Source organism: Centropristis striata, chromosome 20 (genome assembly GCF_030273125.1).
Source record: "Centropristis striata isolate RG_2023a ecotype Rhode Island chromosome 20, C.striata_1.0, whole genome shotgun sequence".
Classification (NCBI taxonomy): domain Eukaryota; kingdom Metazoa; phylum Chordata; class Actinopteri; order Perciformes; family Serranidae; genus Centropristis; species Centropristis striata.
This window is the reverse complement of record NC_081536.1, coordinates 20,612,326-20,900,683: the sequence shown is the minus strand read 5'-3', so window position 1 is coordinate 20,900,683 and position 288,358 is coordinate 20,612,326. Positions and strand designations below refer to the sequence as shown.

Genomic DNA, 288,358 nt, shown 5'->3' with positions numbered 1-288,358 from the left:
GGGATTAACACATGTAGAGAGCACAACTGCCCTCACTGCTTTCTGGGAGGAGGAAATTCTACACATTTACTCTGGGAAACCAAACAAAAGGCCATTTCCTATAGTACACACCCAGCTACACTCTGATTTTAGGGAGAAATTTCAACAAGGATAGTCAGGTTGATATGTTGGAAAAGTAAAAAAACTGATGCTCTGGTTAGTTTGATACATTATCTCTGAAACAGACGTGCAATACAGTGACAAACCACTCAGCAATTTAGCAGCAGTCACACCTATAACGGTCTAAACTTAAGTAAACAGAATACTTCTGGCACTTGTAGATTCAGTGTTGTATCTTATGTTGTATCAATAAAAAAATACTGAATCATTGTTCTTTTTACTTTAATAAAGTGAAAATAAGGTTAGAGTCAGCGTGTGACCATCTGTACTAATTTAAATCAGATGATATGCAGCCATCATTTTGGAAATTCAACTTTCAATTCTTAATATAGCTGATGTGTTAAAGTGAAATAATAAATGTTGTCCTTTTTTTGCCAGGTTTCACTCAGCTGTGTAAACACAGTGAGGTCACAACCAAGACAGTCTATTCAATCCAGACGCTACGCTTTTTCTTTCAATGTGACCATATGAAAAGAATGTGCCACACCCAGAAACCTGCAGGTGGTTCAGATATTTCTCTATGATGCATTTATTTAATCCCACAAACTCTGATTTTCACCTCATGTGTCCCCTCGAAGTAACTATGAAGTGATAAATATATTTTTATAACTATATGATGCTTGGACTTACTTATTTCTTTTTTTTTTTTTAAACAATATGCTGTTTATCCAACATATAGGAGAAACAATTCTAGATGTGTTATTTATTTTATGTATTTATATGTGTATATACTTTGAAATAAGCATGTTTTAACATACATACTTCAAGCCATTTTTTCAGTGTATAAGGATGTGATATTTTTCATAATGTTTATAATGTACTTTTACTTGTTAATGCAATGATGTGCTTTTAACTCAATAAGTAATCGTTACTTGTTCTTAATTAAGAGTATAAAAGCTTTTATCCAGAAAACACTGATGTTATACAGGTGCATCTCAATAAATTAGAATATCACAGAAAAGTTTATTTATGTCAGTAATTCAATTCAAAAAGTGGAAATAACTCATTATATAGATTTGATAGAAAGACATTTCATGTCTTAATTTTTTTTATTTATTTCTTCTAATTATAATGGCCATAGCTTACATTAAATGAAGACTTTAAAAAAAAATTTGAATATTATAAAAGACCAATTTTAAAAACTATGTTTAATTTGGAAATGTTGGTCTCTGAAAAGTTTATCCATCTATATGCACTCAATATATGGTTGGGGCTATTTGTCTTGAACTACTGGAAATGGACTTTTCCATCATATTCTAATTAATATGTGTATATGTATATGTATATGTATATGTACCTGTATGTACATGATGGTTTTGTCACTTTTGACAAATAAACAAAACAACTCTGATTAAGTGGTTCTTAATTAGAGAAAATCGGTGAGTGATGAGCCAGTTCAAATGTTAGATTTTTTTTTTATCATGTAACAATTTGTCTCATTTTCACAATGTTTAACTTAAATTCAAACTTTTGATGAGAGAAAGCACATTGGTCAAATAATGGTGGAGCACAGCATAGAAAGAGAGATAGATCGGTGAACAAACACCGTTCACCGCTTTGAAAACACTACATTACTTCATTCAAACATTACATTAATCTAGCATAACAAGCGATATCTGCAAATATTGTGTAAGCCTTATCTCTACTACTCCATATCACACTTATCTACCCCCATACCTGAGGAACATTATGCAGTCATGTTCATTCCAGGTTAAAGGGAATTGGCCTGCCGCCAATTACATTTCCACTAAAAATATCTCTCTTAAGAATAATGTTCTCCGCCAGGTGACTCTGAAATGTTTATGTCAAAATTTAAAAAAAATTCTGCAGCATGATACATGAACATGAACTGAGTATTTGGAACATACAGTCATAAAAAATTATTAGACCACCCTTGTTTTCTCTAATATCTTGTTCATTGTAATGCCTGGCACAACTAAATGTACATTTGTTTGGACAAATATATTGATAACAACAAAAATAGCTCATAAGAGTTTAATTTAAGAGCTGATATCTAGCCATTTTCCATGGTTTTCTTGATGATGATTTTGGTTATTATCAAGATAGATGATAGATAGATAATTGAGGGATTGCTGTACAATGTTTAATGCAGCTGCTTAGGTACTTATTTTTATGGGCATTTTTATATACTGAAAAAATATATTTTGTCCTACTCTTGGAACATATTGTAACAGTTGCGAATCCAAGCTGACTAAAGCTGATATCCTCCAACAAGGAGCTACATTTATAGTCAAAAGATGGATTTTCAAGAGTAGAGTATTCCTTTATATAAGTTGAAGCAAAGCTGCAGCATGATCTTAGTTCAGTATTAAATGTGTGTTTGAAATCATTGCCAACTCAAACAACACCAAACTTATTGTTGCATTGTTTGCAGTCCATTTCATTTATGCACTAAATTTCACCCTGATTAAACATTATTGTGAAACTGTGTGATTGCTAAAGGTAGAGGGTTTGACGTGGCAATGCCACATTTTTGTCTGTCTACTTGTTGGTTTCTCTTTCTGAACTTTCTTTGTTATATATTCATTCAGTTTCATTTCAGTGAAAACGACACTGAGCAGTAGCAAGGGAAAAGCAGCCTCTGTCAGTTATCCTCCCTGCCCATTTTATATCCGTGATCTTTAGATTCACTGTGCCAATTATGGTCGGAGAAGTAAACATTACCAGTACATTTCCACACCTGAGCAGCATGTTTTTTGGCGAGCAGCCACAAAAAAGACCCAAGCCAGCAAGTAAAGCATGTGAGATGATGGTTGGTTTAGATTTACACCTCCCTCTGCAACTAAAGCTGTTTTTCCACCTGTGTCACACAGATTTAATCTTCACTTACCTGTACAGAAACGATGCATAGTCTAACTGTTTCTGAATTCTTATTTTAAACAGGAGTTTATGTATTCAATAAAAATATCTTAATCGAACCAATAGAAACAGACGCCACTCAAGGCAGATAAAGATGATGAGCAAGCTTTCAGTTGTTTCCAGGCAACTCTTAATTGACAGTTTTTACTGAAAAAAGAAAGTCTGTGCGCTAAATTCACACAACAGAGAAATGTGATAAACCAATATGAACCAAGTTTGATTGGGAGCCAAGGTTCACACTGCGATTGCAACTTCCCGACTCGATTCGCTCACTTCAGCCTCTCCCCCTCTCTCGCCCCTGTCTCTGCTGTCTCTACTGTCCTATTACAAAAAAGCCATAAAATCCCCTAGGTAGTTATGGTTAATGATGACAAACTGAGCTTGTGTTAATAAGAGAATTCATATTGCAAAGTTATTGAAAACACTTTCAATATTAAATATTTTAATATGATATGCATCAGTGTTGGAAAGATTTCATTTTGTGAGAGAAAGGCTTTTTTAAAATTTCCACACAGGAGAGAGGCTTTTGAAACATTTAGTCTTTCACTGCCTTGTTGTGAACTGCAGTGTTTGAGGTTCGTGCAGATTATTTTAGGTTTAAGTTTGTAAAGTTTATTTCTGCAAAAAAGTGTATTTATATTTTTATTACAATGTTGAAAATGGTTCAATTTAAATCATGTGATATTGTTGCAAAGGAAAACATTGCAGAAGATGTTGACTACTTGTTGACTAATGAAAATAATTGCTATTCCAAATGTTAGGTGACTTTTTCATTTGATATTTTGCTTTTTCTTGTTAAAACATGGTGAAGTTGCTGTTTTCCTGTTACTATTGCAAGCCGTGTTTTTCACCAGAAACACTTTCCCCTATGGGAACTGTTGACTGGTAAACACTAACTGGTTGTTTTCTGAGTAACAGAACTTGTAATTCTGCCAAGAATAGTTAATGAAAATAGTAGATATGAGTCTCATCAGCCTTTCCTTTTCTCTCTCTCTATCTGTACCAACTCCTCTAATCTTCACGGTTGGTTTGCTGGTCCCTCTGTTGGCTCCACTGATCAAACACAGATGCCTGCTGACCAACATGAGACAAGACAGATCCCTATCTGAAACAGAGACTCGCCTCAGTGGGCCAACGGTGAAACTAGATCAAAATCTAAATGGTGCTGACACGGATGAATCAGGAATGATAGGGGAGATAAAAGAGAGTGTGTAAAAGATCTTAGTCTATGACAGAGTTAAAAGGGATGATGTTCCAAACAGGAAAGAGGGGAAGCATAAGGGGAAAGGCAGACCACCAAAAAGTTAATAAGAACAGGTGAGGAACTTACAAACTCAGGGAGGAAGAACACATCAGGAATGGAGGTAAAGATCCTGCCGCCTGAGGGCAGAACATCACCCGAGGTGGTGGAAGCCATAGTCCAAAACACTTTATGTGTATGCGTGTGATTTCCTCTAGAATGAGATGTGTAGCCTGTTTTAATCTGCTTTTAAAGGCCATCTCTCTCTCCTCCCTCTAAGTCTTCTCTACTCCACCTACCCATCCATTTCTCCGCTCGAAATTACCGGTTTGACAGGTGCTTTTTGGCTTTGTTTGTGCAGCGAGAGGATGTCTCTGGTGTGTGTGTGTGTGTGTGTGTGTGTGTTATGTGGAATAGGGATTTGCATTACAAATATGTTGAAAGAACAAGGTCAAGATCAAGGTGTTAAGGTGAGAGTTTCTTGGGTGTCTTTTACATTAATAATTAATAATGATAAGAAGCCCAAGATGGTACATTCTCTCATCAATGTCGTCATTTATTAGATGGACAAAGTGCTCAGATAGAATGGCAATATGTTAAGTTATGACTCTCATTTAATTCCTGTTTGCTCACATGCTTTAAAGTGTTTTGCTGGATGTGTATGTATTCATCCATGCATTATAAATGATAGTTGTAAACATTATTGTTTCTACCTGAAGATATGATAAGCTCACTCAGTTTAATAAACGGATGTTGTTTTCGTTGAGCACAGCATGAATAAAAAAATAGGCTATGTTACATATTTTTTGGGGGGGATTATGGAATTCACCACCAAGCTATTTGTTCATCCTTTTAGCTCCTTGTCAGCTAAGTGGGGCCTAAGTTTATGTTCATTTCTGAGTCTGCATTGGAACCTGCTGATCTGCATTCCTACTAAGTTCATTTAAAATAAATGGACGGAGGGAGGAAGAAAGGGACGGTCAGTTTGGTCTGTGATCGTGGAGTGTGTAGGAGGATGAGGAAGGACAAACAGGGACACAGATGAAGTGGTTTTGGGTTGAAAAAATGCAGCAAGCAAAGAGAGGAGAGGTCGGGAGTGGCTCAGGTTCAATTTATCACCTGTAACACTGTAGTTTTCCACAGGACACCAGGAAAGAAATTATCCTACTATAGCAAAGACTGCAGGAAGTTTGTGGTCTAAACCAAAAAATAATCCAACAAATCCCCCCTGCCATTAATCTTCTCATCTAAATGTCAATACAAAAGTGAATAAGTGTAATTACCAAAATGTCAAACTCATTTGGTTAATTTTTTGTTGGAGAAGATGTTGAATGCCAATCAGCTGTGAATCACAGCATGTCAGTGGTGTGTGCTTTTGTCTGAGTGTGTCAAACTGACAAACACATGGTGATGGTTTCCAGGATGAGGGATTAAAACTCTGCACAATATACAAAACCTATTGTGTCTTTTATCTCTGACTCATTCAATATTAATCAGTCTGCTGTGTTGTCACAAAATAAATAACAACAGGCAGACACACTTTTAAATTTGCATCTCTGTTGCAGAAAAAAACAACAGTAATGATTCATTTAATATACCACCGTTTTGGAGTTTAAATTAATAAATAAAAGTAGAAAGAGTGACATCACTCTTTAAAGCTTTCACTTTTTTCCCCAAGTTGTAGTTTCGAGTATGTGAGTCACAAAGTAGAGATTACAGGAAACAATGTACAGTAGCTATGGCTCAAATTACACATAATCTTATTGGTAAAGAATGCCTCAGTCACTTCAGTATCATGTTTTACCTCCATGTGTGTGTGTCTGTTCAGTATTTTACCAACATGACAAAACTGTGAGAGCAGGTTTCTTATGAAGTGTATATTGTAATGTATGCTAATGACACACTTAGCTAACCAGCCCTTAAAAGTACCACAGAATTGTAATAATGTGCAGTGAGTCATTCTGTCAGAGCAGCTTTCCTGTCGTACAAATGGGGGATGTTGCTTTGTTCTGCACATGCTAACACACCCTGAGTCAACCTGTTATCCTCTGCTAGGGTCACTGAAGTGTGCTTGGAGACGCTCCTCTGTGACCTCAAAACTAAAGGTCAGTGACACCAAGACCTCTAATTGAAGCTATTATTTTAGCTGTTTGAACACCTGGGAACATGCAGGACGCGATATCTGCTGATTCTATTATTAGCGGCAGAAACAGAGGTTTATCTAAGGATAGCAGTTCAATGACCACACCCCATAAATATAAGCTAAAGGGCGTTTTAGATGTTGTTTGATCTTATGACACAATATTCATATAAGATTAGGTCAACCTTACAAATGAACATTTGTTTTACAAGTTCTAAAGGAATACATACCTAGGACGTGTCATTACATCCAGGTGCATCTCAATAAATTAGAATATCATAGAAACGTTTATTTAGTCAGTAATTAAATTCAAAAAGTGGAAATAACACATTATATAGTTCCATTACACACAGAATGAAACATTTCATGTCTTCATTTATTTAATTTCCTCTAATTAGAATGATTATGGCTTACATTTCATCCAGCCCCAAAATGCAATGTCTCAAAAAAGTTTAATATTACACAAGGCCAATTTTAAAAAGTATGTTTAATATGGAAATGATGTCCATCTATATGCACTCAATACTTGGTTGGTGATATTTGACTTTAACTACTGGAAATGGACTTTTCCATGATATTCTAATGTATTAAGATGCACCTGTATTCCTCCAACATCATTAAGAATGCTACTGTCCTGATCTACAATATTCCTGTGTTGTGTTTGTTTCACTGCTCCAAAATAGCCAAAACATGTATTTGTGCAGGTTTAAGGTTAATTCACATATACATCAATTGATACATCAATGTTATCATTCATTTAGAGATGTTTCTGTGTCCATTTTATTACTATAATGCCAATATCCATGGCTCATCCTAACCACCAGACAAACACACACATTGAAACAGGGCTACACTTGCCAGGCAGCCTTCAAGTTGTGTGTTTGGTCAGTGTTAGTAGGAGAGACACACCTTGGACTAGCTCCTCCACTGTGGATCTGGTTACAGTCCTCACACACACACATTTACTTAAACACTTCCATGGGAACCCCTGCCAGCTCTGTCAAAATACAATGGCTGCTTGTCAGTGTCTAGTGTACTTACACACTGTAGCACACATGCACAAACAATGATAAAGAATGCATTGTGTTATATGTCCTAAATAATGAGCGACCCTACTTTTAAAAAATAAAATAAAAAAATAAAAACTCTCAATATCTTAGGACTTCACTCCTGTGATCTCTGACCTCAAGGTGAGCAACAGGGGCCTTACAGTCAAACAAACTGCACTTCAACTTGAGGGACCAGGTCTTTTGTTTGTTTACTCTGTTGAATTCTTGCTCGCTCCAGGGGAGCTGCTCTGTAGCTGAACCTGACCTCTGACCTTGCAGGAGGATGACAAACACAAATGCTTTACCATTAAACATCTTTCATATATTAAAAACATAACACACATTTTTAGTAAAATGATCAAAGATCTCTAGAGCTCATACCAAATAACACGCATAGTAAGATGCATTAAGTTAAAAAAAAACGTTTAAAGTTACGCATCTAGTAATTTAGAGTGCTTGATGCTAGTTAATGCTACACTTGATAATATAAAATTATAAACTATTGTTTGATACATTTTTTTAAAACCCAGATGATAATATATACTTTTCTATGCTTTTTTTTCTTCTTATCTTTTGTAAAAATAATGTACTTATATCTTTATACCTGTGGGGTGGACATCAAGGTGGTGCCAAGTTATAAGTATCTAGGTGTATACCTGGATAATAAGTTGGACTGGTCCCTAAACACAGACACTCTCTACAAAAAGGGGCATAGCCGCCTCTTTTTCTTCTTGAAGCTCAGATCTCTGGACATCTGTAGTAAGATGCTGCAGATGTTTTATCAGTCTGTGGTGGTAGTGTGTTGTTTTATGCTGCAGTCTGCTGGGGAGGCAGCATCAGACACAGAGATGCAAGGCGGTTGGACAGACTGGTCTAAAGAGCTGGTTCTGTGGTTGGAGCCAGGTTGGACACACTGGAGGAGGTGGTGGAGAGATGACCTGTCAACATGTTCCAGGCCATCCTGAAATACCCAGATCATCCGCAAAACGAAACCATTATAGACCCAAAAAACAGCAGTGGACGGCTCCTCTCTCTCCCTTACAGGACGGAGAGATACAAAAGATCCTTCTCTCCTACAGACATCAGGTTGTCTCATTCTAATAGAGATTCTACCAGACTAACTGAATTTACCCTCGGGGATAAATAAAGTAATTTTGATTTGATTTGATTTGATTGATTATAAATGAATTTGAATAATTTGTTCATTTTGTTGAATATGTGCACTGTATGTCATATTTTCTGGGATTTAAAAACGCAGTCACGTGTATCTACATCAAATGTATGCAGTTTTTCAATTCTTTCTTCCCATGAATCCTGAAATGGACCAAAAATCCGTAGCTTCCTGGATCATCTATCCAGCTCCAGTCTACAACTCTCATCTGGAAACTCCCACTATCCTGCTCGACCTGCTCTGGCTCCCCCTCTTCTTCTCCTTCCTCCTCCTCAGACACAATGGTCCTCCTGAGGCACAAAGAGAACTAGGTGAGAGCGTCTCAGTGTTTCCATTCATGTCTACAATATGGTTTTCTGTCTGCAGATGAATATCATTCCATTGCACACAAAACATTTTAATATTCAGTGATTTGAAGATGGATTGGCATTCAAATTACTGTAATGTCTTAGCCCTAATAAAACAGATTCTAACTATCAATGAAATAACAAGTGCTGCCTGCAAATATCAAGTTCCCTGAACAATCTTCTGACTTTTTGCAACATCTGTGCTCATACAGGCTGCTATCTCATGGAAACAATTACGTAATGTTCACAATAAAGAAGAATAACTTTGCAAATGAGAGCAAAGAACTAGTTATGAATTGCTTAGCTGATTAATCAGCCAATTGTTAATGTTTTCTATTTTTGTGTGTATGATTATTTTTATTGCACACTGTGTGGTATTTTAATGCGTGAGATGTTTTCGATTGTATACGGTGCAAATTAATTTCACTATTAAAACAATAAGCAATAAAGCATTTATTCAGTGAATCCAGTCAATTTCTATTGTCTATAAGACAAAAATAAATATTTTAAGACATTTTTCCACTGTTATCTTTAAAAGGGAAGAGGTAAAATTATTAATTGAAAAAAATATATTTTGGGGCGTTCCCGGTGGCACACCTGGTAGAGCGCATACCACGGAGGCCCAGTCCTCGTGAGCGGGCGGCCCGGGTTCGAGTCCGGCTCGGAGCCCTTTCCCGCATGTCTTCCCCTCTGTCTCCCCCTTTCACTCTAACATCTCTACTGTCAATAAAGCTATAAAATGCCCCAAAAAATCTTTAAGAAAAAATGATATTTTATTTATTGGTTTCATTTTTTCCCATCACGTTCAAGGATTTTAAAAAAAATTGTCACACATTGAGTTGATTGTTTTAGTAAATCAAGACTTTGCGATTAGCTGTGTAAACATAATAACCACAGAACTAAATTATCTTTAAGGTGTGATGTTTTTCAGACAAAGCTGATTTGTAGCAGACCAACAGAAAGAGAAAAAGTAATTTCTAATGTACAGCAGGTGGACAATGCTTAAATCAACACAAACAAATCTATTCCCCGGCTCTTTGTTAACATGATGTTTCTATGTGATTAAAGCAACAACAGTGAAGTGACAAGTTTCTCCCCCTTTGTTCATCCCTGTCTTTAGATATTCTATTACTATTTCCCTGATGCCAACCCAGTTTTTTTTTTGTCCAACACCAAACAACGCTCGCTGGTCACCACAGGCACTGTCACCATGGCAACAGCACTGGAATGTGGAAATACCGGGTGTGCAATATAATTCACCAACAAACACTGCATTGAAGAAAGGCTCAGTGTTTGTTTTTGTGCACTCTTAGGAAGATGGTGTGAGTTGTGGACATGACATATGGAGATCTTTTCAGGGGCAAAAAGATGTATTAGTCACTCCACCATCAGAGGATAAGTTTTGGGTTAAATGGGAGTTAGTGTTGAGTTTAAGTTATGCTGTGTTGAACTATTTCCTTAGGTGTCAGTCAGAGTGTGTTGGGTGGATTTGTAGAGAGCTTAAAGCTACATTTTTTCGCCATTTTTATATTGAGAAGACCAGTGACCAGTGTAAATAATAGGGTAAAGTCAGATCATTTGGGACACTTTTTGCTAATTACCAAGTCTAAGAGAGATAATGTATGTGTTGCGTTTACAAAATATGGATCTCTGCTATAGTTCCATAAAAATAATAAATTGCGAGGTAAAAATACTTTAGAAACTTTGGACCTTTAAACTCATTAAGAACCCCTGCACTTTAAAAAAAATGACAAGAAAATATGTTTCTTAATTTAAGAACAATTGTCATGTATGTTTGTTATTTAAATGGTTTAATGAATTTATCTATCCAGTCAACAATTCATTAAATCAGTAATAAAACCTAATTAAATGTATGATATGCACAAGAGCTTGCATGTGTGAAACACTGTTGCTATTTTTGTACTATTGTGGCTGACCCACTGCATCATCTTTAAATTACTTTTTAGTGACAAAATTACTAAAGAGTGGCACACAATAGAACATTTATGATTTTTCATCTGATATCCTTGAAACGTGTTGGTTTACCTAAATATGTCCCATTTACTTGAATGCATTCCATAGTCACTCAAACCAGTTTCTATAAGAAACTATTTTAGCTTCAGTACTCTTATTACCAAAAGGAGAAAATCGACATGTCACATGGCTCACAAGACACATTTTGGGACCAGCGTTTTAGTCAGTCCTAGTAATCTCAGACAAATCAGACAAAAATGATTCTTTCATGTAAAGGGCATTGGTAGCAACAATGCAATAGCATGTGTTGTGACTGGTAGCTAATGGTTAAAAAGCTCAACATATAAAACCTTACTTGTCCCATTTTGCATGATGACCTGACTTCACCCCACATCAGTTTAAATACATTTTCTTTTCTATTACAAAATCATAAAAACAGATTATTATTAGAATATCAAAGTCTGAGTCATGACCCAACAATTATGATGGATTAAGTAACCTGCATTCCTTTAAAGGTTTGGGCAGTTTTATCTCTAATGATTCATCCTAATAGTAAATGTTACTACTGATGGTTAATCTGAGCCTGTCTGCGCCCTGACTGATCCAATCCCTCACTGCTCTGGTTCTTTTATACTAGGCTATAAAAAGACGACAGCACACTAATTATTAACTCTGAACACTGCTCTTATACCATGTAACCCTACACTACACACAAACACACACACAACTGTTGAACTAATGGGTGGAGATGAATGGAGCATGGAGCTCGGTGACCAGTCAGATGACAGGGTTGAACAAAAAACAGCCATCGCATGAAAACAAGTCTGCAGCAAATGTATTGAAATCAAATGTTTATTAAAAAATACAACAAAAATTGGCGATAAATAATATCAATAATGCCACTATTAGCAACTTCTAATATTATAGTAATCTGTTTTTGACTCAACACAAAGTGTCCCTCCCTTATTACTGTAACCTGTTTTAGTGTTGACTTTAAGAGGAGCAGAATGAGCTCCATTATTTGATTAAAGAGGGATCTTTGATGATAGTCTTAGCATTGTACACATTTGCTTTTATTCCACATCTATTCATACAATTAACAGGCTCATTATCTATCATCAGCATCTCATTTAATCACAAGGTACACAAACATGTTTTTGGGTACGTTCTGTATGTTAGCATTGTGCTAGCATTTTGTCAATGCTGAGGCTACTTGATTTCCTGTGACAATGCAGAGAAGAGGCAATAAATCCCAGCAAAAGACCAGAACCAACATTGAATTGATTCCACTAACAAGTATTGTCTGTGAATTCAAAGCCTAGTTGATTCCTCGGGCACTGTAGTTTATTCTGAGTTGATCCCTCTCAGCAGTTGGTCCTGCTGCTGTGAACTGTTACAACTATGTATTAATCCACACCTAAAAATAGTCCCCGACAAATGCTCTTGACTCCAGTTTGGAAGTCGGAAAGTATCAAGACATTTATTTTAGTTTTTTTGTCTTTTAATGGGATTTATTAACAGTAACAAGAATGTGGAATATCACCATCATTTTACTTTAAGTTTCCACATTTAAAAATGTTCCAAAATGTCTTTATGGCACATTTCAGAGTTTTTTACATTTTAATTTACTCTGAAAATAATCATCCTCTAACTGTCCCTTCCCTCTAAGTGGTTTGATGTTACCGTGCCACTTGGAGGAGGTCAAAGGTCAACTCTGTTATATCAAAGGCGAGATGCTGATGCAGTGGGTCCACAAAGAGCTCTGGGCCAGATTGACCACTGGTGTACTGGTTGTGTTTGAGAGCATCCAGGGTGGTGTAGATTAATCTGGCCCGCTGCTCCTCTGAGGGCGGGTCAGCCCAGCGATGACAAGGCAGCGCGGGGGAGTGGAGGAGGAAATAGACGGATGACATGTAGACTTTGACAAACTCCTGTTTTAAATAGGACAGGTCTCTCTGTGAACACATAGGAAGGAAAGAACAGTCTGATGTCACAATATGCATTGACATTTTAACTCCTTGGCATAGACAAGTCACCAGGTTACTCATACTATCAGCACCCTCCACTGATCAGTACTGGTATTACATACACACACACACACACACACGCACACGCACACATGCGCACGCGTACGCACACACACACGCACACACACACGCACACACACACACACACACACACACACAGAAACACAAACACACCAACCTTCTGTCCTCTGCTCATGTTAGTCTCAGCATCCAGCCAGGCACTCTGAAAGAAAACACCAGGCACATTCATATTTAATTGTGCACAGATATTGGGTGATGCTGTTTTGTAAATCCAATCATTCAAAAGCAGTCATGTATTCAGGATTTTCTCGCTTATTAAACAGATGAGATGAGTCACGCTGCTTAAAGAGCTCTTAACCCTGGAATAATTTCATTACTGTCATTTTAAAATCCAGTCGCTGTTTCAAAGCTTCTTAATTATTTTAGGGATGAGTCTCTAGAGAAAACACATAACTATTTTTGGTATCAATATCATCATGTCATGAAAATGCTCACAGAGAATTATAAATTGCAGGATTATGATTTGGTTGTTAGGGGTAAGTTTGACCATGGACTCCCAACTGACCCTGAGAGCATCCAGCAGGTCTGGTTGGTCCAACAGCACAGGAAAGGTAGAAAGTACAGGACTGCATATAAGATCTGAAACAGAGACAATATACAGTTATTTCTAAGAACCATGAATATCTTCAATTTAGATGAGAGGCATTGAAGGTGTCTATTACCAGCATTCTGCATGGTAGGCCTGTCCATCAGGAGTGTATCTGCTAGCAGCTGCCTGTGCAGAGCCAGCAAGTGGACACAGCTCAGACAGTGCAGCAGAGTGTCTGGAAGAAGACTACAGGGAAAAAACAAACTTTTTCATGAATAGTATAGTGTAGTATTTGCATGCAAATATATAGCTCAGATGCTTTATTGTTACTGAATTGGATCACATAATTCCATCTCTGTGGTAAGTTTTTCTTGCTGACCCTCCCACCTGAGCTGCGTTCTGGTCCGGCTGTTAGCTGATTTCACTTTCACAATCAGTTTTGGCTGCCGTCTGGCCTGAAGCATCTGCTGGAAAACACCAGCTGGAGCTGAGAGGGGAACAGAGAAAACATACTGATGATGCTGATTAAATCAAAGTTTTAATGTACTGAGCAAGTTTCAAATCTGGTCATCTGATGTGCTCATCATTAAGGCACTTTGTCATGCATATGACACGGGTGTCGAAGCTCTGCTGTGTCTTCTTACATCCTCTGGAGACTAATGAATCCACCATGACATCCTTCTCATAAGGAGTTCCTCCGTTCACTTGCAGCTCATAGGTCCTACACACAGATAGATTAGATTTTAGGATTTTAGAAGTATTAAGTACACATCACACATTCAGTCGGTGGGTGTCGTGGGTTTCATTTTCACAAGCAATCCATTCATTCCTTCAAATCAAGCATGTATATAGAAAAAAGGGTGACTGTGGGAATAAAAATGTGTCCTTTACATGCATTAATGAGTTGATCTAACCCAAAGTGTATTGTGGTCTTTCTTTACAGAATATGACTGTTTTTGTTTGTATGTTATGTACATATTGTGAGTGTACATATGACCAGTTACATAAGTGCACATGCATAAAATAGTATTTTTGCAGGGCTCCAAACTGTGACCAAATGCTTGCGTTTTGCGACCAGTTTTTGAGACAGTGCGAGTAATTTTTTACAACTGGAGGCACTAGCGCCACCAGGAAATTTGAGTTTTTCCATAATATCTTAATATTATATTATATTATATTATATCTCATCTTATATCATTTTTATTTTGTTGAAAAACAAGGAGGAAAGAGTGTGTGTGTGTGTGTGTGTGTGTGTGTGTGTGTGTGTGTGTGTCTATGAGTGGATGGTCCGGGAGTGACGTTATAAACAGCACGGAACGCATCATCTACATTCGTCCCCTTATCTGTCTCGCTGACAAGCATGCTGTCTTTGGATCTTTAAGTAACAGCTCTTCTTTGTCAATGGAAAAAATACAATTTACTATTAAAAAAAAACAAAAAAAAACGCATCACCCCTACTCACAGCCTTTTGCCGGCAAGAAGCAACGATTCAGTCTGCAGATGAGGCAGAAATAATAGAAAAAATGTATACTGCATAGTTTATTGCTAGGGAAGAATTTCCTTTCAGAATATTTAAGTGGCATATTGAACTCTTAAGGATGTAAAATGTAATTTTTTCATTTTTATTCATTTGTGACCTTAAAATAAATTAAATATTTGTAATTTTCTTCAAGTAGTTGTTTATTCCATTTATTAGTAGGCCTTATATAAAATGGGGTAAATGTGAGTATGTGATGTAGTAAAATTAGTTAGTCTGGAGCCCTGCTATATAAATATATAATATATCATTTTATATTGAATAAGGTAATGAATAATGTAGAATAATGTAGTTTATTAATTTCCACTTTAATATATTGTCTGTAAGTGGCCCCAGGGTGGAGGAGGGTTTAAACACAGCAGATTGACTAAACATCAGTAAACTGTGAGAGATCTGAACGTCTCAACAGTAAAATACATAGAAAACAATGCAGATTTTCACAGTGTTAAAATCTCACCAAATTACACATCTGCAAAGCTCAAACACTTCAAAGCTGCTAGTTTATGTAGGACGATTTAAGGTGTACCTCTAAATTTTTTGCTTGTGCCCCTAAAAATTTCAAGTTAGGAGCTTCTAGTAAAATGAGTTAGTCTGGAGCCCTGATTTGTCAATTTTTGTGCATTTAATACTGTGTGCACTATATGTACTGATATATTTGTATGTGTGTGTTCTTGTGTACCTGTTTGGGATTGGATTTCCAGCATCATCGGTCAGTTTGAGGAAAGCCCAGCCGCAGCTCAGGTCCCCTCTCTCACCTGTAGACTAAAACACACAGAATGTTGGACATAGCTGCTCCCCAAACATTCTCTGTTTTATCAGTAACTGGTACAAAGCTGGTACAAAGGAGAAATTTCCATTCTCTTGATGACATGTGTCATATCTGTGCTGACTTAATCACATCACTAGTGTGTCTGTATGCAAGTGTTAGTACTCACATTGCGTATGAAGGTGACTCCCAGTTCGAAGAGGATACCGAGGTCAGGAGATGCAGAGTTGCATCGTAGGAAACAGTCTCCATCCAGGAGGGCGGGGAGGATACCTGCCATCTGGAGAAAACAGATTTATAAATGTATACTCAGCCCTAAGCATGAGATTAATATGTTTAATTTTAGCATTATACCTCAGTTACAACCACCAGAGTGCAAGAAGTAGTTTGAGTAAAGTTCACATCACTTGATCAGACAACAGAGGAAACTTCAACAGTTTAATTCAATAACTTATAATGCTGTCAACACACCCTTGGAGAGAAGCTCCAGGTCTTGGGGCTCTTGGAGTTGTACGTTGCCCTCACTGTGTGGATGTTACTCAACACCTGAAACACAAGTACAGCTCATCTCATGTCTGGGATAAAATAACGGAGTGAAAAGTAGGAACGTCTAGTCTGAATAATAATGCGTGATCATTCCCCTGAGTTGTGCAATTAATGAATAAGAGTTGTCTGTAATATGGCCTGTGAGAGGTGAATAAGCTTACAACACAAAAATGAACTCATCTATGATTCTTCCTAACAAATTATGGAGATGAATGTACAAAATCCATCCACAGTTAGAATCCATATATAGTTGCATACTAATTTTAGCAAATAGTTAATAGTTAATAAACCCACAATATTTATTTATGAATTGCAGAGACTTTGGCAGGGTAAGGAAGTACATTATTTCAAAAAGTATATACCACATTATTTTCCCACCTGAGTTCCATCAAAGGCACAGAGGCGGATGTGTCTGCTGAGGACCTGAACTCCAACCCCAGGAGTGGGAATCATCCTGCAGCTCCACAAAGTGAAACAAACACAAGTCCTGACCGGCCGAGCACGTACCTATGAGACAGAAGGGGAGATTGAGGAGTTGACAGAAATATGAAGTGTTTTTGTCAAGACGCTTGCTCATGACTGGATGCTTGCAGTGTGAGAAATCTGAAAACAGTGTCTTTATTCAACTCAGATACACAAAATAATGCACACACGCAGAGAGAAAGGGAGGGAGTGTCTCACCCTGCCAGTGTCCGGGTCCAGGAAGAGGTCACTGAAGGAGAGCTGTGACTGGCTGAGCTCAGGCTGAATATAGTGACTTCCTCTGTATGTTATACCTAGAAAAAGACACAACAACAACAGTTATTACTTGTCCTTTTGCTCATAAAATGTTGATTAGTCAAAGAAGTACTAGTACTAATAGTGACTGGCATCACTGGTAGTTGTAGCACTAGTGGTGGTATAATTTGTGAAGAAACCTAAACCTGTTAGTGCTTCTAAAACTAGAAAACCTCTGAATCATTGGTATTCCTTACAAAGTCTGAATTGAATAGTGTGTGTGTGCTTATTAGATTGTATAAAGACCTTCATCCACCAGCAGTTTATTGAGAGATGACGGTCTGAATCCTGAAGGTATGGCCCCCATGGCAGAGAGCACATCTGTTGCATCAATCTGTCACACACACACACACACACACACACACAAATAGTGAAAAGCATTATATATTGTATACACAATTCACATATTGTTTATGAAATACTTGTTGAAAGGAAGATCGGTTGTAGGTATTTACCTCAGTCAAAGCCTTTCTGACGGTATTCCAGTTGGAATGTGGAGAACCGCTGTTAAAGAACAAAATAATTCAAACTGAATTGATTGATAATAAATGAGTGTTAGCAGCTGTCACTGAAGCAGCTAGAACCACTGACATGGTTACTTCTGACCACAACACTCAAAATCAATCTTTTCTAAAAGTAGGTTAAAGTGTAGAACCTCCGCCTCTCTTGGTCATCAGTCAGCTCTTCACCATCTTGCTCTTCCTCCTCTGACTCCTCCTCATTGTCATCATCATCAGCATTGTCATCATCCTTTTCATCATCATCATCATCATCATCATCTTCATCATCAACACCAGAACCCATCTAAAAAGTGAGTGGTTTACAGTTATACCCGACAGCTTTTATTTTTTTTATTTTTTTATTTAAATTAACAGTGCAGGAAGGTTTAATGTGATGCAGGTGTTTAGCAGCTTGTCTACCTTCAGATAGGTTTTTGGAACCACTCCTTTGTTGCCTTTAGTGTCCTGAGCCAGCCACCATCCATCTGCTGTCTTTTTGATAATCCTCAAAACCTGCCCCCTCTGAAAACAGCAGAGAAACAAATCATGTAACTTCACATTGTGCATTACTAACAAATAGACTTTCTCTACTTAAAGTGAAAGAAGTGTGTAGTTGTTGCTTCTAAGGAATACTTGATTTCATACTGTTACCATATCAGCCTTACTTTGGCTTTAATTGTGACTTCAGGGCTGTGCACATTTGAGGGGCAAGAGCACCCTCTTCTGTTCATAAATGTAATAAAAATGCAACAGGGAAAACTAAATCAGGCTTCTCTTCTTGTAAGCATTGTCTTTTTAAGTCTTCTTAATACTCGTGATTTTAAGTATTTGGTAATAGCAGAGAACAAGGAAAAGGGCCTCAGTTCTAAATCTTTAGATTTCCTCTTCACCTTCAGTAGTCAGGGTTAGAGTATTCAAGAGGTTACATAAAGACCCTGGGCCTGTGTTTGAAAGGAGGGTTGAAACTCTACTTCACCTGGAAGAGTCATTTGTCACCAAAATGTCACTCTATGAGCTATGAGAAAGCTGGTAGGAGAGAGTGGTAGAGGAGCTAGTTGGAACAAAACAGACGGAGTGCTTAGGCTGTAGATTAACTCTAGCTACAGACCTCTCCTTTCTGTACTTCATCTGTTTCTGAAACAGGAAGTACTTCACCTGAACGGATAGATCTCCCTCCTGTTCTCCTTTGAAATCACTGAGTGCTGTGTAGATGTGAGGGTCTGACTGAGAGGGCAGTTTCACTGCTTGCTTTTCATCTTCATCGTCGCCATCGGCATCATCATCACTACTGTCTTCGTCATCATCCTCTTCATCACTATCTTCCTTTGAAACCCCACTGTGGATCAAAACACGGCATGTTACCGAGATACTTTGAGATGTTAAACTAATGTTTTGAATTTTCTTATCAAACCTTAATAAGCACTGAGCTTCAAATTTTAAAATGCACTGGATGAGACTAATGTAAATTGATTCTTTGGAAATTATGTTTCTCTGCACTACAAAGAAGCACTGTATATACATAATAAAGCAATTTTCTTTGCAGTCACTGACCCTGCAGCAGTACTGGGTCCTGGTGGTGAAAGCTCCAGAGAGAGGGTGTTTACACGCTCTAAGATGTTCTGCAGTCGTCTCTCCTCCTCCTGTTTCCTCTGATCATAGTTCCCCACTGGAGCCAGCTCATCCGCCTAGAAAAGGAACAGAGCTAGACTTCATTCTCTGGTCAATAGGCAATAACCACTACAGTGTTTCCCACAGACCAGGTAGCAATGTGTGGTGCTCCACTGACACCGGCGGGTGAATCGAGTGTCACAGTGTGGTGCAGTCGGTCATTGGGTGGATGCAGCGGGCGGTGTTCAACACTTTCTGAAGCTGCCACATGAAAAAACCTGTTTCTATTGTTCTTCAGAGTCACCTGCTGAGACACTATAAAGCTACAGCATTTCAGCTCAATCTTACTTCTTTAAAAGTAAGTTATTTAAGAGAAGACAACTAAAAACATGTTTACCAGAACCCTGCCTGGTTTCATTCCTCACCCCAACTAGTTCAATCTTTAGATTCTGTGACAGGAATGATTTGCACAAAACAACTTCAATTGGAGGTTTTTATTTCAAATATTTAACGTAAGACCTACCTCAACCAATAACCTGTTCTAACTGTTTTGGTAAAATAATGTAAAAAATAAAATTTATTAACACAAATAAAATAAAGAAAATACAGAAACTACCTAAGGAACAAAGCCTGATTCAGATTATTTATTATTATTATACTGTAGCCTATTTGGTGCTCAGCTTCATGTCCTATCAGAACACCTCATTTTTCTTGGCTTCCTGAAAAACAACTCAAGTGCTCTTTATAAGGGACCTCCTTGGGTTCAGGCCCATTTATGGATAGTCTTGCTTGAGAAACAGCAAAAAAACAGCCACAGACAAATCGGAATTAAAATAGGCTACTTTCCCCACTCGTTTTTTTTTATTTTTTATTTAAAGTCTAAACTTCTCTGTTTCCACCTCACCTGTTGTTTCAGCAGCTGCCTGTCTTACAGGAGCATTTTGTCTGCTGTCCTCCTCTATTTCTCCCTGAGCACCACTGTTTGATGCCTATAGAACATTCAGATAAATTAACGTTTACGAGCCATTTGACTGTTCAACTTTGTTTCAGACTGATACCTCCTCATGCTGCAACAATAATAATATTCATAATAACTTAAAAAATGTGGTCTTTTCTTTTTGATTTGACTGTGGGCATAGTAGTCTACTCTACCCCCTCAAATATTAGGGCTGTAAAGTCCTAAATTCTTTAAGTATATCACTTTATTATCATTTTAAACCCTTTTAGGCGAGAAAGTAGCCGTTTAGATCCCCAGTGCGTCGTTAATTTGTCTAAATACCAGCTGTTTACAGTTTTGTTCGGACGAATTCGGCGCTACTCAAGCTAGCCGTCGTGAGCAACGCACTTCCGGTTACATTCACAAAAATAAAACGCCCGTTGCCCTTTATAACGTTAGAATTTGTGCTTTTACTTTGAAAACAAGAAGCGAACCTACCCTCGATGTAGCTAGCTTGAAGCAGCCGCTTTGACTGCTCTCGTCCCGTTAACGGCATTTAAGGAAACCATTAAATATGCTTTAACAGCTCTGAGACCGGCCCGGTTCATTGTAAAACATTTATTTATTGGTGTGAATGTGGTGTTTTCTGTGTGTTGGCTAACGTTACGGACGTTACAGTTTTCTTAATCCCCTAGAGAGGAAAAAAAACAGAATCATTTTGTGGCGGTCGGTCTCTATTCTGTGCCACAGAATGGTCTATGTGTGGGAAACACTGCACTAGAAATGTACATAGAAAATATTTGTTACTGATGTATTAATGTCCTTAATCTCTCTTTGTTATATTCCTGCCATTGAATGGATCACCTAGCAGCCAATAATAAAACAAAACCATCAATATGGCTTTCAATAAGTAATTCGGGAGCATGCCATACTAACCTTGGTCAGTTTATTCAGTGCCCTTAGTGTCTTCTCTGCTGACATCTGTAGTTCTTGACATCTGTTTGGAATTGGAAATTTAGACAAATCATCCACAAAGCATGACTTAGAAAAAGACAATTAAAATCAGGTAATCACTAATGGGATTGGGAAAGAGGAGTATGAACAAAAGCAAAGTAAAACAGTCTCCCCTCAATAGTTTCAGGACTATTGTAAATTGAGGATCCTAGTCTTGACCGGAGTTACAGTAGACTAGTTTATGAAGCACTACTGCGAATCTGTCAGAACTGTTTACCTCCGAAATGCCTCTTCAGTGGATCCACCATGACTCTGCACATCCTTCACCAGACTGTCAACCTAGATTACAAAACCAGTGAGATTATGTGACTGTGAATAAAGGAGTACAACAAAAAAATAAACTTTTAAACATTAAGAACGACCAACTGTGATTTATCTTTGGCTATTTATGGTCATGTAAGCAATCACGACGATATCTGTTATGTTCTTTTTGTTTATAATACAATTGGCCTAGACCAGGGATGGGCAACTGGAGGCCCGGGGGCCGCAGAAGGCTCGCACCCTCACTTGAAGTGACCATGAAATCTTAAAAGTGCATTAATGTTGGTCTGCTGTTCTTGTACATAAAAAAAGTAATCACAGTAAGTGGTTATTTTGTATTTGCTTCAAACCTTTTGTATTAATATTTATACTGTTTTTGCAAACTGCAAATTGTGTGGTTCTTAAGATAAAACAAACTTAAATTTAGAAGTGTTAGATAATTTATCTTGTTTTAAGACTTAATTGCTTATTTTAAGTGTTCAATATGCTTATTTCTAGATTAATAATCTTAATTTAAGAAATCTTGTCAAGTGAAATTATCTGTCCATGCAGCAAGATAATTTCCCTCAGATTTAATGTTTTTATCTCGTTTATAGACACACCTTTTTTGCAGTGTACATGCATTTGAACATGAAATATGTTAAGTTACTGCACTGTTAACATATTTAAAATTGCAGTTTCATCATATCTGGTTAAGTGCACGGTCCTATATCTGGCCCTGTGGTACTGTCGATGAAAAATTGTGGCCCCCTCCAGCATTTAAGTTGCCCATCCCTGGCCTAGGCGTATCTTCAGCATACGGAGCAATTTACCGGTAAGATATTTCTATTTGGAAAGCGGACGGTTAATGCTAACACCCTCCCTGTTCAGAAACATTAGTCTAACTTTGCTTTATGTCTGACATTCAGTTTGACTGTTGTTTAAACATCAGCGCAAGAAACATACAAGAAGGCACCATTCTGTAACAAACCTGTTTTTTTATTTCGTCCACTTCTCTCTGGACAAGCTGCAAAGGTCCTTTTCTTTTGAGTGGCATTTATACGCTGTTTTTGGGGACATATTCCATCCGTTAGCTGTTAGCCTAGCTATAGCTAGCTGACGCTAACCTTCCACTTGTCGCTAGGCAACGGTGTTCCGCTTCAGGCTTGAGATTAACTAAACTTCATTGATCGACTAAAATAATCTATTTGCTATGTATGTATTGTCTGTCGAATAATGATAGAAAGCTATATGTAGTTTGTGTTTTGATATATTTCTTAAATTTGGTTGGCATAACATCAATCTTCAAACAATCTAACATGTTTGTTTCCTGTCTGTATGGACGGTTGGGGCCACCTGCTGGACTGGAGGATGGCCTCTGGAGGGGGAAAAATCTGTCAGATTTATTTTTGAATAAATAACACACTCAATATTTTTCACGATACCTGTCCACAGACGTTTTTCTCCCTCGTATAATTTATTATATTATTTTATGTATTTATCTCTGCATTTGTAGAGTTGTGTAAGTGTCCTTTTAAAGACCTACAGGGGGCGTAGTTTTCTTGACCTGAAACATGCTGCCTTCAGGTCCTCCTCGTTAGCTTCCACTGTTTTTATTTACTAAAACGGCCAAAATTATTACTTTAAAGCACATTTTATGCAATGCTATAGATAAATACATTAAGTGGTATAAAAGGTGCTTACACTTATTAAAGTCAGTCGTCAGGATAGTAATTTGCTATTATTATTATTTTTAATTCAAAATCACGACGTTTCGGGAGGATTTGAAGGCAGCAAACATTACTACTTCCCATTCACCTCCAGTGTTATGCCACTTACCTGTCATGGCTTCCCCCGTGGCGCTCATTCAAGGAGCCAGCAGAGGACTGGGGCTTGAATTCTGCAAACATATCTTGAAAAACAAAACCCCCGCTGCCGTTATAGCGACATGTCGCAATCCAGACGGAGCAGCTGAGCTGCAGGGCCTGGCCGGCCAACACTCTGGCAGACTGACCGTCCTAAAGTTGGACGTGAACCAGGAGGAGGACATCCGCGGAGCTGCAGACCGGGTCAAGGAGAGCTTCGGTCGGTTGGATCTGATTGTCAACTGCTCGGCAATGCTTCATCCCTCCGGGAAAGGAGAGACCAGCCTGAGAGATATTTCTGCTCAGGTAAAGCAGTGTTTTGACACTATGAAAAGCAGAATAAAACTAAGGAGTGATTATATCAGATGGGATGTCTCCTAAATGTATTATAAGTAGGCTACAGTTAGTTTAGTGAGTCAGGTTAACTATCATACACTACAGGAGACAGCAGGGGGGCAGTGTCGGTCAAAAATTAATTCAATTAACTTAGAGTAATTATTAAAGTACATTTTGCACACTTTTTACACAAATTCAACAGCTGCGTACGTTTTGTGTAATGTGTCTTTAATAGAAAATTACGTTAAATTACAATATTTTTCTACTGAAAAAAATTTCTGATTTCCCTGCATTGCGTTGAATTAGGCAAATCTTTTGCTCTACTTGTTCTTCCTGACACTCACTGCACTCATTATATCCTGTATCCTGTGCCTCAGCAGTGTCTATCCAAGGAACTACCAGTCACCCACCCATTCATTTAGCTCCACCAAATACTCACCCGTTTTTAATTGCTTAAACCATTGAGAAAACTTTGTATCGACTGACTGACTTATTTTCCCTTTTTTAGGGCATCATTTCCACCTTGACGACCAACACAGTGGGTCCCCTGGTCATGGCCAAGTATTTTTCCCCCCTCCTTCAGAAGGGTGGAGGTAGTTTCGGTCAACAGCCTGTAGAGAAAGCCAAGCAGCACAGCGGCATCATCGTCAACATCACGGCCAAAGTGGGATCCATTGGCGACAATGGTAGGTATTGTTTCACTGGTGATTACTCTGTGAAAATGTATGCATGCAAATAGAGAATTGTATGATTCATTTGTGTACTTCTATGTTTTCCTCTCTCCATCAACCCCCTCCTCTCAGGTCTTGGTGGTTGGTACAGCTACAGAATGTCTAAAGCAGCTCTCAACATGGCTACTAGGAATTTATCTATAGAGCTGGGACGCAGTCGACCCAAGGTTGGTTTGAGTGTTCTCATTGTTGCTTTAACATGTCAATTTTATAGAGAGTTGATGGACTTGTCTTTCCCAGGTGGTGTGTGTGTCCTTACATCCAGGAACAGTCAACACAGACCTCTCCCGGCCATATCACAAGAACGTGCCAAAAGACAAGTTGTTCAGCGCAGAACACTCTGTGAACTGTCTGATGAGCATCATAACAGCACTGAACATCGAGAAGACTGGCAAGGCGTATAGCTGGGATGGTGCTGAACTTCCCTGGTAGAATCAATAAATGGAAAAAGAGAGATTAATTTACTCACCTCTTTTCTTGATTCAAAATCTCACAGCACTGTCTAGACCATGCAATAAGATGTGCTTTACAATGGAATGAGGTTTCTGATGGAGACATGGTTTGAACAATCAAAGGCAAACCTCTTCCACTACAACACAACCAGGTCTGGTGCCAAAACTACCTCTAATACTTATTGTTAAAACTGCTATCACAGTAAGGCCTTATGTGGATTTGATGTAAGTGTAACGATATGTTCTAACGATCTAATGTAGCACATACAGTCATGGAAAACATTATTAGACCTCCTTTGTTTTCTTCAGTTTCTTGTTCATTTTAATGCCTGGTACAATTAAATGTACATTTGTTTGGACAAATAGCTAATAACCAAAATCATTATCAAGAAAACCATGGAGAATGGTTAGATATCAGTTTTTAAATTAAACTTATGAGCTAGTTGTTATCATTATTATTTGTCCAAACAGATGTACCTTTAGTTGTACCAGGCATTAAAATGAACAAGAAACTGAAGAAAACAAGGGTGGTCTAATCATTTTTTCAATGTAGTTCCCCCTGATCTCAGTGTCTTTGATAAACTAAGTTAACCATCTCTGGCTGTAGCTTCTTAACAGACAAAGTGGCTTTGGTCTTCTTGTCCGACTCTCTGCCCGAAAGCCAATCTAATTTCCAGAAATGTCCCAGTATACCTTAAAGTATAATGCCTAAAAGCAATTTTACATATTTCTTGCTGTTTTCCATGCCTTGTTGAATAAAATCAATGTAAAATCATCACATTGTGGACTAATTGAAAGAAACTAAGTAACACAAAAGGTTATAATATAATAATAATAAGGATTAAACCATATTTTATTTGGTATAACTAAAATGCTGATTGCAAAGTATTGTATTTTCATCACACTTGCAAGTTGTGTTTGATAACAGGATAAATACATTTAACTAATGTTGGAAATAGGAACTTTTATTAAATAAAATTGCTTCCATTTTCATTTCATTTCTGAATTTGCTTAAATATATATTATATGTATATTTTTTCCAGCTTTCAGGAGCATACATTCACATGCTTTATTTACAGAAGAAGAGTAGAGATTTAAGGCACAGTGGGCTTTGACTAATTGGCTGATTAATGACTGAACTCAATCCTGTTAAGGGATTTTTATTCAAAGCTGACCTGATTCTTACAAGTCGCGGTTACTTGGTTAATTTTAAAAGTTTTTTTTATTGCACACTTATTAAAGGGTAACATTCCTCACATTTCTGTCTTAGTAGTGATCAGAAATTTAACTTTAACCAGAAGATGGCAGCATTTCATGACTCCATTAGACCTCTGTGGTATCCATAATCTTCATATGACTTTGTGACATTTTTACCAGCCACAGCAACAAGGCTGGTATTGTTTTCATCTTGTAAGTGTGGGGAACTACTCAAGAAGGGGATTTGAATACTTTGTTAGTTGTTTATATATCTGTCAATGGATAGATTTTGTCACCGTGAGAAAATCACAACAACAACTGCAGTCACAAAACTTTACCGGTGTGTTTGATACGTTGTTCATAATTCCTTAGTGATTGAGATGATCTGCATTACTCCACTTGTCACTTTGAATGTAATGGGGACCATGTTGCATTAATTTAATGATTGTGGTGCATTTTTACTGTGGTTATATTTTTTTGCTTTTTTAAAAGTGTAATCAGAGTTTTCACATTTAAAATAAATTCTGCTGCTTCTTCCAACTAATGAACTGTCTAACATCAGTTTTAGACTTTTTTCTATCCCTCAAACTATAACATCTACATTTAGACACAAACAAAACATGTGAAAGCTAATATTGATATCAGAAATGAATTAATAATTAATTGTCGAGAGAGACAGACAGAGAGAGAGAGAGAGAGAGAGAGAAATTGATTCTGAATGGTCTCACTGATTGTTTTTCTTTATCAAGCTGAGATTGTTGGTTGACCTTTGTATCATGAACTGTGCTTTCTATTCAATGCTCCGTCTGATATCAGATCTCTCTTAAATAACTATATCACGTCTCTTCTAAAATACATCTTAATTTAGGGTACTAATGTTGACATTAAAGACAAGTTATACGGTGTTATATTTGATGTTAATTTTACTCCAACGGCTAATTGTGGTCATAAAATAAAATTGTATATACAAATGAGATACATCAATTAAAAAAGTGTTCCGCACGGTGACAAAAGACTTGTTATCAGAGGCTGCTCTTGAAATAAAGGCATTTCTATAGGTGGCTATGCTTTTGCACGCAACCACAGGGTTACAACAGTTCATTTTAACGAATCACATTTTGGCTGGCAGCTTTGTGCTCACATCACACGTGTAGAGAGGACTGTGGTGACAGCGAGCAGAGCCTTAAATAAATAAAGCGCACACAGAGTGGTACTGTGTGTGTCTGTCAGGACTTAAACGGCGGAGCTAACGTGCTGCTTCGTTGCGACAGGGCGACTCCTCTTTTGCATTTCTTTGTTTAGGGGGTAAAATTGTCAGTGTAATTGTGTGGCAAGGAGGAGAAAAACCGGTCGGAGGAGGTGAGCGGGTTCGGGCCTGGACTGGGCTGGAGGAGCTGGTGTGACGTAGCTCTCCACCAACACACACACACACACACCGGCTGCCGCTGCGCCTGCCAGAATCTCAATGTGGGGAAATGACCGCGAGTGACCTCAAAGGAAGCACTGTGTTTTAGCAACTGCTATTATTTTCATTTAATCGTTAATCAAAGCAAACATGTGCGGTAATTTTTAGCGTTATATTTTAGATTAAAATACGTTACATTGCGGGGAAGGATACGGCTAGCTGGTCGCGCGACTGTCTCACTAGCTCGGGGCTAACATTAGCTAAGCTAAAATAGCCGGGTTCTCATCGCTAGCGGTCGGGCTTTTACATTTTCTCTTCCTGCAGATGCTAAGCTAAGCTAGGCTAGCTTGCTGCCATGGATAAAGCCAAGTCATTGATCGACAAGAAAGGAGCGTCTGGACCCTTTCATGTCAACAACGGCCAGAGCCAGAGGGGGTTTCACGCCAACGGCAGCTGCTGCAGCGGCGGCGGCAGCAACGGACCCAACAGCAGCAGCAGCACCTTTGACAACATGCATCACCTGCACGATGCAGAGTGCAACGGGTCCCCGGCGAAGAGGAGCAGACTACGGAGGAGGACGGAGTCGGTGCGGCGGAACAGACCCCGTAAGTGTCAACCAGCTTGAGGGAATTTGATTGTTAAATTATGCACATTATATGGCATGTTTTTTGTTGCTGGTTGTGTGTGTGCATGACCCGGGTAACAGCATCCTTGTGTACACCGACCAGCCCAGCCGGGGTTTGCACAACCATGCCGTGTTGTATTGCAGCAACCTGTGAAACCCATTGTGTATTCTCCTTTCACTTCCTTTTTATTGGGAGCTTTTATCATGTCGTGGTTTATGTTTCTGATAACAATCTTGTCCTTTCGGGTCTAGTTTTTCTGATCAGATTAGGTGGTAAGTGTCTCAGCCTACTGTCGTCAGGGAGACCCCCTTTTGTTATTATGAACCCTCAGGTTGCATTTGGTGCGCTGTGATTGGTCAACTACCCGGTGGTGAAAAAGCTCCTGATAAGTGGGCCTGGCTTGCCTCAGCCAACCAGGAGGCGACTCCTGTCTTCAGGAGGCAGGGGGACCCCGCCTCCTTATTTACCGAGTATTTCGGATGATGCGAGTGAAGCTCATCCGGGAAAACTTTGCCGTTTCTGCGCAGAATGTAGAAAAGTGTCTTTCAAAGTGTCGTTTTCTGTAGTCTGAAGTATCATTCCAAGACGGACGGAGGCCTGTAAAGCTTTTCTCCAACACGCTTGTCTATTTATGTTATTTTATTTTTCTATACACCTGTGAGCTGATACTTTGCCTCACGATGAAGCTTATAAGTGAAAAGAAACCTGGTAAGTGTGAGTTGGTCCGTGTTTCATTGAATATTTAATCATTAAATCAGAGAAATAATTCAAAAGCCTGTACTCATTTTTTAGGTGGGGTTTAGTGTTACTTGGTCTTAGGCTCCTAAAACAAATTATTCAAGTCTCTTATTTTCCTAAGTTTATCCTCGTATATTTATATTCAGTCAGACTGCACTGTTTATTCACAATGTTGCACATTTGAACCATGATGAAAAGGCAAAGACTGTACTGTTAAGAACATAAACATACTGTATTTGCTCCTGTGCAGCTGATCGCTCTCCATGGCAGAGAATTTCAGTATAACTTCCTTGCAGCAGATTTCCAGGGCTGTTCATTCAAAACACCAGGGTTTGTTGTGGCTGAGAGTGGCTGTCATGGTAAACTTGTTGTAAACTGTTGAAATGTTTGCAGCGAAACCATCTGCATGTTTAGAGGTCTTGTTGCTAAGTCATCTTGTTGGCATTCGTTACAACGTAATAATGTTATAGAGAGACAAAGAAGCAGAAAGGGTGGAGGCATTCTTTATTACTTTTGGCTTTTAAGGAATCTAAAAAATAAGTAACACATAACTGTCATCTGTGAGAAGTTTGCCTATTTCACTATTACTTAAAATCAGAGCTAACCAGTATTTCACCATGAACTTTTATTGTGTCACCGTATGATCTTGTAAGAACAGGATACTCATATTGAGGATTAATAACTAACTGTTCTGAGGCAATTATTTATTTATTATGTGACTTCAACAACTACAAGGCTTTGGATTTACAAAGGTTTTCTAAACCTGTTTGTTTACAATCTGCGGCCTATTTGAGTCTAACAGGTAATTAGCCTATGTGAGGGTAATTCAACACTTTCTTTGTTTGTTGCACTGCCTGATAGCAACTTTGCTGGTTTGATAATATAGAGCTGTCAATAGTGTGACACATGGTCTTTTTCAAGCAATGTACAGTATCTTTTCTGTTCTTGTTCCTTTGATTGATGGATCCATAGATCTTATTCAAATCTGTATTTTGGAGGGCAATACATTCAAGAAGTACTTTTGCAATCAGTTGTTTATTTTTATTTTTTAAAGGGAGAGGGAAAGAGACAGGGAGATCCGGTACAACAAGATAAAACAAAATGACCAGCTTCAAAAATGTACAAGAACATCTTTTGATGGTAAAGACATGTTGATAGTTTATTACATACAACACTGTAGATATGCAGTATGTACTGTGGCGACTGTATCTGTCAGTAAGATGAGATATTCCATTTGTAACCTGTGCTTAAGTGATACAAAACTAAAGAAACCAGTCTGAAAACAGGAAAATCATCATCAAACCAAATCACCACCACCAAACTGGTGTGATTATGTATGGACCAATAAGAGGAGATGTGGGATGTTGCAATGAACACATAGCTGATAATGCATTGATTCTTTACTGTGGTTTGCTTTGATGCTTAGTAGCCTGAGAGAGAAAGGCCCCACACCAGACTTGGCCCACATTACGTAATTAAAGGGACATCTCATCAGTAAACTTTGAAATGTCCGGTCAGAGCTCCTCTTCTTTATGGCTGACTTATCCTTGGATGGATGCCAGCCGTCCTGATAAACCCGGATAACAGTCTAAGCTTTTCTCCACTCAGGGCCCACCCTGGAATGTATTCCCCTCCAGGATGTGAGTTTTCACTTTTGTCCTCAGATTTATTTTGTCTAATCAGTGTTCGAGATGGGATTGGCGTTACTTTTGGGAACTTTGCCTGCAGCACCCTGTGTTAACACTTTATTTTAACCAACATGCTCATTCTCCAGCTCTTTTTCCTGTTTCTTTTGATACTTTATATAATTTTGTTTAACCACAAGCCACATTGTATATTATTGAGACAAATGGCTTTGAAGCTGGTGTGTTGCACATCACACACATCAAAAACAAAATTGAAGGCTATGATTTTATCATCCTGCAACTACACTGTTATGTGGAATAGGGATTTGCATTATAAATATGTTGAAAGAAGTTTTACATGCAGTACTGGCAGCAGTATCAGTAACACTAATCTGTTTTCAATGCAAGGCCAGTTGTTGTTTTTGCTCAAGCTCTCCAATAAATTTGATTAGTCAGATTGATGCAATGTTTGGTCTCAGTTTTTGAGAAATTTTGACTTGTGGGAGTGAGAGTAATAACTCATAGCAGGGAAAACATACTTTTCTATAAATCTCTATAGGGAGGGATTTCATTGTTGTTCAAGTGTTGAGACTCAGCTTGGGATTCCAATACAAGGTGTTTTTTGTGGGGTATGGCTGAAGGAGTAAGTTTGATTAGCAGTGGTCAGTGAACATGAACATTTAAGCTATTGAGAATCATAAAAGAATGTACAGAATTTTGAAATCAGGACCTAAGTTGAAACCCTGAATGTTTCGAGTTCAATCAGATGGTGTCTAAACTGTAGTTCAGGGCAAGGTTCACCCAGTATACAGCTGGTTTGTGTGTGTGTGTGTGTGTGTTTGTGTTGTGTTGTGTTGTGTTGTGTTGTGTTGTGTTGTGTTGTGTTGTGTTGTGTTGTGTTGTGTTGTGTTGTGTTGTGTTGTGTTGTGTGAATTACTCCCATAAAAGAATACAGGTTTGTCCAAAAGGTCTGCCACAGGTCAAGTCAATGTTCTACTACATTCGGTTGCAGATGAGTCTTGAACAGGGTTTGTTAACAAGTTTCAGTAAGAGTTTAGGTGATTTGTGGAGGGGGGGGGGCTGAAACTCCTCCTTCTGTCTGGAACTGTGCACAACTGTGTAGTGTTTCTTAAAAGCAAAAAAGACTCGCCCCATGTTCTATTATCTCTTCCATATGATGTGTAATTTTACTAGACAGAGAAGGAAAGATGGCAACCAAATTCTGTTTGTTTTACCAGATATAAAAATTGAATTCCCTTAATCTCAATGATAACGTTCCTGTGTCAATTTGTAGACTGAGGTTCATTCTGATAAAGCCTTTGTAGGTATATCGAGTTCCATCGCATTTTTTAAGCCCACACTGATATTTTAAAATGACTTGTTTTATCCAACAGTTTTTAAAAAAGAGCTTTAATTCAAAACTTCATTCAGAATTAATTGATAAATCAAGTCATTATTCTTCTAAATCAAACAATTTATGGATTCATTGTGAACATAATGGAAATAATCATTTATTGCAGCCCTAATTTGTTTATTATGACATAAAACAAAAAAAAACTCACTAAAAAAAGAGAGATTAACTGGCATTTCTGCTTGAATATATAACTACAGTAGTAAAATATGCAGCAGTAGCAGTGGAGGTAGTGATAGCTGTAGTTCTGTGAGTAATAATTGTAGTCCTATAAACAAAGGACTAAATCTTGTGCTCTATAATAAGGGTACATTGTTGTATCCACTGTGCACAACGTGTTCAGCTGCCCGCTGGTGTATTTTCTTGTCTTATCAAATAGGCTTGCAGTGCAAGTGTTGTTCATGTCCTGTCCTCTCTTTTTAGTGTAGTAGCACACAAACACCAGGCCTCTCTCCTAAACCTGAGATTAGAGGTTAAGCAATGGGAAACTTAATAGAAACGCTTGCTGACGATAATCCCAGAGGTTATGTTGGAAATCTGACAAGTGAGCATGGTGGAAAAAACTTCTATTTATGACACCTTCTAGACATAGTAATTCAAGTCAGACTGCACACACATGTACTGCACCTACAATGTTGGAAGTGCAAGACATCAATGCGTTGGCCAGAGACCTTTCACCTACATGGATACAAATCACTCCTCAACCAGCGACCCTGCTTCTTGCCATACTGACCTTTGGCTATTCACAGTGTGCATGTGTTAAAATGTGTCTGTATCAGAAACCTTGCACTATGAGGATTACAGGACATGTACATTTTCACTTCATTCATTGAGGAATGTTTAGGGGTGGTGTAGCATTACTAGTGACTTTTAGGCAGCAAATATTCAGGTCTCTTGGGGAGTTAGATGTCATGTTCAAGGAAATGACAAGACTTTGCTGAGGGACCATAATAGTTTTTTTTTTGTAGAAGATCTACAGGACTTCAGTGAATGAATGACAGAAAGAGTGTAGGCCATAAAGATGTACTTGAATTACAATACTTAATGAACAAATGTTTTGTATTTTGTTATATAATATTAAATCAATTTGTTACTTTGAAGGCACACACTTAACATGACTTCTGATGTAAATCATGCCCATTTCCGGTCTTCTATCTAAATACAGATACAGAGACAGATAATTTTGTTGGTTGAATGACTGTAGATACAGCTGATGACGTCTTTGCACCTCTACTTGGCCAGTACATTGTATTCCAGTGATGTCTTTTCATTAGGTACAGCATGTTTCTTGATGTCACTAGCCAGGTGACAGCAAACCAGTAATGTTTCCTTGGGCGCAATATAGCAATTTAGTTGTCAGTGTTGTTTTTCCACTGCACAAGGTAATTGTCATGGGAGAAATGCCAGTCAGTAACTGTCAACTAGACTAATCACAAAACCTGACTGATAACTCTGGAGGTTCAAAGGACACCTGTGATTAAAATACTAGCTCAGACATTTGAGAGATTCTCGGCTACACATGCCGCTAAAAGTGTGCGGTCTTTCTTTGTGCCTCTGCAAAAACTAGTTTTAAACAAGTTTGGAACCAGCAGGGACCAAATACTTGTAAAATAAGCAAGTGACTGCTGGATTTGTTCCACTCATGAGCCAATAAAACAATGGTAATCTATTGAGAAGATGCTAGATTTTTTGGAATCAACCTTACGAACAAATTCATTTTCATACCCTGGTTTTAAAGTATTAAACTGTGGAAACATCATTATTTGTTCACAATTTAAAAAAAAACAAAAAAAAAACTGATCCTCATGCTTTAACCATGACAACATATGCCACAAATAAATTAAAAAAACCTAAAAACTCCCTTTTTCACACAGCAGTCTATCTCTGTAATTATTTAACAGAGACCTTGAACTCTCACTGATGCAACAAGGAAACATCCAGTCTGTAAATTAACATTTCCTCCCACACTGAATAGATGTCTTCCCTATTAGTATTGGTTTCAATGTGGATTAGTGTCACATGGCCTAAATACAATTTGAGGGATTTCCACTATGACAACATTCAATTTTAGGAAGCGATGCACAGAGAACACATATTCTTGGCACATATGAATATAAAGGGTTCAGTTTGAGGACACAGTATTACATCAACACAAAATACAGTCTCTTAGCAACTCAGAATATCAGTGTGTTATTTATTTGTTTATTTTATTTCAGACAAGGAGTCCCTGATTTGTGATTTTGTTGTTATTGTTGTTTAGGTCATGTCATGTGTTAGTTGTGAGTGTTTTTGGCTGAGCCTGTGGAGGAAAATGTGATTGCCACTTGAGGCAGACACCACCATGTACCTTGGCTGGGACATGCTTTAAAATATATCAGAGAAGATCATATTTCTGTTTCCAGTGATTCACAGTTCTACCAAAGGGTTGGTGCTTGTTATAAGTACTTTTTTTTTTTTAGTGCTGAAGCGTCTTAGTAAAGAAATATGTTGTAGGAAACAAATATGTAATGCACAAAAAGTTGTCCTTTATGTGCATGCATCATAATAAAACATTAAAAAGGCAGAATATTATTAAGCTCCCTGTTTTCCAGTAGTAATCTATCTAATATAAAAATCACAAGTAGAAGATGTAATAAAATATTGAAAATTTTGTCAGTGTTTTGTTAGCAATGACAACAATTAAGAGTTCATTTGACTACTTTTTAAAAAAAAATCAGATAAGTTAATTTTCCAGTGAAGACACTGCAGAATCTTTGCGTCTCATTTTGTGTTTACAGACGCTGGAGGCGGTCAGTAGGTGAGAGGGGACGATGACGAAAAGTCAACCAAACAATAATGGAGGTGATAGGTGACCCCTGCAGAGAAGTAACCAAACACCAACCAATATAGTAGAGCAGCAACAGGTGATAGGGGCAACAGTTGTAGCATCAACAGGTAGCAGCAGCACTGGTGGTGTTTAGTCATACAGGTTCAATTACTGAGAACTGTGGTTTTCAAGTGCACAAAAGTCTTGTCAAAATATCAAGAACACATATAAAGCAAATTAAATCAACACCAAAACAGACTATGACACAATCTCATCAAGGTTGACTGATCATTAAGCGACTTGAGGTGCTATTTCTGGCAACAATGCTTTATATATATTTTGCTATCTTTTCAGGTGCTAATAATGTTTACCTTCAAAAAGAGAACAACAAACTTGAAAAACAGCACTATTTTGAACTGACTGCAGCCCAATCCCAATCTGACGTTAATCTGAAAGTGGACTTTGCCTCAATAAACCAGAACGAGTCATTTAGTTCCCTCCAGAGCATGTTGTGAAACAGTCACATCTCCTGATCGTCATGCATGCTGAAAGCACAGAGAGGACCAGAAAGGGTCAAAACATCATCAGTCATATGCAGACTTTTAGGGCCCCACAGCTCAACGTACCAGTAATTCACTAGTGCTTCACTAGTTATTAAGACTAAAAATCTCAGAATAATGCTTATCTGTTTATCTACTTTAATCATTATTGTCATTGTGTAAAGCAAAATTGCACAATATCCCCCAGCTTTATAGCATTCTTTTACACTTGCAAACCAAGACCAAGTTCTGCCTTTCTGCATGCAAGAAAGTAGCATATTAAGCATGTTTTATTCTGTTCTGCTCTGTTCTAGTACTATGTGACAGTAAACATAATATTTGGCTGTTGATCGAACAAAACAAGACATTTAAAGATGTTTTCTTGGGCTTTAGAAAAACTGTATTGGCCATTTCTCTCTATTTTGTTTTTGTATTTAGCATTTACCTCCCCTTTATAAACAGTTTTTCTGTGTTATTAAAGTTGTTTATATGTTAAGGATCTGGGTTTGCAGTGTCTTGGTTGATCAGTGGGCCAGCCTGTCAGTATTCACTAAATATTTGGATTCAACATTCTTTAGTTGGATGCTGCTGGTTCCCACAACAACAACATATGTTAGTGAACATGTGTTGTCTGCACAGGGTTTTCATTGTTCCAAAACATAGATGCACTGATTAGTTCCTTGACATTCTTTTGTCACCTATATACTGTGTAACCAATATAAAACATAAAATGTTTCATAATTTTTCAAAGACTTAAATAATGCTGAGAGACAATCTCTATGATCTGAATCTCAGTAACCCGTCTCACAATGTCAGCAAATACCTAAAGAGCACAGCGCGTCTTCAACATTTACCTTGTCCGACCAGAGCAACCAGATGTTTGTTAAACTGCCAGTGCAAATAATAGAGGATCAATGCAGGTTGTTTCTAAATATAGTACAACTTTGCAAACCTAGAATAGAAAAGATCCTACTGCCAAAATGAGTTTTTTGTTTAGGTTGAGACTATGATTTTATTGTCTAATAGGGTTGGGTGATGTGACGTATTCGTATACAGTGTGACGATAGAAGTGTGTGTACTGGTAGAAAGTTTGCAAGGAAAATAATCAAATATAATGAACTATGGTATGTTATTCCAAACTATCTCTTAATTGAATTTACAGAACAATTATAGTGTATTGTGATATAACTGTTACTGTGATATCAAATTATATTTATTCCATGATAGAAGATTTTGGCCATATGCCTACCCCTGTTGTCTGCGATTTTATGCATTGATTAATGTTGATTAATGTTATTGATTAAAATCAAGGCAACCTCAGTGTTACTCTATATAGTCACATTTTTTTTTACTTCTCAAGGCAAAAACAAATACAGAGGGTCATACAAAGCCTTAGTTTTTCTTATATTCTCACTATTCAAATTGTTCAATTCCAATTCCACTTTTATTTGGTGTATTTTCATGAGGGCTGCAGCTAATGATTATTTATCTTATTAATTAATCTGGCAGTTGATTAATTGTTTTATATCCGAAAAATGCCCATCACAATTTCTCAGAGATTGCGTCTTCAAATTGTTTGTTTTGTCTGACTAACTGTCCAAAAGATATTAATCAAAGTTGGAAATCATCATAATGGAGGATAAAGAACGTGTGAATGTTTGTCATATTTGCTTGACAAACATTTGCAGATTACAATTCTGTGAGTCAGTTTTAATTATCACACAAATAAAGCCCACTGTGTTTAATTAAAAAAAGCTGATGTTACCTCTACGTTAAATATAGAAGTTGCTTTGTGGTGCGTTAAAAATGTATTGCAGCATCAGTTCCCTTCCATGCATGCCAGTAAATCTTACTTTAATTGAATTAGATTGATCGGGAGACAAGAAGCAAGTAAAAGACGGGAAGAGGAGCAGGAGAGAATGAGAAAGGGGAAAGAAAATAGAAGAGCGAGGAGGGAGGATGATTAGTGAAAAGGGAAGAAAGCAAATGGGGGAAAGTGATGCAGTTGGTGTAGACGGAGAGGGAGAAAGATAGATAGATGGTGTGCACGAGGATGCGGTTGAGGCTGAGAGATGGAGCTAAGTGAAAGAGAAAATAGGAAGCTGAAGAGAAGGGAAGATGAGGAGATGATGGAGGAGGGGGGTTGTCTGTTTCCATGGCGACCATGGCTCTTGTTGAGCTGCGGTGGTGTTTTTTTTTCCCTGAGCTGGTTGTACTGGAAGATTTTTTTTTGTGCTGAACTCAATGTTCTCTCCAACTAACCATCCAGACCAGACATTTTCCTCTTTTCTTCTACCTTCTCTGTGCAGGAGTGTTGTAATGTTGCCTTCATACAGTTATAATAATAATAATAACTTTATTTCTATAGCAGCTTTTAAAAACAACAGCTTACAAAGTGCTTTGACAGAGAGCAGTTAATCACAAAGTAGAAGGAAGCCATGAGGCCAACATAGCAGAGATAAGGCTGAAGAAAACAATTCTTACATAAGAACAATAAAATACAGCATAGGATCAATTACAAGACATTTCAGATACCAAGGAAAAGAAATCAAGTAATAAAAACAGAATTCAAAAGTATGTAAGTATATATAGCGAATAGAATTAAGCAAATAAGTAAGATGGAAAACATTACATAAAAGTGACATGAAAGTTGACGCAGGTTGAACCTGTTCATAAGACAGGTGTCGCAGGTTCTTAGCAGAGACTCCAGTCTGGGACTGCAACTAATGGTTATGCTCATTATTAACCCTCAGGACGGGTTGAGAGCATTTGCAAGTGTGTACAATATTTCAACCTGTTTTTTGGGTTCCAGGCATTGTCATTTCTCACATTCCAAGATAATGTATTCAAATAACAGTCCAACCATCATTTAAAACCAAAAAGATATCCAGGTTACCATCATATATGGCGACAACAACAGGCAGCAAATAATCACATTTGAGAAGCTGAAAACCACAAATAATTGGCTTCTCTTGCTTAAATAACTGCTGAAATAATGTATCAATTATTAATAAAACTCCAGTTTACAGTGTAGCACTTTACTACTAAACCATATAATAACAGATGTACACTGACATATATTAAATAACTGCTTGATCTGCTGGATAGATGTCCAACCGTAGTTTGGTCACAGTCGCTGTATTATCAGCAACAATTGTAATCCATTTATGTAGTATCACATATCCGATATTATATTTATTTTGTCCATTAACATAACGGTATCTCTTTAATCACAGCTGCCATGTGTTGCTGGGTTTTATTCAAAAGAAATTCACTTTGGTTTCCCAGACTAAGGAAAAAGTCTAAAACATGTATTTTTTGCATCTTTGTGGTCAGCTTTAAAATCTGTTTGACTGATTATTGGCATCAGTCAAATCCAGTTTTTGTCTTTTTGATCTGTATTATGTGTTGTTTTTAAAAGTAAAGAGTTAAAGCACAATCTTCCTGTTCTTCTCTCCAGCCTTCCCCTGGTTTGGTATGGACATCGGTGGCACCTTGGTAAAGTTGGTTTACTTTGAGCCAGTCGATATCACTGCAGAGGAAGAACAGGAAGAAGTGGAAAACCTCAAGTCTATCCGCCGCTACCTCACCTCAAATGTGGCCTATGGTATGTCTCTACACACACATGTATACACACAGACACACCCACATACTTTAATCTGTTAACACATGTGTATCTTAAGCAAGTCATGCCAGGTCAAGGACGCCTTACAGGCAGATAACAGGTCATACTTTACAATGTGTGTGTATTGCATAAGACTAATATGGTGTTTTGTTCTTGACTTCAGCTTCAGTTATTATACATATACTAATGTTTATGCGCACACAACAACAGTAAACAGAAGACAGAAAAAGTAAACAAAAACACAGATATGGAATACAATTTTATGTTCATATTAATTCATTGAAAATAATAATAAACTAAATAAACAGCTTTCATTAGATTGTTTTTTAATATATAAATGTATCTGAGGACAGTATGTAAGAATCTTATAGTATAAAAATCATTCCTCCCTCATTCAGGTAAAACTGGCGTCCGTGACGTCCACCTGGAGCTAAGGAACCTGACCATGTGCGGCAGGACGGGGAACCTCCACTTCATCCGCTTCCCAACGCAGGCCATGCCCCGTTTCATCCAGATGGGTCGCGACAAGAACTTCTCCAGCCTGCACACAACACTCTGCGCTACCGGAGGCGGGGCGTACAAGTTTGAGAATGACTTCAGAACGGTGAGGCCAGAGAAAGTGTCTGATAGGCGTTCAGTCAAGAGTGTCAAAATTACAATCTTTCTTTCTGTGAACATTTGATTACTGAGCTGCAATAAATGGATTAATCAATGTCAGATGCAATATGCAACTAATTTGATGATTAATTAATCATAGGTCATTTTTAAAGTTTCATCTTTTTTAATGAGGTAATTTGTCGCTTTTCCTTTTCCTACCTTATACTAAAATGAATGTCTTTGTCAACAGCCATTTTTCACTGTTTTCTATTGACAAAGTGATTAATTAAGAAAATAATCTTTAGTTGCAGCCCCAGTTCATGTTAACTATTTCATATTTACAGTACAGAATTAAAGTTCTCATCTGTTACAATCTGATGCTTTGATGTTTCTGCAGTTGATTAAAGTTATTCATACATTTCTACATCATTTTTGTCAGTCAGCAAATTTGATATCTGTCTGTCTCAGTACCTGAGTTCATTGACCCTTTCTGCAGTGCAGCAGGATCAATGAACTCTCCCTCGGCACTGCAGCATGAACTGAGCTGGACCTTATGCACCCTCAAATGCTTTGAAAATCATTTTGGCTTCATAAAAACTGACAAGTTGTTGCTTTCAAGGAATAATCTTTTACTTTAAATCATGTTGAACGGTCAAAACCCCTTTGACAGTGTTTAGCTGAAATAGTGTCCTTTAACTCTCCTCCATTTGTGCTGCAGATGGCTGACCTGGAGCTGCTGAAGCTGGACGAGCTCGACTGCCTGATCCGCGGCCTGCTGTTTGTGGACCGGGTTAGCTTCAACGGACACCCGGAGTGCTACTACTTCCAGAACCCATCAGACACCCAGAGCTGTGTGAAGAAGCCCTGCACCCTGGAAGACCCCTTCCCCATGCTGCTGGTCAACATCGGCTCCGGGGTCTCCATACTGGCCGTGTACTCAGAGAACAACTACAAACGGGTGACTGGGACCAGGTGAGGACACACACCTATGTAGGCCTAGTGAGACCAGAGGAAAGCAGCCTTTTCTACTATATATATATATATATATATATATATATATATATATATATATTAATTACATAATGTCCATCTGGAGTCCTAAATCAATGAACTTGAACTTGTTGTTTTGCATGAATGAATATGTGCAAAAGGTGAAGGTGGCTGAATGTTTTTTATAGCTTCAGTATTCCAGCTGTTCTTTATCTATGGTCACCTTTTGTACCTTTGTACTTTCTTAATAGTAGAGCTAGATTAGATAGTGAGGTGTTGAATACAGTCGCAAAATCAAAGAGAGTCTGTCCGAGACATGAGAGCTTGTTGATGTTGGAAGTAATACTAGTTCTTTTACATTTATATTGTATTTAAAATGCCTCCTTAATATCTTTCACAACTCATTAAACTAGTTTAGCCAACCTCAGTTCTTTTTTTCCTATTTCACACTTTTCCTCCTCCTTTTGTTCGTTCTTTTATCCTAACACTGATCTTTTTTCACTTCCTCTCCAATGCTTTTCACTCTGTTATTGTGTCTTTCACACTCTATCTCCTGCTTCATCTCCTCTTCGTTTCTTACCTTCAGTCTGGGAGGTGGTACATTCCTGGGCCTTTGCTGTCTGCTGACTGGCTGCGAGACGTTCGAGGAGGCGTTGGAAATGGCAAGCAAGGGCGACTCTACCAATGTGGACAAACTGGTGAAAGACATCTATGGTGGAGACTACGAGCGATTTGGCCTGCAGGGCTCGGCTGTTGCATCCAGGTGGGTGAGATGAGGGCTCTGTCACCTGAAGGTTCACAGTGTTCCCTCAGGTCACTGCAGCAAAACACACAGTCCTGTGAATACAAACTGTGTCAAGGTTCATTACTGAAAAGGTTGTGATTATACTGGAAAAGTTTCTCTGTCAATATTTTCATCCTACCAAATTGGTAAAAGACACTAAGAGGAGAGAAGAAACAGCACTGGACTGTAACTGAGCTGGGCTATGAATAATGTATTATTAGAATTGTGAGTGAGATATATTAAAGAAAAAACATGAGGAACTCCAGGGGCATTTGCAGAACACAGACCTTTGAGGACATACACTATCTCGCCTGTAGTTCAGATCTGCTCCAAGATGTAATGGGTTCTTTCTAGGCCCATGGTACACCCTGCCAGCAAGTTTAATGAGAATTGAGCAAATCTTGCTAACAAACAAACAAAAACAAAAAAACTGAACTGAAAAAACTATCTCTATCCATTTTGCTTCGTGAAAATCTAGATAAACCTACATTGATCTCCACTCAAAAAAATATAAAACTAATTAAGGCATTTTATGGAAAATATTAAACCAATCATGTAAAGTGGATGAAATCAGCTTAGAACTTGCTAAATCAGCTTAAAAGAGAAATCGCTCACATAGCATAGCTAATAGTACAAATGTGAATTTTCCAAAATTACTTCAAAGGGTATTTATGTGTGGACACAGTGCTGAATCATGCTCAGTGTGAAATTATGGCTGCACAAAGGACACAGTGATAACATAAATACACATACCAGCAAATGGTGTATAAAATAATGGTTGACTGCGTACACACACACACACACACACACACACACTCACACGCACACTCTTGTACACACAACTTCACTTGCTAATCTGGGATTAGTATGTATACAGTAAACCTGCAGCTCTCTGTGCAAAGGTTGATCCATAAAGCAAAGGGAAAAAAATGATTTTCACACAGTCATCAGATTATAATCACTATTTCTTTTCATTGTGTCCCATCACGACAACAATAATGTAATTTATTGAAATACACACACAGACACACGCACACTAGCAAACAACACTTGTTTACTGTTGTTGTGAAGGTTATCATGACATTGTCAGAGATCAAATGTTTGTTTTTTTGTGGTGTGTTTTCACAGTTTTGGTCACATGATGAGCAAAGAGAAGCGAGACAGCATCAGTAAGGAAGACCTGGCCAGAGCCACACTGGTTACCATCACTAACAACATAGGATCCATAGCACGCATGTGTGCTGTCAATGAGGTACACACAAATGCACACACATATATTCACTCGCGAACACACACCGCTCCTAAGAAAAAAATGTTGTACAATTAAATCTGGATTTGAAAGTTTTGCAGCCAAACTCAAAGTTGTTATTTTCTGGAGTGAGGGATCAGCCGGGAGTCTTTCTGTGTGCTGTGAGCTTCTTTACAGTGTTGCCTTGTGGCATGGCGATCAAGCAGCATTGTACAGGGCTATCACTGCACACAGAGCTGCAGCAAAGACACGCACACATGTCCACCAACCGCAGGGTTCAGGGCTCATGTTGATACTTTTGTATGAAACTGAGACCAAATAACGACTCATACCTGCTTTTTAGTAAAGAAATTGAGATATATTTGGCCCTTAAACAAATAATTAGGGTTTTAAAAGACTCGCTGAGCAGTTAAACGGAAGAATAAATGAGAAAAAAAAGTATTATCTACTCGTGTTTTCCTCTGGCTGGGAACAAATACAGACCTCCATCCTTTCCCTTCTTATCTTTTCGAAAGCAGAAAACCACAAACGTATAATATTGGTGTCGGTAGTTTATTTATTTGCCATTCTTTAAAATTCACCAACCACTGTGGCCATGCCTTGTAACCTGCAGGACTTTCATCAAATATTGAATTTACATAATTCATTGTCAAAGTCCAACTGGGGGAAAAGCTCCCACTGTCACCTTCTTTGTCATTTAATAGTATTTAACATTTCCTTTCCTGCACACCTACATCATTTACACACTTGTTTCACTGGATTATGTCAGGTAATTTGCATGAAATTAATTTAAGCAAATAATATATTTACATGACACACAGGAAAAAGATTTTAACCGCATTTTGCAGGATAATGCAAATTGCTTTGCTTCCATTTTTAAAGCTTTCCAATTTCCAAAAAACAAAACAACTAATTTAATCAGCATTTGTTTTATTCAATCCCATCAGTAGTAAATACTTCAAGACCTTTTTTATAGTAGAGCATATTAGTAACCTGTTTATCAGGTCTACAGCACCACCATGTGGTGAGCAAAAGTAGTTGCATTTTGCCCCTAGTTTCTGATATCATTGTATGGGACAAAACATTTTTTATGACCTCATCTGTTTTAAGCTTCTTGTTTTTTTAATTTTGTGACTGTTTATACATGGAATCATTTTTTATAAATAGACTAGTGTTCACAATGTCTATTTATTAAAAAAAAAAAAAGCAGGGAGCACCAGTGATGCAGTCAGTGTACTCTTTATTTATGAAACAACCTTTAGCATTTTAAATTTTCTTTTATCCTTTAATTCATTATTTCTCAATGCATTTTCTGCATTTATTTTTGTCAATAGTACAGGAATGACATGAAATGAGGGGAGGGAGAAATGGGGAATGACCTTCCACAAACATCCCTGGTCTGGTGCAAATCAGGAACTTTGCATTTTATGATTGGCCCTTGGCACCTCAGCCTTTCACATTTTTAAATGAGGATTTAGTTTCCACACGTAATGGGTCTTGCTTTTCTGACTTTTTTAATGTCTCTCTTCGTATTAGAAAATTGAGCGTGTGGTGTTTGTTGGGAACTTCCTCCGCATCAACACAGTGTCCACAAAACTGCTAGCCTATGCCATGGACTTCTGGTCTAAAGGACAACTAAGAGCCCTCTTCCTGGAACACGAGGTGAGCACTCCACTGATGAACTATTGGATGAATTTCTAACTTCTAGTCAGACCTGAAGAAAGCCAGGATGAAAATGTCCTTTTTTTCTAAAGCTTGAGTCTTGTCTTTGGATTCCTGAACCCTGCAGGCAGTGTAACTCACATCAAACTTATATCACAGTGTTTCTGTGTGTAAAAAGAGTATATGTGTTTGCACCAGGGTTATTTTGGAGCTGTCGGGGCGCTGATGGAACTTCTCAAAACAACAGAGGACCCGTGAAGGAAATAATGCCGTGACATCATCATCCCTCGACAAGACGATGTCATGCACCCCTGAATGCTGTGATGTCATCAACTCTCGATGCTGTGACGTCAACAACTTTCGATGCTGCTGAAAGGTCCTGTTCACAGAGGCCGCTAAAGGAACAATAAGAGAGAGACACAGAAACTGAGAAAAGCCATTTTAATAATTTAACACTTGTAAATAATTATAACCTCTAACATTCATCTCCTAAACTTCCCAAACAGAGTCCCCCTATCATAGAGGTTTTAATATTGTAATCTTTAATTTATGGTTTCCTGTAATCAGCCCTGTGTCAGGAAGCACAGAGACACAGAGTATTTTAATGTTTTTTGTCACGGTGTGTATTTGTGTGAATAGCTACTGTAGCATTACGTCGTGGAGGCTGTGGTTCCACAGGCGTCTATTTGTGCAACAATTCTTTAAGATGGGATGTCTGCACAAAATGAAGGTAATTGGGCATTTTAACCACCAGGGACTCAAGGAAATTCATTTTCTGCAACCCAGAACAGAAACACCAACAATGCCTCCTGCCTTCAGCTGTCAGAGTGCAGACTGACTGCTGTAGCCGAACCTTTCAGTAATGTCACTGATGCTGTAAAAGCATCACAGGGTAAAGGTTGGGAAGCATTTTGTTGTTGCACAAAAAGTTGCCCACCATACTCCAGTCTTTTAGGGAGTGCAATGAAGCCAAATCCTGTTGAGATTCGTACAACAGCTGCTTCCTTCAGTCCAAATGGAAAACAGAAAAACGGTCTTTAATTCTTTCTGTTGCTCCACTGCACATGGCCTTTGCTTTTATTGTTTTGTTTCTCCTCCGTCTGCCTACATGTTAACAACATTAACAACACCATATTGCCACACATGCATACCTAATCTGCTGAGTTTAGTGTTAGATCATGGGACCAAGACATTGTCTTCCAACGGATGGCGCTATAGAAGGTGTCCGAATTGTTGTTTTCTCTCAACTAGCATTACTGCCACTACAGTTTAGAACCCCGTCTGCCTTCGCCTTCTTCATGTTGTTGGCCAACATTCCCCAGCTGATCAGTTTTTCATTCTTCTTCGACCATTTTAGATTAGTTAAAATAAGATTTGGCCTATCAAGTAAATAATGAAAAATGCACATCCCAAGTCCAAGGTGATGTCTGAAATTGTCTTGTCAGTCCCAATGATATCTAGTTGCATATGCTATAAAACAGAGAAAGGCAGGAGTGTCCATATTTGAGACCCTGAAAAAATGAATTTCCTGCAATTTTTGCCTGGGAAAATTACTTATCAATTTTTATTTCTTTTTTTAATCAGAATTTAACACACATTATGGCACTGGCATGTTTGTCCTGATCCAAGTCTATATCAAAACTAGAACATGCACCTTAGACAAGCTTTTTTTTTTTTTTTTTTCTCAAATCGCATTTTACAAAAATATTGGCTCTTTCAAATTGTAGTGAAACAATGGCCTGAGAGTCTGGGATGGAAACCCTTCTTGATATCCTGAATTGCCTGTAATAATGTTCTGAGAAGACATTTTAAAGGAATTGTATAATCTGGAGAAGCTAGAATTGTAAATGACATGCACACCTCAGCTTCTAGGCAAGGTTTGCTTGTTATTGTGGATGACAGTGAATTGCAGACACCATAGCTGTTTTAAGAAACCTAGTTTATAGTTTCCTGTAATGTCCCCTTCCTCCCAGTCTGGACCTTTACAGCCTTTTATCTCTGTGTAATCTCCACACAGTTATACTATAAATCTGGGTGGTGCTATCGCCACTTTCCACTGCTTTACATATTTAGAACCACTGTCTACACGCCTTTACTCTCCAGCAGAGAAACTGTGCTCTTGTAAATTACCACCATCTCTCAGTTTTATACACTACACTTTTTGTTGTTAATATACCTCCAACCCATCACTACCCACATTTTCCTGAAAAGTGTACAAGTTTTTTTTGACAGGACCTTTATAAAGTTTAACCCTCAGTAATAATAACAAGGCTAAGATCCCTAACAGCTAGTTGAATGTTGTGCAAGTATTCTGAACGTCTTTGCACAAAATCAAGTGATTCCTGTAATCGACTTTATACCATCTAACGTACCCACGGACTGCACTTTGACCTCAGCAAATATTTTTTTTTCTGCTGTGCAGTTTGATAATGGGCCACATAGTTCTTCGAAAGTTATTCAAACCTGATGTTTTTATCCACAATAAACTAACATTTTAAGAGATTTGCTGTTGAAGCAGTAACATTTGCAAATTATAGATTGAACATATTCAAAACAGATGAGGGCCCTTTATAATGTTTATAATTAGGGTTAATCCTCTGTAATTCATACATACTAAAAGTTAAAAAAGTGTGTATTGTCTGTATTGGATACTTGATTGTAACTGGCTTTATTAACTATATGTTGGCTTCAGTAATCCAAATGCCAACACTTGTGCAAGTGTTACAAGTAAAACTGGCAAATACTATTTGGTAGTAGTGTTGTGGAGGGATTTGTGCATTTTGCAAGCATTTCCTCTGCAGTGGTGACACTGCAAATGTTCTTTTAAGGTGCTTTTATGGTCTGTTTTTAGATTTGCCTTTTTTCCAACTCATGTTTGGATGATAAAAGTGGCCTCGACCAGCCAGGTGCCGCTCAGCTTTAAAACTGGGCTGGTGTTGGTTATCTTGTGCCACCCCTTATTCTCATATAAAAACCCTCATCAGTTGCCTTCACTGTGTGTTAGCCTGGTTACACCGCGTCTGTGCCCTTCATATTCCTGTGTGATTTCATTTCTTACCTGCTGAACTTCACCTCACTGTTTTTGTTGTGTTGTGCATGTGATTCTCTTTGTGTTCGGGTGTCACACTTGCTTTCTTTGCTTGTTTTTTTGTTTGTTTTGTTTTTGCCATGGTACTGCAGCAGATGATTCAGTGCAGTTAACGCACATTAAATGTCAGTGTTCGGCATTCACAACTATCTGCTAGTCCCAAGATTGTTCTTCCACTCGTACTGTTGTGGTTTTGATAATAAAATTTGATCATTTAGAACCCCACATCATACTTTCGGTAACACAAATCAATTATAATAAGAACTGGAATGTTAGATGTTTACCTGATACCTCTATTTTTATTATTTTTTGGGTAACAGTTTGGTTTGGGAACATTTTTCAAAAGGTATGTCCTATTATGATCGTTATCCTGCTTTTGTTGTGGCCAGTAGTGAGTAATAATGTGAGTCTACGTGTTATAATATGTGTTTTGAATATAATGTTGTACAGAGTTTCTTTTCATGGTTCATTTTCGGTTGGCACAAAAGAACCAGTGCGATTGTTTCCTGAAATGTATATCCCTGCTTTCATGCTCTGTCAGGCAGAAGAAGCCTTTTCAAACATGTGGTGATTTGCAGCATTTATAAAAGTGATCAGACTGGAAAGAAGTTGTACCTCTTAAACACATATCATCGTGTCCTGCAGAGCCTTTTATCTCAAAACAGATGGACGTCCAAATCGAAGGAGCATTTCTTCATGGAAGCCAGTTTTAACATTTTTTTAATCTGCTGTTTAACATGTGGCTCAGTCCTGGTGTCTGTTTGAAGATGATGCTTTGACTCTGCATAACATAGATGACATGTTTTAAAGTTAATTTTAAAGTGTACCTGTATGTTTTCAGTCACAGTGTAACTGCAAGTTATAGCATATTTTCCATATTCAACTAATCTAAAACTGTTCTAAGCCAAACTCACAAGTTGCCATGTGGATATCATGAGTCCCAATATGTGTAGTATTTTTGTACCTAACTATTGTACTGATGCACCACTGCAGCTTCAGTGTTTTTGACTACAAAAACCAAAATAACACTTTAAATTCTTCACATTAACCGTGTTTATGTTTTCAGCAACAATGCTCAAGAGACCCAACCATTCAAAGCAGTATCACATAGTTGACATCTTTATTAAGTTTTGCCATTTTCTGTGACTGCAACACAGATACAGTATGAGGCAAGAATTCAGATAATTATGTTATTAAGACTCAACAATGTGGCTGTTTATCTGCTTTGATGGTGGTCTGAGTTGTGATTTTAGAGTTTGGGGTTTTGAACCTCACTTTTGTTTCGGGTTAATTTCCCACCGGGACCACCTGTACTCGGATCAGTATGTATGTCTCGGTACTGTAAGGAGCGTTGGCTGAACGCGTCCACCGAACGGCAAATGTCATGTCCCCCATAGTGTTATCTAACTAACAGGCTATGCAGTAACTCATCCATTGATCTCTTTGTCCCTTTCAACAAACTCACCTCTTCTCTAAAGCTACCAGAGTTGATTTGACTTGTTTGTAAATGTTTTTAAAAATATATGCAACCCTGTTAGTTCTCCCCTTGTAAGAAATCCTGTTTGAATCTTGACGGAGTTTCTCCTCCTGAAGTTTCTGTCCTGCTGATATAGTTGTAAACACTATTTAAGGTGGAAGCTCGCAACAGGATGCTTAAGGCTGAATTATGAACCAATTTAGTGAACTAAGCGCGCTTTTTCAGTGTGATCTGTGTGACGTAATCATGCTGAACATGTACGCACTGTTTACATACCTACAGTTATTATGAATCCAAACTTTATCTTGTTGGATGAACAACCCTGGTAAACACCTTGTTGCTGTCAGACTTCAGTCAAAGTGACGCAATGTCCCTTGTGACCTTCTGACCCTTTTCACTTGTGTAACGTTTTTCGCACTCACTTTGCTGGAGGATTTCCTCAGAGGTTCTTAATCTTGTCAAACATCCTGTTGCGTGGACACGTCCAGCCTATTGAAAACTGTCTTCTGGAATGCTTGACTGGCAGGACAGACCTTAACACCCTTGTGTATTTGATTGTACAGAGATTTTGTAAATAATATTAATATGATATATTCTACACCAGCAATCTGTCTGTTGATTAAGTTGTTTCAACTGTTCAGGGCCTGGCTTCCCAAACATGACTCGGCACTTATTTACAATCCCGACGCAGACAGAAGACGCACCGAGACAAACCACTTTTCTCTGTAGCTCTGTTCTGCAGCTGTAATGAATAATATTAGGACTAGATATATTTGTAGACAATTATTAGTGTTTGGCAGCCATTGTAGAGTCCCTCGTTTTAACCTTTATTGTCACTTTAATATAATTTTATCAATTCCATTCAGATCCATTTGACTTTTATTATATATAACCATGCTAAATAAGTCATACGTACTCTGATTGAGAATTGAAGGGGAATGTGGTCTGTTCAATAAATGTTTAGATTGATGCTCTTGGTGCCCACAGTTCGGACGCTTGTTTTCTGTCTGCTGGATTTCTGTGCCGCTTGTTCCACACCGGCTCCTCTGGCTGTAGACGTTTTGGGAAGCCCAGTGCTGGTTGTGGGCGTCAGTTCTGCTGCTGCTTTTAACTCCGGTTTGAAATAAGAAAGGGTTAAAAAGAAAGAAAAAAATATAATAAAAAAAATGGCTCCCTGCCTTGTGCAATGCGTATGTAATGAAGTGAAGAGATTTTTTTTTTTCTAAAACGGAATTAAACTAAAACTGGATAAGAGACATGTGTTCTGGGTGTTTCTTTTACTCTGTTTATGAAAGACAGACAAACAAACAAAGATAAGACAGGCAGAAACAAAGACTAATAAAGAAAGAAAAAAGACATAAATAGAAGAAGCGTTGACAGTCATCTCCTTATAAGGATTTAACATTGTATTTCTGAGCTTTAAATCCTGAAGAAGGATATAAAGAAGCTACTGCTGACTCAACAGTTGGTTTACATAACAAACAAGTAGTGAAGCTGTGTTAATGCATTTGGGGGATGGGGTCACATTACTTCCAACTGGCATCCAGTGACAAGTCATTATAATGCCACTTTTCACTGTAGACTAAATAGAAGCCACAGTATGAAGTCCTGAAATCCTCAAAAAAATGATGTTGAATTTGTATAAGTAAAAGTACATTAATATTATGAGCAAAATGTACTTGCTAAATACCTAACAGCAGCTAACGATCATGTCGGCTCATGCCGCAAGATAATATTCAGTGATTTTTCACCATGTGGATGATTAATATTATCTATCTAGTGCTAAGTAGCTAGCTGAGTGATAAAACATGTCGGGAGCGTATGTCCCAGGGTCCCTTTAATGTGACACATTATGACGATCTGAAAATGTTTTTTCTTTTGGTTCTCAGCAAAGTTTTCGCCTAAAATTAATGTTCAATGTGCATGTCCTCAGGAAAGCACAGAAGGAGAATCATTATCTTTACCACAAGAAATAAAAAGCTGATAAAGTCTGTCCACTCAGGCTCAGGTCCACTCTTCTGAACCTGTGCAGGCTTAACCCAACCTTATGGTAATATTATAAAATATAGCCATAAAAACAATAAAATAAGGGGACTGAGTTGCTATTGAGACACACTTGGCATCTGTGTGGGGATATTTAGACACCTCTCCACCTCCTCCTCCTCCCTCTCCTCCCCCTCCTCTCCCCCCTCCTCCCTCTCCTCATATCTCCAGTTTGTGGGCTCTGTTGTGTTGCAGAGCACCTCAGGGTGTTTGCAGCAGAGGCAGCAGCAGGAAAACATTTTCTTTGTTAATTTCTGTTAGTGTTTCTGCAGAACGTTTGAGCCATGAAGCAGTGAAACAGAGGAGCAAAGACTGACTGGAAGCTGATGTAAGTCAACACACACTTTTCTTTTGGTTTCTTTTTAAGTTTTAAATCTTGATTTCCAGAGACTGGAAAGACAAAAAAAAGTCCAGTCCAGTCCAGACTGTCTCTCTCTGCTTTTGTCTTCATCTCTTAAACAACATTTTGGTTTGTTTGGTAATTTGTTCCAAATGAACTCCCACAATTTTAACTTATGAACTGTAATATATTCAATATTATGTATACTTTATTGTTTAAAAAATTTAAAAAACATCCCATACTGCAACAAAACACATACTTTTATGTGTCCAAAATAAATGGTCAAAACATGCAAAGACAAATTGTTATTATATTGTGGTGACAACATTCTTACAGACCTACAGATGGAATAATAGTGTTATATATATATATATATATATAGTTTTAGACTTCAAATAGAATACATATGTACAGTACATTTTAATGATTTGTCACATGCAAATATGTTTTACTGACATTTTTTGTGACAAACTTTTCATTTACATTTATTTAATCCAATTAAATATTGAATATTGAATTAACTAGGACTGAACCAAACCAAGTCTGCAGTTGCCCAGTTTACTTTGCAGCAAGAGGGAAATTCTCTGTTGGTGACGCACACAAGCTGTCAATCAACAAACACACACACACACATACACGCAAACTATACAGCTTGCTTGTTGAGATGACAAAGCAAAAAAGCTGCACAGAAACCTTTGGACAGGCACATGTAGGCAGTTTCAACAGCACACTGTTCTCCAGGTTTACTTGTTTTATGCTTTAAATAAGTTGTCCATTGCTTCTTTTATTGTTTTATTTCCTAATTGAAAGTAAGCAGTCCTGTAACTGAGGTATTTCCAACCTTCTTATCAACCCACACCCACACACAGCGTGATTGTCCAGATTCTTGAAGCCTGATTGCGTTTCTGTAACGGCCCAAATAAAACCAAGACGCTGAAATGCAATAGCAGCACAGCTGGTGGGAAGGCCTGAGCTTTTCAAATGGAAACACGCACTCACTGCTACTGGCTTGCATCAACAAGACACATTACAGGATGAACCAATAGGGTGGAGCTCAGCCTTGGGGCCTGATCATCCAATGCAAACAACCAGGAACCAACAGTTTGCCTAAACTAGTCCCACTTAGCCAGAACTACTATCTAGGCTGTGTTGTGTCAACACTAATCAACAATAGACTCACTGAACCACCACCAGACTACTTTCTTTTCAGGGAAACTGTAGCTGATGCTGACCTCTGATCTGGTGTTTGGCCACATTTGTTTAAGCCTTTTGTACTCGATAGTAGAAGTCTCATCAACCATAAGATTTTAAGATATATTGTGGCAGCATTCATGCAAAAAATATGCACTAAAAAGTTGAGTTAGTCCACTGAAAGTAATTATCTTGAAGATTTTCATTTAGATAGAGTCTGATAAGTTATGCTGGAGGCAACACAATGGAGATTGAGCCCCTTGGCCCACTGATGAAAGCTGGTTTTATGAGCTGCATGTCTGACATCTTGGAAGAATTACAAGTGGCACACAGATAGCAACTGTTTTTCATCACCCAGCTCCCATGGATAGTAGGCAGAGCTAACACAGCAGACTTGCTCTTAAAAACTTGCGTGTGAAGAGCCGTAATAGCTAATGATGGCTAAACATACAAAAAAGATGGTGATGACTACAGATGAAGAAACTTAAAAAAGAAGTAAAAGTGAAAATGTATCTCATACAGTGTATAGGGGATGACTGGGCAGGAAAGAAGCTTTATCGCTTTATAAAGTTGGCACTCATGAATTATTTTCTGCCTGTTGTTGTTTCTTCTTTTTTATCAGTGACCCGGGAACAGGATCCTCTAAGTTTTCTTTAAGCAAGTGCCTGCAGTTTTGACAGAACAAGCCCAGCCAATGAAAACTTGTTATAGTTTTGGAGACAAAAGGAAAACATTGAGGAGTGGAGTCGTGACCCCCAACAGCCCAGGGAGGGGACACGGATGCCAGTCTGGCTTGTAATTGGTTGAAGCGATGGCAGTCACCAAGGAGGAGAAGAACAGAGGAGGCAGGAGGGCGTCGGAGGTCGTGACCCCGCCGGAGGGTGGCTGGGGCTGGATGGTGGTAGCTGGCTGTTTCCTCGCCTGTATGTGCATCCGGGCAGTGACCAGGTGAATTTCACTGAGTAAACATATAAATTATGCTCATGATGCAGCTTCAAGTAGGTGATATGATTGCAGTTCAATCCAGAATCAGATACGTCGTTGAAGTTGTGTGCAGGTGTGTTTATTTAATTTAATTAAAATCTTAAATGCAAGAGCATTAAAAGCATAATACTATTACCTGGAACAACATCAGACAGTGAGGTTGCATCCTTTTTTCCTTTTCTTGCCACTGAACATTACTTTACTTGTGAGCATATACAGTCATGGAAAAAATCTTAGACCACCAACTAAAATCATTATCAATAAAACCATGGAAAATGACTAGATCAGCTCTTAAATTAAACTCTTATTATGTTGTTATCATTAAATTTGTCCAAACAAATGTACCTTTAGTTGTACCAGGTATTAGAATGAACAAGAAACGGAAGAAAAGGGGTGTCTAATATTTTTTCCCATAACTGTATGATAATTAGTCCGTTACGTGTCGTATTGTGTGACATACCGTTCTGCCATGTAGCTGTTCTCAACAAGGCTTCATGTTCTAAGCTTAACACCTTTATGTTATTACTTGGCAACACTGCATTTCCGCTCAGTCCACATTGTTTAAGCCACTAATGTGTTTAAGCAGCAATATTTCCTTTTTTTCCCACTAAGACTTTGAAATCCTGCTGAGATGTTTCCATCTCCCAGTTTTGCACAGCCAGCACATTTCCTCCATAACTCTGTTAGCTGACATTTGATCTCCACTTCCAGTGCCTTTTTAATATTTCAATCAGGAGAGAGTTCAAAGTTTTTGGCTACTAAGCCATTGTCATGCATATATATTTTAAAGGGGTGGAGATGCCATAAGTAGGATAGGTAACCCCCCTTTAGAGTAGACACTGGTGGAACTTGTGGTGACCTCGACTTGGGCACTATATGTAATGTGGAGTGTATCTCTTAGTTCAACCTGAGCGCTCACATGAAAGTTATCAGTGACAGGCTTTAATTTCCTCTTTCATAACTTTTATAGAGGTCTGATCTGATCTGGTTGGATGCCTTGACACCTATGAATTCCCTCTGACGTTGCATGGTGGACAATTTGAGTGATAAAAAAGGGGTTATGGAGGACAGATTTGTTGATATGAATGACAGACATAAACTGATAAACACCTCACTGATCAGTTTATCAGCTCTGATATAATCTCTATAAATATATCTGCATTCAACGATTTGAGCTTTGGAAGCTTTTGTAGGACTTTGTAATCCTAGTTGTGTTAGCCAAAAAAATTTGAGCAGGCTTTGGTTGCATGCAGCTAAAAAGTCAATGTGAAAAGAATATAAATGCATTGGCCCCAGTGGTGGAAAGTAAGTAAGTTAATTTACTCAAGTACTGTACCTAAGTACAATTTTGAGGTACCTGTATTTTACTTGAGTATTTCCATTTTATGTAGCTTTATACTTCTACATCACTGCATTTTGAGGCAAATATTGTACTTTTTACTCTACTACATTCAGCTGACAGCTTTAGTTACTTTTCAGGTCAAGATTTAATTAATTAACATAAAAACATGGCAGTTAAGTGATTCAAGTGACATTCAAGTGACATTTGTTTAAATTAAACCACATACCAGTATGTTAAGGATGTAATGCTTTTATGCTTACATAATGCATCAATGATAATCATCCAACAATATATTTGGAATATATAAAACAATCTAAGTGGGTGCCTTCTGCATAACAAGTACTTTTAATTTCAATACTTTAAGTAAGTTTTTATGCTAATACTTTTGTACTTTTACTTGAGTAAGTTTTGAACGCAGGACTTTTACTTGTAGTGGAGAAATTTTACATTGCGGCATTACTTCTTACACCACTGATTGGCCCAAATGACTATCAATGACTATCGTCCGATAACAATTTGGCTTTTTATTAGCTTCTTCTCAACAATGAGGTCGTCATGACCTGGCTTATGATTAAAATGATAATGCAGTTTTTAAACTGAAAGAGTAAAGTTCACTGAACATAAAAGAAAACAAACAGAGTTGTTTTTCTCTTAATGAAGTTGAGATACTTACCTTGTTTTATGTGGCAGAGGAGAAAGACACTCCAGACAGTGACAGCATTCCAACAGCAAATATAAAAGTTTAAAAAAAAATATTATATGTTAACTTTTGTGCCTCATGAGTGAACCATAGAGGAAAGTTTAATACACATTTATCAATAAGCCATTAGGCGACTAAATCCAACCTCCCTCTGTCTCTCTATCCAGATGTGTTTCCATGTTCTTTGTGGAGTTCCAGCTGCACTTTGAGAAGGATTATGCCACCACCGCCTGGATCCACAGTCTGATCGACTCCACCACCATGCTCTGTGGTAAGACAAAACTGGAGTGCAATAAAATGTGTCCTCAAATTAAGTGCAAATTTTTGTAAAATAATCCCCTCTGTAAAGTTGTTACACCCACATGTAATTATATGATTTCCAATGGATGAATATATATGGTACTGCTCAACTATCAGTCAGTGAAATAATCCATGCAATCTGTGTTTGCAGCTCCTCTCGGTGGTTTCCTTACAAACCGATTCTCCTGCAGATTTACAGTGATCCTGGGAGGTCTTCTGTCTGCTTCTGGTCTGGTCCTCAGCTCCTTTGCTACCAGTCTGGAATATCTGTACATCTCCTTGGGCATCCTAACAGGTACACGAGCACCTCAAATCCCATTATACCAGGCCACTCTGCACAACACAAGGATGGAGGACAGACAGAGAAACATTGGGTGGCTTAGCATGAGAAACATGCAACACATCTGGCTAGTGCTGTAGTTTAAAAAATGAACAGTTGCATGTCTGAACTGACCCTCACCTCTTACACATCCACAATCAAAGGTAGTGGAGGTGTCAGGGATGGGCCTGGCTGAGACACTGAGCTGAACCTCAATATGCATTTCAACAGCTGGGAATGTAAATTTTATTTATGTACAAATGCCTCAAAATCTTTGGTATTACACCTTCAACTTCAACCATCAGAGTATCAAAAGTATTTTTTGTGTTTTTATTACATTTTCCTATAGAACTCTAACCCCCTCTACTCTAACTAACTCCAATTTTAAATCTAACCCTATTCATATAAGGGTCTGACAATGTGAGAATATTAATCAAATTTATATTACACATTTTTAAAATATAACATTTCTGATATTTCATGTTACTGTGAAGGTTAATTGCACTTATTGTGTGTTGTTTATTTCTGCCAAGTGAATGTTATATATTGTAATGTAATACATGTATTGCAGGGTGTATCAGGGTGTCATATCCTTTGACATCCAAACAACTGTTTAGATTTGGCAACATATCCATCCTCTACAGGTCTTGGCTACGCTCTCACTTACACACCATCTATAGCGATGGTGGGGAGGTACTTCAATGAGAGGAAAGCTCTGGCCTATGGCATCGCAATGTCTGGTAGTTACATCTTTATTTATCTGTTGCTTTGTTTCTTGTCATGCATACCTCACTTTCCCACCTCCTCTCTTCTACTCCGCTCATTTCCTTCTCACTACACACACTTCTGTACTTTTCTCAAGTCTGTTTTTAAGTCCCTCTGCTCAGGCTTTTCCTCTTCTCTCTTTGCCTCTTTTCATCCCATCAAATTCAATTTCCCCTGCTCTTCAGGGATTGGCATCGGGACCTTCATCATGGCTCCTGCAGTCCAGCTGCTGATAGAACATTATTCCTGGAGAGGAGCTCTGCTCATCCTGGGAGGGTTTGTTTCCAACCTGTGTGTCTGTGGTGCTCTGATGAGGCCGCTGGAACCAACAAGAAGTAAAAGGTGAGCCCTCAGCTCTTATGCTGCTGTGCTTCTAATCTGAGAAGTCTATCTACAGACAGACTTTTTTTATATTGTGTATCGCTTAATTTATCAGTCCTGCTATTTAATATATTTTTAATATTATTATAATAATTTGATTAAGTATTTCGTTCATAAAACCACAGAATTGCATTTTTTTTAAATAAAAAATCCCAAAACAATTATATTACAATTTAAAAAGTAGAAAAAGACCAGCACATTCTTAGAACAACAGAAGGTTTTGCATTTTGCAAAATACATTTTTTATACATTTTTTTTTTTTAGCTCAGTAATGACCTTATTGTATATTGTTTGTTCAATACACATACGAACTTAAAAAAACAAAACAAAAAAAATGACAAGCAACCAGTTAAACTACTCCTTCAAGAACTACAAGAAACCAATTCCTGGATATTTTACAATATTTTTTCTTCTATTCTTTTCTATTCCATCTAAAGGATATGGGAGAACAACATGGCACATGTGGAGGAAGACTGCATGACAACAGTGCTGGATTCCAAAGACACTGAGGAAGCGCCTGCTGAATGCAGTCTAGTGGAGGAAAAGCAGCTGGAACTGAACAACTTAATGGATACTCAAAGGATGCTCATAGCCAATGGAGCACTTAAAAACTCTGACCTTGAAAACAACAAACTGGGCCGGGGGAATATAGTGCTGCTACCAAATTCGTGCCTGCCTGATTCAAATTTAAAAGAGCTGAAGATATCTGAGTGCATATTATTTAGCAACAAGCTAACAGAAATGCTAGAGGAGATCAAACTCTCAGATCCTAGACTAGAAAATGGTAGCACAAACGAGGACTTGGAAATGGTCGAAAGCAAGAACTTCCACAACAAGGCAGCTAACGTGGACGCTAAGATAGAAGACTCAGGACTCACAGAAGCCAAACCAATAGATGACTATCACTTAGATCAAAGCCCTCCTCCTGAGCCTTTAGTGAGCACTGAGACTTCAACCAGAGGACGCTGGTTTCGTCTCAAGTCAAGGGAGGGGATTGGTTTTCTCATGATACCAGACTTTGTGTTTCTGTCTGTGTCCTTCCTGTTTCTGGCTTATGGCTGCAGCGCTCCAGTAGTTTACCTGGTCCCTTACGCCCTCAGCGTGGGACTGGAGCACCAGCAGGCTGCCTTACTTATGTCCATATTTGGAGTCAGCGCCATTGTGGGCAACATCACCTTTGGATGGCTCACGGACAGAGAGTAAGTAGATGTGTTGTTGCATAGCAGATATTTATTTAAAGACCAATACTGACAGATTTCCTTCCCTGTAGGTGTCTGAAGAGGTATCGCTTGCTGAGCTACATGTTGGCGATAGGCATGGAGGGCCTCTGCTGCATGTTTGTCCACCTCCTTCACTCCTTCTCCCTCTTGGCCACATTTTCTGCACTCTACGGGTACTTTGACGGGGCGTATGTGGCACTCATCCCAGTGGTGACCTCTGATATCGTCGGCTCCACCTACCTGACCTCCGCTTTGGGTGTGGTCTACTTCCTGCATGCCATCCCCTACCTGATTAGCCCACCAATAGGAGGTAAGTGTCATGAATTAAGAAGGTTTCCCATAAAGCAAGAGTCATTATACATACTTACAGCTGACTTTTCATGTATGAAAGATGCTAGATAAATACAATTTATTATCATTTTTATTTGCGGGAATTTTTCCGAGCTGACACTGTGGATGCTGTACTTTAAAAAAGTGTATTCAGGCCCAATTCGTTTTTCATTGTTTAAAGGATAAATATCATGAAATAATTCACATTTGGAGAGCCTGTTACCCCACAAACTGTGAAATAACACAACCAGTCAGTTTTTATAAGTTTTTGTAGTTGCTTGTGGATTAATTTTCCACAGAGGTCTAACATATTTCCTCCCTGTCTCTGTGTCTCCAGGTTGGTTAGTAGACATGACCGGAAACTACGCAGCAACCTTCTTTCTCAGCGGGGCTTCCTTCATGTGTAGCTCTGTGGTCCTAGCAGCTGCCATGTTGGTCAGACACTTCAGGAGGTCCAAGTCTAACTCAGCTGCATGCTCAAGTCCCAGTCACACTGCTGCTGCAGCTCAGCAGAGCATCATATGACACTAATCAAGATGCTGCTCCTCCAATTGCACGGATGTGCATCTTACCACTGCTGGTATGTTCAGGTGATATTTTGGTGTGCATCATACACTGCTAATTGGACCTCAAGTCCCTGTGACTGGGACACAACAAGATCTTATAGTATTAGTTACAAACTGGATTGGTGCTCATATTTAAGCCATTTGTAAAGAATGTGTGGTTTCTTACAGTGACCATCACCCCTCTGTGATTATGACAACCATATAAAAAAACATTCACTTAAAACATTCACTTGGGCTGATCATGACACTTGACAAGAACGTAAATATGATAGCTTTGTTAAATAAAGAAAATTCATATTCAATTAATTGTGTCTGTGTGTTTTATGTGGTTGTGTGTTTTGAAAGGTCTGTTTTAATTTTACTAGTAGTAAAATAAATACAGGAGTAGAAGATAGCCCTTTAGCCAAAGATACTTTTTTTATGTATTCGCTTATTTGTTTGCAAAATCGCGTTCATAAAACAACAATACTAAAACAATATACTTAACCCTTCACGTCTTGCAAGGATTCAGGAAAAACTTGACTGCAAGCAGTACTGAACGGGCCCTCGCAGTACACGTGTGTCGGGGCATGCTGCCGTCGGGGTGTGTGCGTTACAGGGGCCAGTCTATACCACCCCTTTGAATTTCATTGCCTTAAGTGTTATAGTGTGGCCACGGTACCAAATATGAAATTAGACTGCCATCACAGTGCCACCTAGGGGCCGATCAATAAAACCTTAAAGGGCATCAGGAGGGCATTGACAATAATTGTACTAATAAAAGTTTTGTATAATAATGCACAAACTATCCCTTTAATCCTCATACAGTGTCTGAAGGAGGACTCTTAACTGATATGTATAAGTTAGAAGAGGCAGGTAGCAATGGTGGAAAGTAACTATGTACATTTACTCAAGTACTGGACTTAAAGTAAAATTTTGAGGTACTTTTATGTACATTTGATGTAACTTTATACTTCTACTCCACTACATTTTGAGGCAAATATTGTACTTTTTACTCCTCTACATTTAGCTGACAGCTTTAGTTACTTTTCAGGTCAAGATTTAAAATGAAAAACATGATACATTTAAAATTATTACCCATTTTTATAAATTAAACCACTTAAAAGTTTATTAGGTCGTTAAAATGAGCAGTGTGGAGTCATTTCACAGTGTGGTATTAGTACTTTTACTGAAGTAAAGGATCTGAATACTTCTTCCACCACTGTACTTTTTACTTATTTACTTTTTTTTCTTACTTTTCAGGTCGAGATTTAACATAAAAGATGTGCGGGTCGCTGCGTCTTGCGCATGCGCACTTAAAAAAAGACACAAAATGACAAAAAAAACACAAAATTATTTAAAAAAACACACAAAATGACCCAAAAGATACAGAATTACCAAAAAAGACACAAAATGATTTAAAAAAGACACAAAATGACCAAAAAAATACACAGAATTACCAAAAAAGACACAAAATTATTTTTAAAAAGACACAAAATTACTAAAAAAGACACAAAATTATCAAAAAAGATCCAACATTATTAAAAAATACACAAAATTAAAAAAGACACAAAATTACCAAAAAAAAGTAATTAAAGGGACCTTCCACACAACACAGTAAAGTGCCATTCATAAAAAACTCACATTAAACTTTCATATCAAGGTGGGGGCCACAAAATATCGTCACTAGGGCCCCAATTGGCCCATGGGCCGCGAGTTTGAGACCCATGGTATAAATGGTCACAGACCTAACCATTACTTTACTACTACCATTACTGATAACCAGTACTTTACTTGAGTATTTCCATAATCTGTAACTCTATTCTTCTACTCTATGACATTTTGGCAAATATTACTACATTTAGCTGATAGCTTTAGTTACTAGTTATTTTTCAGGTATAGATTAACATGAGAAACATATGACCACTTGTAGTGGAGTAATTTCACAGTGTGGTGTTAGTACTTTTACTGAAGTAAAGGATCTGGATACTTTTCCACTACTAACCATCAGACAACCTTTTGAACAACTAAAGCCCAGCCAAACTGTCATTCCCAAAATGTCCTCACTCAAGCAGTTCTGGTAAAGAACAAAGTACATTAACTTCAGTAAAATTTCATAGTAACATTACACTTACTTTAATGTGACCTATGTAGAACCTATTTCAAATTTATTTGAGCTACTATATACTTTAAGTGCTCTACATTAAGTTTTAAATATATTTAGAAGAAGGTTAATGAAACTCAGCAGCTGCTTGTAGTGTTGCGTTCTTCTGTGTCACAGTAGTCTGGCATCAACACTCTGCATTGACTTCCTGAAGGAGCAACTCCATGAAGGGCAATCACATCATGTGGAGAGTTGCAAAGGTTGGCAGGAGACTTTTGTCGATTATTTTACACATACACCACTATGCCTGATAGAGGTTCTGACAAATAAGCTTCTAAGTAATGATCTGTTATTTATCAGCTTAAGAAAATACATTTTAAGTAGTTTTTTAAAGTATGTTTTTCTTGTTTTCTGGAATAATCTTGTGTATTTATCTCACCATCAACATATTTTAGAAATGTACTTTGCATTCTGGTTTCATTTCGTTTCCTGTTGGCTTTAGGCCAGATGAAGTGGACATGATGTCTCATCAAGATAATTCAAGCAGCAGTGTTGTGATGTTTCCAGATCAACCATGTAGTACCAGCATTCATTAGTCATACAGGAAAAGACATATCCTTCCATGGTTGATCAACCATCAAATAATTATCTATATCTTTATGAAACAACTCTACAGTGTATACATTTAGCCTGCAGATTGCTGAATGTAATAGGTTCATGCTGAGCATTTGTAAAATAAATAAATAAAATAAAATAAAAAATTGTAATGTAGATTTGGGCAGAGTTTGTTTACTAAAAACAGAGAACAGAAAATGCCACCAAGTCAACCACCTCCAGTATATCTATTGATAGTTTACTAAATCCTAGGTTCAAGGAACCATGTGGCCTACCCGTTACTGCATTGCTTGGAGTGTTGTTACCTCATCTGAAATGTCAGCTGTAGCTGAGAAATGTAATGCATATGTGCATGTGTGTGTATGTTTTGGATCTACCAATGTTTCTTCAGATGCCTTGCCTTGACCTCTCCCAAATGTTCCACACCATGCTAGTCACCCTCATACACTCCAGATGGCAGACTGGGTACCACTACTCAAGCTACAGTTGCCATAAAGGCACAACAGGATGAAGTAGGTGTTATCAGCCACTAGAGGGTAGTAGACTCATATGTGCTGCTCTATCTGCTCTGGGTTCAGTAAATAAATAGTACACAGTTTGTCAGTCTGTTGGTTTCATACATTAAAAAAAAAACACTTGAAGTTTATCCAGCACAAATGGTCTGACACCTACTGGACTGTAAGGAAGTGTAAATGATGCTTGATGAAACCAAAACTACAAGACAAAAACAATGTTTAAAATGCACAAAGAAAGTGTCAAAACAAATTAAATATACTAAAAATAATCCACAGACTTTACTTTGTCTATGCTGGTTTCAGATATATGTAAACTGTGATTGTATAATTGGGCTGCACAATTAAATCAAACATTTCTACATCTTGATTTTAGTTTCCCCAATACAACTATAATAGTAATGGTGATATGGACACTTAAAATTCCATAATAATAAGGAAGGCTAACGTTATTACAAATTGTCGAGATTTTGCTAGGAATCAACAAAAGTGCTGGAAAATTGGTGTAAAATTGGATCTTTTTGATTAATAACTAAAAGCTCAGTTATAAAGTGTGTGAAAAGGTACATTTTCCTCTGACTTACTGGTAAAGGTATCCACACAAGTATTTTTTCTGTAGTGAGTTCATCTTTTCTATGTGGGGTTTATGTTTGCATATAGAACTGTGTATGTGTGCGTATGTGTGTGTTGTTTTACTAATTGACTGTGATGCATCTGTGTGCTAATGTTTGTATAAGCATTTGTGTATTGTGTGTGCATGTGTGTGTGTGTGTGTGTGTGTGTGTGCATGTGTGTGTGCGTGCATGACTGCGTGTGTGTGTGTGTGCGTATGCGATTGTGTGTGTGTGTGTGTGTGTGCACGCACCAAAGAACATCCCGTTCTGAGAGCATCTGCCCCCACACGGGGAGCCCTGCATTGTTCCGCTGCTGCAACCACTGTTGCGTGTTTTCTCTGCATCCTAAAATGTGTCACGTGTACTTGTCACACAGTTCTCTGAGGCTCTCTGAGTTTTGGATTAGTTTTTACTGCATCATAATACCTACACTCTCAAATTTTGTGAATATACTGTTCTTTATTGACATCTTAGGTTTGCTTTTTATCTTTATGACATTTGTATTAACTCAAAATGAGTCATCACACCACAGCAGTGTGCGTGTCAAGCAGAAATTAAGTCACTTTCAGTTCTTCAAAACATCCTTTGTCAAAAAGGGTCTTGTGCAGGGCAAAAACAATAAAAAAGTTTATATTGTGTAGGAATATCTATATTTTCAGATAAAAATGAAACAAGAAGTTCACCAGTCAATATCTATATATTAGTTAACACAAATGGAGGATGCAACAGTATTTTAATTTCACTGCCTGCTGCGTTGTTATGTCAAAAATCTCTTTGTACCAGTACCCACATTTATGGTGGGCTCATAAACTTTCAGTGGATGACATGATGTGAGAAAGGATCGGTAACAGCCGGTCTAGAACAAGGTTGAAAAAGCTTGTTGATGTTTGTCTGTAGATGCACTCAGTGATGTTACTTGTGAAAGTGAGAAATCAGATAAGGTAGTTGTAGTTTCAGTAAACAATTTTGTTTTTAACACTAGCTGGAAATCCAAAACTGATCTGGAGCAATTGGGTCACAGTGCCCCATCAGCAAATAACCCTCCGCAGGGAACTGTTAGCACAAATACATTGTTAAACTGGGAAACAATTAGCCATAAACTAGGGCTGCAATATTTGGAAAAAAATATCCTATTGCAATTACATTTTACTGATATTGCAATTTCTGTATGATTTACAATATTGTCGGGAATGATCAATTTTGCTTTTCTTAATTTTCATTACATTTTGCCAAACAAAGATTTTTCCTGAACTCTGTAGATAACATTTTTTTTTTTAGATCAGATCATCGTTGTAGCAACGTAATTCTTAATTCTGAATGAACTGCCTTTAACAAATTGTGCCTACCTGCAATTTGGATATTCCACCAGTTATGGACAATGGATTGTAGCACATATCTACTGTACAAATCTGATGCATTTACAACAAGAAGGTCACTCAGTGTCTGGTTTTGGCGGAGGCATGCACCCTCTGTTTTATGGTGTTGATGAAAGTGAAACATTTTGTATCCAGGCTGTGATTAGAATCCATTCCAAGACTTAAGGGGTTCTTCCTTGGCTCATACAAGATCCTCCTATCAAGTTTCATGAAAATCAGGCCTTTCCGCAATCCTGCTGACAAACCAACCAACCAACAAACCGAACCAAACAACATGATCTCCTTGGTGGATATGACAACATAGTTCAATGAGCTGATGCAATATGACTGTTGGTGAATTTAGTCATCCAATTGTTCTGTCCAGAGTAACTTACAATCACCTCCATGTGAAAACCTCTATTTCATTGCCGTGTTCTTTTCTGGTGAGATGGTGGAGTTTGTTAGATGATGTTTAGACCTGCTGTTTAATTCCACCGAGTGCATGACATCCAATATGGCCGTCAGAAGGTGCGTGACATCACCTCAAAGCCTCCACAGACAACTTCCTTGATCAAAAACTGCAGATGTGAGTGTGCTTGTGTGTGTGTTTTTCAGACATGAGTTTCCACTGTGTAGGTGGATGCGTGGGAGGCAGGCGGAGGAGGGGTTTCCTCTGAGGTTGGCATCCCCGAACATAGAAAAAAAAACACAGTAAAAGGACTTCCCCTGCTTCTGTAATGACAAGCTCACAGATTACAAAAGACCCACTTTTTTCTGTCTGTCTGATGTTCAAGTTTGAATTAATTTATTGATGTCAAACCCTAAGACACACAAAAATGCATTTAAGCAGATTTCACACAGGTATTAATGAAAATATGATATTTTCTTCATCATCATCATCATCATCATCATCATCTTATTACTATTTGTCTCTTTCTTTCTGTCCCAATCTGACACAAACAAAACATGCGACCATACAGTGTATAAACAATCTCTGCCGGTAAGCATGCATACATCAGCATCCTGGGTTCACTCTGACTCAGTTATAGACGGCTCATCCACATGGGGGAGGCAAAGCTAGGGTGATGTTGGAGGAGAGCACATGGCCACCATGTGCTTGTATACATTCTTCAATGGTGCAAAGAGAATTATTTCTGCCAGATTTTTTTCTAAAACCTTGTATTTTAAATTTTTCACACAGGCACGAAGAAAAGTTAAAACTGTTGATTTCATATGTCAGATCACACTTAGTTTGTCCTTTGCTTTGTGATGGTGTCATGTTGTGTAATGTGAGATACACTGTCTCATCTACTTCTCTCTCTGGAGAGAAGTCTAAACATGATTATTGGCCTCCAGAAATTAACATTCGCTGTAGCTACACTTTTACGGAGGGACTGCACATGATGATTTACTGTTAATGAACGTCTTAACATGATACTGTACTTTCAAAGCCACATTATAACAGCAATTTTAATTTTGATGAAAAGGGGACATGCGCAAATTTTTAGGTTCATACTTGTATTTTGGCTTTCGACTAGAATATTTACATGCTTTAAGTAAAAAAAAAAATACTCATACTGCCTGTCTTAATATACTCTGATTGGCTTACAAGATGGTTCAATGGTTCATTGGATCTCATGTTTTGTGATCCAGGCAACCTACAAAAACTGACTTGTCAAATGTATGTGCAAAAGCCCTGGAAATGTTATTCTTAATTTGCCCCCTTTAAATCAATACATTTTTGCTACTTCAAGCACAGAGACTCTTAAACTACAGAACAGCACTACTGATGTCAGCCAGGAAACGTGATCTCACACACACAAGACACCTGCGTTGTTGGTTTACACTAGATTCACTCGCTGATAAACTTCTGTCATGCTGCAGCCAGGTGCATAATGTGTGTGTGCGTGTGTGTGTGTGTGTGTGTGTGTGTGTGTGTGTGTGTGTGTGTGTGTGTGTGTGTCACCACATCACTCACACACACTTCTCTGTGGGAAGACAAACAACCTACAAAACACAAGATACTCCTGAGGGCTGCACAGATGAAAAGGACACATGTAGACACTTCCACATGCAACCAGATAATGTATTTTCCCTCATGAAATCTTGCTGTCTTTTTTTCTCTCTCTCATGCATAAATCAATTGTTGTTTTGTAGTATTTCAGCTGTCGTGTTTACTCTAACAGTACATGACAGTGCAGGATGGTCATATTGTTGCAATTTCTGTGTTTATAAGCTTAGAGTATTCCCCCAGGGGTTTGATTTGATGGGTACAAACAATCACACCATAGCTGGATCACTAAAACCTGCCAAATCGACTGCAGTTGGCATAATAACCTTTGTACTAAACAGGTTCAGTCGTGTTTGGTTTCAGCCAATGTACTCAGTGATGTCACCCTTCCCTCACAGACTTCGAATAATATTTTCTCTCTTAAGTTTCTGTGCACTGCAGTCTACTGTTAACTTCAGAGAGATACAGACAGCCGTGTGCTACCTCTGGTATACATGAGTTGTGGTCTTTTTTCCTAACTAAATGGAATGGCCAAGAAGTTTTTCAGCAGAAGTCATGATAAGAGCTGGTCCAATTCTTTACATGCTAAGGAACTGTGTTTCGGTGGCATTAAAAAAATCTGTTTCTTTCTCTTGTCCCTTTTCCTTAAGTCCTCTGTCCAGGAGAAGGTGATGATTAAAGAACACCAGATTCATTTGAAACTGATCCTGATTCATCTGGCCACATCTCTTGTTGTCATCTTTAGCAGGTAACAGTAGTCAATCAAAACAATCTCACACACACTTCAGGGTGCACATTTGAAACTAAGGTAAAAACAAACAAACAGAGAAACCAGCAAAATATATATTCATTGTTGGTAATTGTAAACAAACCCCTTGTTTCTTTTGAGATTTGGAAAGCCACTGACTCAGACACTTCAGCAGGTGTATAAAAGAATATTATATCTTAATCAGGTTTCAGTAAGACTGTCAGCATTTGTCAGTGAGTTTTCACATATTTAATTTTATTCTTTACCTGGACTAACCCTCAGTACTTGGCCGCCCCAGCTTCCAGATAAATATTTCAGATAAACAGGCAATTAGATTTGCTATATTTAGCATCAAATGGCTGAGCTGATAAAAAGATCAGCAAACGGCTTCCCAGGACTGAACTGCTTGACCTTATTTATAAGTAGAAACCTATTTAGTCCTCATGTTATGTTGCATATTCATATTCATAACACATATAATATCTATTATACATGTGTTTTTTATAACTGTCTCACGAGGGAAAACTCCCTCTTTATTTATTCTATTTTAATACTTTTTCTGAGTAATCTTAATTCATGTGTGAACATTTGGCATGCCACTTCCCAACATGCCAACGGGTCAACCTTAAATAGCAGTGTTCCAGTAAACCTAAAAAGAGGATGGCACACTAACAATGTGCTGATTTCTGCCACAAAACTCTGTGGCTGTGGAGTCTGTGTTCAATGTAAAAATAATTATACAATCAAAAAGGAAAAGATTTAATTGGAGTTGTGCGGTTGTCTTCTTCGGGGCGGCTGTGGCTCAGTTGGTAGAGGGGGTTGCCCCCAATCGGAGGGTTGGTGGTTTGATCCCTGACCATGGCAGCTTACATGTCAAAGTATCCTTGAGCAAGATACTGAACCCCAAATTGTTCCTGATGCTGCGTTCATCAGTGTGTGAATAAATTCCCAATGGTTGCAGGTGGCACGGTTTAGGGTAGCCTCTGCCACCAGTATGAATGTGTGAACGGGTGAATGAGCGCAGTCTGTAGTGTAAAGCGCTTTGAGTGGTCGCAAAGCGACTTGAAAATCGCTATATAAGTGAAGGTCCATTTACCATTCTTTTGAATAAAACATTTTGTCAAAGTTGAGATTTGATAAAACTGAGAATTTCAAAATTAAATATGAAATTTCGATTTTGGAAAGTGGAAGAAACACACAATGTTTGACTTCAGCATGCATGGCAAACAGTGGTGGAATGTAACTAAGTACATTTACTCAAGTATTGTACTTTTAGTACTTTACTTTAGTATTTCCATTTTATGTAACTTTATACTTCTATTTCACCACTTTTGTTTTAACCTCATAACATTATATAAAGAAGTTAAAATGAGCCCTATCTTAGAAAATTAAAACATTGCTTACATAAACGCATCAATTATAATAATAATACAATAATATATTAATGATAAATAAAATAAATAAATAATATATTTGGACTGTAGTGAATAAAACAATCTGAGTGAGGCTATTCTGCATTATGAGTACTTTTACTTTTGATACTTAGTACATTTTGATGCTACTCCTACTTTTTGTACTTTAACTTTAGTAGGTTTTGAATGCAGGACGTTTACTTGTAAAGGAGTCATCTCACAGTGTGGTATCAGTTCTTTTCCTGAAGTAAAAGATCTGAATACTTTTTCCACCTCTGATGGCAAATGATTCAAATGATACATTTTGAATCTCTAACAGTTAATGTTTATTTACTTGTTGTTACTAAACACACTACCTATTTTTTTCCCTTAAAATGCCATTAACATGGTCTTTCTTTTGGCTGATTAGTGATAAGAAATGAATCTAGTGCTGATGCAAGCGGTCCATGACTTACTAATTCAAAAGTTGTTGAGAGTTTTAAAGAGTGCAAGCAGCGACAGCTTCTAAGTCTGATCTTGAACTGGATGCTCTGTCCTCAAGTGTAGCAGAACAGTCCTCACGCTCAGTCACAAGGCTTCCCAGCTCCACTTGTTATTTGAAAGCGACCTTTGTCGACTGCTGTAACCAGAATGCATTAAGGGACCACTCCCAATGCGGACAAATCAGATTTTTCTCGCATTGAAGACAGGCAGGAGATTCAGCGGGCCTGTTTGGTGGCGACGGTTCACAACATACATTGAGATATAATGTTGTAATTAAGTTAACTCAGTACATCTTAATAAAAGCAGTCATGAGGGCACCACAAGGACACACTTTGCTTATCACGGAAAACACCAGATCTCTATGGGAAGGCTTAAAATATTCTCATCAAAACAAGGTCCATGAAAAGTTGTGTTTCTGCTTTGTGAATGGTTCTCAGAGAGAGAGAGAGAGAGAGAGAGAGAGAGAGAGAGAGAGAGAGAGAGAGAGAGAGAGAGAGAGAGAGGCTGAGGTCATTAAGATCCAATCTGACAGCCGACACGCTAGTGTTGTGTGCTTATCCCATTTCCTCTGTTAACGCCGCAAAAGCGATAGTGAACGAGACTTGATGGGAGTGATAATGTTCAACGTCCATGTCCTGTCAAATGGTATGTGAATTCTGCTTAGCTAAAAATGTTTTGACTAGAGACATGCTAGCAGCTCATGAGGTGCTTAGCTTTTGTTGTGAGAAAATACTATAAGACAATGTTTGCATTTAATCCAATAGAGTGTTTGTTAATAAGACAAAAAGCGGTAATGATCATCCTTGACTTGTGTTGAGCTAAATGTTTGTGTTACAAATGAGAGATGTAACCTGAGATGCAATGAGCAATCACTTTAACGACCAGACTAAAGACAGAAGTAATGTCAGAGTAAAGTAAGGTAAAATCTTGAAATGTATTGAAAGACTTGTAAAAGGATGTTTTTGAAGGTTATAATAATTAAAAGTGTGATTTTTTTTTTTTTCTCATCCAGAAATACAAAACACAGGAAGTCTTAGTGCCCAAAAAAGGTAACACGGAAGTCAAAAATGCTTACACCAATAGAAATTGGTGCCTGGCACCAACAGCCCTAAACAGACAGTTGGAAAGTCCATAGAAACTTTAGTCCCGGTAAAAACAATCGGGATGAACACCAAGTAGACCTAGGAGTCCATCACCTACAAAATCAGTGGGGTAGGACAAAGGCATCACCTATCCAGCCCACACGATACACCATTATTTACGAAAATGAAAGAAGGTTCTTTTTAGAAAAGGGGGGTCTAAGAAAGCCCACCAATGAGAGAATGAGAAAAAGGAAGATTGTATGGTATAAAGATGATGTTTTGACACTGCATATTCTGTCTCCTGTGGTTGCAACCAGGGAACCCATTGATCTCCTGATACTTTTTGCCTCTATCCTTTTTTTTAGTGTTTGGGCGTTACAGCAGCAGCACGTCTCCACCGTGGTTTTGCTGCATCTTCTGCCCGGCGTCAATTCACACAGGGCGCGTTACAGCAGCAGCATGTCAGCTTAGCGAGCCGGTCGTATAAACGCGAGAAACGCGATAATCCTGACCATACGGGAGACCGCAAGATCCCGTGATAAACTCTAAACTCTATTTATAGTCTATTGATAAACTACGGAAGCCCATTGCATTCACTGGATAAAAAAAAAATAGACACCTTTTCTCGTAATTACGAGATCCTGATCTCATAATTACGAGATCCTCGTAAGATAAAGAAAAAGGAAACGTCTGTAAATCCTCTCTCAGTGGCAATGATGGCGCTATCGCAGTTAATCTGCTACTACTACCTTCTTGGTTTGAGACACTGGGAAATACTGATGTTTCTTAAAAATGAGGATGGTATTAATATTAGTATGTCAACACTGCGCAGGCATCCAATAGGACATGAGATGTTTGTTAAAAGTGTTACAGTGTTTTCAAAGCATGGGACAGAGATGGGACAGAGATGGGACATCAATTGTGCTTGTGAATTTATTGATTGCAGTTTAAAAACAACAATTTCTCCACTGTGCTTGGACTCAGCCGGTTTCTTTTTTTGGAGACAACCTCTCCAGCTTTCGAAAAAATTCGTTCACATGGGACTGAGGAGGCAGGGGTGCACAAGTACCCCAGAGCTAGCCTATATAGTCTCGGGTATATTTGCCTCTGCCTCTCCCAGTACTGCAGAGGATCCTCAGTCCTGGCAATATTTGGTTCAGCCAGGTACCGTTGTGCTTCCACTGTGGCATCAGCAAAAATCATTAGTCGTCTTTCTTGATTCTGACACCATGGCATCCAAATGGCTCCATAGTTTGTTTCCTGGGAAGCAGAATATATATATATAAATATATAACATATATAAATTAGGTCATAAGTACAATGTAAATCAAACCAAAAATACCTACCAGGTCTTTCAGCTCCAGAATCCTGTGAAGTGGACGCTACAGGTGGCAGTGAATGAGTACTAGACCCAATAATGTTTGCACATTCTGCCGTCAGTCGTTTGATGGCTTCCTCTGTCTTCATTGGACAGAGGAAGCCAAGTGCCTTGAACCTTGGGTCGAGCAGTGTTGCAAGGGACAGGATGCTCATACTCTGAACTTTGTACAGCATCTCTCAGGAGCCTTATCAGGTGCTCCCCCAGTTCCCGAGCCACTCATCAGATCAGCTTCTCAATCATCTTCAGCAATGGGACCACTTTGGAGCAAGATACCCTTTTCTCTTCCGAGAGCTCAATTGTGACCTCAAAAAAAGGTGACAGTATTGCCAAGCACCCACACACAATAGTGAGGTCATCTGAGGTCAGAGCAGGAATGTCCGTTTTGAGTCCTGCCAAAGCTGCCCCCACAGGCTCCCTGAGCTCTGCAACTCGCTCCAACATCTGGAAGGTGCTGTTCCACCGAGTGTCGACCTCTTGAATCAGTTTCTTTTTGGGCTTCCCCATCTGGTCTTGAACTTGGTCCAGCTTTTCCTTTAAACATAAAAAAGTAAATGTTTCACATGTAGCAATGCAAAATAATGTGTAAACAAATGTGAAAATAATGTTACTCACTTTGGCAGTTGTGCTGCTTCTAAAATAGCCCACCAGCTTTCTTGCCTTCATGCGAATGCTGGACAGTACTGGAGTTAATTCCAGGGCCTTTTTAACAACTAAATTAAGTGTGTGAGCAATACACACTGCATGGCTCAACTTAAGCTCCCTGCCACAGGCAATCATATTGGATGCACCATCAGTAACTAGAGAGATAGATAGAAAGATGCTTTATTATCATCGCACAACATATACAATGAAATTTAGCTGCAACTCTTTGTCCTCACATTTAGCCTTGCACAGTAAACTGACCTAAACAAGTTACTTTTGATCGGATGCCCCAATCATCCATAAGGGAGGATTTCACACTGGCCAGGTTTTCTGCTGTGTGTGCCTGCGGGAATTTCTGCACACCAAGTAGTGCAGACTTCAGACATGTCGTCTCATCTATAAAATGGCATGTTACAGCCAAGTATGCATCCATGTTTATAGATGTCCACATGTCTGCTGTCAAACTACCTGCAGCTACTTTCTGGACCTCAGCTTTGGCCTTCTCCTTCTCATGCTGGTATCTCTCTTCAACCATGGCCTTAACAACCCAAAGGAAAGGTGAAAAGAAAGGTTAAAAGAAGAAAATAATAATCAATGCATTGAATTCAATAGTACTCTCATGCTTCATCTATGTCACCAAACAAACCTTTCTTGTTGGGAGGATGTAGGTTGGATCTAGTTTAGCCACAAACTCTCTAAATCCTGTGTCCTTCACTATACTGAAAGGCTGGGTGTCTTTGACAATCATTGACACCAAGGCATCGTCCAGGTCCTTCTTTCTGCTCACTGGGAGAGAAAAGAAGACATGTTTTTACATGTTTTGCATTTTAAAAATATATCATTAGTTATGTAAATTACATTATTATAGTTGATTAGAAGATGTGTTAGGAATTGAAAAGTATGTTCATACAGTGGATATTTGAAATGACTTACCTGGACTGGGTCCAGCCACATTCCCCTCACTGTTTTCATGCAAAGCACGAAAATGCCTCAACATGGATGAGGTGTTATTGTTGTATCCCAATTCCTTGGCACACAACAAACACTTCACCTTGGATTAAAAGAAAAAAAAAATAGTACATTGCATACAAAAATAAGATTATTATTATTATTATTATTATTATTATAATAATAATTATTATTATTATACTGAAAGTGTATTTACCTTGTTGGGGGAGATCTGCTCAAAGTGTTCCCACATGGGGGAAAACTTTCTCTTTCTCACAGGTTCCATGGAAAAATTTATTTGTAGTACAAGATATATATCTATGTCACTCACAAACCAACAAATCGCCAACACAAACCCACAAAGTGTGAGCGGCTCCATTGCAGTACTTATAGGTTCATAAATCCTGCCAGTAATCGAACCATTTCCTGAACCACCGAGGCTTCGAACGTCATCAATGACGTCATTCGCCCTAAACAACACAAGCGTCGATACGCGCTCCACCAAAGACTTCCGGGATTTCTCGGCACGATCCGACCCATCACTACTGGATGTTGCTCTCTTTCTTTGTGTGGTTTGGTTGAAGTGGTGAAAGTAGCAGAAGCACTAAAGTTAACATGCCCCGTTTTCGTGTTTTTGTTACATGCCCATATAATTTCGTCGGGATTGAACTATGTTTCGTTTGGGTGGCAATGCTTGGTAACAGCTTTTAGCTGAGTTTCTCCCCGTCATTTTGATATGCTACCTGTTAGGATTGGTGCTTCTTTGCAGACACTGTTCGTCTGTATTGTGCATGCATCTCACGCTGTCCCCCGTAAGGGGGACTCTCGGTTTGATCTCGTAATTATGAGAAAAGATCTCGTAATTATGAGAAAAGATCTCGTAATTATGAGATCAGGATCTCGTAATTACGAGAAAAGATCTCGTAATTCTGAGATATTTAATAATAATAATAATAATAATAAACTGTGTGTATGAAGTAAACAACAACAACAAAAACCAACTTACTTTGCTTCTCTGAGGTGAAAGATATGTTGATCTGACCATCTATCCTTATAAAAACAATATGTTATGTCATAAATGATTGTATGATGTTCCACTTCAACAATCAGTCTCTTGTCGTCCGTGTCGCCGATCCTCTGAGACCCTTTGATTGATTGATTGCTGATCTGGTGCCCCGGTCATAACATAATGTTGATGTGAAGTAGTTTTAGGCTGCATGAACTGCGTATTGTGTTTTATTTTGAAAGGAGCGGAAGTGTTTTACGCTGATTCTGAGTCGGACTTCCTATCTGGTGCGATCTGCTCTGTTGAGATTCATGCGATTTGGCAGCGTCTCGCAGAGAAATAGAAGTAGAGACGCTGACGTGGCGCTGCTGTAACGTTACGCAGCGCGCCCGGTGGAAATGCTCTCATTGATTAGAGTGTTACCTATTTGCAACGGCGTACGCAACGCTGACGTGACGCTGCAGTAACGCGCCCGGTGGAAATCAGGCTTTAAGGTGGGGGAAGATGGGACAAGTGATTGTGCCAAAAGAAAGTTGAAATTAATATAAGAAAAGAAGGCCTATCTAAACTAACTGTGAAGAAAACAAACAAACAAAAGGCCTTACTAACTTCTCTAACAAAAGGACCTCTCCAAAACAATACAATGGTGGCACAACCAATAAACCTAGTGGAGTAACAAGAAGTCAACCACGTGTGTGCAATGTATAGGGTACCCCAATTTACCTAGTCCCAACCTCTCACCACATACCATTTTCATTAGAGACAAAGGCAGCAAATGCATCAAAATCGAACCTGGTCTCACAGGAATCCGTGAAATAGCCACGGACTCACTTAACTCAAAATCCGTGGAATAGCCACGGAATAACTCAAATTTATCACAGAAGATCTGTCTGTCCGTTACGCAACCGATGCCGAATTAATCTGTAAAAATGGGAATGTGACACTCATAATATTCACTCTGTCTCTGTTTCAGTCTCACACACATTATGGCATTATACAATTATTATCAGTGCACAGTCACACATTTGCAAAATTAGCCTTAGCGAATTTTCGCCTCTGTTAACTTCTATTCTATGTGAGCGGACGGGTGAAGCTTTGGTGAACTTTGACCAGTGAAAATTCATGGATGCGTGACCGTGTCCTTACACAGAGATTAGTATGTCTCATAAACCACTCATTTTTTAGAACTGTGTGTGTGTGTGTGGAACCGTGTTCTTTGTGAGGGAGAGTGAAGGTGTGTGATTAAGTGCACATTTGTGTGTGTTTGAGGGTGTGTGGCTGCACAATAGCATGCTTCCTTTTTGATGTATGTTGCTGTAGGTTGTCAATGTAATTATTTCAGTTTTTTGCACATTCTTGGAGCCAGTCAAGGTTAAGAAAACCACAAACTTCTTCACACCTTTAAGACCATAACCTTTCCTCTTTTGGTGCACCCTCCCACACACACACAAACACACACACACACACACACACACACACACACACACACACACACACACACACAACGTTACCATTGCAGAAAGTTGCTTTAGAGAATAAGAAAGAAAAAAAGTCGGAAAAAAGGGTGTATACAGCTATAAGGCAACAAACATACAAAAGAAAAAAAACACAAATAACAAGGGAAAAAAAGAAAAGCTAGGTTGGGGCAGGTTCACTCTTTGAAACAGCCACACTGTGGAAGGGGATTTGTGTTTAAATATTAAAACCTCACAGCATGCAAGAAACAACACAGATGAAAAACAAACAAGGTTAGAAAAGAAACGCACTAAGAAACGTAAAAGGTGTGCTGCTTTGTTGTGGCAGGTTCTTTGTCTTGCAGGCTGTTGCCTTTTCTCGCCTGCTGTTTTATGTTCACCACAAGAGGTTTGATTATAACTATATATAACTGTAAGAAACTGTACTTCACAGAATTATGGTAACCCAAGTAAAACTTTTCAAACGCACACTGACAGATGTTTTCCCCCTCATGTTTATAGTAATTATCAATGACACAGATGCACAGCAGTGTATATTTTCTGTATATTCATGTTGGTAATGTTTTTGACACTTAATACCTTTTTACTCTTCTTTTGTTATGGTGTATTCAGCTGTTTTTATAAAGGAAAATTCAATAGGCTGCCTATAAAAATGTTCAAAAGCAAAGAATGTGCAGGGTTTATGAGAAAGACGTTTTTTGTTTGGCTTTTTGAAACACACAAATCACAAGTTTCACCTTTATTAACTTCTTTTGATGCAGTGCATTAATCCCATCAAGTGTTTTTGCATAATAATGCTTGTGCATTTTAACCTTTGACCTATGGTGGCAATCATGTTGTTTACTTAGCCCCCTGTGTGCTTCTTAGTTACCCTGGAGCAGTTTGCTTTGGCTGTTGAACGGTCCCTACCGCGCCTTGTTAACAAAGGTATGTGTGTGGGCAGGTGGGTGTAATGTCTGTTTCACAGCGTACATACAATATGCATGTGTCCATCTGTGTGTGTGTGTGTGTGTGTGTGTGTGTGTACAGTATTTTGTGATCTTTCTTGTGTGTATATGTTAGTATGGTTTTGCAGAATATTGTATGTGTGTGTTTGTGAGTGTATGTGTGTGAAACCAGTTTTCCACTCGTCTTCTGTCTCTCAGGCTTGTAGAGGAAACCCAGAGATCTCATTTTGAGTCAGCCCACTGTTCTCTATGGAAACTTTACACACAATGATACACTACACACACAAACAAACAGACATGGCACATGATGGAACATGTCGTTTACATGTGTGCATCTGTCAGGCTTGTTACTGATAAAGAAGAATACAGATCTAAATATAAAAGAAGACAGACAAAAAGTCTCAGTTGTTTCCACTGAATGACTGAAACTAAAATGTTTAAACAATGCCCATGATTTTGTACATCCAACACATCCTTACTTTGTTTTCTATGGTCTAAACCTGAAATTAAAAACCTTATTAAGTTGCATGTATGTCTGTGGCTACGTGTTCATCTATTTGCAAGCACAGATACATGCAAGTTACAAGCTAACGCCTCAGTTTTTGTAGCTTGTAATAAAAAAAATCTTTGTAACTTTCCGTCAACTGGAGGAACAGTTTGTCTTTTCTTTGCAGTAGACTAATGTTCAATAAGCGGACTAAGTTTTGTTCTGCTCACCTTTCCAAGCAGTGTTCCAGTTACACTGTGTCTGTCATAAAGAACATGTCAGAACCATGGACAGCTTCAGGAGGGACAGCTATTGCTGCCTTATACCAAATATTACAAACTCACCGTTAAGTGAGATACCGGAGTCTAATGTGATCCATTGTACCATGCAATAATCGTTAGAAGATGTTTTTTGTATGTTCTGAAATGATGTCTTTGTGGCTAACCAAAGGTGTGTGGACAGGAAGAGCAGTAATGTGATGTGAATGGTGAGGAGTGGGGAGAAGAATATAGTTGCAGACTGGTACCAGTTTGCTGGCCTGAAGACCAGACGAACCTGCAGAGCATATTAGATTTGCTTTGGCATTTGTGTCTGGTGTCTTTTGCCATTCAGGCATATTTCCAGCTTCCCTGGTCCTTGCTGTGGCAGGTTTGGTTATGATGACTGGTGTTCAGCGAAATTCATGAAACTCAGATCAGTCTGCCAAACTAGGCTGATTAAATGATTAAATATAAATCTGATAAAGATTCTGTTACTGCATTTGCAAATGTTTTTTGGGGGGGTTTTGTGACTGTTTAGCTGTAGTTTGTGACCAGGGTGTCATGTTATCCCTGCTTAAAAAACATGCAGACCAAGGACTGCTGAGTGCTTGTGTCACTCAGTGCTACTTCACGCTTCGTGGCTCTGATTGGTTGTAGGACTTTGCAGAGCATTTTTGGTCTGTATTCGTTGGAAATCAAAAAATGAACTGAAGGCTTCCAGAAGTATGCTCATTTGCGAATTAGTGTGACGATGCTGGACTCTATGCAGCCCAGCTATTGCTATTCATTTCTTAACAAGCTGGCATTAAATCCACACACAGATGATGAAGTAGGGGTTAAATTTGAATGCAATTAACCTTTAATCTCTGTCATTACTGTATCTTTATTGTAATATTTCTGCTGTATCTCTTCATGTGGGCTTAAAACCCCACCAGACCCTCTGCAGGGGAAACACCGAGAGCACATTCTATTGCCTTTGCTTCTTTCATCTGAATATCTGCATCCTGTCTCTGAAATATCACGTTTTGTGTTTTTGTTTTTTTTAGATGGAGTTGGAGGTGGGTTTTTATTTTTCCATGTGTTGATGAGAATATACATGTGTGGGGGTTCATGTAGCACGAGACTAGAGAGATATAGTGAAGAGAAAAAAAACGAAAGTGAGAGAAATTGGAGAGTTTCACATTTGGTTATAATAAAACATGAAGTAGAATTCAGTGTGTTTAAGGTGAAAATGTCATGAGGTAATCTTGTTGAAGTTGGGTGACTTCTGCATCCGTGTTTGTAGAAACGTACAATGCCAACTTTTTATGCTGCCAACTGGGCTGACGACCCCTGCTCAAAGGCAATCATGTCGCTGCACTCCAGAGTAGCTCTGATAAGAATGATTTCGCTGTTAGTAACAGGTTTTAGGTGCTGTTAAGTATTGGGCAGCCATTATGACAGTTAAGGAAACAGTGTTTCTTGCTTAATTTTATTTTCCAAATCATTTCCAGCTGTGCTAGGTTTTTAACACACAACCTCCTGTTCATAAGGATGATTTGCAGCTCTTCTCTTCAGAAAAAGATTCCTTTGTTGTCAATTATAGGCCCAACCTGACTTGTTTTCTGTGTTTTGTGTTTGCTTCCATCTGGGGCTAATCAGACATGAAGTTGCATTGCAATTTCAACAAAAGGCCTTTTTCATGGAAGACATTTTGACATGTTACAGCAGAAAATTGTGATAATTTAATTCATCATGGCTCAACTACATTTAGCTGCTTCAGTTTCTGGCTATTGGTATTGTGCATTCAGACTCCCTATCACTCTGTTTCAGACACTTGAATTGAACAGAGTCATGTTTATGTCATACATAAAACGTGTATGTAATTTGGGTGTTACATGTAATTACAACATGCTGCGTTTGTAATCGTTGGATATACCCAAATGTTGACTTATAATATATGTAATCAAATATAAATTATTTTTATTATATTGTAAAACACGTTAAATAGCACATAACTTACTAAAAAATATAATATATTGTTTGTAAAAGTTACAAATGTTTATCTACAGTTAAACTCATAAAGTTTCCTCAGATTATTGAGTTGCATGTAATAATGTCGACACAGAGGTGTGTGTGAACCTCACATTGTGTTTTTCCACTTTGACCTCATGTGGCAGTTAAGACTAACACACACACACATACACACACTGTAGAGACCATCTATTAGAGCAACCATGTCTATTTTTCCATTTCCTCTGTTCACACTGAGCTCTTGAGGTAACTCACTAACCACATACATTTTCTTTTCCAACAACTAAATTGACTTTATACTTTCTCACACCACTTTCACTTTGAAGATTTGCATGTCTACTGTCCACTGAGTGAAGACTCACTAATACCTATGCTGATGTCATTTTACTGATTTAAAAAGCTGTTTATGCAGCATCTATAATGCAGATAGATAGAAATATAACTTAAACCTAATCATCTTATTGAGTTGGTGAGCTGTTTTATTCGAGACTTGAAAACACTAAAACTTGTCGATGCATCAGTCAAGTACAGACCAGCCAACATCCACAGAAAGAAAAAGAAAAAAAACGATCCAACATCATAGAATTCAAGCTCAAATTAAAATGTCAATGTCCTCATGAATAAGGTTCAAAACGTTGGAAAATTTTCAATTTCAGCGAGAAAACAATCTTTCCACAAAGTCCATTTCATAGCTGCTGTGGTCCTTTTGATCCTATCACATGATATTTATCAGCAGTTTGCCAAGTTGTCAGGGAGTTGTAAATGTTTCCATTTCAATTTTTTTCAGGTTATTTTAAGGACTCCTCTTTCATGTCCATGTTCATTCTTGACCTCAGACACTTAAGTTGAGAAAGTCTTACAGGAAGGTCGATTTAGTAGCTATTCTTGAGCTGATGTTCATTTGCGGATAACTAATATATAGACATATTAAGAGTATATTTTTATGCACGTGACATACAGTCAGTGAACCTGAACAAATCCTTTGTAGACACTCAAAGGATGAAACTCAGTATATTTGCACACTTCCTCTGACATTTCCACCGCAGAGGAAAGTTGAAGCAGCTCAGTAGACCTCTGAATTTCACCTCCAAGGCTAAAATGCATCTCCAATATTAGAATAAAACAACTGAATTTGATACAAATTTTGTTAACACTTAAACTCAAGTTAGCAGGGTAAACATGGACAAAGAGTCAAATGCATCAAAACTTCATGATGTTAAAGTTTTCTTAACTAACTAGAATGTTCAAAGCAGTCCCTACTGGCAGCTTCATTACTATGTGTGGATAATGTAAGTTTGACAAAGCAACACTGCTGTTTGACTTAGAGGCATTAGCTATTACAGATTAGTTTCAAGTCTGTGGGCAATTACTTTCATAGCGTGTTTACATGAAGTGAAAGTATGGGCTGAAATGATAGAAACCTCTCTAATCAATAAGTGCCATATAGTTCCATAATGTTGTAGAGAAGGCAGACGTCTCTGCAGCCAATAACTCCAACGCTTCACAACAGTCTAGATTGATAAATAGCACAACTGGTCAGAGGAAAAATATTGATTTGGGGCTTAGCTGTCCCTTTAACAGAAACTGTGAGGCAGCCTTTCTGTTGTCGGGCCAGTTGTTGTGACAGGACCTGAAGGATAAACAGTGTTCTGAATGGACTCCAGCCCAATCATGACAACACTTCAGTACAGTATTTAATTAGCACACTGCATGACATAAATTGTGTGTGTAACAGTGTCTGTGTGCACAGGAGTGTGTCTGTCACTACTGTTTGATCACAGCAAAGTGAGAACAACTGTACTCCCAAACTGCTGCAACTCATCAACAAGCAGACTACACACACACACACACACACACACACACACACACACACACTCATGAATGCAGCAATGTTTTTCAGTCAGCACAACTTATCCTGTTTCACAGTGGAGCACCATATGGAAATGAATGGATGGAGTTCCAGACAGAGTTGTAAGATAATGATCGAGAGACGAGACAGATGGAGTGAAGGGAAAAAAGAACGAGACAAAGAAAAAGACAGACAGGCGAACGCAGAGAGATTAGTTGGGCTTTTAGATTTAGATTTGTAAAAGAGGCGTTGTGCCTGTTATTCAAATAAGTCTCATCCGTGTCTGTACAGTGGGCTTGTTGCAAATCAGACTTTACCCGTCAATTTCTAATCGACACAGAAGATCTGCTTGTATATTGACACCAAACACAACTTAGACAATTTTTTGGTGTTTATAACTGCCCATTTATCAGTGAAACCATGAAAAATGATAGTAATCAGCGTATGTTTCTCTGCTGCACAAGATCCAGATGAGGGTGAAACTAAAATCTGAGACACCTGTGTATAGGAAACACTCATCTTAAATTGAGTTGTGTGTGTGTGTGTGTGTGTGTGTGTGTGTGTGTGTGTGTGTGTGTGTGTGTGTGTCTTTGTGACACATAGCTGTGACCTCTCTCAGCATGGTGCTAGGTCTTCAGAGTCACAGTGCTATTGTGTCCTTAAGTCTCACATTACAACCAGTCAATATTATGATGGACACACACACACACACAGACACACAGACACACAGACACACACGCACACACACACACACTCTGCTGGTCCAGGTGGTCAGTATTGTCTCATTGGGGGGGAGGAGGGAGGGGTCATGGTTCACTGCATGGGAACCAATTGGCTTTCCATCAGCACTCGACAACCAGTAGTCAATATCTGTAAAACACATTCACTCACACTTTTTGGACACAGTTTTGAGCAGGGAGTTAAATGTAAAAGAGTGTTTGTTTTATTTATTGTTCTATCATTTTGTCTTTGTTACAGCCATGTTATTTGGGCTGCAGTGTAGAATTAAGCTGCCTGCTCCCTCACTTGCGTGAATACTCATTCTATAATTCTTGTTAAAAGTAGTGGAAAATGTCCGGTATAATTATCTAATTTATATTTTTTCAATTGTGAAAAGATAACTTACTATCATAGATGCTGAACAAACCCAGCAGGTAATCACGTTTTAGAAGCTTATTTATTATCAAAATAGCTGTCAATAATTGATTAATAGACTCATCATCTGAGCTCTAATGTTTATGTTGTTTGACAGCATACTCTGAACTCAATGTCCTCTTTTTTTTTTTGGAGACTTCAGCTGCATCTCACATCATTCGTCATTGGCAAATTAGTTTTATTCAGTTATAATGGAGTCAGATGAGGGTTATGGCGACTGGTGCTGCATTTTACTATATTGCAATTATTAGTGGTTATTAAACAGTAGGTGGCAGTAAAGAGGTCCTTAAACGATTGAATTGTTTATCTTCCCCCAGTTTTCTTGTGTCTCATTAGATTTGTTAATCTGCTTTCTTTTTCTCTCTGCTCCTTGGGAACTTTGAAGAGGTGAAAGAGTTAATTAGGTCGAGAGTGCTATATGAACCATTCCATTTCCAAACAGGTTTCATATGCGGAAGAGGACTGTGTATTTTGTGACTCACAAACACCCTGCAGTTATTTACTGTGTATTGTGCCCATTTGTTGTTCAATATTGTGGGTGAGTGTGCTTTCATGTTTTAACACTGCTGTGTAGAGTGATGTAACTGGCAGTTTGTGGATGTGGTTTTAATAATAGAGTCAATATGTTGTTATCTGGGTATTAACGCAAACCTGATTTGGGAACTTGCTAGGTTCTTAGGTTGAATGTCTATATAAAATGTATTTTTGCCTCTTATTGTTGTTGTTGCCAATGAGAAGACAGTGTATGCCTTGCCCCACACCAAGAGAAAAGCTCCTTCCCCAGCGTCCTTTTTCAAAGCTTTCCACTCAGAAAGGTGCTGGTTTCATCACTGTCACTCCATTTCAGGCAACAGGGCTTCATCAAAACTAAGTTCTGGGATGAAGCACTCCCCAGCCTCTTCTGTACAATTTGAACCTTGTGCATACCTTTTTATCCTTTTCACATACAACCTTGTAGCTAAGTTCCTTTCTTGTTCATGTTGAAATTTTGTTATTCCATGATCTTGCTTAGCTTTTAATTTCCTGGCAACTAACCAAAAACCTATCCTTCTGCACATGAACTGAACTAAAGCTGTAGTGTTCCAGGTAAAACAAAAGTTGAACTACTATTAAGTGTATTGCCCTCTCATTATATGTAGAATGTTGGATGTTTAACACAGAGTCTCTCAGTAAACACTGTCTTCAGCAGCCTTACTCACCCGTTTTTTAACGCTTCACTGACTTTCACAACTGTGTCAATACACTGTAATGAAGCCTCTCCCAAGGCGTTGCTGAGGATAGTTTTACATCTCTATTTTACACATAATCGTAACAGTAAAATAAGCTTCAGTTTGTTTATTACAAGCAACTATTGTGGTTGTAGGTGTTCCCATCCTAACTAATGTAAGGGGAGGGGACTACTACAGTCTTTAAATACTCTGATAGTTTTTATTAGCAGGTATTCGTCACCTCTTGTCTGAATTTATCGAGTCATCATGACACAGCTGATACAGTATATGCCCATCAGCATGTTTGTTCACTTGCACAAAAAAGTAGGATTGGCACCCCTGTCTAATTTACAGCTCTTTATGCTCTGTTGTGTTTAATGGTGTCTGCTGTAGTGAGTAATCTGTAATTACCCTCCAATTCCCTCAGGGCTGCTGAATGATGCCATAAAAGTCTGTTAGGTTTCGATGTTCCAGCAGTGCCGGGCACCAACAATGATTTGCCTGTTGAAGCAAATTTGCAGTGGAGGGCACAGGCAACCACAAACGTCATTATAAAGCAGGAAACATTTAAATGTGCTTGTATAAAATCAACCAGGCAGAAAACAACCTTCTTTCTTATCTCATCACTGTAAATGCTGCATAAGCAAGCGATAGTGAACGGGAGTTGATGGGAGAGATAACGTGCCAAACAGCCCAACGTTAAATTGCATCTTGGCCACCTGGACCACCAGGGACTGTCCATTAACGACACAATTTCTCTAATGGCATGTTAATTCTGCTTAGCTCAAATGTTTTTGACTGGCATTAAAACAGTTGGGGCAATCTACATCCAGTCTTTATCCGTGTCCCTGCAAGTGCTTTAAAAGCAGGTCTACAAGCATAAATGTTACAATTTATCATAGTTTCTCAATTAAAAAGAATAATAAAACACTAGAGACATGCTAGCAGCTCATGAGGTGCTTAGATTTTGTTGTGAGAAAATATTATAAAACAATGTTTGCATTTAATCCAATAGAGTGTTTGTTAATAAGACAAAAAGCAGTAATGATCATTCTTGACTTGTGTGTGTGTCATAAATGAGAGATGTAACCTGAGATGCAATGATCACTTTAATGACCAGACTAAAGACAGAAGTAATGTCAGAGTAAAGTAAGGTAAAATCTTGATATGTGTTGAAAGACTTGTAGGATGTTTTTGAAGGTTATAATAATTAAAAGTGTGATTATTCTTAAAGAAAAAGGAACCTAACTATCATCTAGAATTAGGAACAAAACATAGGAAGTCTTAGTGCCCATATAAGGTAACATGGAAGGTAAAAATGCTGACACCAACAGAAATTTCAGTCCTCCACAGATGAAAACAAGCAAGATGAACACCCAGCCATCGCCTGATAGCCGCCACGCCACTCCAACAAAGAAAACACTGTAGTATAATCACCAAATCAGTGTACACCATAACACGTGTTTACAAAGATACATATTGGTAGGGGGGGTTGGGGGTGGGTTATTTTTTTGTTGGGAAAACTGAATTGGTGGAGGTTATAATAAATGCAGTGTGGGCTCCAGCCTGCTGTTATATGAAGTCCTTCTGTAGCCATTTATTTACTGTACTTAGCCCCACCACATTTAAGGTCCACAGAAATCCAACAAAGATCAATCCATGGGTCTGCGTGGCCACCCCATGACATCACCGTTTTCATCATCACACATTAAACACACTGTCTAAATGTACATAAAGTAAAAGATAAAAACCAGAAGCAACATTAGAAAACAGTGGAAAGTTAACATTTACCCAGGCAGATATTCACGAGACACATTTTCCCACAGTCTGACGGATAGATTGGTATTGATCACATGTAAATGGTATTGATTGTCTTCCCCTTTTGTCTGTCTCTATCGATTTATGTGTGTGTGTTTGTGTGGGTGTGGGTGTGTGAGACTCTCTTACTCCTCCACTCTTATGGTGTCAGTTGCAGCTCAGATTTTCTTGCTGCTTTCAGGAGCCCATCACTACTCAACCCTCTGACTGATGCTTGGCCTCCCCTCTGCCTGAGCATCACAGAGCCATGGCTACCTGTATGATATCAGACTTGTTTGACAGCAGTAATGACATCCTGTAAGTGGATTATCATATCTCCCTTCCTGCTCTGCGAAGCAAGAAAAGGAGTGAAAAGGAATTATGGACACCACACAAGGATTGTCCACTTTTGGTTGTGGAGCATACAGATCTTATTGAATTGTAATGTCTTGTTACATGAGTATAACAAAGTGGAGCTGAAAAGATCACAACATGAGGGGAAATATTGGACTCATCATCCCTCTTTAGTACTTGTTTGTTAGTTTAAGTAATGTTGCATGAAGCAGCATTATTGTAGCTAAGGTTACCTGCAGTTTAATACACCCTGTGCATTGATTTATAAACCTTTTAAGTAGACATTTTCCAGCCAATGAGAAATGTTGATAATAGCAGATACACATACAGTGACTACATACTTCAAATACAGTGCAAATATAAACACAAATTACTAAGCTGAGATGGCATATGAATGGCAGAAAAACATTGCTCATTGAATTTTCTCAGTTTTTCAGAAACACATGCGCGTCTGCCTTGAGAAACTTAAATATGGCAAACGAAGGGCTCTTAGGATGATTCATAACTGCAGTAGTATCTCATGCTGGGTTCCACTTTCATGCCAGCAGTCATAGTACGAGTGTGGGCGTCAGTTTCAACCAAATCGTGAAGATCTTAATATCAAATGCACATTCAGCTTCCTTAGAGCACATGGGGAAACATTGACTTTATGTATGTTTTGTGGGTTTTTGTGTCATTTTGAAAACAAAACACATATAATGGAGGATTTGACCACTCAAATCTTCAAAGTATCATTTTTACTGCACAAAATATGTGCACTTATTAATTTTACCCGAACAGATCAAGATGTATAAGACATCTACTTACAACTTTGAAAACCTACAAAGAGAAACAAATGTTTTACAACAGTTATTAATACTTTTTTGTAACCATATTAGTTTTTAATTAAGTTTTACATTACTAATAGTGATATACAGAGATGCACTGACTATAAAGAAACAATGGAGGCAACAAGTAAGTGGTAGGAGTATAAGTCAAGGAACAAGCTTAATCCTGATAGCAGACAAGTAATCATAATACAAGTTATGGGAAGAATAATAAAATGCTACTGAGGTCACAGCTGCAGGTGGTCCGGTTCCCTGAAGTACATCATTAAAGCATCTGGATAAATGTAATCTATCGAAACTGTTAGGGACATTTTCCAGAAGCAGACTTTAAAGATTCTGTCACTTTTCCAGTGTTCGTGCAGTACAAAGTCTACTTACAAAGTCAAGACCTACATAGACTTACAGTAAGAGACAGACAAGAAACAGTAAGAGACATGCAGACACTGAAGTGTTTAATGGCAGTAAAGGCTCATGTGAGAGACAGGGGGAGACAGAGAAAGGAGAATAGAGCCAATACAAACCCCTCCTACCAGGAGGTGGATCGTAGGAGGAGCGTTCATAGCAGTCCACAGCGCACACAGCCTCTACTGTAGTGTAAGAGACGGAGGGAGAGAGGAAGGAAAACTTGTCAGAGCAGACAAAAGCGCAGTTTCTGACTGGAGTTTGTTTACCTCCTCTGGTGCTGTTTCCACTCAGACGAGGCGGATTATACAAGCATTCCTCCCGGGGAAAGTTCAGCAACAACTCTGGGATTAATTTTACTTTTCACTTCTTTTTTTACTTTTACAAGTTAATGTATTGTTCACTTTGGACCAGTGGATCCTATTTGGACTTGCATTGATATTATTTAGACATATTTATAATACAGTGAATTTGTCATCGTGTTATTTTCGGAGCCAGCGGTGATGTCCCGCTACTGACATGCCCCATCCGTCCAGGTGAGTTTTAGGGCAGATGGAGCACGGTGTGTGTGTTGTTTTTAAAGAGTTACTTTAGAAAAAAAAGAAAAAATCCAGTTTCCCTCTGACCGGCGTGTCAGCTGTCACGCTGCAAACACTCGCAGTGATATGTCTTACTATTTGTGTTTTTGAAAATACAAGAAATTAATAATTAATAAAATTAGTTATTGCAAAATATAACTGCAATCTTGCTGAGGGTTGTTTGTCATGCGTAAAACTCGACATTAATTGCCTTTCCTGCGCTTTATTTTCACAATAGTCTTACAATACAGTCGGAGTTTAAAGTGAACTTTATAGATTTCTCCTTGTTATTTAGGGAAGATTTCGGAGTGCGTCAGTGCCTTGTTTTGCAGGGATCCTCTTGACTTTGCCGGTGTGTTTGCCGACGCAGCGCGCCGGCTTCAGTTCCTTTTAGTTGAGTGTGAACGGCATTTCACTCTGGATAAATGTTGTTTTGGGTTGAACATGACAAGCTGAGTATGTTGGTGTATTTCGCATTGTCTTTAGATGTGCAGAGGATAAAATGTTTTTTATTTTTTTTATTTTTTTTTAAGATTTTTGTTTTTTTTTGCTGAATATACTTTGCACACATTCCTAAATAAAATGAAGACTTACGTGACGATATGTTTTCCTTCTTATAGAAAACATGATTTTTGATAAAAGATGAGGGACGCTGCCTTATTAGGATTGAGGTCACCGAGTTCAGTCTCTTCTTTTTATTTACAACCTCATGATAGGTGGTGATTTTCCGTGGCATTTTAGAGACCAAGTCAGACTCTGTAGCTTTTCTGGCATTAACACTTGTTATAATAGGCAGTTACCAGATTGTTATGGATAATCTCACCACTTGATAATCAGTTAATGGAACATGTGCGTACATGTGCGCGCTGCCCTGTGGGAGGCGCACATGTACAGAGTTTGGCTTTTGAAGAATAAAGACATATAGACTGAATAATCCAGGAGACACGCACTGTCCACGCGACAGCTGCTCAATTATTTTAATATATTTGCCTTGGAGGTAAAGTGAAACCTTATGATCTGAAATGCCGGTTTTTTCTCTCGTCGCCCACGGAGACACAGAAACATCAGCCTACCCCTTCATGTTAATACAGTGACGGTGCAGACGTGCTGCTAAACGGACCTCGTTAAACATTTAACACCTGATCAACTACCGTGTTTACTAGTTTTCTGCTGCCGGTGTTGCGGGTTTCCTTCTCTTCCCTCCGTCTGCTTTTCCCTCTCGGCGAGGTGACCGCGGGTTCGTTTTTATGCCATTTACCTACGTGCCGCCTGACACGCTCATTATCTCTCCTCATAGCGCTCGGATCTGCACCGAAACCCACAGGGAAAGTTTGCATTCTCATACGAGTGGATGAAAAACGACGAGTCCAGTTTAAACGCAATTGTCGTCGCAGTTGCTCTGTGCGTAACAATGCGTAAAAAGCAGAAAGATAGCCGTTTCCATCAAATGTGCGTAAAAGTGCGTTTGTCGGTAAATGGAGACCTCGTTCTAAAAAACAGTTGGTTATATTTTTAGGTCATTTTGTCACAGAAGTAGGTCATTGCCGCTGGGAATCCGTGCGCTTAGGGAGCTGTAGTTTAGGCTGGACAAACAGGAAGCGCTGCATCAAAATGTGTTTGAGTCTGCCAATGGTCAGTAAGCACAAATGTCGAGGCAAAGGGAAAGATTGTTGTAGTTTATCTCGAAAAAATAAATCCACTGAGACGGATTTCTGTGAGGCTGTAAATATGTGACGCAGTTGAAGTTACTCCAGCCGCTTCCTTCATGCCTGATTATTTCCCCCCACACAAGTCAAACAAAGATCTGCTGCAATCAGCAACTTCTGTCAAACAATGGTGTGGCACCGGTGCCGAACATAGTCACTGCACATAAACTAGCCAGACACTCACTACCCAACTTCAAACGCCTGTGTGGTTATATTACCTGCAGTGGCATGTAAACTAGTGTATGTCAAAGTTTCATACATTTTTTAAACATAAAAAAGTAGCAGCCAGTTTAAAGTTGGCACGTCCGCGTCGCGCCAGTCACTGTGAAGTTAATCAAATTTAAATTAGAGAAACGCCGCCGTTTTCAAGGAAAACTTGACGCTACAAGGTGCACCTCTGACGCAGCAGCCCGCTGCTTCATATCCAGCTGTTGCCCTACATGCAGCAGAGACGTGAAGCTGTAGGCTGCTAGTGCAGAGTGATGAAAGCCCAGATTGACGGTGCCGCTCTGTTCATCCAACAGACCACCAAACCTGCCCGATGGCTCGACCACAGTAACAGCAACACAGGGGAGCGGAGGAGACCAAACTCCCACCGGTGCCGCTGGACAGTCAGCTCAAACTTCCCGTTCAGACGACGGCGGCGAGCGGAACTTTGGCCACGCCGTCTCCTCCGGAGCAGGAGAGCCGGACTCGCCGCCCTGGTGCAGAACCAAAGCCACCTCGCCAATCGACAACCTATGCGTTTTTCAGACGAGGTCTATATTCCACCTTCCTCGCCGCGCCTCCAGTGGATATTTCTCCTCTGACGGCGACTCGCAGCCGAGCTCCCCGCTCTCCCCGAGGCCAGTGACGGCTGACAAAGCGACGCAGACTCCGAGCCCGACCGCCCAGGTGATGAATCACGCCCTACAGCGCATGGCTGAGGCGCACGGCGGAGGAACGGGGGCACACCAGCAGCACGGTGAGCACAGCAGGCATTTTGCATACATAACCGACGAATAACCAACACTGAATACACGCAGGTGCAATAGGTTTCTCAAAGTTCACTGATAAGTGATTGAGTGACAAATACAGCGGTAAATAAACGGATACAATGGAAAATAAAGCAGATATATTTTCAAAAAGAAAAACGCAATACTAACACTTTGCATCATTGCAATGCACGTGTATTGCTCCTTGGAGAGCATCTTAAGCAGTAGTAGTAGTAGTAGTAGTAGTAGCAGTTAATACATCAAAGACCAGTGATATCCTCAAAAACCTACCATACATAAAAAAAAACTAATAATAATGCTTTTAATCCAACTGAAATAATAGCCCCACTAACTACTTTTACCACCCACTATCTGTTGAATGCACACACCCTGATACTGTATTAAAAATACAGTACCTGTTATGTGTGAAAGTTACCCGCCTGAATCACTAAACCACTCTGACTGTTTTTTTTCTGTGAAATTTAGCTGCTGCTCCTTCTGTGTGGGTGTACAGCAAAATATGAAACCAGATATGAGGCCAGCACAAGCTCCCCAATGCTTCCTTTATCAAAGTTTTGAGGGTTTGGGCGGGTGGTGTTGAATGTTAACAATGATAGTAATAAGATGAACAAAAACACACTCAGGATGTTTTTGTACTCCCCCCTTTCTCCCACTTCTTACTCACAAGTTTCCTTTTCCACTACGCTATTTTACTACTTTCACATGAGTAAATCTTATTAAAGTAGTAAGACATTCTGATTTATTGACTAATACTCAGCATACCTCACTCTGCTGGCCCTCAGAGGGAAATCTGACAAATTCAGGCTGAAACGTGCAGATCCAAAACAGACTAACATGACTCCTCAGTACCGCCAAACCCTTTTCTGCTGATTCCCACGTTTTCATTCCATTGTAGTATTACTCTTCTTCCTGCTGAGTAATGTCTGCTGCCTTTGAGTGTGTAAAACCCTCCCAAACCCCATGGGATACATTTCAACCAGACAAACATGCCTAATGTAATGGGAAAGGAATACCTTATTTGTACAAAATGTAAAAAAGGTGCACAGTGTCAAGATGCTGAAGTCCTCACCATAAATTAACCACTCAAATAAGTGATTATCTTTACTTTCTTTTGTGAGAATATTCAGTCTTTTGTGACTGGACATCCCAGCATGCTTTGTTGGACTTGCTGATGTTGGATTGCTGCCTTGGATTCGCAGTTTTCATATAATCCTGCTGAATCAGATTTACAGGAAGGAAGAAGGGTCTTGACTTCTGGCCACGCCCAAGTGTGTTCGTGTGTGTTTGCACCATCACAGTAAAAACAAATGATGCAGCAGCCATTTAGTGAAACAGTGAGGCAAGAAGGATACTTTGAAATTGCCACACTTAATGGTTATCAGGTGCATCTTCTTGTAAAGGTTTTAATTAGTTAACATTTAAATGCTATCTGGAAATCATCAACCATCAGTTTTTCAGAAGCATAGATAAGAGAACCAGGCTGTGAACTTGTTAATTTTTGCTGTAAAGTTCGGTATTTTAATATGAGCCTTCTGTAATCAGCCTCAAGTGGCCAGTTGAGGAATTGCAGTTTTTGGCACTTGCGCACTGGCTTCACTTTTTAACTTAGGTTGCAGCTTCCTTTTCAAACTTGTAAACCCAACTGCTGCTGCTGACTCAAGTGACATCACTTGAGGACATTCATCAGATGTTGTGCAGATACTTTATACATCCGTTTTCATTACTCAGCCCCTGTTAACAGATCTGTTAAGGATTTGAAGTTTTAAAGTTTAAACAATGAAAGAGTTGGAAGCATCAGTTGAAGATGAAGCTTTGACAGAAATTGTCAGCTGAAGTTCTTGAGGTTTGAGCTCATATTGACGGAGCCAACAAAGTGTTTGTTGGACACTCATCACCTCTCATGGCCCCAATCCTGTTTTTTTATTCCTGCTGTTTATTTAGATACAAAAATCGAGCTAGACACGCATGCTGTAAGCTATGATGCTGTCGGCTAAAGTTGCCCACTCTGCTGCTTGGTAACAAATACAACATGACTGAGGAGACATGAGGCTGAGATGTGGCCCAAAAACAACAACAAACAGCAGTGTAAATCCCCTAGCAGTGGTGGTAGCAGTAGATCACAACTATATCCTCTATGAAATGATATCATTGTCTCACCCTGATAAGATTTATGAATCTGTTTTTCCCACATTCTCCCATTTGAGCTTTCATCTTTGTTTCAGATGCAGAAACTCTATAAAATGAATATTGCATGTTAGAATTGTGGAGAAACTTAAATTCAGATACCACACCCTCTATTAAAACCCCAGTTTTAACCACATCCATATCAAAGTATGTTTGTATTTAATTTTTTATAAGGGTAGTGGTGTTTTCTAAGTAGAAAACGGTATTTCTGGAGGCTGAACTAGAACGTCCCTATTATAACCTCTGTGGGAACAGCTCTGCTTTTTATAATAGCAGTGATTAGCTTCACTGATTGCCTTGTGTCGCTTTTATTCTCTCACTGTAGCCAGACAGACAAGATACCAGTCAAAACAGACTGGAGTGTGTATCTGTGTGTCATTCATTAAGTACATAATCAAAATAGGCCTTAGTGTGTGTGTGTGTGTGTGTGCAGCAGTCAAAATAGGCCTGCTGGTCTTTTGTAAGATGCAGACTGAAACCCTTCGCCTCTCATTCAGTCCGCTCCGTCCATCAGATAGCATAGAAAGAAGATAACACACACATATCGTCCTCAATGCAAGGGGAAAAAAAGAAATGTTTCTGTTATCAGATACGCTGGCCTGTTTGTGTGTTAGAGAGATAGAAGGCTTAAGGATGATCAGTTTATCATCTTGTTGTTGTCGCTCCCTGACAGCGTGATTACAGCTATCCTATCATAACACTTCCTCCTCCTGCAGAAGGAAATCACACCTTTAGTCAGGTTTCTTCAGAGGGGAACAGTCACATTTGATGCATTTTTCATTTATTTTCACACAGTTTAATTACAACACAACCTTGAGGCTTGTTTCAACAAAAAAATACATTGATCTAATAATAAACTTTATAGAGACTTAAAAGGCTTCACAGAGCTGGCTTATAATTGAAAGAAGGAGGGTTTTTTTTCTGGAAGAAGTTAATTGTAACAAAGAATATTCAAAGATCCAAAATGTAACTGCTGTTTCTGAAATATTTGCCTTTAATTTGGTCAACTGTCAGTTAGGCAAACCACAAATTGTGACAAAAGAATTACTAGTTGAGAGAAGGCTGAATATGAGCATCAGTTCAGACCTTCATTTCAGGGAAACGAGGAACTCCATCTAAATCTATGAGACATTTTTAGTCATCTTTGTTGCATTATTTGGTGTCTCACTTAACACAGTTACACAGACTTTTGTTCTCTGGGGAACACACTTGATGTATTTACATTTGTCATACCATCATGAACTATTTTGGATGACGGTGCAGTTGGCAGCCTGATGGATTGATAAGAACGCAGCCGCTGTATCGGTCTCTTAAATATTGGAGGATGTGAGAAATATTAAGTCTGGGTTTCATAACAGCATTCATGAGTCATAAGTGGAGATCGGTAAGAGGTCAGAGCTTTCATTCTTTTCATTCTGACTTTACTGAAATTATCACAGATTAACCACGGAAACACATGCATTCACACACAGAAGAGTTCAGTCACCCGGTCAGCTGATAGAGCAGTACTTCTCTGCAGCTTTATTATGATGCCAGGGTGCACATTTTTTTGCACACACTTTTCATTATGGCTGGTTCCCTAAGAAATACATTCTTTAGATTTTATGGTATCTACTTATCTATGGAAATAGTTTGTCACATTCAACATAAAAATATAAGGATTGCTTTATGTGTCTTTTGTTGTCTTGTTAATATCGCCTACATCTCATCTGTGCTTTTTAGCGTAACGTTGTGAGCATGCATCATCAAATAAACACAATGTCAAAACTAAAGAGGTCTCTGCTCTGATACTGTACATCCACAGCCCACTCTACTTCTCTGTTTTTTGTGTGTGTTTGCTTATTTCAATTTCATCAAAATGTTGCTATTGATGGGATTTTGCTGGTGATACATAATCTTTTTTGGCTGGATACCTGAACGCGCAATGCATATCACAGGTGAAAGTTTGCATTCAACATTTTTGAAAAGTGTTTTTTTCTGTCTGTTTGTCATAAGATTCAAAATGAAAGGATGAATCAGTCACAGCTCACAGGAACTTAATTAGGCTGTGTTGTGATTTTGGTTTAGAGGCCATAATCTGAACTGCAGGTTCTGGTGATTTTATGTCAAACTCATTTGATGTGGCTACTGAGTGGGCATATGTTGCAATAAATGGGCCACCATCTTGCAACAATGTATACACGTATAACACATTTACTCTCTGGTTTCTGTTGATATAACCAGTCATATTTTAAATATCTTAATGCTGAGGTTTCAGTTTTCTCATACCTTAACCCCTAACCAAAGACAAAGCTGAAGACTCCTGTTCACATAAAAAAGCATCATCAAAATGTTCTTGATGATGCTTTTTGTCTCGGTGGAGGAGCTTCAAACCATGACACTTGCAAAACTGTACTGAAAGAATGCATTATCTAAAGCAGAGTTGAATGTTTGCAACATACAATGTATAGAGTTTGTGCATTTGATGTTTTTTCTCCTCTCTGTTCCAGGACCGTTTCCCAGCCCCTCTAGCATGCGGCAACGAAACGCAGCAGGGGACATGCAGACGGAGGCAATCGGACGGGAGCTCCGGCGCATTGGAGATGACTTCAATAGACTGTTTCTGCTCAGGGTGAGTGATCAGAGACACTCTATGTGTGTGTGTGTGTGTGTGTGTGTGTGTGTGTGTGTGTGTGTGTAGGAGAGGGGTTCTGGGTATAAAGACTAACCACCAGCCACCACATTTATGGAGCTCTTGAGTAAAGTGGTGAATGCTCAACAGCTGCAGTGGAGCAGCTGATTTGCAGGCAGAAGAAGACTGTGGTTAGCTAACAGATGTAAATGACTTTTATCAAATCCAACATAATGTTGTAGTCTTTGTTGTTATTAGCACCTTTTACACAGCCTGTTCAAGTCGGGAATGTTGTGCCTTTATTCTGCCTCGCTCTTCTGTTTAAAAGGTACGAACATGGAATAGGGAGACACAACCACACAAACTAGACATCGACACATCACGCTTCTTTTGCTGCCGTAATACACTTGGGTGACGTTATGCCGGCATTGTTTGGTTTGGTATAAAAAAGCTAAGCTTCATGGCAGTGTTGCAGCATATCTTGTGGAAAAAAGGTTTTAGTTGATGTAAGTCATCTTAGATAATGTTTTTGTTTTTCTGCATCAATCCATAAAATCACTTTTTTGGTCATTTATGTCACTATCCAAACAAATATTATTGTATGCCATAATTGATTAGTCCCTGTTTATCAAATCCCTGCAGTCTGTGTACAGAAGTCAGACAAATCCCAAAACAACAGCTGATTAACTGTGTGAATGTGGAGCAGGATGCCAATGAAAATGAGCAATAAGCTCAGCTGGACAAGGAATAAAAGGGTGGAGGGGGGGGGGGGGGGTCAAAACAAAAATGTCCCCAAAATGTCGCCGTGGGTGATCTGAGGGAGCCTGTGACCAGCTGGTTATTTCCACTACGCTCGGGGTGGGAGGAATGAAATGACTTTTGATCAGAAAATAACCAAGCAGTCAGCCTGAAGCTGCAGAAAATACAGATGCCACAGTAACCACTTAATTAAAAAAAACAAAAAACAAGAAACAAGAAAACAGCCATATGACCACTCGACAGTGGAGGGGGAGAAGATGGACTTGTTGAGCAGAGAGTGGGAGGAGGGCAGCTGTACTCTCCTCTGCTAAGCCTTCAGCCAGTTTCCAGCAGTGGGAAAGAAACAAAAACAAAACTTAGTGGTACAACTTTGGTTTTAAATGTGGTGAGACCGAGAGGAGTTCATTGACTGCTCACATTATAAAAGTGGAGCTTATTTACTCAGCATCAGTAGCAGCAATTGAGCTGATTATTTCTTGGCTGGCTGGTTTGTGAATGCTGATTCTTCGTTGGCGGAGGAGAACAGGACGCTATTTAGCTTGTGAATATTGGTTGTAATTGTACATGTATAGTAATATTGTTATTTTGGGTAACAGCTGAAAATTGTGTTGTATTATTAATTACACAGGGATTTGTAAATCAGTTGTAAGTTTCTACAACATTTAGAAGATGGAGACACAGTAAAGCTTTATTCTTAAAAGTTCCCTGTGGAGATTCTGACCAGAACCAGTGCTATAAGGCAATGTTTTTTTGAAAGGGTCTTTGTTCTGTTTGTATGTGATATGATACACATTCCTGCCATTTCACACTTTCCTGTTTATCAGCAGCTTGTGGTGATAACATTCAAAGAAGTGTGGTAATGTGCCAGCAACTGCAGAGAAGAAGAAGACTGCAAGCTCGCAAATATGGATCCAGAAATTGCATGATTAAAAAATAAAAATAAAATTTTATGAGGAGGTAAATAGAGGTGGGGGAAAAAATTTATACTGCATAGTATTGCGTTATTTTGCATGGCAATATTATACCGATTCTGGCTGTCAGTATTTTCGCCATTTTTTGTTTTTGAGGGTTTTAGATACATGCTAAAGACACTGAAATCCAGGTATGTGACTCCATTGCAACGTTATTTCACGGACAAAGCCGTATCAAAGCTATACAGAGTTGAGGAGTTTGACTCTCATTGTGGAGAAATAGAAAGACTGAAGTAAGATGAATAGACTGAGAGTTTTCTCTTTTTGACAAAACAATTCTTGATTGAATTTAATTTGATAGTTAAATCGCAATTATATTGTATCACAATACTCACCGTAACACAAAATGCTTAAAATCGCAATAATATCGTATCATGACTGACTCAAGTATTGGGATAAAGTCGTATCGTGGGGCCTCTGCAAACCTCTAGAGGTAAATGCATTCAACACCTTTGTTAGATCTTGTTAGAAGGGAGATATTTGTTTTAGTGAGAGAGACTGAATGTAAACACATTTTGTTAGTTTTAAGGAAAACTCCTGATGGTACCTTTCATATTTTCTCAATATTATACTGTTTTCATGCATTTATTTCCAATAAACTAGACATAGACAGACAATTTTGCATTTGAAACTTTAATAGAATACAAGAGGTGCATTTTCAAAAGATGGATGAGTAATCCAACTCGGTTAATCAGCTGGGATTATGTTATGAAATTATAGTAACAGTAGTCACAGAAGAGATAATCACATTATTGCAGAGAATATAAATCCTCTGAATGTTGCAGTTTAGCCATCAGTCAGGCAGAGGAGGCATGTTGTAAAGTTGCGAAGCTGCAAATAAGAGTTAATTTCCTCTTGGCTTCTTTTTCCTTGGCAACATTTCTGCATGTTGCATCATCACAGTTTTATTTACTCCACTATCAAAGAGCTGACTAGAGCTTGAGGAAGCCAGTGAGGAAGAGGGGGGGCAGGGGAATCAGAGCTGTTTCACTTTAATCTCATCAGAGAAATGGATTAAAAAATAAAAGTTAAGAACAGGCGTGACAGGGTCGTTATATCCCAGTGAAGAGCTTAAAATCCTCCCTCAGTGTCAGAAGCTTAAAGCAATAAAGCTACAACTCTCCAGCCAAGCAGTCTAATTATTCAAAATGTTCTTCTCCCACTGTGTTTAACCTTCTGCGTGCTAATAAGCATCAAAAAGGAAAACAGTTAACCCTTTGTACCCTCTTACTTCTGCAAGCAAACACATCCTCAACAGAAAAGCCATGAAACCCCTTAAGGGGCGTTATTTGAGTGCACTTGTGGTTCCAGCTGTCATCACACTGCTCTCAAACCTATTATTAACAGCTTGGTTACTCATCCATCTTTCAGGTTTTGGTTTTGATCAATCATTGCATATACCTGCCCTATGGATGATCAAATATACTCTCAACCACATGCACCTTGAACATTTAAGTTAAGGCACAGAGGTCTGGGAAAATCAGGAGTTTAATGGCTGATAGCTGTATGACTCTGTGGATCCCACGACCAAGGATAACGTACGTGCCAAGACTCATACAAGGCAAGGCTGGTTTGGCCTTCACAGCTGTGAGTCAAGCTGCAGAGGAAAACAAGAAGGTTGGACAAATATGTGAGAATGTGATGATTCAACACCTAGTCACACTACCGGAAAGACGGAAAGAGAAGAAGTGTGCGCTTGCATGTGTCTTAGTGGCCAGCCCTTCTGTGAACTTGTGTATGGAATCATCCAGAAAGTGTCCGCCTGTGTTTGTTCACACTGTAGAACAATGAGGAGGCTGAGAAAAGAGGAACGTGGAGGCTTGTTCCCTGTTCTAATTGCCAGGTGCTGCTGTGGACAAGTTCACATGCATGTTTTCACATGATTTAATAAACACAGAAGCACAAGACGTTTATCAGACGTGAATTAATCATTAGTATGGATGCTAAAACAAAGGACTGTGTTTTTACCAAAGGTGTACAGATAACTTAATAAATTAATGAAGCCAAATATAACCATGATTGTGCAAAATGACCACATGGATGAAGAAATAAGGGCGAAGCACTTGGACACCACATCAGAGATCTGGGTTTTATTTCCCCTTACTGGCTGAACACAGCTGTGTTCATTCATGGGAAGTCGGTGAAGGATCATGTATTTTTCAGTCTGTGTAGAATTATGAGGCCTGCATGGAAGGGGTGGGATCTTTAGAAGGATAGCAACAATCACTAGTGTCTTTGTGAGTCATCTTGTCTGGTCTTTTACTGGATACGAGTTTGACCCTAGCAGAAGAAGCCTGGATCAAACCCGGACACATTGGAGAGATTATCTCCCACACCAAATCTGACAGTTGAAAGATCTGAGAGGAAGTTTCTGAGCAAAAGGAAATTCCGAAATGCCATAAATTCACACTCTCATCAAACAGGACCAGCAGGATGGGTGAATCACTGTGAATCATATCTGGCTCCAGGCTAGCTGGGATGATCAGGGTGGATTTGGGGTGTTTCAGGCACCTGGTGTGGCAATGTCTACTTGCATCCATTTGCTTACATATGTTTATTTATATATATTTAATACATATTCAAGGTAAAATCCAAAGACATTCATGGTCCTCAGAGGATGAAACTTACTCACTTTGCTGATCTACTGACTTTTCTTCTAATGCCACCAGGAGGTTGGTAGTCTGCGATCAATTGCTGTGTTTTCATCTACGAAAGAGCATTTTGAAGATTTGCATGAGAAAAGCTTGATGGAATCACCAAAATTTGATAAAACTTTTGAAAATACGCATAAAATGTTTATGCTTGCTCAAGGTTTTTGTCTTTTTCAAAAAATAGTAAATTTGCTGAATGGGAGATGGAAACGATTATTCTGAATAAGTTCTGATGTAGCGAATATTCAACTCACATGACTGATCAACTGTTTCAGCTCTGCCGGTCAAGATGAGCTGACATGAAAGAACAGTTATAAGTCGCCCAATTGAATCCAATTCCTGAAGACTTCTCTCCATTTTCTCTCGTGGACGACCAAATTTGTTTGATTAGAAACCTCTGTTTTGTCGTTGTTTATAGCAGAATGATACTGGGTATAACCAGAGCATTCTGCAGAGCTTTCACAGCACTGTGGAGAGAGGTCTGGCTATGCTACAGTTGTGATCCACAGACTTCAAGTACCACCATGTGGTTGACATTTTTGGTTTAGAGTGAAATGTCTGAATGATTCAATGGATTACCATGACATTTGTACAGATGTTTTTAACAACTATGGCAATTTCTTGGCTTTCAATCTAATGCCACCATTTGGTCAAACATTGAAGTATCTAATACATTGGTTTAAGAAAATACCTGCAAAACTAATGGCAGTCCCACTATCCCATTTAAAGCTCCCAACTTCATGGCCAGCCTAGCCATCATAAGCCAAACTGGACAGTGAGGCAAATGTAAAACCAAATTATTCCTCCATTTCGACACAATTTTAAAAAAGAATGATGAACCTATATTGTATTGTATCTGTTAATACTGGTTTAGGGTAGCCTGGGTATACCCATACTGCCTTGCACGCTCGAATTTCATTTCGAACCTCCAGGCAGTCTGGCAACCAGGGAGGTTTCTTAGCCCTGTTTTAGGGATCCAATCACAGAACGGGGAGGGACGGCAAGACGATGACGCGTACTACTCGGCACTTGGAAGCTTGTAGTTTTGTAGTTTTCTTACGGATCCAACATGGCTGCAGCAGACGCGAAACTCTCTTTAGCTGTAGATGGTGTTTTAAATTGTTTAGAACGAAAGTTGAAAGGCGAAAGGTCTCTCGGCGGCTCCGCTGTCCCCCGGCTCGTAGCGAGATCACCGGCGTTACGGTAGCGGGGCTATTAGCTAATAGCCCCGCTACCGTAATGCCAGAGACCCGCAGCAGCTTGTTTATTGCCCATAAAATCAGTGGATGTGTGTGGCTGAATGACATGAGGGGGAATAAAGCATGAAAATAAATAATCTTGCAGAAAGCGAGAATTGGAGAAGCAAAGCAGCAAGCAACACTCTCTCTCTCACACACACACACACAACAAACATCAATTTCTGACGCTCTACATACGTCATCTGGTATAACTGATACGATTGGCTAAGAGCTACCTACAGACGCTTTTGATAGACATTATTAGCGCCCAATAAACGGCTCTGGAGGATCGTAAACCACACCTCCTCTACGGAGAAATGAATGGCTGGTTTCCAGACTAGATCTCATTTGAGATTAGTCTGGTGTTAGCCAGGCTAGGTTTAGGGATATATTTTTGCAATATTTCTCACATTATCACCCAACTTATCATAGTGTTACTGTTTGATACTGAGCTTCCAGTGTGTTGCAACTGTTGACTCGGGAGGTTTATTAGGTTTAATTTCCTGAAGGTATTGGGCAAGAAGTTGAGCTGTGTCACCTCAGGCTGTAGATGCTTTAACATGACTCGCATTATCTGAGAATACATTCACAGAATACAAACACACAGGTGTTTCCTCTCGCTTCAGCTCATTTTATTGCCTGAGAAAGTAACTTCTTAAAAATGCTTTTACATACAATTAATTAATTATTTGGTTGTAAAAACATTTACATCGGTGTGTAGTCACCAATATTATTATAAGTAATTATTTGTTTTTCAGCTGCCTCTCTCTCCTTTGTCCTCATTTAAGCCAGCCTCTCTCTCTCTCCCCTCTTTCTCTCAGTTAAACATTTACACAATGTGTGCATGATTATGTGTGCGTGTTTGTTTTCAAACATCTGTAATCGTGCTTGCTGTGTGTGTGTGTGTGTGTGTGTGTGTGCGCGCGTGTGCGTGTGTGTGTGTGCGTGTGTGTGTGTGGTGTGACAGTCTAGTGTCCGTGACAGTGTAGATTCATTATGGCTCAGCCCTGTGGTTAAAGAACTCTCGGAGCAAAGCACAAGGTCTAATTATCCTGCCAAAACACACACACATACACACTGACTTTATCCCGACACTTAAACACACACAAACTACACACACACATACTCAAACAAACTCCAGCACACACTCTGTCATCTTTCAGTAGGAGGTAAAACCCTTTGTCCTGAAGACAGAAATAACTCTGAGGAACATTGTTGACCAGTCGGGTGTCACTGGCTGGCTGCTTGTGTTTTTGTTTGTGTGTATTCAAGTGTGCATGAAAGACAAAGAGCGGGAGAAAGAATATTTTTTAACCCTAGTTTAACCATGACTGAATGCAGGGCTAAACACTGATTTATTGAAGCATTTGGCTGTTTATAGTCTGCTAGTTGAAGGTTTGTTTTGTTGAATGTTTGTCCTGGGGCTTCAAAATGTAATTCACCCCTTTACTTAAAAAATAGTTACCTTTACTAATAGTTCCTACTTTTTCGACTCTATGAATTAAACTTAACTTTCTGTTGCAACTTATGCTAGGAACTAATTTGCTTTATGGAACTGAATAACTTGAAATCAGACCCATTGAAATAAGCTTGGCTTGTTTCGTAAGCTGGTTTTATTAAACAGTACTTTGTTATATTCTATAGTCTATTTCAGAATCCCTCTTTATTTTTTCTATTTTCTGAGATTTCTGATGACTACATATCGTGCAAATTCCAACAGTAAGTAACTTCTAAGCTCTACTTTTTCTAAGCTTCAGCACATACATGTTTAACACAGTGTTATGAACCTCCTAAGCATTGTATAAAGCTAAACTTTGGCTATAATAAGATAAACCTATCTTATAATGAAATAACTGCCCCTTAAAATAAAGTTCTGCTTTTGAATTTACACACACTTAGTTTCTGTTTTGTTTTTGTGTACGACATGAACTAGTCGTGTGTCCTCCACATTTCTTTCACTCTCAGGCGCCTTGTTTGCATTTCCAAACATGATGCTCACATTAGCAGTGTAAAAACTGAAGGTGCAGTGAAGTGGACATTCGGCAGAGAGTAATGACAGGGGTGCACACAGCAACTGTTACATTTTGTGCCAGAATCAAACACAGAGCTGAGAAAAGCTGGCTGGAATGTTTTGGAAGTCCCAGCGTAGCCACAAATGTAGAGAATAATGTGTAGACAAATGTTTACATGTTCAGAGATGTAAGTGAGGCTGCATATTTGTGTGTTTCAGCTTTTTTATGCATGCTCTGACAACAAGAAGAATGGCACCGTTTGGGGGAGGTTTGCATAGTGGCGCTTAGTTTGCAGTGTGTGTGTTTGTGTGTGTCTGTGTGTGCTTGTAAGCGTAGCTTTGTTTAAAGAGCTATTTTTGAGCAGCAGCATAGTAAGTTGTGGTGACCAAACAAAATCACATGAGCTTTTTTCAAACAGGCTGACTCAATTTTTCCACTGTAAAAACAAAGAGACAAGAAGAAGAGCAGGAATGAAATGAGATATTTGAAATCCTCTGCACCAGAAAGGTGTCTTCAGGCAGGATCAGGTTTCTAAACCTAAACAGAAAAATATGGAAGTTATATATAGTGTATGTAGTTCACATCACCTTCTATATCTTATCATTTGCCTGATTTCTTGCACTGATTTTCCAGGTTTTCTGACTAACAAGTCTGCTAATTGAATACTGCGCTTTAGCCCTTTTTACCGATCACAAACAGCCATTAAGTCTGCAAAGCATTCCACCAGTTTTTTCCACTCATTTCAATACAAATTTGCAAACCAATTGCTGCCTGAGATCCAGGAAAATATATATTACATGTCAAACAATTCCTTTAAAGTTGATCTGCTTTATTTTGCATACGAGTGTGTATCATCTTGTTTGATTGGTTGGTTGAATGACTGTGTGGTTGCTTTACTGGTTCACTGACTTAACGTCTGACTGGTTGATTTTCTGGTTGACTGATTATCTAGTAGGTTGACTGGCTCACTTCCAGCTGGGTTTTTCTCTTGGGTTGTTGATGTTTCGCTTTTTGCTTGTTGTTGTTTTTTGCATGTATATTGGTCAGCTGTTGTATTCACAGTAGCACCATTGTATGCACTTGTGTATGCAGATGATGGGGCCTGCATGTGTGTGTGTGTGTGTGTGCCAGTTGAACTACTTGCGTGCAGACTTGCAGTGACAGCAGGAAAACAATTTGCGGCAGCAGGTTTTCTATTCTCAGATGATGGAAGGGGTTATTTGAGGTAAGAGTTCAAATGAGGAAACTATTAAGAGGATGGCCCGTGTGTGTCTATTTCCTTTTCTGTAATCCTAAGGTATAAGGTTGACTATCATGTTTGGTGGAACTGGTTTTGGCTTTCTAGTCAGACTTTCAGCCTGCAGTTTGTCAGCTGAGAAGTACATCTGCTTCTGATTGCAGTGCAAATCAAACCTCTCATCCTGACTCTGACGACCAATCACCCAAATAACAGACCAGCCCGATTGTCTCTGCTGTTTTTAATCATAGGTAATTATTTGTATTCCCAGAACACTTGATTTACTGTAACCTTTTTGGCATAACTGTTGGTGCTGGGATTAAACTTGCGGAATACAACATGTTAATTTATGAGTTTTGGAAAGAGCCGGGATAGCTGTTTTTCCCCTGCATTCAGTCTTTATCCTGGACTAAGCTAATGGGCTTCTGGCTCCAGCTTCATGCCTAATGCACAGACCTGAGAATGGTATCGATTCCCTCATCTACTCACTCAGACTCACAATTGCACAAATCCTGAACTCCTTGTTTGAATCCATAAAACCAGTTAAAGAAACTGAGCGTGCGCCCTCTGGCATCAGACAGCTGTCTAATAATGATCAACCTAAATGAATGAAGCTAGGTGAAAGTGCACTGAAGCAGGACAATGACCTGACCACTCCTGGTCTGATCCACAGGTGGTTTTTGACACATTGCATACAGATGTTGGTCAAATGTAAATGTGTCAGCTGTGTTAAACCACATACGTAAAGTCTCAGCCCCTCCCAGGTACACCACATCCTCCTGTTATGTTGTCAATATTTCTCCTGCACTTTCCCTAGCTGAAGAATATTTTAAAAGTGCTTTTGACTAGATTGACAGGTGGCATTTTTGGGGGGGTCAAAACATCTGCTTAATCTGAAGTTTGCATCCATTAACAATTGTAAAATGTAAACACATGTAATAGTAAAATAAGCTTGCAGTAAGTTTAGTCATAAATCTGACAACGTGGTCCCTCACTCTGCAAATTGCAGACAATCTTGAGAGTTAAATCATTACAGCGGTTCGTGAGGTGAGGAAAGAGCAGAGAAACTCTGCCAACTTAAAAACCACAAAGCTTGTGTCTGTCTTCCAAAGCTGCTTTGAGGGGAGACAACTCTCTAATGTGCAATATAATAAGCCAAAGCCGAACAATAATTATAATAATGATAAAGTTTTCACAACAGAAAAATATAATTTCAAAGAGGAAATGTTGTCACCTGAGAAAATAGATCCATCTTTACTGCTTCAAAAGCTGCTCCTCATTTGAAAGTCTTCAAAATAAAAGGGAAGCTCTAATCTGTGAGGTCAGGTGCCAAATGAGGCTGAAGGAGTGTTCACTTGAGCTCCTACACCCACGCAAGTCGTCATTTACTATAATGGCAGAAGTTCAGTTTGAGGAGGTAAAACCAAATCCCCATAGAAATCAATTAGTGTAAGTAAATCGGCCAAACACAACAGTCCCATCATGACATTCAGAGAAATCATGGCTCAGTTTGAGCTGCAATGATCTGAGTCTTAGAGTTCTGTATCTCTGCTGCTTGTGCAAATGTTGACTTAAAGTTAGAAAGTTCATGAGGTGGTGATTACTGGGGAAAAATCCAATGAAAGAAGATTAACGTATGCTATGTTATGTCAAAATAAAGTGTTTTTGCAGATGTGTTTATGGAGAGTTTTGTCTTTGTTCATAAAAAATTTGCCCTTCCAGCTTTCTTCTTTCATAGTGAACTTTTAATTTAAACCTCCAACCATAATAAATTGAGACTAAAAGTTTAAAGCCACGCCAGTGTTTTTATGATTTGCTAAGCTAGTGTTTTACAACATTTATCATGTTAACCAATTTCATTTTTGCGTACATACATGTTTAACACAGTGTTATGAACCTCCTAAGCATTGTATAAAGCTAAACTTTGGCTATAATAAGATAAACCTATCTTATAATGAAATAACTGCCCCTTAAAATAAAGTTCTGCTTTTGAATTTACACACACTTAGTTTCTGTTTTGTTGTTTTTGTGTACGACATGAACTAGTCGTGTGTCCTCCACATTTCTTTCACTCTCAGGCGCCTTGTTTGCATTTCCAAACATGATGCTCACATTAGCAGTGTAAAAACTGAAGGTGCAGTGAAGTGGACATTCAGCAGAGAGTAATGACAGGGGTGGACACAGCAACTGTTACATTTTGTGCCAGAATCAAACACAGAGCTGAGAAAAGCTGGCTGGAATGTTTTGGAAGTCCACAAATGTAGAGAATAATGTGTAGACAAATGTTTACATGTTCAGAGATGTAAGTGAGGCTGCATATTTGTTTTGCAGGTATTTGGTTGTAAACCAAACTATTGAACAAGTTAAAGTGTTGGCCTGATGATGGCTCTAGATGGGGAAAAAAGGATCACCAAAGTTATTACAATTCATCCTCTGAGGACCAGGAAAGTTGATCCCAGCAAATGTAGCTTTCTGAAAGCTTGTTTAAACATGTTGCAAGTTGAGCATGCAGTACAAATAAATAGTCATTCAGGAGGCTGTTGATCATAACAGTTAGCTTTTCCTCTGTTTAGTATGAGGTATTTTTTTCATAGCTGAGTTGCACGAGAGAAGAAACATGCTTCTATCTCTGTTAAAATCAAATAAGTGTGATTGTTTTTTGTATCCAGATTGTGGCTTTGGATGCATCTTCTACAGTGGATTTCTTTCTCTTTGCGTCTTGCGAATCTACCAGGCTTGTTATACTGGTTCTATACAGGAAGTTGGGGTCACATCTTGTTCAAATCATCTCTCTGGTCATCTTTGACCTGTTTATTTGACTTGGTTTGAGTCAGAAGCAGAATTAGAAGCAGACTGATTCACCACAGGGTTAACTAGTCTTCCCCTCACCTGTTTCCTCCTCTGGCATTAGGGGTTTCTGTGGTTTCTGGCCCGCTTTTCGAATAAAACCGCACAGCTTTGATATTCCTCTCAAGCTCTCGTCCGTTAAGATCCTGTTTTTCAGAGTGCAGTCTCGCCCCAGGGCAGAAGGCTTACTCTGTGCCAGTCGATGTCTGGATGGTATTGTAAAGTCCATCCGGCTGGGCTGTATTTGAAGGGCTTCATGCCAAAACAGGACATCCAACTTCCAGTGGAAAAACTGATTCCTGCTCTCGTAAATGCTGCAGTTATTCTTGTAAATGCTTCAGTTAGAGTGTCAGGTTTCCTTTTTGAATATTTATTTATTGGAGCAATTGACGCTGAGGATGGAGGTTTTAAGCAGAACTCACAGCTCCAAGATTTCACACCTGCGAGGTGAATTGTGCAACACAGCCTACTGTCAGAGTTGTTTTTGTGCTTTTACTATAAATGTATTCATTTTATAATTATCAATGAATCCTTTGTATTACTCCTAACTTAGGTTTGGGAGCTAATAGGGAAAATATGGTAACTATAAAATAAGTAACTTTGCAAGGCCTCAAAATATAAACAAAATATTGAAGGTTTCCATTACTATTATTTGAAGTGTAACTTGTTGTACTAAATACTTTTAAAGTCATTCATTATGGAGATCCCCACCCTCCTGACACCCTTCCTCAGCAACAGGAACCTTGTTGTTCCCAGAGACTTCTCTCTTCTGGAGGAAGCTTCCCGGGGAATTGTCCTTTCTCTTCCATCTACCAGGCAGATCTCTTATCAGCGAGAAGCTGCTGCTGCTGCTGCTGCTGCTGCTGCTGCTAGAGCAATGGACCGAGGCCAAGGCTTCCTGCTGCAGGGATAGAGAGCAGAAAGGGAAAAGGAAACACTTGTTTCAGTCAACAGCGTGCCAAGTGTGTCAGCGTGACTGCAGAGAGATGTTGACAGTTGAGGCGTACACACAACGTGAAAGAATGTGTAAAGTCCTAATCAAAACTGACATTGAAACCCCAAATATTTCAAAGGTGCAGAGTTTTTAAATTTGACTTTCACTAAGAAGTAAAATTCAGGGTATGTGGGCGTGAAGTGAACGATTAAATATCATTAGATGCTAAAACACTGGACAAAAATTAAATAAAACTAGTCTGAAAGTTAAAGAGGCCTTTAGACATATTCAATCACACCTTGTACATATGCATTCATACACACATTGATGTAGGAAATCACACCTGGAGACGGAGAGAGTAAAGAGAGTTGTGGCAGGATGTAGAGTACTGTACTTATCTGCTTCCTGTGGATGTAAACATACAGCATGTGCAAGTGTGTCTTTGATTTTATATCATCAAGGGATTTCATGGTGTTTACTTGAACATTTGATGTAAATCCTAAGACACTAATAACTTTTTGTGAAATGAGAGCATGCACACGAAGCAAAAACAGTGGCCAGTGATTCAGCTGGACGTGAAAAACTTTATGAAGTGTGAAGGAGAAAGTATTAACCATAACTGATGATGTCATCAGGGTTATTTTGAGTGGCTTGATTATCATATGCAGAGTCTATTCATAGGGATTAGCTAAGCAGACAAATGGCACTGTGTCAAACTTCTTCCTTTTTCTAGTCCTACTTCTGATTTTTCATTCAGTTTGGGACAAACCCTGCTTTTCATGAATGCTGTAACATCTCTTCTGCTCTCTCTCCTCTCTGTTCCAGGGGATGGCAGGTGGACATAGACGGGTTGTGATCCATCCAAACCCGCTGCCGCACATCCACCAGGAGCCCACTATGCTGTTCTGCGTGGGCCTCCTGCTCCTCCTGATTGGACGGATAATCTACTTGCAAGGCAGTACGAACAGCCAGGACCACTCTCAGGTTTAGCCTTTGGAAACCCCAGCAGACGTAGCATTTTTCTTTAATAATGTATCTGTGTTGGATCTTCTTCTTTTTTGGGAGGGACTTCATTTTGACCCTCCTTCCTACCTTTCCATGCTTGAGGAAGGAAACTTTGGACTCAGTTTACCTTAGTTTCCATGGAGATGATTTGTTAACACCTTTAAGGAACTCTAAAATACCTGGATTTTTTTCACTTCCGTTTTTCCTTCACAGTCTCTGAGCCTTTGCAGTGCTACCAAAGAGCCGAGATGTTGCACTCCTTTCCAGCACAGAGGCGGTCATGTCACCTAAACATGCCTCTGTGTAAATTCAATTGTGCCTTGTACAGTTTCCTGTTTACTTTTTTTTTAGCTTCTTTTAAGGTGTTTTTTTTTTACTGTACAGAGATGATCAACTCTACAGACCCAGGGTTGTTAAAGTATGTGGGTCCGATCTGCAATTCTTTACCCATTTTTTTCCCTCGACGTCAGGGTCCAACATGCAAAAGACTGACCTGTGTGGGAACCAACTGGGCCAGAGTAATTCATTTTCATCCAGCATTTTTATCTAAACTACTGCACCATTTAACGCTTTGTTACCATGAATTACGTGTCTGCTTTTGTGTACATTGTAAGTTCATAAGACTCGACTGAACACCAGTGTTTCTTGCCATATAAATGAGTTTTAAACTAATAACTTCAGTACTAAATGACACAGATATTGACTTAAGAGATCATCAAATGTCATAGAGTATGTGTGATCCTCAGCAACAAAACACCTTGTTCTTACAGCATTTGGGGTGTAAAATACGTAAATATTCTGATGTAAAGTCGTCATCAGGAAACACAGATCTTTTACTAGCAAAATTAATTCTGTGGTAGGGTAAGAAAAATGAACTTTCACTGGAGAAATTAATCCTGTATAAATGCAGCTTCATACTGCACGTGTCTGCATTAATGGTAAAAGTACATTTTGTTTTGTACAACATATTTCAATATCCTGGGTCAAGTTTTAGCTTCAGTAGCTCCTGCTACAAGTTTGCTAATATGTATTCAGGTAATATGTCATCAGAATTATTATCCCTTTTATAGGTACTTTTAGGTCGATGCACCAATTCTGCAGCTTTTAAAAAAACAAAAACAGTGAGAACACATTTCTTTGAATTACCACCAGTTACCCTGAACATCTACAGGCCTATTATAGAAATGTCTAATCTTGGAATTTTTAAAAATGTTTTTCATGACCACTTCACAATTTTTGAACTTACTGAACCTGCTCAGACAGATTTTTACACTTAACCACTGGGACCAATAAGATGATACTGTACCAGCCTTTGAGTAATTGATTCTTCTGTACAAGAAAACTTGTGTGTTTCTATAACCACTAGGACAGGTCGAATGGTGAAGACTCACAACTCTCATTTCTCACTTAAATCATCAGATTTCAGAATCCTTTTTAATCACTAAATACAGTCAGTGTACATGGATTGCTTGAAGATGACAGTAAAAAAAAAAAAAGCATCACTAGGCATCATTTCCCTCTTTACTCTGGTTGTATTCAGCATTAAAACAAAGATTTTTGCCCGTTATTAGCTAGAGTGAATTTCAAAATATCTAGATCATGGACAAATCAGTCATGAAATAATGTCATTTATACCACCATTAAATAGTGTTAATATTTTCTGCTTTCTTGTTTCCTCGTCCTCTACGTTCTTTTTCTTCAGTAATTGATCAAACCGTACTGTCTTCCACCGTTCTTTGTTTCAGCCTCTGGATTTAACATTAGCAGCCCAACTGAATGTATTTGGCAAGTATTGGTTCGTTGACAAGGTCATGTTATCCGTTTATTAGCCCAGTGATTCAGACCTGGCCAAGTCTCCTCAGGCCTGCCAGGTCATTAAACACTCAGAGAGAGATTTCTGGACGACAACCAAACACTGAATCATGCAGAGTCAAAGAGAGTTTTGTCACTGACTGTTTAGCTAACAGTAACATATCAAACCGTGGTGATATGGGCTTCACAATAAGGAAATGTATTCTTATCTTGGAACTCTTTAGGCTTTATAAAAGGTATTGGTTCTTTTGTCATGTGAGGAACCACCAAAAATAGGCCATTGTTCTTTTTTTTTTCACCACTTACACCTGACACAGATTAGCGATTAGAATATGAAAAGTGTGAAAAACTTTTATGCAAAAAATATGAAATGCCTGGTCTTTTATATGCAGATATATGGGTTACCTATTACCTATTACCTCTGAACAATGTCAAGGATTTGAATGTATAGTAGTGAAGAATAATAGTTTGATAAAGAAGAAATTCTCAAGCACCTTAAAATACATATTAAGCATGAGGGATGCTTCCCGTATAGAAGCTCAGAGAAGTGGCTGTGCTACTCTTTACTGGAGGTGGAGAAATTACGACTCAACAGTAGAGTTATTTTCTGCTCTCCGGCCTCAGGGGGAAGTGATGAACTCATTTCAGAGGCGAAGAAGACACTGCCTGCCAAAGGTTAGATTTGTACTTTTGAGGTTTTTCAACTTCAGAGTATAAGACTATCTGGTTAGTTTGGCAAATGTCTCCTCGTTAACTTCCCCACCTCTGTTAAAGTGCACCGCCCAGATGATTCCTCGAGTTTTTATATGAAACCAACAGGGATTGTTTCCAACACAAGACTTCCCTTAGCCCCGGCTGGGTTTGAGCCAGCCATGTCCTGCCCATTTAGCTACACAGTAGAAATCATCAAACATTATATTTTAAAATTCCAGTGTGAATGTGTACCAAAGAGATTTGTGCAAAAAATAGTTTTCTGGGTTGTTTTAGATGGAAAGAGTGACATGTTAACTAATTCTCTGCTGTACTATATTTGATTTTAATTGATCATGAAGTCACATCAGCTGCAGTGAGTGTCTACTTCAGCTTGACTGCAATAAACATGGAAATGTAATTACTTTTATGCTGCGCAGCATCAGTCAGTGTCAGAAAAGCAGTTTGACCAAAGTCTGAATCTAATAATAATCACCCTTAATACATTTTAAGCTTTACTGTTCTGTGGAAGTTCATCTGTTTCAAATGACTGTCAGCAGCATTGTTGTTATGTTTGTTACAAGTGTTGGATTAAATCCTTTGATACTAATTAGTTCAACTGTTGTTGCTCACTCCCGGTGAGGTTATCCAACGGCAAATCAGAGCAGCAGTGGAAGTTTGTAGTAACAAATCAATAACCAAATGCATCTGAGTGTGTGAGTGAATGAGTCATGCTTGAACATTTGCACAGTTGTGTCAACATGGATGCATCGCAGATGAACTGTGATCCTGGTTTTAATCAGCTTTAAACTAATTTCAGCAACTCTCTCATTTTAACAGTGTTCAATTAGCACTTCAGCTACAAAGTTGGCTCTAAATTTTGTAACTGAAGATTTGTTGTAGTGTAAAGTGTGTAAAGATATGGATGATTAATGTCGGTGGAAGAAGTCAACAGAAGAACTGGCTTTTGTGCAGATGATTCACTCAGTTACAACAGCTTATTGGTATCATGGATGGATTACTGAATATGCCCCTGGACCACAACCTCTCTACGAAGTTAACATTCCTAATTGGAAAACCAATCAAACATTTACAAAAATGCAAAACTACCACAAACAGACATAAAACAACTGTAGCCGTAAAAGATGCAAAACAACCACAAACAGGGCAATAAGACTATAAAAAGACTCAGTTCAACCAATAAGAGTTGCTCTTTCATTCTGGGAAGGTTGGGTGACCTTTTTATATGTCTGTGTCCAGGGGCCTGTTGTCTCATAATCTGTTCATGGCTCTTTAGAGAGAATCATAGAAGCTTTTTATCAATGTTATTTCATGTAATGTTTAAAGTTGTTAATTTGGCATTTATTAAGTCATCCAAAGCCACTAGTCTCCATTTCATTCATTTTTCATTAAATGATTATGGTTAAAAGTGTGAAACTTGTGCTAAAAAGGCAAACTTCTTGTGTCATTGTGTCCCTGTGTTTTCACCACACTGTATCACACTTGTTTCGGCTTCTTGTTGTGTTTCCTTCTCATCTTAATCCTTTCCTCCTGGAAATGCACACATCTCAGGCTTGTCCTCCTGTGTGCCAAATGTACCTGCTTTGCTTTTCCTCCGTTGCGACTGCATGTGGATTTGTGATATTGTGCCATGTGAAACCTAAGACCTCATATTGAAGTACTGTATTACAGCTGGAGTGTGAGAGGAGAGCATGGCAGGGAGGAAACCGAAAAATGAATTACCGTCTTCTGAAACTGATATGGAAACCTGATGATGTGCTGAGTCAGCGCCTATCTTTTGTAGGTGTTACAGTACAGAAACGGTTGTGTGACATTCAGGGTTTTACTGACTGGCATAAACACTGCTGGAACCGCTTCGGCAAATCACGCTGCAGATTTGTTTTTGAGCTTTTAGCATTATTACAGAAGGAGAATCAATTAAAATCTATGATCTATTAACAAGAAAATAAACATTTATACTCAATGTTTTTTTCATTGGAATTGTTTAAAAATGTAAAACATGAAACATAGGGATCCCAGAGACACTGAGGTGTGTTGTGCTTTGCTGCAAATGCTGTAAAAAATGCATCTGTTGGAGCCAGTTTGTGCAGAATGGAAACAAACTAAACTGAATGACTCCAAATGACCCAGTACAACTGTAGCAACTGTTTTTTTTTGTTTATATTGTTATCGTACACTGAAAATATTGTAATTATTCTGTTTTAATTGCTTTAAAATGCATTAAACTGTTGTAAATAAAGCTTTTACATCTTTTTAATACTGCACGAGTGATTCATAAATTGCTAAAGGAGTCATTGTTTAGAGTAGCTACATTCAACTACGTTATTTATGTTTCATTTTTATGTACTTCTGCTACTTTTTGCAACTACTTCACTACTTTCCAGAGTAATTTAACTCCAGAGGACTTAACCAAGTGGAAATTAGAGGTATTTATAAGCCAGATTGAGAAAAAGTTGGGGAAAAATCCACTATACCAAATAAATATCCTCACTTCTCTGCATATTGAGCCTTAACCAAGTATTTAAATGGTTAAAACTTATTTATTTAAATACATTAAAAGCAAAAATTTGTGCATTTAACACATTATAGGAAGAAACATAAATATATTTATTAAATCCATGTATATCCCTCCAGCAGTCTCACAGTTCATCTCAGGTCAGTACACTTTGTACTTAAAAGTTCATTTAGGTGAAATGAGGACTTTTTTTAAGTCGTTTTTTTCCTCCCCCCTTGTCCTCTGTGTGTGTGTGTGTGTGTGTGTGTGTGTGTGTGTGTGTGTGTGCGCGCGCGCGCGCGCGTCTGCAGGACACGGCGGAAAGTACGGTGCCTTCCACAGCTTGGCACAAACACATGCTCAGATAATTATATGTCTTTCACACACAGAGACGCACATACACACAGCTCATTAACACACACACATTGTCACGCGCATAAATGCCTCCTGCGTGCACATACACACACACACACACATTCACACACGTGTTCATGAGTCAGAGCAGCAGTCCGGCAGGGTGGATTCCTCCATCTGCACAGAAAGAGAGAAGTAACTGTTTAACCCTTTGTGGTTTTAAGGTGAGAGGACTCAAAGACTCTCATATAACAGGTTTGCTTTTGTTAAAGTCCAACTTTAACAAATGCAAAGTGTACTACAGCACCCAAATCTGAGGGGTACATTTAATGTGGTGTGCACTCTTTTGACTGTGCATCTAGTCTATCCTCCATGTCGCATTTAAAAGCACCATATAAAAATAACATGAAATAAATGGTTTATAACACACTTGAATGTAGCTGTAAGCAGATATAAGGACATTACAGTATTTGATAACAATTATAAATTATCCTATAGAGACATATTAAATACGATTAAATCTGTGTTTTATTAAATAATTTATTATCTGTTTATACATCAGCCTTAACATGAATCCTCGGAAGAGTTTTATTTGCTTAACTGCATTATAATGTGTTATTAACCGTTTGTTTAATGTGTGTGTACTGCTTATAAATGCTAAACGGGACTGTTGAAGTATAGGGTCATCGCCAAATATTTTAACTGTGCAGTTTTGTCGATGATATAAAATTCTGACACTACAGTAATGAAAAAAAACAACAAGTGCTAGGTTGTTCATTCCTCACGACAAATACGACTCACAGGAGTGTTTTCAAAATAAGCATCTCTTCAAAGGACAGGAGATCAACACAACATCATACCTCAATGTAAAGGTCGCCCTTTTAAAAACTCTATTAACGTTGTGAAACGGGCACAGTTTGGCTAGATATAGGCAAAAAAAAATATTTGCTTAAGGTTAGGGGGGGACTTACATGTTAGCCATAACAAAAGAGGGTTAAAAAAGTCAAGTTGGACTTAATTAACGCATAGGTGACGCAAATCGATATCTAAAGCGTGATTTAGATCTGATGTAGCTATGCACAGACGATGCACAGAAGTTAAGTCACGTCACTTAAATTAACAACGCTGAATTTTGGTTTCAATCGGGACAAGAACAGGTAAAATTCTTGTATGATCTGTCCACCACCCCTCCAACCCATCCTAAGTTGTTGTTCTTTATACTGCTCATCATCGATTCCGCCTTTGCTTTTACACTCTGTAACGTCACATGTAAGGGCACCACTAACTACAAACGGAAATATGGATTATTTTAACCTCTTGTATAAATCACCCAGGGCTCGTTTTCTGGGGGGAGGATGGTTTGAAAGACATGTTTCCGCGTTCTGATCTGGTTCAGTGTGGCAGCCATTTGTGTGGTGTAAAATAGTAAAAACTGAGCCTGTGATTACATGGGAAGCACTTTTAATCATGGGCACACTTTGTGGTTTTCAGAAGTTTGGTTGCCATCAACACCCAACTCCTTTAAACTACCACTACCAACTGTGTAATACAGAGCAGGATCCAGGTGTGCACAAAACTTCCTGAGAGGCCTTTTTCACTCTCGACTTCTCGTATATCAACACATATGTGAGCTAGTGCAGCAGCTCAGTCGGCTGTGTGTTTAGTGTGTTGGGGCCAAGAGGAGACATATTCAGGATGCTGTGGTCAGAGCCCTCCAGTTCATTCTCTTCCTCTATTGATTGCCCTGTGTGTGTGTGTGTGTGTGTGTGTGTGTGTGTGTGTGTGTGTGTGTGTGTGTGTGTGTGTGTGTGTTTGTGTGTGTGTGTGTGTGTGTGTAGGAAGAACTTAGGTAATTTTCTTGAATAAGATTAGAGGTACTGTGACATAAAAGAAGACTACTACAAGAGTAAAAGTCTAACATTTGCAAGAGCAACACAAGTATTATCAGCAAGGCACACAATTGAAAGTCCTCATAGTGAAGAACGGCCTCTTACAGCCTTATTGTAATGACAATAACTTATTTTATCTGACATCTGGGATCAAACTGACACCCAGATGTACATACTGTATACACATGGTTAGAATTCAACATAACAAACAAGACTAAAAGACTTGATGAGCCGTTCATCACGTTTAACAAACTCCCACACACAGACGCTCACTTCCTTGTGCCTCGTGACATAAAGTCTGACTTGTGACAAACAGCTTAGCCATCCCAATTCAACAGATAGCATCTATCACGGCTGAAAGCATCACAACATTATCAAGTTTCTCCTGTTTACTATCTGCTGAATGCCAAATATTGAAAAGCAGACGTTATGAAAAGGCTTATGGAAATGCCAAATACACGTTATGGTTCACAGGCAAATTTAAAATAGATGGTTTGGATAGAGATGTATGGACAGGTTGGTATTATCAGCTGATATCATCACAGATAAATCATCATCAACACACAGTCTTTGTTGACAGTAGAGTTGGAGTGCAGCCAAGCACAGTACTGTAGTTACAACATTGATTTGACAGCAACAGTTATGTGTAAATTAAAGGGTTAGGTTCAGACTGCCAAGAACAGAACTCACACTTGAGATTGTTTCCTTGTACACCTGCAATGTAAGTAATCAGTTCCTCACGTGGTTTTCCTTGCAAAGCTGCTGGGAGGAAAAGTAGAGGAACATAAGCAGGGATTTCTTACTAAAGACCTAAAAACAGCCACTCAATTTCACTAGAAAATATAGATAAAGAGAAGTAGAAGAAGAACTGATTTTATATAAAATTCAGACATGAAATTATATACAGTATTTCTTAAAGTCTGTGGTCTGTTTTTTCCCTTATTTCAAGTTGAGAATATTTTTAATATAACCTCGGAATTCCTTCCCATTGATTTTAGATCCATGAACTAAAGACACTTTAAAAAGAAAAGATTTGTTTAGATTTGCTTTTTAATAGTGTTTTATAACATATATATTTTTAGCTGGTTGTCTGTATGTTATGTTTTATATAAATAAAGATATTGTTTTTTCCCCATTATTAATAATATTACTATTTTCATTTTTATTCTTATTTATTTATTATCACTATTATTCTTATTACAATTATTTGATTTTATTTGTTATTCTTATTTATTTTCATATTTATTCTTATTTAGTTATTATCACTATTATTCTTATTATAATTATTTGATTTTATTTGTTATTCTTATTTATTTATTATCACTATTATTCTTATTCTTATTATAATTATTTTATTTTATTTGTTATTCTTATTTATTTTAATTTTTATTCTTATGCTTATTCTCTTGATAATTATTATCACAATGTATAAGCCATGCCTACATTTAAGTTATCCAATCAAATTTTTAAGATTGTATTTAAATATGCATGTCAAGGTTTACTAAAGTTAATAGTTATTCCTTTTAAAGAAGTTGATTTGTGTAAAAAGCTTTACCTTTTTTTTAAATGCTGGGGACATTACTACAACTGCACAGGTGGTAGAGGCAGGTGTGCAAGCAGCGGAGGATCAGAGGACAACTGGTGGGATCTGAAATGGAAGCAGGAGAAAAATAAGAGTGAACCACTACCTGTCCACAAAAAGAAAGTAAGGAACCATAGACACACACATATGACTTAACTTATAGCTACAGTACAGTACTTAGTCATACTTAATTTCTTTATATCTGGCACCAGGAAGAAAGGCAGACAGAGAAAAAGAAAGAGGGAAAGAAGACTATCATTTGTGGACTATGATCATTTTAGGCAAAAGAGAGCAAGTTTTTGCTTTAGGGAAGTTGTCCCTTGTCTGTGTTGGGCCTCAACAGGCCTTCAGTGACGGTGGAAATACCCCACACCGTCACCTACCCACAGACACAAAAGCATATTGTGGCCCAATGCTAACATATATTTTGACTTGTTTGTAGGGCAGCTGGTTATTTGCATTTCTCCCACAATGTTTTTTTGTTATCTATGCCATGTTTCGTTGCACACAAGCTTACATCATGTGACCTTGCTCCCTTCTTCTTAAAATTTTATTCGCATCTCCTCATTAAAATGAGTACTTCCTATGATATGTGATGTCCCTTTGATGAGTGCTGCAAGAAAGAAGGCTTCAGAAGGTTGTGGCTTTCTGAGTGTGTGTGTGTGTGTGTGTGTGTGTGTGTGTGTGTGTGTCCATGCACATACTGTATGAGCCTGTTTTTGTCTTGTATCAAAGCGTTGCTATATGAGCTGCACTGCAGTGTTGCAGCTCTTTGGCTCAGTGTTACATCAGCCTCAGTGGAGCAGATATGCAGCTCTGCAGCAGCTCAGACCGATGTATACCTTCAGAGTCATTGGGGCAAATCAAGCCTGCCGCTCCACAGTCAACCCGACAAATCCAAGCTAAAGAGGGGACAAACCACAAGTGAACCAGAGTTAAGGAAATAAAACCAACTAAAACAGCCCACAGCAAAGGAAAAGTGGTGAAATGTAAGCGACACAACCAATTGAACTCAAACTAGTCCAAACTAACTTGATATGACCACGCGGCTCCATGTGACTAATCAAAACAGTCCCGGGCAAATGTGGCCAGAACAAAACATGTCAGAGGAAACCAAACCACAAAACACCAAAACACAGACTACCATGGAGCCCAAACAGGATTTAATTTATAGCAGCCCAATCAAATACACCCAACCTGGACAAAATAATCATGGTAAGACGGGCTTTTAATGCCTGTTTTACCATGATTATTATCTCAAGACCACTATTTAATTATATCTTTTATCTCAAGATAGTCTATAACTCAAATGTGTCAGTTACTTTAAGGAATTATTCATTTGATTTTGTTTTTCCAGTAACGCAAAAGTCAAAGATACCTACATAATTCAAATAAATTTCACTTATCACATTATGTGTTATTATGTTTCCTGACAAAATGCAAAGTCATAGTTAACTTCTTTAACAATGATTATGGGTTTTTTGTTATGTTCACAGGTTTGTTTGTCAACAAGTTCCCTAAAAAGACAAAAAAAACCTGATCAATCTAAGGAGTATAAGTAAAAAAAAAAAAAAAAAAAAGACATTAATTAGCCACACTGTTGCACTGTTTCTTTATTACAATGAACACACACATTTTAAGTTTATTTTGAATCAATTCCATAATATCATTGCAGCTCCTAATGTGTATTAATCCATGGCTAAGCATTGCCAGAAAATCCACTATTTACCACCGCTACTTATAAATATAACTATATTTGTTACCTATTTTAATGTCTGCCTTTTTCATGAATAAGTGACAGTGAGATGTTTGTTAATGAATAGGGAATAACAGTGAGAGCTGCCTATTCAAATTGTTTGTCACTATCATTATCAGACAAAATGGAAACAACAGTTTCCCTGTTGTCTTAAAAGTGGTGCCCATTGTGTCTGCATGCTTGCAACTTACTGTAAAAGCCAGCAAACTGAGCCGAGTTATTGGAAATGATAAATTGTGTTTGACTGATGCACTTCCTGTACTGGCCTCACATGCTCAACTTTACTTCCTGTTTACAGCTCCAACATCCCATAAACCCTTGCTCCTGTGATAGGAAATGCTTCACACAGGCCCAAAGCCTGCAGCCAGCTGAGTTTCAGTAAGTTATTACAAGATTACTGTCATGATATTTCTGCTTTACTGGGAAACACGTGAGTAGTAGTGTGGATGTTTGCACAAGATCTCACTTCAGTTTGGGTTAGAAAGGCCAACAATGAGTGGCCCAGTAGGAACTGTATGCATGTCATTTTGCTTAAAACTACTGTCAGCTTTGCAGCATAGTCATATTATTAGAAGTGTATTTTTGGCCATTTTAATGCTCCTTTATAGAGTGAGAAGCTTGCATAATCCACATGATCATGAAATCATCTGAAGTGCAAAACAACAAAAACATTTTCTTTCTTTGTGTGTCATATAAAACTATGTGTGACCATTGTCTTTGATTTATGTGATAACATTGTGTTCATAACTTAATATTACCCTCCTGCCTTTATGTCTTTACAGCAGGAGGAAGACCAAGTGTGAACACCATTTCCTTTGTCTTCAACAGTAAACAGCACACAGGGAATTTGCAAGGAAGGATTTAAAAAAAAAAAAAAAAAAAAAAAAAACTTTACAAGCATCAATATCACAGGCAGCCGCTGCAATTGTTTAAAATAACTATACGTCCCGGGTCATAATTGTCTGTGCAAACATGGTTTTAGCTGAGAGCTGACATTACAAAGAGAGACTGTAGAGTGTGTGTTTCTGCTCAGGTCTTAGTGGACTTGGACTAATTGGTGATTTGATTGTTTTGTTCCCTTTAAATTTACATGATCTAATGCTTCAGAAAAAAAGAAAAAATTTTGTTATATTTAGCATTTTGGAAGTTTTATTAGCTCTCTCATTCTCTTTGTGGGTTCACACAGTCATCTTCCCTTTCTTAGTACATATCCTGTGCCTCTTTTTTCTCAATAATTGTGACAAATGTCATGCAGACTGCAAGGGCAGAAGTGCAAATAAAGTGCAAAGTGCTAATGCAGTTTTCAGATGTCAGTCAGTTTACATCTGACAAATACAGAATGGTTTCTTGAGGATGGTCTCAGCTTGTAATTTCTCAACACTTGGACTATAATAGATTTATTTTTCTAAATTTAAGTGTAAAAAATGTTGAAAATCCAAATGAACAGCTTTGACTTTGCTCGGGGAGGTTTGGTGCTTAGGCTGCACTGCTGCCTCTGTGCCCTCTGGGTTAATGACAGGTTTGTATCACACAACATATAATTGCTGGCAGTTAGCAGAGCAAACACGTCATTCAGTGACTCAGAGTGAGATTCAGTCTTATTCTGTCTCATGATATTCCCCTGGACAAAAGAAGCTGTTATTTCCCTTTGGTTTAAAAAAAAAAAAAAAAAAGTTGAATGACTCTTATTATATGACACTTTTCGGGAGTTTGATTTCAGATGTATTTAAGATTAGGATGAACATTTGTGATGTTTACAGAAAAATAGTTTGCTCTAAGTTGAACTACTTACTTGAAAAGCATGTAAAGATGTGAGTGCTGCAACAACAGATCTGACTGTCTGACTGCAGCTCTTCATATTCAAACACGACACTTAATGCAGCCCACATTTTGACTAATTCAACAACTTCTGAAATGAAGTGGTCAGGGCTATAGTATGTATATTTTTATACAAATAAAACCTATATATGGTGTATATTTTAGCAACAGATCCAGTATCAATATCACAGACTGTTTTTGAATTTGTGTGTAGCCAACTAAAATTAATTTCCCTACCAAAAGTGTTTCCTGGCACTATGGAGAATAATTTGAAACAGCAGTTATAATAATATGTTGCTGAATAAAATGTACATCAAATGTTTATATTTATTTCAGAATTGTACTTTAGTCTTTTTATGCTACTTATGATACCCTTCAGAGGAAAACATTGTTCTTTTTACTCCACAATTTTTTTTGTCTGGCAGCCTTAGAAACTATACCTTACGAAGACATTTGCACAGAAGACAAATGTCGACTATAAGAGCACCCTTTTGTGATGATTTTTTATTCTTCTCGAATGTGAAGATTTGCTGATTTTTCCTTTATATAGTGTTTTATTGTGTGTTTTAATGAATTATTTGTTACGGTTTGGACTGTTGGACGGATAAACATTGTGACTTTGTCAACTTGTGCTCTGAGTAATTGTGTCGGTATTTCTCACTATTTTTTAGAATTTTTACAAATCAAACAATCTGTTGATTCATGGAGGAAATAATCAGCAGATTAATCCCTGATGAGAATAACCATTAGTTGCAGTAACAGTTGGGGACACTTTTCTATACTGAGTACTTTAACCTTTACTACTTCAAGTTAATTTTGCTGATTATACTTGCACACTTTTACTTTAGTAACAGTGTGATATAAGTACTTTTACCTTCATAAAGGATCTGAATACTACATAATGGAATTGGACTTCTGACCTAAGTAAAGTTGGCTGTGGCCCTCATAATAGTGCACTGATCCAGATCAGTATTGTTGCTAATGATGATTAAGAGAGTTTCAGGTGACATTGAAAATAAAGTTTTAAATAATGTGTTTCCACCTTATGTTGTGCTGATAGCTTTGGCAATACAGAGTGTAATGACTTCTGTTGATCTCAATGACACTCAGTGCTGTAAAATGATGCTGTAAATCACAGCGCACTGTCAGGACACATGTTGTTTAACCAGAGGGACACTGCAAACTGTTGTAAATGTTTTACATTGAACGCCCCCCTGCTGAATGGAGCCTTCCCAGCTGAAATGCTGCTCTGTTTGGACATAATTCAGTGATTCTTTAATGAAAGGGAGCCAAACAAGATCAAGTCCAGCATTTGTTAGTTTATCTATAACTGATTAAAAAACATGAACATTTAACTACTTAAAATAAACATTTTAACAATGTTTCTCTGGTAATGTTTAAAGTCCTGTAACAGCTAAAAAAAAATTGAAAACAGTGATTTAGTAACAGCCTCACAATAAATATGAAGCTCCAGTTTAGCTGTAGCACATGTCAAGCTTTTCCATGCCAAGACTCCCTCCTCTCCTGCCTCATCATGCCACTCCGTGATATTTCATCAGCCGTTTGACTCACTGTAAAACTGTACAACGGCCGTGCAGACAAACACATCTAACCTCTGTGAAAGACCTTTTAAACCCCACTTAAGTTAAAAATCAGGTGTTGTTGTTGCAGAAACTACCACAGGTTGCAGAATCAAAAGGTTTCATGTCTTCAAAAACAAAGGTATCAAAGCTGCTTCATCTCCTCGGGCAACTAAACAGCATCAGACTCCAGAAATGGATTTTTCTCGCTGAACTCCGGGGGAAATGATGTGAGATGCACCTGACTAAAGTGAAAAGTTGAAAGGCTTATGCAACATCCTTGATAAGACTTTTATTTACTTCATGATAGATATACAGTGTTTGTTTTCAGGGTCTGTGTTGCATAGTGTTGCATTTCATGGTGCTGTTGTCTCGTTTTGTATCTCATCCGGTGGCTTTTTGTTGCATTGTGTTGCCCTATATTGTGGTGTGGTAAAAATGTATACACCTGAAAAATAATTACAGAAAACTACTGCAGAGGCACTTCAATGGACTCAGATTTCTCAGATTTTACACTTTATGGTATGTTTACTTGCATCTGTAGTTTGTAATTTGTAGTTTCTCATGAAATTCCCTGTTGTGCTGCATTGTGGGAAATGTAGGTTGCAGGCAGTGTCTTTTTACGTAAGAGAAAAAATTAGAACTCTTATAAAAGTTCTGCCGCTTTTGATTTTGACTGTCTTTTTCTGAATCTGTCTCATTATACTAAATCCCTGTATTACCCTTTGAGCATATCTTTTTTAGAAAATCTTTGTAAGCACGGGGTACTCATCTGGATCAGTGAGTCAGTTGGTGTTGGAATGACTTCACAAGGATATGAAACAGGAAACACACGGGCTACACTCAGCACTAATATGCAACTATTAAAAGAATCAAGTCACATATTTATTACAAAATATATGCTCATAATAGTGTGTCGAGTTGAGAGCAAAGGAGGAAATAGTGTGATGTGAAGCCACAGAGGGAGGAGGTCGCTGTGGTTGGATTTGACACAGGAGACCACTGTTTGCTTCCTGTTTTCATGCCAATGCTAGTGTAAATGTTGTTTCTTCAAACGCTTCACCATTGTTCTCCAACCTTAACCCATTTGTTTTTATTGTAACCATGGCAGCAAAAGTCCCCTCACCTTGACAAAGTTTAAATTTTTAGCCTTAAACCATCATGTTTCCCCAACCAAGTCGTCTTACTTAACCAAATCATTTAAGACCTGTTGAAATATAAACCTTTTTGTCTGAAAGGTTCTCTACTAAATAAAGTATAATACCCTTATTAAAAATAATTTAAAGTTCTACTTCTTCTCCCTCATTTAAAATCACGGACATAATTTGTGCAAATAACTTAATTTTAAAAGTTTTAGAAAAAGTTTCCTGTGTGTGTGCACTGGAGGTTTTCAAGTTTCCACTTCATACTTGTAAGTTGGACAAACGGCACAATTCTACATACTATAGTAAGACTTTTCCCTCCAGACTTTTTCACATATTCTAAAATTGTTTTTATAATATTTTTGGACGTATTATTCTATTACTAAGATCAACGAGTTATTGATTATTTCAGACATCTAGCCACCAAGCCATTCAAAATACCCACTGAGTTTGAAGTTGAGTTTTTAACTGCATTATCACAAAATCATCTTATGCATTCAAATGTTGAACTTTCCTCCTTTGGTATATGAAAAAATGAAACAGCCTTTTAGTGTCAAACGCAGTGAAGCTCAAACATCTGAGTGACTTAATAAGCAGGACATGTCTGAGTGGAAATATCACAATTTGGGGTGTCCCAGTGGCTCACACTGGTAGAGTGCTTACCATGAAGGCCGTGTGCTTGCTGCAGCAGACCTGGGTTTGAATCAGGCCTGAGGTCCCTTTGCTGCATGTCTTCCCCTCTGTGTCCCTCTTTCTATCTGTCTCTATCTAATAAAGCAGTAAAAATGCTAAAAAAAAAAAAAATCTTTAAAAAAAAAAAATATCACAATCTGAAGGCCCTTTAAAAAAAAAATCCTCATCTATAGGTTGTAGAACAAGCTATATTGGATTGGATATATTTTTGCTTCAGAAACATACTGGAACTTTCAAACAAAGAGCTTTGAAAGAGAAAAGGGAACTAAAGAGGAAAAGTTCCACCGCATGCTGCTAACGCTCACCGTGCCCTCTGAGATACCTTCAATTCCCAGAAATGGAAACCAAGGTGGTCAAATGAGGAAGTGGTGTCTATCACGCTGTAAGTTTATACATATTAGACTTCGGTTCAAGTCACATTCTCAACCGCAAACTTAGGTAACTGGGCTACTCGTGAAAATATGAGTTCATCTTTTCTGAGGAAACTGTAGCAAAACATACAGCAGGTTTCTCGCTATCTCATCCATATTTGGGAGATGAGCTGTACATCCAGTCATTTCTTGTCAGCATCTGTGTTGCTCTGATGAAGAAATTGAGGGTGAAGTAACTTGCAACAAACTTTTAGAGTGGAAAACATTTTCACAATACTTCTTTGTAAGGCCATAATAATACGATCATATATGAGTCATGCCCTGTGATGGACTGGCCACCTTTCCAGAGTGTCCCTTGCTGGAGACAGGCTCCAGCTGCAAAGATGAATAGATAATTCATCATCTGAGTATGTGTTCGTATTCATAGACTCCCACTGCATTACAGGAATGCAGCTCCAATTCAGGGAGTGTCAAGAAGAGTTCATGTTTGATGCTACCATGACAAATGAAAAGTTTGCAAGGTCATTAATAAGGACTACTGGAGGACTGTTTTAAACGTGGAGTTTCCACTATTTATGAGCTGGTGTTTGACTACACCAAATACAGCTGAGACCCACTCCTACTGTACAAATGTCCATTTAGACACAATTAAAGGTGCTACAGTTTGTTTGTTTTTGGTTAAATGATTTTCATTAAAACCCTGTCTATTCACTCTTGTTGATTTCCTAAAAGGTTCTTCTAAAGTTTTGCTTTAGTATAATGGGGAACAAATAGCTCTGCCTCATAAGATATGTATTTTTAGGGTGTTCTATCTAGAGTTGCAAAATATAGGAGATTTACACCTGCTGCTGCACCTGATTTATCTTTGCTAGCCTGCCTGCTGACCACCGTATTGAAGAAACTCTGTCTAAAATGTAACACTTGGGAAAGCATGTGCAAAACATGTGGCTCTGTTTAAACTGAGGGAGAGGGATGGAAAAATGGTCATGACACAAAATACTGTACCCTGTGCCCAGTGACAAGGACTGCACTGTAGAGGAATATGAGGAAAAATAGAGATTAAATTGTGTTAAAAAATATGAATATTTCAGTTTGCACAAACTACAGTAAGACATTCTGTTATAAACAGCCAAATTATTCAAAATGTTCCAAAGATGTTATTTTGCTAATGTTTTGCTGCAGCAGCAGACATGATTGTGTCATCTGAAGTGGTTTCATGTGGACGTGGAGCCATTTCACAGGCAGGTCGACCACATCTAAAGGCCTCCTGGAGGGTCATGGAAAATATGTGTCACAGAGCGAAGCAAACAATGTATGGTTGGGCGAGTGTGAGGAGAGTCTCTTTGTTTGTGTCTGTCTGTCTGTTTATCTCTCCATCTGTGAGTCTGTCTCTCTATGTTATCTCACCTCTGGTTGACTTTTCTATGAATTTATTACACGGAAATCAATCCATCTTTCAGGTTTTTGTCTATCCAACTTCCTTGAATGAGTCGCTGCCAGCATGTGCGGCTGAGTGTTTCTCTGGCTCATTAAAGTCACAGGTCATAGTGTCATGCAACAAGCTACTCATAACAGTAGATGAGGAAATTATTCTTCTTAGATGAGAATGAATGTTAAGTTTAATATGTGTAATAAACCTATGATGTTCATTAAAAGTCACTTAGTTTAGTTTCCTTGAATACATTTTTTTTTTTATACACACGTTTAATAAAATCTTTCCAGAGCACATGATATCACACACACACACACACACACACACACACACACACACACACACACACAGAAAGAGTTAAATGCACTTGACCCCATGTCAACTCCCAGCCCATCTGAAATCTTCAGGTACTTTCCTTATGGAATCCGTCCCCATTTACTGGTAATCACACCATACTTTAAGCCCCGCCTTTCTTTTCTCTGTGCACCAATCAGAGAGCTCTTTGTCTCGGGGGCTGAAGTTGATCTGGCATCTCTTCTGGGAGTAAAAAGCCCATTCGTTGATTCCTGATGGAGTTCCTTCTCTTGGTTTCAGAAGAACTGACTCAGAGCATCAAGGCAAACAATACGTGACACAAAGCACAAAATCAAATGCAGTCCATGCTGAGTAAAAACAAAACTGAAATGTAATTGAGTTCAACCTGTAAAGATAAGTCTGGGCCATAAACTGTTTTAAGTCATATTGAGACAATCTCTTCTTGAAATTTGCAGATGACACATCAGTTTTTTGTCTGTCAAAAAAGAACGACTTCTGCTTCTGTCTTCTTGAGAAAAAAATAACATTTTTGTCTAAAATGCAAAAATATTTGATTTGGCAAAATATAACATGAAATTATTATATAAGAACAATGAGGCAAAACAATAATTTCCTCCAAATCTCACTTTCTCATTTCTCATTTGTGCAGTACTCCTGACAAGTTTTCGTTAGAATTTGTCCTGTCTTGTAGAAATGCTGAGTTTCACTTTCTGTAGGTGGTGAACATCACTTTCTGTGTAGTAGGAATGTGACACACTGTATATATACTGTGTGTTGAGATAATAGCCTTTGATAGATATAATATATAATTGTCTTCTGTAAATTTGAAACTGGACAGTGAATGGACGGAATGAATCAGCTCCGAGTCAGAGGGAAAAAATACCAGAGTGTGGAATCGGAGCAGCAGCAACTGGAGGCTGGTGATTTAATGATAATTATCAGACTTTGATGCTTTATATCAAAGACCAGTCCGAGTCCAGTTTTCTCTAAATGTAGCGCTTACTTTGGCAGATAGTTTGTGTCAGATTCCACAGTTTCAGTTTCATACATCCACTGGGCGGAGAGCATGAATGAGACTGTCCTCCCCCACAAAAAATGACTCATGGTCTTTGTACAGGCAGCTTTTAGGACCTATATTAATATTTATTTTTAGGTTAAAACCTCTAGTAGGCTCTTAGCTTGGTTATTATGACAGCAGCTAAGCGAAAAAGGGTGAATGGATTGGTCAAACATACCAACAAGATCTCCAACCTAGCTTCACAAGTTTCGGTGATATTATGCTACAAAGCCACTTTAGGGCAAAAAATGTCCTGGTTAGGCATTATAAAAGACAGATTAAACCGTAAATAAATGTATGTGCTGGAATGCTGGAAGTGAGGTAGCTACAGGGGTGACAAGACCGTACCGTAAGTTATGTAAAAAATGTAAGTTACATAAAAAATTTGTTGACTTTTTGTTTTCATGCAGGACATGAACCCCGTTCTCCTGGCTGAAAGTCTGCTGTTTGTTCTATCCATTCACGTCCTTCCCACCATGAGTGTGACATCTGCCATTTAGTTGAGATCAGTCTCAACAAACACAGAATTCTGACCCAGGGGACAACTTTTTGTGTCATGCGTGAAACCGAAGTCAACGTTGATCTATTTTAGGTTAATTGGCATTACGTTACTACAGTAAATTACATTAATAAATAATGCGTAATTATGTCACGTTCTGTGTCACAAACATAACTACTACGAGTGAGGTTGTGTTGATCTGCTGCTACAGATGGGGGGTCGCTTATTTGGGAAAAGCTCATGTGGTTCGTAATAGAGATTAAATAAATAAATTACCTTTGACTTGTTGCAATGAATATACATTCAGCAGGGAGGGTCACACTGTAGGGCTGCAGCTTTGTATTAGTGTGTTGCACAAGTTTGTATCTCAACATTTTGGCGGTGCAGAATATTGTGGGGAGCAAACGGTGAAAAGTTACCAAGATTAACACCTGATGGGTAGTTTTGCGTGGCAGTGACTGAATATGAATCTGTGGACATTATCAGCTTCTAATGCAGTACAGAAAACATTTGTTTTATCCCTCTGACCTCTGAATTGTGTAAGGCACCCATTGAGTCAGATAACGCTAGTTCATTGTTTCATGTTTGGTGCACAGAGGTAAATTCCTCCCATCTGAAAGTACCTGGCAGCTTTAAGCTGCTTGTGATTCTCCAAATAGCAGGAATTGACTGCTTGCTCTAAAACATGCATAAACATGCTTGCACTGTGTGTACCTTAATATTAAGTGCCTAACTGTGAGATTCTTCTTTTCTTTACCTCCTGTCCCTATCTGCTCTGCACTCTCATACTCATAATGCTGCTGTGTAAGTCAGTGTGTGCATGCGTGTTTGTGTGTGGAACTTCCTCTTCCTTGGAATTTCTCTTTAGTGAGGTTTCATTTTCTGTATCCTTATCTGCTTGGAGCGGAGGCTATACACTACTGTCATTTCCATTACTTCTTGTTGTCTGTGCCCAAAATTAAACAGAACTACAGTAATAACTTTAAGATAGTGGAGATAGTTGTATATTTCCAGCCCCCTTTACAGTGCCGCCATGTGACACTGTCAGGTCTTTTCTCTAATGTGGGTTCCATCAGCCCTCCCAGAGCTGAGGCTGTACTTCCAGCTGGATCCAAAGTCTGATGGTTCACTTCCACACTGCCATCGTTGAATCAGTCACTATTCTCACTTACCACATCACTATCTGGTATCCTGCTGCCACAACCCAGGACAGGATGTCAGGGTGTCTGCCTCTGTTCCTGGCGTGATTGCAGAGAGGACAGAGAGGAGGGCAGGAACAAATCGATTGGCTGACCCCCCTTCCATTCAGGACACAAACTTCTTGAATCACGCCCCTCTGGCAGCTGGCAGTCTGCAGTCCATCAGGACCAAAACCTCACACCACAAAAACAATCTGCAGCATCTGCAGCTGGCCTCATCAACAAGGCCTGGGACTATCAGAGACTGACTCTTGAGGAGTTGCCAGGAAACAGTCCAGCAGCACATAACCATCTGGGACAGGAAGTGAGAAGCATTTATCCGAAAATGTAGAACTGTTCCTTTTAAGTTATTAAATACTGTGTCTTTTGGAGACTTGACAAGGTAAGGGAATCTGTACCAAGTTTGTTACACTCCAGACCTCCAAATTGCCACAAACCACTATTTGTTCGCCAACAACTTGCAAAAAGTGCTCTTACAAGTTGAATGCTTCAACTGGGGACTGGCTTGAATTTGTAGTTCTGTTGAAGTCAGGAACAAATCTGGGTTTCAGTAGTTTTGTCTGTTTTTCAGTTTTTAACAACATGATTGGTCTTCCCAAACTCTGAATGCTGTCTTTGGATATTGTTCAACCTTATTTCAATAAATCCAAACTATCCCATTAAGTTTACCAGCTTTTTGAAAAAAAAGTTGTTTTCAGGGTTAACACAAGTCAAATTTACGGTACAAATCCTACATTTTATTCATCTTTTATTCTTATATTTATTGAGATCCCCACCATACTTTAATTTTTAGCACCAAAACCAAACTCAAGCAAAGGGGAGAAAGCCTGGATATGGCTCTCATTAGCTGCCTCTTTGAATGAGAGCTTAGTGTTTATTCAAAACCACAAATTGTTTAATGGAAACTTTACCATCTAACTGAAAACGTCTGCTATTAAAAAAAATAAAAAAGGAGAGGGATCTAAAAATAATAGCATCTGGTTTGGGGGAAAGTGGGCAGCATAAAGAATAAGTTAGCTTTTGTTCACCAGGTGCCTTCAGTGTTGAGATGGAGTCTGAAACTTAAGAGTCAACACCCAAATGTATGTTTCTGGGACGGTGGTAGCCTGGAGGTTGAAGAGGTGGGGTTGTGATTGGCAGGTCGTGGGCTTTTTGTAAATCCTGGTTCAAGTGGGTAAAATCTAGGCAAGGAAAGTATAAATCAGAGGTGAAGTTTAAAGCTGTGAAGGTTGAGTTTTGGGCGTTGGACTTCTGAGTCCCACATGTTTTACTACATGAATATGAAGCACTGTGGTGATGTTGGCTTACTGTGTTAACCAACTCTCTAAATACAATTTGTTTTTTAATGGCATGAATATTGGTTTAAAGGAGTAGGACATTTTGGGAGAATTTTTATAAAAACATCTTTGACCATAGCATTAGCATATCTGACAGTATAATCTCAACTTAAGGTCCACTTACTATCTTTCTTTGAAGTTTTCAACTGCATTGCATGATCCTCATCATAGAGATGACAGATGACAAAAATTAAGATAAAATGAAGATGTTGTGTTGGTGACGCCATTTGGAGCCAAAGTATTCAAACTTTGAATATAAATGTAAATATGCACTGTATATATATGATTTTATGTTTTAGTCTGGCCCTTGTCTCATCTGCTAACAATGAGGGTGCGGTGAGCCACCACAGGCGATAGAGAAGTTTTGGGTTAATTTCTTCATTATGTTCAGCCGACTATCCTCACTCATGAATGGTTCCATTCACTGATGAAGGTCATGAGATGTGGTTGAAACCTTCAAGAAGCTATTAAGTGAACCTTAATTTGAGAAAAACATTTTTACACACTTTGCAACCAATAATTGATTATGACTTTAAAGATCAGCTAGAAGAAAAAAAACTTTGGACTAGAGAGTTCATACAGCCATGGTCTGTCTCCTCTGTCCATTCTAAAACTGAAGAAGATAGAAACTATAGTCTGGCTCATAACCACGACTCATTTCTCTGTTTGTGTCTGGTTATTCCTCCTCTGGTAGTTTTCAGATGCAGTACCACCTCCTAGACTGACCCTGATTTGCATGTAGCTCAGGAAAACTGTTCAGCATTGCAATTAGATGTGTGATCTGACCAACAGAGATGCATATATGTGGTTAAGTGCAAATTGAATCCGTTTTCAATGGCATTTAAAATGACGAGGTAAATATGCTCAAAGAGCCTCACAGGGACTCTTTCACCTGGGTTAAGACATGTTTAGTTTCCATAAAGTCAGTTGAAATAAAAAGGTAAAACATTATTATTACACCTGAAATGTATCAGATACTCCAAACTCTTCTTTGTTTGAAATATGTGTCACTTTATGACAAACTCTTAACATGTAGCAGCCTGTTTTAAAAAAAACTGTCAATCCACTGCTGAATATGTGCTTATGTAAAATTATAAGTGTTAAGTCAATCATTCATTATCCCTCCCTCCTAAACTGGCTCTCACTTGTCATTGGTATCTTTTCCACCAACGAGGAACTGTTGCCTGGTGACTCAGAGCTCTTCCCTCCAATCAGATTTCTGCTTCTATTCATCCACTGTGACTCATCTTCCTAAAATGAATGCGGCAGCTGATTGGGTGGTGATTCAGCGTACCTGTAACTGTGATTGGCTGGGCTATTCTTGTACAGATATATAAACACAGCAGATATTTAGTGGATGTGTTTATAGAGGGACAGAGGGAGGCTACATAGAGTTGGTCATTGGGGGGGAAAGATAATAAACACAATTTGAAGATTTTTTTTTTGGCCCAGCTGTTGTCCTCTTGAAGGCCAGTCAGATAATTGCTTGTGTGAAAGTCATGTTTGAATATTTAAAAATATAAGAAATACATGTAAAAGTGTGTATATTTGTTTATTCTCACTAGTTTAGGTATTCAGTTGAAGATCTCTCTCCAAATATAACATTTTATTATTTTAATCTCTTTCCAAACATTAGACTTTGTAGCTACTGCATTCTACTGCACTAGCAGAATGAAATACTGCATTCAATGATTTTGTGATTAAACAAAAGTGACAGTTGTTAGAGTTCAGGGTTTAAAGGAATTGTATTTTTGGAATGGGAGGCAGGCTAAGCCCTCTGCTACAGATGCCAGCTGTGGATGGATTACACACCAGTTTCAAATGTTATCATGTCATCATGGTTTGGATTGAATACCTCAAAAATGACTTATAAATTGGCAAAACTTTGTGGTTAAGATTAGTCATGAAAGATCATGGTTGGGATTCATTAAGTCACACATTATAGGACACTTGCATGATATAAAACTTTTGTTTTACACTTTAAGTCTCCCATGGGATGCATATCTGGTTCTACAGGGTTTAAGTCCTGTGTTTTAGGAGCCCAACCTTTCTCCTTGTGTGGACACAGATAGCACATCCTCCTTCACTCTTGTATTAATTACGACAGCAACTTGAGGTCGGTGCATAACGACAAGGTTAATATAGCAGTTCTTCTGTACATACCAAGAGGTGCAATCCATGGTCCACAGTCACCTCTCCCTGTCTCACTCTTTTATACAAATAAAAGTATAAAAAAAGAAGCATTTGAATGCCGATTTGGGTGACTACACCACAGCAATGGTCAGAGCTTTGAAGCATTGGGGTCAGCCCTATGGTCATCACAGAAAAAAATAATGTTCTTTGATGCTTTGCCAACTGTGAAGTACAGGAGATAAACCCTTGTGTAAGTCTTAGTATGTTCAGGTGTATGTGGATTGTGTGGGGCTTTCTTCGAGTTTCTTCTTTGATGCATGTCAGGTTCTACACGTCTGTTTCACTGAAGACATAGATGGTGTCAGACTTGTTGAAATTATGCCTTTTGACATTGCAGAATAGTTTTACATATAGTCTAGCTAGTTGCCTATTACACCAACAGTCACTAGTGTTAACATGAGAACAAATCTGGCAAATGCATAAAGTACAAGTACAAGTACATTATATTATATGTTTGGGACTATGTAAAGTTATTGGGAAATGTTAGTATCTAGCCAATTCAATGCAAAAGTATAACACATAACTGCAGGAAGTCTTCTTGACAGTTGTTTTTGTTAAGGGTTATTGTGTTCAATATGATTATATTGTTGCAGCATATTGTGACCACCCATGCAGGCTACTACAAAGAAAATACTATTCCTTTTTATATGTTCAGCAACTTTCATAGCTAGTTATTCATATTCAATTGTAAACTAAAATCTTCTCAATCCTCTCATAACATTACTTTGAAATTGTCAGCAGCATCTGTTTTCACAGCACTCCCATTGATCTGTGCCATGTCACTGCTTTAATCTTTTTGCTATTTTATAGCTCATTCTTGCATTGTTCTGTAGTTGTCTGCTCATATTTTCATTTTAGTTTCCCCACAGGGATCATAAAAGTTTTTCCTCGTTTGAGCCTTATTCAAGATCAGAAAGTTCTGCCCAAATGGATGGCTTAATCCTAAATAATGAGGGCACAGCAACACTCAGTGTGGGTTCCCCTGCAACCCCCTTTTAGTGTGCCACAGTATGTTGAACATAAATCTCACAAGCACATAAACGACACACGAATGTACCTATGGTGTTTGTGCTAATGTATAAGGATAAATTCACAAAAGTCCTAAACACCAGGGATTTGGAACTTTATTTTAAATATTGAGTGAACAAACAAATGCACACAGAGAGCAGGGATAATCGCACACTCGGATTAAAAAGACAAGAATTGCAACATTTCCCGATGATATCATACACGTTTACGTCAGTGTGAGTATGAGTGTGCAGTTTCACATTTCAACATGTCCGCCTGATGTCCGGTTTGTCTGAAAAAAAAAAAGACAGCTTGTTCCAGAGACTCGGCAGCAACTAACTGTGTGTGTGTGTGTGTGTGTGTGCTTCTCCATTTTAACCCGAGCTCACTTTAACCCTTCACATGTAGCTTGACATGAGTTTTCTCAAGCCCCAGTTTTGCAACCAGGGTTTATTTATTTGAATAAGTGGCAATGCAATGACAGAAACATTTCCTTTTTCAAAAGAAGACCATGTGTATGAAATCCAGTCAACAGAATTTTGTATTTTACAGATGTAACAAATAATGAAGTGAGGAGGCCTTTTCCAGGTGCAAATTCAAGCAAATAACTTTTTTCTTTAAATTTAAATGTTGGAAATGTTGACCAGGTGTTACTATTATTCATTGATCAAACCTTTTCCTACTTTACGCCACAAAAAGCACAAAGACTAACTTTGTGTGAAAAATAAACATACAGTAACAAAAATAGATTTGACATTTAACATTTGCAGATGTCACACTGTATGCCCCACACCAGCGATGCAAATCTAATCTACACAGCTACTTTCAAAATAGCACATTGTGTTACATTTGTGTGTGTGTGTGTGTGTGTGTGTGTGTGTGTGTGTGTGTGTGTGTGTGTGTGTGTGAGTGTGCATGTGTGGTTTCACACATGTCGGGGCATGATTCGACTCACTTTCCATTGAATTAGTTTAACAAATGGGTTCTGTGCACAACTGTCATTCTCAACAATTTAACTGTCACACCAAACATGACAAGTGGTCACAAGTGGAAAATAAATTCTCCATAAGCAGCAAACGTATTACAATTTCTGTCACACTGAATAAACTGCACTCTTAAAAAGGGAGAGGTTTGTATTCTGGCAAGAAATTAAAATAAGTTGAAATTAGGCAAAACAATCAAATGCTGCTGAGAATTGTGGATTTACAAACCCCTGTGGTCTGAAGAAGTTTTCCTTTCATGCAAAGAGGCCGCATGCAGTGCCAGTGGTTACTCCTACGCCTTCACTCTTCCTCTTTGTGTCCTTCACGTTTGGCTCGGCCACTGAAAACGGGGAATGGCTGCAGAAATAAGGTTTGATTATCCGACTAATATACTAAACTAAAGACTTTCACATTATGGCAGAGAGCCTGAGAGGAACGATGGATTTTGGATGTTTCCAAAGGATAATTAAATTTCAGTTTTAGTAGCAAAAGTAGTGTGGAGGATCAATCCTGCCTCCTAGAAATGATATGCAACAGCAAGTAGGCTTCAGTGGAAACATAATTTTGCTTCAGCTAGTTTTGAAGCAACATCAGCACTATTTAAAAGAGCAGTATGTAGGATTTAGTTGCACCTAGAAGTGAGGTTGCGGATTGCAACCAACTAAAAACCCCTCCTGTCAGAACTCCGTTTCCAAATGTTTGTTTTTTTTTCCGTTCTGGGCAACTGTAGAAACATGTCTTTGCAACATGGCGGGCTCCGTGGAAGAAGACCTGTTCCTAAATAGAGATGAAGGGCTTATTCTTAAGATTCAGGTGGTTGCACATTAATGAAAACAAAAGTATGAATCTTGTCCATTCAGTCCATTTCTGTCCTCAGATCCTCCTAAACACTACACACTGCTCTTTTTAACGTACAGTTTCTTGAAAGTTGGAAAATGCTGAAACCACAAAAACGGATTAAAAGAAACCACATACTGAAGTTGTTTTGTAATTTTAATATATTTTTAAAGAAGCATGAGTGGATATATAGCACAGGGTAATAGGCAATATCAGACTTTAGTTCCAGACAATACTGATCATATTTTCTAACTTTTCAAACCATAGTTAAAAGCTTCAAAACTTAACTTTCAGCTGTCATACCTTTTGTTAGATTTTTTAAAAACTGTGTCATTTTACCATTTTACAACTATAGCCTGTCCCTCCCTCAGCTGACTCATGACCAGTTGTGCTGCTGTGAGAATAAGAGAATTACCATCATCAGTACAAATTATCCTTCAGACTGATGAAACACAAACGCATCACAGTTCTCTGATTGTCTGAGTGGATGAAACTAATGTGAATCACTTGTTACCAGGTGTGTCTGCCGGTTAGGTCTATGGACACTCACTAGCTGCTGTGATTGCATTGCATGCAAGTGAAGTGTTTTGTTTTTGTCATTTTGCAGAAAAGGCTGGGCTCTTTGAGGAAGCTGTTGAACGATCTAAACATCTCTCCCCACTTGCTTTTCCTGAATTTTTTTCAATCCTGCCCTGTTAAAGGGGTTTTCAAGGGAGTTTCCTTATCTAAAGAAGGGGGTCAAAGGTGACAAGAGGTGTCATATTATTTACATATTGTAAAGTCCTCTGGAGAATTTGGGCTTTATCAATTAAATTGACCTGACTTTACATGGCAGTTCTCTTAATTGCATCTTAGTCCTTCCCTCCATGGAAAGAGGCCCGAGACATGTTTCCCTAAACATAAAACATCTGCACAGTATTTATACTGTGTACAGGGGCTAAATGGACTTCAGTCTGCTGTCACTGATGCACATGAACCATTTCAACTGGCAGAAACATGTTTTTGTAAATTGTAAATGTAAGCAGTCTGCAACAGTGGAGAAAAAAAGCTGCATTGGTGGCCGTCTTTCTTTGATTTTTCAAGCGCATTCAACACCATTCAACCCAACATACTCAAAAACAAGCTCACAGAGATGGGAGTGGATCTTTCCTTTATCTCCTGGATCACACCTGACAGGAAGACCACAGTATGTCAGGTTGGGGAACTGTGTTTCTGGGACATTAATGGGCAGCACAGGGGCTCCACAAGGCACTGTTCTGGCTCCATTCCTGTTCACACTGTACACAGGGGACTTCAAATACAACTCTGAGTCCTGCCACATCCAAAAGTACTCGGATGACACTGCTATTGTGGCATGTATCAGGAATGGACAGGAATCTGAATATAGGCATCTGATAAAAGCCTTCAGTGACTGGAGTCACAAGAACTATCTCCTACTGAACACCTCAAAGACTAAGGAAATAATCATAGATGTCCAGGTTCAAGCCCCCCCCCCTTCTGCCAGTGAATACCTGTGGGGTGGACATGGAGGTGGTGCTAAGTTATAAGTATCTAGGTGTATACCTGGATAATAAGTTGGACTGGTCCCCAAACAAAGACGCTCTCTACAAAAAGGGGCAGAGCCACCTATTTTTCTTAAGGAAGCTCAGATCTCTGGACATCTGTAGTAAGATGCTGCAGATGTTTTATCAGTCTGTGGTGGTAGTCTGTTGTTTTATGCTGCATTCTGCTGGGGAGGCAGCATCAGACACAGAGATGCAAGGCGGTTGGACAGACTGGTCTAAAGAGCTGGTTCTGTGGTTGGAGCCAGGTTGGACACACTGGAGGAGGTGGTGGAGAGATGACCTGTCAAGATGTTCGAGGCCATCCTGAAATACCCAGATCATCCGCTATACAAAACCTTTATGGACCAAAAAAACAGCACGGCTCCTCTCTCTCCGTAGTCTCTCCATAGGACGGAGAGATACAAAAGATCCTTCTCTCCTACAGCCATCAGGCTATCTCAGGCTAACTGAATTTACCCTCAGAGATAAATAAAGTAATTTTGATTTTGATTTGTCATGTCCAGCAGAAAAAAAATATTTCTGTTGATTTGTCCTTGAGCAAGGCACTGCTCTCTGCTTTCTAGTGTTCAGTCATTATAGATGCAAACATTAGCTACTGCAGGAAAGTATATTGGAGATACAAATGTGTTCCACTTTTACCCTATTTCTCGTTTTCTTTTTCTGGCACTTCCCTTTTACATGATCACTTTAAAGTTACATGTGATGTTGGCAGCTCTGAACTTTGACCATACTGACCATACTGAGGGAACTACAGCTTGTACCAACGTAGAACGAGATGGAAGGAAAACAATCCTGTATTCATTATTTTGTCCTTTAATAACAACCTCTTTATTACAAAACCAAATTACAAAACACATTTTCTCACTTTCTCACTCTTGATACCTGTAGTTTAATTAATTTGGTCTAGGGAAAAGAAAGCATTGTTGTGTTTTTTTCCCTGGACCAGTTTTCAATAACTTCTTCCAAATGAAGTACAAAGCCTCAGAACAAATTATCTATCTGACTGACTGAGCATCATTAGTTGAGAGACATTCTCACCTCATATGTCAGAAATAATGGACAGCTGCAGATAAGAAATGTCTTTTTGTTGAATGGCCACTTGTGGCTGCTTCTAAAGTGAGTCAATCCCTATAGACCGCCAAGTTAAAATGCCCAACTTTACAGCAGAAATAAACATGATTACATCTTAATACAAAATAAGTTTCGGTCTTCATAGTTAATGTCCCTGTTCATGACAACTGTATGGGTAGTGAGTTGTATTACATCTTAACGTTATGCAAAATTAAGGGCATGGCCACTTTGAGTCCACTCAGCCCGCCTCAGGTCATCCATGCTCCTCCTTTTTGCCCATTTTTGGATTTGCTGGGAGCTAGGAGGAGCCTGGCCCTGGGTGACCTCCCGGGGACTACAGCCACATTTTCAACAGTCTGTGTGAAACCTTTGTGGTATCTAGCCATGCAGATAGATTTGGTTTTCCCAGCTTTTGAGATATCCATCTGAGATTTTTGCCTCCATACTTTTTAATCTTATCTTTACAAGAGGGCAGCTTGTATGTACACACAGTTCCACTGATTCCTGCCTTGCTGGGGGTCATTGGTTGTGAATTTTTTTCCTAGAACAGTGAGTCCAAGTGTCAGAGTGAGGCTGAACCCAGGACTGCCTGTCTTATCTGGGCTGTAAACCAGCTGAGCAGCTGGCTTTAACCACAGTGCATGGCTGTGTGTGTGTGTCCTGTGCAAGTGTGTGTATCTCAGCAGCATGTAGATTCAAATTTGACTGTGTGTGTGTGTGTGTGTGTGTGTGTGTGTGTGTGCATTTGGAGGTGTGTGTGGCAAGGTCGATGTTAGACATGTCTGGGCGTATTCTCAGTCAGTGCTGCACAGAGGCCTGAGTATAGCATTGACACACAGGGAGCAGCACAGCCTCCATGTAGATTGTAATCATCCAGTGAAGCGTCATTGCAAACTAATGCAATCCCTAAAGAGAAGAAAGAACACTTTTTTATATTAAAAAATTGCTCTTGAGGCCTTAGGACACAAGATGAATCTAATATGGCCCCTGACTCTGCACTGTTTCCAACCATCTTTTGTGATCCCGTGTGCGTGTTTAACCTCCAGCTGGCTGTCATCACAGTGTTACAGATGATCCGACAGGCTATTTGTTTTCTGTGTTTATGTAACACTGTCTTTGTGATGAACACTGCAGTCAGGTTCAGTTATTCTAATCTGGCAAACAAGACAAGACTTTGTACGGCACCTTGGCACGGTTACATCACAATTAGTCAGCTCGCCCGCAGATAAAAACAGAACAGAAGAGTATTTACTGTCGTCTGACAAGTTGAGAAACTTTTATCAAATGTATAAACAACAAATCTGAACTGCTGACAATAAATACATCCAAATTATTGAGAAAATCACTCCTGTCTGTCAAAATTTTTCTAGGGAAGCTGGGACTCAACACCTCATTATTTCAAAACTATTCTCCATAATAACAGAAAGCAGAAGTTGGTCTTTTTGCTATTTTGTAAATGAACGTCACCATAAAGCACCAAAGCCAGAATCACTGATACTGATCAATGTACTTTTTATAGTTAAGGCAGCTACTGTACTGTCATGTTTTAGGAGTTAAATGAATATTTATTACCACTGAGTGATATATTTTCTGTTATATATTTAATCACATTCATGTAAAAACAAAAGACAGACTTTTTAAATGATAAATAACAAACATTTTCATTTTATTTTATTTTTAAATGATTAAGTTAAGTCACACTTGTAACAAACTTTTTTGAACAAAGAAACATAACTTTTAAAATTACATTTCATTAGGAGATTAGAGCGTTGTAACCTGTTTAGGACTTGAGACTAACTTCTGTCAACATGTTTGACATATCCTTTTTTTGTGTTCATTGAATCAAATCAAGACCTGGTATCAGTAGTATCAATAATTTACTGACTATTAATAAATACGTTTCTAGAAACTTATAATAATCCAACTTTGAAGTTAGAGAAGTTAGACCAATAAATATTTACCCAGCACTGCAGAGGTGACAAGTCTGCAGCAAACAGGTGGAATAATAATAAATAATAATAGAATAATAAAAAAAAAACAGGTCCAACAAAATAGCATCATCCTGTTGTTGGAACATGATTTTATTAAATGAGCTTATTACTGTGAAGTTTTTCAGGAAACAAAGAGGCAGTTTAAGTGAGTCATGACATCAAAGAAAACATTTGCACATGCTGAGACGTCGAGGTGCCAGAGCACACGTGAAGCACATCTTGATGAATATCTGTTTACACTCCCCTTATCGTCTGACGTCTGCAGCAAGAACACAAGAGTGACTCACTGTTATCAGGGAATTATGTTACAGTAGCCTCACCTGGATCATCTACCTGCCTGTCTGTGCTGCGCCTGGACTGGTGGTGAAAAACAAGTTCAACAAAAATGTACCAAACCTTTTATATATTAGAATTTGCATCCCAAATCCATACTGCAGACTGATTCTTATCTAAAAAAATAAGTATTTTAATTTTTATTGATACCAATTTCCCATAATGCAATGCACAAATGGAATAGAGAGGCTTCTCAGCTGGAATATAGTAAAAATACATTGTGGTTGGTGGTGAAACAGCTCCAGAAAGATACTAGAAAAACAAAATAAGTACTAACTTTAGAGACAATTAACTTATCATTTGTTTTTGTTTTTAAAAAAACCCTTTTAACCTTGAGCTGAAATTTAAAGTCGCTGCAAGTTAAACTTAAGTATGCACAGTATTTGAAGTAAGTTTTATTCTCACTGCTAAAACTACACTGTGATGATATCTTATTCCAGGCATGTTTTTTCTCCCATAATGCTGTCTATCATCTTTTTTTAATAGTTTTTTTGTAGTGTTTGCGATATTGGCTCTTGAATATAATGGAATTAGATGGCACAAAACTTCTCTTTTCAGAAATCATGACATGACAATCTACAGATCTTTTTTGTGAGCATTTTGTGTAGGAACTGTTCTAGAAAGAAAGTAGTTCCTACATAAAACTGCTCACAACAAGATCTATGGATTATCTTGAGTAACAGAGTTATAACTTCTGTAAAAAGACGTCACTGTTTTTTAAGCACCTTATGGTTCCATGATATTAAAGAGTCAATATCTCCAACAACTCACACCAAAACAATCTAGACTGACAAATAGCGCTACAGGTAAGAAGAAAAAAAAATGTATGTTTGATCTGGGATGAACTGTCCCTTTCAGCAGGTTTAATGTTTACCAGTTAAGTCTGTCGAAATGCAAACATTTGCATAATCTTATTAGTTCTGCAGGTATTTAGTCATAAGCAAAAGTAAAAATCAACCTGACAATGAGGGTAGATAAAAAGGCAGAATGGACCCAAAGTGGGTGAAACGTATTTATACTGTAGTATAAATCAGCAGATTACTACACGTTGTGTTTGTAGAATAGATGTGCACTGAAAGAGCTGTGTGCTGACATTCACACAGCTCTTGATGTATGTCCTCATCTGACCTGATGATGAAAATGTCAAAATTCTTGTTTTGTAGTTTCAGCCCTTGTCTGTCACATATAATCTGTTTAGTCCATCAGATCAAACCCCAAAACCACAGAAAGACATATTGTACCAGTCTGCCCTTCAAAGCTGGAGAACAGCCCCAAGCTGCCAAAACTGTTGACTCACTTAATGACATTAGTGGGTACAATTACATCTGATAGACTAGAAAATGTCAGAATTTACTGGGGGCACCCAAGGTTTTGTTTTCATGCTGAATGTTTGTTTATTTTGCATTTTCATGCTTAATAAAATAATCACCTTTTCCTGAGCCCGAATACTTAAGAATAAAGAATATGAAACAAAATGTGAAATATTTCCACTTATTTTTAGATATTTGATAAAAAAAAAGCACAAAGCCCTATACTTTAGTTGAATATTGTATAACTGTGGAGAAAACAGACTTGATTACTAAACCTTGTTAGTTTAAATGTATAACCTTATCTAACCTCTTAAGCTCTTTCCCTTGTTGTCAATCTTTATGTTTATGTCTATAAGTTAACCAGCTGCTGTCTATACCATATTGTACCATATAGTATATTAGCTAGATATAATATCCAGCTAGAGAGGGCAGTGAGACTCTTTTTAACCTGGTACTAAAGTCTGTAGCACCTCTGCTGGGTGTGGTCAGAAGTCGCAGATCATCAAATACACTTCCTCTTCATACCAATGCAGGTTTGCACGAAAGAAGAATAATTTTAGCTCCTACTAAGCTAAAAATATATATATATAAGACAATCAGCATTTAATGAATTTCTGGTTATCGTCGAAATACTGGCCTGAATCCTAATGACATGAAAATTCCCTCTAATGATTTAAAAACCTGTTTTAAAATTTGAACCAAGATATGGATCTAAAATGATATACTGTTGTTAAATTGCAAAAAAAAATTGTGTAGCTAAATGTATTTATCTTAGCACAAACACCTTGACTCCAATTATTTCTCCCCATATTAAATTGCAAAAAAAACACAAAAAAACATTAACTACATTAATCTAGTGTCTATTTAAAAGAGAACACCCACAACTTTTTTTGTGCAATTTGATTTCTTACAATTCAATCAAGATTTTTAATGACGAATGAAGTAGAGAGCAGTTTCTGTTGTCACTTTGCGGATTCTGTGGAAATCAAAGAGTTCAGCGTTTAATGTTAAGCTTGAGTAAATTATCCTCGGACTTCCAGTCGCACCAAACGTGCATGTGAACGTGCCCTGAATGCACTTCACAAAACATGAACTGTCCTTTAGTTGTTCTCCTTCAAAAACACCAGCAGCAGCAGGCAGCTTCCAGCTTCCAGTCTGAGACGTTTTATTGGCATATTGTCATCAGTTTCTTCCAGTCAGATTCACTTCTGCTAAACTTTACTTGACAGGCTTTATAGGCAGACAAATATATCTCTCCTCCTCTTTCTCTCTCTCCCTGACTCACTCCGTCTTGCTCTCTTTCACACGCACTTTCCTGTTCGGTCTTTGTCCTCGTCTTCTTAGTTCACACACTCTCTTTCAGACACCAACACACACACACACCATATGCCTTTCTTCCTTTTTTAAGTCAGCATTTTTATCAGTCTTAATCTCTTCTCTTAGAGATTTTGTGATTACAGTATAATGCCTTAAATAAAATAAAAAGCACCGAAGAGTGACTTAATCAGATTTCTCAAACTCAAATTATCTGGAGGCCGCTCGTCAGCAGGGGAGGACACTAACTAAGTACATTTACTCTCAAGGGTTTTTTGAGTTTGTTTTAGAAATTTTGCACTGACTTACATTTCTGTGTAGGTGAGTGTGCTTCAAACTACGGTTGTATTGTGTGTCCTCCTGTTTATCCCCTTCCTGTGTGTGTAAAAGGCTGTGGTTCAGATTAGTTTGGGTGTTTATCACTCGTATTTAGTTTTTTAAAAGCTGTTGAGCAGCTTTCATAATTTTTTATTTCAAGGTAATTTTGTGTTGTCTCTAAAATGGATTAAATAACTGTAAAATGTGTCGTTATAGGTGCAGTTTTCAAAATTTAAGTTTTACATGGTTTGAAGGCAAATATTTTTTAACAGTTTATACATTTATAAATCTGCATTAGTGTGGGCAAAAAACATCTTTGATATTTTTTCACTTTGAGGCTTTAGGTGAAAAAAGAAACATCAGTTAATCTCAGGTCAAACAGAAAATGTTTGTGGAAGGTTTGACCTTTCAGTGATGATGCGTGTTCTAACAGAAAACCGCATTTTACAATGTGGTTGTAACGGCCCGAGGGTCTGAATCTCACTCATGACGTAAATGACGACATCTTGATAGTTTTAAAACATTAGTGTTACTTGGCAGGTACACTAAGCCAGGAGCTTAATGATCAACAGGTTAATTACTTGGAAAACCGTCATTCAAATAAAATTAATTGTTATAGGCTGGAAATCCTATCAATAAACATTTCCTCAAATTACTTAAATATCAGAAAACAACGTTAAATGTAGTGACACTTTTCGATCCACCTGCTAGAATCACATGAATCTGTCCAATTGTGCCACTTTGAAAAAGCCATCATGCTAAAAGCTGAAGTTTTAACCAACTAGTTTGCATAATCTGCTTATTTACAAGAATTAATTAACTAATAAAAAGTAGCGATTAGGTGGCAATGCAAATAATTATCTAATTCAAATTATGCGAGCTGAAACAAGATAATCCCCAGAAAGAATAACTTTCAATTTGATAATAATTGTTAGTTGTAGCCCTAACTTATGTGATAATGAATTTAACCGATCATTGTGTTCTGCATGTGATGCTCATTATGTGCATTTCATGACCGAAACCTGTTTTATATGAAAAATACCAAAACAAGAGCTGGGTTTAATTTACTAATTTATTTATTTGATGATTAAGATACAGACAGTGTGCATTAACTACAACATACAGAGAAGAAAAACACAGGATGCCTAAAAAAAAAATACCCCTGGTGTTTCTGCATTTCAGGGCTGTTTAAAGACCAATAATGAATTAGGAGATAAGAAAATTTACCTATCACATTTTTCAAAACCTTGTCAAGCTGAAAGGTTAAAAGCTTATCATTGGGCAGGGAAACGGTTTGGTTCTAGGAGAACAATAGACCCTTTGGCATGTGAGCATAGATAAAGCACAGGTGCACTCCAACAAGTTCTCCAACATAAATGGCAGAAGAGGTCGTGTGTCGGTACCACAAATTACGGCACATAGGCACGTATTGCGGCTCGCGTTCTAAAAATAGCACACACGTACGGTTCGCGGTTGTAAAAAAAAAAAAAGGCTGAAGTTTCTGTGAATTTATGTTTGAAAACACTGACCTAAAGGTTTAGGGCCAAACATTTCTGGTAGGCGTTATCAAAGACAGTTTTAACAGTTAATAAATGTACATAAATGCCGGAAATGAAGTAGTTACAAGGATCACGTGACTGCCACAAGTTATGTTCAAAAACGTGATTCACGTAACTTAACTTACGTAAAGGATGTAACTTAAGTTAAAAATGGTTTACTTTTGATATCACAAGGGCCACGAACCCCGCTCCCTTGGGTGAAAGTCCACCGCTTGTTCAACCCATCAACCCAACCTCCAACCTGTACATTAATGAGAGCTGCATTTCACTGAGGTGAGGCCTGGCGTGGTGCATGCTGTGACACTTAATGGATCTGAGCCATCGTTAATGTTATGAATTTCACTTGTGCTCTTCCTGCTGTGAAAAAAGTCTGTAGGAGAAAACCTGTAAGCATAGATAGAACTTCCATTTATATGTCAGTTATTATTGTTATCAATTCATCCCTAACTCTCTATTACAAGAAAAAATTCAAAAACGGTTCATCATTGTAAAAAATATAGTCTTTACACTTAATAAAACTATAGTACAGTTAATTAGTTTTTGTCCTGGTTATTGAAAGTCTAAGGAAACCTGTAATCAACTGATTTTTGTAGATTGTAGATTTCGTAGCTCATGATGTATAAATAAAGATATTAGTGAGTCTTCTGTGTTCCCACCAGCTGGGATATAAGCAGGACGTTTACTGGGTGTGGAGATTTTGCTTCAAAACATCCCACAAGCCGGAAAGTGTTTAGAAAACCAAAGAAACCTCAGCACCTGGACTATTAACACCACCATCAACCTCCTGCAGGTGTTTTATGGTCATTTGGTGCAATGTGACAATAAAAATCCTACTTACTGCCCCGTCAGACCTCTTGAATTTGTATATTCGAGTAAATTATTCCCTGAGGCAACTCCACAGCACATTTCCTTTTGCCAAAAACCAGCAGCTGAAAACCACGACACATAGCACAGACTCCTCCGTCCCTGCCTGTGGTCGCCGCTCACCAGCCGCCCCATTTCATGATGATGATGTCATGACCCCAAAGTGACTCAGCAACATCAACTGGAACACAACGAGAGAAAAACATTGTAAGGATGCAGGGAAATAACACAAATGACCACAGAGAATGACCGTAAATGCTGCAAAATAACATTTTGAAAAAATATAGTTGACACATTGTATTAAGTGTATTCAGGTAGGGCATCATTAATTGTCTTATAGGCTGACTGAGCAAATAAAATACAACAATCTGGAACAGCACACAATCCAATAAACTCAGCTTTTATTGCCCACAAATAAAAACATGCTTTTTGCAAAGAAGAAAACATTTAAATTCCCTAAAAACGAGCGGAACAAAAACTGGACTCCAATCTATCGAGCTTCCTCAGATTGTGTTACAATATTTAACATAACTTTGCATTAAAAATAGTGCAGGGTGCATCATGTTAATGACAGGATATTAAACAATGACCCGCTCTACAATTTTATAATTTTCTATAATATTCTGGTATTAATTAGCTGCATTTAATAGCCTATTATTTATATCATGCACATTACTGCTGTTCCCTCTTCTCTTTACTTTGTAAGTTTGCCTATTTAGACCAGCATCCAAAATAAAAAATAAACAAGCAAAGTCATTAACTTTCCTAAATCCTTTCTTAATTTAGATTCATGATTAGAGCAATGGCATATTTTGCTTCATCATCATTCGGTGGGAACACATCAGAGTGTGGAAATGTCTCTAAAGGAAAACAGGTGAAATATTTATTCTCCTTTCGATCAACTTTTCTCTGCCAAGTCAAAACACATGTAGGTATTATCTTTTATTTGGATAAGTTACCTCTTTAAATGTGCATGTGGTACTCATTTTTGTGCATTTAATTAAAATAATTTATAAACCCTTTAAAAGGTGTAAAATGTGACTTTATAGTGTCATGCCCAGGTGGTCAAACACTGAAGCTTTGGGTTGATGTTATAGATGTAACACCAACACAAAGCGTCAGTATTTGATGACCGGGGAATGAGATTAATGATCTTACTCCAGGATCAAATACTGCAGCTTTTAATGGCTCACATGTGTTTCTGCAAGATTTCTGCTTAGCTTCAAAACATATTGAAAATATATCCCACATATCTTTGTTCTGAGATTTTGAGGATGGATAGTCATAATATTATGAGAATAAAGTAATGAAAACAAACATACTGTGTAGTCTTTCTGTGCATACAGTATTACTACTCTGCTGATATGGTAAGATCTCATTCAAAGTTTAGAGAAGCGGCCTTGTGCTGCACTTTATTAGAGGTGAAAAAGTGAAACTAACAAAGCATTTTATCCAGGCATAAATCTAACAGCTGTGTGGTTAATTGTCTACATAAATGCTAACCCATGCTAATCCCAGCCGCTTCCCCAAGCATCCTGGAGTAATGAGACAGTTAAAACTGGACGAAGGTGTCTCTAAGCGAGGGGGACACAGAGACGGGGAGGACAGAGTCACCAGTCAGAGGAACAACGCCACATTGCACTCTAAACTTTTTACAGGTCAAAACATCTCAATATTTAATTAGCTCAAATATGCCCGAACAATAATGCCCTCCCAGAATAGTGGAATATGGATTAGAGTGACAATCCATGAATTATAAGATCATAAACTGCATAATGCCTTCAGCACCTACACTACCCAACCATTCTTCTTAATCTACATGATTTACTAATATCAATATATCAGTCTCAACAGTCCTTTCTACACAAAATGTGTGCCCTGTGAAATTCTCAGCTTTAGAAGACTTCTCTTTATCTATTTATAGACATAGACTTCACACTTCCTTACTGGCATTACAAACAAATGCTAGACAAAAATCATCTTGGCAAATCTGTTATTTCTTCACTACGCTTGTATTTGATAAACATCTGTTTGTGTACAATGTTCAGTGTCTTTGCAGCTTCCTGCTTCTCTGCCGGACTTTCTGTCCAGTTTCTGGATCAGACTGTTGACACACACACACACACACACACACACACACACACACACACACACACACACACACACACACACACACACACACACACACACACACACACACACACACACACACACACACACACACACACACACACACACACACACACACACACACACACACACACACACTACAAGGCAGAATTGACGTAAACAAGGAAAGGAAATGTCAGGCTATGATTTTGACTAAAAATACACACTAAGTCACAATCCAGAGATGATCTTCCCGCGCTTATTAAACCAGGATTGCATTTCTTTTTCCTTCAACATGTTGGTAGCTGATGGAAGTTTAACAATAAGAGAAACTATTACAGCTAGTCACCAGCCTCCATTTTTGTCTGCTAATCCATTGTGTTACGTGTTATATTGTGGCATTAATTGGTGAATTAATCAATTGTGCTGATTTAACTTTTTTTTTTCTTTTCTATTTTTAGTTGCCTTTTAACATCTGGCCTGGAACAACTGTGGAACATATTTAAGTACATTTTTCCTTGAAAATTGAACTAAAGTAGGGACATGTCTAAAACGTAAATAAAACAGAATGTGATAGTTTGCTAATCCTTTTTGGCATATTAAATTGAAGAAAGACTGTTTAATTTATGTTCAAATTGATAATTATAAATATAAGTTATAAGCTAAATTTAACAACAATTTAATGACATATGAACAAATAAATAGAACATAATATATAAATTATGTTCTATTTATTTGTAAATAGAACATAATATATATATATATATATATATATATATATATATAAATAAGTAAATAAGTAAATACAGGTATTATGACCTTTGATAAAATATCAGACAGTATAAATGCCATTAGAGAAAGTATATATATATATATATATATATATATATATATATATATATATATATATATATAATTTCTCTAATGGCATTTATACTGTCTAATATTTTATCAAAGGTCATAATACCTGTATTTACTTTATCTGTTGTGGGTAAAATCAATGTTTAAAAAACATGGCAGATTAAGGAGCTTCCTTTACGCTGACCATTCAGCCTCAACACCTCTGTATCAGAAGCAACACACAATAAACTTAAGATATTATTCTGAATATATAAAAATAATCTAAACGAGAGCCTTACTTAGCCTTAATGTTGCACATCCAACTCTTTTATTTACTTTTTATTGATTGGTTTCATATATTGGACATAAGCCAAATGTTCCGAATTTAAATGTGCTGAATTTAAATGTGTATTTTGATTAATAGAGCAAAGTTAAGCAGGGCCAGGTTCAATTAAAATTCCTGAAACCGTACTTTAATAAACATAATTTACAACGTCAGATTGACGTTAAAGTCAAATAATTAGGGTCACTTTGATTTGACCACGCTTTGTTTAGTCATGATGGACCCGTCTGCCCAGTCCAAAACGATTAAAGCAAAGTACTTTGAAGCTTTGCCTCGCCGGTATTAAAAAAAAGCAACTCGCACTTTTGGCTTTACAACAGACAAAAGGACCTCCTCCCCAGAGCTTTGTGCATCACTGGAAAAGATGAGGCAGAAAGCTGTTTGCAGACAGTTATTCTTCAGGCTTTTAGACGATTCTCCGGAGAGTTTATACCAACTGTAGCGTAAGACAACACAAGTGAGATGTTTTGACTGTGGATAAAACGGCAAGAAAACTCCAAGGCACTCTCGTTTTAAACAATTGAAATGCCTTTATTGTAACTGCTCACAGTCATATTAGACCTCAAACAAACCCTGAGAACCTTTTCAGCATCAAAAAGGGGTGATGCAGAAACATGTCAGTTTATTTTCAAGTCAAATATCACTTTAATTACTTAATGGAGAGTGCCTTGGAGTTTTCTTGTGATTTTCTGTGCCTGCATGTGTCCCTGTCCACAGAGCGCCTCGGCTCAATCTGAATACAGGAAATACTCCTACACAAACATTGTTCAACATGTGTTTTCATTTTGCACTTATCTAGAATATTCCCCTCATCTTGTGTTGTTTATTTTATTATAAACTATCTTTAAACTAAGCCAAACATATGCATGCAACTCATACAAAGGCTGCATCATTTTAAATGCACATTTCATTTCTAGTTGCGACTATTTTCTTTATGTACAACTCATTTAATAGTCTATATTGAAATTTCTATTTAAGTCTGTAAAAATACACTAATAAATGTTCATCTAATCAAACAATGTTTGTCAATTATTGAGTGTTTAATGTCTTTCTTCCTATAAACTGATTTTTTGGTTTCCATAGCAGCAGTTTCTTTCACATATTTTGAGAAAACCAGGATTAAATGGCTCAAAAACAATCACATACTTGATAAGATGAAGATGAGACCGAGTTATCATCTGTAAATAAACAATACATACTCATACACACAGCTATCATTATTAAGACAAATCTCTCTAGTTGTCTGACTGACAGGCTCTCCTCCTGAGGATGAATGTCTTAAAGACCCAGACATGGACACTGTGATTAAGGACCTTGAAAAGAAGTACGGAAAAGATAAATTACAGTCTTCCATTTATAACCTGGCCTCTCTCCATTACAGCATGCACAGGCCAGACGGTGTGAGATTTCTCACCTTCACTGATGCTGTTAATCATTCTGTTAAGAGCCGAGGAGATGAATTAGTCTGTTGCCCTTTTTAAGTGGAGCACCACTTAGTTTCAGACTCCACATATTGCTGTCAAAAGATGTTTCAGTCACGCTCAGAGTCAATTTCACTACAAGTATATTAGATATTACTGTGTCAACAACAGCGTGTCTGCAGTAAGTCAGATTCTCAGAACATGAAGTACATTTTTCAGAAATTCTGAAATACTACCAGTGATTTTTGACAAACCCAAAGGCCCAAAAGCTCAAAATCTTCAGCTGAGAAACAACTGCAACATTAGACTAACCACAACCATCTTCTCGGTAAACAACCGTGTGACAGTCAAGAAAAAAGGGATTAAACAGGGTCGCCCATTTACTCTAGTGATCTTTTTCAGTCAGGACAAAGACGTATAACTATGATGAATAATTTACTGGAGGGACAGGACCAGATTAACCAGTCTGATGGATGACTCTGTGCTTTGTCTTTGCTGCCTGATAAAGTGGATCTGCATTTAGCTCTCTTGGGGAAACTGAGCAGTATATTTATCAAGGAGAAAAAGTGACAGGATGCTTTAAAAGCTTGTCGCAACAACATGTCATCTCTGAGTTTACACAGAGGTGGATTTAATTAGGGATCTTTGTTGAAAAGAATTACAACTTGGAGGTTCATGTGATTGTTTTTCCTCACTTGTCTGCAATCTGATATATTCAGATGTGCACATAACTGGTGTGTCTGCGTGGTCAAAATAAGTTATAAGTGGCTGATCATACGTATCACACAGATTCGCACACATGCTTTTCGGACATCAAAATCATCAATGTATATATTGATTGATTGATTTTAATCCTCCGCCCAATGGTTGCGAGCGAGGGGAATCTACGTGTAATGAAACAGGAGCACAGGCAGGCTGGTTAATAAGTTCAAAACACAAACAGTGGAATATTTGTGAGACGCGTGTCTCGCGTTTCCAGTGATTGACACATTGGTTAGAATGGAATCCTGTTTGAAGCGCGTAAAAAGCCGAGGCCGAGGGGCTGGTCCCGAGAATCGGATCGTCATCCGGTGTGTGGAAGCATTTCGAGGTCAAGGCAAGTCACACAAAAGAAAGAACAAGTCATATACGTATTATTGTTTAATTTATTTGTATTTATTCTTAAAGGAGATGCAATATGGTCAATAAGACCAATTTTGTTTTGATGCACATATTTGTACATTAAACACTTAACACTTAAAAGACTATAGGACAATATGGATCTGAAGACAATTATAATTATGACAATAAAATTAGTTTTTGTTAAATCAACAAATCATCGTGATAATTAATCGTGATCTCAATATTGATCAAAAATAATCATCATTTTGGCCATAATCGTGCTGCCCTGAGCTTGTTTGTTGACAAAGAATCCACTGTAGGAGAATGAATGTGTTTAAAGCAAGCAGGAAAACGTTTGGCCTCCTCTGTGTATGACTTGGTCAACATAGTAAAGACAAGCAATCTGTATAGTTCCTCCAACATTCAGAAAGTCCTTCTTTTGTCCTCTACACTGCCCTTGAGCAGTGCTGCATGTGAGAGAGTATTTCAATGTAATAAGTACAGATCCTGCCTGTCAGACTCTCGCCTCTTATCTCTGATGCACATCCACTTGTCAAAGACGACAACAGAGACCTTTGACCCAAAGCCAGCTGTTGACTTATGGATGCAAACAGCTAATCGCAGGCTCAACCAGGGAAAAAGAACTAGGCCTACATCATCATCTACCATGTTTGAAAGAGAGAAAGCTAGTGAGGAGAGCAGTATGGAGGGGAGTGATGACGACTGCTTGTAGGACAACTGTACCGCGCAAGTTGTCCTACAAGCAAAGGGTGAGTACCAACCATCTTTAGGTGCTCCTTTGAGAACTAGACCAAAAAAGTCATGTGCACCCCTGTTTATTTTACTTCAGCCTTTACAAGCCACTCCTTTCACTCTATCAGATACATTCAATGCAATGCTAGCATGCAAATTGAAGCTCCTATCTGACACGCCGTCACTTCTGCGCAGCCATTAAAAGTGTGAGTACAAATTGCATTTGGGTTGGAGATCAGGGGACACGCCATGGGATTTCGCCACTTAATACATCAGTCTATTCATTACTGGTGAAAGGAGATTAACCAGTCTGATGGATGAGTAGGTGTTTTGTCTTGTCGTTCCTTTTTGATAGAGTGGAAACCTGCATCGGGTTTAAGAGTACTTAGCACTGGCTGTATGTATTGGCTGCAGATCAAAGGTGAAGGCGAGGGAGTTGTGCAAGTCAAAGTCCTGACAATCCTCCTTTAAACAGGATCTGATTCATCAAACTAAACTAAATGTTACTGTGATTGTGGATGAGCTACATACAAAAAACCCTTGACTGCCAATTTATTAAGTACATCTAGCTAAAACTAATGTGATAAATCCTATTGCATAACGATTAAAATGTTTTGTTTTCCTTGAAACTGTTTAAGAGACATGTTGATTTAATTTATGGTCATTTTGGAGGTCGTGATTTGTGGAGCAGCTACACCCGTGTCGCAAAAAAACCCAGAATGCATAAAATGTATAGTGTATAATACAAAGTCTTTATACAGTTCAGTTTAAATAAATTTATATTACAATGGATTAGAGAATTAAGATTAGATTAGGGTTGTATAAAAAATACTGCAGGACTGTTGTATTGTTTTAGTTGTAGTTCGTTGTACCTAATAAACTGGCAATTGACTGTATGTTTTGTTTGTTTTTATTTGTACATTAAGATATTTCTCTTGTGTTTCTTTAAAACAAGCATTTCCATAGTAAAAGCCTACAATGATACAGTTTTATAGTAATTAGTTAAATTACATAACTGAAAAAATGAGGGTAAAGGTAAAGTAAATCAATTAGTCATGTATTTTTCAATATTATTATTAATTAAATATCTATGTTGACTCCAGAGTGTACAAGGAGACACACACGTGAGTTTGTGACTTGTTTGTAATAAAAAAGCTGCAGCAGTATAACTAATTTCAAGATCAAGATCAAAAGCTCACAGATCACACTAACACTTTGTTTAGTGTTCATGCCTGCAGCATGACACCAAGAAAACAAATCAACATTTAAAACTCACTTACTGAACTTTTGTGATCAAAGCAAGTAAAAGCCGCCGACAACAGCACAGAGAAACCACACAGAACATTTAACATGGTCCGAAAACAGCCTGTGTGCTTCATGCCTGTACTGTTATTGTTACGCAGTTCCTCTGCTGTTGCCTCGTTTAATATGTATCTGCTAAATACACAGTACAGCCCTATTCTACCTTCTAGTAGGTTTATCTGCCTATTAAAATGGGTACAATAGGTTTTCTGTGCATTCAGTGGCGGCATGCTGTTTAATTTTACTTTCACTTTTGTTAGGTTTAGGCCCTGAAAAGATTGCTATTTTGTTTGGTTTACGATTCTAACGTTGAAAGCGTAAAAAAATACTTTAAAAAGTAGTAAAACAACTGCACATAATTATTATTACATGAAGTCACGTTACTTCTAATAACATCATCTATTTTTGTTTCACACTGGGACAGGAACCCCGGTCTCCTATTGATATTTTCACACTAGTATATACACAGTGTACTTACAGAAGTGTCCCAATTGAGGCACAGCACTTGTGCATTAAGATACATTTGAAAAAATGTGAAGCTGTGGCTTAGGGTTAGGGTTAGGGACTGCTATGGTTGTTTAAATTGCTGTTGTTTTGGTCTTTTAAAACTTGTACATTTTTATGTTATGTGTATGATTTTTATGTGAAGCACTTTGTGACTTCTGTCTGTGAAAGGTGCTATGTAAATAAAGTTTACTTACTTACTTACTTACAACTTAAGAGTCTGAGTGATTTAGTCTGTTTGACTCATTTAGTCTGCTCTTATTTGATATAAATATATAATTCACGGGACAAGGAGCTTATTTGCTGACTGTGGAGATGGATGTGGAGATAAAATGGCCTGAGACCAGAACGAGAGAGGTGGGACATTTACTACAAACTGTGATATGCACACACACACACACACATACACAGCTGTCAAAACAAGCCACAGACTAGAGGCTCTTTTGCACTAGACTTTTAACAGGAACAATTCACATCTGTTGCTTTTGTGCTTGATATGCATGCGTGTGTGTGTGTCCAGACTGTGCACAAGGAAGATGACTGGAAACAACACTGCACTTTCAGTTTGCAGTCAATTAACACGCAGATGCACACACAGAAAAATACAAAAATAAAATCATGTTCCTGTCAGACAAAAGCTTCAAGGTCCCAGGGGACTACACTGCAGTATGTGGAAGGCGGTCCTGTCCTGGAAACTCATTTTGCATAACATGAAAACCATCTTCCACAAACCCTAATCATAGTTATTATTTATTTAAATTTCATATATATTTCACCCTGTGCACACAAAACAACGATGAGGCTGCAGGGGAGATGCCGTCAGAACCTCATAGTTTGGCTTAGCATAAAAACTGAGAAAAAGAGGAAACAGCTTGCCTGGTTATGTCTGAAGGAAACAACGTTTGCCTCCCAGCTCATTTATCAACATGTTTGTTTACATCCATACAAAAAAAATCAACAAGTCCCACAGAGTAAATAACAAAAAACAGTTTGTATCCGCATTTTAGAGTGACACGAATCATTTTATCTGACACTATCGGCAGAAAAAATAAACCTGTTTCATGATGTGACAACACTATGGTTCAAGTTTGGTTACGTTTAGGCAGAAGCAGGACTAGATTCAGGTCAGGAAATAGCAGATTGGGGGCCTTTATCGTCATGGTTATAATAATAACCATTGAGTTTAGGTCAGTGGCGCCGCCAAGAGGTAGGTTGGCTTGTTCTTAGCAAGTTTGGAGAACAATAAATATTTAAACTGTTAAATGTTATGTACATACCGATACATAACACAATAAAAAAAAAAAGGATTGTTGTGGAACCCAAAAACAACTACCTGATGTGCACAGCCTTATATGGTACAATTAACTGTAAAATAAGAAACCAAATACTTTAAGTGCACAAATCCTTAACTCTCATATTGACATAATTTTCAACTAGCCTATACTATAACTACAAAGGGCATGGTCACACGTGCAAAATTAAAATTGTTGAATATTTTCTTCTATTCCTGAAATTCAGTTATCACTTTTGGTTTTGGTGTGACACCCCAAAATTTGCCCCATCTGGCCACCCCTATGATTAATTTCTAGGGGTGCCAGTGGTTTAAGTTAAGGAATGATCATGATCTTGCTTTGTTGTGACAAATTTTCCTAGACTTGGTCCAAATGAGTCCAAGATGTTGTTCCAGCAGCTAACAGCTAACAATAAATCCACTTCTTTAGGACGTCAAAGAGTCCACACAGAACACTCACACTTTTTTATTTTTTTAAATCACAAGGCGAACAAATTCAGTTGCATAAGTGAGAGCTTTATTGTGTTCTTCAAGGAGACCTCAGAAATCAGCTCTTGAGCACAGCCTGGACTGGCTCAAGGCACATTGATATTTCTTTTTTTTTTATATATACACAGGGCTTCTCCCCTGTCCAAAAAAACTATCAGACCTCAGTGTTCCCTTATCTTCAAAAACAAACGGTAGGCATGTTGTGTCCTTGCATCCCAACTTGTGGTCAGCCGACTAGGCAACAATATGACTGCCGGTCCCGTGCTGCTGACATCACGCATGCACGCACGGTTATTGAGTCTCTCATACACAAGCTGATTCTCCTCAACACTGGGTGATTCACATACAAAATGATTATTACTTAAAGATAATTGATACATAAATTATGGTTAAGATTTTTACACTACAGCTTACTATGACAACAACAACCAATATCAACAATATCACAGAACAACTAAAGCACCAACAGCACCAACAACACCAACACACTACAACAAGAAACAACAACAACAACATAAAACAACTTCAACACGGCTTACAACACCAACACTCAACACAGCAATATAAACATCAACCTACAACACTAACAACAACAACTTCAACACCAACACTCTATAACCCACAACAACAAACTACTATAACATATAACCTACTAAAACAACAACAATAACCTACAGCATGAACAACATAGAACAACTTCAACAACAACAACAACACTCTACAACCTACAAAAACAACAAACAACATAGAACAACTTCCACACCAACGACCTACAACACCAACACTCTACAACAACCAACTAAAACAACGAAATACAAAAACAACAACACCCAACAATCGTCGGTAGCCTTGTGAGATTGGACAGCTGGAAATTCCCTTTTTTTTTTGTTCACCCGTCACAGGTCACTTTAGTAAATGAACCAGTATATAAATAAATATCACATATTTGTTTTCTCTGTGACTAAAATCTGTAACCTGTTGTTAGTAACTGGTCTGATGAAAAATAAAACTAATTGCATAAACTCCAAAATACCTAAAGGTCAAACAGACACAAGACTTACTGAAGCCAGCATTTTTGAGTAACAAGATTTTCATCTGAAAGCAATAATTTGATTCAGTGGCTTTGTTTACATGCCTGCAGTAACACCATAATTGCTGCGAATTTGAGTAAGACAAAATGTACCAACAATCCTCCTACATTTGACATGTAGTCCTTGCAAGTGTTCCAACAAACTGACACACACACACACAGCATGAGCGGCCGTAATTAAACACACAAGCTTCTTGCTCAAGTTGTGACCGGTAAAATCAGAGAACGGCAGAAACTGGAGGTTACTGTGACAACACTGAACCTTCAGCTGAGGCAATAATCAGTTATAGAATGAGAAATATGGTTTATATGAGGCCTGCAAACATCGAAAACACATGCTTCTTTTACATCTGGCAACCCTTACATTAAAGACAATATGTAACTTTGATAGAAGTTCTACTTGCTAAATGCAATGTCACTCCACCCTTAGTTTCACTAAATGCTTCGTCAGCTGCTGCTATCAGCTGCTTTATGGTCCTTGGCATTGGCTCTGTTGCCAGGCAGTCTCTCTCTGTGATGCACAACACACACACACACACACACACACACACACACACACACACACACACACACACACACACACACACACACACACACACACACACACACACACACAGAGTGACGTATGAGCTTCTGCTGTTGACACCAGCATTTTTCCCCCCTATCTGACGCCATGACACTTATATTATTGATCATTAGGACTTTGTGATGAATGGATGGACTCCACTTTAGCTAATTAATCTGAAAAAGCTGCAGCTGCACTCACTGTCATTCAGCCAGCATTACAGTCAACAGGATGGTTTAAAATGTAAAAGGTAGGATACAGAGGGAGGATAGCTGCAGGAGGAGAGAAGAGGAGGGAGGATGAGGTGTGAGATTTGGGGACGTTTGGTGTTAAGAAGCCGGTAATTTGGATGCTTTGCTTGTCTGAAATCAGCTACACATAAAAAACAATAAATGCACAATTTTACATGAAAGCACCTTTGCAAATTGTGTATAACAAGCCTCTTAAGAAAAAAATAGGGCTTTTCCAAAACTATCAAAATAGCTCAAGGTGCTTTCATGTGCCAAATGTTTTCCTTTTTTGTAATTTGGCTAAGCTAAAATGTTCCTTGATCCTGTTATAAATACATCCTTCTACAAGATTACAAGACAAAAACAAAGAAGCACTGAGCCAACACACACGTCACAACATTTTACTCCTAATAAAGAGTGACTCTAACTACCTTAAAATGTCAAAATCACACACTATAAATCTGGTCCTGATACTGGCACGTTCCCATTTGACAACAGCCATGTGAAGCGAATTTTGAAGCAACATTTTGAAATGTCACATTAAAGAAAATGCCAATTAGGGACATTTCCATCAACTGGTTTAGAGCAAATAAACAAAGCTGCATAAGCGTACTTTGGTCAGAAGATGGCAGTGTAATGTATTGCTGTAGGCTAATCCGTCAGTAAACAGTAAAGATGTAAAGATTTAGCTAGAGAGAAACTTTTGCCAACCACAAGAGAAAATGGAGAGAAGTCTTCAGGAATAAGATTCAATTGGGCAACTAGTAATTGTTCTGTCATGTTAGCTCGTTCTGACCGGCAAAGTGGAAACAGCTGATCAGTCATGTGACTTAAATGTTCGCTACGTCAGAACTTATTTGGAAAAAAAAGCAAACATTTATATCACCCATTTAGTGCATTAACTATTTTTCAAAAAAAGACAAAACCACCTCAAGCAAATGTAAAAAAAAATGTGCAGAGAAATTCATAGATGGAAACACAACTAATGACACACCGGAGTCTAATGGTTGCTGTACAATAAATCTGTTTTAAAAAAAAGAAAAAAGAAAAACATACCAAAGTAAATACGGGGAAGGGGGGTTTGCTCCAGCCTTTGGGTGGTGCTTGGTTTTTGGCTTGACTGTTTTTAACATGGCAGGTGGACACAAACGTTCTCATTTTAAAGCTCTACAGAGCAGCAATGTTTCTGAAAACACCTGGGGTGCGAAACAGGCAATGCACTGACAGTAATATTTGATCAGCACTGCCTTTAGTTTGACAATTTGATCAGAGTTTTGGGGGTTGAGCTTTTGGGTGATCAGAAATTTGGGTCGGTTGTCTTGCAATCACTGCTGTCAAAAGATTTGCTATAAACTGTCATGTGCACCAACCTGCTGTAACCTGCATACAGGAACTGAGAATTTTTTTTATAGCTCAATTGATCGTTCTATAACATAGGGATTCCAGAAATTAACCAACTAGTGTTACATACTTGATAGAACAATTGAAATAATCCTGACCTACAATATTCATCAATAAAACAGAAGATTTACCACAAAAAGAGAACTTGAGCAAAGCTCTTGCTGGAGAAATGTCGTCACTGTGGGTTGAACACTTCTGACTGAGAGCTAGAAATGAGCAGGCAGCAGAATAAGGTAACAACACGTAGGCTTTAAACCGCATTCACTGCAGGTCAGGGACTCCCCGTGATTAAAACGTTCAGGAACTTTCCAATCCTTCCCAATTACTATCACTGACATGCAACCATATAACACTTTACCTACGCGCTCTCACAGCTGATACACACAAGTTCGATTCTGTGAGATAAACATGTTTGATATCATCAACATGGCACAGATCAGGCTGCCAGTACAGTTCAAATGAGTGAAAAAACTCCTACCTGATGAGCTTTGCTGAGGTGGTTTCCCCATCAGCTGTCAGGATGGGTGACTGTGGTGGAAAGCAGCCCAATAGTCCTGTGGCGAGACACTCTCAATCCTGCACCTCAGCCCTGCAGAAGAAAAAAAATCCCCATTTTAACAACTCATTTAGCCTTGAATCAAGACCTAAAATGCAGTTTTTTTAACAAGCAAATACATCTTTCCATGTATTAATTTAGGACTTATCTTATCCAAATTGAAGTATTGGGTATAGAGATAAACTGTCTTGCATATTAATATTTTTTAATTTAAATGTTTTTAAATGAAAGATTTTTTATGCTGCCAGCAAGATAAATATTCTGGCATTTACTTGGTGTTGCAGGTTTAAAATCAGTCTCTGAAAACTGAAAGTCTGCCACCAAAAAAGAAGCGATACAAAATGCAAACAAAGCCCTCCATTAGAACTGTTCTGTCTTCCAACTCTCTGTATGCAATTGAACAGACCTTTATCAAATCCTCATCATCCATAAATTAACAGAACTATATCTGTTTAATCTTACAGTATTTGGACATAAAACAGGCCTGTTCTGTCCTTGGTCTGGCATTGATAATGTCCTGTTACAGAGCTGAAGCGTCCACTGCGCCAAGCCATTCACAAGTTTAAAGCTTCAAAGAAAATGTTACCCAGGTTCTCTCTTTGATATTATAATTTCATTTGGCACAATATGATAACACACTCCTTTCAGCTGACTCAGAAACGTCTGCAGGATTTGTGCAAGAAGTTTGTGGGATGATACACGCACAAACTTGAGAAATACCCATTTCTGAGCGGAAAGAGCTGCAAACGCATCAGTTATATCTGAGTCTACAGATAAATATGAATATTTTCTCACGGCAACCTGGATTGACTCCATTTCCACCACTACACAGAATGTTTCAGACTGAAATACTGAGATGTCCTCAGCGTTGCAGTCAACCTCACATGTACTGAAACCACTGAAAGATGCTGGATGACTACAACTTGTTTCAGAATTAAGTGCAACATACATGTCAAATACATCTATAGGTTTCTTACACTGTCAGCATATCCAATACTGGAGAAAAACGTTAAAAGCAACACAATTCCTAAAACTTTTATTTCAGTAGCATAAAAAGCTTTATTTAAATTTTGACATTTCTAAAAATACATATAAAAAATGTTGCATAATTATTGTTTTTTCCCCATCAAAGTCTCTCTCAGACTGTTATGTAATCCTGTAATTAAAAAAATCCTGGAAAAACAAATACACCCTGATATGCACTCCTTGATTTATGACATCAGTTTATTTGAAAACTGTAAAAAGTGACAATCAAGACATCCAACTAATGGGACTACTAAAGATGCCTTCTTCTTCTCAAACTTTTGCTGTATGACATTAGAAAATTTCACAGAATTTCCACGTAGGTCAGGAAAACCAAGTTAACCCCTTAACTTTTTTTTTTTTTTTACAGTACATGTTTCAAGGCCATGGGAACCTTAGTTTTAGAGTCGGTGAGATTTTTTTTTTTTTAGAGATGTCTCTCACCCTAAAGCTCACTCACCATTCACATGTATTCACATAGGTGTATTGTTTGACACATGAGGCAATGTCTGAAAAGCCGTCCCACACACAGCAGACAGATGCAAAGAGGCCTTTGTGTGGGCAGCACTTTGACTAAACCTGAAGGCTGTTTGTGCATACGTGTGTGTGTGTGTGTGTGTGTGTGTGTGAGAGAGAGAGAGAGAGAGAGAGAGGAAGAGAGAAGTGGGTGGTAATTTTTAAGTCTTAGCCTCATCTCTTATCTTTCATTTTTTAAATATAATTAAAATTAATTTCAGTATTATTTATATCCTTTAATAGACCTTTCATCTCTAGAATGCACCTTAAATACTGCAGTTGCACATTTCACCCTCAAGGATGGGGGGGGGGGGGGGGGGGGGGGGGGGCACAACTTTTTTGTTACCACAGATGACAGTCTTTCATTTATTACACTATTTTCATACTCACATCCCAATTACATGCCCATATAATCCAATGGCAACAATTTCCCACGGTCTCCTCTTTTAAGTTCTCTGTGCATTTCGTACCTGAAACCAAACAAACAGACTGACATGCAATTGTACTAAACCAGTCTTGAATTTCAAGTTTTCATCTTCTATTCCGTCTCATTCTTCCTCCCCTTCTCTCTCTCTTTCTTCTTCCCACGTGGTTGTGAACAGACAGTCAGGTGATGAAGCAGTAATTTTGCCTGAGGTTCCCTGTCTGCACACACTGTATATCACAGCTACAGTAATGAGGACCTCAGTTAGCCTTTGGCCCAAACTTCTACAAGATTTAACCCATGACGACTGAACAAATTCAAATACTGCAACACTAAATCCTATTTCAAATAAAAAGCAGGTTTCCACAGAGCTGCAGGGTGACTGAGGGTGATGTGAGGCTTTTCTTATACAAATGCCCTCAAAACAGAAATATAAAATTAGATTAATTTAAATGCTGGGCTATCAAAAGGGGGTCTGCAACGCGTAGTGCGTCCTCAGTGTCACTGCAAAATTGATTTTTTTTATTAAATTATGTCTGAAAATACACATTGATATAAAGCCAAAATTAGCCTGATAACTTGGCCTATTTGTAAAAAAGCAAAACAAAAACATTGATTATGACGTTGTTATTGTCGGTCCACTAATCTAATATGCAACACTGTTCTGTACAATATATAATAGGAGGTCCCCTACTCCATCTGTCTAACAGCGAAGGGGTCCTTGGCCTGAATAATGTTAGGTTAGGTTAAGGTAATAATCAGTGCTGGGATAGATAGAGATATGTAAACAAGTACTCATTGTAAAAGTTATTATATTACTTTACTTATTACTCAACAGAAAGTAATTATGTTTGTCTTTCAGGACTACTCTGTCACAGGTGCCTTTAAACTCCAAAGCCTCAACCAGCGTTTCTTCTTGTGGAAAGGGAAAACGAGACACTGTGGTTTAACAAGCAGCCATTATCAACCAAACAGCTAAATGTTCTCTATAACACATTCTTCCAGCAAACCCCTGGTAAAACTGCAAAAAAGCTGATTGTGTGAGGAGCAATAACAGGAGCAGTAGCTGTAATTAAGTAGCTTCATTAACTGTTCATTCATTCATTAACTGTAAACTATCTTTGAGTCTTGAACTGTTGGTGAGATATTAAAGACGTCACCTTGGGGTTTATAAACATTTTCCAGGAAGAGTTGAGCACTTTTGAGGGGGGTTCTTTTGTCAGTTGTTTGGTTTGGATGAGACTAAGCTGACTGTAAATGGAGCAGAAAGACTTGACATCAAAGTGGACCAACTTTATGATTCAAGCAGATTCTTTAATGAACCCTGTGTGGTGTTCATTAGGAAACTGTCGGCTCCGCTGTGATCACAGTGTGGGGGCACAAGTTCATCAAAAAGTCATTTCATTGACCTTTCACACAGAAATTTTGGAACATGACGCTAATTTCCATCCTGTAAAACCTGTTTGGGCACATAAACACTCACTTTGTCCAAAGGCGGCAAGGAATCTGATTTAATATGAGTCACAGCACATGGAGCCGGAGAGCTGCGTTATCTGTTGTTATTCTAACCAGAATTTGACTGAGGAATGAACCAGTCAGGTATCTCCTGTTGTTCAGTGCATCATGATATAATGATTCCAATGAAACAAGAACACAAAGTACAGCTTCACTAATGACCAAACAACTATTCTGACACAGCTTCCACACAAAAAAAGCCTCACAGAGGAAGAATATACCACAGACGTATATTACTTTTTTTTTTTTTTTTAAAGGCGTTCCTTGTTGCTATTTCTCATTTTGTGTCAACATGAGCTCCTGTTAGCTATACATTTCACAGCATCAACACGAGATATACATTACTCCAAACTAGACACCCACAGGTGGAAAATGGCACATAATTCACACATTCTCCAACTATGAACCCTCTTCCAGAAGTCAGCATGACTCAGCTGTATATTAAGCAATGAAGTGATTAGCAAGTAGCCTATAAACACTGCTAACATTGCTGTGCCCAAAGGTAAATATTGAAAAAAAACTGTACATAACCCACAATAAAACCATAACTTGATGATTTACACTTTGATTTTTGTACAAAATAGGATATCTCATCTCTTGTTTACTATTGTTATTTTATTGCTTCTTCTCTCATTTTTGCTGTACACTTTTGCTGCTGTTTTACTGGAATATCTCCTTTCTTTTAATAAAAATAGAGATGGGATGAAGTCAAGATTTTACAATGCATCACCTCTTGATTTAAAAAGCAAAACTCTATGTTAACGATGTTATACTGTCGCAACTTTTCAGAACAAACTGATAAATTAGTGTCAGAAGAAAAAGAACTGACTGATTCAACTGCTGTCTTATTCGTGCTATCAGACAGTGGACTTCCGTCTCCACCAGTGTATCATTTTAACTGGATGTTCTACTTTTCATACTACAGACGTGACTAATAAGCACAACACCGTCTACAGCCAGTTAAAGTTATTATTTCTAATGTGAACTTGGTGTATAACATCTGACAGTAAGCTTGGTTTGTGTAGATTCAGGTAAAACTCTGTCACACGGATGATCAGAGAAACATAAAGTTGTAACATTATCACTGTACTACTATGTCAAATGTTGCACTGAACAGTGTGTGTTGTTTCAGATGGGGAGGACACATCCTTCTCGACAGTAAGCTGAGGCTGTGAGCGTGCAGAGAGGCCTCCAGTCAAATAGCATGTTGGCTGGTAAACAAAGCTGCATCAAAAAGGAAGTGAGAGGTTCAATATCAGTGAGCTGCTGAGGCGGCGGAGCACAGGGAAAATCCAGAATCAATGTGTTTCAATTCTCAGTACATGGCCCACTGTAACATATTTACATTCAGCTGGCGTTCCTATGCAGGTCACTGACAGTGTCTACAATAACAGAACAGCAGCGAGCAGTGATGAGCCGGTACTCACTCACTGTGACTAAGCTACAGATGTGACTAATATTCCTGGGAACCTGCAGGAACATCACTTACGAGTCAGAGCAATGCTTCTTATCTGTACACTGCTCATGTCTTTGTTTACACCTAGATGTGCTGACAGCAATATTATCATCAGGAAACTTTGGACTCACTCACAACAGCTAAAATACAACAGAGAAAATTAAATGAGCTCACTGACAAAATTTTATAGCATCTTTCTGTTTTGAAAGCCCAAACACTTTCAATAAGATAAGTCAAGGTTACATTTTGTGCCATTTTATAAAATATCCACATATTTTAACTTTAAGGTGCTCCAGAGATTTACTGTGATGTGTAACTATTTGCACACTTGTGAGAAACCGATCAAAAGAATCAACAGAAGCTGTAATATTTTAACTTTTAGTCATGGGCCAGGCTCCAAAAACACTTGATCCTACATCTCCCATCATACAACTTACATTAAAAGTGGAATTGAATGGAATTACAACTTCCCGGTCCATCGCTTTCCAGTATGAACACCTAAATAGGCTAAATCACTGTCCTCAGAGTTATTTCTCTTCCTCCTTTCATGTGAAATAAAACACTAGTCGCTTGCTCTGCGGGCCCATAGATCAGGAAGATTACAGTAATTGTATACACATTTTGTTTCATGGTCCGCTGAGCAACTCGCACAGGGCCCAAAGTTATATCCAGTTCTCTTCATACCATCACAGGCTGTTCTGATACCAACACACCCATGTCGGAAAAAATACCAACAAGCAGTCCACTTTACCCACACGTGATGCAAACTTTTCCCAAAACCACTTTAAGCGATATTCAGAAGAAATAATTTACCAGTTCACACCAGTTTATAGCACGCACAACAATTAACAGTAATGTAAATATGACACACAAGTAGGCACTTTTTGAGGATGTGTTTTCTACCCATTAGATATTTTTTTTGCATTATGACAGCTTCCTCTATTTTTATCATGTTGTCTGGTGTAAAAACGGTTGTTGTTGTTTTTTTTTTAAAGAAATGAATTGTCATAATATCTTGAATTATTTGATTTATTAATTATGTAGATTTCAGACCTGTAAAGTCTAAAATATAGTGGTGTGACTGCATTAAAATCAATTTTGCAACCTGTACATTTTTCATAAAACCACTTAAATATTTTGGTTCAAATGGGGGTTTTTTTAATTACAAAAAGTGTTACAACTGTCCCTGTTCTGCCCTACTTAAAAATACCGTGTGTGTGTGTGTGTGTTGAGACAAACCCTCCATTACAGGGTTGTTTTCTCAGTTTTGGCACAGCTCCGTCAGAGCCACAGAAGCCATAACACAACTGTGTAGTACTTCTAATGACTAGCAAAGTGACGAGGTTTTTAAATTTGTGGGGTTCTCTTTTTCATCAGTAAATTAAGAAAAATAACATGTTTGCAGACAACTGCACATTTTATTTTTTACTCCATCTGCAGTTATAATTTAGCAAATTAGTGCCAACCTGCACAGCCAATTAAACTCAAGAAAATTTTGGTTTGAAAAATCATCTTATCTGTAGGAGAATAATGAATCAAAGATACAAGAAATCCTCCCACACACTGTCACACTAATGGTAAATTTACAGGCATTTTATGTAACTAATGAACATAAGAGTTCTTTCCAATAAATAACAACAAATTCAAAGAACAAAACAATTAACCAGGCAATTATTGGTCCCTTCAATTGGGTTTCCTGCGCAAAAATGTCAAGTATGATGATTTGTTGTTTCTTGTGTTGTACTAAAACAAAGCTCCAATTCAGCTTCCTATTAATAAAAAAACACATATACTTTAATGAGTATAACCCTCGTGGACTGCCGAAACAGAACTGTTAATAGCCAACATAAAAAATGTTCAAAAAAACATGCAGATAATAAAAGCACGAGGTGAAAGCTGCACTAATATCTTAATGAGACTTGTGTGACGCACTTTGCACGTGCTGTACAGTATTTGCACACGTGATCAGTTACAAAAGAACAGCTGCTGTCCTTATAAGACGTCCTGACAGATGGAAATGAAATGAGAGTCCTCCCCAACACAAAAGCAACACTATTTATATAATGCATGTGTAAATACAAAAATAGTGCAAGGCACAGCATAGAAAACAATATGAAATCATTATTTACTGTAAAACAAGGTTGTTTGAGTGAGACATTGAGTTTTGATGTATGTTCCCTTTTTATACTCTTGTTAAAAAAGTATTCAACAGATATTCAAACAGACTAAATTGATTGTAAAACATCATCATTTTGCTTCCTGTCCTCGGAGGAGTGAATAGTGTAAACCAGGTCAGGTTTAGGCAGCACTTTGTCTGTATAATATGTGAAAAGTAAATATCAATTGTCAGGAAAAAAAAACAATTTACAATATTTTTTTCCTACCAGGATCAAAGAGTTGTGCATCATGAATATTTAGTCATAACCTCAAATAATTACATAATGTTTTTCCACACAATAATAATCACCTTAGCTGAAACAAAATATCTGTCCCTGTGTGACACTGTCACCTGTCAACAAGGCAATAATATAGCGCCAGAGCCACTTTACATCCTTTTATGTCAACAATCTAAAATTTACTGCCATTTCTACGTCTGATCACACACACAGCCTCCGTGGGTGTGTTAACTTGTGTAACCTTGATTGCTGTGAAGAGTTCTGTAAATAGTGACTGAGTGAGTTAATTTGGATACAAGCTTAAGTAAAAAATATTAAAGTGCTGTTGGTGAATATTAGTCCGACATATTCCACTTCTGACAAGTTATTACACTGTAACATATTTATAAATGAATACATCCTAAACAAGAAGATGATTTAATTAGAAAATCTCACAGCCTGTCAGGTCACAGCTTATGATTGTTTCTACTGTACAACAACAAGATAACATGCTGACATGAGGTAGTAAATATATAGCTGGTCAAATTATGTGCTGATAAGTGTGGAAAGAGGACTGCGTTCTACTAAAGCATGTATATATTATATTCTAATAAACTATAGTATATTTAACTAATGTGAAAGTAAACATGCTGGTTGTGAAGATCAAACAAAACATGGAACAGGAAAAAGAAAAGTTAAATTAAAATGTTTCCCAAGAAACTGATTTACTGCAACAGTGTGAAAGTAGTTATTTCCACCTTTGCGGAAGTGGCTATTAGAGTAACAGAAAATGATTTTAGTCCATATAGAAGAGGACAAAGTTGTACAAGAAACAGTGATATATCATCATTAGGTCACAGATTAGATTGAGGTTTTATGCCTTGGCAGAAAACAGCCATAAACTGTAATATAAGAACCAAAGCAGATATAGTTTTCCTTTTGAAAAACTATAAATTAGAAGGAAAACAAAATGATCCATAATATGATAAAAGCTGACACGTTGTTCAGTGTGTTGTAGAGATTACAGTTTAGGAAAAACACACAGAGAAGTGCAAATGACCTTTTTTAACCCAAAGAGATTTTAACTGTTGTGTTTTGTTGTCACCAGCATTACTTCCTCCTTGTTTGGGGACCTGCAGCCTCACTGTTGCATGTGTAGAAATAATATGTGGTTCATTTTGCAATTAGTAGTGTTTTTTTCTTTTCTTCTGACCTTATTAAAATCAAATATGTACAAAAGTATTGAAGAGGTAACTGCTCCCTCTGACAAATTAGGGAAAAGAGTGTTTTTTTTATTATTACACCACATAGGGTTAATTTAATGCTATACATGTTATGTGGGGTTTTTGTGAAACATTTACATTAATATCTGCCAAAAAGACATTCAAATGAACAGTATGCTTTGAAATGCATGTTGTAGATATTATAAAACTCCAATTATAGAAATCCAAATAGTCCCTCAAACCCCAAACAGAAGTAATGCCGATCCGTAGCAGATTCTGAAATATCTTATCGCTTTAAATAATGTGTATGAGCAATTTTAATAAAAGTAATGGTTATAGAAGGCTCCAGGACCCCAAACATAAAAAATATTAATACGAACTGACTTTCAAAGAGCATATATGAAATTACAATAATTAAAAAAGTCACAACATGGTGGTGAAAGCTAAAAACAAAGCTGTGCATCTTAGTTCCTGAAAAGTTTACTTCTGGGAGATGTGAGGCTTTTTACTTGACGTCAACAGAGCACGGCATCTGTGTTGACTGAGTCTTACAACGTGAAACAGCGTCTCTGTGTGCTGGAGCAATGCAAGTGATCATCACGAACAAAGAATGAAATCTTGTCATGTGCCTCAAATGATAAACGGCTGATTTGAATGTGTAAATGTCAGCTGGGACGGACGGTATGCAGCCAGAAGAGGGAACAAGCTCTTTCACACGTCCACGTGCATGCAAATACATACATACATACACAGTACTGCACACACACACACACTCAAACAAAGAAGCTACATGTTAGCACATGGCATATAGTGACAAGGACAGTGAAAACAGATGTATGCATATAAATACACACTCGTGTAAGTAAGGACATTGCATATTGTGACAAATACTGAACACACAGATCTACAGTGCCTATGCATATGGATGGCAAAATAAAGGAAAAATCGATGTGAATTATTAAGACGTTGGGCCACTACGAGGCTCCAGAACAACATCAATGCTGCTTGGCATCAATTCTACAAACTCTCCTGAAGAGATTAACAAGATTTTTCCAAAAGATATTCTATTATTTGGCTCGTAGAGGGATCTAACGGGGTTGAGATCTGAGTAAGATCTGATAAGTGTGAAAACCATCATCATTTGTTGTACTCATCAAAACAGTTGATGACCCTGCATGCTCTGTATGGAAGAACCTGCATTTGGTATGGTTTCAAAATGCTATAATTTGACTTTAATATAAGTATTTAAAGTCATATGCACATTGTTTGATCAGGTAAATATAACTCTGACAGTTTAAAAGCTAAAATCTTAGCTTGTCACACCTGACACTGGGTCAACATAACCCTGTATCAGTTCAGGAAGTTAAAATAAGTATAAAGAAAATAATAATAAAGCAGTGAGTTACTGGTCCAAGGTACAGTACACACTTAACCCACAAGTTTTACTGCATCAGCTTCTCTACTCATTTATGCAGCATTTTTCCTTTCATTTGTCACCCATCTGTATCTGCAGATAAACACACGTATAGAACCAAAGGCACAGACAGAAATAAACACATGTCTGCATGCACACACATGTGTTATGTAAACACACACTGACAAAAAATATGTACATGTACACATAATGGTGCACATACAGAAATATACTTTACACACACACACACACACACACACACAGTCAAAAATGTACAAAAATGTAAAAAGAAATGTACACATTCACAAGTAGACAAAAATATGTACATACTGATCTGTACACACACACACACACACACACACACACACAAATAAAACGACATGTACAGTCAGAAATAAATGGACACATTCACAAAACACACATGCAAGCAGACATTCATTCAGACAACCACAGAATATGTGCAATAATTACATACACATACAAACACAAATAAATACCCATGAAAACTGTACACAAACAAACACACACATACACATACACATGGTGAAGGTAAACACACTAGGTAGGTAAGGTAAAACCATTTACACATATAGAACATGAAGAGACACACACACACACAGAAAAAATACATATACATGTACATTTGCACCTGAACAAATACTGTACACTCTTAGGATCACACACAAACATTTAAGTAGACATACAGTATGTTCACACACTGCTGTATAATTTGTATTATTAATATGTGTAATTAGCACATAAATACACACACACACACACACACACACACACACACAGACAAAGATGTAAACACAAAATAGAAACACAAACAGATACTAATACATGTGTATGTTTTTTGTAAGTACTTGTAACTATATATCTATGTATGTGTGTGTGTGTGTGTGTGTGTGTGTGTGTGTGTGTGTGTGTGTGTGTGTGTGTGTGTGTGTGTGTGTGTGTGTGTGTGTGTGTGTGTGTGTGTGTGTGTGTGTGTGTGTGTGTGTGTGTGTGTGTGTGTGTGTGTGTGTGTGTGTGTGTGTGTGTGTGCGTGTGTGTGCGTGATAGTAAATATGTTGGCACACATAAAAAATACATACAAATGTTTAAATGCACAAACACACTCACAGGACCCAAAAAGCAGCAACTACATATGCAAAAACACACAAAGATCTGTGTTCAGTACAGCATATACACACACACACACACATTATATATATTCATGCACAAACTGAAATATACACACAGATCAATACAGAAAAGTTTCTTTGTAAATACACAAACACACACACACACACACACACACACAAACACGTGGAACAAGTTAGTGAGGTGATTATTCAGTCAACAGTCGCTGATGGCAACAAAGTGATGCCACCCACGGACTCTGAGCATGCAACACAGCCTGACTGAAACCATAAACATGTTTATATTTACTGATTGTCTCTTTTTAGATCAGGAAGACTGAACATACAGTCTGACATTTCATATCTTTAACCAACCTGTGCATGCAAGCATTTCCAAACAACACTCTGAAGACAATAATTAGTTAATTAAGCAGCAATGTCTCATCAGCAGAGTGAAAAATAAAATTTACCATTAACTTTATTATATAGACATAGATATAAAAGAAAGTACGTCGAAATAATTATAGGTTCTTTGTTAAAATTCACTTTTTTTTTTTTCAGTGATTAAATTGTTGAACTGCATTTGAGTCATCAGCAGAAGCAAATTTAGTCAACACACCCACAGTCAAATCGAGACCAAAACCTCCTCTAAAAAACCATCAGAATTATGAATTAAAGTGCAACTACGATCACAAGTGGGTCATCGGTAAAAATGAATATTGTCAACATCGTACGGTGCCGGGCACGCTGCAAAATATTGCAAGTCTCATTTTGAAACTGCTTATCTCAGTCACAAACAAGAAAGAAGTAATGAAACAGGCACATATGACAGGATATGGGAAATAGAATATATAATAAATCTGCAAACACTCGAGAAATACAAAAAGTGAGTCAATTTTTGTATTTAGATGACTGAGTCTGCTGCATGATCACACCCAACAGCAGGATTTTTACTTTGAGCTGTTACAGTGAAACAGTGAATAAACACACCACCCTGATAATATTCAGCTACCCTCATTTCAACTTTTTTTTTCATTTCTACTTCTTTTTTTTAAACATGCATTTGTCGTTGCTGAAAAGGTTAAAAGATTTTTTTTTTCCAGTCGAAACTGAGTGGGTTGTCAGAGAACCGAACATTTCACAAGGCAAATTTCCCCTGGTGCTCTGGTAATATTATCACTCCAAAGCATCATAGTTTCAGTATGACTTATGGATTTATTTATAAGAAGAAAACAAGTCTGACACAAATTAAAACAGAATACACTCACAGATTGGAGCTTATATATGTGTTAGTTTGAGCAGCAGCAATATGTTGAAACTCATCTTGAAAAACAAATTTGACACGAATAAATGTCACGATAGAGTCTCAGTATCTGCTTCACTTTCAATATGACCAATCATTTTATACAAACAATTCAAGAGTGTTGCAATGCTCATATTGTATTAATTGTATATTGTTTAATTTAGTTGTCAGTTTAATTTTAAAAACAAGCTTGAAATTAAATAACCCACATCACATTCACACAATTTAAATGTCAGAAGGGAATTATATAATCCCATAAATATTTTTTTTAAGATGGTAAAAATATTTCAGCCTATTGAGCATTAATTAGTAAGTAATATCTCTGCAGCAGCAAACTTTCAGAAGTGTGTTTGTAACTAAAAAAGCAAATAACCGTTTGCCAACATTTAACACCACTCCACCCACGACTCAAGACTTTATATGTCACCTTTAAAGGATCATCGATCAAAGTCTTTTTCATTCTGATTCAGAGTTTCACTATTACTGGTAGTTTTATTTATTAAAAAACACAAACCCGAAGCAAACGAACCACACTCTGAGCACAAGTCAAGGTTCAAATAATTACTTAGCACTCTTTTCTACACCAACATCAACAGTTTGACTCTGTTGTTAACACGTGGAGACCGTGAAGCAACATTCAGGGGCCTGTGACCAAACACCAACCAGCCGACTACAATTTTCTAGAGTCCGACTAAAACAGGAAACACAAAGTCAAATCAGAACTAAGGTGGACAATTTTTCCCCAGACAGCAGAGCCTGGGTTTGTCTCTGTGGGATGTAAACAGCTGTCGCTGGAGACGATCATCCCACCGACCTATTTCTCAACTAAACCTGAAAAACATGACATAATCCGGTACGACCGAGTCGCCTAAAAATACAGCAAGGACTCATATCAGCTTTACTCGGCATATTTTACTATCAAAATTAGTCAGAGAGCAAAGGAGAAGACGTCGAGGCTGGGCTTTGATGCGATCAGGCGCGCTGTGTGTGTTCAAAAAGTGAAAAGGAAGCTGAGAGGATGAGAGAGCGGTGGGGAGAGGAGCCGAATCTGCTTTTCCTCTTTCTGTGCCGCTGATATTTTTAAGTTGAAAGAGTGAAGAAAATGAAAGAAAGAAGGGCAAGAAAGAAGCTCAAGACACAGAAGGAAGGAATTAAAAGCAGAAAAGACTTTACACACATAAAAGCAATTTGATGTCTTGATTGTCTATTCATTTCTGCATTCAAATAAATAAAAACCTTAAAATTGTTCTTATTTTTGTTTGGATTCAGGTTGAGAGTATGAGCTAAAATTTAATGTCCTTCATTTTTATAGGACTAATATTTTTAGGTAAAAAGATAGGCTGAAAAAAAAATGAAAGTAAGGTTAAAAAAAAGGTTGTGTTAAATTATTATTAACAGGTAAAAACTATACAGTAAAGAAATGTGGGAGGCTTTTGATTTTTTTTTTAAATGAGTTGTCATAAATCATGTGTTATATTTACCAGTCATAGTTTAAATTTCACTATTAAGTGTTAGTTTCCAAATCGTGGGTTCAGTCTGAATCATTGTCACCTTTAATGCATCATCGATCAAAGTAGTTCTCTTTTTAATTCAGTTTCACTGTGAGCAGACAAATAGAAAATTCTTCTTTTGTCTCTTTGGTGTACTTCTGAGTGTTTTGAAGCCGAAACAACAAGAGAAAAGTGAAAGAGAGAGACATGAAAAAAAGGAAAGAGGGAGAAAAAAGAAAGACATGTTGGTTAAATTGTGGTGCGTGTAGACCTGCTGCAAATAACAGCTCAGTTGACAGAGCAGAGAAATGTGGGAGGCTGTACAGAGACAAAACAAAAGTCCGTAGGAGAGATGTGGCCTACAAACCAACGTCTCCATTTTGAAGTGAGATGTGAAAACGACAGCACCATCTGTTGAAAGTGTTGAGGAGACATCCAATTATAACTCAAACACCTCCACAATAACTGAATTTAACTACCCAGCCATGAATAGTATATACATTTCATCTTCTGTGTGTTTGGATTTAAGACTTTTTGGTGTGTTTTGTAAGTCGGCTGTATTGTTTTTAAAATGGTTATACAAATCAATTCATGCAGTAAATGTGCATGAATGGATTTGCGTGAGCTCTGAATCATGTGGTATTAAAGACTAAATCAAGTGGTTTGAACTGTACTCGTTGTGACTAATAACTCGTCCTGCATCACTGCAGCTGCCGTAAAAAGAAGACGAGGAGAAAGTTGAGCGTGTAAAAAACTATGTGGAGAAAGTGAGTGAGTAATCCTAACCCCCGCCTCAAATCTGCCATCATGATGCCATTGAGCAAGCCGCTTTACCCCAAACACATGATGCTTACTCTGATGCAATGCAAAGTGTGTAAATAACTGTTGAGCGTTGTGTTCATGGATGACTTGAAGGGCCCCAGCGGGCACAGGGCCTAGGGCCCTCTCGGGACCCAGCCCGGCCTTTACCTGCAAAATGTCACTCGATGAGGCATGTACCGACCACTAAGAGATGCAAAACGACCACAAAGTATCTGCGAAAGTCATAAATAACTACAAATAGGGGGCAAAACAACAACAAAGAGAGACAAAAACACCATAAGAGACATAAAACAACTACAAAGAGACACAAAAAACCTATAAGAGACACAAAACAACTACAAAAAGACACATAAAAACTACGAGAGATGCAAAACAAGAGACACAAAAAGACCATAAGAGACACAAATCAACTACAAAAGAGACACAAAACAACTACAAAGAGACAGAAAAATACGATAATAGACACAAAACAACTACAAAGAAACACAAAATGACAGAGTAATGTAAGATCTGGAGTCATGTCAAAATGTTATATAAAATTAATTTAATAAAATTACATATTTTTCACCAATTTGTTCTTGATGTTCTGACTCACAATAATGTTCCTCAAAATATGATAATAACAATCCTCTGGTGCGATAGTTTAACATTTCCCATCTAACAGCGCTGACACTGGTGTATAATAAGATAATAAATAAAGACATAGTGACACAAGGTTTTAATGCTCTAACATATGTCTTAATTGACACTATGCATTATTTAAGACGTAAAAAATGTCCTTATATCTGCTCACACATACATTATATTGTGTCATAGAGAATATGTTACAGATATCTACTTGTATTGGAACGTCACTTATGGGGACAAGGGATCTTCCGAGGGGAAGTAGACGAGAGGAAGTCAACAAAAGTTTGCGAAACCACTATCGAAAGAGTAAAGATGCTCAAAAGCATTTCACGGTGCATTCTGGGAATTTTCAGGGATGCTGAATTTCCAGTACATCTGGTGTTGTTTATATTTGTATGTACAGAAATTGTCTGACAATCTGAGCAGTTCACTACCGACTGAAGTCACAGACAGTTTCCCACACCACACACCTCATTTCAATGTGTGACTCTCCCAGCAACAGTCAACAAAGGGAGAAAACAAGCAGAACAAGACTCCATTGAAATGTGTGCCAACCATGTGAAAACATCATAAACATAGTAGAACATGACATAGTACATAATGTCCTAAATACACAGGAAAAAAATATTAATATACTTGATGCACAAATATCCAGAAAATGTTTTTGTGTCTCTTTTGGCGCCTTGATGCCAACAATACACACATGGTTACAGACATAAGCTATTCCAACAGTAAACAAAGTCCTTGAGTACAACATAATTCAAGACTAAATGTAAGGGTTGTGTTATGCTCAAAGAGAACTAAGAACACTTGAATACGTGGTTAAAAAAAACAGCTGTAAACAAGAGGGGGGGAGGGCATGATATTGTTTAAATTTTGAGATAACAATACAAGCTTTCAGACCATTTTTCCTAGAAGGCATTCACAGAAAGTGACAGGATTCGTTTTGCAAAGAATGAAAACAGATCGAGGCAGCCTTTTACATGTATAATATATAGTTTATTATTAAAATATCTAAAAACAAAGAGACCTATGTAACGTATTTTGTTAGATTGTGCACTTCAAATCAAATTCAAACCCATAATTTGAATAAATGTACAGTCCATTACTGTTCATTTGGTCGCTGTTAATGGTATCATATCCCCTTTGTGCATGCATCAGCATTGTAGGTGTCTGCCAAAATGTACTTTTTATCCAGTTGAAAACCACATTATTACCAGACATGATTTAGATTTTTAGTATTTTAGTCACTGGATGTCAGGATCTGATGTAATCAAAATTACAAGCTGAGCAAACACTGCAGGCGCTCGGCTCGCAGCCCCTCGGCCAATGAGCCCAACAGGGTGTGAATAAAGCCGTTTAACAATAAAAATCAGTGTTTTTAAATCACCTAGTCGATTTGGAGGGGCCCTCTATGGATAATTGGCTCCAGGCAAAAACATTCTCAACGATGACTGCGAGAAGCTGTCTGCAATTAGACATGTGGTAAAGACAACAAGTCATATGATCCCACGCTACTTCACAACATATCGAGCTCTGTTTGATCAAAAGTTTAATCAACATTAAAGTGTTCAGATATAAGAAGATACCATGATCAAAGTTGGATCAGCTTTTCCCACCATGACTGTACTACTGCATTCACATACAGATTAAAGTAAAAATCTTAAAGTAATGTGACCACTGCAGAAACAAAAGACCTCTCTAGTCCCTCAGCAGGGCGGTTAAACATCACCAGGTGTTCACTGTATGATTGATGGCCTAAATGATGCAGAACAAGCTGCAGCTCAGCCTCCAGTGACCTCCGATAAGTCTGGAGTCTGACTTGTAGACATCTGATCAGCAGGTTCGTCCCATTCCTATCATCCTTAATTTCGTTTGTGCGTGGGCTGATGCATCACTGACCAGCAAAGCATCTCACAAAACAGGAAAGTTGCTGCTGATTTAAGCACATTTTCTGTTCAAGTCAAACTCAAAGTGTAGATTTTAGTAAATGCACTTGTATTTTTTTCAGTTTTTCATATAATTTCTTAACAGTACGACAGGTTGATTCTTTAAAAACCCCTTAAATGCTTTAGTATCCAGATTACATTTTAATATGTGTTCACTGCAGCATGTAATGTAAGACTTAACGCTTGATACAACCAGATACAAGGCTGCTGCAAGAATCAAACCTGACCTTTAGTGTGGGTTTGACTTTTTATCAAACAGATCACTCCACCACATCTGCTTTATTGCTCTTTATGAGCAAAAACTGAGACTTCATGCTTTAAGTTATCAATAGAAATAAGAGGCAAAACTGTGAAAAAAAAGGTACTGCAGAAACATTAAATCTTTGCACAAAACAAGCTTTTTTTTAAGCCTCAGTCCTCAAACATCTTTATGTATTTACACAATAAACATGTCGGTGCAACTCCTGACAGTAAGAAGTTGATTTTATCTGGTGAGGTGAGAGGAAAACTGACTATTCAGCTCACGATGTGCCCTTAAACTTTAACACTTTCTTTTCTCACAGCATGTGTCTGTTTATCAGCCTCCACATCACAGAGCAGTTTGTGTGCACGAGTGTGTGTATGTTGGTGGCATGCATACGTCTAGCTGTCCTGGTGTGAGAAACTGCAAGCCTCCTACAGTCTGGGAGACAAGACAACCACAAGTGGGAGAGGTCTCACACGCACGCACACAGACTCACTGTTGATAAGACACTGAGTACTCCTTTTTAAAATTTGTCAAGCTCATGAAGTCACGTCTGTATAAGTGTGTTTAAGTCAAACATTTTTTGTGCAGTGCATTGAGAATATTTTAATCAGTTTTAAGCAGAAAAGCAACTTTGCAAGACAAGTATGTGCATCAGAGTCACGGAAAACTATATCATTTAAGAAAAATAATTTAAAAGTAAGTTTCATTGGAGGCTGGTTGGTATCAAGTCAATGCACTGTAAAAATCTGTTGCAAGAAAAAAATATTTTAAGGACACAACTAAAGACAAGAATAACTTAAAAAGGAGAGTTTTACTTGCATTTCTGATTAAACACTTTCATTTTCTTTGAAGTTACAAATTAAGAGCAGGTGCTGTGTATCACACCGTCTGTACTATTATTCTAATTTTAATTCTCTGTATTTCCCATAATCTGCTCCCACAGTTTACAAGTAATTATAGCAATTACACATATAACAATGACAAAGAATATTCTTGACTGGACAACGTGATGAGTTTAGAGATACAGCTGCATTGTCAGCACCCAAAATGATCCTGCATTTACTGTATTTTCTAATGTGGTCAACCTCAGTGGCAGCTCCACCTAGGAACAAACAAAAAGCTGATTTAGCAGTCTATTGTATTCCAGAATTGAAGCATTTCCAAAGAAGAGCTTGCGTATTTACTAACAAATAGTTACTGAGTGAGTGGTGATAAGCATGACGACACGGTTGCATAACACCTCAGCAAGATCTTGATCTAAAACTGAGACAATACCACTGAAACTGGACTTGATTTGATTGATTAATCGATTAATCAATACTTGCAGATATCTCAAAAATATGTTTGACTTCAGAGCTAAAATTCCACATGATAGGAAACAATAAAAAAGGCAAAAAAGATGGTCAACAGAAGGCAAAAAAAAACAAACTCCTGAGACATAAATGTCACAAATACTGAGTGTATGAGCATGAACAGGGTGATACAAAGCAAAAAGATGAAGAGTGAAAAATGACACAGATGTGAATCTGTGTTTAAAAAGACCAAACTAAATTCACAGTCACATCAATTGCATAATTTTGTGTTATTTTAAGAGAAGTACTATGTGTTTCCCATGTGATAAACCCAGATACACCCAAGTGATTTGGTAACTACAAGTTAAACTTAAGATTATGAAATATTTGCAAGTCACATTCTCTGAGCTGTCACGAGAGAGACATGAGAAGAAATGTTTGACTTTTTGCTAATTTGGTTTCATGCATTGTGAACTGAAATCATATCCAACATTTAAAGCAAAAGCAGGACATTTACTTTCCTCTCAGATGTTGAGGAGACAAAGAATAAAGGGAATATAGAGAAAATATGAATCATTAAACATTTGAATGGTTAGTATTCACACTTTGGCAGAGGACTCCCAGTAAGTCAGAGCCTGTTTAAACCATTGGATGTGTTGACAGAGTGAGTGCCCAATTTAATCATGAAGAGGAATTTTTCTTGGCAGCAGAAAGTCATCCTCACTCAATGTAAAATGTAGCTCAGAGTCACCTTTTCACAAAGGTGGGAAATCAAATTTCCTGACTGATTAACTGTAGATAGGCTGCCTTGTTGACAAAGAGAAATAACTGTGCGACTGTGCCAAACAAGAGAATTTTACACGCATAATGCCGTATTGTGCAGACATGACCAGTGAGATAAGTGCTGTGCCATTGTGAAAGCGGGAAATGGTGTTTTTGGATCAGACAAAGGCTCCCAGAAAGTTGATTCACACCACTTGCTTATATTTGCATGGCCATTTCAAAATAAAAACTTTCATTCCTAACTTCACTTCTCTCATTCTCAGACATTTGTGTTTCTCATTAAGAGTTTAAATATCAATGAGCCATTTCAGATTAACTATAATTGCGATCATTTCCATTCATATTTTTGCACGTTTTCTTCACCATAATGACCAATTCTGACCAAACTGCTGACCACCGGGCAGGTTTGAGTTTAAGCAACGGGTTTCTGAAAGAGTTTTATTGAGCCGCAGACTCTCGTCAATCCATCCTTCACTTGAATTCAAAACATGAAAATCAAAACAGTGGTGGCTTTGTGCTGAGAGTGCAGACATCTACAATAGGGCAATTATCTGAGTGCACATTTTTAAACAAGTGAGCTTGCAAAGATAAAACACTGCCTCACTGTAAGAGCACACTTGTTTTCTGGCAGCTCTGTCGGTCCTGACAGCACGTCTCCTCACTCATTGGCTGACTCACGACTGTAAAATAAAAAAAAATTATCTTACGTGAAACCTTTCTCAAATTGTAGATGTCACTGCTTCGACTCTTTCTTGATTTGTTTTTCCCAGCTGGCAGCTTTCTCTGCAATTTAAAGCAGTGCAACAATAAATCAAGACGGCAGGTCGGATGATTGTTCTGCAGCAGCACACAGATCTTCTGTCTTTTTTTTTTTTTAACTGTATTTGCAAAAGCATCATCGTCACTGCTATTACTATTAGTGTTATTCTGATGTGTGTTTGCATAATACACATAGTTCATGCCAGCCCTTTATACGTCTGTGCACACTTTGGCCTGCACGCTCAAAAAAAAGTCTGGATGAGCCCCTGCTCGCAGACATGTCGTTCTTTCTTTTATTGGGTCCACATCTCTGCAGACTTTGCCTGAGGGAATTACCCACAATTCACAGCGTTGTTATGGGGTTAACGGGAAGCCCAGAAGCATTAAAGAAATACAGGAAACGAGGACCGGCACAAGGCTGCTCTGTTGCACAGAAACACTACATTAACGAGGATGTAAGATGGTACATAAAAACATGTGAAACAGTACTAACATGGACTCTCTAGCCAATGTTTCTTCCATATCTACATACAACATGTCTTGTGTTGCACTTCAACCTGCTTTAAGCACCAACCAATGTTGGTGAATGGGGCCTTTTACAGCTCTCTGGTAAACAAATTATGTTGTGGCATTACTGCTCAATTGTATAATATATTTGGTATTTTTGTGCTGCATTTTCTTGTTAATTATTAGCCAGCCTGCCTTTATATCAGTCCATATAATGCATCTGTATGGCTCTATAGGGAACATTTTTTTCCTTTAGACAATAAAAAAACAACAAAACATACATGTAAAAATAACTTAGTCAATTGTGACGACTTTCTGTACCCAGTTAAAGTGTGAGCATGCAACTAAAAAGGATTTTGGTCAGAATTGATGATAAAATGGGAAAGTCCAGTTTGGGCTCATGAGTCAGAGTTGTGCTTTAATAATGACACAGCTTCAGATCAGATAAGAGGCAGGCAGTGAGCAGGTCGTCAGTGACTGCTTCGGCACATGATCTCTCTACCTCAAATTAGCGGATCGTTTCCTCGCACAGCAGTGTTTGACTGGCAGACAGGAACAGTCATAGCTGTGAAAGGGGAATCCTTCATTAACCAACTGTTTCTGATAAATAAACAGGTGATGAGCAGCGGGGATATTATAGTATGTGTTCCAGGAATATTGATATGTATCTTTGCTGAAAACACGCCATATTTAGTCAGCGATCAGGTGAAACAACAGCTTTTTTTTTGTCAACTTCTGAAAAACAAAACTGAGAAAAGGTTTGTGGGTTTCATGCTTTACTATTCAGGGAGATGTGTGATGGGAGGCAACGGTATTACTGCATGCTGACATTTAACATTTTGTGTGTGTGTGTGTGTGTGTGTGTGTGTGTGTGTGTGTGTGTGTGTGTGTGTTTCTGCCATCTGTGGAGCCAAATAAAGCCCACACACTCCTCTACCCTGAACCTCAACACCATGTCTCTCTTATTCTGTAAAGTGATGCAACAGCCATGTGGAGGTTAAATCTCTTCACAAGCATATTTATGAACAGCTGATTGTCGAGCTGAAACAGTTAATGAATAAGTGACTCAACAGAAAATTCAGCAAAAGTATTTATATTGTGAATGTAATTTTTTGATTAAAATTCAGTGGTTTAAACCTACGTTTTGGTTCTAAATTTAAATATTAGGTGTTTTTTTTAATCTCTTGATGGAAATGAGATATTTGGTTTTTAGACTGTTGGCTTCATCAATGAAAAAAAACATCACTTTGGATATTTTACACTATTTTATGACATTTTATAGAACATTTAACTGATAAATTAAGAAAGAATCAATTTGACGGAAAATATATTCATATCTCAATTAAATAATCCTCACAGCATTAAACAGACATGATTAGTTCGGGCTGGGAAGTAATACTTGTATTGTTTTTTGTGATACGTTAAGAAAATGTGGTTAACACGGAAACTATTGTCTTGCAAACACACAATCTAGTAGATAACAGCACACAGTAGCAGCGGGCTTGTTTACTTGCCAACAAAGCCAAATGTGAACATTCAGGAAAAAAGCGCAAAACCTGTAAATTAATCGACCTCATATTGTTAGGTTTTGCCTATAATATATCCAGAATGGAGGCCACACAAGTGGTTTCAGGTGTCCCTGTTATATGTTCAGCCATTATGTGCACACAGAGATGTCATCAGTTGCTAGCACACGACAAAGTCAACAAAGCACACACCTTCTGTACAGAGTTCAGCTCATTATACTCTTACTGTCCCTCTCTCTCTGTTTTTTTGCACACTCCGAAAGATTTTTTTTTTTTGCAAAGCTGCATATTTTTAGACTCTGACAGTAACGGGCTGGTGTGTGCTTGTTATTTACAGCTGTGTGCAAGATTCAAATTAGTTTTTCTCTTAATGTTAACGTTCAAAGGTCACGCTCATCTGCTCTAAATGCCATGCTGACAACACGTGGAACATCAGGAAATGCATCAAGCTGCAGAGAGGAAAGTGACATTTCTGACACAGGGAGGTTAATATTTTACTCAATTTACTGTAGTGACAGGCAGAAAAATCACTTTACTGCTCCTGCTACTGTCTGTGGCCTCATGCATGTTTCTCTGATGAAAGAAAAAACAAGCTAGTAGTGTATGCTCTAATGCTGATGATTTCTGACATGAAATGTGTATATCTTTTCATATATTATTCACTGAATTTTGCATTTTTATTTTTATTTATATAAAATTCTATCAAGGAAAAGCAAATTTTCAAATCCACTATCTAAATAATGCAATACTACTTTCTTACTTACAGTGTTTACCAAACTGCCAGAAATAAACTCATGTGCCAGAAAAACCATCGAATACGAAATGTCTGAGTTTAATAAAACCCAAATCAGCCCATTAAAGACACACACAGAGAAGAAACAGAGGACATGACCTCCAGTTTTTGAGAACAAAGCCAATCTGCTGACGGGCACAGCTGGGCTTCTGAGTGATGCTGGTTGACCACACACTGTGAACATGTTCTCAAAATGCTGTTTTATCCAGAGCTGGTGACCACCCAAACCAGTAATTGTGGTCAGTACATGTCCATCACAGACTGGTCAAGCTGGTGCAGCTTCTCTGACCAGCAGCTGATTGATAAATATATATTCACTGTATTAACCCCCTGGAGTCCATGAAACCACCTGCACATGACTTCTTCATGACGTGAAGACATAAAAATGAAGCAACATTAAGTCTTGCCATCAGTTTCCTTTTAAAGTTCTCGCTTGAAACTCCATGCCAGATTTTTGTTTATGATATTTGGCCAAGTAAAACCGGAGATAATGTCAAATATATTTAGTATAAAAATATAGTACTAGAGATTATCCTCATTTTACCTTGTTATATGTTATATTTGCAACCTGTGTTCATATTTGCAACATGTACATTTCTGTGTGTGAAACATTTTCAAGATCAGATTTTATGTTTTCCTTTGTTTCTTTTGGGTTCAAAATTTTTTATCAAATAAGTCAAAGTTAAACATTAATTATCAGGACATATAGGTGAGGTAACGCTGAAAAAACTGATACCAACATGGCATGGTGAAGATTTTTTAACAGATTTTTTTAACGGACATCATAGCCCAAGATTTCAGAGGGTTAAAACTACAGATATTACACTGACAATGCCTGTCAAACTACTGCAGCAAGCTGGCTGACCAGTCCAGCCTTTTTCTGTAACAGAATCTCACTGTCTAAGACGTCTAACTCTATACTGTATGACTTCGGTAAAATCCAAGTGGACCTTTCATAACACATGCTCAAAATTTTCCATCAAAAACATGCCATTTTAAGTATGTAGTTTAAAGCTCAGAGGCTGTTGTTGTTTTTGTCACGTATAGCAGAAGGGGGGACGAATTCTGTCTGAAACAGGCTGCCAATGACCGGCTTCTACACACAGTCTACATCCTGTGAGTCAGACCGTCTGAGTCCACAAGGGTCAGCAAGAGACCATCCACACGCAGCTGAGAGCCTCAGTCAAGTGTCACACACACAAGAAAAGGAAGAAGCCAACACACGGTGCACAATCCATGTCTCAAACACAACGTAGAGCACCACATAAAGACAAATTCAACTACAAGACATTAAGTCGAAGTTTAAAAGCTGAGCTAATTCAAGTTAAACACCTTGTATGTGAACATAATGTAATCTGTATTCATCCGTTCTGATTTTAGATAGATGATAGATGAATAGACAGATACTTTATTAATCCCATAAGAGAAAATTGTCATGTTACAGCAGCATAGAGCAATAGACGGTATAAGATTAAAAATAAAAGATGGAGTACACTGTAAAAAAAAATGATTCTGTAGTCATTTCATTTTACTTAATATATTTGATAAAATGTATTAAATATGAATGCGTCCTTGATTTTGAGGTAGTGGTTTAAGTAACTTTAATATAAAAATGTTTGAGATATAATCTACTTATTTAGATCACATTAAATATAATCTTTATGTGTATGTAATTCTAAATCAATGAATCCAACACAATAGATTTAGTCTGTTTTTAATTGACAGGCACTTCCTGTTAAGCTATTAACTCATCTTGTAACGCAGTTAGATTTAATTAATAATATTGCGTGCACTCTTTTGCATAAATTTTATTGAGTAGCTATTGTTTATCTTTTTTTACAGTGTAAAATTAAATAAAGTAAACAGAAGTACGTGCAACATTAAAATAATAATTCTACCCTTTCAAACAAAATGAAATTTACACCCTATATACATATAGATGGACTTGTGAAGAGAGCATTGACATTATATAGCCATTAAATGTATATACACAGTAGTGAGATTATCTGTGACACAGCGGTGATAAACACTTCTTAAACCGTTGTTTGTGACAGAGAAGCTGAATGAAAATGTAGGGAAAGCATTAGTGGATATGGTAATAATAACTGCCATAGCTATTACAGTAACTGCTGTAACAGCAGTAATTGTGTAATTGTGCAGAACAAGAACTGTAGGATGGGTTGCTGTAATAGTAGAAAAGATAGTGAAGAGATAGTAAATAGTGAAAACAAGAAAAATTCCTAATGCACTAGTAAAAGTTGAAGTAGCTGTTGTAATAGTAGTTCTACTTGTGGTAGTAATAACAATAGTATCAGTTGTAATATTTCTAATGGTCAAAATTTTAGAATAAATATTCATAACATTAGTAGAAACTATACTAGTAATTTAGGTAGCACCAGTTGTATTAGTAGCTCCAGTTATCGTGGTTATATCAGTAATAGAAGTGACAACAGTAGTATTAGTGGTGGTAATAGCAGAGTAAAGCTTTTAATTTATATGAATTGCCTCCTAACTTTCCCATCTTGAATTGCTTCTATGTTTTGGTTTGCATTTTAATGTGCTATTGCTGTATTTCCTTTTTAATTTTTTGACTGCATCATGTAAAGCACTTTAAATCACCTTTCAGTGTGAAAAGTCCCAATAAACAAGTCTTTCCTTACAAGCATCTATTCAAACTTTGTCATACTGGAGAAGAACAGTGATATTTGTCCGTAACAAAATGCTAGAAATCACAGCAGGGGTGCAAAAAAACTGAAACACAGCAGATTTATAATATCTGTCAAGGTGACACGAGGCTCCGAGTGTGCCGAAGCACTGCAGAAAACACATGATTTTACAACATGTTCATGTAAAACAGTATGCTGATGGATGGAGAGCTGGAGGTGAGAGAGAAGGCGAGTATGTGGGCGTCTAAGTGTTTACCTGCGTGACACAGTATGAGGGTGTTAGCAGGTATGGGTGTGTGTGTGTGCGTGTGTGTGTTGCGACTTAATGATAATAATCTCTCATTTCCATAGCCGGCCTGCTTCACGGCCAGATCCTTGCCTGATTTCCTTATGAAGCTTCAAAACAGCAGCGAGTTGACACAAACATCAGGTTTCATTCCACAGGGACTTCTCCACATTAAAAAAACAATGAAACTTCCTCCTACGATACAATCTACAATTATATCTAATCACATTAGCTTTCAAATAAGACAGAGAATGTCACGTCCTGTGCATTTCAGCGACACTAAGTGACCCATTTATATCCTGACAACTACATCTCTGTCTGATGTAAACACTGGGACAGTGAAGCGTGTTTTTAATGCGGTTATTGATTCAACAGCATCTTGCATGGCGGTCTTACATAACTGACAATGTGTCAGCATACACAGCAGGCACAGGGAGGTTATTTTAGTGCCAAGCCTCTCTTCAGAGGTTTGGACTGAGTGGTCAATTTACCGAAACTCAAAACTGCAGCTTTTACCTTCCCATAGGGTCAAATAAAGGTTTCTAGTACCACACTGATAATTTAATATGGATACAAATGGCCTAAAAACCTCCCCCAACAGCCTAAAAGTCTCTGTATCACTGTTAAAATGCTTGTGGACTACACTAGTCAATGCTGTAGGTGCTAAATAAGGACACATATAGATAAAACAGATAATATATACATGAACTTAGCAGCAGATCAAATATCAGGATGCTTTACGTTTCCTATTCTATATGTCCCTTGTGTCTGAAAGGGAACAGTCACTTCTACAAAAACACATGGCCGTGTTATCATTAATAGAGAATCTCATAACTACAACAGGCTTTCCTTTGATGCCCACAGCTACTTTTTGCAGAAGCAGATCTCAATTTTTCCACGATTAGACGATAACGGTTTAAATGAAAGTGTCGGATTGATTGTACAGTTTCACTTGATGTTTATCTCAGATCAGATAAGGCTGAATTTTAATCTCGGAAGCAAATTTAAAAAAAAATAATAAATCATATCTCTGAGGGGGCAAGAGCAAGACTCTACACCTGTGTTTGGAGGTAAAGAAACTGAAGTTATTCTAGATATCCTCCTAGTTTCTTTAAGAAAAATAACTCAAATCTGCTAGTAGTTTAAGTCCTGCCTCTGATCAAAAGAATGTTTATATATTTTGCATATTGTCAGTTTCACTGTGCAGGATGATGTATCTGTAGAGTTCAACACTTGAAGAGTGTTTTAAAAATGCATTTCCTCTATGGTTTCACCTCAAATCAGAGTTTAAGACTTGAACATACAAGAATAATTTGGATTTATTTTTGAAGCCAATCCTGTTGCATTTATACTTACACAAGTGTGATGTGGAAACTTAAACACATGTTGTGTCCTTCAGGTATGATTCTGATACGTAAAATAATACTGTACACAACAGATTCAAAGATTTGATTTCTGAGTACTTTTAAATGTCTTAAAATATGCTGAAAGTACACAGCCAATACACAGTAAGTATTATATATTTTTTAATTCTCTCCACTGTACTTTTGACTTTTCTTCTTTTTCTATAAATTTACCTTAATTCTGTCTTGCTTTTCTTCAGCTGCACAGTTTAGTTTTTCCGTTTTTTCATTGCCTTCTTTTTCTTGGCTTTGTCTGTCAAAGCACTTTATAAACTGTTTTATGGTGCTATATAAATAAATAAAGTTGTTATAAGTACACCTAACTAAAACTCCTGCAATAAATTCTGCTATGATGAACGTTGTGTTTTTGAGTTTTTGTTGAAACCCTTTTGGAGAGGTGTTGATTCAACTGTTTGTCGAGGCTGCAGTTTGCGTAGGCGTTTCTATTATTTTGTCCGACCCATTTAAATCAATGACAGTTTGCTAAATAACAGAAACATCCAACATTATGTTCCACTACACAGGTTATATATATGTGTGTATAGTCTTGTTGACTAAGCAGCTCTTAGCTCACGGCTGCAACATGGCATAAAAATAAACACATTCCTCCTGTGTTAAATGTGTGCAGCCTGCAGCGAGCTGCCAGGCGACCTTTAACATTTCTAATATCCATTTTACGCTGACTTAAAGTGAGAGACACTAGTGGGGTGAATACTATCTTCCTCACAACCGCAGGTGACTCAGAAACACACAAACACACTCACACAAGAATTAAGATGTGAAACTTTATATATTCAAAGTTCAAAGAAAATGAAATTCAAAATGCTGAAGTTGATTTCACAACTGGCTGTTTGTTTAAACATGTTTACATCCGTTTCTGGATTTTACTGACATGTTTTCCACATATTGAAGATGAGGCATTTAGTTAGTTTCTGGTATTCTTTCTTATCTACTATTTTAGCCAAAAGTTAAACACATATTCTTTAATCAAACAGGAAAATAGATACATTATTAAACATTAATTCTATTAAATAAACGTGCTAGGAGACAATTCTCACTCTTTTTCAATGACTTATTTAAAAATAAACACAAAAATCAAACACCATACATCACTTAACAACTTCAAATGGGTTTTTTGTTTATATATATTAAAACCCCATCTATATTTCTTTATTAATTCCTGCTTGTGTGACTTGACTGAATTTCCTCCCCTGGGTTGGAAACGATGAGCAGGAAAAAAAACAAGCCCAAAATGTCAAAACTCACACAGGAAGTTTATTGGCCTGTGACATTTAGATTATGGCTTCTTGTTGTTTTGATGTTTACAGAGAGATAAACTACCTGTCAACAACATCCACAAACTCACATGTTTAACAAGGCAAATTACATCGTGATATTTTGTGGTTTTACTTTAATCATTAAGATTGTTGGAAAGAACTAAACCGTTATTTAAGGATCAAAATCTCTTAATTCCAGATTTAATTATGACGCATTTTATCTAATAAACACGCAGCGTTAAATTATCCGCATGGAGTTCCTCTGGTTTGGGATAAAGCCTGATTTAATAGATGAATAAAGCAAACTTCTGCCGACCTTTATTCTTTAGCCTATATCTCTCATTTAAATAACATGCTGCTGTGACGAGATGCATAATAAATAAAGTAACGACGGTATGGAGTCATAATAAGAATAAAAAATAGATAAATACCGCAAAATAAACGCATTAAAGAGCAAAGAGTCGCCGCAAATCCCCGCAGAGTCGCACATGAAGCGTCGAAGATGATCAAACTAGATTTAAGACGCTAAAAAAGTTAAAGACTTGTCAATTTGGACTTTATTTAACATCATTCTATTTTTCCTTCTTTTTAGCTCTGCGGACATGTTTTACAGGCCATTATGTCTCAATTTAAACTGGATCCAAATACGATCAGCTGATCAGCAGAAGCACATTCATTCGGAAATTACACTCACTTATGGTCTAATTATACATCATACTAAATAATAATACGTATTAGACTGTTTTCTACAGCTGCAGATGATTTTATATTGCTTTCCAGACGCGGCAGAATAATAAATGCAGCTGCAAGCCCGATTCAAAACGAGTGGGACGCTGTGAAGTAGGCTACAGAAATAAAAACAATGCAATCATTCTCGACCTACACCCAATATAGTACAAAGACAATATATTAAATCCTCAAATTGATGAAAATGTAGTTTTGGAGGGGATTTACACACACACTGAACTCTTGAGTTTGAGGCATTCTGCTTTTATTTACGTTTTAAAAAGTGTCCACGGTTATTTTTTAATGTTGGGGTTGAAGATAGGCTTCTTTATGCTGCTATTAAATATGAAAAACAGATCAATTTTCTGCTTCTGATTTTTATAAAAACTCATCTAAAGTGGCGACGTCAGCTACGTTTATAGCAGGATTTCTAGCGAAGTCGTGCCTCTGTAGCATATTAAACACGTTTGTTGCAAATCACAAATATTCTAATTTGTTTAAAAATATCCCCCCCTTTCCTTCCCATCAACAGCACGCTGAATATCATAATATGATCATAAACAAACTGCACAAAAGGCATTTTAGGTTTAGTTATTGTTGGTTGTTTATTGCTCTGAAAGGGATGGATGTGACATGTAGGTCAAATACTAATTCATAAAGCCATGTTGGAAAACTATTGTGTATTTTTTCGTTTGATAAAAAATCACATGTGAGATGTGGATGTCTTAAAATCCTGCTGAGAAACGTGACAAAGTAAGAAAATGACGCATTTTCTCATCAATGTTACGGCAACACGAAGCAGGACACACGAGGTCTGCTGTAAAACAAAAATAGTATTTTATAATACCAAAATCTATATTGTGTGACTTATTAAATAAAACCGAACAATGAATAGAAGAGCATGCTTGTATTTTTAGTTTAAAAAAACACCGTGATTGAGTTTGTAGGAATATTAGTAATTGCCTAGGCTATGCAAGAAAAAGAACAAACACCATTATGCAATAATAAAATACTTTACATTAACACTAAGCGACACAGCTTCACCATCAGAACCTAAATACATGTTATTTGTAATATATATTGTAATTATTCTGTGGGGAAAACGTGTCATTTTCTTATAAAATGGTCGTCTGAAAATAAAATATGGCTACATACTGTGACACAGACTCTGTGATAATGATATCAAACAGTAACTGGTTGTGGTTATTTTCATGCTGGATCGAAATTTTACAGAAAAAGCGTCGAAAACACGGTTTAAAGTGGACTGAAGGGAATTCAGACGCAGGTAAAGTTGAAGGATTGTAGCAGAGAAAAATAGTGGTGCAGGGAGGAGGCTGCTCACTGCGGGGAGGAGGCGCCCTCTAGTGGAGAGCACAGCCAACTGCACCACTCTCCTTCTGCCTCTGTCTTTCTGAAAGTCACACACACACACACTGACCTTTACCGAGTATCATGACTTCACATTACTGTTAGCCTCCTGGCCTGGTTTCAGTTTCTTAAACACCCATACAATGAGTTCCACTCCCACCTAAGTAACCAGGTAAACACTCCAGATATGATGACTTATTGATGATGTGATCAAGTGGAAACAGTCAAACACGCCAATGTTTCCTGGAAAGCACAAGTTTACCGTCTTTATTAGGGCTACAACCTCCATGGCAGATAAAAGATGAGGCACTGTTAGAGTTTCAACAGTATATGATGTCCCTATAATAAATTCTTAATTAGTGTAACCACACTGAAAAGAACTATTTTTGCACACTAAGCACTACTTTGACTTTTGGTACTTATGATACATTTACAGTTAATGGTTTATATACAAGGATTTTCTTTCCTCCAAGGATGTATATAAAAAAAGTAAGCTCCACCTCGACCGGCTAACAGTTAAATGCAAGTTACAAATTGATGCATAAGTAATGTAATATATCACAATATATCAGTTTCAGAGGACTTTCATAGTACAGATATTTTGATTAATTTTGTCCATAATACTTTTCCTTAAGTTGGATTTTGAATCCAAAACTTTTACTTATAAAAAGGAGAATATTTTGACTATTTTATTGTTACTAAAAGGAAAACATAGTATTTTCAACCTGGATTCAGGTATTCTATGTTCTTGTGTGTAAGTGACTAACGGAGACAATTTATGAAAATGGGCTGCAAGGGCGACTGCACACCATCAATGTATGTCCACTAAAGGCTCAAATATATTTGATTTCAACTACGCGTACACATGATTTCAGCTTTGTGTATCCTGTGGTGGTTTGCAGCATTGGTTGTGCACAACCTCAGAAATTAACGCTACGTGCCTGCGAGACACAATATGTAAATAACTGCTGGGGGCAGTGTAGAGTTGTATGGGGATGACACGGGATGTGATCGGATACACCAGAGAGGCATTAGGTCTGTGGCTGCTACAACAATGGCAGGTGGTTTTGAAAAATTTGGAGAGTGATTAATTGATTACGTACCATCTATGCCGCCTTGATCAGAGAATTAACATTAAATCAATTCCCTTGAGTGTCACCACGTGTGTTTATACCATGCATTCTGAAGCTCTACTTCGATGTGAACATTTACATTCACGCTGCAGCCAGATGTGTACACATACAAATGGTCCCAAAGCAAGTATATTTGAGCATTAAAAGTGCTTGTTTTTGCCACAGACAGGCTCAGATTGTTATAGTAAGGGTCCAACACAATATACAGTGGCTTGCAAAAGTATTCATACCCTTTGGATGTTTCACCCTTTTGTTGCTTTTACACATGAAATCATGGTCGATATAATTTGGCCTTTTTAAAAAGAATTTGCAAAAAAACCTGCTTTAATATCAAAGTGAAAAAAGATTTTCACAAAATAGTATCAATTCTATACTACAATCTATAAATTAAAATAAATGACTGCATAAGTATTCATACCTTTTAAGGTAACTGAACTAATTCAACAAAGTTCCAGGTAGTTGATGGAGCAGTGTCACAGTTAGTGAAATGGAGATCACCTGAGTGCAGTTGATGTGTGTCAAGTGATCGTAGTATAAAAAAAAAACATTAGGGAGGTCCAGTCTCTGGTTCACCACTATTCCTGCTACAATTGCAACATGAAGACAAAAGAACACTTCTAGTAACTCAGAGAAAAGATCATTGAACAGTAGAAGTCAAGAGATGGCTACAAAATTTTTTTTAACTCACTGGACATCCCACAGAGTTCAGTTAAACCATCATTAAGAAATGGAAGCAGTATGGACCTTGTTTAAATCTGCCTAGAGCTGGCCGTCCTCACAATCTCAGTGACCAAACAAGAAGAAGACTGGTCCTGCAGCCTTCCAGGGCCTGCTGCTGAGTTTTTGTCTCATCAGACCGTAGAACCTTCTTCCAGCTGACCCTGGAGTCTCCCACATGCATTTGGGCGAATTCCAGGCGAGATTTGATGAGCTTTTTTTCTCTCCCATACAGCTCCGACTGGTGAAGAACCAGGCAACAGTTGTATGTACAGTCTCTCCTATCTGAGCCACCGAAGCTTATAAGTCCTGCAGAGTGGTCCTAGGTGTCTTAGTGACCAACCTCTCCAGTCTTCTTCTTGTTTGGTCACTGAGATTGTGAGGACGGCCAGCTCTAGGCAGATTTAAACAAGTGCCATACTGCTTCCATTTCTTAATGATGGTTTAATGATGGGTTTTTTTTGTAGCCATCTCCTGACTTCTACTGTTCAATGATCTTTTCTCTGAGTTACTAGGAGTGTTCTTTTGTCTGCATGATACAATTGTAGCAGGAATAGTGATGAACCAGAAACTGGACCTCCCAGACACATGTTTTTTTTATACAACGATCACTTGACACACATCAACTGTACTCAAGTGATCTCCATTTCACTGAGACACTGCTGCATCAACTAACTGGAACTTTGTTGAATTAGTTCAGTTACTTTAAAGGGTATGAATACTTATGCAATCATTTATTTTACCCTGTAGATTTTTAATTATTGATACTATTTTGTAAAAATCTGTTTTCACTTTGATATTAAAGAGGGTTTTTTTGCAAATTCTTTTAAAAAAAGGCCAAATTATATTGACCATGATTTAATGTGTAAAAGCAACAAAAGGGTGAAACATCCAAAGGGTATGAATACTTTTGCAAGCCACTGTAGAAAGGACCCTACCCTACAGAGAAAGAGAGAAGTCTTGTTCCGATAGCTTGTGAGAATTGACTTGTTGCCAGAAGACAAAGGTGGAAATGTGAGAGAGAGCTGGAGAGAGGAGTGTTGATTTACAGAAAGCAAAGCTGTTATCAAAAAGGTTTTCTTGTTTGGTGGGGAATGAGGTCTTTGAGTTCGACGCCAGAGTAAACGGATGAAGAGCTCCTACAACAGAGGAAGATGAAGCAGCTGCTGCAGGGCTGAAAGCTCAGGAGACTGGTGATGTTACTGTGGACGCTGTGACCGTCTGTACACAGAAGAAAATTTCTGTTATTAGAAATGGGTCTTGTTGCAGCCCGATATTCAGATTACAGAACAAGACTTCTCCTTGAGAGACTTGGACACAGTTACAAACAGAGAAGATTGAGTGAAAGGTAAAGAAAACTATTTTATTTCTCTGTAGGGTCCTTTCCACAATGAAGACACTTATATCAATCTGAGCCTGTCAGTGGCAAAAACAACTTATTTAAGTTGACGTTACATTACATTGATGGAGTGTAATTGCCCTAGCAGCCGATTTCTCAGCTGCCAGTTTCGGGCGATCTCGCTTTATGCACCCTCTCACCACTGTGTTTTAAAGATTTTATTTTTTTTTTGGCATTTTCTTTGCTTTATTGATGGTGATAGACAGAAAGGGGGTGATAGAGGGGAAGACATGCGGCACAGGGAGCTCAGGCCGGATTCGAACCCGGCTCCGCCGCAGCAAGGACTCAGCCTACATGGCAAGCGCTCTACCAGTGTGAGCCACCGGGACGCCCTCACCACTCTGTTTTAAAGAGTCGAAACAGTCACCTCACAGTTAGACCCAGTATCACTGACATGAAGCTGAAACTGTGTGGTTAGAATTGAGAGGCAGAGGATGGCAAAAATGTTGGAGGCTGTAAAAAAAAAAAAGTGTTTTTTGGTACCAAATGAGGTTTACTGAAGGGATTTACAAGAAACAGTGAAATGAAAGTTAGACTCAGCAGCAGCACTCGTTTTTGTTGTAACAAGTAAGAATACATTGAGTGACACCACTGTGGATTCCTGCCGTAATGTCATAAACTGTTGCGAGCTAAATGCTAATATTAAGTGATAATAGGAGTATTACTTTGTTACATACAGGTTATATTTTGTCCCTGCTGCTGTCAGACTATTCAACCACCTCCATAACTATCACACTGCCAGCTGGGACCATGTGCATGACTGTACTGTAACAACGACTTGCATTAAAAGACCTACAAGAAATGTGACAAAGTAGCTAATTTCAAAAAGCTTATTTTTTGTTACGAGGCTAAATTTAAACCCATTAACAATGCTAATTCGTTATTTTCGTAGGGTGTCCTGTATTGCATTTAACCTGTTTGACCATATTTCCTGAACAAATGAATATAAAACAAGATACAAAAAAAATCGCTGTGACGTATATGTCACATCGGGCTCTTAACCTAAAATCCTCATGGAAAACTTGATGTGACATATTTGTCACAATAACAAAAATGGTAACAGGCCACATAATTATTTTCACTGTTTAAATTGAAGTAGAGCATAAATTTAATTCAAAATAATTTAAAGTACATTTGACCAAATATAAACAAAAAATAATCCTATCTACTAGCCTGATCTCCTCCTACTGTGCAGTTGAGCCTCAGGACAAAGCTCAACGCTGGAGCAAATCAGACAAGGCATTAGTGGAGGTCAACAGGCCACACATTTTGAAGTAGTACAACACTTTCATGGGTGGGGTAAACCTCCTTGATGCATGTGTTACAAAGTCCAAGTACCACATGAGGTCATGGAGGTGGTACCTCTACCTGTTCTGGCAAACCATCATGTTAGGCCTTGTTAATGCATGGTTGATCTACCACTTTGAATATAAACTACCTAGTGTCCCAAAGCCAATGAAACAAAGAGCTTCCAGGCAGAGGTTGCCACTAGCCTCATCCTTTGGCAGACACAAAGAGGCCTCCACCAATGCCCAAGAGAGTTTATGTCGGAGTTTCAGATGTTGTTCGCACCGACCAGGTTGCATTCTGGCCTGTGACAAGCGTGGCAGCTGCAAATTCTGCAAAATCAATGCAACAACAACCCTCTGTGAACAATATGATGTGCGTCTTTGCTTCACTGAGGAAAAAAAGTTACTTCAAATCTTACCTTTTGGCCTAGGCTAAACTGCCGAAGATGCTTAACAGATCAACTGAAAGAACTGAAAAAAATCATTCAAACGTGGTGCTGATTATAAAGAAGTTTTGTCTCCCTTCCGCATGTTTTGTTTTTTAGCATCATGTATGTTTTCTCAAGTACATAAGTCTGTTTAGTGTTCTACAGCTACAGTAGCTTGTTGAGAAGCCGTCCAATGAGGCAGTGTTATTTATATTTATTTATTATGGATTTATTATTATTTTGCTACGCAAAAACAAATCTGAAATGGAATTTGTTGTTAAACAGCACTATTAAAGTCACAATTATGATATATGTTATGGAGATGCAAACAAAAAGGCAAATGGTTATTTGTTTTTATTAATTATTGATTTATTATTATTTTGTTATTAAAAACAAATCTGAAAAATAATTTGTTGTTAAACAGAATTATTAATGTCACGATTTTGATATACCGTATTTTGTGGAGATGCAAAGAAAAAGGCAAATTTGTGTTTCTGTAAACAGAAAATGTGTCTAGTTAATTCATTTCATAATAAGAAATATTTTAAACATAAATACCATAAACACCCAATGTAACATATATGTCACATCACAGATCTTTAACATTAAGGGGTAGCATTTAAAAAAAACATCAGAAATGTGTTCGGTGTGGTCCACTTGGTCTGTGGTATATCCCCCATCATTTTCCTTTAAGGATAACTGGGTCTTGGTCCTTAATATTTAAACACTTTGGTTATGCTGCTAAATGTGCAGTAACTGTGTTTTAAGATGCAGCCACAAGGTGCTCCCAGTTTTATTGGGGCATTCTTGTCTCTTTGTGTGATATTTCACTATAATTTAGTGCTGAAACTGCCGATAATTTTATGTATCTATCAATTAATTGTTAAGGCTATGAAATGCCAACATTAGCTTAAAAATGCCTGTTATAACTTCTCCACAGCCTTAAGAAATTTATTTAATGTGAATGATTTATTCTTCCAATAGTCCAGAACCCAAAGATAATGAGTGTGCTTTAATATATGAGAAATAAAAGAATGGAAGCATCATAGTTGAAAGGCCTGGAAACTTTTCACTAAAATGAGTATCAAAATATCTGATTAATTTTCAGTCAATTGGGTGATCCAGAAATCAACTTATCCTTGTAGCTGAAGTTTTCAGTATCCTGTATCTTAGCCTTTTTAATGCTTCATTATTTAAAAAAAAAAAAATGTTTCTCATAATATAGGTTACAGTATAAAGTCTCCATGTATCAGTTCATGATGATCATCTTGCTGCTACTGTGTGCCATCAATAAGTTGATCTTTATGAATGAATACAATTAAATAATGAATAAAAATGAGACACAACAGAAGTCTTAAGTTTGTAATAACTTTCAAAAGAGTAGGAAAAAAACATGACTTAATTGCTAAATTCATCAGAGGCCACTAGAGGCTGACAGTCCTCTCAAAAGATGGCGTCCTGTTTTAAGTCACTGTTCAGGCTCTTAGTGAGGCAGTAAACAGACGGGCTATTTTAAAAGACGAGTTGAACTCCGTAACCTCCATATTTCATGAAGCAGAATCAGGAACCTCTTACAGGAGGACATTAGTCATTTTTCTACGGGAGTTAAGAGTCAGAAAAGAAGAAGAGAGAGGTTTTAGCCGATAAATGAGACATCCACCCAGAGAATATGAGCTTCTGAAAACTTATTTGTCATTTGTGACTTGTCTTACAACTCCTGAGTAATGAGCAGAGTGATGTTTGTGGCGTTCTGAGTCATTTACTGTATCTCACAGCGTAAATCATGATGAGTAAAGGTGCAACAGAACACACACACACCCACATACACCCACAAACTAGTGACCTACTACTGTTTTCACCTTGACAGGATATTCAGCTTTGACATTTATTGATTTCAAACCTGACATCTGACTCATGAGAACACACACACACACTCTTATGTTATGAGAGATTTATCGTCATTTAGGGACACAAATCAACAGCTTTCAACCTGCAAGACTCACAAAGCAATAACGTACGCACACACTGACAGATTAACTCAAAGCTGCTTGCCCTTTTCTGCCACATTTAAATCCTGAGTTAAAGTTTTATATGATTTAAATTTTTTGTATTCTATATTTAAGACCACAAGGGAGCTCATATCTAATTATAAGAATTTATTTTCTATATTAACCCAATTTTAATTGGGTTAGAACATCACAACAGTTTAACAAATGTCCTACATGTGGGTCCTCAACGCCCTGGTTGAGAAACTATACATCACTGACTCATGGATTTCTACAGTGAGAAGGCATTTTAAGGACAATGTCACAGTTTCACGTTTAGACAAATCAAAACCAGTTTGATTCAGACCTGCACTGAGCTTACACACATGCAAACATGCACATGAAAGTCATTCTGGCCCTTTTTACTTTGTTCTCCGTTTTGTTGTTTTCTTCTTTTTATTGCAGCTTGTTTTTGTCTGTTTTTGTGATCAGCATTTACTGTAAAGCGCTCGCAGGGTAAAAATACGCCCAACTTTGATCATTTCAAGTGAAGTTGACTTAAAAAACACTCAGATTTCACATTGTTTTTTACTACCGCCTTGGGTCTTTTCAGAGACAATTACACTTAATAACACTGGTAGTTTCAGCACTGACGTTGATTTGTTGCAGTTGATTTCTGGAATCGGCCAGTGTTTAGGAGAACTATGATTAAAATGAGAAAAAAAAACCTGTTGATCACGGACGCCGCAAACTGTTTAACACAAGAAAACACAAGTTTTTAATTTAGGGAACATAAAAAAATACATGAATATATAATAAAATGTAGATTTTATTTATATACGAGTTGATTATATCTTTTATCCAGGTTTCTATTATCTTGGAACGCCATGTGATGCTCTGGAAAATCACATGGTTACTTTTAGTTTGTATAACAGTAAATCAAAGTACTGTACAAGAAATTACAGCCTATTTTTTTGTGGCATCTCACCATTTTTTTTTTGCCTGTGCCAGAGTATTTGCACACGGCACAACACCTGTCCTTAAATAGTGTTTATGGGCATTACCTTTGCTAATTATGGTTCGGTTAATCACTCAGCACACCTGGTTAACAGCAGATTGGCATGGTTATGAATGTTTGCTGCACCTGAATTTGACTTCCTTTATATATATTTGAACAGAAAATCAAGACGTATGAACGCACGAACGTGTATCTTACTAGCCTGGCTAACGCCAGACTATATCACAAATGAGATATAGTCTGGTTACCAGCCATTCATTTCTCCGTAGAGGAAGTGTGGTTTACGATCCTCCAGAGCCGTTTATTGGGCGCTTAGAATGTATCAGAATCTATCATAAGCGTCTGTAGGTTGCTCTTAGCCAATCGTATCAGTTATACCAGATGACGTATATAGAGCGACAGAAATTGATGTTTACATAGCCAGACTAGCCCATCTCTATTTTGGGACTAAAATGCTCAATTCTGCTTCCGCAACGTTTTTCTGCAGCATGTTCTGGCTCTGGCTGCTCACCGAGCTACAGAAATGGATGTTTGTTGTGTGTGTGTCTGTGAGAGAGTGTTGCTTGCCGCTTTGCTTCTCCAGTTCTCGCTTTCTGCAAGATTATTTATTTTTATGCCTTATTTCCCCCTCATGTCATTCAGCCACACACATCCACTGATTTTATGGGCAATAGACGAGCTGCTGCGGGTCTCTGGGCGGCTCTGCTGTCCCCCGGCTCGTAGCGAGATCACCTGCGTTACAGCAGTGAGCGGTAGTGGGGCTAGTTGGTAAATTAAGCTTTTGCCAAATCCTGTCGGAAGCAAGACTAAAAAATCCTTTTTGGTGGTGAAACAGGAGTGTAAAGTCAAACGTTGTTCTTCTTTTAAAATAAACTTTGGCTCTAAACTATTTAAAATGCTGTCTACAGCTAGATCCAAAGAGAGCTTTGTGTCTGCTGCAGCCATGTTGGATCCGTAAGAAAACTACAAAACTACAAGCGTCCGTCTGTCGAATAGTACACGTTATCGTCATGCCGTCCCTCCCCGTTCTGTGATTGGATCCCTAAAACAGGGCTAAGAATCGGCCATGGACACCAGACCCTCTCACAGTTCGAAATGAAATCGAGCGCACAAGGCAGTATGGGTATACCCAGGCTAGTATCTTACAGAATTCTAACTTAATGTTGCTGCATGAGGTTCAATGTTCAGGAGAAGGACCTAAAAGATTCACAATTCATTCAATCATTCATTCATTCAAGGGTTGTTTTTTTTCATAAATTCATAATGATTCATAATTTCATAAATGCAAAGATCGAAAGTTAATTCTTGACCAGTTAGTTATTGCAAAAGTTAGGTAAACACAAGTCGAGACAGCTTTTTAACAGCTGTTGTAGAGAATTAAAAAGTAATTAAAAAATATTTAGTGTACAGATACTTTAAATTATAGTCAAATAGTGCCGTCTTTTCCAAGGTCAGGAACAAACTTTCAATCAGAACTATTAACCAAGTATGAAAGAGAAGTCTTTAAAAGTACTAGAGGTGGGGGAAAAAATCGATACAGCATAGTATCGCGATATTTTGCGTGGCAATATTATAGCGATTCATGGCCGGCAAGTATTGATATTTAACTTTTATTTAGCGTCAGTATTTTTGCTGTTTTTGTTCCGGAGGCCGTAGTGGGCTCACTTTTAGTAATACATTGGAGATACTATATGAAACTAAAAGATCTGATTAATCTACAGGAATGTCAGTGTGCGTCAGGATATCGTATCGAGAGTTGTCAAAATAAAGCTGCAAAGTTACAAGGGTTTAAGCTACATGCTCAAGACACTAGAACCCAGGTATGTGACTCATTGCCACCTTATTTCACGGACACAGCCGTATCAAAGCTATACAGAGCAGTGAAGCTTAAAGCTGAGGAAAGTTTGAGAAAATGCTGCAGTCCTTGTCGTCCATACATGTTTGATATCAGTTAAGTTCAGTTTGACTGAACACTTTGTTGGTCAATCTGTGGGTTTGACTCTCATTGTGGAGAAATAGACACTGAAGTGAGTTGAATAGGCCGAGAATTTTCTCTTATTTGACAAAATAATTCTTGATTGAATTTAATTTTGTTGAAACAAAATGCAGTTAAACAGGTAAATCGCAATATATTGTATCACAATACAAACCATATCGCAAAATGCTTAAAATCACGATAATATCGTATTATGACTCAAGTATGGGGATACAATCGTATTGTGGGGCCTCTGGTGATTCCCCCCTCTAAAAAGCACAAAGAAAACTTTAATTTTTAATATCTGACAACTGGAAAAACAGCTAAAGCACTAAAGGAAAGACTGTGAATTACCATCAAAAGACCCAAAACAGCCATTAAATGGACATTGCGGCGTGACTGTTTGGTCAATCCATACATGCACTTTTAATGAAAGGAAGGAAAGTTCATTTTTAAGTCAGGCTCAATATTTGTGGTCTCTTATTGTACTTATGGTTCATTCCCTTGAGACTGAGTGTTAATGTGTGCAATAATTTGCATATGCATTAATTTGTGTGCAACACTTCAGGTGGAGTGTTATCATAAAAATGTAAAATAGAGTCTATTCTCAGAGTGAAAGAGCGGAGTCGATGGCTGTGTAGCCCTAGGGAGCGGTGGTGCAAAGTCATTTTCTAATCTCTCGTTTCTGCTTTAATCTTCTGGATGACACATAGCAAATTCTCACTTCTTCTGCAGCTGCTCTTATCTGCTGCAGAAGCCAAATCTTCAAACATTTATATATAAATAGATTCCTCTCAAGCGCGGCTAGAAAAATAAATCAATGACTACAAGTTCTTGCAATGTCATCCATCTCACGGTTCTTGTGTGTGAAATATTAGACTCAGCCATGTGAAACCTCTTTAAAACCTTCATGTTTCTGCTTAGTGGTGATTAATTTGAGCCCTTGTTTTCAACTGTAGAAGTAGACCTTTCAATTGAGTATTGTTAATGTTTAAAAAGTGGGGTTTATTTTTAATTTTTTTTACTACAGAGAGGTAAAAATGTCCTGTAGGGGTATAAACCACCAGTTTTCTCACAATAGGATAGGTAAAATCTTTGGACAACAATATTCACTGATTTCACGAAATCTGACAAAATAAGATTTAGAGATTATTCAGTTGAGGGCCTTCGATCCATATGAGACAATGTCATATTCCCATTAAACATGATCTGGTACGTCACGTCAGGTTGCTTCAGAGCTTCCTCGTCCAACAAAATCATAATTATGACGTGATCAAAGTCTCCAAATGTCAGTTTGATCCTAAATATCTTAATTACTAAAAGTACATTCTCACATCAGGAGTGCTTATGTGAGAACTAATAGCACCTACACACTATGGTCACACATTACACCGCTCTGTCTTCTAATGATGTGTCTTGAAATTGTTGAGGTTTAGACAGGACACAAGACATCAGCGACAGAGCGTCACACACATGACAAGACAATTCATGGGTAGGAATCCCCAACAAGTGTCAACAAAACACACGTGAGAAGTAATACGTGTCCATATATACAGTCATGGAAAAAATGATTAGACTACCCCTTTTTCTTCAATTTCTTGTTCATTTTAATGACTGGAACAACTAAAGGTTCATTTGTTTGGACAAATATAATGATAACAAAAATAGCTGATAATAGTTTAATTTAAGAGCTGATATCTAGCCATTTCCATGGTTTTCTTGATAATAACCAAAATCATTATCAAGAAAACCATGGAAAATAGATATCAGCTCTTAAATTAAACTCTTATGAGCTATTTTTGTTAAAATTAATAAGAAATTGAAGAAACAGGGTGGTCTAATAATGTTTTCCATGACTGTAGGAGTTCTAGTATCCCTCATTGGCTTTGGGTTACTGCTGCCATCGTTGTTGGTTAAAACAAATTTCACACTTCAGGACGTGCAGATAGGCCCAGATATTTAACCTGATAGATATCTCTCTGGTGTTTGTGATGCATCATGCATTGTGTAGGTATTTTCTCCACTGGAAGGACACCACAGTAGGCACTTGATCATGTTTTCTTGCACATCGAGCCACCTTAAAGGGCACTTTGTCATGCTTTTAGCGAACCAGAGTTACTGGTCAGTTCTCTGTTTTCCTACCAACAGTTTTGGTTTGATTGCTGGTGGATGCCTTTCTGCAGAAGTAGCTAGTCAAACGTTCACAGTGCTTGCTTGCTAACAAAGCAAACAAACTATTAACTGAAGTGGACCCCTTTAACATTAGTCCCACAGCTACAATCCTGCATTTCTTTCCTGGTTTTGTCTCTCTCCAACAGAAGGAACATGGCTGTTATCCAAATATGATCCATGTACAGTTTGAATTAGTGTTTATCCAGGGCTAGGACATGACTGACAGCTACCTCAGATACAGTATTTTTAAAAATGTATGTGGGTAGGAGAGTGTTTGGTGCTTCTCTACCCGGCAACAGAGCGCTGAGTCATCTCTGTCGCAGCCCTCCCACGCCTACCCACGCTGCACTGCTCTCGGTCTCTCTCAGTGGTGGAGATGCACGGCCGCGGACATGATACCAAAACTAACTGCATCACTTGATCCAGGCCCACAGATGACAAAAACACACATTTACCGTAAACGGGGGGAGCCTTGACGGAATAGGGCTGGCATAAGTGGGTGTGAGTGTGTTTGATATGTGCGTGTGTGTTTGTGAACCTTCTTCTATCAATATATGGAAACTGATACCACTTTGAGACCATTATGAGGAGTGTGAAGAATGAAAGGGGAGTGAATAAAAGAGTGAGAAAGAGTGAAAGAGATATTGTGTGTGTGTGTGTGTGTGTGTGTGTGTGTGTGTGTGTGTATTCTGCTGACCGAGGTCACAGTTTGATAAACACTGACGTTTATGAAGGTCAAAATGTATCATGACTGTCCAGTGGAGAAAAGGCTCTGCTAAGAACATACAAAACGCATCAGATAGCAAAAAAAGTCAAATGTGACACAGGTGTAATGAAATTGAAATTTAAAATATTCAAAAATTCATAACAAACCAACATGTAAAGTCAAAACTAGGCCGTCACTACCTGAACTAAACATGCTAAAGTTTGCCCTTGGTACATTTTTAGCCTGACTGAACATCTCTGTTGTATCTTAGTTGACGAAATGCTGCCGACAAGAATAACACGTTTGTGACTTTTTCAGCTGCTCCGCCGAGGGCCTAAATTATACTTTCTACATCCACGTAGCCACAAGGTTGTGAAGGACATAAAATCATCTTTATGTTCCTGAGGTTCTGGCAGTGAGCAGAACATGAGCTGCGCCTCAACATCCGCCAGCGTACGTGTGTCCTAACCAGACATATCTGGAAAGCATCTACGTACGAAGAAAACCCCAGTGTGGTCTGTACCGGCCTGCATGTGCATCCACTGTCTGCAGTGCCGTTTGTCAGTTTTATGGTATATTCAGCGTCTTAAAATGATTATTTTCTGATTTGGGACTTTTAGTCAAATGACCTAATACAACAAAAAGTAGTTCATTCTTAATATTGATAATATAAACCACGTATTTACAGTTTTTCATCTGGTAATTTCTACTTCTTGAGCAGCCAGCAAACTCCAGTGATTTGAATGGTGCAAACATAATATTATAATGTTTTAACATATTTAGTTTTCTATTATTGCACCTACAGTCAACGGAAAGACATGATAGGATGTCATTTCACATTTTGGCAATAACTGTGCGAGCTACAAATGTTTACATACAGACGACACGGGAGAGGTGAGAGACTGGAGGAAAATAACATGTAGAAGTTGATTTCCTGGTGAGTCATGTAACAGTCAGGCTGAGCTGAAGAGCTAACGTCTGAACAGTCACGAGGACAAACACAGATGGTCCAGCGGTCATATCCACACAGATAATGCAAGGCAAAAAGAAGCTTAGCATGTCATGCAACTTATCTTAAAACTGATGTTGAGCCAGCTGTGTAGTCAGTGGGCTAAATTAGCAAGGTGGCTAATGTTGCAAAAAGCCACTGTTAGCAGGCAGAAGTCTCACTCAGAATTATACAAACTCCATACAGTCATTAAAAAAAGTTATGTAAAACAAATACATTTTTATGGGCTTCAAAGACTCTAAACTACTTACTGGACATCATATGACAAATTATCCACTTCGAAAGGACTTTTTGGTGAAGCCGCCCATTTTGTACCCACTGGCAGCCATATTGGAGCTGACCTCCAATATGGCTGCCAGAGGGTACAAAATGGGTTTTGCAAGCTGATGCGGTCCATTTATTTATTTACTTAATTCAATACCCACCAAGATAATGGAAACATTCAGTTAGGCCTACGTAAAATGCCATCACAACTTTCATAACGTGTAGTGTTTTATGTAGGGTGTTATTCATTATGTGAGCGTTATTTGTATTTTATTGTGTACTGTATTTTGTGGTATGCACTCGTTTTTAGGGACTACAGAATTAGTTTAATTGCTTAATCTGGGCCATGCATCTTTTTACTCCATGAATAATCATTGTAACGTTGCACTTTGTCCCCCTGACAAACTAAATCAAATGAATGTGCAGGTTAGCCATGCTTTCAATTGTTTTGAACTAACTTTTGAACTCCTTTGATACTCGTCACTCTTCACCAGCCTGTATGAGCGGTAGTTGCTGCCGTAGTAACCCAATCACCCATCACGTGAAATGAAAGAATGCTTGGCGTGATTGGCTTGACCATACAAATAGTAAAAAAATGTCTACACGTGGGTACAGAAAGGACTGAATGCTGTAATCGCTTGATCGGAGAAGTGTTGATACTTCTTGGTAATGGTTATTTGTATCGATACCCAGCCCACAGTTTTTTCCACAGCAAGTATTACTCCACCTACAAAGCAAATTGTAATTTGCGATCAAGGAAAACAAACGACTCATCTTCCATGCGATCATTTACAAACTGACCTGCAAACCGCTACATGTCAGGCTAGAAATCTACAAAAAACAATCTGCACAGGAACCCAGTCATCACGTATAGCTGGCCCACTCAAGACCTTTCAGCTTTTTGTGCAGTATGTGTTTTTGATCTCATATGTACACATACACAACATACTGCTGTATACCGTGCGTCAGTATAGGTTGTGAAACTCCCACAAACGTCACTAAAAGACTCATTCTTGTACACAGATTGATCAATGTGATAAAAGTGCTCCAGAGTTGGACCTCTTTGATTATCTCGTTCCCTCTGAAGACAGCTGCTGTAATATCACCAGGATATTCAACACCGCCACTTTCACTTCAGCCATTCACAGGTGCGGTCAGTGTGTCACACCATGATTTCATGACTAAGTTAGGAGCAGCCGGGTATTTGCCAAGTGCCAAATATAGCCGATATCTGCCACAACCTGACCGACTGCCAAATAAAGAACAAACACATTCGCTCTCACAGTCTCTGATTATCTAGATTTTTAGCCCATCACTGCAGATGGAGGAACCTCTTTGCATGATGCGCTATTTATTGATCAAGGAAAACCCCTCACTATGATCTATTTATAAAAAAGGGGATTGATCAACTGCTTTTGAAGGCTTAAGAGAGATAAATTTAACTCAAAGTAACATTCAGCAGCTCTCACATACGAGTCGAATCCAAAGTTCGGAAAACGTTTGTACTATTTTCCCTCACTTGAATCCTTCCTGCCTTTCAGCTCTTAGAAATAAACAACTTGATATATGGATTTGTTAATTTCAGTTTAGCTAAACATTTTAAAGCAGAAATGCTGATCTTGAATGACGCTGCAATCCTCCTCTATCAGTCGATATTTTTAAAACGGAAAGAAGAGACTTTCCTAGAACTACATTCCTCTTTGGATTGATAAATACCAGCCAATGCTGAAAAAAAAAACTGATGTCCAGCTTGTTTTCACTCACCAGTTTGTCAGCCTTCCTTCTCTTCATCAGAAAGTCTTCACTGCAAACTAAGAAAGGCAAAGAGAGAGAGAGAGAGGAGAGGAAAAAGAAGAGAGAAGGAATGTTTTAATCACTCTGAAGGAAGCCAGTTATCTTCCCACACACATTGCTGAGTGTCCTACTCACACACATAGATACACACACACACACTCACACTGAGATACCTCCAAAAAGGTCAGGGATGATTCAGGAGAAGAGAGAAAAGAAGGGGAGGCAGAGATTGAGGGACTGAAAGAAAGGCAGAAAATAAGAGCAAGAATAGAAAAGAGGAATGAATAGAATGTAGAAAGAAAAGTAGATGACAGAGGGAGGAGAGTTCAGAGAGAGAGAGAGAGAGACCGGAGAGAGAAAGAATGAAAGGCATGGCTTGGCTGAGTCATCTATAAAACCACTTCCTCCACTGAGCTCTCTACTAATGAGTGGCCAACTTTCTGAGACACACAAGCAGCAATCTTCCTCCTCTCTCAGCTTCAAACTGTTCACACTGTTCGTGTGTGTGTGTGTGTGTGTGTGTGTGTGTGTGAGAGAGATAGAAAGCCTGAGAAGTCGACCCATGGACTGACCTTGCTGTGTGTCATGAGAACGACTCAGAAATAAACAGCGTTTTCCCAGAATTCCCAAAGGCAGAGAGGGGTTTTGAACTTCTATCCATCCAGGGAAGGGCAGTTCTTCATTTTTAGAGAAACGTCTGTTTGCTGTCTTTTCAAGAGTGAAATCATAAGATCAACCTCATGTCTGTGCATCAAAGTGAGACTGTAACTGTTACTAATGTAACATTTAGAGTGAAACATCGACTTCATAAGCAATAAAACAACCTTGCTTAGTTCAATACACTCAGGGGTTTTGTTGCTACAGCATTACCTTGGTCTGGTATGGTCAGTAGCTTATGTGGATAATTGTTTATCTTAGTTCATATTTATTGCTGTATTTATCATCTGTTGCTATATTTATATTTGTACAGCACTTTGGTCAATTGAGGTCGTTTTAAACATGCTAGAAATGAACTTTGACTTGACTACAATGATTCGTATGATACCTTATGGCGGTTGTTTTGGTCACAGTCACCGTTTTGAATATGTGAACAGTCTACTTAACTTTGTCAAACGTGGTTTATGTTGTAATTCGGAATGACTTGGTTAGGTTTACAAAAATATGTTTGTACAGAGTTACATAGGTGACTTAAAACATCATACTCCTCATGGAAGTTAACTTGCATTGTAGAAAATAAATGTTGACTTTTTGTTTCATGGGGGACACAAACTGAAAACTGAAAGTCCTGGGTTTTTGAGCCATCCAGCAACCTCAATCTCCTGAATTCACAAACTTTGTCGCATTTATACTGACTTCCTCCTTTGCTTTTAAGTACAACGGCCACTAGAGGTTACCACCTAATATATAATAATTTGCTAGGTTATCTGTAAATCGTAGTTCTTGTAAATACAGTAAATGAGAACAGCCAGAACAGATTCACTTCCCCGTCTTTACACCTCTAGAGGCAGGGGGAGCTAGTCTGGCCTTGTGGAGAAAACCAAGCCTCCAAAAAACTTTAAAGCTCACCAATTAACACATAAACTTCATTTTTAATACCAAATGGAAAAACAATAAGTTGTGTTTTTGTGCTTAAACTATTTCTTGACAAATAACAGGTTTCAGTTACAGTTATGGCTTTTGTAAAGGCACTTTTTAGCTTCACTGTAAAAAGACGACTTCAGGATGCTGCGCACAATAAATTTTCCCAGCCGTTCACCAAGAAATAATTCTACCACATACTTAACTGCCCCTAATGCCCCTAACCACCATGTTTATGTACTGTTAACTGGCATGTACAACTTGTTAATTAGTGTTTAAAGGCTTTTTATTTTTTGTTTTTTTACTTTAGACCTAGCTAAGTATAATAGTTTCCTGACTTCAGTTCTGTCCTTATCACAAACATGACAATAATATAAATTCCTTGTAACCGCACATCTGGGTGCAGGAAGATTCATCTGAGCTGAGGAAAAGTTGTGATTATGGAACTTTGAGACTGATATACTTTGCCCCTTAATCCTGCCAGGCACAACAAAAAAAGTCATTTTTTTTAGAGAGGAGCAGCAGCAGTGTAAGGGTCACATTTGATGGCAAAAGTAAAGCTCGGTCAGAGTTAAAAACGGGAAATGAGGTTGATAGTGAAAGTGCAGGTTTTCACAACCTCGGGGTATGTAGTTCAAGTTTGGTGACCTATGATGACCTGTGAATCATTACAGATAGATATATCTTTCATTCTCATTCTGAACCCGACCAGGCTGGGCCCAACTACACAGATTTAAAATCACTGCAGGCTGTTCACTTCGGCTCAACTGGACTATTATATGCCATTTTTTATTTCTTTGTATCTGCACCCTCGGCCTGATAAGTAAATTCTGTGACATGTAGGAACTTGTCATCTTGCCCGATGACTTTAAATATTGACAGAGAAGTAATGAGACGGATAAACATTTAGCCCTGCTTAAATCATGTATAAAAAGTGTGAATCACAGATACCGGCATGATTCTGTCGCCTAAATTCTGTGTAAATCAGCTAACCATTGGGGGTTATTGTGATACAAGTTAATTCACGCCCCATCCAGCTCAGTCTCCTATCCGGAGGAAATCATGGGAACTCAGAGCCAACTTTGTAAATACACACATCCTCTTCTGCAGTTCCCACGCTTTTTTTTTCTTTTTTACAACACACACACTCTCATATGCCCGTAGACACACAGGCACACAAGTAGAGACGTTGACCCGACGTCTCATGCATATTCAGTGTGGTTATACTGGCAGTGACAGAAATGTGCCCCGGATGCTGCTGTAGTTCAGTCTATAGTTAATTATACATACTGTATATTGATGGTGAACAGGATATGACAGTTGTGCAGTTACTGTTGCACTGCAGAGTGTGTTTGCCAGTTTCTGGTAAAAGACAAACCAGCCAGAAGCTACCCTGCACAGCCTCATCACCCTTTTGCAACCACATCCTTAAAAGGACACAGTAAATAATGATTGAAATAATGAAGATTAGGGAGTGTACAGTGGAGTGCACATGTTAATAGAGGAAAACTGTGCAGCTCAGTGAGAGTTGACAATAAAACTATCACTGGCAGGTCCAAATTAAACAATGAAAACATGCTACAACCATGCTAGCTGCAATCACAATGGTGCTTTGAGCTAAATGCTAACTTAAACATTGTTAACATGCCAATATATAATAATGCATGTATGTGGTTTGCAAAGTACAGCTGAGGCTGATAAAAAAAAAAAAAAAATCCAAAGTATTAAGAAACTTAATTTGTCCAGTATGTAACTGTGACCTTTTATAAAAAAAATTAAAAAAAAGGAAATAAATTAACACAAATTTGATTATAAAATAGCCTGCTATAGGGTATTCATTTCAGTGACTTGCAACTGTACAGACTCAGTGGTGCATTATGAGAAAAAGTGAGAGTAAAAAACTTTTGAGAAATGCCGACTCAGGAGAAGTACCCATTGTGGGAGGATTGTGGGACATTTAGTCTACGGATGAGTCAGGGAGAACTATTACATACAATATCAGAATTAATGGCATAGGGGTCCATCTTTAGTGTTCGTGTGGGAATCAAACCGTCACAGTCGTCGTAAACGCCTAAACATATTTCTATTGAAGACATACTGGTTGTCGTCACTTAAAATAAGACTGTTCTACATTTGTTTAAACTAAATTTTATATAACTAAATAAAATGAATTAAGATTAAAAGGTGCTGTGCTTTTAAAATGGTACAGTTTAAACTGTAGTTTAGATGTTTTATTACAGGTTTGCTGCCAAAAACACAACATTCATGCATGTGTGACCTGGTATATGTGCATTAATGTACTGAACAGATGGCTGACATTAATAATTTAAAATAATGAATAAATAAAATAATTTAAAAAATACAGTGACTGTTTCTAAATGACCCCAGTTGCAGAAAATTCAGTTGAAAACCATGCAACAAAATTGCCTTTTGCACATTTTTGGTCAATGATGAACAAATTCTTCCTCTTGTTTGAATAATCTACTTCAGACCAAAGAGGTTTCTTACAACTCAAACATCTGTGAAATACATTAAAACCTGCCTGGCTTTCATCAAAAGTATCCTCTGATGGTCTAAAATAAATTTGAGACATGAGGACAAGAATACAACTGTTCTCTTTATAGAAACACTGAAGGCACTGAGCAGGATTTTCCTCCTTAAAATGCCATATAATTACTTTTCCTACAAAGTCATTACTTATGTACCGAAAGTAGTCTGTCCACATCTGTGTCTGCAGAAAGCCACTCTTCTGCCTTATGTTACTGTGTTATTTCTGGATGTTCGGGGCATTTAATCTTCTTTTAGGCAGTGTCTGGCTGAGCCTGCAGTGCCTGAAACCAAAGATTGTATCTTATGAGAACATGATTCTTTAAGATGACAACTTTCAGTTATGTATTTTGCGTGCCAAAACATTGAATACATACGAATACATGCAAATGCAGAGTAGCAAGAATTCACCTGCCTTGAAGCTCCAGTTTGGTCGACCAACTCCTGATACAAACATGGTTTCCCTACCACTTTAAGGCTTAGGTACTTAATGACTTCCCAGATGTTTTGTTTTATCTTTTCAGGTGAGTGTCATATATTATCTGTGCCAGAATAGCTTTTCCAACTTTTTGGACACAATTGTTACACAAATGTGGTAATAAGGATCCGAAATTATGTAAAATTGCATATTATTTTAATAAAACACATGCAAGTACTTTGTTACCTTGATAAATGTTGGATCTTTAATGTCTTCTCACGGTTTTATTTTTAAAAAATGTCATTGTCATCTGTCATCATTGGTCATCTCAGTTCACAATTTGGCTTATTCCTCATTATTTTATCTTACATTTCATTCTGATTCATTACCAATTACATTTTATCTAACACTTAACACATTAGAAATACAATTTTAAAAGACAGAAAATCTCCAACCGCTTTAGATGCAAACTGTCAATTCACCCAATGTAAAATCCAAGATGGTGTATCATCATTTCTTCCTCATTTACAGATGTGATTGCTGCTGATGGCTGGAAGCTGCAACAGTCTCTTCCACTTATAGTAATTTATCATTGACTCATTTTGGTTGTCTGTGTTGAGTAACCACCAATTACTCCCACCTCCTTGCTCTGCAGGGAGTCCTGCTGACTCAGCAGGTGAGCGGTCCAAACGTTGACCTCATTACTTGCCATGTGAAGAGTCATCAGGAGAAGGCACTTCCATCTTACTGCTTTTTTTTCCACCCTAAGAACTTGTATTTCATCCAGATTTAACAATGGTTAGTAGTATTAATGTAACTTTAGGTACAAAAAATGAGCTAAATATTGTTTCTTTTAGTGTGTTGGCTGGCAAAGATGTATAATAACTATTTTACCAGTCAGCCTCCATTGGGTACTATCCACCCACATCCGCAATGTCACACTTCTCCAGTGTTTCGTGGGCATTTCCAATAAGATTGTTGCCACCACCAGTGTAAGTAGAATTGATTGTTACATATTTAACAATCTACATGTGAAATTTTATTTATGTACATGGAGATTTACATGTCTAATTACAATACGAAAGTAAGTAAGTGAGAGAAAGCAGTATGAATGATCGGGCAACACTCGTACGAAGCTTTTAAAAGTGTGTCCTTATTTTCACTGTACATTATTTTATTCTGAAGGACGGAAGTACAGTTCCGGGTGTGTTGATGATGGTGATATTTGGCTTACTCTGATGAAAAAACGCTTACTCAGAAACATCCAGTTTTTTCAGATAAAACAGCAGCGAGGAAATGGAAGTGTCTGATTCATGACAAAGATAGCTCACAGCTAATTCACCAGCATTTGTGTTAAAACGCTATATAGTTTGACTCCAATTTCACACCACTTCATTATTGGAAAAATAACATGATCATTTGTATTAGAAGTAAATGTGACATTTTGATAGAAATTTAGCCAAAAGCCTGACTGGTGATGCATTTACATTGATCTATTAAATTAATGTGGAATATATATATATATATATATATATATATATATATATATATATATTATATTATATCCTCTGGGATCGATGCCTGCAAAACTGATTATACATACATTTCTAACAGTAAAAATTGTTACTGTTGATACTGTCATCTTAAGCAGCCAAGCTAGTCTTAAATAGCACTTTATCTGAGTTGGCTTCTAAAAGCCAGAATATGTTGAAGGGATAAACTTTATTTCAGCTGAATTTTTCCATCAGTCTGTCTCCACGTCCTCATAGCAACACTTCAACCTCTGTCCTCTATGAGTTTACCATCACTGGCTGCCGTGGTGACGTAAAGTGGAACAATTTTTCTGCTGATGTTTTACCATGGAAACACTGTTGGGCAGGAGGACTCAGAGATTTCTCATTTAGTGGGAATAGACCAGCACCCACACGCCCGTTAAATGCTTCTCTCTTTTACTGTACAAGTCACTGCATATTATTCACCATACACATGTATGGACAAAATAAAAGAAACACCGTTCAATACAGAACAGAAGTCCTGAAATAAATGTCAAGTGTCATAGCAAGAATGTTTTAAATCCAATCCCAACATTTTTTTTAATTCTTTCTACAATAAGCACATTGAAGGTACTGTATGGTTAGGGTTAGGGACGAGTTTGAAATAAACTAGTATGAGTTTTTTTCTGCATTGGCACAGGGGTAGATCAATGATCAAATATTTAATGAAGTAGGGTTGTATAAGGTGCTTGTACATAGTCAGTGTTTTCATAAGTAAAAGTAGTTTTACACCTTACTCAAATCTTGTTTCATTGATTGGACCCCCGGTTTGCCAACTGCTGAGCTGTAGTAGCTGTTGATGTAGCCATTAGCCCACTTACTTTTCCCACCATCAGGATGATGTTGGATATGATATGATAATGGATGTGTTCAATAAAGACATGAAATATTATCATTGTTTGTGTGGTGTTAGGTTACGCACAATGGCCCTCATTTATCAAACGAGCGTACGTCAGAAAGTGAGCGTAAAGTGGGCGCAAGATAATTTCTATGCAAGGCTTGGCATTTATCAATTTGGACGTGAGCGGAGAGTACGATCAGATCTCACGTCTGCTATCAGCGCGTGTACGCAAATATGAGTCAGCGTGAAGTCCACATGTCTGAGTCAGAGAATTGATCTTAGACTATTGTATCGATGCCTGGAGGTGATAAAACACAGAAGCATCAGCGTCTCCTTCACCAGCGGAGGTGCCTGAATAGCAACATTTCCAATCAGCGCTGCCACACACTCTGACTACATCATTCTTAGTAAATGTAAAGAGGTGAATAATATATCTCCATCACAATAATAGCAATATTCGGATATTATATAGTAGGGGTGTGACAAGATTAAACTCGACGATATTTCTCGTCGCATTGAAAATCAGTCTCGCGAGATTTGTGACTTATCCAAACTTCTATTTGTGACTTGTGGGGCAGTAAAATGAAAAGAAGAAGAGGAGGAGAAGGAGGGGAAACCGCAGTCACCCAGAATTAAGTTGCAGGGGCCGGCGGCTCCTTAAGAAGAGTAAGAACAAATCGAAGCTGCACAGTCCTCCTGCAGCTGGGAGAGACTGCAGCTGCAGAGCCGGAGTCTGCTAACAGTTAGCTCTGTAGCAGTACAGTGTGTATGTGCTGCTGCAGCAGGAGGTGTTCACTTAGCGATCTCTGTTTGTTTACAACAAGCATCGGACACTCTGTGCGCAGTTAGCGATGCCGGTTAATTCAAGATCGCCATGTTTATGATAATTAGCCATGCGCTTTGTTTTGATCAGCTGCTAATGTTGTGCAGTTCGCGACGGCTGCCACAGTTGAGTCTCCTTTCTTTAATCCGTCGCGTATGTGATCACGGTCGAAACTGTCCCTAAGCGATTAAGAGACGATAGAAAACCACCTCCGTTGTCTCATTAATCAAAATTAATTAAAGATTTTATTTTTTGATTTACCTTATTTTAACATTTATAAATATTAGTTTTAGTTTCAATTTGTGGAAGTTTATTAAAAGCTCATGCTTACATCATGCATGTAAAGAATGTAAAGAAGTTTTCTTAAAATCTCATCTTGTGAACCCAATATCGTGTCTCATCTCGTGAGCTGAGAGTATCGTCACACCCCTATTATATAGATTAGGCTTTATATGTCACGATGTATAAATTAATTACTCAAACCTCGCCGGGAGCTTAATGGTCCACTGCTACTCTGCTGACAGCACCACTGATTTCCTTCCTTTTCACTTTTTATGCTGCCAAACAAAACCAGTTTGTTCTGTTGCAGCTGTTGGACGTAAGCGTTTTACTTTCTGACTCTGAGAAGGCATGGTATTAAAACTTACTTTAAAAGATTGTTAACCTCCTTCAACCAAAAAGCTGTGATAACTTTAAGTCTCACCGAACTTGTTTGAGTTTATAACTATAAGTACTTTTATTTCATAAACCGTTGCTGTGTATTTATGTAATATGCCTATTTCGCTCCTGGTGCTATTTGTAACAGTGCACTGTTGGGGGATTGGGTATATATCGGGTATATATTAGGTCGTGGTATTGAAATGATATGATTGTTTCGAGCCGCCACATTTATCAACAGCCGGTCATTCTTACACTGTGATTGGAGAGATACGATCGTTTGATAAATCACATGTGAACCCTGTCGTAAGACGAAATATACACTCAGATCTGCGCTGGTTTCTACGCTCGTTTGATAAATAAGGGCCATTGTGTTTGTCCTTACTTTGGACTTCGATGCAGATCAGATAGATCACTAGATAATCTCTAAAGGTTTCACATGATTTTTCTTGCCACTGTATATGGGCATGTTGCTCATTCAACCACTTCAAAAGATTCAAACTATCCCTTTAATAACATTGCCACTGGACGTCGGTGAAGAGCTGTCCAACAAAAGTGTAAATCTGAAGACACTGGGCTGTACCGCCATAAATAATGCAGTGCTTGTTACTGACGCGCCCACAGTTCAGCCTACTGTAAATGGCACCTACACAAATGAGTCATATGCAGGTGAATGGGCAGAAGGTGTCAGCTTAGGGAGAAATACAAAGTCAGTGAGTTTACAAAAGGAAAATAAGCCAAACTGAGGAACACAAAGGCCGAATGTTGCTGTTATTTCATAAGAATAACAGAAACAACATACTGTAGAAAAACTACATTATAACACTATCAGTGGTCAGTCAGCCACACTGATGTCATGACATGTAAACAGAATAATTACTTTGCAACACAAACAAGCTACCAGCCTCCAGACTGGCCATCAAGAAACAAAACCCTATTATTCCATTTGTCTGCCCCTGCAAAATTAATTCCCTGCCCCACTTGCCTCATCTGTCCTCCCACAGTCTCCCACAGTCCGGTCCGGGAGTGGGTCATGAGTCAGAGGCAGCAGAGGATCTGACTCACCTCCTTTCGAGTCTAAACACTATTAGTTTCCAGGTGGTACACTGAGACGCCATTGTGTTTCTGATTAGCCCGCAGAGACAAATGGACAGACATGCTGCAGGGGATGAGTGAGGGACTTTCCCCTCAGGAAAAGTGGGTTATCCCACTGTCGCTGTGGGAGCCAATGTCTGCATCTTAGGGGTTTGTGTCGGTGTGGGAGGCATTTGTGTGCATTTCCAGATTTGTGTGTGTGGTCCCGTGGGCTGAGTGTGTGTGTGACAGAAAGAGAAAATGTGTATGCATTTCCAGTGATTAATGCCTGAGTGAGACCACCTGGGTTGCAGCTGCAGGTGGGATTTCTTTATCTCAGCCGAGGGTCCAGTTTGACTCACTGAAACTCTCACTTTAATAACATTAACACTCTGATCTGACGTACTGGATCAGTTTCGTTGCCAATACTGGGAATCAACCTCATATGACGAACACATGATACCGTTTCCTTAGTTCTTGATCTAACAAAAGTGAAAATGCAAGCTGCAACCAATACTCAATTCATTTTCTGTTTACTCAAACAGTTAATTGTTTCCAAAATAGTTGCTGATGCATTGGTTAATGATTTTTCAAGCAAAAACACCAAATCTTTTATATGGTTCCAAGTTTTCAAATGTGAGATTCAGATTTTGATAATCCAATAAATTTGTTTAAAATGGAAATTTGTCAAAACAGCAGACAACTCACAACAATACGTAGGACTATAACATCCATCCATCCATCCATTTTCTTCCGCTTATCCGGGGCCGGGTCGCGGGGGCAGCAGGATAAGCAGGGCATTCCAGACGTCCCTCTCTCCAGCCACAACGTCCAGATCCTCCTGGGGGACTCCGAGGCGTTCCCAGGCCAGGAGAGAGATATAATCCCTCCACCGTGTTCTGGGTCTTCCCCGGGGCCTCCTACCAGTTGGACGTGCCCGGAAGACCTCTAACGGGAGGCGCCCGAGAGGCATCCTTACCAGATGCCCAAACCACCTCAGCTGACTCCTTTCGACGCGAAGGAGCAGCGGCTCTACTCCGGGCTCCCTCTGGATGTCTGAGCTCCTCACCCTGTCTCTAAGGCTGAGCCCAGCCACCCTACGGAGGAAGCTCATTTCAGCCGCTTGTATCCGCGATCTTGCTCTTCCGGTCACTACCATGACGAGTTCATTCAAGTTCATGACCATAGATGGACCGGTAAATCGAGAGCTTTGCCTTCAGGCTCAGCTCCTTCTTCACCACGACGGTCTGGTACAACGCCCGCATCACTGCTGACGCCGCACCAAACCACCTGTCCATCTCATGCTCCGTTCTACCCTCACTCGTGAACAAGACCCCGAGATACTTGAACTCCTTCGCTTGAGGCAGTACCTCTCTCCCCACCCAGAGGGGGCAGTCCACCGTTTTCCAGACTATAACAACACAACCTATATATCCTAAAAACCTTAAAGTACCCAAGTGGCAGTGATAAAAGTGATGGGTGGATTTATTTTCCCACTGGCATTTAAGTCCATCAAAACAAAAAGTCACAATGCAAGAAACAAACATCAATACTTAACAAGAAGATCACAGATATTACAGTTAATTGAAGATGTTTGATTTTAGGACTGTTAGTCGGACAAAAGACGATATCTGATGACATCACCTCAGGCTTTTTAAACCACTTTCTCATGCTTTATAAGTCAAATTATTAATTAATCGAGAAAATAATCAACAGATTAATTGATAACAAAAAAATACATCCCCATTGTAAATTATACAATTTATCAAACGTTCAAGTACAACAATTAAAATGTACACATGCCTAATAAGTTGTTAAGGCAATGGACTCAGGAGAGGCAAAAGTAGGACTGATGTAGTTCATTTTCTGCTGACTGCAAAAATGCAGTTTATGGTTGGAAAATCTAAAAGCAAAGTTTTAATCTCAACATCTGACTCTAACCCTGTACACTGTCTGTTTACTCTCTTGTTAATACATACCACACGCCAGACGAGACTGGAGGAGGCGTCTGATTTCCACTTTCTGATTGGAAACAAATGAAAGTTTCCAGGTCTCTCGGTAACTCAGCGTCTGACTTTCACATTTTGCTCTCCAAAATAAAACTTTTAAATCTGGCACTTCGTCAGTCACAACCCTGTCAAACGAAAAGAAAGACTATTCTTCCTGCAGTTTGTGGAAAATTATGGTAATTTAAGCAGGAACTATAAACAAAAAAGGCCAAAAAGCAATTTAAAACTACAAAGAAACCTAAAAATGACAATCACACAGAGTAAATGGAATGCATGTGTAGCATTTTTCTAGTCATAGTGACCACACAAAGCACTTTTACACTACAAAAAAGCATTCATACACAGATGACAAAGCAACAGGATCAATTTAGGGTTCAGCATCAATAAACTGCAGCCCAATCAATATCCACACTCTCTGAATTAGCCTAATGCATCACCACAGCTGTGTCTGCCCTCAGCGAGCTCATCTACTGTGTGAACCAAAACCTGACTGCTTCTCACTGCTCGCCTCCATTGTTGTCTTTAAGTATGCCGATCAATACCGCCAGCTGACACCCGCCAACCAATCAATACCACCCATTCCTCGGGGGGCGGGGTTTCAAACATTCCCCCTCTGGAAATGACAGCAGGTTGAAAGGATCCACTGATGGTGTGCTGCAGGGCAGAAACACACTGAACCTTAATTCCAGCACACAGATACTCAGCTGATGGAGATGATGTGAGAAAACAGCGCCCTCTGCTGGCTACAAGCAGCACTCACACTGAGGTCAACAAGGTCATTCTAGTGTCTGGTCTGGTGAGTAATTTAAACCTTTCAGTGAGGTGTTCTGAATTAAACAGTGTCTCTAAACAACTGACGAAGACAATAACTTGTGGATGTGCTCTATAAAATAAGTAGTTTTTCCCCCATTTACTTGAATACAGCTTGAACATAACTGGATCTTAGACATGGTCTGTACAGTTTAGGGAATTATATTTATGTGTATTGAAACACTTTTAGTTTACTTTGTTTATTTTATACTTACTGATACATTCTCCCTCAGTGGTTATTTATACAGTAATATTTTTTACATGGCTAACCTGTAATGGGTAGTAGGAGGAGCTGATAGATACATTTCTATATTTATCAAACTGCTTTCCACAAATATTGGGGCGATCAGCAATATATCCACCGTCTTAAACATGAGGTGATCAAGTGTCTCACTCAAGGATACCTAAAGCATTATATTTATGCTTATATTAAAAAGTGAAAGTAAAGTAAAAAGTCAAATCTGGCATATGTGATATAAAATAGAATGTGAAAAAATGGCTGCAGAAATGAAAAAAATGTCGATATTGATTTTTATACCTGAATTTAAAGGCATTTAATTAATTTAAAGGATGAATTTGAGGATTGAAAGGTTGTTGAAAATTCAGCAACTTTCAAACGCAAACAGCAGGTGGAGACAGGTCTCAGGCCATATACAGTCTGTCTCAGGCTGACTCGACTCACACAGAAAACCTATAAAGTAAAGTTTAGGACTGCAACTAATGATTATTTTTATCACTGACCAAAGTCTTAACTATTATTTTTTTTAACTGACTAATGGTCTAGTGTAGAAGATACCAGAGAAATAATAAACAATGCCCATCACAATTAGTTTAAATCAGTTCCTTTTTAGGCTTTTAACAGCATATAAGAAATTATTACCTTTTTCAAAATCTTTATATACCAAGTTTAATTTAAGCATATTACCCTGCTGTGTATTTGCTTTGCTGCAGCAGCGAACTTCAGTGTGCAGATGTGGATCCCCACATTAACCGTAATGCCTGTGCTTCTCCACAAGGTGGCGATATAAGCCTGTGTAAAGCACATGGTGGTGACATTTGCTCCACATCTATTCCCCAATTAAAATGAGGTATATTAAATACAGTACTGAATCAAAAAATATATATATATTAAGATGTTCATTCTACTTTTAAGCCTCAAACTTGATTTGCTGTCATTGTCTTCTGCTGGGGCTTTGACCTTTGACCTTTTTTCACTCTGTGTGCTCACAGGAAGTTGCTGTGGCATCAGCTCAATGAAATAAAAGTAGATATGTAAATGCTTGTGAAGCGAAAACCTTTTTGCATGAAAAGATAAGCAATTGACACGTGATAACTTTTTTTTCTTTTTCTGTTTCAGGCTCCACCACCACCACATCCTCTGCTGTGAAGCCACTGGGTGCAGGTCTTTACTGGAAACCAGTAGCTCTGACTAAAAACCCCACTGTAGTAGTAGTAGTAGTATACGGTGCGCTTGTGGCAGCCGTTAGTTAGTATTAAAGCTGCACAGTGTGAGACAGTTAACCCATCAGTGACATCTACACAGGAACTGTCACACACCGTCCATGCTCCCAGGTGCACCCTGTGGCAGCAACTTACTGGAAACCAGTAGCTTTAACTGTAAACCAGCATGGTCGCCAAACAAGCTGCCCACAAAAGCCTGCTACTATTGCTACAGTTCTGTCAAAAGCAATTCACAGCCGAATCAGGAAGAGGATTTGTTTCAAAGTTGAAGTACAGATAGGACATGGGAGTGTTGCCTATTAAGGTATGAAAATGAATGCTGTTTCAGGTCTCTGACTGAACTGAAAATACATGAAAACAGATTAGTTCCTGATGGTCTCACTTTCCAGTCCAGAACTCCAGAGACACTCTGCAACAAGCAAAACTGCAGCCAGTTGACGTTTAATACTAGTCCTTTCTGCTGGGATGAAAAAAATGCTGTAAGATGTAATGAAATCATTATCGAAATGTAAAATATGCACACATGCACTGCATTTTGCCTCCCCCCCCCCCCCCCCCATCAGTCTCTACTGCAGCTTTTAAAGTCAATAAAAGGAAATGTGAAATGTTCATATCTAAAAAGTTCTATGTTTTCTGACGTTTTCATGCTCAATTCATTTCATAATGCACTTTTTTGCCCCAATAGCTGGGATCTTAGCACAGCTTAGGCCTGTTCTTCTGAGCCACCAATGTGCAAATATAACATCTGGAGCAAATCAACAAAAATCACGAGTGGATTTTTTTGCTCTGTGCAGCCAAATCAGAAACTTTCTGAGAAATCTTTCGAAGAAAATAAAGGAATGCAAAAAAAAAACCAACCCTCTGTCCCAGCGTCCTAGATTAAAGGTACAGTAAAACACACCCGTGATAAGACATCCACCCACACATGTTCTGCAAGGCATCAGCTGATAAGATTTAAGAGCATAGACAGTGAAAAAAGCGTGATAAGACAGGAATGCTGCTGACAGGTTAGGTTGATCAGCGTGCATTCAAACCCACTGTACTTTCACTTTACCTTCAAATTAAAAAGGATAAAAGGTTACAGCTGGCCACAGGAGCGGCAGGTATGCACACATGTTGCACCCACTCACTCACAGCACACACAAACAACCTCATAAAGTTCACACAAACAAGCCTAAACACCTTCAGTGAATATACATTCTTCTACACTCAAGTGTAGACACACACAAAACCCTCACTGAACCACTTGTCATGTGAAAAATCGCATGAAACAAATTTAGTGGTTTTCATTTTTAAACATCAGTGATCTTTGTCTCCCATGAACCCTCAGGCTTTCAGAAAATGCTGAAACCTTATTGGCTAGTCGGAAATATGTAACACAACGCCTGTCGAGCTACAAAGCAGGCTGCTATTAGTTCCTGAAAAGTGAAGGTGACAGATAAGAGGGGTTTTTTGCTTGGCAGGGGTATTATGTCAAGATCGAGGTTCAGCAGTGACAGAAGAGGAAGCGCTACTGTGACTGTGCTGTGACTGACGCATGTGATTGCGTTAACATGCACTCTGGTGATGCACGTATTGCACACTTACTGTACTCTCCTAAAAGCTGGTTCCAGTGCAGACTGAAGAGGCCTGTCGATCAAAGTCTTATCACCAAGGTAGTGGCCATACCTGTGTCACTGGATACTCCTAAGGGGCACAAAGAGGATTTGAGAGCTTTTAGCACCTGTTATTTACAAGTTAAGCTGCCAACTGCATACTGGTGTTCAGTATATTTAAAATGCAACTGAGTATCTGCATGCTGGATTCACAGTTCACTTTAATTTAAACCTCTAATCAAAACGTGTCATTTATGAATTATAAATACATTTAAAGTGAGGTGTGATTCATATATGCAGAAGGATATTAGCTTAGCTTAGCATAAAGACTAGAAACAGAGGGAAACAGATAGCATGGCTGACACCAAAGTTAAAAAAAAAACCATACCAGCACCTCTAAGGCTAAGTAACATGTAGAATCTTGAATATTTTACACAGAAAGAAATGTTAAAAACATGATTTTCGGTGAGTGCAGTGACAATTTCCTGATGTTCAGTGAATGTGCTTATGTTTTTGGTGAGAGGTGAACTGTACGTTTTTGTTTGCATCTTACAAAACATTAAAGATGATGTTTTGTGGTTTTAATGATAACCAGCATGCCGTGTCAAAGTCTGTCCCCTGTCGCATATTGCCACACTACTGTTAAAATTAGGTCTCCCCTAGCACTCCCCTCCATGGTTGGTGTTAGGGATAAAATCTGCTTTTTGTAACAACATTGGCAACAAATTTAAATCCACAAATCGAGTTGAAGCATCTAACCAGTTTGCTAGTGAATGATCACAAAAAAGGAGAGCAAATAAATATTTCCCAAAATGTCAAACTAGTCCTGAAAGACCATAATGAGACCGTAAAACTCTCCACTGAAACTACTACTGCTGGAAATGAAACATAGTGGCTGCTGAGGGAAAACACTTAAAAAATGTCAAGAACAAGCATCTGTGACTATTTCTACTGTGGTTTGGAAAAGGTTTCATCAGAACAAGGTGGTAAAACAGCAGGAACACAGAGGAACCAGGTACTCCTTTAACTGAAGTGAGAACATGAAAAAGGTGGTGCAGCTGCAAAAGTTTGGTTTTTGAGGTATTTTAATCAAACACACTGAATCACATCACTGTTGTATTAGTAGAGTTAAAAGTCAATATCTTCCCTGTGTAGTGGCAGCTCTAATTCATGTGTAATCTGAATAATGTGATGCAATGATTAATTGGAACCTACAACTGTTACAGTGAGATGACTGGAGCTAATTTCAGTATGTGTGTGTGATGTAAAAGCCGCCTACTCATTTGTATTTGTCGTGGCACAAATAGACACAACCTTTACTTTCATTTGAATGAGCCATTTGTGGTTAGCCTCTCTCTCTATGCAGCATGAAGAGCCTCTAAAGACTTCTGCATGCTAAGAAAACTGAAGCAACTCCACTGCTGTAGTGCAATCCAAACAGGCAACAACTGAAGCCTTAAAACTCTTTCTGTAATTGACAGTTTGAAGCTGGTGGTGCTGGGTATTATCTAAATTAACAGCTCAAAAGACTACACATCCAGTGAGTAGAAGAAGTCGCACAAAGTGGCAAACCCACAGAGAACGATCACCAGGCTCTATAGTTTCCCTCAACTCTACAGAGCGTTTTAGCATCTTTCAAGGTCATCGTTTTGGCTTCCGGTTGCAACTTCCCCATTTTAGTTTATTCTTATTGCTCATCAGTGTTGTTTCCAGCCAAACCAGGCAATCGTTTTTATCAAAAAATCCTCTTATACACCAACTCTACAACACCAAACAGCAGACAGATAAATTTAGCAACTATCTGGTGAACATAGTGGCACATTTGGCAGCTAAAAAATCTTTCTATAGTTGGTGGAGACCAAAACTAGAGCTAAAAAGAGGTTTCCCACATTAACTTGCGATATGTTATTGTGGGCACATCTGGTTTCCGCTGCCCCCAAGTGGCCAAAAAAGAAATGTCTGATTATATTTAAAAAGTCTTTGAGTAGCCCTCCCAACTTCAGAGACAGTGCCTTTTAGTCTGACTTCTTTTTTCTGTAGTGTGACATTAGTTTGAATTGCGATAATCTAGGTGTTCCACAATTTGATTGCACTTTTAATTCTAAGGACACAGTTCGATACTTATATTCAACTACATCATATCAAGTGTGATATAGCTACCATATTTCACTTACTTCACATATTTCAAACTAAAGCCATATGTTAAATGTTTCCATTTTTACGGTCCTGCTCATCAAACACATTCTATAAATTTTTGATTGAGATTTGAAATCCTGACACCCCTAATGTCTTTTCAAACATGTTTTATCAAAAGTGTGCAGGATTCTTTGGTTTCTTCAGCTTTTGAGTGTTAATCACATTAATGCTCACTGAGCATGGTGGCAAAGAGTCCTGATTATGCAACATTAACTTAGGTTTGAAGGTTGTTTCGGTGAGGCTTTCAACATACTTTCACTTTTCAATGTGGCAGTTTATTCAGATCTAATCAGGTTCTCCTTCCTGCATCTTTCCCTCGATATCAAATCCATCAACACAAGAACTGACAGTAAATTGAACTGAATCTCACTTGAAATTGAATCTCATCTGGCTGTTGGATTTGATTAAGTTGAACTTGAAATGAACTTCACACCTTTGGTTCTCACCTTTCTCTTCGTCTGCCCGTGTGTCTCTATAGCAACATGTCATATACCTTTCCGCTAATTTGTCTATACGGAGGCTCGGCACACAAAGCAGGCTATATTCAGCCAGTTCCTGCTTTGAATTTATTTCCATGCCAACGAAGACACAACTCAAAGGCTCAATATCACATCTATGCTGGAGACAGCATTCTTTACTGTGAAGTCAAGATAACTTCACAATGCAGACACAGCACAGCACTGATATATTGGTATATATACACATGTTTAAAAGTGCAACCGTTAAGCAACGTTTGAGACTAACAAATCTACTCTATTGTCTTGCTATGGGGATGTGTTGATAAAATGCCCAGGACAATTTACCAAGGTGACATTTTCAAAGGTCATATGATAATACAACAAAATGCTCATTGAGAGAAAGACGCGAGTATGACTCAGCAACAGTATTAACCAAATGTCAGACTGTTGCTTAAAAAGGTCCTGCAAACCCACACAAGTGTTTTCACTTATTCCCAACTAACTGCATGGGCTAGGTAGGGTAAATTACTGTAACAACACTGATTCCTGAAAGCCTCATCAGTGGTCGTGTTGCCAGCTGCTTAGATTTTTGGATTTTTAAAAACTTTTTAGGCTGTACACTGCCCCCTAGTGGCAGCCCATGAGCTAAGACTAAAGGAAGATACTGCGACTGACTAAGTTTTATTTTAAAAGACAGGACTGTGATTCTGCAATTGCGTTTTTATGAAAACAGACATTTTTTTTGCAGTTTTTCCCATCACAGATTAGCTAAAGCCCTTTAACATGCTTAGAACAGCAGCCAGAATAAGATACAATAATATGAGTTGTCTTTCTGATTTACAAGTATTTTGCACATTATCTGTCATCTTGGCTCCATGCAAAAATACATAAGATATCTGTTAACATCAGACAAAGTATGTGTGTGTTTAGTTTCCTCCTGCTAGGTGTCATATTTAGTTGCTGGGGATGCAAAATAGTGCAAGTGACAAGAGGAAGTGCTGCAGGGGTCATTAGGAAGCACAATGAGGAAATGACTGAGCTGCTTTATAACATGCACAGGGAATATAATACAGGATCTCAAAGAACAAGCCTCTTCAAATAAAGGTTGTATAAATAAAATATGCAAACACACCCTGCTATTGTCTCTCCCTGCTGTCACACACACACACACATACATACGCACGCATGCGCACACTCTCTCTCTCTTCCTCTCTCTCCCTCAAACAAACTCACTCAATATTCAGCTCATATCCGGCACTATATATATGAGGTCTATACTTCTGTCTTTAGCCACATGAATGGAGGAAACAGGGGCAGGGAAACCCCAGGTCACTCATTATGAAACTCTCACACACACACAGTACCTACAGCACCTTGCTGAGTTTAAATGGTGGAGAAGTGAGGTGGTGACATGATGATAGGTAAAAGAAAGTTAACAGTAAGTTAAGCAATGTCATCCCATGACCATCTTTGAATATTTAAGTTCTGCATGGATGGAAACTCTATTACATAGAGAAATGTGCATTTACAGCAGGTTGAGGTATTTTGAGGAAAAAATGAGGAAAATATTCTCTTCGGTTTGGTGAGAAGTTTAAGTAGTGTTGGAAATATTAAAACAATGTGACAGCAGAGGGAAAAGGAGGACGAAAAGTTGAAACCTCAGCAAACAAATGAATGGAATATCACTATAGTATTAGATGCAATTGTAGCACAGTAAAGAGAACTCAATCAGAATGGGATTAATACTAGTTTTACAAAAATTAAAACTGAACTCAAAGTCTGAATCTATATGGTGGATGTGAAAAGCAAACTCAAATCAGGTCATTTCACCGCCTTTATAGTTTGCTCAGTTGTCGTAGTCTAATGAAGATGCAGTTGAAGGCTCTAAAAAAACCCAGTAAACCCCATTTGAGCTCAAAATCTTCAGTGAAATTACTATTCCCAAGGTTAGTATTTTGCATCCAAGAATGCAGCTCAAACAAACACACAAAGCTACATAACGCCCTCATTTCAGTTATTTAACCTCCCTTTACTTCAATATGTAATGCACATTAAGTGAGCCTTGATCCTTTTTTTCCGACAGCATCTGAATGCACCATCTTGCAGTGACTTCGCTTCAGAAAGTATTGAAGTGACGCCCACTGGATTCTGGTAGAGAGAAGAGTCTCTCCTCCAGGAGGTGACGCTCACCAACCAAACTTCACACACCGATAAGGATCAGACTATAAAAAGATCAGTGAAGTTCTCACAAGTCACAAGAATATTAATAATAAATGGGTGTTGCGCCTGTGACGCATGTGGTGCATTCATGGATACAGCACATGACAGTAAAAATGCAGACTGGGTGCACCCATGTCAAAGAAAAGCGGTGTCATTCAATAACTTTTTAAAAAAATACAAAAGGAAGAGGAAGGCAGGGTTACTATCTCTGTATGACACCGCAAACTTCCTTTTATCTTTGTACAAACCGTCCATTACGCATGAGTGAGCTGTGCACGGCCCTTAAACCCTCCCTGAACTTCTTAGAACAGGTCTGCAGTTTCTACTTCTGTGCAAAAGACAGTGTTGAAATATCGCTGTGAAGTTGCACACATTCAACCTGAGTGAATGCAAAGCTCTATCAAGGTCACAAACTGCTTCCTCCTTTGGACTTTGAAGAGAGTACGGCTGTGAAGTGGAGAACTTTTTAGTTTTTTGTGTTTAATTCATAACAAAATATGAAGTGACATACTTACCCCACATCACAGGCGGTCAGGTTCAAACTTTGCACGTCTTTTTTTCTTTTTCTTTTTCAAACATTTGCGAGGCGCGCATCTGCACCCAACACTGACACACTTTCTTTCACTTTTAAACTTTTTGCACTGCGGAATAAAAATCATCCTGAACACACAGCAAGCCCGCTATCTCTCTCTCCTTCTCAGTCTCTGTGTCTGTCTTCACCAAACTTTCTTAATTGCAGCAGCTGACTCGTCCTGTGCAGCTCCACCATTCATACTGAAGTGGCCGCGAGACTTGCAGCGTAATACATTTTCGTATTTCTGGTCACACCCACCTCCTGTCAGTCCTCCCCTATGTGCTGCAGCAGGGGAAGCCTCGTCATGAATGGAGCTCTGTGACGGTCATCAGTGTTAAACTGGATCCCGCTCAGATACAAGGACACAAACTGTCATGTAAAGAGAAATAATCCTTCATTTAGCAATTGTTAAAGGTACAAACACACCTATCACTGACCTTTATGAACAATGGGGTGAAGTATGTGTTTAAAATTCACTCATTTATTCACTCATTAAGTTGAATACTTATCAAAATACAGGCACATCAGTTTATAGGTAAATATTTCTGATTAAGACCTTACCTTTATGTTTTCACAATGATAGCCTTCATGACATTATTCCCAGCCTTCTGGGAGTGCAAGCAGTATAAATAAAACCTTATTATTAAGAAAACAAAAAAAAGTATGCATATTTGGTTTATTCTGCATTATATACACACATACCTATTCAGTCTGAGACTAATTTACATTGTGCTATATGTCCAAAAAGAGGATGATGTAGAGGCCTGGTTGAATTTTGCCCCAACAGGACTGAAAAAGTGATACTTTTCTTTCGCTGAGACTAAATTTTGCAGTATGCACACACAGTTTGCAGTATGTAAATCAGTATTTTTATGGCTATTCTGACCCACAATCATTTGGCAGTATACTTTATATATGGACAATGGATGAAAGTTGCATATTACATGCATCATCAGTACCTACTAAAGGTAAAAAGAAAAAGGTTGTTGTTTGGGTTTTGTTATAGATTCCTGCATGAAAACATACCTGGCTGGTGTTTTCACTAAGATTCGTCTAAAAGTTATTGCATCCAGCCACCTGGGAGTCCAAGCATTGTTAAAACAACCTACTTTTTTGAAAAAAGTAAGCATTGCACCGAATTATGCGGCCAAAAAGAGGATCATGTAGGTCTGTTCTTGCACTGACCATTAAGCTTTAATGTTCAATATATTCATTCAAAAATTATGAAATTACAGTCATCACAATCAACAAACACTGATAATAGAACAAACTGTAAGGTATAAGTGGCTGAAAAATCTGATTCAAACGGTATTAAACTATATTATACAATAAAGCACTTAAAGCAATAACAGAACCATTCAAACAATACCATAAAAAAACTAGAATAAAAAATTAAAGTCATGTTCAGTAAGACAGTCCTCAGTGGCCACATGCAGTGGACGTCCGTCATCCTTCTTCTTTTTTCTCCTGTGCTTCATCTAACAATACAGGACTATGTGCAGATGTGTGGAAAGCTGTCATGCTTTTAAAAAATCAGGGAAATTCAACACATTTTAATGAACACACACACAGAGGAAGTAAAAGCAGAAGTTGAGGGGAAAGCTGGGGTGACTTCCCTGCAGCTTGTTTCGTTTAGCTCTTGATGCCTTGCTCAAAAGAAGACACGGGCTACTAATGGAGGGGAAACAGTGTCAATTCTCTGCGTGTTTGGAAGTGTCAACCTCTGTCAGTTATTGTGACAAACATCAATGGGACAGACACAACGACTTCCTCATGTGGACACACACTTCAGTTTTTAATGAAGTAGCACGACATGAACCCTGCCCAGTTTCTGCATAAATGCCGAGTGAGAAATTTCCTGTTGAGATTTACATAATGTGTGTGGAAACGCTGCTGTTGGCCTGATGACGAAAAGTGGACGTTAGAGGAGAGGGAAGTCCAGATGTTGTGTCATTGGGATAATGAACTCCTCCCAGGTGTTTCAACGCATTGCCCCAGGAATAAGCCCAAGTCAAGATGATTCTCTAGTGTGTTGGGTGTACAGAGACGTGTATTCGAATAGAAAACAGGAAGTGTGCATGGTTTATAAGTCGTGCTTAATTGTTCTATTTTCTAGCCTAATATTCATTGGCAATGTGATTTTTGTGCATTCAAAGCATCAAAGTGATTCAATATTGGCATGCCCTGCTTAACCTGCTGCCCCCACGACCCAGCCCCGGATAAGCGGCGGAAAATGGATGGATGGCTGGATGGATATAATAAGTTCTGATATATTTCCATATATCCTTAGACCTATCCTTAGTTATTTTTCATCATTTTAAGAAAAAAAATGCTGACACACAGACATTTTTTCTTCCCAATTAATAACAAGCAACTCTGGATCAATGAAATATCTGTTTCCATCACATTTTTTGTGCTTTGAATTTGGCTACTTCCCTAACCGACAGGTCATAAGATGATTAACTGTGTAAAAAAGCAATGAATAGTTTGGCATTTTGGAAAATATACTGACACGTATTTCTACTGAGAGTTAAATGAGAAGATTGATAAATATGAAGCAAGAGCCACACATCGCCTCCCATAAAACTGCAAATTATACACTAAAATACACTTTGGTTTTTGTACAGATTAAACAAAGATATGAAGTGGGATCATGATTTCTCTTACATTTATTATTTCATGTGGTCACATTTCAAAAATGTTAAACTCTAGTATTAACTACTCAGTCAGGAATTTAACTTAAAAGAACATATCTGTAAATATTGACTCTATTGTCCCATGAAGCTCTCAAAGGCTACAAAGAAGGGTAAGCCCCCTTTTTTATTTGCCATGCTTCACTACTATATTACACATTATATTTACTCTCCTTGGTGGTCTAGAGTCAGGCTGTGGTTTTATATGAGAGCTTCTGTCAGATCAGAGTCCCCTGAAAGTGTCCTTTGTTAAATTGTTTACGTAAGGGTTAAATGAAAATGTACTTAAATATTCTGCTCCTGTGTGCAGAGCTAAGACGTGAGAAAAGCCGCAGGGTTGGAGGGCGTGTTCGCTGTGACACACTTAGATTGGCTTATTGTGGAAACAAATACAACAGGATTTTTTTTTCCTGGAGGCAGAGCGTTTTTTCCCACAGGCTCAGTACAGACACAGTCATTGCAAACACTCTGGCTGCCTGTTTCCCAACACATGGCTCAGTGTAGACTGGGACAAAACACAACTCCCATATTATTACACAATCTTAGTCTGCTGGGCATTTAAATATAGTCCAGAATAACATACAACCGCAACAACAATAGAAAATTTAAGCTTTTACACAACCACCATTACAATTATATATTAGTAGGAAGACCCCACATGGAGCTAAGAGCATAACAAACTGCCTAAACTCGACAGAAACTGACGAGACACCTTGTTTAGCAAGAGAGAATATTCCATTTGCTGAGCTCCCTGTGCTCCGCATCAACTTTTCCACTTAACACCTGGTAAATGTTTGCTGCTGCAACAGGACAGACAAAGATATTGTGTTTATGGTGGTAGTTGATGGTTACTGGCTTACTAAGCTAGTAGGCAGGAAGTCTGCTTTGCTTGTACCTAAAAAAACAAAAGAGAAAAAAAACAAAAAATGGACTGGTTAACATTTCAACATTTCTATTGACATGATGGGACAGAGTCATTTCAGCGTTGGCTCAAAACCAACATAAACACATGTAGGGATGAAACGATTACTCAAAGAGCTTATACATATTTATATATAACACATTCGATTATTTCTCAATCTGCGTTTTTGTATGAGCTTTTGTTCTCGGCCCAAGAATTTATTCAAATTCTATATTTATAAATACAACATAAGTTCTACCAAATACCAGCCAGGGTTGGAAATGTGCTCCAACCACCAGCAAAATGCATGTGAAATATACAAGTGGCTGCTAGATTTTCTCTACTAGTGGTAATCTACTGAGTAGCAGGGAGATTTTTAAAGCTACAAGCCACCAGCCAGCAGTCCACAAGCAATTAGCAATGGGTGACACACCCATCCACTAATATTATCCTGACAGGTGAGACAGGTGAACTAGGAGACCATAAAGCCTGGCACCGCACTTTAGCTAGTGGAAATATTGACCTGCTAGTGTAGCTGGATGAGATGTCAGGAGATCACTATACTCATTCAGATTTATCCTTCAAGAACCATGAAGAGGATGTTGCAAATCTAAACAATAGTGGTAGAGAAAGACCATAATATAACTTCCCCCCTCATCTTCATCTTTCAAGCTCTGTTGCAAATAGTTTCACCAGATGTTGTTACTTCTTTGATGTAGACTATACAGTGTTGGTCTGACATTTAGGTTAATGTTTTAGATATTATATATTGAAGATGACTGATTCTATGACTGGAACCAAGATGACTTGAGTTCCATATAGATTTGGGACATGATCAAGGCAGGATTTCACTGATTTGAAGACACATTTGACAGGGCCTCATTTCCTCCACTTTGTGAGAGCATCTCTGTTCCTGAACACTGCAGCCATGTCTCAAGTCCTGAGTCACATCAGTGTCAAACGTGTTTTCTATTTGAGTGTTGCTGAGTGTTATCTGCTGGTATTTTTAATCTGGAAAGCAACCACAATGAAATAAAGACCAGAGAAAAGTCATCTTCAGTTGAGTTTCAGTTTCACCCTCTTATCCTTTCCCCCTCTCCGCCTTTTTCAAAAATTCTCCATCAGTAATTTAACCAGATGTTCCAAAACACACATTTTATAAACAAGGATGTTTATCTGAACAACCTGCATCCTGCAAAGAGCTGTGGTTGCTAAAATGCTTCAGACTGAGCGTCTCCTTGTCAGCACAGGGGATTACATAGCTGGTAAAACGTGATTTGTCTTTTCCTACCATTACTTGTATTATTTGGCCTTTTACTTTGAACAGACTGTGGCCCTGTGGCATCACAACAGCAGGGATATAAGTAGCTCGTAGAAGTTTAGAGAGAATCCTTTAAATGGCTTTCAGTGGAGACTCCAGGACTATAAAAACCACCAGACTTGGAGCATCTTAACGACACACCAAGACACCCACGGGCTGTTCCACTTCCTGTTGGCTCTGAGTTTACTGGTCATGCATGTGACATTTCCCTGGAATGTTTTTTAAAACATGTTGACTGAAAGCAGCACGTGTTTCCAGGAAACCACACACACATTATCAGAAAGTTAAACACAGCAAGACGCCCAACGGCTTTGTTATCTTACAAATTATACTGCGGATACACAGTCACACATGATGATGAAACATGATGCCGTCACAGTGAGAAGGAAGGTCTATTAAAGGGGCAGGGGGCCAAATTATGAGATTTTATCTAATAACTTTGTATTCTTTGCAAGTTTAATGCAGCCAATGTGCAAGTAAATAATACTTAATGTGTGGGGATATGTTTATTATATTTACTATTATCTACCAGTCCTACATTTTGGAGTAATAAAGGCATAATAAGTAAGATTTTTCCGTTCATTCACATTTGGCCCCTCCACTCTGGCTCAACGATCCCAGAATCAGTCACTCTCAGAGGGAGATTCACTCTCATCTCATCACTGTGTCCACCATCATAGCTTCCGCTTGGATGTGTGCTTACAATCTTGAACCTGGTCACTACATTATTATAGGGTCCAGCCCTCACACTGGCTGGCTACATTTTAATACTTTTAATTTTTTTTTTGTCAGTGGAACAAGCTAAAAAAAAAAAAAAAAATTGACTATTATAACCTTAGTATGTTCGTTAACATTTGCCTCACACAACTAGAAGACTCATAGGAGCATTATCATTCATTTGGAGTCCAATATTAATTCTCCTGAGAGAAATACCTCTCTTTTTATCTGGTAAACACTCCACTGTGTCTGCCAACTAGCAGTTAACTGTATCTGTCTGATATGTTGGTGGTTATAATTGAGGTTAAAAAAGGTGCCTGCTGGGGCAGGAAACAAGGTAGATGAGGATGGAGTTTGCAGCACACAGACAAAACAATGAACTTAAAGATGTTAAAACTTGATGTTGAGCTGGGGGAACTATAGGGTCAGGTTATAATTCCTAGTCCATTTTTGGAAATATTGAACGCAGCTTTAGACGTCAAACAAATTGCAGTACTTTGATATAATTACTCTGAGGTTGTGAGACTCTGGTGAAGATGAATGGTTCATCTGGCTTGCAGCTGCAGGAGTTTAATGTTTTGACTGCTATTATTTAGACAAAAAGCATTTTCAGTCAAGTTATTTGACTTCACAGAAAATAACTAAATTTCCCCCCAGCAACTTTGTGCTCCTTCCACCACCTGAAGCTCTAAAAACATGTGTTATTTGAGGGACGCACACACCTCAGTCCTCATATAAAACTGAAACAGTATATACAGACTAAAGAGCATTACAGCGAGGAAAAAATGAAGCACTGGGAAAGGTCAAGTATCCACCCAACTTGGGTGTGCCGATAGAGCCAGTGTATTAGAAAGACATAACAGGAATAACCACAAAATGTCCTCTTGTGGCAAAATAAAACCGAAATCCATGCAGTGGTGGGTTTAAAAGTTTCTTTTAAAACGTGAAAAATATGAGTCATGTCTGGTGGCCATTTTTGGGGCGTTTTCAAGGTTAAAATGCTGCGAAAATCCTTTACAGGAGGATTGTTTAATACTTTGTTCAGCAGAAAGCACAATGAATTTTCTGGTCCACCCACATTTAAAACACCAGAGCTTAACAGATGTGCTGAATCCTTTGCCTTTGTCCGCCCAAACCAGGGGAATTAGCCTCGGTATGTGGAAGAGCAGACTTACAACAGATAGAAAAGACATCATTATAATCTACTCTATGTGCAGCTAATGGCAATTAACAAGTTTTCCTCATGCAATCATGGAAATGTTTTGCCATTTGTAGGCAGTAAATGATTAAATATTCATGTGGCTTTAAGGAATGTGAAGTGACCCTTTGACAACATTCATGTAACCTCAGTGAACAAAATAAACACACTTTTACATCTAAAGAGTTTGTTGTGAGTGTGAGGAGCTGCTCTGTGTGTTGCATCTCTGTGAGGAGGGTGTGGGACGCTTGTTTGTTCGGATGTTTTCCATTTGCTTTGGAATGTCCTCCGAGCTGTCGGCTAGGAATGATCTAAGCCGAACACACACTGAACATACTCCCACACACTGACTGCATGACATTAGTGTTTCCGTACTAATTCTGCATCAAAATCAAAGATTTTCCCATTACTTTTAAGGCTAACGGCAAACTGTAGGTCTGACACAGTGGGACCCCCCCCTTAGTCCAAATCGTAACAACTGGCTCCATGAATGTTTTAGGCATCTATGCTGCTGCGTTCCTGCACTGGTAGGAAAGTCCCACAGGCTTGGGTTTCAAAGTTGTTGGCTAAACAACGCTGGGATTCAGCTGTATGGGAAAATCCAACTGCATCACATAACAAATGTATTCATGAAATAACCCTGAACCCTGTGGACAATATCACATCATTAGCTGTGCGTTTGGGTGTTCTGCTACAGATTTTTTTGGACTTAAAATGTTAAAAGTGCCTTTTATGTCAGGGTTTTTTTTGTTTTTTTTTACTGTTTTAAAGACCAAACTTGATTTTTACAAACTGTTTGATGGTGATGTCAGATTGGCGCTCTCCTACCTATAAAAAATATTAGCACAAAATCATCACTGATGATGTGGCAAGTCAAGACAAAATTGGGCCTATAGAAGCTCCAGTTAATTTTTACACTCTGATATTGATTATTAATTCTCTCCAAACTGGGAGCATACACACAGAGATCTACGTTATATACAAACGATGGATAATTTGCCCAAACAACCCAATTTAAAAAACTAAACCATCTCTTTATACATAGAATCTGTTTCTAATTCAGTCCTTTCTTGCTGTGCTGACACACAGTCACTTCTCATTTCTACTGTGAGGCGAAAAATGGTTGTATGTTCTTTGTTTATCGTTGTTTTTGTGGACTTGGTCTTTTACGGTGTTACTTTGCAAGAAGCCTAAATAACATTGAACATTAGAGGCAGGTAGCTTCGACCATAGAGAGTTCTCACAGAGATTCACAAAGCAATTATTTTGTTTATTATTATTATTAAATGTAGGAGGCAAGATGCACGCACCAAGCTGAAACTTATTTTTCCCCACTTAGTGCAGAAGCGAATTATATTCAGTATTATCTGTGGAAGACATTGCTTTATTACAGAAGATCAAAAGACTATTCATGTGGGGAACCACCCCAAATAAACCAACAATGCGTTTTGATCCTCGACTCACTTCAAAAGACCCTCATTTTGACCTTTGGGCTGCAATGCTGGCAGCACAACATACAAGTGTGTTAAATAAAGAGGAGGTGACGGACAACACTGACCAACTAAAGAGAAAATACAGCAAAATGAGAACAGGAGAGCAAGACCTCAGTTGGTGTTTGTCAGAAACATAAAATAACACCCAGGAAATGCAGGTGCTTTTTCGAAAGATTTTCTTCAAACCAAAGACAAAATAATAAGGGCTGACTGAACCTCGGAGGGAAATACCAAGATACTGAATAAACCACAGTATTCATGAGGTGTGCAGGTACTTTTCTATTTTATTGTCTTGCCTCAGCCATCTCGTCCTCACAACACAGTGTCTGTAATCCGGAGAGCCCTCACAAGCAGCATGGATGCCTACAGCCAAATCCTCTCATGATGTACTGATTTGTCTTTTCTGTCCTTGTTTAGCAGTGAAGAAAAGTGGTCTTCTGCTGGACTTTTACCCATGAAAAAAGTCCCCATGCTGGATTTCTTGTAGCACATAAATGGCACATGTACTGCATTATTACTGCAGCCTAAACTTTCTTTATGCTGTAAAAAAAAAAAAAAAGAAACCTAAATAGAAATATTATTATACAAAACTCCACTATAAGTTAGTAGTGGCTGAAAAGGAAAATAAAGTCTGTATTTTCCAAACAGTTCTTTTCAGAGGCAGTGATGCAATAAGACAAAAGATCTCTTATGGTCACATTTTGTCCCACTTGCAGGTGTTACAGGTAGAAATCTGTCCTACCTGTGCTCACAGTGGGTACATAAGGCTATGTAATGCATCTCAGAGGTTCCTAGCCAGCTGAGTAGTACTGAGAGTCAAGATCAAAATGATTGCATGGGGAAACCCAGCGGGGTCTGTGGTCCGGATGCAGAGCCCAGCAGGATGGGAACCAGCCTCAGCAGGTCTCTGAGAGGGATGCGCAACTGGCTGCTACGCGACAATAAATCCCCGAGAGAGCTGCAGCCTGCAGGGAGAGAGGACAGAGCATTAGACAAGTTCAACTTTTCTGTCAGTAAATCTGAAGCAAGTTACCCAAATACGTAACTTAGGTAAAAGCACAAGTATAAAAAATGTGAAAATACTAAATTGCAATTAAAAGTCTGCATTCAAGTCAATAAGTAAATATAAAGAATCAAACATAAAAACACTTGTTTTGCAGTAACATATAATATTATATATTATATTGCATATACTAATGGAACAATGTGTAAGCAGCATTTCACTGTTGTAATTGTGTGAGGTGAGGCTATTCTTTCTATTTTTAATACAAATATGTAGTTATGACGAGCGTTTCCGACCACCAGCAGTCACAAGTTAAATCTGAGGGGGATCATGGGACAATAAATGGCATAGGAATGAAGAAGAAACAAGGCTCATATTGAATCATTTGATCTTTTTTAACCTCAAAAAGTTATTCAAATTAAGCCATTTGAAAGGTTTAGAGAGCTTATGTGTTTTTGCTGGAACTAACAACATCTGAAACAAAAAAGGTTGAAACAAAAAACAACTGGCTTAATCTTCAAAAATTAATTTATTCAATTTTACAAGCTTAATTTCTTTTTTGAATGTTAAATGTTAATGTAAAAAGTCACATACATAGAGTACAGTAAAATCTACAATATTTTCTTCTGAAATGAAGTGAAATAACGTTAGAAAAGTAGTAGTAGTACCTAAAACCTACACTTTAATAAATGTACTTAGTTACTTTCCACCACTGAGTAAGTTGACAGCAGTGAGAGTTTAAAGCTGCACAAGGTTGCTTTATTCTTGTTACAGTTTGTCTGAACAGCATGAGTGTTTACATGAAGGTATACAGGTGAAGCTGTCCAGTTTAGTGATGCGTTTGTGTGTTCATCTTACTCTCCAGCTGTGTGTGTGTGTTCCTGAGGCAGGGCACGGAGCGGTACACCAGGAAGCAGGCCAACGCCATGGACTGGGCGTCCTTAGGGAGGGCCTCACCCCTCATGTAGGATCTCAACACTGAGCTCTTTTCTAGGAGCAAAAACACACACAAGGAATTAAAGCAGTGAGATCTGTGAGGTAAAATTACTGTTGTTGTCGTCTAATGGCTTTGAAGAGAGCATAGATTGTTGGAAACGGCTGTTTGCAAGATAAAGCAATATAAATGATGTAAATACAGCATACACTTATACACTATTTTAGCCACTAAAAAAAACAACTAAATCAGTTTAAGTACCTCATACAGCCTGAACTATCCCTTTAATATTCTGTTCAGCACTAAGAGTAGAGGAGTAGAAACAAGAATCCTGAAAATTAACAAGGACAAATCTCGACACATATTTCATTCATGGGTGAGTTCCAAAGAACAGCAACATTCCTGATGTTTGAGGTCAGGAGTTAGTTTGGTTTGAAATGTGCACCAGAGCCAAAAGGCGTCATGAAGACATGAAAGTGAAGGCATGTTTGAACTGTTTATATGATCATAGTCTCGTCCAACTACTTCACCGGTTTCCCACGCCTCTCTGTGTGTGTTTATGCCTACATGTGTGTGTGTGCACATGCAGGTTAGTAATGGAATGTGTGTTTGTTGAGTGGATACAAAGTCTGTCCAACATTATTGTGCTACACCCTGAACAAGGAATCGAGCTGCAACACATCCTGCCTGTGAAATGCACAACCACTGCTGCAGAAGTTACATTTTTTGTGGTCTGGATAAAAAATAACTTTGCAAAGAAGTGATGCTTCTTTAATAAGTGTCATCTGTCACTTTTTTCTCCTTAAAAAAGTGAGTACAGATTCAAAGATGAGCAGAAAATACAATAGAATCTACCCTCTTATTTTACTCACACACTCCTCCATCCATCCATCCATCCATCCATCCACTCCTCACCTTTGAGCCAGCTGTCCAGCGCCACATCCACCTTGTTCTTCATGACAGGCAGAAACTCAGAAGTGAGCAGAGCGTCGTGACGGTTAACAGAACCCCGCAGCACCCTGCTGTCCCACAGATCCACCACCAGACGCATCTGCCACAGGGGGAAGGTCTGCAGTAGGTCACCGCGGCGCAAAGCACCCACCACCTGAGAAACAGTGGTGTCACAGAATATTTCAAAATAAACACAGCCTCTGAAACCCTTAATTACCCATAACAACCTTCTCTGCATAGGTAAATATATACATTTACATGTATCTTCTCATGAGCAGCTTTAGTCATGTAATACTTGTATTTTGGTCTTGGTGAAAATAAATATATACAGTTCTATAATGCTGAATGCCAAGTAGAGAAACATTTTGTTTACAGATAATCAGACTTTACTGCTCAACAATTCAGAACATTGAACAGTTGAACATTTTTTTCAATAATTCCCCAAAGACTGAAAGTACATTTTAGTAAAATATGGAAACCAAGACCCAAAACTAGCTTGAGATAAGTGTCCTATCAGAGTGAACTCTCCTTTTATTTATCAATGAGTGGCATTTTGCTTTTTTGGTATATTTGATAACGCCGCTAGAAGTGCTGGACATATGACAAGTGAGAGTCTGGGAACCACTTTGCCAGCATCAGCAGATGACTGTCTGTGTGTGTGTGTGTGTGTGTGTGTGTGTGTGTGTGTGTGTGTGTGTGTGTGTGTGTGTGTGTGTGTGTGTGTGTGTGTGTGTGTGTGTGTGTGTGTGTCTGTGTGTGTCTGTGTGTGTGTGTGTGTTACCTGCTCAATAGCAATATATGTGGGCAGCATCTCTGGACATTCTTGCGTCACACATTCGTAGAGCATGGCCGAGAACAACACCAGACTATCATCCTTCTGCAAACACAACACAGACAGATGAGTGAGTTATCAAAAACAAACACAGGTTGCTGTTTAAATTACATCAGTTCTCCCTAAACCAACAGACCTTTTGCAGTTTGTATATGGATTCATGAGAGCAATAACAAGTTCACATACCAAACTGATTGAGATTTGTTTAGCAGCTTTTAGTTTTTTTGTGTGTGATTTATTCAACAATAATCCTCATATTTTTCTGCAACTTGGTTTGCTGTGTTACAGTTTAACTTTTTATCATGATCAATTATGCTTTTTCAGATTGTTTCTACATTGTATGTTCCAATATGGACAACAGTGACATTTTGAAAACATTTAGCACTAAGAGTTCCTTTTCAATAATATATAGATTGGCATTTAAGCATCAACACTACTAATATACCAGCAAGTGCATTTATCTTTTTAACGAAACACAAAATTACTTTAAAGGTGTTGTGTGCAACATTAAAAATTGGCATGTCATTTAAGTCAATTACAGAACATAATGCAACAAAATGACATTTTTTGTATCATTTCACCATTCAAACTGAAACCCTCTGTGCAATCTCACTAATTAACCCGAAGCAGCCTCTTACTGAGAAAATGAGAGTCAAGTGATTCACATGCATTAGTCATGACAGTGACAAACGATTTATCTCTTATATATATATATATATATATATATATATGTTGCAGCACAGAAACCTAAAGTGCCTGCTCTCTTTGTGTTACATTTAAAGGCCCTGGAAACATTTTCTCAATGAGATTCCTATTTGAGCCATGGGATCTTACATAAACACAAACGTTTCTGCAGAGGTTAGAACAGTTTTGGATACTTCACATGAGAAATTTATGAATTTGTGATTTTAAACCAAATAGCTGAGGGATCTAAGCCAGCTGCACATTAGATACATTTTTCTCTCCATTAATCTTGTTTAAAAATGTTGTTTGTTTTTGGCATTTAGAGTCTAAGCCATGGTTGAATGTGTTTCTCACAATATTTCCAAGATCTCTATCAAGACCACAGACGTTGCAGAACATTGGAAACTTGAAAGCTATTCCAGACACATGTTTCAAGGTGTCAGGTCATTTAATACAATATATTGTACACATAAAACACAGACACAAAGCCTAATCATCAACTGGTAAAGTCTTATTTATTTTTAATTCATCTCTATTAAAAGATGACGTGGTTGTGTGATGTGAGGTCCTAATTATTTTTTACTTAGATTTTGTTTGTTAAAGACTTATTCAGTGTGTCTGTATGCATTTTGATATTGAAATGTTATTCAGAAAAGCCAAAAATATGTATTTACCAAGAGCTGATGCATGACAATGACTATTCCTGTGGTATATAAAGATTTTAGCTCAGACATTTGAGGCACGTCAATTCCTCTTACCGTCTATCGTTTGCAGATTTGTATATATTTAATATTCCAAAAAGTACTTTTGTCACATATTTGTGAGCAGAAATGGAGATGCTCAAAAGCTTGCCACCCAGGATTCAGGATATACACTATAAGCAGGGATGCAGGGTGAATGCAAATATGTTCATTTTGTTTGTGGGAGGAAAGCGTCTGGAGCCGATTTTCAACAGAGCGGAGAGTCTCTGTAGTCATAGCCAGACCAACCACACACTAACTCAATACTAATGTTGAGGAAGGTGTGAATTAAAGCTCAGTTTCCATGTTGGATCTGATAAAACTTTCTATGACCCTTTTCGTGACTTTCTGTTATCAAAGTGAGAGCATTTCTAAGAAAGAAAGAATTTGACTCCTTCTTGGTTTCTTAATGTTTTTTTTCTAAATGACTGAAAATGTTTACCAGTATTATAGTATGACTGAATCCAACCTTATAATACAACAAATGTGTGAATCAGGATATAAAAACACATCTAAATGGCACCTAAACTGAAAAAAACCTAAACTACGGAACTCACCAATGTTTTCCTGTCGATAATAAAGTGAAAGGGTTCTATTAGAAGTCCTTAGCAGCTAGGAAATGTCTTCAGTTGTATTGGTGCAACCTGTTTTGTAAATCATGTAATCTATCGTGTATCGTGTAAAACTAGCTAGCAGTTACTAAGAACTCAGGATGTTTTACACAATAACTTAGTGGTGGATTTACAAATAGCTGGGGCAACCTAATCCTGATCAGTGTATAATCTTAACTATATTATGTTCAGAGCTTTATGTGAGCATCTGTTGGTTTTCTTGAAAAAAACCCCCACTTATGGTTCAAAATTTAAGCTAGGGAGATAGAAATCTTTTTAATACATGGTTTTAGATTGTAAAACCATTAAAAAAAACCCTCACATTGATGGTCAATTGAGGAGCAAAACTGGTCTCAGAGTTCACCTACACCTACTTGTGTGTGTTAAACTCACATGTTTGATTTCATCAGATGTTTTACAGAAGAACTCTGCAAAGGAGACCAAAGCAGGCTCGGAGGTGAATGTCGAGATGGCTTCAGGCTGCAGAAACACACAGGGAAATTGTACAATTATTTGATTGAACCAACACGGTAACAAGGAAGGATACAAAAGACAGTCACAGGAGAGTGAGAGGAAAGTAAAGGGATACAAATGATGGAATGAGAAGAGTACATAGGCAGAAGGAATAAAGGAAGGTAAGATAAATGCATAAAAGGAAAAGGTTGAAGAGGAGGAAGGACAATGAGAAATAAATAAATACTGTGTTGTTTTTTCCCCCTTCTGGACCTGCAGGTGTATTGACAGCGTACACTGAAGCCATCGTGAAACCAGTAATAGTCTGTCAAACACACAGCTGCCTGTTGAACCTGTAGTGACAACCTGCCAGAGCTGGACACAAGCAGCCACCTGGGAGGAGGTCAATTCAATTCCACTCACTTCTATTTATAGTTGTTAAAGAGGCTGCACCGGTTTGTGTATGTGTACTGTACCGCTACCACTATATGATGCAGCTCCACAGAACATAAATTGACTTCTACTGATGGAAGTTTATGTACTGTGTGTGTATAACATCCATTTACCTTGAAGGCTCTGACTCCAGAGTTGCGGTGGTTGACGCTGGAGGCCAGCAGGCTCTTCCAGCCCTGAGGGTCGTCTTTGTAGGGCAGCTGACCGGCCCGTAGCTTCACATACAACACCCCATCTCTGGACAGGATTGACCTGAGGGAGATTCACAGAGAGAGAGAGATTGTCTTTTAAATCTGTCAACCAGTGAGTCAATACATGACGTCAAAGCTTTCTCTTTGGACTCCACTAATCAATCTGTGGCGCAAAAACACAAATCATTATAACAGATGCTGTTATAATTGTACCTGTATACTTACTTTAGATGCTGTGTTTCTCTGCTGAGGTCTACGGTCAGCTCCCAGTATCGTGGTCCCTTAACCTTTACCTGCAATCAATGGAGGTAATCAACGGAATTTAGAAAATAAAAAGGTTTTAAGGTATCAGAATGTACTCTTCTGTACTTTTCTGCAAATAGTTTGGTTGGCTTAAGGACTTGATACTGTTAATATTTTGAGCATTTATCAATACTCGACACCCACAACACTTAGCTAATGCTCAGAAGACAGGGAGCTAGTCTAGTTTCAGCTGCACAGAAGCTGTACAGTTTGTTTTCAGGCTTTACCCGTTTGAGAAGGTGCAGCTCAGGAAGCATGGTGGGAGCCATCAGTTCTACCGTCGTCTCATTGTACCACTTGGTCTCCTGAAACAGAAAATGGCGTCATTACATCAAACAAACAGAGTTTCACACTAGAACCGCATGAAGTTGAACTGTAAGATGTATTAACACATCACAGCTGATACTCATGATGCATATTGCTCACAAAGCAGTGAAACGGGGCTGACCTGGACTAAAGAATCAAACAAAAGCACCACTTTAAATCTTGTGAGAGATGTACTCATATCTTTCTTGAGAATCGGCTATAGAAATGTTAGTCAACCAAGACCAAAACAAACTTAGTAGACCATCACTCTAAGAGGGGGAAGCGGTATAATCTACCTACACATAACATTACTAACACGTTGTCACACAGAATAGCAGAATGCCAGAAACTCATCAAGGGGCAAAACCTCCCAAATGTTAATGGCCTCACTGCCTAACAGGTACAAAACAAAACGTGTATGAATGTTTGCCTCTGTCACACGTGATGTGACGTGATGATGACTGATGATGTTCACAGTGTCAAACTGAGCTTTCTGCTGCGAATTCAATTAGAGTGAGGAATGCTGTCAGAGGTGGTCCTCACTGTGGACGACAACCTCCCTCATTAACCTTCTTCCATCCTGGCCTGTAATGTCCTTGAGGCTATCCTGGGACATTTGTTGCATCTCTCTCTTACACATTGCCTGTCATCTCTCTTCTCTGTCATCAAAGACAAAAACATGCTCAATAAATCCTGTGCTGCTATTCACTTCCCTCTGCAAGATTTTTCTGGTTAATCCGGGACTTAAATTAGAAAACTTCCAGTCACAAGCTATCTTGCGTCAATAAAACTCTACCAGCTACAATTCCATTGGATGTCCACACCTCTAGTCTCAGTGTTTCCCATTTTCTATAAAGGTCACACATTCTGCTTTAACACTGAGCTACAATGGACTTCTGTTTACTGGAATATTTAAAGAAGAACTTGGAAAAACATAATTTCTATTTCAAATAACTACCTGCAAAATCAAGGCTCAAAGGTTTGAATCAAATCGAATTACTTCAAAATAACAAATCTACAACCAAAGCTGACACAACAGCTGTGCCTCACAGTGCTGCGGGAAAACTGGACCTCTAAAATAGCTACATCTATACAGAGGAGCAACAAAATCTCAGAGTGCAATTTAGAAATTTCTTCTCCTGTAATTCAGAATCTATTTATTGCATCTGTAAGGACACAACTACAGCATTGCAACAATTGCTTTCGAATGTACATGTTGGGAAAACTGGGGGAAACAACAGCCGAGTAAATATGGAACACGGTTATCTTATCTAAGCATCTAATTTCTTTCAAAAATAAAAACTTTGTAAAAATGGAAGTGAGCCATCAGGACCAGCTGCCAGTGTTTCTCTGCTTCCTGCTTTACATGGAAATTATCGTGACAGAGTGCGCATGATCCAAATGACATAACTGTGGCCAAAATGAATGGCCACACTGTAGTCTTGTGCAAAGTTGGTCACACAAATCCGGAAGTCGGAACCACTGTGGACTACACCACATTGTCTCCTCTTGGGAGGAACCAGAACTCCTTGTTTGTTTCAATGAAGTGTTTTTAGATTTCAAAATCTACAATTTTCTCAGCAATGCCAACCACTTATACCCAGGCAGCTAAACTGCAACATAATGCCATCAGTGTGATCTGGTCATTCAGTTGTCTGTTGCCATTTCAGACATTGTATTCTATGCATCAAAACTTTGACCTGATCTACAATTATGATGGTAAAACAGTTTTTATGGCAGGTTACTGTCAATGGGTTAAATCATGCAAAGCTACTGACTATCATTTTGTGTTATAAAAATATGTGAGTTTGTATCTGTATCAGTATGTATTTAGATTGAAAGAGAGTACAGCTTATACACAAAACTGTACCTTTTTTTGCATTCAATTGTTTTCTTCTGCTATTTAAACCACTGTTTCATATTCTGTAAATGCAGATACCAACAGAACAACTTATTGTTTTTTACCATACAGTATCTCACAAAAGTGAGTACACCCCTCTCATTTATGCAATGTTTTAATTATATCTTGTCATGAGACAACACTGAAGAAATGACACTTTGATACAATGTTAAGTAGTCACTGTAGAGCTTGGATAGCAAAGTAAATTTATTGTTACTTCAAAGTAACTCAAAATACAACAATGAATGTGTAAAATGCTGGCAACAAAAGTGAGTACACCCCAACTGTAAATGTCAAAATTGGACCCAAATGTCAATATTTTGTGTGGCCACCATTATTTTCCAGCACCGCCGTAACCCTTTTAGGCATGGAGTTCACCAGAGCTTCACAGGTCGCCGCTGGAATCCTCTTCCACTCTTCCATGATGACATCACGGAGCTGGTGGATGTTGGAGACCTTGCGCTCCTCCACCTGCCGTTTGAGGATGCCCCACAGATGTTCAATAGGGTTTAGGTCTGGGGACATGCTTGACCAGTCCATCACCTTCACCCTCAGCTTCTTTAGGAAGGCAGTGGTCGTCTTGGAGGTGTGTTTGGGGTCGTTATCGTGTTGGAATACTGCTCCGCGGCCCAGTTTACGGATGGAGGGGATCATGCTCTGCTTCAGTATTCCACAGTACATGTTGGCATTCATTGTTCCCTCAATGAACTGTAGCTCCCCAGTGCCAGCAGCACTCATACAGCCCCAGACCATGACGCTACCACCACCATGCTTGACTGTAGGCAAGACACACTTGTCTTTGTACTCTTCACCTGGTTGCCGCCACACACGCTGGACACCATCTGAACCAAATATGTTTATCTTGGTTTCATCAGACCACAGGACATGGTTCCAGTAACCCATATCCTTAGTCTGCTTGTCGTCAGCAAACCTTTTGCGAGCTTCCTTGTGCATCTTTTTTAGAAGAGGCTTTTTCCTGGGATGACAGCCATGCAGACCAATTGAATGCAGTGTGCGGGGTATGGTCTGAGCACTGACAGACTGACCCCCCACCCCTTCAACCTCTACAGCAATGCTGGCTGCACTCATACGCCTGTTCTCCAAAGCCAACCTCTGAATGTGACGCTGAGCGCGCGCACTCAACTTCTTTGGTCGACCATGGCGAGGCCTGTTTTGAATGGAACTTGTCTTCTTAAACCGCTGTATGGTCTTAGCCACCGTGCTGCAGCTCAGTTTCAGGGTGTTGGCAATCTTCTTATAGCCTAGGCCATCTTTATGTAGAGCAATAATTCTTTTTTTTAGATCCTCAGAGAGTTCTTTGCCATGAGGTGCCATGTTGAACTTCCTGTGACCAGTATGAGAGTGAAAATACCTAATTTAATACACCTGCTCCCCAATCACACCTGACACCTTGTTACACTAACTAGTCGCATTACACAGGGAGGAAAAATGCCTAATTGGTCCCAATTTTGGCTTAATTTTGAGATTTTCACTTGGGGTGTACTCACTTTTGTTGCCAGCATTTTACACATTCATTGTTGTATTTTGAGTTACTTTGAAGTAACAATAAATTTACTTTGCTATCCAAGCTCTACAGTGACTACTTAACATTGTATCAAAGTGTCATTTCTTCAGTGTTGTCCCATGACAAGATATAATTAAAACATTGCAGAAATGAGAGGGGTGTACTCACTTTTGTGAGATACTGTATATGTGTTATTATTTAATTTGAGGGATGGCCTTGGCTGAACGTTTTAGCATCTTGCACATATTACACCTCAGTGTCTGAACTGTGAGTTCGAGGAAGCGGTCCAGCTTACAGCAGTAGTGCTGACGTAATGGAAAGCTAGTTTGTTGAACAGGCGTGTTTTATCTTGTGCTTCATAATGTCCAAAAACCAGCACATAGGCTACTGAACATTACAGTTCGCGTGTTCACAAACGTGTGTGGTTGCGTGTTCACAAACGTGTGTGGTTGCGTGTAAAACAGCTTGTCAAGAGGAAGTACAGCAATGGACAATTTTAAAAATACGTGTGACAGAGATAGAAATTGAGGGGGAGAGAGGGAGGAAGTGCATGCTAGCAGACAGAAAAACTGTACAAATTGTTCTTTGAATTTTGGTACATGTCACATCAAACAGTTTGAACAGCACAGAACAAAGAAAGACACGCCAGCCTGTAATTTTGAATGTTGTGTGACATCCATGTTCAGTCATGGTGAAGCAGTAATGGAGCCTTTAGGTAGGAATAACCACTAATCAATTCTCAAATATTTTAGAGTCAAACAAAAAATCCTCGACACTAAAGCAGGGTTGGATAAGTGCCTTGCTAAAGGGAAGGGAAGTTTATAAGCAGTTTTGTGGCTACCTGTGTCACCCTGACTCGCCTGATGAACTTACATTGTATGTGACCTCTAAGAGGGCGTAGCAGGGTTTCAGGGAGTCCACGTCCACGGGGACCAGCAGGCGTGGCTCTGCAGCCAGCACGGCCAGGTGACGCAGGGCCTGCAGGTGGTAGCTGCAGCAACAAGAGCAAATCCACAACACAGCTTTTGATTACAGCAGATAAATAACAATGTACACAGTCATGCTTGCAGACAATAACATCCATGTTTGTTTAGGACAATGTACAGCATGCACATTTATGAGCAGCAAGCAAGCAGTAATTGCAAATGATTTGAGGGGGTTGCTTTAACTTGCATGGTGCAGGAGCGAGCAAGATTTAATACTTGAAGATTCAGTTAGTTGTCCATCACTAATCAAAGGTTAAAAAAACACAAAAAACGTACGGTAATTCATCTGTATTCACTATTTTTCCATGGTATAGGTATAATTATAGGTAAAGGTGTGTGTGTGTTTGTTTGTGTGTGTGTGTGTGTGTGTGTGTGTGTGTCCGTGTGCTGGTCTCACCGGTTGTCCGTACTGTGAGCAGGAAAGTGTGGATACAAGGCACACAGCAGAGCAGCAATGGCTGAATTGGATGTGCTCAGGGTGTACCTAAGAGAATCAGACACATTCAAACATTATACATACTGGAAATATATTCACATATCATTAAACTCTCACGACAAACAACAGCAAAGTGTGCACCAAGATCACCCATTTGTTGTAATGGTCGACAACTATCACTCAGGTATGTTGCGCCAGGAGAATAAAAACAACAAAACAGTGTTCCTTGATCACAATAAATGCAGGAATTTCACCCTGCACTTGCAACAGACAACAAAGCACAAATTCAGTATTGCACAAGTTTTGAAGACACAATCCTCCAAATAAAACACTTTTATTGTAATCCCCCTACTCTGTGTTGTAATCTAGTTAACGTCATCACGCGCCACATCAGAGCCTCTTAAACATAATAGTTGCCAGTTAAGTGTGTGCTTTGACTAATGGAGTCATTATAATAAAGTTGGGTCATACAATAAAGGCTGTTCGTACATGGAAGGTTACCTGAGAGCCTTTATTAACTGTCAACTGAGGTAAAGAATGTTTCTTTTCATTTCAATTGCTGCTCGGAGCGTGATTTGCATGTTTAAAGGCCTCAGTCACACTGAACATTACATTCTTTTCCTGCAGGTTTACAATTCAAACAAGCTGAAATATAGAGAGTTGGAGTGTGATATGGTCTAAAACAACCAAAATCTAAAAGATTTATCATGAAAATGTAGATTAAAACTAGATAAAACCTAATTCTAAAAGGGTTTCTGGCAATGGAGCACATTAGCAAAGGGGATATGACACCACTGACAGACAACTAAATTAAAATTTTGTTACCTTCATTCAAATTATGGATTTCAACCCTAAAAAGTTATATATTATACAAGTCCCTTTAAATACTTACTGTATAAATAAAGCACCTCAGTCAAACTGTGAGGCATCTATTATGGATTTCCCTTGACAATGACATGAAATCTGCAATTTTACAACTTTCAAACTGCCTTACAGCAACAATAGGAACTGAAATTTCCTGCTTTAAGGGTGAGGACAACTGGTGCTACAATAACAGTACAATTGAGCCGTTAAAAGGTGGATAGCTAGCCAACAAACAGTTCTTCTGAGTCACTTTCTTTTTATGCTGGGCTCGACATTTTCAACTTCTGATGAGTGGGCTTCCAGTATGTGCACAGAAAAAAAATCTCTCATTGTTTCCGACTGCCCATGTAGATGTGTGAAGTCATACTTTATTAGTCCCTGTGGGGAAATTTGTCCTCTAAATTTGACCCACTATTTTAAGAGCAGTGGGAAGCGTCCAGGGACCAACTCCAGTTCTGAGGTCCAGTGTTTTGGGCAATGAAGAAGTATTTTTAATACCTAATGTGTTTGGTTTGGGTTGAAACCAGAGCACTCACAGGCAACAGATGTGAACATGGGAAGGGCATACAAAACCCCTGTCTGGCTTTGGTATAAGCTGATATATATAAAGGTATGGTATGCTATCATTAGTCCGGACACCATAAGTGACTCTGGCTTGAAAAAAACTTGGCTTTCACTTCAGTTTCTAGGTAAAAAAAAAAAAAAAAGAAAAAAAGAAGAAGAAACGGGGAAGAGAAACTAACTGAGCAAACAGAAAGAGACGAGAGAAGGAGGGGGAAAAAAACAGAAAACCACATGACAGATAATGAGGAAAAACAGAGGTGAGGAAATGAATGAAAAAGAATGAATGACAGTGATGTAGCGATAACGATAAAATGCATGGAAAGCAAATGTAAATAGAAAATTTCAGTGCAAACAGGTGAGAGACTGACTGACTGACAGATGAGCAGTGAAAGAGAATGAAGGAAATTCAACAATGACAGGGCCTCGGTCTGCTCACCAGCGTGAACTTTAACCTCTGCAGACACATTCATGGTAATACACTCTGCGGTGCATGACATTCAAACACAGTCCCTGCAGCTGCCTGGGCTTTCATCTGGCAGGTCAAAAATAAAACATGATCGGAATAAAATCAAAAGGTTCGTCTGATTACGGTTGTAGGTGGAGAAACATTTGCAACATGTAATGAGAGAGTGGGAGCCGTTGTTTCTCTTGAAAATACACAGGCCAAGGTCAGTGGTTGGCGGAACCTGGTTTGGGTGTGTGTGTATAAATATCATTCATTATGCATAAGACAGCACTCAAAACACACTTGTGCGTATTTGTGTTGCAAACCCACAAAGAGTGCGTGTACGTGGCGTACCTGGACTTTCCCAGAAACAAAAAAAACAAATCCGGTGAGTGTGTTTGTGTCTGTGTGAAATTTGAGTCTTATTGGCAAAAGCCAACTCAGGTGCCAAACAGTATGAGTATGTATCTTTAATTTAAAACTGATGTCGTTGGAAAAAGAAAAAAAGATTTATAAAGTCTGGTACTGTGTGTGTGTGTGTGTGTGTGTGTGTGTGTGTGTGTGTGTGTGTGTGTGTGTGTGTGAGTGTGTGTGTGTGTGTGTGTGTGTGTCTCACCTGCCCCCTCCCAAGAACAGCAGGCCCAGTGCCATGTGATGAGCCATGTGAAAGCCGTAGTTCATCTCGCCGCCAGTTCTCTTATGGAAGAAGCGGCAGAGCTGCAAGACCTTCAAGTTTCCAGTACCGGACATCACCATGGACATCGCCAGCAGAATCATTGACAGACCGGTCTGCAGGTTGTAATAACCCATCTGCTGTTTTAACCAAAAACATATATTGACAGGCAGAAAGAGAGAGCAAAGGGGAAGTGTAAGAAATCATCATCTTAAGTAACAATCTTAAGAGGCTATTCTTAAAATTGATCAGAGATTGGATTTAAGCAAAAGACTTTTACAAACACCTACAACAGCAGCTGTACCGGCGAAGGACATTATCTTCATGAACGTCCTTGCAAACTCGTAGAGGCAGTCAAAGGCATCAGAGTTGGCAGAGCCGGCAAAGCGTAAGCCCAATGCCAAACAGGCGCCGGCTGTAATGTAGTCTTGGGCTTGACTGAGGAAAAAATAAAACGTGATCATGATCAGTCACAGTAGTGGGACACTGCATAATAATCACAACCACAACGATAGATGAATTCCCCTGAAGTGGTAAAATATTTAAGGTTTGATGCAGAATTTATATGATAACAGTTAAATGTTTTTGTTTTTTGTTTTTTTTCGGGGGGGGGGGGGGGGGGGGGGGGTGTTAAATACTCACGCCATCGTCTCCATGTTGATGTCTTCTGAAGGATCAAAATTTCCCCTCATGATCTGGAAACAAATCAAATATAGTTTTAATGAACAGTATTATGTGTCTGGGTGCTTGAGAATTTCTAACATTTAAATGGGCAGAAAATTCTCCCAACTAAATTTGCACATTGTGTTGTAGTTGTGTACTGCAATAACCTGTCAAAGATCGACCTGTGACGGCAACTTTTTTTGTTGGACGATATATTGTCCCAGAAATAGTTGTGATAAACAATATTATTATCATTGCAAGCCACTGGTATGATAATATAGGTATGATAACATAATAGCAAAATAATGCTAAGGAACTTTTAAGTGTTGAAAATATTCAGACATCAGAGTGGGATGTGAAAAGGATATTACAATGAATGAATAAAATAAAACCACAAGACCAAAAAAATAAATAAAATGGAATACAATCTGCCTGTTAACAAAAATGCTCTTCAATAAATAGAGATTAGAGTATATAGAATCATCATTTATTTAGTTATTATAATTGTAGGGAAAACCTGCAGTTTATTCTGGCATCATGTTGGCTAAAATGGTGGTGACAGTCTTAAGTAAACAATCATGCATGTGAACACAAAGGGCAATATCATATGCTATATGGACACAACCTCAATAATTGTTGTGGAGCTTGACAAGACAACATTTTTATTATTGTCACTGGTGACAGCTGATGCTCTTTTCTTTGTATATCCAGGGAGGTCATTTTTTTTCTCAAGCTAACTATACAGTCCCTGTGTGTATGTGCTTCAGGAAATAGCTACTAGACAGAGACTGTGTACAACAACAAATGGAAAAGCTTTGATGAACTGGATTTAAATGACAAAGTTAAACCTGCTCCCTCCCAAAGAAATTAACTTTCAAAGCTGGGATATTTTTTGCAAGTCACAGTGACTTGATGCCAGGTCTGCTGCTTCACAGCTACAAATATGTCAGCTCAGTAATGCCCTGTGTGTGTATATATGTGTATTTTCTCACCTGGGGTATGTTACTCTTGACCCACTCAGTATTTGGGAGGATTTCATCCCACATGATGATACACCGAGCAAGAGTCTGAGAGGGTAAAGACGCAAGAAGGAGGAGAAAAACAAGAGATATGTATACCAGATTATGGAAAGGTGGGAGGAATGGCCACACACACACACACACACACACACACACTTAGTGCCACACTAACCCTCAGCAGCAGAAACTCTGGCTTGATGAAATCCAGCAGGAACCAAGTGTCTGGAGGTTTCAGCCAATCAGCAATCGACCTAGTGGACAGAACCAGGAAGACAAGGAGGTGTTAATGCCATCCTTCAACACCCTCTCAGCCAATAGACAGACAGCATCAGATGAGCCTCAGAGAAGACAGGAACCTCTTGACCAATAGCAGAAAGCTAAATGATGGACAAGTCTTGTTCTTTTGTAGCATAATGTGACATCTGGACTCACTGAGGTATGAGATATTTCATCAGGCAGGTTAGGATGTTCTGCTCGATGTTCTCATAGTCAAGAAATGGATGAAAAGTTTTAAACAAAAAGTACACTTTGGCCTTTATAATAAAGCATCAGGGTTGACACAGGGATGGTGGATGATTCTGTATCTGTCATAGAGTTTGCTATTCATAAATGTACAATACTAGCTCTAATTGCACCACTCGAGTCTGCTGAACTAAAGGTGTGGAGCACAAAGAAATAAAGCAAAATTCTTTTCCTAACATACTTTTGGTTAGTGGGCTTATAAAGTAAAATTGGCAGTTGCAGCAAGTAAATAAATTAAATAATGCCTCACAAGTGAGTCATGAAGTAGACCACTGCACAAAGATGATGCATCTCCAGGTGGTCCAATTAAATAGCATGTGTAAAGTACAAGGAGTAATGATATTTTAAATTCATCAAACTCGTGATATAAGTTCTATGTTTGGTGCATATAAAAAGATGGATGGATCTATCAGTTGTTTGTCTTTTCTCACCTGTTGTTGGTCTTGAGGTAGATCATGGCGAGGGCTAGTGTGGCCCCAGGACACGTCACGTCTACATTTATTGTGTCACCTTCCTGGAGCGACCATTGATAATGTTTAGAGAAAGTAAAATAACAGGTTAACTACCCAGCCATCAGTTTATTGTTGTTAACATATCTAATTTCAGAAATTGTGAATCCTAGCTAGGTCAGTGTCGCAATCAACTTTATCTGAAGGGTGTCCAACCACTTGCCTACTACTGTCATAATTATGTAATGAAAACTGAATGTGAAAGGAGTTTTATAACTAGATAATGTGTACGATGGTTTAATAATGAAATTCTCTGGACTGAATATGTTTCAGAATTATAGCATCTCAAATAAATCTTTATTTGGTAATGTTTGTTTGTGTTATTGTAGTTCAAGAATCAAGGATTTGTCGGTCTACCTTGATTTGGTAGCTGGGGGACTTGTGTCTCTCCCTATTGGCTCCGGCCTGAGCTCTGCGATGGCCCCCGACCATGTACTGATACAGCTGCTCAGGGACATTCAGGTCCGTCATCCCTATCAGGTTACTGCCGTGCTGCAAGGAGAGAGACGGAAGGGAGGGTGGGAACATGAAATAGGATGGGAAAGGAGAAAATAATGAGACAAAAGAGAAGTGGAGAGTGGTGGAGAGGAGGGAATAAAGGTGCAAGTGTTCAGAAATTAGTTGAGTCAGGAGAGATGGGACAGACGGAGAAAGTAAAATCATTTAAGTTGTGAGAAAAGCAGATGATTTTTAACTTGTGTAAAAACTAAAGTTGTTCCTCTTTCTGAGTGGGCATGAACACACATTCTCATGAAATGTATGACAACAGCTTTCCATGAGCTTTCTCCACCCCACCTGTAACTTCCAGCATGTTGAAACAACATTATGATGTATTCACAAATGTTTATTCAACCAGAAGTGTTTTTACACGTGACTTACCCCCAGACAGACCATGCCCAGAGCCAGTCCAGCAGCTAATGAATAGGACTCTCTGTCTGTGCAGTACTCCATCTCTGGACCAGGAGGCCGACCTGAAACATACACAGGGAAACCCAAAAACAGAATCACGCCATCTACCTATGACAGGATAATGTAAAGGTGGTTAGTTTCTCAATTAATCGATTGCTTTCTCTCCAAAAGTAAAAAATGCTTGTTATACGATATAAATCCCAAAACCCCTTGGTTTGAATTCAATGGTCTTATTTTTTCTTGTCCTGTCTTGTCTTCATACTCAGTTTACTATAATAATATGAGAAACAAAAACATCAGCCAATGCATTTCCTGTGAATCAACAAATGAATTGATTGACTGATTGTTTCATCTCTATTTAAGTTGATGCATTTTAACAGCATTATTCTGCACCTGTGACTGAAAAATGTGTAAAATGTGGACCCTTAGTTAAAAAGAGCATATGATTTAAATGAGCACCAGTCTCTTTGTCTGAAAAGTGAAGCCAATGCAAAAGTGCCTTAAACTTGCATTCTTTCTAAAGGCCAGGAGAGGGCAACTCAGCTGGTTGCAAAAAGAAGTCTGATTATATAGAAGTCTATTAGAAAATGCCTTTGGCCAAAACAGGGTCATGGGAAAGGCCTGTGAGGCCTAACAGTAGTGCACAAACCAATGGGTGACGTCACCTTGTCTACGTCCACCTCTATTATTTTAAAACTAGTTAATCTCTGTTTTTTGCACACACACACACCCCCCCACACACACACACCTATCTCAGACAGCAAGACTTCAGCATTGTGTCTGTGTCCTGTTCCCTGGTACACCAGCCCAATGCCAATTACAGCAGCAACCTGCAGAACAGACGGAGGGAAAATTGAATGCTTATCACTGTGTGCGTGTGTAACAATTGCACAATCTTGTAAATATTTTTGTTTATTAAGATCTGCAAACTGTCAAAAACATACAAAAAGCCGTGAAATTACTCATATACTGACTCAGTCATATATAATTACTTACAATAAAGGAAATGTCACAGTCTACAGTAAATATTGTGTGCATGCTCACTCTTACCTGAACATTGTGTGGCACGTCCAGCTCAGTGGACGTTGGTGGAAGAAGTGCAGGAATGTGTATACTAAGGAGGCGAGTAATTGACATGTCCATGGTGCCTAGCTTGGCTGAAGACACGCCCAGCAGGAGCCCAATACTGGTCATCTCATGGCCCTGACAGAGCAACAGGGAAAGGAGTTTGGTCAATTTTACAAGGGACGACTAATCTATAAGATATTTATAGCATTTTAGCACATTTTTTACACTCTAGACAGTGAGTGAACACTTCAAAAGCTGAGCTCTGAGGGACTTTTTCTACAAATAAATTGATGTCTTCAAGAAATGGTCAATATAAGTAAAATGCATAGAGCGAGTTACATCAGACCATGCAGTGTGATGTGTGTCCCTGTGCACTAAATACCTGCTACAGAAATAATTACTTTCAGTGTAATCAACTCTGACTGTGACTCTTGTATCTGAGAAGTCCAACCGGCTTCGACACCAGCTCAGCATGACTGGCAGTTCTCATTAGACCCCTGTGGATCATCTGTGTGTGTTTAGCAATCACAAAGGCATACCACATTCTGCCAAAATGTTGTAACAACAACAGTCTGAAATAGACAACCTAGAAATTACAAATTTGAAGTAAATACTGGACATTTCTGTTCAGTATTAAAAATAAGAGATTTAGTCATCAACCACTGAATTCACTGAACGGACTGATAAATTGTTCATTAAACAAGTTTTGAATAAACTACTCCTGACTGCTCTTTTTGCTGAGAACATGTATGACTACTAATTTCAAAGAAGACAGTCAGAGATCAGTCACTCTATTTGACAAACAAGCATTTTAACTGATTAAATACTGCCAATGAGCAAATAACCAGTCAGTCAGCAAAGTTTAATCCACATATTCTTCTATAAAAATCGACAATTCATTATAATATGAAAATATTCAGGAAAATAAAAAAATAACTTAATGTCAACCTTTCTAATCAGTTTCATTTCTCTGGTGGAGTTACAGAAAATAGATTTCAGATACAAGTGAAATGTTACCATTTTGTTTTGTTTTGTACAGCTGAATAAAACATTTGATTTGAATGAACAGCCACATTCAGATGACTCAAATAGGGGTTTAGTCAGTGTCATTTACTTTTTGTCTTTGCAAAAGGCTGCAGCAACAAGGCAAAGACACCGGGATGCTTAAAACCGGAGGAACACACACACATACACACACATACATACACACACACCTCCACCTTGTCTCTGAAGCCACAAGCATACATAATTCTAATGAACTGATCCAAGGTATGATAGTTTCTATTCTCTCTGTGACAGAGAATTACTCTGACAAGAAACCACCAGCTACAAACACGCTTCACTGTCAGCCACGTTTACTGGTTTCATTCAGACTGAAGGCTGTTACACACACCTGTCTGTTATATTTTACTGTGCAGCTCTGCAGTGTTTCATGCTGATTTTAGTCGGACAATAAATTAGTGTTTGCAACTTCTGCAAAAGGTTATTATGACCAAAAAATGATCTAAAACATCAAACACAGACTTTATGGACAAAAATATAAAACGCGCTGAGCATCATAATGCAATGACAAAGATGCATTTAAAACTGGAACATAGAGCATTAAGAACCAGATTTAAGCTTTTTGAATGGATCTGGATTAGCATATTACTATTTTATGTAAAGCTTTTCAGGAAGTGGACCTTACATGCCACCTTGCATGTCTTTTACAAGTGAAGCTCATAGCTCAAAGTCACATCCTGAATCAATATGGGAACTGAAAACGAATCAATTTTGAGTAAGTACAGACACTTTCTCTGTGGATTAGGTACAATGTTTCCCGTTCATCTTTAACCACATCTTTACACTTACTTTTTAAGTGAGCAAAAATAAGATTTGCCTTGCGGCATCCTGTTGTTTTTCTCACTTGAAAGTGGGAAGGACTCGTCTCGCTTCAAAGTTCTCAGAGGGCAGAGTTTCACTTTGACTGGCTGCCTGGCTCTGATGCGACTATACATCTCTCATTTACAGTCATCTAGAGAAGCATGTGTGTGTGTGTGTGTGTGGGGGGGGGGGGGGGGGGGGGTTATGTGCGTATGTGTAAGTTAATGAGAGCAAATGGGTGTACCTTTGTATAAACTATATTTAAGGTCATATTTGTTTTCCTTTCTTGCAATACTTTGTGGTTATTGTGTGTATTGTGTGTATATGTGTTTGTACCACTGTGAAAAAAAACAATAATTTAGAGCACAGTCTCCTGTAAACTGAGCATGATGAAGGAAAGTACTCATTAAACACATACATTTCAAGGGTTTTTTCAAAAAATGTTTGTTTTGATTGTACTTTGAAACTCAAGGTGTAAAATAAATATTGACATCATTTCCGCACATGCACATCTTTGCATACGTCTCTGTCTATGTGTGTGTGTGTGTATGTGTGTGTACCTTGGTGAGGTAGTCATGTATGTTGAGCGTGGCCAGTTTGGTGAGGTGTCCATTGAGGCCCAGGGCCATGAGAAAGCCTGCATACTCATTAGCCAGCTCAGGGCTCTTTGGCTTGTTATAGGCTATCCAGGCTGAGTCCACCTTAACAAACAAAAAGAAAGTCAAATTTATTTGCACAAGAAAAAGGAGGGTTTGTTTGCTGCAGAAAAGTGAGGGAGTTTACAGTGCAAACAATGCAACTGGGACAAGAGTTTTAATGTCTTTTCAAGGGATGACAAATGACTGAAACACATTTTCTTGAATATTAGTGGAAATTTCAGCCTGTGGACGTAAAGACACGTACTGGCAAAAAATGTGTTGAACCCAATTTGAATTATTTGAACACAGAAATTTAAACAGTAATCCAGCAGGGCTGTTACATAGTGAATAATCAACTGCAGGTGTGGAACAGAAAATACAATCCGAGCTTTCAGACTGACCTGTGAAGCAGGGGCTATTTTGAGTCCAGCAGCTACTCCATTATGGAAGCTGGGCCAGCTTGTCATGTTGGGAGGAACATCGATGTTCCCGCTGTTCAGATCGACCATTGTGTTCCTGGGAGGGGCTCGACCTGGGGTGGAAAAACAGAATAAGAACAGAAATAAATACAAAAATCCTGACTCTACACAGAACATAAACGTGGAGAATGCCTGTGTAACTGTCCAGCTGGGCAGCCACAACTTTCCCTTACCTGTCTGTCAATGATTTTGTACATTCTAATTTCCTCTAGAGCAACAAAATACATTAATTTATACTCGTATAAAGTTATCAATTACCTTAGATTGACCTGAGGTGCCCAAAGGATTTATTCCAGATTATCATTTCCCGCCTGACACAAACTTTTAAAAATGTCCCAATAATCCAAATTTTAAGGTCACAATTTGATTTAATTTTAAATTTAGTATCCTGATTGTACAGATCAATGGGTCATCAGTTTTATGCCCTGACAACTGTTATTCAAAGTGATATGACTAAAGTCATATGGTCAAATTTTTTTATTTTGCAGATTGTGCTTTTGATTTTGATATTACCTGTCAGGTTGAGTTTTGGGACAGGTAAAGGTTCGGTGGGTACAGGGTGATAAGAGAAGAGGGTAAAGAGGCCTCGGCCAACTGGAAGAGCCATGGTCCTCTGACACAACTGTAGGAGTCTGGGGAAGACAGGGACAAAATGAGAGCAGGGAATCAAAACTAAGGAAACCTAAAAAAAATGTGCACAATCACTGAAAAAGGAAAAAAAGTCAATGAAAGAATATTTTTGAGAAAGAGAGAATGATCTAAAACGGTACAAGAGAGCGACAAAAATATCAAGGAAATGAATGGGGAAAAAAGGCACCAGTAGACAAAACAATATCCTGTTTATGTTCAAGTCCTTTGAAATCTCAGTGTGGCTGTCTATGTGCAGCTGTGCTCTAAAGCCACAGGCATTCAGGACACGCATGCAAACAGCATACTCACTTGTTTTCTTTCTCTTCTATGTACTCGTGATCAGAAACCTCTGGTAACTGCACAACACTGACCCGGACCGGCCTGGAGCTCTGCAAGAGTCTCCTGACCTCCTGGACCCTCAGATCCTGACTCCAGATCAGTCCGGTGACCTGGAGAGATCAAATGTTCACTGACGATCTCTTGTATTTATATCAACAAGCCTTTCTCAGATATTTGATCAAGTAAGAAAATATTATCCTTCGAGGGAAGCCACACCAACAATGCAATGATAATGTTTATTGCACGTTACCTCTTGAATAATATCAGCCATCCCATCTTCCTCCTCATCTGCCTCTGTGGTCGCAGGTGGCTCCAAGGAGAGACCTGAACCAACAGACTGGAGATACACACACGGATATACTGTTATTTATTTAATTATAAGAGTGAGAAGAGGTCCTATAGCCTGGTGTAGTTTTGGAGAAAATGTTAAAGTTGTAGTCAATGTTACATTATGAACATATAATTGAATTTGCCATTAAATAAAAGTTGCTAAAAATGTTTGTGTAGGCAGTCAATTTTAATTCTTAAAAGAAAGAAAATTGGAATCGGTCAAGAGAATTGCAGTCAGTGCATCTCTAGTTACCATTACACTTACAGGTCATCAGTCATCAATTTAAGCTTTTTTTTTATGTTTAATTTTGCAGGTAGTGACTGATGTAGTTATCAAGGGAGTAAACTTCCTGTAGCAATGTTTAAAACCACAGCTACTGCTAGCCCTAGTACAAGATCAGTACACACTGTGTTTAACCCTGATCCAACATTTGATTAAAAAAAAAAAAAGCTGTAGATGTTCGCTTATTTCATACACTCACAGCTTTGCTCTTGGCCAGGGTCATCTTGTGGGCTTGTTTCGTCAGATCCTGTCGCCCAATCAGCAGACAGACCTCCTCCGACCAATCAGAACACGGCTGCTCCCGGCAGCGGTAGATGGCCTCTCTGATGGGCAGAGCCACACCAAAGGGGACCGACTCTAGGTCTTTCAGGGTGAAACCTAAACCAGTGAAAGGATAAGGGTGAATGTAATATCCCTGGTTAAACAAGAAACCTCATCATTTAGCGGCTGCTTTCTCAATTTAACCTCAAAACAAATGTGTCATTACAGCCAGTCCTGCTTCATAAGCTCCTCCAAATGCAAATATTATCCTACATTTGGTCACACCTGTTGTTTAATGGTGTTTTATGTTTTATTGGTGGTAGTCCATATGTGATGCTAATCAGTAGATGTGGCCCAACAGTATCATACCAATTCAACAAAACTTTTCAATGTGTACTTCCTAAATGACAAGTTATTAACAGTTTCCAACTTTACAAACTCTCCAGACATGTGATCAGGCCCTGAGAGAGCAAGTACACAGACTGGTTTCACTGGTCAGGTGTGAATGTGAAACTTTGCATGACTGTAAACTGTAAACTAGTGCAGAGCTGAAAAAGAGACACACCTCTTTCTATCTATCGAGAAGTGAAGTCCCCGCACCCCCCACCCCTTCCAGTGTCCCACATGGGAAAACTCACAAGCATACGATTCAAAAGATAATTTTGCAAGTAAAGAAAGTAGGTAGTCCATATTTTAGGCAAAGTAAGGTCACATGGTTGTCCGCTCCTGTTTTTCTTACCTTCTGAGGTGAGCCAGACCACCAGCTGCTCCGCCAGACTCTCACTGGAAAGATTTGCCTTCACACTGCTCTGTCTACAATAACACACATAAATGTTAGTTATAACAACAAATTACTCACCTACTTTATAATAGAAATAATAATTAAATCAAATCAAAAAAATACTTATTTATAACTTAAATGAATAAAAAATATTTCAACATTAAATTACAAATTTAACTTTACTTCCTCAAGAATAAAAATATTTTTGTAGATTTTAAGGGTATCCTGTTAAGTGTCTCATGTACGAGTACTATGGAGCAGTCTCATGCACAAGCAAGAAGACGTACAGCACTATTCACATCCCTGCCAATGGTTTCACACTAATACACTGATCTACAGGTGGCAGTAATGCATCACTGAAAGCAATGAATGAGAAGGCTGCTAGCTTGTAAACAAGGGTGTTAACAGTACATGTCTTAAAATGTTTTGCAAATGTTTGGAAAGAAAAAAATACACTTGGCTTGTTTATAAGGCCTCAAAGACTTAAACAAGTTTGTTTGCAAGGAAACTCCACTTCGCACCTTAGAAATGCATTATTCAATGTTTACATGCCTTTTAATCTTATAGTTGTATACTTTGTACAGTATACAGATGTAAATGAACCCAAGTTTAAAAAACATGTTATCAGACGTAACAAATCCTCTTATTGTACTTGCAATGAAAACTATAATCAAAAGCTCATTCTCTCATTGCTGTGAGCTAAATTACCTTCTGTAGTGCAGTTCACTCACACAGGACTTCTGGCCTGAGAAAGGAGAGGATGAGAGAGGGAGATAGCAGAAGAAAGAGGTCAAAGGGTTCATTCATTTGTTCTCCCATTTGCTAATCACAACCCCTGAAGGAAACTGTGCAAACCTCAACTGTGTCAAAGCATTTTCAAACCCTCACTGATTGGTTGCTCAAATGTGTCACTAAAAAGAATGGACGCTCAAATTAAGGGTTAAATGAAGGTGACATTTTTTGTTGATGCGTGGAGGACCGCATTCATGTGGTGATGACATCTGTTTGGTTTTGCTTTGTTGCAGCAAAATGCCAACATAGAGCTGAAAAAAAGCAGTCACTCTGGATTCTTTCACACTGCCCACAAAGTCAATGAGCAATTCTGTGTCAGTGGAAAAGGGACTGATCAAATTCCTGCAGCGACTGTTGTCACCTCCACACTGTATTAGGTTTCGAAGCAAAAACAAATGGAGGAAATTAGGTCACACACATACATGCGTCACCACAATCCACTTTTCTTTTTGTGCTACTGGACCCTGAAGCAGGGAACTATGGGACTGGCAGGTAATCAGGGCTGGTTGTCAATAAATGTTCGCATGCACAAACACACAAAAACACAAAGGGTTCACACAGAAACACACAGAGTCCCAGGATGCAATCAAAAAACACACATACACAAAACTGCAGTGAGCTTGGCCAGGTACTTTGATACATCTGTCGAAGTAGCATTTTCATCTCCAATGATGTAGAGAGCGTAACTCTGAGAGAAGAGAAACAGAAACAAGAGAAAGACAAAAGTAAACACTTAAAAGCAAAACGAAAAATTGACATGATTTAAAAAAAGAAAACCTTAACATAAGAGTTGCATCAATATGTTTTTTTGTGACTACAATGGAATTTCCAGTAATTGATGTTCACATTTTTATAGAAATAAAATTTCAAAAGTGGCCTCCCAGTTGAAGCCTCTGTGTGAACTTTGAGTACCTCGTGTATTCAATGATACAGAAAAAAATTACTAAAAGAAGATCTTTTAACATTTAAACTGATAAGCAGAAACTAAATGTCGGGCAGAGTGAGACTAAAGATCCCGCCAGGTCGGGAAGAAAAATATATTTTACCCAGGAGACATTTTAAATTATATAGAGTTGAACCAGAGGGCTCATTAACCATTTCACCACTATAATAACATTACTCTTCCTACTGCAGATCCCAGTAGACATTACATTCGTCACAATATGGACCAGCATAGTGTCATTAAGAGAAGCCGTACGAGGCTGAAAATAAAAGGTTAAACGACTAAAGAAAGCCTGTGCATATAGCACATGTTCCCATACTGCACATGCATACACAGAAATGAGTAAACGGGACTAAAACATAAAAGTCCTGCTGCTTGTATCCAGGTCAAGCTGTCTAGTACAGTCTTCAAGAACACAGAGCAGCAGCAGGTTGTTAGATTAGAAATGGCAATGTGCACCATCTACAGAGACTAAATCTTTGGATCTAAATATTTAAGTTGAATTTAGGTGTTATGGTTATCTTTTACAATGCTGATGTTTATGTTGGAATAGGCAACAGCGGCCAATTCACAAAGATATTTTGGACTGTCTGTAGTGTTAGTAAGTTGTTTTATTTGTCCACTTCCTCATTTCTGTAAGTGAGTTTCATCAAGGTCAATTCAAGCCTTGTTTTATGACCTTCAAATTGTGTGTTATAATAACTGGTTCCAGACTTGTCATTCATAGCCCAGTATTTCTTATCTTTTTCTGCAATTCAAATGGAATAATTCAAGTAAAACTAAGTGGCAAGTGATCTGATTATCACGCTAGACCCATTAGAAAGGACGTCTACATGACTGAACCTATATTCTCAATTTAAGACAGGGAAAGTTGCATTTATTGATTCTTGATTCTTATTGAAGTACTTTTATGCCGGTTATGATAATATGATGTGTATTTAGAACCTTTTCACATTCTGATCTGTATTATATATCTCTAATGTACGTCAACGATTTTGGGTTGTTTTTTTAATCTAGTCTCTCGGCCGTCATCACCTCCGTCATCCTCAAGACAAAGAATGGCAGGTGGAGACTTGTTTTCAAGTGCCCTTCTTCCTTGATAAGACAAGGTTGAATCCATCAGCACCACACACACGTGCATGTACGCATGTCCAGGCATGATTACTCTTTATGTTCAGAAAAAGAATCACCGACATGCTACACAAATTAATTATCTGACTGCGTCTCAATCAAAGCTGAACTCTATAACCTCCCAGTCTCTCTCAAACACAGACAGACTCATCAGAAAACCTGGGAGCAGGCAGAAATGAGGTTTAAAACGGCAGACAGAAAGCTAAATATAAAACATGCAGACATCGCCACTGCACTTTTAACACTGTATTATGAACAAATCAAATCTGCTCTTATACTTCACCTTGCAATTACAGATGCAATTATTCATCCATTGACATGTTATAAAACAAGAAAATATTGATATTGTGAGGTACAATTTACTGGTTTCAACCCTTTCAAACCTTTTTTTGCTTGTCCTCCCACTAGTTTGTGCACTTAATTTCTGTCTGCCTCTGCTGTTCAGTATTAATGATTTCTCTTTGGAATGTCAGGCCACTCTGTTCTGTTTAAATTTGAATTTTCCTCTGATTAACTACATTAGTTTCATTATGATTGCTCAAATATATAGGATATAAATAAAGCTTTGGTCGTACCAGAACCAGCAGCCTGGTCCTCTGACAGATGCCGGGCAGGTAGGGGAAAGGCGGGACCTCCTCCCCTCTCAGACAGCTACTGAGCCAGCTGAGCACGCAGGGAGGCTCTTCTCTTGGGAAGGACAGACGCTGCATCTGACCAATCAGAGCTGGGAGAGACAAGTGAGGAGGAGGAGGAGGAGGAGAGAATGAGATAAATTACATCATGCAAAAACATTTCCTTCACTTGCTTTCAAAAAAATGCACGCACTAGCCAGATGAAGATCTTTACAACATTCACAGTGGAAATAAGCAGATTGACTGTGGGGATTTTTCTTGCAAAATCAAAAATAAATGTATAAATGAGGTGCTTGACTGCATAACTTTTTTTTATTGAGATAGCCTATTTACACCTGATGTGTGTGGGGCCACTGTGACATGATTATAGGGCTTCTAAACTTTATTCATGTCATCTGATTATAACACACGGGGCTGCATATTCATTTAAAGTTTCAGCCAAATATCAATTTAGACTAGTGCCATTTCAAAAGTCGCAAGAGCTGCAGTATTTTTTTTAAATGCAATTTGTGAAAATATCTTTGTTTGGTACAGATTTGGACAGAAAAAAAAGCCAAACCATGATCATTTCAGTATATTTTCAATTAATGAGAATGTATTTTACACTTGAAGAGTCTACAAGTCCTATTCCATGTCATGTTTATGTAATTTCATCCCTCCTCAGCAAACCACAATTACAACACACAGCAACAAATGTTTAATACCAGTTATATACAAATGTAGATTAAATATCAGAAGCTCTTTACATTCCAGCAGCCCTGCAAGTACCCACTGAGTGAAGCATAGTTTTTGTTGGCAAGTATCTAAAAAACTAAAGATTAGCAGTGGTTACAAGTGGAACTTCACCAGTAGGTTCTAAAATGCACTTAGCAAGATATTCCTGTTAGGTGTCTTTGTTGTAATTCTGTACAAACCTGTGTTTATTAACTATCTAGGAGTTGTACTACAAGAAACCCTAGACAGAACAAAGGAACATTAGAGAGAGTAGAGTTGGCCTTTTATCAGCAGCAGACCATCTTGCCCTCCACTACAACATGTCGTGTCTGTTTCCTGACTTGATGCCATTATTAGACAATGAAATGGGTCTTACCCTGATCTATGAGGCAGCTCTCAGTGAAGCCACTAATTAATGAGGGGTAGTCTCTCCAGTACAGATCAACATACTCTTCCAACTGGAGGTCTCTGCAAACCAAAAGAAAACAGTTATAATATATTAATATTCCTGTATAGCATTGACTCCATATACATGAACACATGACACCTCACAAAGTTTATAATATTTTTTTCTCTCTTGAACCAGGTTCATTGAGCAAATTTCTGCACGACTGGACACCAATTTGCTGCAGGACATTGAATGAAATCTAAAAATGGCTACACATTCTCAAAGAGCCTCTGTGGCATTTCACTTTTTTTTTTAGCAATAATTAAACATATGCTTGCTAACGGCCATGAGTCAGTATCACTCTGCTTTTCATCAGATAATCAATAGTTTTTAATCCTGAGACAAAACCCTAACTCCCACACAGTTTTCAGCTGTGTGTGTGTGTGTGTGTGTGTGTGTGTGTGTGTGTGTGTGTGTGTGTTATACATTGTAAAATAATAATAATAATAATAATAATAATAATGAGAATGAATTGAAAGTTTAAAAAAAACAACACAAATATTATATACATATATATACATACACACACACTTTTTTAAGTCAGATTCTGACAAGAAATGTATTTGTTAATTTCTGAAAATAAATAAAAATATATTCAAAATGTAATACTACATTTTAAATATCTAAATCTGATATTGAACTACACTGTATGGTGTTGAGGAAGTACCTTGTGTGACCTAAATCAATCTTAAAATTGCAATATGCAATTTGTGAGGAGGATGAAAACACAATTACACTAAAAATCATTGAGGGAAATTTTAAGAAATTTAATAAATCCCGAAAAACTGTCTCATAAATCATCATCATTATGTCAGTATTCATAATCAATATTTTAGCCTGACAAAGCAGAGAGATTGTAAATATTTTGCACCATACTTCACAACAGCCCACGCACTAACCACCACAGGCCAATTACTCTGAAGAGCGCTTTACTCTCCCACTCCACCTATTCAGTTATTGTCAAATGTCAACAGTCACAGCGCTCACTTGACAACGTGTTGAAGTTTATTTAAGTACACATCATAAAGAGCCTTGATTACACACACACACTAAAAACAATGAAATGTTTTTTTTCATGGTGAGAGTGAAACGTGGTTGGGGGAAAGTAGACCAGGTTTACCTTGTTGTGATAAATGGCACAAGTCTCTTCTCTGTTTTGTAACCTTTTTGTTTTAAAAGCAACAGCTTTTTTCTGAGTTTTACACCCATTCAGTTCAAGATGAGCATTATTTTACTCCTCCTACCCGCCAGATACCATTTTGTTCTTTGTAGCAGCTAATGGACACATAAAACACACAGGCAGTGGTTACCTGGCCAGCTGTTGCAGCAGACAGACCAGTGATGAGGCTCTTGCTCTCTGCAGCTCATCCAGCTGCAGCTCCTGATAGAGCAGATGGAGAACGTAGAAAAGAGCGGGAATGTGAGGGAAGAGAGGAGCTGAACTGTCCAGCTTCAGAGACGGACTGGAGGGAGAGGACACCTGGGACCAAGGAGGAAGAAATTAGCTTGGAATTGTAAACAATGAACACAAACAACAAATTTACATTGAGGATTATGTTCAAGGATTTAACATCATTTTGGGTGATGACATAAAATATGACGACAGAAATTCAAACCCTCGTTATAGAAAACTCAATATCACCTTTAAGTATACCTTGCTAAAACAATGCAGTCTAATATAATGACCGTGCTAAGTGCTAAAATGTCTAGTTTTTGTGCCAATAGTTTGTTGCTGTCTCACCTTAAAGGAGGCAGTAGTTTATGATGCTGTTGATTTGCGTTGCATTATACATGACTGGTGATTGTATCATACAATCTTTATTTTGTATTTTATCAATCCACCCAAAGTGAGTTACTTACAGAAGACAGGCCCACATGTTCTGTGGTGAGGGTATTATTGAAGCAGACAGGTTGGGAATTCATCTGACGGTGGTAATGAGACCCCAACAAGTAGTCCAAGTCCTACAGAGAGAAGGCAGAGATAAAAGTCAGTAAAAAAACTGGGGTTTCGTTCAAACTTGGTTTTGTGAAAACCAGAATCTTGCAAATGTCAATCCATGCACTGCTGATGCTCAAGTGTTGAAGTCTATATTTGTATTATAGTGAATTTTATGTCTATTATTTTACGTCCATAATTAAATCTGGAAAAGGTCACATGGCTCAGTTTATTCTGGCTCAAGCGTTCCTCAGGTCAAACAAACACACACACACACACACACACACACACACACACACACACACACACACGCACACACACACACACACACACTCACAGGACAGCCTGAGCCTCCAGCTGATTGACATTTGACAGTCATGTTGTGCTGACAAGAAGCCACCCAGATTACTTAACAGCCCTCCACTTTGAATCTGTGGTATTTTTATTAAGGTTATTTTATTTATTAATTTTCTCCATAATGTGACAAGTTTATTTCAGTCACATTAAAACTGTCCCTTGGGTGAAAAGAGTTTATCTCCAACGCTGGGATTTCCCTTTGTCCAAAGGGCATTTATATTTCTTCAAAATCTAAAAACAAACAATAAACGTTTAACTAGCATTAACTACAATTAGGAGATGGTTATTAATTATATTTTTTTGCCACAAACATAACAACAGAGTCATCACAAACCTCTTCAGAGCCCCCATCAGAGGGACGAGCTTTCTTCGCTGCAATCACTGGAGAGAGAGGCACTTCAAAATGCAGCTGTGGAAAGGGGACGGATGGTCAAGGTCAACATGTATGAATTAGTGTTGAAACTTAAAGTAGAAAGGAAAACACTTCTACAGCAGACTTACGTTTCTTGTCCACGCCAGGCGCTCAGTGTTGTAGCCCATCAGTGTCATGAAACAGGTGACAAACAGGTTCCACTCTGCATGTGAACTGGGACCTCCGGGAGCGTTGTAGATGTTATACCACTTTACCAAAACCTGAGGAATAACATGTGAACAGTGTTTACAGAATGTATTCAATTAGCCAACATCAAATTAAATGTAAATTTCTCTATGATCAAAACCACTTATTCCAACACAGGAAAATGTTTATACCAGACATTTGTATAATTTGGAAACTAAAATACTGTCGTACATCACACTCTGTTAATCAAGGTTTTATTTCGACCAAATCAGAGCTGTTGATTGTTGGACTATAACATTTTCATTCTCACTTTTGTGTTGAACAACAAGTTAAAAAAGCAATTAAACTTGTCTTATTTCAGTAATTTGTTAGACTAACAAAGCATCGTTACCAGTATACAGTGTATATATATATATATGAATATATCGTCAACCTACAGTCGTTGGATAAAAAGCTGCTGGTTTGAACATATCACCCAGCCCTGTACAGGCTTCAGGCTTTATTGACCAATAACAAATGTCAGACCAGCATATCTTTGTTCACAGGTGTCTAAAGATGTATCCATGTGGACTGAAGTGTTAACTTTTTGCAGTATTTTGCCAAAAGGAACCATGACTTCTACAAACCTTCATGGCAGCTTCCTTGGACAGGATGAAACGAATCGCCTGAAGGCACTTTCTCACTGAAATAAATGAATGAATGCTTTATTTCGGTTACAAAAACCAACAACAAAAAACAAAACACAAAAAACAATTAACTCAATTAAGAACTCCAGTATAATCATTTGTGTCGCAAACTATGAACATAAAATAACAGGAAAACAAGGTAGCCTGAATGAGTTTTAACCTGGACTTTATCCCCCAGATCTTCTTAAATTTACACTTTAAAAAAATGTTTTGAGGGGTTTTAAACAGATAGACATACATTCTAATTTGCTTTCAAATCAACTATGAACATGAAATTATTAAAACAGAGTTGAGATTTAAAGATTTCTTGGGACCACATGAGACTGTGAGGAACCAGCTTTTGAGGATAGAAATGGTTGCTAGTTTGAGTTCAAATGCATAAATGCACATGAACACTGGAACTTTTCTGTTTCCACCATCAGCCGTCATTAATTTTAACTGAATTACATTTTTCTGATCACCATCCTGTTCCGATCATTTCTGTCCTCTTCTTTTTTAACACCAGAAAACAAAAAAGGGAAATTAAAAAAGAACCACCAATACAACAGTAATTAGTGTTCCTGTGTCTCCTTACAACTCCAACCAATCAGATTCCTAATCAACATCACCAGGCTACCTTAATTGGACATCCAGAGTGGGAAAGGTCAGGGAAGAGGTGGATAAATGCCATTTCATTAGAGGGAGAAAGCCTTGTCCGTAGGATCGATTACTAAATAATGGGGAGCAACGCATGACAATGACATAGAGGCAGACTCACACAATGTTATACACATGCCTTCATAATGCTGAAGCCTTTAAGACAAAGGAGAGCTTTAACAAAAGCTATAGAAAATGAAGAAACTTGAAGGTTCATCGTCAGAGCGGATGTTCAGATCTTCACAGACCCAGGAAACCATGAGTGGTAAACAAAACAGAATAAAAGATCCACATGTACCTCTGCTTTAATTGGCTCAGGAAATATATTACTAGATTTAAAATGTATATTTTTGCCTTTTTCTGCAGAAAAAAAATAATTTAAACAAATGTCAAGCCGTCCAGTTTACTTTTACCAGTTTACCTTTCTGCAACAAAAAAAAAGCATAAGCCATCATCTGTTTCATGTCAAAATGTTGAATATGATAAAATAAAACAGTCTGAATTGTAAATCTTTTTATTATGAATTTCTTCTTCTTCTTTTTTAAATGTAAATGTAATTGGAATCTATGATTTTACATTTTTGTTTACAGGTCAAGGTGTGGATTTTACTTACCTTTACCATGTTAATTTGGTAATTAAATAAGGTTTCCCACACTGTACATTTCCCATGTGAATATATCTTTCAGCTCATCCACACGCATGTGGCTTCTAGTCTAATTCCCATAGTAGGTAATATTCACATGCTTAAAGAGTTAATTAAAACGATCTGAGAAAGATCTGAGTTCACTTTAAGTCATATTTATTTATAGTAAATATTAAGCCAACATATGTGTCCCACAGGTAATATAGAAGAAAAATTGATTAAAATAATTAAAATTTAGAAGAAGGCATAGAACTGTTTCCTCCTACGGATCTGATTATTTTTCTGCTCAGAGCTTCACATGGAAACTTCACTGATGTAGCGGCTTAATCATTATCAGAGAGAGGGGGATGTGTGTGTGTGTGTGTGTGTGTGTGTGTGTGTGTGTGTGTGTGTGTGTCTGCCTAGTAATGGCATCCTCAATATATCAAGATTATACGTCACTGTGTAACAACATAGGGCAGCTCTCAAACCTGATTTCCAGGACCTAACTGCCCTGACTCAGCTGTGTGTGTGTGTGTGTGTGTGTGTGTGTGTGTGTGTGTGTGTGTGTGTGTGTGTGTGTGTGTGTGTGTGTGTGTGTGTGTGTGTGTACACAGTTTTTATCTTTGTCTCACCGAGTTCAGAGGTAGCAATCTCTGGGATGGAGATCCTCAGCATTGTGCCACTGTTTAGTTCCTACACAGAGAGAGATTGTGCACAAGTTCAATTTATTATCATTGTTTTGACAATAAACTATTTACAGTAAGTTCTACACTTTACACTAAATCTATTCCGACAGCAGAAGGCAACAATGAAATAAAAATATATTTTGTCTCGTCATTGCAGGAAAAGCCCAGGTGTTATGTTAATTATAACATTCACAATTGTTCTGTTCTATTCCGGTATCTTCCATTCCAGTAAACCATACAACACCGAGGCATCATGCACAATTAACAAAACCCTGAAACTGAAGCAGCTAAATGGAATTCAACCATCGATCCTCTAAGACTGACACCTTCTGGTTGGTCGGTTGGTCGATATGCTCTTGACAATAACTAGTGTTACTAGTGTTAGAATAATTTTTCCCAGCAGATTTTCTGACTACAGCTCTACATTAATTTCATTATATACACACCTGTGCTTTCCATACTGTGACAAAAAAAATATCTACCACAAGGAGATGAGATACCTCGACAGTGACACAAAACTGCAGCTTAATAGAAAAATAAATTAGTTTGTGTGATGATTCATTGTCTCCAAGTACACCAGACACCAGCACTGGCAATGAATCACACAAGGCTGAAAACTAAAAAACAAATCTGTTTCAGATTAAATGTTCAAAAAGCATTTACCCAATCAGTAATGTCACAGCAGGTGTTTACTGGGGTCTCCAGACACAGTCTGGCTTCTACTGACTGCAAGGATAAAGTGAGCAAACACCATTTTGGAAGTTGTGTTTTGCTGTATATATTATTTGTGAGGCTTAGCCAAAAGGTGTCTTTTGTATTTACTGTCCCTTTACTCAAAACTCTAATAAAATATTCTATATACTTAAGAACAGTTCTGATTAATTATTTCCCATTATCAGCTAATAATTTATATAAATTCTGCAGCCGTAGCTCAATTATTTTTGAATACTTGTGTTACAGAGGATAAACAGATCGCAACATGTTGTTACTTTGATGTCTTTCTTTCTCTCTGTTCTAGCAGGGTTATTCCTGTTCCTGTCATCACTTATTAGAAAGAAACACTGAGAAGACAATCAATCGTCAACATCACAGTGCGATGAATTAGCAAACAATTAGCCTTCAGATTGACACATTAAGGGGTCGAAGGGAAAAAATCAATAAACAGAAGCGATATGTCAAAAAGCAGCAGCCTACAGACACTGTTTTGCACTTTTGTTGATGTGTTTGAAAGGATGAAATATTGTTGTTGTAGTTGTTGTGTGTATTCTGTAGAGTCCCAGGGCTGAAGAAGCTGTCTATACCAAATCTGACAGGACGGACCCAGGAGGCAGAAAAACACACAAATGCTCCCTGCTTTGTGGCTCCCATTCACAAAAAATAATTGGGCTGAATCACACACAGACCAGAATCAGCCCCTTGAGGTAGACTCTCACAGCGTTGTTTTTATGAATGAATTCTCTATATGACCCTACACTGCATACACATCAAGCATCTCTTTGTATATTAAACTGTAAAGCCACTATATATTGCAATTTAAAATGAAAAAAAGTTGTCCACCATGTCTATTTACGAAGTTTTTTTTAATCCCATCACTTGAAAATGCCCGGACTTTACAAACAGTGAACATTGTGAAACAGAAAACCCTACAATATGCATCACTGTAACTCAGATTATTATTTATGGTGGTTTCCAGAAAAGTCATCTACATGTACTTTAGGTAGGATTCACGTTGATGTTCAAAATCCCTTTTCAGTTTGAGTTGGTATAATTTCAACCAAGTTCTTTTGCAGAGTATGCAATAATAAAATGGCACAAAACACACACACACTTACCAGAGTGACCCGGTTGCAGACGGGGTCCCTCAAGGCATTGATGTATGGCGTGGCATGTTGGAAAGTGTAATCTTCCAAAAATGAACCTTCGTGGTGTTTAATGTTTGGACCCCTCAGCTCAGACACTGGTGAAGGCATTACAGCCTGGAGGAGAGAAGGAAAATAAATAAGTAAAGTAAAGTAAAAATAGAGAGAGAAAAGAGTTTTTTTTTTTAAATACATAGGGGTAGCAATACAATGTATAGTGCATAATGTTTTTAGAGCTTATATTCTGATTATTTCAAGAAGCAAAATGGAAAAATTATGGAACAGGAATTGTGCTGCTCTGTGGAAATTGTTTCTCACAGTGTGAGATTGAATAACAGTTATGTAACGTAATGCAAATCATTTAAAACTATCAATGCATAAAGAACACTATGTTTACAACACATGGTGTTACCTCATCCAGTCGTTGCAGGTGCCTGCTGCCAGCGATAGCCGGCGTGCTAACATTATCCACCGGCGTGCTGTGGTGAGAGAGGTGGTTGGTCAGGCTGAAGCTGGGCGACAGGAGGCCGGGGACAAACACCTTACTGACCTACAGGAACACAGCCAGAGGAATATCATGTTCTTAATCACACATGGATTCACTTCAATAAGCAGAAATGTCCATAAGTTGTTATCTAGAGCATGGAATGACAACTGCGCTTTTTAAACTGTTGTGATGGACTCATCTGATTAAGTCTTGATTTGTACTTACTCTGGTGATTCCTGTGTAGAGAACCAGACTGCCACAGGCCTCCAGAACCAGCATGGCACCTATACTCTAAAGAACCAAAAGATTTTTTTAAGAAACATCTTACATAATTCATGCTGCAAATAATAAATATTTAATTTACTGATTAATCCCCAAAATATTTTCTCAATGAAATTATAAATTCGTTTGATCTGTATGTCAGAAAATTGTGAAAAATACACACCATAATTTCCCAAAGACCAAGTTGTCATATTAAACTAGTGCTAGTTGTCTGTCCACCAGACCGAAACTCAAAGATATTCAGGTTATTTATGCAAGAAGAATAAGAAAACCAGCAAATATTCTAATGTGAGAAGATAGAGCCAACAAACTTCTTAGCACTCATGCTTAAAAAATGTCCTAATCAATTTTCATTCATTTTCTGGAAATCTGCAAATAGTTTCTGTTTTAATTCACACTTTTCTTACATCACCGAATACAATAAAAATCACCATCTTTCACTGAAGATTTCCCTCAGTATTTAAGAGTGGAATGTTTTTAACACTTCACTGTTAGAGTAACCTATGATAGCCTAGTGATTCAGATGATTATTTTCAGTGTTTCATGTGATTATCTGTCAAGGTTACATTCACACATATTAAGACCTTGTATTCATGTTTTTTTCCCCTCATGATCAATACTGCAAATGCAGGACTGCACGTAGAAACAGCTCACAACTTCATTGATACAGCCATCAAGTTCCATCCTCAAGACCGTTTGTATGGATTTCGGCTCTAACAATGATATTCAGCAAAGTCCCCTGAGGCTGAGATTTAGCTCAACTAAATATAACCACATTGGTTTCTTAAGGCAATAGAAGCAAGTAAAGACCTAATCATACCAGACAAACATGGTTAACATCCAGATACATTAAAGAGAATACAATCAGGCTTCCTACGCAATGTTCAGAACTTCACACTTCCCACGTAACATTTTGATGGTAAATAAATATGCTGATGCTGCAGTTCAGACCAGCAATGAAATACATATAAATATCACAAATACATAGAGTGAAAGCAGGCAAATTTATCTCTAAATGTTCATAGCTGCAACCTTCAATCCGGGCCGACAGAATGCTTCTAGTATAATTTACTGGCAAATACCAGACTATTGGATTTTTGCAGGTATTTCACATTTATATTATAAGACTCAAGCAAATGCTTCATTCACACGCTGCAAAGCTGCAACTATTAAATTGCTCACCACCTATTTTGATTATCAATTGGTTTAAGCTATTTTTTTTACATAAAGTCAGAATTCTCTGATTCTAACTTCTTAAGTGGTTATAGCAATATACCAATTAATCAAGATTATTGCCATTATTGCATCAAATTAATCGACAATTGAGTTGCAGCCCAACCTGGAAATTATCAAAATAATTTACCAATTTACAGAATTAACGAGTAGATTGTGCGGGTACTGATTTTTTTACATTTTGGCACTAACCTTTGCCTACTCTGTGAATCTCATAAAGCCTAAATATTGTACTCTACCTGCAGAGGCTCTGCATCTTTGGCAGGGATGGTCGTGACCGAAGTGAAGATGAGCTGAGAAGTAATGTTGCTCTCAATAAACTTCACACATCTGTGGATACAAAGAAATAAGACAAAATAAGCAAAATAAGGTGGAGAGAGTGATGAAAAGAGTGATCTATGCTTAGATCTGTCATATTGCCCGGTAGGGGCTCAGATTTAGATCATTTGAAACACTTCCAAGCTTTTTATGGGCCCCAAGATTCGACAATATAAAGCAGTGGAGTCCAAGCATGCCCTAAAACATGCAGGGATTTAGCTCTCCAGGAGCAGGGTTGGACACCCCTGATATAAATTATGTACGGGCCAGTGAAGTCAAATCAAATATTGATTGTGCATGGCTACACCATGTTTGCTTCATGACCTGAGCTGTTGGTGAGACTCCACCAGGAAACAGAGGTAGCGGTTCTCACAGAGGTCAGAGGTCAGGAACACTTTAGACGCCTGGCTGCTCATCTCTCTGCAGACACAAAAAGGTGAAGAGTCATTGGAAACAACAGCAATAAGTAAACAAGAAGAGCAACAAAAACAAGAGTAAATCTAGAAAAGTGCACAATCTCTCCGCTAGTTGTGCCTCCCTCTCTCCACCCAAACAAAAAAAGAGTTCAATTATACTCAAATGTACCTCTTGACAAACTTGCAGTCAAGATAGTGCAAATATAACAAATGTTTTTATTGATTTATTCATCACATCCCCAAAAAAATATTTGAGAAGTATATGAGAAGTACCTTATTACAAAATTACTGCATAAAGAAATCCAATACATATTATGGTATTTACAACAAAAAAATCCAAATATACACCTTAAAGTTCAGATGTTAAAACATGGAAATCTAAGTAGCCACATTACTTAACAGAATAAAAGCAGTCACTTCGAAGAGAAATTGGAAATCACATTAAAATATAACTACCAATAATTCATTCTCAATCATTTTCTGTCATTGATGTTAATTAATCATGAATCTATGAGTGCGTCCAATGTCCCTTATTTTATGTCTCCTCTATCCTCGTTTGAACCGGAAGTTCTTTCGTGTGCACGACCACCCCAAAGCTCTTATTTGTGCTCAGAGGATAGAGGATAGAGGATATAGGAGGCATATCGGAGGAGCCATGAGCGAGGATACATGAGACCAGCCTATGCGTAAGTCTTTTACCGGTCGGCACGCCCCCTGACTGGACATCGGTTATTGATTAGACGCAGCAGCTGATCGGACTGATCTTATACATCGCAACATCACTTTAGTTTCATACTGGAGTGAAGACAGATCACAGATTAAACTCAACTGTGTCACCACAAGTTTTATATTTCATTTATATCGCCATGTAGTTAAGATCTGTTTTATTGTGGGTCTGAACAACAAAAGGCCACTAACATATTTCGACATTTATAATAAATGAAAAGAAAGATCGTTCTAGAAGCTTTTTTTCTCTTTCGTGATCTGTTATTTCCCCCATTGAGATTTACTATGGATGTTATTAAAGTTAAAAAAAAAAAAAAACAGTACAGAGTCTGACTGTCAGCAAGAAAGACTTTTACATTGTTTGTCATTTCCATTCAGTCCCATGTGAGGCTGATCATTGCTGAGTGTAGATTTGATCAGAGTGATATCATTTACATTTTCCCTTAATCATCTAAGCTAATAAAACATTGGTCGGTGTTCAGCGAACACAATCACGATCTGGGATATTAAATATGAATTTATCACCCGGATTGTCTACTACGACGGCGTATTAGGGCCATGTATGAAAATTTTAAAAAAGCCACCATGGCACGCGTAAAAACGCATAACATGAGGTGATGGTACTACATCACCACATTTCATTCGTTCCTACACGCGGGATGTCTCCGCTTTTCCATGACTCACTCCGTTTTGGGTGTTTTATCAGAGGCATTCCTGTGCCCCTGAGCAGGACACAGTTCACAGTATAAATACACAATGCAGGTTGTTATTCATGTGCAGGTGATTGTTAAACAGAGAAAACACTTCCCTCACTACAAGTGAGGGAAGCAGGGATGCAAAATAGACAACACGGGACACACCCAATGCCTCTGCCTCTGTTTTCAGCTGGGTTCAGTCCTGTTAGTTACCTGTGACAGCCAGCTGTGACCGTCTCACTCCACAGCTGCTCCATGCAGAGATCCGGTACGATGGGCTCCATCTCAGGCATCAGAGTCGTCTCGTTGACCGTGCTGTTGGGAGAGGGTATCAGGCCGTGGTGCCCCCTGGGGGACGGGTTGTGGAAAGACGCGTTGAAACGAGCCGCACCTGAAAAGGACGGAGCCGCCATGCCTGGAGAGTGGGCGCGGCTGGAACAGAAGGATGGAGGAAGACAAAAGGGATATAGTACAGAGCTTTTAACCATGAGTGGTGTTGTGAAGCAATGTTGGGACAGACAGATGTTTTTCAGTGGTATAAGGATGGGACAAGGGCCGAAATCTATTCCTGTGTAACCCTCTAATCTTCACCTGTCCTGTCCTTTGGTGTCACATGCTGTATACTTTCTTGAAACTGCTTTGTAAAAAAATGGTGCCTAATCAATTTAACTCAGACTCACCTAAGGGCAGCCATGTTGGATATACTCGGGGAATGAACACGGGAGTGTAATCCTGGTGAAGACGTCATGATCCTACTCTGGTGGCTGTGCAGAGCGCTGTAGTGCAGAGGAGAGCCGGTACCAACAGCACAACTACAAGCAGAAAAACAAGGATGGGATCAGACAATAGCAAGGGCAGAGAGATGTTCTTTAGGGTGGAGATATCTGATATTATGATTAATAAAAATAACATGCAAATAGTCGATACGTCAATTATAATGCTATTGATGTTGGTGCCGGGTCTCTGTTGGACATTTCTCACATAAACGTTTGAAAATAATTGTGGATATAATGGGGCATTTCCATATGAAGGTCAAACATCTCACATATAAACTGATGTGAGGGCAATACTTTCACTTCACTTTTACCTTGGTCCAGTTCCAGGGCCGAGCCCGGTTGCTCCACTGCCACCGGGTGAGTCCAGGCGGGAGATATTACGGAGGTGAGAGGTCAGGAAGCCTGATGCCATAAGACCCAATGGAGTGCCGACTGGATCTGCTGTACACCGCAGGACTGTAGAACGCTCCTGATAAAAGTAAGATGCTCAAAGTTAGGGACTGATAGACATTCTGTGTTTTTTCTGTGCGTGTCTGTGTGATCACTCACATCCTGTGTGACTTTGCGCAGGGCCCAAACAGAGTGTATTCCCTGAACGGTGTCATAGGAGACCACTACAGAGGGCTGACAGCAGCTGAACACTATCTTCATGGTGGCATCAGATGCATACTGCACACGGGAGCCGTCAAACAGACCTGGAAAAACACACATGACTCATTCGGAAAAAGAAAGATGAGCAAGGGAAAGTGGGTGTGATTGGATGTGTGTTGTACCTGTAGGTTTGCACACAACTGGTGCAATCTCGTCGAGAGGATGCAGCATGCTGAACACTGTCGGGAGAGGTTCCCTGTGGAGAGAAAGAGCTCAGTACCTCAGTTATCTGCCATATGACAAAGGTCTGTGTGAGAGTGTGTGTTACATGAAGACAGTATTTAATTTAGACACACTTTAATGGGAGTTTGAATCCGTCTGTTTGCCATGCCTTTGTGCTTTACTTGTGTATGTGCATTTGTGCGAGTGTGCAGTGTTAGTGTATACCCGGGAGGGCTGAGTTGAGCGTCAGTCGCTGTGTTTTTTCGCTCTAACAAAAGTCCAAACCTTGTCGACCAAACATCCGACACCTGGAGAAGACAAGAGGGGATAAATAGGGGAGACATTTTGAATACATTATGTTGTTGTATAATAATAACTATTAACATTTTATATTTATTTTATATTATTTAAGGGCAGAAATAAATGCCATTTATACAACTTGACCACCAAAAGGCAATTTTTTAAACCTGCAATTATTTCTGGCCACTTGGGGACAGCAGAAACATATGGAATGCCTTGTGGGGGAAAAAAAAAAAGAAAAGAAAAACTGTAAATGTCATTATAATAAGAAACTTCATTGAAATAATGACTTTGTTTCAAAATGATGTATCTTTAAAAATGAGAAACACATGATACTAACTCATTATTTCAAGAAAGTTTCTCATTACAATGCATTGCCTTGCATGATCTTTTTTCCATCACATTGGCAGAAATTACCTTGCATAGAAGCACACTGTATAGATAGACAACTTTTAAAAATAAAGCAGAACTGCACTTAACCTTTGGTAAAACCCATCATGACAACAGAAAAAAAGTATAGGCAGTTCATGAAAAGGCCACAGCTCAATTTTTGCAGCAATTACCCATAGTTCATCAAATTATGTTAACTGATAATTGCCAAGTAGCTTTTACTTATATACAGTAGTGTTCAAAATAATAGCAGTCCAATGTGACTAACCAGATTAATCCAGGTTTTTAGTATATTTTTTATTGCTACATGGCAAACAAGGTACCAGTAGATGCAGTAGATTCTCAGAAAACCAACAAGACCCAGCATTCGTGATATGCACGCTCTTAAGGCTGTGCAATTGGGCAATTAGTTGAAAGGGGTGTGTTAAAAAAAATAGCAGTGTGGCATTCAATCAGTGAGGTCATCAATTTTGTGAAAAAACAGGTGTGAATCAGGTGGCCTCTATCTAAGGGTGAAGCCAGCACTTGTTGAACATGCATTTCTCTTTCTCTCTCATTTACAACTAAATATAAGTTTAGTGATTCACAGGATTGCTAAATCCTAGAAAAAATTTGTACAAAATAGTTTTGAGTTTGTAAAGTCAACGGCAGAGTCAGACACTGCTATTTTTTTTGAACATATACTAAAAACCTGGATTAATCTGGTTAGTCACATTGGACTGCTATTATTTTGAACACTACTATAGTTGGGAAAACAAGCAATTTGAAGACGTCACTTTAAAGCAGAGGTGTCAAACTGATCGAGGAAAGTGCCAAGTGGCTGCAGGTTTTCATTCCAACCAAGCAGGAGCACACCTGACTCCACTCATCTAATCACCTGAGTTGTCTTCACTCAGTTGATTTGACGTATCAGGTGTGCTCTTGCTAGGTTGGAACAAAAAGCCACTTGGCCCTTTCCTCGATCAATTTGACACCTCTGCTTTAAACTGTCATGGACATTTTTCATTATGTTCTGACATTTTATACTATAAATCCATTGACTGAGAAAACAACAAGCAGATTATCTGATCATGAAAATAATTGGTTATTGCAGCCTTATTTTAAATATTTCATAATTTGAGTTGTGATTAAACACAATGAGTAGAGTCCTTCTTCCAAAGGGAGTTGAAGGCTAAATTAGGGAGCAGCTTGCGGAGGGTTTCAGTGTCAAGGGAGGCCCAGTAGTGAAAATGCTTCCTGTCACAAAGTATGTGCTCTCATAATGATTTTCTTGTATCAGTACACAAACATGTTATCTGCTTGCATCTTTAATACTTTCAATTATCTAATGTGAGTGGGTGTCAAACTTTACATGAGTGAATATCCAACACATCACTTTCATAAGCCTCAAGCAAGAAAAGAAAACATGATTTCCTCTGAGCTGCCAACAAATGCTTTCTGCAACTTACTGGTAAAAACACATCCCTGAATCAAATTATATCTTGTTGCTGTGCAACAGACAGACCAATACACACACATAAACACATTAGCCCTTAAATACACATGTGCACACTCACACATACATGTGCACACATACACACAACACATTTGCACTGTGAAAAACATCTGCATGTGGACAAACACCCACTCCCATTCTAGTTCAGCAAGTGCAGTGTGTGAGAGTCTCACACACAACACATGCACACACACAACACACACAACATGGGGTTCATTCCCTTTGTCAGCAATCCAAAATTTCCATTATTATTGGCTAGCTAGACAATGGTTCAGCCCTGGGGAATATCACTAACCTGACCATTGTTTGCTTGTATGCACACATAGATGCACACACATAAACTCATGCACACATTGGCACAAGAAGCATCCAAAAAAAAACCTCTAGGGAATTTTTACTAGTGGAATAGAAAAGCAAGTGAACATTACTGGTGTATGTAAGATCATAATGTTTATTGATATTAAAGTTTGAAGACTACTGAAGTATATAACTTAGATCATGTTTGGCAACCTGTGTGAGCTAAAAGAAAGTGAGATCAAAGGTTTAGTGAATCTGACTAGCTGAGATGCTTTTTAATAACTCTGGAAGTCTTTACTCCCCTCTTCTTATGGGACAAAAGATTCCCTACCAGTGTCTCTCCTTCTCTCACCTGGAATGGCAGTGGGGAGATGAAATCCTTCCCGGTTACAGTGTGAACGTTGACACAGCTACTTTGGATGATACACACTGTCTGCTCCACTTCCTCGTCTGCAAAACAACATCAAAGAAATTGTATCTTGAAGTTCAACATAACTGCAATGTAAATTAAGCAATAACTCAAAACAAGATTTGCTTCTTAACAACCACTGGTTTTTATGATACAGTACCATCTTTCTTGTTCTGAGGAACAGCAAAGTTACACCATATGGCCTGCAGACAGAATAAAAAAAAAAGACTGTCAACAATTTGCAAAGGCAAAGATTGTAAATCCACTTCCACTGTGCTTAGAAACACAAAATACATTGACTCCCATTCATTCACATTCCCAAACATGTATCAACTGTATCTGAATTACCTAAGAAGGGGAATGAAATCTTGTTAATTACCATCTGAATTTTCCACTAAGTCTCAAAAACTTCTTGCAATAACACAGACAATTTTCCCATCAGAAATTAACATAGTCTCTTAGATCTTCACTCAAGAAGAAGAATGGTATTATGATAGCTGAGTCAGTCTAAAAACAGAATTCAGTAACCGACCTGTTGCACTGGGCTGTCAACAGTAAAGGCCTTGTATACGTTGGAGGCTTGGGTCCGACTGCCCTGGCTCCAGACAACAACTGTTCCTGCTGCGTAGAGCTCCTCTTCAAACTCCACATCCTCCTCCCTGACACCCTTGCAGCCTTTCCTAAGCTGCCAACATTCCTAACAATCAAGACATATCCATTAAGTCAGCTTTAACTAGGATGTTAAACAATATACACAAGTCATTATTTTCATGGGTAAAGAAGTGAAGCAATATCACTTTTACACTTGGCAGTAGTAACTATTGCAGATATTATCTCAGCTACTACTACAATATGTAGTTATAATACCATGCAAGCTCACCCTCTCTCTCTCCTGGAGACTGACTTCCTGCAGCGACCCCACCAGGCCAGCAGCGCCATCTGACGACCAGAGCTCGGAGGCGGGCTGGAGCTCTCTGAGCTGCAGGTTGAAGGCATTTGGATGGTTCCTGCAGTGCTCGCGGCCAAATGGGACAAACGACTGCAATTCCCCTGCTGCGATCATCGTGGCTGTCTCTTCATACACGACTTCCGACATGAGTTACAGATATCAGCATTATTTCTGAAAAGAAAAATAAACATGGGAGACAGAAAAATATTGACAAATAAGCAAGACACATTTTCATTAAATGGCCACAGTACAATCTGATAAATTTAATCTATCCTATCAGACTCTTCCACTGATGTTCACGTAGAAACGATTATTTTATGTCATAAATGAAATCTAGAGCCATACCTAGAGTTATCGCAAATCTGCAGAAATACAAGTCAGTTGAACTTCTTAAAGTTATTACTATTGAATTAATGTACACATTTAAATTACAAAATTACTGGTCAAATGTTGCTCTATCAAAACAGATAATACAAACACCAGTTAGCTACTAATGTTATAAATCAGGAACATTTACTGAAGATTTATTGTAATACCTTTCAAGTGAGTTGGTGTCATGTTTTGTAGAATAAAGAGCAATTGTGCAATTCAACATTTCATTTCAACATCAAGATTTAGTCTTTAGCAAGATCCCTTGTAGATGACAGAGTGAAAGCTGGGTTTTCATTGAAGATGGCAAGGTACCATGTGAACAAGATTAATTTATGCACAGCTGTCATCACAAAAATAGCTCTGAATGCACAAAGTAAAGAGCAAAGGTTGTATGAGGGGTTATTAAATTTTGGTATTGGCGTTTCTAGTTGTACTTGAGGTGGTCCCTTTCAAGATAAACAACACACATTTTACTTTGATTCAATGCCAATAATAAACATTTTCATATTCATTCAGCAAATTCGACATGTAGCTATAACCGAAGTGTCTGAATAACGTTAATATTTAGCTTTATTTCTCCATTTACATCGCAATAGCTTAGCTAGGGTGTAAGAGTATCAAACTAGGCTTTACGTTAGCTACCTGTTACATAATCCCTCACAACTTTTCATTATATTGTTAGCAGACAAGGTAAAACCCGACGTACAAATCACCAAATAACACTATTCAATATTATTTTACTGGTACATGCTGATGTATACCCTAACAGACGCTACAACCTCACAGCTAGCTGTCAGTTTTCAACCCAAAAATCACCCCAAAACACAACAACGATACTTTCAAGTTCAAATGATGCTCTAAGGCTCTATATAAATTAACATGTTGACAGCTGTAAACGAGAGGCTAGCTGAAGAGTGCTCCTCAGCATTAGCATGCTAAAGCTAAACGCCCGTAGAGTACTGTTGATTTCAATGGCTCTATTAGCACTGAGCTAATGCTAGCGTCAGCTAGCTTTGAGTTCGCGGGGAGGAGTTTGGCCGCTAACCTGATAGTACGGAATAGTCTGGCTCTTGTCTCGGAGTCCTTGTCTTTCCTTTGTATGATTTTTGCGTGGACACAACGTAGTCACCGGTGCCAACATAAAAACAACTGGATTCAGGTGCCAAAGTTTGGATTTGGCTACCGCAGGTTTTCAAATGAGCGCGGACATCTTTGCTGTCCCGACATCCTTTTCCCCCAGGAGTCGACCAATCAGCAGCGAGGAGGAGGGGAGGACGGAGCTGATTGGCTGGCTTCATCAGCGCAGCTTCATCCAGAAATCTTCATTTTCCTTCCTCATCCTAGGATAGGAATAGAAAACAAAAAGGGTTAAATCTAAAAATAATAATAATAGATAATGATAATAATAATAATAATAATAATAATAATAATAATAATAATAATAAAATAATAATAACACTTAGTAAGTACAGGTTTAAGGGGAGGTGGGGGGGTGGCAACCACCTCCTTTGTGCCCACATGTACATGCAGTAAAGGTGCCCCTTTTGGATGCACCCATAAAACATGATAAAGTTCTCTCTAGGTTGCCCTTCCAGTGGAGAAAATGTGAAGAAGTGCCCTCTAGTGTGCTCTTATAACGTAAAACATGACAGAATGTCCAAACTTAATACTTCTACACCGATACATCTCAGAGGTAAACCTTTTTTATATATGGCAGCTTCATACTTTTCAGATTACTGTTCATATTTCATACCATTCCAGCAGTGAAAATCTCCAGATCTGTTGATTGTAAATGTTTGTCATAAACTGATCAAATGTGTTCCTTTATGTTAATCCTCCTACTTTTAAGCTACATACACCCTCTTGGGTCAGCTGAATGCATCGCCACAAAACTGAAAATGGGGCTGATTTGATTTGATTTTAATAAATTATTCAATTAAGATGAATAGGATCAATCGAATGGTGTGACCTCTGTCTGAATATAAAGACAATATGCATTTCTACCAGTGAAGTTTACTTGACTTTCAGACTTGATAACATGGTTAAATGTGGAGGATATTAATGAATGTTGCAGAGAGGATCACTGTCACCCCAATTAAGAATAAATAAGCTGATATTTATATGGGGAAGTGGTGAGTAATTACCAGCATCTGTTTAAAGTCACACCAAGATTCAGACTCAGACAACACTTATTTAACTATTAGACATTCTATTTTGATATTTTATCATATATACATTTTTAAAAATTTGTTTGCTTTTTTTGTGAATATAAACCAAGTTATTTGCAGAATGCAAACTTCATTTGAAAATATACAGCGTGCTATTTAGGGGTATTTAGGTTGCTGACAGATGAGCAGACAGCAAACTGTACTGTATCTGCAACTCCTTCTGCACCTAAGAAATTAAATTCGGCAAAAGGTGGTCATGAAAAATTATACCTGAGTGGAAAATGAGGAGTCTGGGCATTACGGGTGCTGATGGATGTGATGGATGTCGCACAACAGCATGGTATGATCTGACTGAGTTAACGCTCCCAGACAATATCAGTGGAGCTCCCCCGGTACCTGTGTGTGTGTGTGTGTGTGTGTGTGTGTGTGTGTGTCATAAAGAGAGATTGAGAATATTTTACATATCAAATCTAAATAGAAATGTCAAAAAGAAACCAAAAAGAGGAAACTGTTTTCACAGGTCTGACTGAAATTAATAAATCAAGTAATTGTTGTTCTTATTCCCCCGTCCCCCCATGCCCCCCGCCCCCAATATTGTATTTATAACTCCCTCTATGACTCACACCTTTTCTCTACCATTTATTTTGTGTCTGTGTATTTCAAAATGGGTTGATTGAAGGCTTATTCAGGCAACCGGGATTGAAAAATGAAGCCAACACTCAAGTGTCAGAAAACTGCAGTTCCTCAAATGGCCAGGCTGGCTCCAAAAGGTAATCAATCCCCATGGATCCACATGTTAAAATGTCCAACTTTACAGCAGAAATAAATATGTTTACACATTTTTATCTCCATGGCTAGTTTCCCGATTCATAACAACAGTATGGGGAGCAAATTCTTATTCTAATCTCACTCTTTTAAACGATATAGAGGCACAAAGTTACGCATAATTAAGGGTGTAGCCCCTGTCAAAGCCCTGGCTCAGAGAGCAAGACAAAGGGGGAGACCACAGACGTTTAAAGTAACTTAAACAGAAAGTTTATTTATAGATACAACCCAAATCATCATAATAAAGACATCTGCAATCTGTAAGGTCAGTAATGTATGCAATGGTGTATGTTGGTGAAGTGTGGGGATGTTAAAACAAAGAAACACAAACCAGGCAGGCAGCAAGTGGTCCTAGAGACCATACTTGGCTTCACAATGGCTCTTCAGAAACCAATACATCACAAAGACTACATCCATGTTTGATATAGTCTATTCTTTCTTTTGCTGAAGAATAGCAGTACAAAATGTTTGGAAATTCACACTTATTTCAGAAAAGCTACTACCCTTAAAACATATGATTTATGTAAACTTAAAATTTGAGGAAGATTAATACTTTTTCTTTCTTTCTTTCTTTCTTTCTTTCTTTCTTTCTTTCTCTTTCTTTTTTATATTCTTGTGATTTCAAAATATAGTAAAAAGCAAAGATATAGACCCAGTGGCCTAATGGATAAGGCATCAGCCTCCGGAGCTGGGGATTGTGGGTTCAAGTCCCACCTGGGTTGTTTCTCTTGTTTGACTCTAGGAACACGTACATATACAATATCAAGTTAATAAGAAAGCAGTTACTTGCATAGCTTCCACTGCATTGCAAGATTCACGAAAATTGCACTGTGTAGAATGTAATCTGCAAATATTGTTGGTCTACTGATACCATCAGAATGTATAAATGTCAGCAAAACTATGAGTAAAATAGACGGAGTACATCTTTCAATAATTGTTGGACAAGATGTTATTATGTTGGACAAAATTGGCCTTTTCCATGCTGCCTTTCCATGAAAAGAAGAAAATAAACGTTACAGTACTGTAACTCAACATCCAACGCCCAGACAACCATGACAGACACCTCATTATATTCATTTAGCTGCGGCAGGTTGGCTGTTTGAAGTGAGGTCATCCTGCCATAATAGGCGCTCAGATTTCATTACTGCAAGGCTGCTGAAGCATCCAACTGTCTGTGGTGACGCACTGCAGCCGGCTGGGGAGGGACAGTGAGAGAGTCGCACTCTGGTGGCAGCATTCATACTTTGAGAGAAATGGCTTACATATTTCTTCAAGTGAGCAGCGAAAGAAGACTCTGCACAGAGATGATGCCCCTATCATGAAACAGCTTGCAATGCTTCTGTCCATCACAGTTTCTACTCAGGAATTAAGAGAAAAATCCAGTCATATGCAGTTCAATGTTTAAGCCATGCAACACACCATGTCTCTGTGAAGCTCATAATTCTGCAGCATTACAAATGTATTGGTCATTTTTACAGTTAGCAATGTATAATATTATTAGATTAAAGCTGCTTCTAATAGTTTATCTAATCAAGTGTACTTAGAAGAAGAAGACGAAGAAGACTTTCAATTCTATACCATATATACTATAAGTAGCACAATAGCACTTGAGTAAAAGTGCCATGGAAGAAATACGACACTGTTTTTACAATGTTTCATTACTGTTTTAACACCAGACAAATTCTGTTGAAGCAACAGAGGTACCATTAGCAGGGCTGAAATGTGTTTCTATACTGATACCTGGGGTGCATGCAATAATAGTACTTCATGTCCACATCTGAAAACTGAGAGACATATAGAAAGGGGGTAAATCTAAAGTTGAGATAACGGTGGAGCGTGGAGAGTGTTTCTACTGCAACGTATAGAAGATATATAACATGTCATGTTACATATCTTCATGTCATGTGTCATAATAATCCTGCGATTCCATTAGGAAAAGACCTTTCTCAAGAAATTCTGACATGTCATAGCAGAAAAAGCAGCTACTGTCATCAATGACGGCTCTTTTATATTTCGGTGTGACCCAGCATGCACAATAGCAGGGCACCAGCTAAATGGAATGTGGCCGTTATTATGTTATTACTGGCACCTGTCATACGAGTTAAAATGTCATCAGTGAAAAAGATATGTGAGTATGCATGAATATTTTACTCTGCTATGACGTTATACACTTATACAGTTAAAGTAGCTTACAGGTGACACATAACACATGACGCATGAAGAAATGAAAATAGATAGATAGATAGATAGATAGATAGATAGATAGATAGATAGATAGATAGATAGATAGATAGATAGATAGATAGATAGATAGATAGATTACGTCATTTTCCCGAACAAGGAGAGCAATGTA

At 38.3% G+C, this 288,358-nt stretch overlaps 7 protein-coding genes, 2 long non-coding RNA genes and 1 other non-coding gene across 17 annotated transcripts in view; 5 read left to right on the top strand and 5 right to left on the bottom strand.

Annotated features, from left to right (window-relative positions):
* LOC131993828 (myelin and lymphocyte protein-like) overlaps positions 1 to 4,478 on the bottom strand; it is a 7,629-nt gene extending 3,151 nt beyond the window's left edge. The window contains exon 1 of the mRNA XM_059359883.1: positions 4,370 to 4,478. Coding sequence (XP_059215866.1) covers positions 4,370 to 4,456 — 87 coding nt within the window. The 5' untranslated portion in view covers positions 4,457 to 4,478. The remainder of the gene's footprint in view (positions 1 to 4,369) is intronic.
* Positions 4,479 to 12,015: 7,537 nt separating this feature from the next.
* nphp1 (nephronophthisis 1) lies at positions 12,016 to 22,796 on the bottom strand. 2 transcript variants are annotated; one of them, XM_059359736.1, is made up of 20 exons: positions 22,514 to 22,796; positions 21,500 to 21,561; positions 21,205 to 21,265; positions 19,275 to 19,408; positions 18,879 to 19,059; positions 18,144 to 18,245; positions 17,879 to 18,027; positions 17,679 to 17,727; positions 17,470 to 17,557; positions 17,128 to 17,222; positions 16,825 to 16,953; positions 16,372 to 16,446; positions 16,070 to 16,180; positions 15,814 to 15,896; positions 14,242 to 14,318; positions 13,985 to 14,084; positions 13,731 to 13,843; positions 13,574 to 13,647; positions 13,166 to 13,210; positions 12,016 to 12,915 (listed from the first exon to the last, which is right to left on the bottom strand). In XM_059359736.1, the coding sequence occupies exons 1-20, from the start codon at positions 22,577 to 22,579 to the stop codon at positions 12,640 to 12,642; spliced, it is 2,070 nt and encodes a 689-aa protein (XP_059215719.1). In that variant the 5' UTR covers positions 22,580 to 22,796; the 3' UTR covers positions 12,016 to 12,639. The 2 variants fall into 2 exon arrangements, with proteins under 2 accessions (XP_059215719.1, XP_059215720.1); XM_059359737.1 differs by lacking the exon at positions 13,166 to 13,210.
* Positions 22,783 to 26,596, top strand: zgc:65997 (uncharacterized protein LOC794398 homolog). The gene is made up of 4 exons (XM_059359738.1): positions 22,783 to 23,693; positions 24,232 to 24,409; positions 24,527 to 24,621; positions 24,695 to 26,596. Exons 1-4 carry the CDS (start codon positions 23,367 to 23,369, stop codon positions 24,884 to 24,886), a joined length of 792 nt encoding a protein of 263 aa, XP_059215721.1. The 5' UTR covers positions 22,783 to 23,366; the 3' UTR covers positions 24,887 to 26,596.
* Positions 26,597 to 27,333: 737 nt separating this feature from the next.
* LOC131993285 (pantothenate kinase 1-like) lies at positions 27,334 to 49,979 on the top strand. 2 transcript variants are annotated; one of them, XM_059359116.1, is made up of 8 exons: positions 27,334 to 28,113; positions 38,714 to 38,860; positions 39,277 to 39,482; positions 40,194 to 40,447; positions 41,052 to 41,228; positions 42,378 to 42,501; positions 44,035 to 44,160; positions 44,359 to 49,979. In XM_059359116.1, exons 1-8 carry the CDS (start codon positions 27,864 to 27,866, stop codon positions 44,416 to 44,418), a joined length of 1,344 nt encoding a protein of 447 aa, XP_059215099.1. In that variant the 5' UTR covers positions 27,334 to 27,863; the 3' UTR covers positions 44,419 to 49,979. The 2 variants fall into 2 exon arrangements, with proteins under 2 accessions (XP_059215099.1, XP_059215100.1); XM_059359117.1 differs by lacking the exon at positions 27,334 to 28,113 and adding an exon at positions 28,524 to 28,842.
* Positions 49,980 to 55,499: 5,520 nt separating this feature from the next.
* LOC131993676 (monocarboxylate transporter 12-B-like) lies at positions 55,500 to 59,497 on the top strand. Its single transcript, XM_059359669.1, has 7 exons — positions 55,500 to 55,596; positions 55,777 to 55,920; positions 56,589 to 56,684; positions 56,895 to 57,051; positions 57,528 to 58,289; positions 58,361 to 58,620; positions 58,978 to 59,497. Exons 1-7 carry the CDS (start codon positions 55,503 to 55,505, stop codon positions 59,163 to 59,165), a joined length of 1,701 nt encoding a protein of 566 aa, XP_059215652.1. The 5' UTR covers positions 55,500 to 55,502; the 3' UTR covers positions 59,166 to 59,497.
* Positions 59,498 to 85,793: 26,296 nt separating this feature from the next.
* Positions 85,794 to 110,039, top strand: LOC131993410 (bcl-2-like protein 11). Its single transcript, XM_059359317.1, has 4 exons — positions 85,794 to 87,408; positions 89,681 to 90,120; positions 94,825 to 94,946; positions 108,421 to 110,039. Exons 1-4 carry the CDS (start codon positions 87,392 to 87,394, stop codon positions 108,583 to 108,585), a joined length of 744 nt encoding a protein of 247 aa, XP_059215300.1. The 5' UTR covers positions 85,794 to 87,391; the 3' UTR covers positions 108,586 to 110,039.
* A 4,050-nt stretch (positions 110,040 to 114,089) lies between these two features.
* Positions 114,090 to 117,630, bottom strand: LOC131993358 (uncharacterized). Its single transcript, XR_009396312.1, has 3 exons — positions 117,416 to 117,630; positions 116,551 to 116,619; positions 114,090 to 114,148 (listed from the first exon to the last, which is right to left on the bottom strand). It is a non-coding gene; the product is annotated as an uncharacterized LOC131993358 (long non-coding RNA).
* Positions 117,631 to 144,618: 26,988 nt separating this feature from the next.
* On the bottom strand, positions 144,619 to 227,775 carry LOC131993356 (uncharacterized). Of its 6 annotated transcripts, XR_009396307.1 has the most exons (6): positions 227,521 to 227,775; positions 222,124 to 222,222; positions 206,736 to 206,782; positions 193,776 to 193,947; positions 159,905 to 160,015; positions 144,619 to 146,168 (listed from the first exon to the last, which is right to left on the bottom strand). It is a non-coding gene; the product is annotated as an uncharacterized LOC131993356 (long non-coding RNA). The 6 variants fall into 6 exon arrangements; XR_009396306.1 differs by lacking the exon at positions 193,776 to 193,947 and having other exon boundaries at positions 227,521 to 227,772; XR_009396308.1 differs by lacking the exons at positions 193,776 to 193,947; positions 206,736 to 206,782 and having other exon boundaries at positions 227,521 to 227,771.
* A 7,887-nt stretch (positions 227,776 to 235,662) lies between these two features.
* On the bottom strand, positions 235,663 to 284,240 carry anapc1 (anaphase promoting complex subunit 1). Its single transcript, XM_059359556.1, has 53 exons — positions 284,058 to 284,240; positions 282,572 to 282,811; positions 282,224 to 282,388; positions 281,852 to 281,894; positions 281,635 to 281,732; positions 279,026 to 279,108; positions 278,761 to 278,834; positions 278,537 to 278,682; positions 278,299 to 278,456; positions 277,892 to 278,023; positions 277,425 to 277,643; positions 275,699 to 275,794; positions 275,296 to 275,386; positions 273,767 to 273,832; positions 273,467 to 273,604; positions 273,028 to 273,171; positions 271,142 to 271,202; positions 269,189 to 269,244; positions 268,505 to 268,636; positions 268,338 to 268,412; positions 267,571 to 267,672; positions 267,021 to 267,190; positions 265,639 to 265,730; positions 264,492 to 264,640; positions 262,446 to 262,530; positions 261,759 to 261,795; positions 261,009 to 261,082; positions 260,208 to 260,386; positions 259,646 to 259,732; positions 259,366 to 259,505; positions 258,940 to 259,058; positions 258,349 to 258,479; positions 257,870 to 258,010; positions 255,429 to 255,581; positions 255,127 to 255,208; positions 254,349 to 254,440; positions 253,827 to 253,961; positions 253,392 to 253,474; positions 252,611 to 252,689; positions 252,412 to 252,486; positions 251,399 to 251,451; positions 251,047 to 251,194; positions 250,700 to 250,896; positions 248,172 to 248,258; positions 247,662 to 247,779; positions 243,285 to 243,362; positions 242,980 to 243,047; positions 242,677 to 242,815; positions 242,051 to 242,137; positions 239,572 to 239,667; positions 238,755 to 238,944; positions 237,764 to 237,895; positions 235,663 to 236,867 (listed from the first exon to the last, which is right to left on the bottom strand). Exons 2-53 carry the CDS (start codon positions 282,785 to 282,787, stop codon positions 236,725 to 236,727), a joined length of 5,934 nt encoding a protein of 1,977 aa, XP_059215539.1. The 5' UTR covers positions 282,788 to 282,811; positions 284,058 to 284,240; the 3' UTR covers positions 235,663 to 236,724.
* Positions 284,241 to 286,654: 2,414 nt separating this feature from the next.
* trnar-ccg (transfer RNA arginine (anticodon CCG)) lies at positions 286,655 to 286,727 on the top strand. Its single transcript has one exon. It is a non-coding gene; the product is annotated as a tRNA-Arg (tRNA).
* The last annotated feature ends 1,631 nt before the right edge of the window (positions 286,728 to 288,358 follow it).

What these genes read in the sequence shown, in the direction of transcription:
- LOC131993676 (XM_059359669.1), top strand. Translation starts at nt 55,503, where the DNA reads ATGTTCTTTGTGGAGTTCCAGCTGCACTTTGAGAAGGATTATGCCACC. An exon ending in GAACCAACAAGAAGTAAAAG is followed by an intron (nt 57,052 to 57,527) that starts GTGAGCCCTCAG and finishes TTCCATCTAAAG; the next exon opens with GATATGGGAGAACAACATGG. An exon ending in GGATGGCTCACGGACAGAGA is followed by an intron (nt 58,290 to 58,360) that starts GTAAGTAGATGT and finishes CCTTCCCTGTAG; the next exon opens with GTGTCTGAAGAGGTATCGCT.
- LOC131993285 (XM_059359116.1), top strand. Translation starts at nt 27,864, where the DNA reads ATGGATAAAGCCAAGTCATTGATCGACAAGAAAGGAGCGTCTGGACCC. An exon ending in GGTGCGGCGGAACAGACCCC is followed by an intron (nt 28,114 to 38,713) that starts GTAAGTGTCAAC and finishes TCTTCTCTCCAG; the next exon opens with CCTTCCCCTGGTTTGGTATG. An exon ending in AAACGGGTGACTGGGACCAG is followed by an intron (nt 40,448 to 41,051) that starts GTGAGGACACAC and finishes TCTTACCTTCAG; the next exon opens with TCTGGGAGGTGGTACATTCC.
- zgc:65997 (XM_059359738.1), top strand. Translation starts at nt 23,367, where the DNA reads ATGGCTTCCCCCGTGGCGCTCATTCAAGGAGCCAGCAGAGGACTGGGG. An exon ending in TGAGAGATATTTCTGCTCAG is followed by an intron (nt 23,694 to 24,231) that starts GTAAAGCAGTGT and finishes TCCCTTTTTTAG; the next exon opens with GGCATCATTTCCACCTTGAC. An exon ending in TGGGACGCAGTCGACCCAAG is followed by an intron (nt 24,622 to 24,694) that starts GTTGGTTTGAGT and finishes TGTCTTTCCCAG; the next exon opens with GTGGTGTGTGTGTCCTTACA.
- anapc1 (XM_059359556.1), bottom strand. Translation starts at nt 282,787, where the DNA reads ATGTCGGAAGTCGTGTATGAAGAGACAGCCACGATGATCGCAGCAGGG. An exon ending in AAGATGCAGAGCCTCTGCAG is followed by an intron (nt 273,833 to 275,295) that starts GTAGAGTACAAT and finishes TTGGTTCTTTAG; the next exon opens with AGTATAGGTGCCATGCTGGT. An exon ending in CTGGAGTCAGAGCCTTCAAG is followed by an intron (nt 242,138 to 242,676) that starts GTAAATGGATGT and finishes GTGTTTCTGCAG; the next exon opens with CCTGAAGCCATCTCGACATT.
- nphp1 (XM_059359736.1), bottom strand. Translation starts at nt 22,579, where the DNA reads ATGCCACTCAAAAGAAAAGGACCTTTGCAGCTTGTCCAGAGAGAAGTG. An exon ending in TGGACGAAATAAAAAAACAG is followed by an intron (nt 21,562 to 22,513) that starts GTTTGTTACAGA and finishes TTTGTAATCTAG; the next exon opens with GTTGACAGTCTGGTGAAGGA. An exon ending in TTCCAAAAACCTATCTGAAG is followed by an intron (nt 18,028 to 18,143) that starts GTAGACAAGCTG and finishes CTCACTTTTTAG; the next exon opens with ATGGGTTCTGGTGTTGATGA.
- LOC131993410 (XM_059359317.1), top strand. An exon ending in GGGGGCACACCAGCAGCACG is followed by an intron (nt 90,121 to 94,824) that starts GTGAGCACAGCA and finishes TCTCTGTTCCAG; the next exon opens with GACCGTTTCCCAGCCCCTCT. An exon ending in ATAGACTGTTTCTGCTCAGG is followed by an intron (nt 94,947 to 108,420) that starts GTGAGTGATCAG and finishes TCTCTGTTCCAG; the next exon opens with GGGATGGCAGGTGGACATAG.